The sequence below is a fragment of the Meriones unguiculatus genome, chromosome 10 (assembly GCF_030254825.1).
Source record: "Meriones unguiculatus strain TT.TT164.6M chromosome 10, Bangor_MerUng_6.1, whole genome shotgun sequence".
In the NCBI taxonomy this organism is placed as follows: Eukaryota; Metazoa; Chordata; class Mammalia; order Rodentia; family Muridae; genus Meriones; species Meriones unguiculatus.
The window spans coordinates 5,699,006-5,949,014 of NC_083358.1; the positions used below are offsets into that span (position 1 = coordinate 5,699,006).

Here is a 250,009-nt window from a genome sequence, read left to right on the forward strand (position 1 = left end):
AACAGGTAAGGGAGGTGGGTGCATCCAACCAGGGGCAGGCTGGAACCCAGGCCCGTTCATCAGGCTCCCAGCAGCCTGTGCACAGCCTGGCCCCGCCGCCCTGCCTCACGGCATCCCGAGGATGGGGGTACAGCTCCGGAGGAACCCATCTGGCCCTGACTCCAGGCTTCCGCAGAGACACTCCCGATGAGGCCCCATCTCCCAGCTGCTCTCTCTGCTGAAAATATTTACATCCAAATATGTCCCAGTGCGCCATGCTTCTGCCTCAAGCCAGCCTGGGCGTCTGTCCTCGCCACCTGGGAGGCACCGTGCGACTTCATCAGAGGCAGCTCCACAAAGCCCAGAGTGAACAAGAACCCAGGGCTGGCTGGCCGCCACCCACCCTGCAAGGCACGATGCCCTGGGGCCTTTGCACCTGCTCCTGGCATTGCTCCAAGCTGCCTCCCACAGAGCACGCATGGTTCACATGGGTCACGTGGGCCTGCAGGCGCATGTCACCTCCCCAAGAAGCCTTTCCTAACGCCATGTCACATCTCTCAGGCCGCAGCCCAAGTCATTTTCTCTGCAGCCATCTTGTGTCATGCTATTTCATCAGTTGCTTTTTCCCCTGCCCCCCTTGTGGGGATGTTCATCCCCTGGGCAGAGTCTGTGCCCTTAGTAGCTTCCAGCTTCCAGGTTCCAGATGGGGCATGAGGATTGCTGGTGAATAGTGCTGATGGGTGGGGACGGGCTGGGTGCCCAGGGAACAGTGTGGGTACAGACACTTCTACTAACCTCAGCAGTCACCCAAATCCATGCCTCGGGCTGCTTTTTCCAGAACGGGGACAGACAGTAACCACCACAGGGCCCTCGTTGTGGAAACGTTCAGTACCCCCCATCATGAAGGACCACAACTTTGAGGTGGGGAGTAAAGCCGTGTCTGAGAGCAGGATGAGGTTTTGGGGGATAAGTCACAAATTCCTCTTTTGCCCCAGGGTCTCACGGGACCTCCTGTATTTAGAGACAGAGCTTCTAAGTAATGAAGTTAAAACAAAGCCCCTGGGGCCTGGGAGGAAGGCCCAGTGGTTAGGAGCTCACCCTGCCCTTTACAGAGGACCTGAGCTCAGTTCCCAGCACCGGCAACTGACACTCAAACCCTTGTAACTTCAGCTGCAGGGGATCCGTTGCCTCTGGCGTGTTCAGGCACTGTATTCTCGTAGCCACCCATGTACACATAATTAAAAATAATGAAAAGTAGAATGAAAAACTGAGGCCCGCGAGGCAGATGTTTGTAAAACAACATTGGTACAAGAGACAACATCTGGCTCTGTGGACACAGAGGAAGAATTCTAAGGGTACCACAGAAGGTGGCCATCAGCAAAGCCAGGGAGGGAGGCCTCAGAAGAAACCCAGCCTGACCACACCTTGATCTTGAAACTCCAGCTTCCTGCCCCTCCCAGGTCCCAGGAACTGCCCCCAGTCTTCATGATCCCTAGATTGCGGCCATATCCCTGAAATATTTGCCACTGTCTTCTGAAACCCATAATGCCTTGTTCCTTCCATGAGACACCAGCTGCCATCAGCATCCCAGCAGGTGCTGTGCACATCGTGCTGGGGGACATGTGTTCCGAGGGCCATGCCCAAACCTGGCTCTGTTCAGTGAGCAGCAGGGTGCCCACCCACTTTCCTCCCAGCACTGCCCCCAAGTGAGGCCAGGACAGTCCTTACTGCTTGCTGGCTTGTTCGTTTGTTTGTTTAATTTCTGAGATGAGAGAAAACTTCCATGAGGTTTGAAAACCCTTTCCTTGAGGCTTGAAAGTAGCCATAGAGCCTGTCACCCTGTGTGCAGAGTGGTGGGGTCAATGTCCCCAAGCCTCTAAGACAGACCACAAGCAAAGGTGCAATGAGATTTCCTGTGTCAGAAAGCATGGGGCTGGAGAGATGGCTCCATGGTTAAGAGTGCTTGCTGCTCCTCCGAAGGATGCAAGCTCCGATCCCAGCACCCACGTTGGGCAGCTCACACCTGTCCGTGAGCTGTCTGTGAGCTGTCCTGTAACTCCAGCTTCAGCAGTCTCCACACCTTCTCCTGTCCTCCTCAGATACCCATGTGCACATTTTCATACAAATATAGAAACACACAAACACGGGGGGGATAAAAATAAATCTAGAAAGAATAGTACAGCATCTGGGACAATATGACATCTGTCTTGTCACTTAAACGCCACTCAGCTGCCCTGGGCTACCAGGTGGAGTCCTGCTATTTTGGTCACATCAGAATGGCACCTGCCTGACTAGAGATGGTGGAGGAAGGGCACAGTGAGGGTTGGCCATGAGGGGGTGGTGGAGAAAGCTGACTGAAGGAGCAGAGCCCTGACGTCGCAGGAGGAACGTCCCAAGCCTAGTGTCTGGTGTGTAAAGACTAGCCTGCCTGAGTCCTGAAGAGCAGCCGGACCAGCATGAGTGAGATCAGGAAAGATCCTCAGGTCCCACTCCTCCCCACACCTGGGACGTTACCTTTGCAGGGCCGTCAGTGAACTCTCCTCAGATGCCCCTTCTCCAAGGACCCTCCTCCGGCTCCTGCTTCCTGCAGCACCCTGCTCTTTCTGAGTTTGTCTGGTCTAGTCTGCTTAGTGTGGGGAGGAGTTCCCGGGGCATTGGAGCTCCTGGAAACTCCTGATGGACACCTGTCAGACAGGGAGTGGAGGTCTGTGTGGTGAGAGGGTCAGGTCCCTTCTCTTTCCTCTCCTCTGTCCTTTCCTTCGTCCTTTCTCCTTTTAGTCAGGTCATCAGGGCCCAAACCCCCTGTCCCCCAAACTCAGCTCCCTAGCCTAGTGTTCTGAGTTCAGATGACCTCAGAAAAGTTCCTACCAACCATGAACAAAGACCCAGTCCAGTGGGCACATCTACATGCCTCCATGCTGTGCCACTAACCCTGAATTAGGTCAGAGCTTGATATAGGACAGATCTAGGCCCTGCTGCTTCACACTGGCCTGCGAGGGCCAGGAGCAGGTGACAAGGCCAAGCCAAAATCAGCCTGTCCACAAAGACTGTGAAACAAATAGTGGTTTATAAGCCTCAGATTGGCACCTGCTCATTTGGACTGTCTTGGCCGCAAGTGTCCATAGCGTACTTACATCGGTCACCCAATGGAGGGATTTTGCACACCTAGAACACTGACATCCAGCAGTGTTGCTGACATGATTGTTTCCCGGGATTCAGTGTTGGCTCTGGTCTCCTAGTCTCTGTTGTTCACAACAGTCTCCTCTGGGGCAGCTGCCAACTCATCCCAACATACTGGAGGGAGAAAACCTTCTCTACAAAGGCTTGTGGGCCAGTCCCAGACTGGACAGACGGGCCACCGTGTCACTGCTGTGGCATGGGTAGACAGAGCAACTGACCACTCCAAATGAAGTTCTCGAAAGAACAAAGGAGCTGCTGGGGAAGAGAACCGGCAGGCACCAGCCCCTGCTCTCTGCTTGTTCCTCAAGGCTGTGCTGTCCAGGGGAGGCCAAGGAGCCGGAGGAAGCCAAGAATGTAGGGGGAAGCCAAAAAGGAAGGGAGGAGGCAGAGGAGCCAGGGGAAGCTTTGGAGGAGTCGGCCTGCAACCTCTGTTGGACCACTCCAGGCCAGGGCTGGGAACTCCGTGTGTGGAACTAGCCTTACCCACAAAGAGCCTCGCCAGGGGTACTGAAGTCCTCATTTCTCTGCCAAGTTGGAAGCTTGGACTACGGTGGGATCGGCCCTTTACACTGGCGGGGATGGACTGTAAGGGAGTCGGGCAAGTCTCCCTCTCAGCCTCTGCTGTCCTCGTATGGCACATGACCACCTCTCAGAGCCCAAGAAACCAAGGACAGGGTCACACCCCAGAACCCATTGCATTACAGAGGGTGTATATAGGCTGGCCATAGGCTGCCTGAACAGGGCTGGGTCTTGTTCCCAGAGGCCCAAGGGCAGCTGGGGGTGCCATCTGGGCCACAGGTAACATCACCTTCACGACAGGTTTGTGATGGCTATTACAGCGGAGCTGTGGCTCCCAAGAGTGAAGATGAACAGATACATATAGAAAATGCCTTCATTTATAAGTTGCCTTGGTCATGGTGTCTTTTCACAGCAATAGAGCAGTGACTAAGACAGGTTCAAAAGACCTTCAGCCCTCTCCTAAGAAAAAGGATCCAGGGCAGGAGAGACCAGGAAATCTAGCAACCTTCCAAGAATGACATCAGGCATGAGTAGGATCAGAAAGCATGTATCCTACAAGATCAAGTGATGCCAGACAACAGAGGTCCTGAGGTCCCTCTCTGTTACCTTCCTAAGGTCCTTCCCTTGGCCCTCAGCCCCTGTGGGCTCACGGGAACAGGTTCAAATGCCCTCAAGGTGTCTGCCTCAGCAGGGTTTCATGACAAATGCCCACAGCCAGTCATACCTTGGTGTGCCTGAACCTCCCTTCTGGCCCCTTGCCTTCACCCCCTTGCCATGACTGGAGCTTTTATTGAACACAATGAGGCTTAAGAAAGGGCTTGGGAACCCTCAGGAGCTGAGGCTCCAAGGTGTGTGAGCTCAGGTGTACCTCAGGCCCTGTGTAGCACTTGGCACACAGGAACAGCGAATGTGCAGGGAACAGAACCATCGGCTTGGCTGAGCTCCAGGGGTTCAGGGAGTCATTTCTCTGGAGAACCGGGCAGCTGGAACTGTGTACTAACTAGAAAGCTTAAGTTGAAGAGAAAAAGGAAAGTAATTTGCAGCCTAGGGAAAGCAGCCTCCACAGCCCTGCTAGGGTGGACCCCAAACTCTGAAGCTGAGCTAGAGACAGCAGCAGCAGGCAGAATCCATAGTGTAGTACCTTCATGAGACCAGACACTCAACAAGGAGGCACCGGGGAGCAGCCAGCAGTGCAGGAGACACTGCTGCTTATGAGCAGTACACACTGGGCCATCGTGGGGGGGGGGATTTAAAATTTTTATTCCATTTCTCTCTCTCTGTGTATATTTATGTGGGTCTTTGTCAGTATGTGTGTGTCACTGTCACTGTGTCTGTGTCTCCCTGTATCTCTCTCTCTCATGTGTGTATGTGTATGAGAGAGAGAGAATGAAAAAGTTCAGAGAATTAGTGCTCTCCTTCCACTTGGTGGCAAGTGCCTTTACCCACTGAGCAATTTCACCAGCCCTACCTGATGTTTAAGAGACTACAGATAACAGCAGGAATGGCGATGCATGCCTATAATTCCAACGCTCGGGAAGAAGAGGCAGGAAGTCAGGGGTTCCAGAGTGGTCTCAATTACATAGGAAGCTGGAGGCCAGCCTGGACTACTTGAAGCCGGGTCTTAAAAGGAAAAAAAAAGTGTAGTGAAAGTGAGTGGTTGGCACATGGGCATGACACTGTCTAAACTTGTACGTGTAGTGCAGAAAAATGTTACTAGAAACTTTGTTTTTAAAAAGCAATGCAAATTTTTTTTTCCTGGCAGATACAGGCTAAGCTCCCTCTCTTTGAGTTCTGAGGTCACCTCAGTGGCAGTGCTGCAGTTGTTGGTAGCAGGGCTGGTTTGCACCGAGGGGTCAGTTTCAAAAGGAAACCTGGCCAGCCATCACCAGCGACTAATCATATTGTATGGCTTCAACTCCAAGAGCCTCCCGAATCTTTCCAGGTGCCTAGAACAGCAGTCGTGCCCTTGGCCAATCCTGCAGGACCTGCCGTCGCCACCACACACCTGCAAACAGCCCACCCACGGAAGGAAGGGCGGCACCCTTGGTGTGGCTGTGAAGGCAGAGTTGGAGGCCCCAAGGGAGGCCGGTCAGCAAGCACCAGGTTCTGTGGCTGTCCTTTCACTCCACGTGTCAGGCTACGGGCAACAGAGGATTCAGAATGTTCTAGAACAGGAGCACATTGCCTAATGCCTACCTAAAACTCCCTTTTAAGCCGCCTCTGAAACCAAAGCAGGATGGACGGGGTGAAAAATCACAAAAGAAACAGCGTCTCTAGTCTCTGCTCCTGTGGCTCAGGCACCTGCTGCCCAGGCCAGCTGCACTTCTGGCTTCCCGGCCTCAAAGGAAGTGAAATTATAGCAGATTGCTGAGGAGAGCAACTCTACAATAAGGGCGAGCCTCCAGCCCTAACCTCACAGTCATACAGAAACCAGGGGCCACCCTACACACTGGCCCCTTAAAGAGAAAGTGGCTTCTGGAGGGGCTCCCCCACGGATGGCCAGGCAGCACCCAGGCGCTCAGGATGCCTGCCTCTTCTGGGTCAACGCCTGGTGTGCTGGACCCTCCCTTGGGGAGCCTTGGTTTCCTGTTCTGTAGAAGGGGCTGAGGGACCCAGGCTTTGTGTAGCAGTAGCCGGGGTAGGTAGGACTTGGTGCCTGGAAGTGAGGGTCATGACAGATCCACCAACCTGGGTTCAGCCTGGTTGGAGAACCCCAGCCCTCTTGCAGTAGCTGGATAACCTTGCCTAGCCTCCAGTGATGTGACAGCGGCAGCAATGCTGACAATTTTGCCTCATAGAGGCCGAGTGGGTTCCCCGAGGTCACAGGCAGGCCTAGCACGTCCAGGTGCTCAGCAGATGCGCTTCCTGTGTGGTTTGGTGAATTTATTTATGTTCTCAGATGCACCTTAAGAAGCGGCCGTGGAGTTTACCAGATGACAGAGGTGACAGAGTTTACCAGATGACAGAGGCCCCAAAAGATGAGGACCCCAGTTCGAGCTCAGCCCTCACCCCTGGGTTAATTGCAGCCCATTCTTCAACTTGGGAACCCAAAAGCTTGCCCTCTCCAGATGCACAGCTGATAATCCTGCTCCCCGTCCCGGATTTCCACGTGTCACCCAGCCAGCCGTGAGCCGCATCACCTGCTCTCTGAGTTTGCTCAGCCCCACCCTGAGCTGGGCAGGGTTGGCGGCCAGCACTGGCCAGGCTCACCTGGCACCCAGGTAAATGGTTGTTACCACCCACCCTCACTAGACCTCGAAGCAGAGGTTGGTGGCCAGCTACTCAGTTCACATGGAGCCGTCCTCCTGATCTGGGGGCTTCTCGTCCTTTCTTCTGGTTTTAGTGACTAGATACTTCAACAGGCAGACCCTGTCTTTTCTGTGTAAAGTGAATTGCTATGAGATTTGCATAGCGTCATGTTTTCATCCATCTGTCTGTCCACCCGTCATCTGTTATCCATCTATCCATCTGTCTACCCAGCAGTGACGGAGCTAATAACCTAGAAGGGAGACAGAAGCAGGGTGACTCCTTCCCTTCTGACTCTGCAGCCTCTGCACCCCTACCCCTAGCTCTCTGGCTAGACTGCAGATTCCTAAAGGCCTGGAAGGAAGCCTGCCTGGAGCCCCAACCTGGACCCACTCAGCCACATTATTGGGGCAGCTTTAATGGACAGCTGTCTCCTGAAGTTTCCAGAGGGAAAAGGCATCTTGATGCCATCTTGACACCTTGCCGCCCTGGCATGGAAAGAGTGTGAGGGAACGGGAGGGAGCCCCCAGCCCTGGCATAAGGCAAGGTGCAAACTGCAGACAGCCATGGTTTCTGCAGGGAACCACCGCCCTCAAGCCCTCTGCAGCCACTTCCTTCCACACTCCTTATCTTTTGGACCACCCAGCTCAGAAAGCCACAGCCAACGTCTACTTCCCCACAAACACCAACTGCCCTCCTGGGGGCGTAGGAAGCGGATGATCACCCCCAGGTGCTGGGGCAGCCCCCCACTAATGGGCAACTTTCTTCTCTTTCAAACCCCACCTCTGTGAGACCCGCTGATTGGAAAAGCATGAGGACAGGGCAATAAGCAATTCAGGGCCTCCTCTCGAAAGCGGAAGTGTCCCATCTGGGGCCCCCACAGGTGCAAGCTAGGAACATCTGCCTCAGAGCTGGGGTGGGTGGGGCCACCCGCTCCCACCAGCAGCACCCAGGGTCCAGCCCTGCTGCCTCTTGGGTGAGAGGCTGTCTCCCAAGGCCCCTCACTGCCCCTGATCCAAAGCCTTCCTTGGCTCACTCACTCTAATATACTTGGGACAGTGGCTCACCTGCACTGGGGCTGGGAGCCGTGGCCTCTGCTCTCCACAGGTCCAGGAGCCTGGCCCAGCAGGATCGTCGGCAGTGAGAAGAAAGAGACAAAACCCGGTATCCTCAGCTGACACACTCCATCCTTGTCAGAACACAGGGAGCATGCTGATACTGGTGACCGTCCTAGCTCACAGCAAGATCCTCTGTCCCCAAACCCCAAACAGAGCAGTCAGCCAGCAGGGCGGAAAGGGCAAGCAGACCCAATGTTCCAGAAGTCCCCAATTTAAGGCCTAAGCATGGAGATTGACAACCCTTAACTTCAAGATACCCAAGTGCCATGACAGTGACATCTGGGTAGACATGCCCAAGTGGGGTTTTTAGTAACCAACTCTGTCCATGAACAACATGAACATTAAATCAAAGCAAAAGCATAGCAGTCCTGGTGGCAACCTAGGACCGTATCTGGGAACCCCTACCAGGCTTAAGAAAACATCATTCCTTTCCATGAAGCCACCTGACAGTTGTCATCACCCTTTAGTAGGTGGCTTTCTCAGGACCTGAACCAGTGATGGCATTACTTCTGCTAGGAGTCCATTGAGTGAAGTGTCTGGAGTTTCTCCCGAGTAGACAGCCTTCCCAGCAAGTTCCAGACTGCCAGGCAGAGAGGCCCACTGCCTGCCTGTGACCCACGGGGAAGCTGGTATAGGATGGTGCTTACACCGGCTAAGAGACTGTGACCCGGATCCAGGCATAAGGTGACAATGGAGGTTCTTAGAGGTGACCAGAGATCACCCGCAATGGTGCAAAGAGGCCACCTGAGCCATGGCTGGGCAGAGTCCAGAGACCAGGCTCGCTCCTGACTGCCCCCATAGGCCTTTCATTGGGTGAGCAGTAGAAAAGGGTTCTTGGGCAGAATCTGGCTGAAGGCAGGTAAAGTGGGTGGAGACTCTGGACCTCCCAGGCCACAGGAAGGGCTATGCCCCATGGGAGATAGGCAGATGAACCAGGGGCTCTGGCCAGGATGGACACTATCCCTGGGTGGAGGAAACACACTCCACGAGCCACACCAGACTGGGTCCAGTGGGAGGTCTCCAGGCTACAGGCATGATAGGAGGAAGTTGTTGGAAAGTCACACCGGAACGGCATGGTGGAGGGAGAACCGGCAGCCAGGCAGATGGTTCCTGCCGAGGAAGCGCTGGGCACAGCTGCAGGCCCCCGACCCCCACCGCATTATCACTTTGACACAGCTGGCTGCCTCACCCCTGAAGGCTGCAGGAGGACCTCCCCCACGCTGTCCCCAAGCCCGCCCCATGTCACATGAGGCCCTGCAGCCTCCCGCCCGCTGTCCAGGGCTACAGCCCAGCTCTGCCGGCAGTAGGGACGAGGACGGAGGAGCAGAGGCAGGGGCAGCCTCCAAGACATCAAAGCTGTTCCACCCCTCCAGTTCTCTCCAAACAGCAAGAACCTGGAAAAGGTGCTTCAGGGTGGGCTCCGAAGGCCGGCCATCTCACCCCAGCTCCAGGCACCCATCTGACTCAGCTCCATCTACAGCTCCATGTCCCAGGCACCGACCACACCAGACAGTAGGGCACTCCTATCAGGACCCCGGGGTCTTCGGAATGGCAGCCCAGGTAAGGAGCTGGGGCAGGAAAGGGGAGGATTAGAGTGACAGCAGCTGGGACAGGTGGAGCAGGTGACAGGAAGGTGACATCTCCAAGCTGCCTTGCATGCGTGTCCCCAGCTTTGTTGACAGCGTGGCTGTGTTGACCTACCTCAAATATCAACACAGTCCCCCCCACACACACACACCAACAGGGAAGCGTCCCTCACAGCTGGGGCAGGTGGCCTCATGAAAGCATGGCAGGTGTCAAGCCTGAGTCCTGACCCCACCCAGAGGCAGGTGACTGCTCTGTGTAGGAGGGAATGAGCTGTGTCTTCCACAGTGGGGGCCGAGGTTAGAACACAGGGGATCTCGGATGCTTCCTGATGCAAAACCTCGGTGCAGGTTGGTTGAGGTCAGGGGCAGAGACAGTGCAGGCAGGCCCAGGTACATGAGCATATTACTCCCAGCAGGACAGTAGGGGAGATGAGGCCCTTTCTCACCCTCAGGAGCTGCTGGCTCTAGAGAGGGGACTCACCAAGCTGCCAGGTGCCTCTACATCTCTGACCCCACTGCAAGAATGCCAGGGACTCAGAGAAGGCAAGAGGCTGGCTCCAACCCAGCTCACAGCCACGTGGCCACACTCCAGGAAGCCTTTGGACCTTTCCTGAGCCCACAGTTCTGAGTCCCATAATGTTCACGTTGTGGCATCAAATTCATGTCCACCCCCTGGGCCCAGGGCACCCTTTTCTGCAGAGGGAGCCACTGTGAGGCCGGTTCAAACCTTCAGCCTTCCCAAAGCCCAGACATCCAAACCCCCATGTCTCTGGAAACACGCAGGACTCAAATGACGGCGCCCAGGTAGACGGGGGCTCAACTTCCCCAGCCATACATGTTAGTCTTGGCTTCTTCTGGGTGAGAGGATTCAGCGATGCCTGTGAGTATGTGCTTGTTCACAGACCCAGGTGGGTTACCCTGCAGGTGGGTGCAGGAGAATGACTTCCTGCCTCAGAGATGTCCTCACAGACTACCCTGAGAGCTGCGGCTAAATCTGTCCCCTTTGCTGCCTGCCCCAGGCTGGGTCCTTCCTCCCACAGCCCAGTCTCTCACATGGCTCCTCTGAGGCTGGGAAGGAGGCAGGAGGCTCAAGATGAGGGAAAAGAGGTCACTGTGTGGTTTGGGTGGAGCAGTTTGGCCCTAGAAGCTCAGGGCCATGAGGTGTATGTGAATTTGATTGTGCCTCCAGTGTGGGTGTGGTATTGATGGGACGGAGGTTCCCGGAACAGTCTGCGTATGTCTCTCACAAAATGCCTCTCCACCAGTTCCACGTCTCCACTTTGTGAATACTAGAACTCCCGACACCCCCCAACCCTCCTCCCGCTGCCCCACTAAAAATCCCTCTCGCAAGGAGACAGCTGTGGGACAGCACTGCCAGAAAGCACCACCAGAGGCAATGTGGAGCTGGGCCACTTTGGCAGGTAGAGATGACTGAGAAGGTCTGGGCCCTCTATAAACCTCCAGAAATCTGTGAAAGCCTTGCAAACCACTGCGAGAGTAGAGAGGTTTGACGCCGATTGCCAATAATCTCTTGCCCTAGAAAGCCAATACACACAGACGGTCCTAAGCTGTGCTCATGGTTCATGGTGACAGGAAAGGCATCTGCTGTGGGCTGAGACATGGGGGGCTCTGGGTGATGTGGACAACAAGGACAAGGACTTTTATCATCCCTGTGCCGGGGAAAGGAACAGGAAGTCAGCATTGCACAGGACAATCCCAGGCTTGCAAGGATGGTGGGGCACCCCTGTCTGTTGCAGACCCCGGAATGCATAGGGGCAGAAGAAGTCCAAGTGGGGTGTTTGCAGGCTCGTGTTTATTAGGCACCTAGTGTGTACACTAGGAGTAGCATGGCCACTGCTGGTCTTGGAGGTTTAGATTGGGTGGCGGCTTGCCTCATAGGAATGAAGCCAGAGGGGTGCCGCATGTGAAGACCTTAAAAGCCACTCATGGACATTGTAGCTAGAGGACCCAGATGGCCAAGGCAGTGAAACCCAGGGAGAAACTGAGTCGAACTTGCTATAGTGGCTTTAGAGAAACATGGGCGTAGTTGGTTGAGCGGGAGGTAGGGAGTGTCACTCAATGGAGGAGCCCGAGCAGAGGCAAGAGAGGCACAGTGCAGAGGGGCATTGGCAGCAAGGACTCCTGGGACTCTTGGTCCAGACTGAAGTTCTGAGCCCAACTCTGGGCTGGCTGGATTCTCCTAAGCATCCCCCTTCCTCTTCATTCCCTTCCTCCTCTCCTATCTCCTTCTCTGGGCTCTGCCTCCTCTTCCCTCCTCCCCCTATTCCTCCTTTCAGTCTGTCACTGGACTTGAATGTCCATGGGTTCTTTCCTCATGGATAGATTCTACTAACCCAGGATATAAAATATTCCAGAAAGACACGTCTGAGCTGCGCCTCTTGTAATTGTCCCTATAGGTCTGTCTACTTGTGTTAGAGGTCACCCGGTGCACGCAGGACATCATGCGCAAATGTTGGGCCATTTTGTAGGAGTGACTTGAGACCATGCATGTTGGTGTTCTCATGCAGGCAGCCCTGGAACCGTTCATTCCCTGTGATGACAGGGGATGAATGGGGGGAGCTGAAACAACAGCGGTGGGTTCTCTCACAGGCAGGGACCAGGCTGTCACAGGTCGACCTCCATGAGAGTGTCTGGCCTGACTCTTCCAGCTCCTGCTGGATCCAGGCACCCCTCATCGACGGCAGCGTTGCTCCGCTCTGCCTCCGTTCTCCTAAGGCCACCTCTCAGGTCAGGACATTGGTCTCTAGACTGTGGTCATCTTAATCCAGGTGCAGCATGGATGGAGGGTGTGGGCCAGAGGATCTGGTATAGACTGCAGCTGCCACTGAAGGGAAACCAGAGCCTTACTTTCAGGGCAAATCCCACGGGCACTGGCTGCCAGGGGCACAGAGAACACCCCAGGGCAGCCACGGTAAAGACCAGCATAGAAGCCCACGGCTATTTCCACTTCACACGTAGCCTCTGTGCTTGCTGGTGGGACTCAGTGTTGCCAGGGTGATGCGACTCTCCCACAAGGCAGGCTCCCAACAGACGAGGAGGCTAATGTGGGAGAAAATGTCTGAGGTGACACATCCCAAAAACAGCAACTGGGAATCTGCAGAATTGACAGCAACCATTGGCTCTCATCTGTTGATATGATGACTTCTGACCATATCTATGTGAGGTAACACTGACCTCTGACCGGCTTCTGACTCAAGTGTGTGATGTGAAGATGACCTCTGACCTCTGTTGTGCCAAAGCACCTGCAGAGTGACCTTCCTGTTAGGTTCACCAGCTCCTGTCCTGTGCTGTGACCTTGAGCTCTACCCTCAACCTCCAGCCCTTCTTCTTCCTTACTCAGGCCTGACATGCTCAGAAGCCCGAAGCAATGGGTTGTGGCCTGCCCCAACGCCACCTCTACCTCTGTCTTGCTGGCCTCATGGGCTCAGGAGCTTCTTTCTGTGTGAGGTTGTGCTTAGCCTTGAGAGATAGCAGATGATGATACAGAGGCTCCAAAGAGCACCCAGCATGCTTTGCTGAGCCTAGACTCAGAGGCCGAAGGGTCCAAGTGCGAGGACCTCTCTGTGGTAAGTGGGAGAGTCCCGCCAGCTCAGCTCGCAAGTGAAGGGGCCAACTACAGAGCTTGGGCATCCCTGGGTCCTATCTGGACCAGAATCACACGGGTGGAAAGGTGGAAAACAAATCATGAGGGACAGCTTGCAGAAGTCAAACGGAGGGAGGAAGGCAGAGACCCCAGCCTGAGCAGGTAGAGAATAGAAGGACAAGGAGGGTAATTGGGGGCCCACAACCTGACTTCAGGTCTTCCTTTTGCTGTCCCCATGCAAAAGAGTGTCCAGGTCTAGGCGAGGTAAAAGCCTCTGCTCCAAGCCTAGTGTTCTCTTTCCTCCTGCCCTGGGAGACTGCATTGTCTCCCCCACACTGCATACCATCTTCAGCAGTAAGACAAAGTTGGAGGCCAGGGGGATGGAGATGGGGGCAGGAGCATGCAGGGATAGGGTGCAGCCCAGACCAGCATCCTAGAGAGGGCATCCCTGAGGCGGGGCAGCTGGAGGCCATTCCTGAGGCAAGGGCAACTTTCAGTTCTCACTGCAGGTGAAGCAGAACGCTTGGTGGGCATGTCAGCCTCTGGTCCCTTCTCCGAGGGGATGCCCATTCTGTGATCCTTCTAGAACTGTCCACCACCTCAGTCAGGGAAGCCTGAGGAGGAGAGACACGGGCCTCTCTGAAAATGATCCATCCAACCCCTGGGAGTAGTATGGGCTTGGAGGTGTTGCCAGCATGGTGATGGACCCAAGGTCAGACCACACAGAAGCTGGTGACCTCTCTATGAAGTTCCCAGATACATGTCTACCCAGCCAGGATGGGCACTCAGAAGGACAGGAACCCTGCCCAGGGAGGCTCTAGCTGCTCTCTCAACTGAGCAAAACCGCTTGCTGTCCATTGGGAGAATGATGGATCTGACAGACACACCCTCAGAGTGCCCCCTGGGTCTGTGGCCCTGACTGTCTACCCTGTCTCTCACTCCTGTCCTTTGGGGCCTCTGGCCATCTGGCTGCTTTGCAAACACCCAGGGACTTTGGCCATTCTTGCCAGCTGCTTCTGCTCCTTGCAGTTTCTCCACCTAACGAGCCTCCTGGCGTTTCCCAAGTTTATTTGTGGCATATCGTCTGTCCCTCTCAGTTGCACTTGGCTCCATAAGGTTGGGTCTCAGGCTGTCTAGACCAAAATACGGGTGTGCTCAGGAGTGCCTAGCGCTGGAAGGGCAAGGGACTATTCATGCCTGAAGGGACGTCCAGCCAATGACAGCCAGTGACAAAGCATAGCTTAGACTGTGAGTGTCCCTAGAAATGCGGGAGGCTGATGTCACCAGGGGCTGCAGTGCGGGGCCAGAGAGAGAAAGTGGTTTCTTGGTCATGGATGCAGGGTGCACCCCTTCTGCAGTGTCTGCTGTTGCCCTCCAGCCTCCTGGCAAGATCAGAGCAGGCTATCCTAGATTCTAGGTGAGGGAGGAGCCTGGAGGCACACTGACCCTCCTAGGAAGAAGGACGGCTCAGCTTCCTCCAAGGCAGAGGGACAGGGGGCACAGTAACCTCTTCTGGTTGAGGGGCATCTCCCCGGGAGGATATAAGGAACAGCGGTGACACAGGGAACGGTGTTGTCCTTTGGAGGCCCTAGAAGCACAGTAGGCTTTAGCCCAAGTTTGGTCCTTCATTTTCCTATCTTCCTATCACCACATTGCTTAAAGAGAAAGGCCCGGAACTAACCAGAGGAAGTACCTATGTAGTGAGCTGCCCTCAGGCTATCACCTACCCAATCCATGCTCCCTTCCTGCCACCAGCACACAGAAAGGCCAAACAATGTGCCCAGACTCCAACAGCAAATCCCAGCCAGGGTGGACTCAGGGCCCTCTCTGTGGGTCTCATCAGCAAGGGAAAACATGAAGTGGAATGGAATCTTAGGAAAGGGACCCCTTGGCACGGGCCCCTCTGTAAGCTCGGCTCTACATGGCTCTGATTGCTCCTGGAAAACTGGGCATGCCCTGAAGCCTGCTGATGCCAATGATAATATTGGCAGGTGATGGCAATAACAGTCACAGGGCAAAGCTGCCCTGTCCAAGGCCCTGACTGAAGACCTTCCTCTGTTTGGGAACAGTGTCTCAGTCTTCACTCACTACCGAAGTTCAAGTTGGTTTTGCAGCTGAGGGTCCCTAGAGTGGAGCCCTGGGAGGGACAGGGGCAGAAAGCTTCCTGTCTGCCAGAGGAAGAACCCTATGAGAGCAGTGGCAGGTGAACAGCAGGCGTACTAGATCAGCGGGCTGAACTCAGGCTCATCCTGATGACGCAGCCTGTGTCCTGGCTCCACAGGCCAGGCTTAGCCCATGTGCCTGAGCATCTAAGCTTCAGAGAGTCTGCAAAGGGAAAACCTCATCAGTCTGTGTTCTGGTGAGCTGGGCTTCCTGGTCTGTAGTGTGAAGAAGGAGCCAGACTTTAAAAAGATAGGAATCAGTACCACCTGCTCCCACACCTGACTGTGACACAGATGGTGGTAAAAAGCTACTTAGCAGAGTGGAGTGGAGCCGGGTGAGGAAAGGCCCACCCTGGCACAGTGCCTGGCCCCCTCATCTCAACCCTCTCTCTCTCCCTCATCGCTTCCTAGGGCTCCCCAGCTCCCACCCCAACATGACTGATCCTACACATGAGGGGAGGAGCCACAAGGCCTTGCCAGAGCCAGGAGGAACTGGGAGTCCACCCCACCCTCCAGCCCAGGTGCATTCTGAGTATCTGGAAAGCCCCGGCTTTGGAGGGGGAAGGTGGAGTGCTTCCTGGGGCGGTCAAAAGGCCTCGTGTTCTGTCTGTGCAGCCTCTCACTCCAGCCCCTGGCCCGGTGTACCTGTGTTCCCAGGACAGAAAGGCCTGCTAGGCTTGTGTGTTTCTACCAGAATCTTGCAGTCCTCAGAAAAAAAGTCCCTTACCACTCCCAGGGCCCAGCTGCCATTCCCCACTGCTCTATCCTAGGAAGAGGGGAGGAATACAGTTTCCGCACACACTTTCAGGGAATGGAGTAAAGGCCCAGGCGAGGCTGCTGTGCTTGCTCTGCTGACACCCTGAGGTTGGCCTTCCTAGCTACATTGTGGGTCTCCAACTGTCCGGCTTGCTCTATGGGACCCTTCTGGTGCTTTTGATAGCAGGCACGTATCCCTGTGCCTGGCCAGTTTTCGCATTGTGAAATGAGGGACAGTGACTGTCTTGCTCTCCCCAGATCCATGCAAGCTAACCAAGTGGGTGGTGCCAGCACCCAGCTGGGCATAAGAGCCCTCTGAGGCTCCCATTTCATCTGCACCATTTCTTCCAGGCACTATAATGTGAGAGCGTTACGTCCTATGCTGCTCTGTGCTGGTTCCCATGGAGGCTGCTGGTCCCCGGGTGGACATGCCCCATAACCCACATGTTCATGTCTCTGCTTCCCTGTTGAGAATCCAGCCCTGGCTCCCCTGTTACAAAGATGCCCTGATGAGGGTCCCCTCCCTCCTTTCCTTGTGCCACATCCAAATACTGGGGCAAGAGCAGACAGCAGGTGACATCTCGACCTTTAGCAGAGGGGAGAGAGGCTGGGCTCAAATGGTGGTAATGGGAACAGGGGATATGTCCCTGGTTTGTGCGGCCCCTAGTGCCAAGGTAAGGCAGAAATGCAGGCTCACGGTTAACATTTAGAAAGGCTTTTTGTGCCATCCGAGTGCCCAGTAACGGTTCTTGATGATCCTGTAGGCCCTGGCATAGTTCCTCAGACATGAAGGAGAGGGTACTAGGCACTAAGTGGGGCTGGATGCCTGGTGAGGCTGGGCAGGCTGAGCCAAGTCTGCCTGGCCCAGGTGTGGGAGAGACATGGAGGATACCCAGCTGTGATGAGTGGGCGGGAGAGGAGCCAAGAGCTCTATGGGCACATGGTCCTATTAGCAGGCTCTGCCCCTGGCTGGTTACTCACAGATGCCCTCTGACCCTGCATGGGGTGGCCTACCCTGTTAGTTCACAGCTCCTGGCTAAGGTGCTTCAGGGAGCCACAGATGGTGGAGATGAGATTGTGCAGGCAAGTGCACTCTAGGCTTAGGGACCTGGGAAAGTCTACACGGTAGCCTGTGGGAATCACCTCAACCCTACCCCTAGGGCGGAAGGAAGAGGGAGGGCTGCTCTCTCTGCTGCGTGGGTGGTCAAGGGGAATTCTGACCTCCTTTCTGTGGACTCTGTGCAGGCCCTCCACAGCCCAGGTTTAGCAGTTGGTCAGTGGAGGCGGGGCTGCTCGTTCCAGGAGCCAGTGCTTCTGAAGTACTGTCTAACTTTTGACTTGCATAGTCTCTAAAGTCATTTGTTCACATAATTGCAAAATGGCCTCATGCTGGGCATGGTGGCTCAAGCCTTTAATCTCATCACTTAAAAGACAGAGGCAGGCATGTCTCTGTGAGTTCAAGGCCAGCATGGTCTACAAAGTGAGCCTGGGACTACCCAGAGAAACCCTGTCTCGAAAATCCAAACCAAACCAAAAACCAAAACCAAAACAAATAAACAACATCAAGAAAAACCCAAATGACCTCACTTAGGTTGGTCACACAAGAACTTCTGTTTCTCTTTCCATGGATAACACCAGCCCAGTGTCCTCTGGAATTTTCACATTTAGTGGTACCTAAGATTTCACCACTGAGTCATACAGATCAGGGTCAGAGCATCTCACAAGCCACACAATGTCAGAGCATTGGCAGGTACCACACACCCCACAGAAGATAATGACAGAAGGATACAGGAGCTCCATTATCCAGGTCAGCATCCTGTGGCAAGTGTCTTTCTGAACCAGTAACTGGACATAGGACCTTGGTGAGGGTGCCCAGTGCAGTATGGGAAGAAGGGTGGGTGGATGGTGGATGTATGAATATGTATAGAGGATGGAAAGATGGTGATAGGTGAATAGAGAATAGTAGATGATAGGGATGGTAGTTGGTGGGTGGGTGGGTGGGTGGGTGGATGGATGGATGGATGGTGAATAAAACATCTTATATTTTAATCTCCTGTCTGGAAACTCTATCCAGGAAGGACTTGGATCCTGGTTTAAATAGGATGGCTCTGAACTGCAGATAGCAGGTAGGCTAGCCAGGGACTGTCCACTGTTTATGTGATGCCATGTAGTAAAAGACCAAAGGCATGCAGTCCAGCTGGAAGAGCAATGATACCATCCAGGGCCCAGGTGGCTTCGTACTGTCTGCCCTGCCATCCTCTTGCTTGCTTGGAGATTCCTAGATACAAAGGAGCTCCTTGTAGCCCACTTATGGAGCATTCGGCACCTGTTCACCAGAGCCATGGGCATATGGGCATACCTACATGCCAATGCCAGGCATGGAGCACACGCACACACTCTGTATCCTGTCTGAGCTATGCAGCAATGCCTCTCTACCTTGAAGTCAACTGCAAAGAGACACACAAAAGCTGAAAAGTGCCAGAACCCAAAGGTCTCTGGATCTCTTCACCTCAGCGCTCGCGTATGTGTGTGTGTGCGTGCGCGTGTGCGCACACGCGCACACACACACACACACACACACACACACACACACACACCAAGACAACTTCTCCTTTCCTTCCTGGAACAGTTCTCCTCCCGGCAGCCACACTGCCCTCAGCTTCTCCCCAGCAGTTTCAGGCCCTGCAGTTATTTTAGATCCCAGCCACACCCAGAGATACCCCCCTCAGATAGGTCACTGTGCCCTGAGGAGGCTGCACCCCCTGATCACCCTTTAGCACGAAGACAGCTAGTGGCCCGAAAGCATTTCCTGCAGCTCCACTTTGACTAACATGGTATTACCTGGCTGTTTCTCACACAATGCCCTTACCAGGGTATAGTCAGTGCGGTCCGCACCTCCGTCTATCTGCTCTCAAAACATTTGCAACTTCCTAAAAGAAGCCCTGCTCCCTTGGCTGTCATTCCCTGTCCTCTCTTCCCCTGGCCACCACTAACTAGTTCTCTGTCTCTGTTGGATGTTCCTGTTCTGGACATCTCTTTATCAAAGAGATCAAGAGTCACTCAGGCTACTGCTTCCCGATTCTTTCACCTAGTGTCCTGTTTTCAGGGTCACCCATGTTGTGTATCAGTGCTCTGCTCCTTTACAGGTAGGAGCAGCCAATCCTGTGGCCTTTGTCTACACTTTGCTCTGCCTCTGAGGAGAACCCAGACGCACTGCTGGAGGCTACAGTCTCCCTCAGTAGGTCCCTGTTTATCCAACACGTGCAGTGAGAACGGTGTGGATAGTGGTCACGGCAGTGTGGTGATGAGGCATGGTAGGAGGCAGCATTGCCCCTCAGAATTGGGGCATGGCTATGTGCTGTGTGTCCCAGGCTAAGGCAAACTTGGACATGGTGGCATATGCCTATAATCCCAGCACTCAGAAGCCAGGGGCAGGAAGATGGCTGCAAGTTCCAGGCTAGCTGAGATCCATTGTGAGTTCCAGGCTTTGTTGCTTGCTTTTCCCCCTGCTGTGACAAAACACCCAGCAAAAGCAACTTAAGGAAGGAACACTGGGTTCTCACAGTTTGAGGGGACACAGTCCACTGTGGCACGGAAGCCATGGAGACATGGAGGTGTAAGGCAACTGGTCACGTGGCATCCGCAAACCGGAAATGGAGAGCTGAGTGCTGATGTTCATCTCACATTCTCCTTTCTATTTGGGCCAAGACCACTGCCTGTGCACCCACTGTGACTGGGGGCACTGAACTTGGTGGCAGGACGGGAGTCTTTACAGGAGGGGTAGAATTGTGGGGTATCAGATTGTGGGGTAGAAACTTTCTGTGGGAGACACCTGGAAATGGCCACGACACGGCGAGGTTTATCTTACACGTGTGTCATAAGCTGATTGTATGGTGCAGCTTGGGGCTCGGAAACAGACCTCGTCCTAAGATGCTGGACATGGCACAGGGAGAGAGTTCTAGATGTTCACCAAACAGGAGTGGGACCGGGTCAGGCCTCTCCTCACTAGCTTCTGGCTTTCCTAGTCCTATCCTTGCATGCTCACCTGCCAGCCGCCACCAGCCCATGCCCCTGCACTCACACATGGGACCCCCAAACTTTACCAGACCAAAAGACAGCTTCTCTTAGTTCTGGCCCAGGATGGGAGTGTCTCTGGACTGACCCACCCCACTGGCTACCTCAGCACACTAAGGAAACTGAGGCTATAGAGAGAATGGGATTCCTGGAGCTGCTGCCAAGGCTGGACTGAGCCCAGGCCAGGCGAGGGAAGCAAATCAGCCCCTCAGCAAAACCCATGGTTTTGGATTAACATTCATCGGATGTCGTCAGCCAAACAAACGCAAATGTTTATTTTCCCAGCGGTAAATTACAACTTCAATAGACAGAAATTACGGTCCTGGGCCTTGAAAAGCAGTGACAGGTGCCTGGTCCCTGGATGGTCACACGGCCTAAAAGTGTTGAGTCTCAGAGCCCCCAGCTCCTTCACAGTTCCCTGCTTCTCTCCCAAGCCCTCAGACCCATGCTACCCACTGAACACATTTCCAGGTCAACAGAACATCCAGTGAGTGACATGGTAGCCCGGGCCAGCTCTCCAGGCACATACCACTGTCTACAGGGTGACTATCATCAGCCCTCCACCCCTGGCCTTGTCTCAGCACACTCAGAGGCTCCAAAAGGCCACACAATCTAGTGTGACCTCCCAAGAGGTGACAGGTATGGTGATGCCCAGACCCTCAGCTCTTGTTTCTGGTCTTTTCTGCCCCCTTTAACATGAGCGTGTAGCCAGAGCAAGAGAGGGAGGCGGGGTCTTCTGCCATTATGTCTTGACCCTTTACCCTCAAGCAATACCCCAGAGACCCAGCTCTTGTCCCACAACCTGGCATACGTCACCAAAGTTCCTGGGAAGGCACATCTAGGCAGGTGGGGTAGCTCCCATTCCCCCTGTGGGTGGTGTTTTCCTGAGCACATTGAGACATTTGGCACAAGAACCCTACAAGGCCCCTGGCCACTCTGGCCATGTGCCCTTCTGGCCCACAGAAGACATGGTCTCATAAGGCTGAGGAATGGGAAATTCAGGTGAAGCAGAGCCTGGCCTGGAGAGCTGGGAAGTCTGGGGTGCAGGCTCCCCCGGAGCCTTCCCCTCCCCGAGGCTCCGTTTCCCTGAGGCAGAGTTAATGGATTGTGTGGGGGTGAGGCTCTGAGGTCTCTTCACTCTATGAACAGTTCAACTCCTCTCTTCCTAGACACAGGGAAGTGCCTGTGACCTGCTCCTTTCCTCTGGGCCCATGGTTGGGCATCCCGAACGAGTCCGTGGACTCACTGGGGTTGTGGAGGGGTACAATCACTAAGTGACTCCCTGAACTTGGCCACAAGTTCCAGTGCCCTCTCCTCTGTCCTTGCTTGAGAAGGTGGGGACATGGTTGACAGACAGATGGGGCCAGGCTGGATGCATGGGTTGTTATGTATTCCATCATTTTCGTTCAATGACACCATCCTTGCCGAGTCCCAGTGCCGATGGGGTCCTGACACTTTGCACCTCGGCATCCAGTGGGGGCAGGAAGCCACACACTTTGTTGTGGGGGCCCCCTATGAATCAAGGAGAACCCACAGATCTACAATCATGGGGACAGGGAAGAGGAAGGGTTCCCATGGGATATGTTGAGGCGGGCCAGGGCCGGCGCTGGAAATGTATGCCGGCAGCATGTTTTAGATAGAGCAAGTCTGTGGAACTGGGGCTGGGAGGGGTGTGGAGGAGGCATCCCAGGGGCTGGACCTTATCTGGAGCTGGAGGGGACATCACCAGTCTCCCCATGTCACACTCTCCCATGTGGAGATGGATGGAGAGAGAAGCTCCCACCACCAGGCCTGGCTCCAGTGATAACAAACGGCCTGTCAGCAGCTCGCACTGTGGGTCGGGAGATCACCGTCTGCCCGGGCTTGATGGATGAGCTGTGGTGGCTTCTTGTTGCTCCCAGAAAGGCTGTTTCCATCATAGCAGGCACTGGGTTACCAGAGCCACTCAGCTCTGAGTGTGCAGTGGAAGGAGAGCCAGGTGTGGGTCACTCAGGAGTGACAGAAACCAGCTCCAGAGAATCAGGCAGACACATCTGTGATAGGAGGCCCAGCCCTTGCCCTCTGTTTGCCCCTGTCCATTCTGCTCTGTGTTCCAACAGATGGCCCTGGGCAATCCTGCCATTACCTCCCATGTAGAACCGGAGGCATGCTTCTTTTCCTGTTAGCCAAAACAATCCCAGGGAAGGACTCTGAGTGAATAGGATGGTCACCCATCCTCCTTATCTGAACCAAGTGCCCACTTAAGGCCAAGGAGCATGGGCAGAGAAGCCACAGAGCTGGGATGCTAAAATGGCACCAAGGCAAGTAAGGTGCAAGCTGATTTTAGTGATGTTTTAAAAAGCAAAAATAGTCGGGGTAGGCACTATAATTGTACATACCTGTAATCCTATCATTTAGGAGCCTGAGTCAAGATGATCACCCACAAGTCCAAGGCCAACCAGACTCCATAGTGAGCACTAGGCCAGCTTAGACTAGCTATATAGCAAGAATGTATGTATGCATGCATGCATGTATATTACCCACGAAGTCAAAAAGAGTGCGGAACAAAGCGCACAAGCGGAATGCTTGCTGGGGAATGGTCTGAAGTGAAATGAGTGTGTGTGGTAGTACTGGATTACAGAAGAGGAAAGCAGCCAGACAGGACCCCAGAGCAGAGCAGGGAACAGGTAAGGCATGGACAGACACAGATGAAGAAGGAGGGAGTAGGCCACGGTGTGAAGGAGGCTCAGGGTGAGCCCCAGCTTCAGGCAGAGGAGGGGAGAAGTAGCTCACCATCCTTGTTTTATCTTCTCATGAGATTTGCCTATTCACACAAATTTCCAGTTTGCGTTTAGTTCTATCTATCATATCTATCTATCTATCTATCTATCTATCTATCTATCTATCTATCTATCATGTGGAGGCAAGACCACAAAGTTAGGTGTCATTCTCTTTTCTTTTTGAGACAGGGTCTTTCGCTGGCCCGGAGTTTGCCAATTGGGCGTCAGTGGCTGGCCAGTGAACCCCAGAAATCCATCTCAGCTCTCCAGCGCTGGGATCATAAGCACAGGCCACCACTCCTGGCTTCTTTACGTGGGTCCCGGAGATCAAGCTCACGTCCCTGTGTTTTCATGGCAAGCACTTCACTAAGGACCACCCCCACCCCCGTTCTGTTTTCTCTTTCTTCTCTGTGTATTGTGGCCTTCAGTCCTTTGGGCGCTTGCTTGCCCAGCCTGTTCCTTGTCTTTCAGGGTGACTCAGGCCCCTGGGGAGGGCAGAAGCTGGCATCCTCACAGTGTCAGATGTGCCAACCTTGAGGTCCTGCGCTGACCTAGAACCTTCTCAGACACTCTCATCTTCTGAAGTTTGCAGTGTCTTGTACCTCACATAGTATTCTTTTACTACAGGAAGTTGATTTTTTTTGCAAGTGAAGTAGGAAATACATAGTATATTTACTCACAGTGGGGTCTGGCCTTGATACCGTCTGCAAGAGAAGCTCTGCAGCCCCGGGGGCATCCCAGACTACCCACACTGATCACACCCACGCTCCTCGGCGTGCATGCCGGCAGACTGTCCCAAGTGTGGTTGGCAGTGTCCCATCTGAAACTGAGCAAAGACAAGAGAGCAGGACCTGGCTTCCGAGCCACTCTGACCCTCCAGTCCTAACCCTTCCGACAACTGTCTCCTTGCCAAAAGCTTACACTTGTCCCCTCTGCTATCTGGAAGGGACAGGGGCAGCCATCTGGCCATCCTCCTTCCTTGAGACTGTCCATACTCTGGTTGGCTGGCTAGTAGATGGCCCCAAGGGTCTGGGGGGACTGGAGGCAAGCCAAAGGGCTGAGGCTGAGCCAGGAAAGTCAGAAGACGGGTGGGGAGCAAGAGATGGAGGTTTCTGGGTGAAGCTATAACCCATCCCAGCTACAACCGCAAGACCTGAGTCTGCCAGGGCCAGCTTCCCCATCTGCAGAAATGCATCGTTCCCAAGCGGGTATGTGAGAGTCACCTAGACCTCAGCATAAGAGGAAGGCAGCAGGCGGCTCTTCGTAGAGCTGCACTCTCTGAGGCAGCTCAGCCAGAGCATGTCTTCTGTCCAGCCTAGAACTGGAATTTCAGCTACCCGGATTTTACACACCACGATCCATGGTTTTACCTGGAGAACCCAACCACAGAGTCTTTCATCTCCACCCTCCCCCTTCTCCCCTGCTCTTTCTCCTCCTCCTCCTCCTCCTCCTCCTCCTCCTCCTCCTCCTCCTCCTCCTCCTCTTCCTCCTCCTCCTCTTTTTCACTCTCTTCCTCCTCAATAGGGCCTCTCTATAGCCCAGGCTGGCTTGGAACTCACTTCTGCTTCAGCTCCCAGATGCTGGGATTATAAGCATTAGACACCAGACCTGGCTAAGCCTTGTTGGATAGAATAGAAATGAGCATTGAGGGAAAGAGGAGCCGTGAAGGAATCCAGGTGCTGGGCCAGAGCCCATCCCCCCATGCCTTTTCAATTGTGCGTACCCTTTACTGTTTACCCGAGATGCTTAAAATGCCATTGATATCTATATTTTTTGTCTCCCAGGCTTTTAAAAATAAACAGACCAAGGTTTTAGAGCAGATTTGGATTTACAGAAAGACTGATCAGAAGGCAGAGCTGCCCCTGAGTCCCCACAACGTCAGCAGTGGCCCTCACATCAGACACGTTGTAACAACTGAGGAGGTGACAGAGACACCATTGCTGACCAGAACTCACGTTAACAATGAGGTCCACTCTGAGTTGGTTTTTTTGTGTGTTTCCATAGATGTCTAATGATAGTACCCACCATTAAAATGTCACCCAGAGGAGCCTCCCTGCCTTATCCCCACCTGCTCCCCAACCGGACCCAGGGGTACAAGAGTTGGAGGAGGCAAGGGGCTGATATTGAGCCAGAAAAGTCAGAAGCTGGGCCCTTGAGTCTTTCCACCACCCTTCTCTTCTTGACTGCCATCTCCAGTGGTCTTCATTTAGCAAGGCACACTTGAGTTTCCTCGGGTTTGTTTGTTTGTTTGTTTGTTTGTTTTTTAAATCATCTAATGGATGAATAACATCCACTCTTTGATGTGTCCCAGGCTGTGAGTGTCTACTCAGTGGCCGACCCACGGCTTCTAACTTTGAGCAATTACCAATAAAACTTTCTGTAAGAAGCTGCTGGCAGGCTTCTTTCTGGATAGAAAATTTTTTGCTCGTTTGTTTTTGATGGTGGTGGTGGGTCTGGTTTATTGTCAACTTTTGATCCTCCTGCCCCCACCCTCTGAGCGCTGTGGTCGCAGGCATGCACCACCGTACCCAGTTTCTGCAGTTGTGTAGATCGAACCCTGAGTCTTTGTGGTACTGGGCAAGCACTTCATCAGCTGAGCTACATCGACAGCCTGGAAGCTTTTTGTTTGTTTGTGTTTTAAGTTGTGTGTGTGTGTGTGTGTGTGTGTGTGTATACGTGCATGACTGTAATCAGAGGACAACTTGCAGAAGCATCCACATGAAAGTCAAAGGACAATCTATGAGAGTTGGTTCTCTCCTTCCACCATTGTGTGTTGGGGTTGTCTGCAACCAGTCGCTTGGCAGCGAGCACTCCTATCTGCTAAGCCTTCTCGCTCGCCTACCCCCAAAGTTTTTAACTTGCTTAGGGAACACCAAGAAGCAGACAAGGCGGGCTGTAAGGCAGGGGTGCTTAGTCTGTGGATGGTGGCCAAACTAGCTTCAGAGTTCTCTGCACCCTCAGCGAAGGGCCCCAGCTCTTGCTGCTGGCTACACACACAGTGTGGGTCCTCTCCTGTGCTTGTTCACCTTTTTCTTCCTTCACATTAACTGGGCTGTTTGCTTTCTTATTGTCTAATCTTATGGACCCTTTGCTTATTTTGGGTAACAGCCCTTTTCCAGATCTGCGTTTTATACATATGTTATCCTAGACTGTATGTGTCTTATTCTTTTCATATATACATATATATATGTATATATATATATATATATATACATATATATATATATATATTTTGCACAACAGAAGTTGCAAGCTTCAAAAGTCTAATTCTTCAGACTTTTCTTCTGCAGATCATGTATTTGGTTTAAAATCTCATTGTTTGGCTCAGAGTGAGGTTTGAGAGAGAGTTTATTTTACCATAGTTATAGCACCTATCAATCACAGTAATTATCTATGCGTGATTAGATTCCATTTTTTCTGATTTTATTTTGCTGGATGTGGTCTCACTGTATAACCCTGGCTAGACTAGAACTATGTAGCCAATGCTGGCCTTTAGCTCACAGAGATCTGCCTATCTCTGCTTCTTGAGTACAGGGATTAAAGTGTGCCCCAACATTCATGGCCTAGATGTTCTTTTAAAATATCAGTATTTTGCCAACTTTTGTTTTCTTGGCAGATATCTAAACTCCTGTTGAAGGTTTTTCTATATCACAGTGTTTAAGGAAGTCTATCACCATTCAGAGTTATTATTGAAGGTCAACAGCAGGTGACAGCAAGGACTCCTGGGCTGGCCTGGCTTAGTGGAACACTCAGTTCTGCCAAACACTAGCTCGTGACACTCAGGTCCCCAGCATCCTCCTCAGGCAGGCAGACTGGCAGAACGATCATCTCCCAGGGTTACAGAGAGCAAGGTAGGATGGGGTAGGGGCCTGGCACTTGGCATGGGCTCCACAGCAGGCTTTAGAGCATATCAGAAATGAGTTTAATCCTAATAGAGGGAATGTGAGTCAGAAATCTCTGAGCAAATACTTTCACTGTCAGTTTTGTTTGCATCAAAATACTGAGCTGAGAGCTATGAAGAAAGGAGGTGCTACCCTTTGGGGGGACAGTAGGTCAGGATGGCAGAAGGAACCCCAATGAAAATGGAAGTGTTGGACACTGAGACTGTTCTCCTTAGAGAAAGGGGTATCTTTTCCAACGAGAGCCCCCAGCTACAAGTCACGGTACGTGTGCCCATTGTCATCTCTGCCCTCTGCCCTCCGTCAGGCACAGTCCCTCTGAGCGCCTCACAGGAGGCAGGGACCAGATGAAGGCGGGGAGCTGACTTTACTGGGGAGAGCCACAATGCCATCAGCAAGGGGAAATAGCTCCTTTGAACTGAACTGAGCCTTGTCTCTACAGACAATAAACACAACACGCGCTTCGGGCAGCACCTGGTTCCCTGGGCTCACTGTCTCTAGCACGTCCCTGTGATCCCTGATGCTCGGCGATTGTTGGCTGTTCTGAGGAGGTGTGTGGCTTACGCACTGTGTATACCTTTTGTGTGGGTTGAGAGCTTCCTTGACAGTGCCTAAGAGCTGTGACCTGGCCACTTCCACAGGGAACCAGCCCGTTGTGAAGTAGCAGGGATGCCAAGTGGGCAAGAGACTGAGTAACAGATGAGTTCTGGAAACATCTTTCCAGCTAGTGGAAAATGTAGGTCCCAATGGCAACTGTCAGGACCCACAGCGACTGCCCTCTCCATACAAAGAAGCCTTCGGGGCCTCGAGCTTCCTGAGTGGGAGGTTTGTTCACTTGTCCCCTTGGAATCTGGACCTGGCACAGAGGCTGTGAATGCCTTTCTTAAGTCCAAATCACACACTGGTCACTTACCACAAAACAGACAGGCCACTAGCAGCAGGTGGGAAAGGCTGCAGTCCACCCTGAGGGGCCAGCTCCTGCACTGATCTGAGCTCCCAGAGACTGGCCTAAGAGCTCTGCTGCCATGACAGGATCTCAGAAGGGACGCGCGCTTTGCCTTCTTGGTGCACATGGCGTAAGTCCCTGCACGCCAGCCAGCGTAGCAAACAGCTGGTGTCCACGTGCCTGGTGTACAAAGTCTGTGGTCTCAAGCCGCCATACATATCCACCTCTTCTAGACCTGCATTCCTCTGTGAAATGAACTCAGGACTCTCCACCCCTCCACAGGATCAATACACATGAGGCCAGGTACAACCAATCTGAAAATGTGGACATTGCAGGGGCCAGGCTAGGGTTAGACCACTCTCCTCAAAGGGAGATCAGGAGGCCAAGGAGGCCAGACCCCACCCTGGGAGGGGGCAGGAAGGCCGTTTTGTGTTTCAAGAAGGCAGAGGTGGGTCCCTGAGAGGAACCCCAGCTGAAGAAAAACAGGCCACTATGGCAAGTCTGGAGAGAGAGGAAGGTGGTTTTTTTTTTTTTGGCACATTGCTAGATTTTTATCCTTCACATGCAGATTTATGCCTAATGAGATGAAAATCTGAAGTTCTGGCCCCTTCTGTCTCCGCAGACAGTGACCCTAGGTCTCGCTGTAGTCTCAAAGAAGTAAAGTGCGTGTGGAACAGCGGGAAGGGAAGGAAAGCAAGTGCAGCGAGTTTGCTCAAATGTGATAACCAGGGGAACGCACGGGACTTATCGAGGGGCGCCTCAAGGAAAAGTGGGCAAAACGGGTGGGGAGCAGGCTCAGAGGAAGAAGAGAAAGTAGGACGCAGACAGGCAGAAGTAGAGGCTGGGGGCTTTTCCTCAGGTTGACATTAAAATGAATGATATGCAAACGAATGCAAAGCATATGCGAGCGCCGGGCCGCTGGCGGTGGGGAGAGCCAGATCCTGAGCCCCCTTGCCCGCAGGTCGCCTGCTGCCTTGGGGACCAACGCCGAGCGCGGCGGGCGTAGCGCGCCCCCTGCCGGCCGAACGCGCAGGTGGTCCGGGTCTCCCGAGGGCTTGAGGGAGGGGTGGGGGGGCGCGGCAGCCGAAGGAGGGGCGCCCGCCTCCCGTCTAGGAGTAGACAGCAGCGCTCGGGGAGCAGCGACGCCGTCGGGCTGCGACCGCTCGGAGGTGGGTGTGCGCCGTGCGCTCGGCTCTCCCGCCCTCCCGGGGCGCGGCCTGCGCGGGGCGGGGGCGCACAGCGAGAAGTCCGCCCCGCACCGGGTTGCCCCGCACCGCACGGCACTCCGCAAACTGGCTGAGCGCCGGGACCCCTCGGCCCGCTCCCACTCCCCGGCCCCATGCTCCTGCAGCCGCACGGGGTCCCACGCGCGGCCTGGCGCGCTTGAGGTCCCCGCGTCCTGAGTCGAGCCCCGTAGCCAAGTCCGCCGGGCGCGTCCCGGGGCCCCGCGGCCACCCGGGCGGTGGAGGCGGGAGTCGCTCTGGGCGTTGGGCGGCGCCGCGCGCACGGAACCGGGCCTCTCTCCCGCGGCCGGCGCCCCGGGGCGGAGCGAGCGCGATGGGCGCCGGGCTGGAGGCAGGTGGCGCAGCGGCGGCGGGGCGCGGGAGGCGGGGGCGGAGCGCGCGGGGCGGGGGCCGCGGGGCTCCGTGAGACGAGCGGGCGAGCGCGCGGCAGCAGAGCCGGAGGCGCGGCGGGTGGACCCGGCGGCCGCCGAGGCCGAAACCGCCCGGGCGGCGTGCGCGCTTTGTTCCCGCGCTGGGGGCCGAGCGCACTCGGCATGGCCCAGGCGGTCGCCCCGTGCGCCCCGACCCCGCCGCGCGCCTGAGCCCCGCGCGGTGCAAGAAGACGGCGTGCGGATCGCCCCCAAGTTATGGAGGTGGCGACCCAGTGAGAAGGAAAAGCCACTTCGGGAGCCGGATTGCGAGAGAGCCACCGTCCTTTGGAGCTCCAGACCGTAAGTGCCGCCTCTGCCCCGCTCATCGCCGCTGCTGTCACCCTACTTTGCCGGTGGCTGCCCTCTCGGGGGTCCGCACTGCGCCCCCCTCCCGCTGCAGCCCCGCCACTTTAGAAAGTTCGTGCCCACGGCAGGGTGGAGCCAACTCTGCCCCCTCATTTGACTGAGTGCACCCACCCTAGGTGAGCCGACAGCTTGACCTGTCCAGAGTGTGTGTGGTTAACGTTGAAGTGAGAGCCGAGTCGGTGGAGGAGTGTGGGCTCCCCACCACCACCCACAGGCGCCCCCTGGGGTGCCGGGCTTCCTGACAAAGGCTGGCAGCCTGAATGACAGCCCTCAGGACTGGCTGGGGAAGCAGAGGGCGACCCCCGACCCCCGGAGATAGGGCCGGCAGGAGAGGGTCTGCTGCTTTCTCTAGCCCTTCCCCCTCTTGTTTTGGTCCCTGGATCAGCCATTAAGGCCTTGGGGCTGAGCATCCTTCCGGGTGGCGGGGAGGGGGATCGTGACCGCCCTCCCTGGGGTCCTGACAGCCAGGTGCAGGCACAGCCTCGGGCTCTGATCCTTCTCACAGCCTTTGGGAACGGTCCATCTGTGTGTAGGGCAGGCCCAGAGCCAGGCTGTGGGAACAGCGGGGAGGAGGTGTGAGCACCGTGGAGGGACAGATGGCTGGAGATTCAGCCCGACTCGGGCTGACTAAGGTGGAGCAGAAGGCAGCCAGGCTGGCATCTCCTGGCTCGGAGCCGCTGACTCTGAATGCACAGCCTTGAAGTTGGTGTGTTCGGGCTTCTTGACCGCAGTGCTGGGTGGACTTAGCAGTGAGGGGACCCCGTGAATAGGAGTGTCTGCTCGTGTGGAGCCGAAGCTGACTTTCAGAGCCCAGTTCCTCTAAATAGCAGAAAATCGCACGCTCCTGTTTGTGGGGTTGATCCCAGCAACTGTCACACCCGTCCCTCCTACCCTGAGGCCAGGATGTGGCTTCATTATGTCTGGCTGGGTGTGTGCTTCCTCCGAGCGCTCAGAAACAGGAGGTTCCCAGGCAGCCACTCAGAGGATGGGGCTGGCTGGAGACAAAGGGAGCGGTCACTGTGCCCTGGCATTGCCCTTGCAAGTTGCTGGAAGGTTTCAGAAACTTCTCGAGGCTGGGATTCTCTCGTCTCCCTTAAACCCCAGGGCCTGGCCTGAGAGAGTTCAGCCATACCTGGCCAGAAGGCACTTGGCTCCTGGCCTGGGAAGAGGTAGGAAAGCCCTGTGAGTGATGCCTGGCCGTGTGCATGGAGGGGTGCTGATGGAGGTACAGTGGGGTCATGCTGTCACCCACCCCCGTCCGCTGAAGGGCGGAAGCTGGAAAATGTGGTTGGCCCCGGTTGGGCACAGGGAGCCCACTGTTTGGAGCACCGCGCTGATAAACCGCTGCTGTTTGGGACTGTGTTCTGCGGAGCCACAGCCACTCTTGTGCACTGAGAGGGAGAAGCAGAGAAAGACAGAAACCTGCTAGAAAGAAGGAACAGATGTGATGCTCAGTGCTGCCCGGGAGCCAGACAGACACAGGGAGGGAGAGTATCACGTTAGGACTGATTCTCTGGCAGAATCCGCCCTCATGGGAGGTGCAGTGATCTTGATGACTGGGGAGAGGGAGGAGGGACGTGTGTACCTGGCACACCACCATGTGGTTGCTGTGTGCCAAGCTCAAGCTGGCATATGGAAGCCACCCCTGGACAGCTCCCAGCAGGATGCTCTGGGCTGCTGTGGGCCACCCGCCAACCCTGAGGTCCCTGTCAAGCTCTTCTTCTGTCACTGGGTTACCCATGAAATTGAGTTACCACCTCCAGGAAATCTCTCTGATTGGGCTCCACATATTTTCATTTCTGCACGAGGGGAAGACACTCATTTTCCTTCCTACGCCCGGATCTGGAAATGCTGGCAGGCTGGGTCACTGGGCCGAAAGATCTGAGCCCGTAGGGTTGCCCACAGTGGAGGGCCAGGCTTGGCTGCAGCATCTTCTGAGGCAGACAGGAGGGTGTGTCAAGAGAGGCGTTTCCCACCATCTTCTGGAATGGTCTTCCCTCCCCAGCTGCACTGGAAGCAGGATGGGTTTGGGGCGGGGACAGGGGGGCCGGTTCTGATTCATTCTGTCTCCCATATGCCAGGGCAGTAGGATGCTGGTGAATCAAATGGTTCTACATTCCCTCCACCACCAGGAGGGAAGAGAACCCACCTAGCTCATTCATGTCCGTACGCATGTGCGTGTGTACATCAGTGTGCATAGAACCCAGCACCAGACACGGAGCGTGTGTTCTGCTGGGCTGATGGTGCCTGGGGGAAGGGTACTAGCTCCATGGAGCTTCCTCGCCTGGCCATTGTTCCCTGCACTTGCCTGACTCCTGGGTCTGCCTGCTCCACAGCAGGGCTCGCAGCACCTTCTCCAGCGGTGACCGTGATCTTTAGGACTTAGTTCATTGCCCTAGCTAGATCCCTGCGTCCAACCAGAGACTCGCTGAGCTGAGTTTGGTGACTTGCCTGGCCCCTCCCAGCTTTGTAGTCTCCCCTGCCTGTGTGCTAGGATCCTTACGGCAGGCCTGCTCCTCAGCACCCTTAAGCATTCGGAGTATATCCCAAGCAAGTGACCAGGGTTCATAGCAAGTGACCAGCTATGTGTGGGGAGCCCTCTGCTGGGCTGCCTCAGGCAAGTGGGGTATAGCTGTCTTACAGTCCCCGCTCAGCCTTCATGAAGCTGGGCCACCTCATCCCTGGTTCAGACCTCACAGGACTGGGGGGTTGGATGTGGCGCAAAACCCTTTGGAAACCACTGGGACAGTGTTTGGTTATTAGAGTGGACACAGACCCACTGCAGGATAAACCCACATCCCCTGGGGAGTGTTACAGACACCCTGGGTCCCCTGGGGGTGGTCAGCAGTGGGGCCTGCTGATGCCACTCTGCCTGTACGTAGCTGGCCCTGGAGAGTGTTGGAGGCTGTTGTGGACTAAAAGTCTGCTCTAAGCCATGCAGAGGTCGATGACAGAAATACCCAGGGGAAAGTCCATCTCACCTTTGGGACCTCAGGCTTGCCAGGTCCAGCACTGGCCTGCCTCAACTCCCTGGGTCCTCACAGCAACCCCAGAGTGGTGGCCAAAGTCACTGCCCCAGACTGATAGAGGCTTTTAGATACCATAGGCTGATGGACACTTGGGATTCCCCTGAGTTCTGAGTTCTGATGAATGACCTAGCTAACAGCCATGTAGATCCTGTATATATCTGGGTTGATCCCTCAAAGGGGAAGGACTTTGGGGGGCCAGAGAGGTACAGGTCTGTATGGATAGGCCTGAGGCTCCTTTCTACATGAATGTCCAGCCTCTGGACAAGATCAGTGGTACGGGGCTCAGATGGTACCCCAATAAAGCAGTCACTTGCAATATTGACCTTGTGGTTCCCAGTCTCCTCAGCTGAGTGAATAAGCATCCTCTTTTTCTGGTGGGCATGCCATCCAACCTTCCTGGGCACAGGGAGCAGGCCCAGTTCTGTTTCTGAGGTCCCCCAGACTGGAGCAGGGTGTGTGAGAATAAGGTTGCCATGGGCTTCACTGGGCAGAAACGGCCCTCAGCCTCAGAGGGAAAGGCTGGGCAGGGCCTGGCATCCGGGTGTGCACCTGAGATGATGAAAACATCCCTCAGCCTCAGAGGGAAAGGCTGGGCAGGGCCTGGCATCCGGGTGTGCACCTGAGATGGTTCCTAGCTTCCACCTCTACGCTCAGCCTGACCAGGTGGAGACCAGCTTGGCAGAGGTTATCCCTTCCCTTAAGTGTCAGCACACTTCCTGAGGCAATAAAACAGAAGTTCAGGCTCCTGCTTTCTGTAATTTGTGGAACCTCAGGGCAAGCCAGATGTCACCGGGAAGGAAAACAAAGATGAATTTGACCATAATAAGGAAGATGTCTCCAGGCCAAGACTCCTATAGCACAGCCTGTAGCTCCTGGGCTCGCTAGGCCTCCCTACCTCCCTTTCAACACCTTGGGGCCAGTGCATCGCTGTCCTCCAGAGTCTCCCAGGCAGACCCTGAGACCCCTCATGGACTGGAAGAATAGTCTGTTTACTCACTGGAGAGGCAACAGAGGGGATGAGGGATGGGAGCACTTCCTGGCACTCCCAGGGACAGTCGGGAGTCAAGGTTGACAAGGTGGGAATCGGAAGGAAGGCGGCCCAGAGAAAACCCAAGTGGTGGGTCCCATATTACAGCTGGAGAAGGCAGGTGGCAAGAGATCCAGAGCCCCTACCCATCTGTGGAATCTCTCTCCTGTCCTCAGAAAGAAAAGGGACAACACTTTGGCTTCAGGGATTCACCCACAGCTGTGTGACACGCTGGAAGTTACTTGCCCTCTCTGCGCCTCTGGTTTCAAATCTGTCTGTTGGGGGAACAGACTGTCTTATCCACTCTTAAGAACACCTAGTGCCCTCTGTGGGTCAGAAGAGCATATGAGCATCAAGTAGCTGTACTCAGGTTTTCCCCCCTCTCTTCCCAACCCCGTGCTGATGTTTGCACCCTTGTTCTAGTGAGCAAGATGGCCTTGGCCTCCTGCACAGCACCCCTCTTCTCTTGAGGACAGCTAGTGAACACGGAGCCATGCCTTGGGGCTATGTGTGCCATACCCTTTGAACACCCATTTTGTGGAAAGGAAACCAAGGCCGGTAGAGCGTACCTGAAGCTGCTGAAGTAGAAAAGCTACCGAGTGGGCACGTGGTCCTCTCCCTGGCCGCTGTGGCTCTAGGGATGTGGTGTGCACTACAGGGTGTACCATGCCCAGGGACCCAGAGTGGCCTTGCGGAGCTGACCCCTTTAGCTGAGGCCTCTGTAGTGGGTGGCTCTGGCCTACATCCCTGAGGCTTTCCTCTGGGCTGGGGAAGATCACTGTGAAGAGCCTAGCGAGGCCCCTGCAGCATCCAGACAGAGTCATGAGGCAGCACTGAGAGACGTGTGCCATGTGGGACCGCCAGGGGGTCCTGACCTGGTCAGTCCGTGGTAGACGACCAGCAGACAGGACACCTCCATCTGTCGCTCTGCACCCATCATCTCTCCAAAGTCCATCGGTCTGTCTGCAAGGCATGGTGTGTGGCTCTGTAGACGGTCCCTGGGCAGGGCTGCTGCACGGATGATGGAACAGCAGCTAGAGTCTGAGGCAGGGCTACGGGGACCTCTGTGTACATGTGTGCAGGCAAGTGATGGTGTGCAGGGCACACACGTGTGTATTTGCGTGCAGACACGGGGTGTCATCTTGGTAACCACCTGGCGAATCTCCAAGGTTCTTCCAGTTAAAGTATTGTTTGTCCCTCCCTCATCCTTCCCCCCCCCCCAATAGATTCTCACTATGTGGCTCTAGCTGGCCCAAAACAGGCTCGCCTCAAACTCTTAGAGATCCACCTGCCTCCGCCTCTGCTTCCTAAATGCTGGGATTAAGTGTGTACCACCATGCCCAGCTTCTAAACCTCAGTAATGTTCCACTGTGTGGGTATGGTGGGCATAGTGTGTCTGAGTTCCGTTGTGTCTCATTGGAAATGTGTCTTGTTTCCATCTCTGGCTATTATGACTCATGATACTGTGGAAGGCAGGCAGGTTCTGGGTGTGTGTGGGGGGCATTTCACCGACTTTCAAAGGATATACCAAAGAGAAAAGCCACCAGCCTGGTGGCTGGGGCTGGCTGTGTGGTTACTTGGTCCTCCCTGCCAGAGACAGGTGGGATAAGGAGTGCCGCCCAAGGTCCCCTGCTCGCTTAGGGACGCCTGACCGGTGCCCGTGGGGGGTTGTTTGAACAGCAGCATTTCTGCCTGCAAGCTGTCATCATGTTTGATTCCACAAACAGCCACTGGGCTCCCCAGCACCTGCTCCGTGACCAGATGGTCTAAACCCAGTTTTGTCCCTAGCCTCTCTGCTTCTGCCCTTGCTCCCAAGTCCATCCTGTGTGGGCAGCCAGGGGAGTCCCCACCCAGTGCCGATGTATGCAGCCCTTTCTCCAGGAAGGAAGCCGAGCCACAGGTTGTTGTAAGACTGCCATATCCCACAGGCCGCTCTCTCTGTTCTGCCTCTTCCCTGTTGTCCAGATGGGCCAGGCCCTCTGCCTGTGGAACATTTGCCTGGTCCCCTCTACCTGTGCTATTTTCCCCTCCCCAGGGTGTACACGGCTCCCACCTTCTTGTCTTGTTGACACCTGTCCGCTGTCACCTCCCCTGCTCTGTTTTCTTAGACATGGTCGGACCCTGTACTATGCTGTCTTCTGCTTTGAAATATCAGGACCAGCCAGCTGCCCCCTGGTTTCTCCATGGGGCAGGTTCTGTCTGTTCAAGAGGCAGAAGGTGTTCTGCAATGTCCCTGCTGGCTAGGAGCTCCCCGCTGGGCTGAGGGAGCCTCAGGTGCTGAATCCTGTGTGTTTCTCTGTCTGTACCCCACCCTGCACCTGCAGGGTGGCACAGTCTTGGGGTCTCAGGCGCATCAGCCCAGGATGCAGCTTGGGGTCACCCTGGATGTTCCTGGCACTGTTGGCCTCCCATTTCCTGAGGGATCACACCAGGTGGTACTAGCCCCTATGGGTACAGAGGAAGAAGAGCTGCAGACAGAGAGAGCAGCAGCTCTCTGAGGACCCCAGAACTCACCGGCTTGCCTAGATAAGACAGATGATCTCACAAGATGGCTCTTTCGCTCATAGGTTCTGGGGCGAAAAGGGGACAGAGCCGTGGGGAGAGCATCCTTTCCCTTGTCTTCTGGGTATCTCATGCCTTGGCTACTGGGATGTTTTCACCAGCACATCAGAAGCTCAACCTGAGTAGTGGGAGGTCAGTGCTGGTGCCCCAGCATTTCCTAAGCTGACCTTGGAGTCCTGCAGTGTCCCCCATGTGGCCTTGTGGTGGTGGGGGTGGGGGTGCAGGAAGCTTGGGCCACTGTGCTGGGTGGAAGTGATAGCAAGCGTCAGGCTGACCTCTGGGCAAACATGGCGGGATCGGACAGGGTAGACCTTGGGCATCCCTGTCTGCACCCTGTGTGGGTGATGCCAGGCCTGAGGAGGAAGTTGTACGGTGGGGGAGACTGGTGGTCTGTTCTCCACTTGCTTCTCAGTCTCCCCCTGTACACCCACCCCAGGACAGCTGAGATCCCTCTCTGGCTGGTGTGCCCCCTGTGGCCAAGGCCACCGTTTCCCTGGCTACCTGGCTATGACCCTCACAGGACAGGGAAGCTGTCCCCACCTCCCATGGCTCAGCCCTGCCTCCGGCTCCTGGACAGAGGGCAGAATCCCAGTACCAGATCCCCTGGGGGACTCAGCGAGCCAATTATTTCTTACTCCTCTCCGGATCTGAAAGCAGTGGGCCTCCCGATGTGCCGAGCAATGCGGGAGGTCAGTGCTCCTCGTGCAACTGGCCATGCAGTGGGGGTGGGGTGGGCTGCACATGGCGACCCTAGCCTGGCTGTGAAGTAGCTCCAAGAGTTCCAGGACGCCCCTGGCTCCCCTCATCTGAGACACTGGCCAAGAGTCCTCAGATGGATGGAGAGGCTAAAGCAGCCTGCAGTCCTGAGGATGGGTCTGAAGCTCCAAGACCCATCCTCAGTTGAAACAAAATGGGGATCATTCCTTTGACAGTGACTGACACCTGCTACAGGCCAGCGTGGTCCAGAACCCATGTCTAAGAGGGACAGTGAGTGGCTAGAGTCTCAGCCTTGACCCTGGGAGGAGCCAGACTGGCTCTGACCTCCTGATAAAGCAACTGTGCTGAAACCCACAGGGGGACAGAAGTGATGACCACTCCTCAAAGCTCGCTGTGGCTGTGCAAAGACCCTGAGGCAGGGACAGGCCTGGCATACTGGAGGAACAGCAGGGAGACTTGGGGTGCAGAAGCACTCAGTGTGAGTGAGAAGGAGCGAGGAGTTGGGAAGTGCTTGGGAGACCACCCTGTGGCTGTGAGGCCCTGGCTTCAGCAGGCGTCAGTCACAGGACGTGAAGAAGCAACGAGTGTTTCTTGCCAACCGTCTTGGCACTGAAGCACCCAAGGGCTTGATGTAGTGATCTCACCCCTCCCCAACCCAGAGGTGCTACTGGTATATTTTACAGATGGGGAGACTGAGCTTATGCATCCCTGGGCTCAAACCAAAGGCCAGCAGCCAGTCTGTCCCTGAGAGGATTCCTACCTACAGTCTCCCAGCACTCACCACGCTCTGGAGATTAAAGGGCTGGAGACAACCTCAGGTCATCACTCTGACGTAACACATGGTAAACACTGTCCCCAAGGCTTGCCTGGTGACTACCACCAATCAGAGGGACTCACGTGGGTGCTCAGATCCTACAAATTGCTCTGTGGAACAGGGGTCAGACACCAGCATTAGGGACGTCCAGCTAGGGCGCTGGGACCCTCAGGCATCCTGAAGGTGCTGGCCAATTGAAGTTTGTTATGTTGGACTTCAGGGGAGGACATAAGGCCTGGGGCTGTACCTGAGTGGTGAGCGCGCTCCTGGTGTTTGCGAGGCCCTGGCCTCTACCCTCGGTGCAGAAAGATGTCAAAGGATCGTGTCCCAGCTTTTCAGCCCCAGAGCCACCCTGTGTAGCAGTGGCACCCTGAGCCCCTAGGAGACCAGGTGCATTGCCTGTCACTGACTGTTCTGGGTTCCTTCAGTTGCTAGGATAAAACACCCCAACCAAAAGCAGGGCTTATTCATCATAACGATTCCAAGTCGTAGTTCATCACAGAGGGTAGAAACTCAAGGACTGAGGGGAGGCTTGCCTGTTATTCCACAAAGTACAGCCTCCAAGGACTACAGCCGAAGAAGTACAGCGGGAACCACAGGGAGTGCCGCTCACTAGCTGGCCTGCAGGCTGGCTTATTTACAACTAGCTTTCTTACGTAGTCCAGTGCCGCCTGCCCAGGGAATGGGGCCACCCATAGTGGGGTGGACCTGCCTACCTCAGGTGACAGGACAGACGTTCCCAAAAGCCTGTCTGATCTAAGCAATTCCTCTGTTGAAGAGTTTCTCTCAGATGACTCTAGGCTGTGCTGAGTTGACTAACCACAACACCTGAATATCCTAGGGACAAGCTCCCTGGCCTCTCCGTGTGGGGTGGCTTCCTCCTCTGATGGGAAAAGTGAGTCTCCAGCATGGAGGTAGTGGTCCTTAACCCTCCAGTAGGCAAGAGAGAAATGGGCAAGGTGAGAGCCTGCTGAATCAATCTCTCTCTGTCTCTCTTACACACACATACACACATTCTCTCTCTCACACACACACTCTCTCACACACATTCTCTCTCTTTCTCTCTCTCTCTCTCTCTCTCTCACACACACACACACACACACACACACACACACACACTGGCCTCTCTCCTAACAAACCTCCTCACAAGGATTGGCTGCACAAGACAGACCACCCATACTGGCCGTTTTTGCTACTGCTTCTCTGCTCAGAAAACTACCAGGTTCCCAGGTGTGTTGGAGTTCCTGGCTGTTGCACCCACCTGTGGATCCCTAGAAAGAGAGTCTCATGAATGGGGTGACCTCAGGCAGCTCCATACCCTCTGTGAGACTCTGCTGTTCCCGCTGTTAAAGGGATGCTATCCCAGAGCTGAGTGCCTGGGAGAGCATCTCTTCCCAGGAAAATTCCCCAGAAGCCCCACCCCCAGATCTCAAGGTCCCCTGAGACCTTCTGGTGGGATGAGTCAAAACACCCATAAGGTTCCCGCTGGAAAGGTAGGCAGCTCAGCCAGCCCCACAGCTGCAGGAGCCTCAGCACCAACACCAGGCCATCTGCCTGCCTGGAACCTTCCCAGGCTAGGAGGGGAGACTGGTTGGGGTAGAGCAGGAAACGGTTTCCACCCACTGTGGACCATCCTCTTGTCCTAAAGCTGGGAAGGGAGAGGTCAAGCTGGGCTGTGTGCGCCAGGGTCTCTGTGTGCCCACTCTGATGTGGTATAGAGCTGAGGTGATGTGGACACCCACCCTTATACTTGGTCAGTGGGAGACACCCACACACAAAGCTCGCAAATGTGCCTCTCTCATGTCCTGGGGTCTTTGCTTTATCTGTGTGGATCACTGTGTGCTCCCCACAGGGCTCCCCAGGTCCAGGGCTGGCAGGGAGCCTGAGTCCTTTTGCTATATGGTTGCTTACACTTTTAATGTTAGCACCCAAGAGGCAGAAGCAAGAGGAATGTTGTGAGTTCAAGGCTAGCTTGGCCTATGTAGTGGGTTCCAGACCAGCCTGAGGGTTCCAGACCCTCTCTCAGAAAACAACAGTGGGCATCAGTGCACACCTGCAATCTCAGCACCTGAAAGGCTGAGGGCTGAGGCCAACCTGAGCTACAAAGTGAGTTCCAGGCCAGGCTGAGCTGGAATGAGACCTTGTCTCAAATGAACAGGAAAAATATACTGAACTAAGCTGACCTTTGTGGACCACTCCTAGGTGTGTCCGATTCCCCAGAACAGGCCATGTAAGGCTTCCGTCTTCTGATTGTTCTGGGGAGCCTCCTCAAAGAAGGCAATGGTGGACCCTACGGAGCCCAGTGTCTGTGTTCAGAGACAGGACCCGTGTCAGGACACTTTCTCGCCTGCCCTGACTGCAGGTTGCGCTGAGCTCAGGAGTGATGACTGAGCCGTGTTCGGAAGACGAAGCCTCCACTTCCTATGATGATGCATGGAGTGAGAACAAGCCTCTTTTCCTCCAGTGTGGCCACAGTCCCGGCTTCTGTGTAGGATATGTGCCTTATGGCTCAGACCCTCACACTCACCGGTTGGTGTTTGCAGGAAGTCTGGGTTACAGACGCTCCAGACGGCGCTCCAGCTGTGGCTGCTGTGTGATCCTGCGGCAGGAGGCTGGCCTGGACCCCAGCAGCTGGGAGCTGAGCAGGCACCACCTAGAGAGTCTGTCCTGGAGCAGGGGCAGAAAGGCCTGTATGCCCATGCTGCTGGCAGAAAGGAGGTCCTCCTCTTTCCCAGAAAGAATACCAAGGAGACCCCACTCCACACAGTCTACACTGGCTTCAAACCCTGAACCTCTGCCTCCCTCACCTTCCTGCTCTGTGGTCCCTCCCAGCTCCCCAGTCTTCCCAGACGTGGGAAATATGGTGGGCACTGTTTGGAGCCAGACAGCCGTGTGAATGAGGGTGAGGGCCTGTGTGGAGCAGGATGGCCTCTTCCCTGTGCGCTTGGGCAGCACCTCCTTCTGTTTTCCTATCTATGAAATGGAGATTGGAAAACCCTTTCCTGTCTCATCCTTATCCTCTCCCAAGCACAGGCTGCGAGGGTTAGATAAGCGAACAGCTCGCCCGGGGCATAGGCTCTGCTGCCAGAATGTGGCCTCCCATCGACTCTGACCAGTTCTGGGAATGTGACCTTGGATGGGTCTCTGTACTTGGCAGCCCAGCTTGGAGGTCACGGTGGCTAGCTGTGATGCTCCCCAGGGGAGGCAGGCAAGGCTTCCTCCTTCCTTGAAAACAAGCAAAATGGATGATGTTTGTCTGAGGAGGAGGTTTTAAAGGAAGAAGGGCCAGATGCATGGATCTGGAGCATTGAGCACCTGCCTCGGGGGCCTCGGAGGGTATTCAAACTGCGAGGCCCCAGACACCCAGTCCCCCTGTGCCCGGCACACAGTGCTGGCGCCCACTCCTTCCAGGGGACCCCCTCACCCCAGCAGTAGAGCAAAACAGGACTGGTGGGATGAAGCCCTGCGCTCCTGCCCTCCAGGAATCCCTGCGCTCTTTGCCATCCAATGGGATCTGGGGGTCTGTGCGTGGAGAGCACTCTGTCCCCGGTGTCGGTGTCGTGACGACAGAGTCTTGGGGCAACAGAGTGGGAATGGTAGAGGCAGCTCAGGCCAGACCCCCACCCAAGAGACTCCGAGAAAAGGCGCCTGCTTGGCAGCCTTGGATCAGGAAATCCCGGCTGGCAGGATGCCACCACCTCCCTGCCACCCTGATCCGTCACCAGCCAGACATATTTCGGATCCTTGCCAGGCAGGGGGGAGGGGTGTCGGGGGGAGGGATGCAACGCCCCCCCTCCATGCCATCCTTGCTGCTGCCTGTGTGTAATTAACAGAGTAATTAAAAACAGGATGAGTTAATTGGTATTCATTTATGTGGCAGATGTTTTTAATTGAGGCAGGAAACAATTTACCTGTTTACATAAACAATGGCAAAGGCAGGCTTGTAAAACACATTTAAAAAAATTTTTTCCTCCCCCTGCCTAAAAAAAAGAATTGAAACCACTGGGTCTCCCGTGTGTAGCCCTGGCCTCACAGTAAGAGTGGGAGGGCGGGTGGCTCCGGCCTGCCAGGAGGAAACATCTGTTTGCTGGTCGCTTCCAGCAAAGGCTGTTTCCTTAAATTCTGAGAAAGGATGTGTTGTTCCTAGGTTGTGGGAGCCTGCTTGGGGTGACAGCTGCCTGGGCCACTGTGGTCAGCAGGAGGCCTGGCAAAGCAAAGTCCAGACGGAGTTGGCCACCCCTCTGGGTTGGGAGGCAGGGCTTCCCCTCCTTGCGGGCTGTGTTAGTGGCACTGTTATACTTGGGTCTGTGTAAAGGGCTACCGAGCTTCTCATGTGGTGACTGAGACCTTGAGTGAAATAAAGATTTAAATCCAGTTCTCCTTCTGTAGCCACCTGTCAAATACTTGGTACTGGTAAGAGCTCTTGGGCTCTGTGAGGCACATTCCTCTATCACAAGGACTTAGCAAAGCAGGAGGACTCACTGACACCTGCTGGGGAGGGCCCAGAAAGCGTAGTGTATGAGAAAACCTGCCCTCTGGAAGTCCCCTGATTACAGGGACACAAATTAAGTGCTTACTGTGTGCCTGGCCTGCTTTTTACTTTGTAACATGCATGTTAAGTTCTCTAATTCTGTATAGTGTTCCCATGGTAACTGCTGAAAGAGGGGTGGGATGGTGCCATTGGGGTGCAGAGCGGGGCTCTGTGCTCCCGGTCCACGTTGGAGAACACCTTGATAGAGAGGTCAACTTGGAGACACTTGGTTTGGGGAGTTTGGTTGGTGGTCCTGGCTGCCCCAGAACTCACTATGTAGACCAAGCTGGCCTCAAACTCATCAAGATCCACCTGCCTCTGCCTCCTTGTGGTGGGATCAGAGGTGTTGCACCACCATGCCCTGCTTTGTTTCTCTCTCTCTTCTCTCTCTCCCATGCACCCCCATCTCTCTCTAAGTAAAATTGCACTTAGCCAGAAATACCAGAAACACCTGGGGAGGATGCAGGAACAACAGGAGCTTGGCGAAGGGGACCTGCACACTGTCCTTGTGCAGCTCACTCACTCGCATGTCACCATCTGCTTCCTCACCTGCAGATAAACGACAGCAGATTCAGAGGCAATGTCTGAGGTGACACAGCGACCCAAGGCCGAGCAGACAGCGTGCCTTCAAAATGGTCTTTACACAAATGTCAAGGGCAGAGGGGCCCCGAGGCTCCCAAAGAGCCTTTGTGGGGAATCTGGGACTTTGCAGATCTTTGGGGACAGTTGTTAGGCAGAATAGAGAATAGAATGTTCTGGAAGCCATCAGGCATGAAGGCTTTGATCAGAGAAAGTGCCCCAGAGCTCTAGCTTGAGGTGGCAGGGGGGATAGTCCCCCCCTTCCCCGGGTCATCTTGACTTCATAGAGTAAGGCTTACCTGGAGCGGCAGCTGAAGCATTTATTTATCTTTGTTTGTTTGGGGTTGGGGTCATGAGTGAGACCGTCAGAGGACAGCTTCTAGGCGTCAGTCCTCCTCCTTCTGGTTCTGGGGTTGGGACTCAGATCATGAGGCATAAGGGCAAGTGTTTTTATCTACTGGGCCATCCCACAGCCATTGACTCTTCAGGTCATCCAGGGGACAGCACGCTGGACAGCCTGTGGGGTTTTGGGCCGGTAGCTGAATGGACTCAGTAGAATGCCAAACTTTCAGTGTCCATGGTGGGGACTGCCCAAAATTTTAAGGCCTGACCTCAGCAGGAGTGTCCTGACAAGCCCCCAGCAAAGGCCTAGAACCACATGGCCTCCCTGGGGTCTTCAGACAGCCTGTGGCCTCCTCTGCGAGAGCAGAAGGATCATGGGTTCCCTTTGACATGGCCTCAGTCCGACCCAGGTCCCAGGTATGGGTCTTGCTGGGCCTACTCAGGGAGGCTCTCAGCCCTAGGTATGGGGGAACAGGATGCCCTGGGGAAAACTGCATTCGTTCTCACATGGGCAGGATAGGAGAGAAAGCCACAGGCCTGTCCCTCCCAGACTCTGAGGAGCTGCTGGGCTTCCCACAGTGGGCAGCACACGGGGCTGACCTCTGCCCTGGCCACAGCAGCTCGCAGGTCACCCGGTACGCCAGGGGAAATGAAGCAGAGAGGCCTAGACGTGAGGTACCCTGTCCACCTTCCCAGGGCTTATCCTGTGACCGGATGGATCATGTCACCTCCTCCTCCAATGAGGGCAGAAGACTCGGGTCTCCCTCTGTGGACCCTAAACCCGCATCTTCCATAAGTGTCACCTGTCCATCACCGTATCACTGGACTGAGCAAGAGAACCTTCTAGCGCCTTTGGAAGGATGTTCCCCACATGACTCTCACACACAACCCCTAGTCCCTGGTTAGCGTTTAGTACCCATGTGAGCAGTGTTGTTATTTTGGCTTTGCAGCAGCCTTCTGTGGGTTCGAGGCAGCGCGCTGCAGTTCACACGTTTTTTTTTTTTTTTTTTAAATGAAAACACTGGGAATCTACGCGCACAGTCCCGCTGCTGGCCTCTTTTACAGGCTTGTCTACTGTCCTGCCCTGGACTATCGCAGGGTAGGGGGGCACCGCTGATGCCAGGCTTATTCACCGGAGACTGAGCCAGACTGGTGCTGAAGGAGTCTCTCAAGTTTGTCAGTTGCTGGTTTGGTTTGGTTTTCCTTTAAAGAGTGTGCTCTGATGTTCCCGGTTTGTTGTTGGGTTGGCTGCAGTTTTGTTGTTGTTTTCTTTGTTTTGTGGTCATGGTGGTTGAACCCAGAGCCTTGTGCATGCTAGTACTCTACCACAGGGCTGCAGCCTCAGATGCTTTTTGAGACAAGCCTTCACTATGTAGCCCTGACTGGCCTGAAACTCGCTATGTAGACTAGGCAGGCTGTGAACTCACAGAGATCTGCCTGCCTCTGCCTTCTGAGTGCTGGAACTAGAGGTATGCACCACCATATTTTTCAATATTTATTTATTTATAATTAAAATATTTATCTTAATTTTTTATTTGTGTGTATATGCGAGAGAGAGAGAGAGAGCGTGTGTGTGTGTGTGTGTGTGTGTGTGTGTGTGCGCGTGTGCACGTGCCCGTATGTGGCCTGTTAATGCTGCATGCAGGGGCAGGTGCTCACAGAAGCCAGGAGGGAATGTCAGATCCCCTGAGGCTGGAGTTACAGGTGTGTGTGAGCCCTCCCCGCCCCAGCGTGGATGCTGAGACGGCAAAAGCAGCAAGTGCTCTTAACCACTGAACAGTCTCAACTCTTTTTTTTTTTTTTTTTTTTTTTTAACTTTCTGGTTTGAGACAGGGTCTCGCTAAGTTGCCCAGGCTGGCCTTGAGCTTGTGATACCGCAACCCCAGTGTCCCAAGGGATGGGTAGCAAGCCTGCACCACCACGCCCAGCGACCAGCTATACTTGTTGAGTTACATTTTTTATTTTATTTTTAATGTTTATTATGTTTAATTATGTGGGGGAGGGACATATGAATGTGACTGCAGGCGCCTACAGAGGACAGAGATGCCTGAGGCCCCTGGAACTGGAGTTCTAGCTTGTTCTGAGCCACTTGACCTGGGTTCTGGGAATCGAACTCTGGCCCCTGTAAAAGCAGTATGTTCCCTTAAGCTGTCTTCTGTCTGTGCCATCTGTCAGCCGGGTTAGTGACTCTTGTGGTGTCTTGCAATTATCTGTTCTTGGTTGTCCCTGCCTCCAGCCCAAACAGGGTTCATTCTCCTCCACTACCCAGAGGTACCCCAGGCTTGGCACTGTTGGTGACCAGGGTGAACTATAACCATAAGGACAAGATTTGATAGAGAGGGCAGCAGGGGAGGCAGGGAGAGAGGTACCTTCTCATCTGGGCTTTCCAAAACCAGCTCCTCCCTCCTTGCAGAAACCCCGTGTGCCCCGTGTGTACTGAGGTGACCCCGTGGCAGCCAGGGTGGTGTACCTTCTCCCTAGCTTGCATGCCCCTCACTGGAGAAGATGGGCCTGTAACACCAGCCTCCACACCCAGGGCAAGCGCCCTCATACCTACATGCTCATGCACACTCGTGCAGGTATACGCAGATGCATGCACATGCTCTGTGTGCGGTGTGTTCAGATGTGTGTGCCACAGAGTGCAGGTGGAGGTCAGAGGGCAATCTCAGGTGTCAGCGGTCCTCACCTTCCACTTGGCTTGAGCCAGGGTCTCTTGTCTGCCCGGACAGATCAGTCCAGCTGGCCACATGCTTCTGAGATGACCTTGTCACCTACCCTCCCCTGCCTCCTTCTTGCTATAGGAACACCACGATGGCAGACATGCATCACAACTTCGGGATCTGAACTCAGATCTTCATGCCTGCCCGTCAAGCCCTACAATGAGCCATCTCCCCTGCCCCGCAGCTTTCTTTACTGGTGGCTTTTTGCGTGTCCCCCTGCTGGAAAGCTTAGTCGTGGTCTCTTTGGGGGACATGGTGAGGCACCCTCCCCAAGTGCCCCGAGTCACAACCTAGGCAGGAATCCGTCTGTGTCAGGGAAGCAGGTGTGAAGTACCCAGGTAGCCACAACCCAACCTCCATTATCATCGCCATTTGTACATAATAAACTGTGCCAGGCTGCAAGGTGACTTTTTAGTGTCATGGGGGGGACAGGGTGCAGATCCATCCGTGCCCCTTGGATGCCAAGACCCATGCTGGGTTGAGGGGGCCATGCCTCCCTGTCCTTCCCCCATCCTGGCAGTCTCCCCTGGCAGTGGGCGGCCCAGATGGCGGGGCACCTCCCCCACAGCTCTCTGGGAGTTGTTGGCTGTGCAGCCCCAGCAGCTGGGAGAGGAATGTGTTTCCTTTGCGAGCCAGCCGCAGGGTGAGCGGGCCTGGACATCTGGATCCCATTTGCGGCCCTGCGGACAGCATGGAAGGCTTTAATTCCAGCATTCCCCATCCTCCCCTGCCTTTTAACTCTGTTTGGCCCAGCGTTCTGTGAGGGCTGAGCATGCCAGGGTTCTGGGCGCTCTCACAGGTGGGGCCGTGGGCTCCAGCGTCTTCCTTTAGAGATTCTGAGCTCAGATGCTCGGTCCCAAAGCATGACAGCCCTTCTCCTGCCTCGGAGTGTCAGACTGTGCTGCTTGTACTCATTTTTCTCCCCGTGTTTGTGTCTGCAATTAAGGTACACACTGTATCAATTGTACCTCACAGGCCACTTTTCTATATCAATGAATGGCATTTGGTGACATGCTTGTAAGCAGAGTCCTTGTGGCAATAGCCATGGGGGGGTAGGTTTTTTTGTTTTGTTTTGTTTTGTTTTGTTTTAAGACAACTCAGTGTGCACACATGATCAACAGATGTTACCTGATGGGTCCTGGACCCCTGCTCGTCCCCTGTCTGGGGAAAGTACCTTCCTGACTTTGAACACCATACCAGGAAGTTTGCAAACTTCATATGCAGGGACCCTCGGGGTGTGCTCTTTGGGGTCTGGCTTCTTCAGTCAGATATGTGTTTCTTAGAGCCATGTTGTGCTTAGTCTCATGTCCTTGTCATCATGGTGTAGTTTTTGGCTGTGTAGATATGTCACAATTCTTCATTGTCACTTGGGAGGTTTCTATTTAGGAGTCTGACGAGCAAGCAGCTAAGCGCGCTCACTGCTTATGAGATGCAAAGCTATTGTGCCTGTGTGCATCATTAAGATTGACAGATGCCGACCCATGGGTTTCCGGTGCATATAGACCCAGCTGTCCCAGTCAGTTGTTGGTGTGTAACAAACCGCCTCAGACTGACTGCTCTGGAGCTACCACTGATCTCTAGCGGGGACGGGGGGGGGGGGGGTGGCGCCTCAGGTGAGCTCCATGGGCAGTTCCTATGTCCTCAGCCTGGTGGTGTGGGAATTTTCTCCTGGGGAAAATGAGCCATTGAATCTGTTAGGCTTACTTTCAGAGCATGCATGAGGGTCACAGGCAGAAGCTAGCTGTACCAAAGCAGCTGCAGTGGAATGTCTGCGCCCAGCATGGGTGAGAGCTCCCCTCGGCCACATAGGTCAAAGTTTCTTTCCCTAGTCTCCCCAGCCTATATACTCTAGCACCCGTCCTGGACCCTGATGGGCAATTAGGGCAGAGCTGCATACAGATGGCTAGGAGAAGTGACTAGAATATCAGACGAGGGGCCATGACCCTCCCACCCCCTCCTTCTCTGAGGGAATGTCAGCAGTCCACAGGCCCTATCATGGTGGACTCTTGCAAATAGGCACAGCTGCTGTGATGAAGATGGAGGCTCTTTTGCTCAGAGGGTAGGACAGCAGCTGGCCCTGCCCTCGGCTCTATGGTTGGCCTGGTAAGGGCGGCAGGCAGTTCTGTTGAGTGCTAGGCACCCTGGCAAGTGGACCCAGATGGACCATCTGGCCTCCTGTGTATGTCATGCCCCCCAGTGGCCTGAGCCTGTTTACACATAGTTCCACAAGGGAGCAGGTGGGGCCGGCAGCAGGTGACACCAAGCTGTACCGGCTCACATCTCTTTCCTTCTGGCCGCAGCAGGCCTGGGGCTGGCCCTAGTCAAAGGTCAGCTAGCAGCCTCGCCTCTCTCAGCTGGTGAAAAGACCACAGAGGAAGGCTGTGTGACCTGTTGTGGAGTGGCCGGAGCAGGTGATATCATAGCTCTGTGCCTCGGTTTCCCCATATGCAAATGGAGTTCTGACACCCCACAGCTCTATCATGTGAAATGGGGGAGTCAGTCCAAGCCCAGGTTAGCACGGTGGCTCTCTGCAAAGGGGACCAGTCTGACGTGGCAGGTTGCATATGCATGCTGAGGACAGCCTTGCTCTGTGGCCCCCCCGCCCCCCGCACACCCACCTGTAGAACCACGTGTCTCACGCACACGTGGCAGGCACCTATTCTGGATGCTTCTGTCCTCTTTCTTCAGTTGCAGTGGTGACTGCTCCTAGGATCTTGCATGAGCTAGGCAAGTGCCCTTCCACTGAGCTACCTCCCAGGTCATTTGCTTTTGGGACAGGGTCTTACTGAGTTGCCCAGGCTGCTCTAAAACTTGCAATCCTCCTGCTTCAGACTCTAAAGCAGCAGGGGTTACAGATGAACACAGGAAGCCTAGCCACTCAGCACTTGTCCCGCAGACTCTCATAAAGTGTGGTGGGTTCATCCTCCCCGTTACGTAGGCAAGAAAACTGAAGCTCGGTGTAGGAAAAGGACAAATGTTCCCACCAAAAGCTGGAACCTGAGCTGCTCATTCCCTGCCTGCCTCAAGTCCTCCAGGGCTTTAAAGATATGGAAGAGCCAGCCTCCCATTCCAGGAACCATAGCAGACTCTGAGTCCATGAAACTCGCTTGTATTTGCATAGCCCCACCCCAACATGTGCTCCCATTTTGCTGTTGGGTACCAAAGTTCAGAGTCATTCGGGGTATCCCCCCTAGTTTTCACAGTTAGAGTAGGAGCCAGGTCTCCTGTCTTCCAGCTCTCCACTGTTGCCATGGTGACCTTGTGAGCTTCACTGTCAGCATGGACCAGGGATCATGGGGTTCTTGAGTTCTTCGTGAGATGACCCAGTGCTGGACTACAGAAAGAGCAGTGGCAGCAGCAGCAGGCAGAGTTAAAACCAGAGAATGGCCCTGAGTCAGACTCCCGAGAACAAGGCAGGGACAAGCAGGACCAACCCTGCTTGACTCGGGGTCCTGTCACCACTGGGGCAGGAGAGCTGACTGGCCAGTGGAGCACAGAGCAGGAAACACTAATCCCTGTATTTTTGTATTATTACTTATTCATGGCAGTGGAGGCTGATGGAGACCAGATGTGGGAAGCCACTGGTGCAGACACCTGGGACCCATTAGGGCTGCATCCCACCCACTCCAAGTTCCCTGCCTGAGGGATCAAAGCTGAGAGCTTCTGATCCCAGCCTCGGACAGGACAGGATGGAGCTCAGCCTCCAGGTCAGGCTGCTCCCCAGACATGGAGTCTCCCAGAGGAAGCCTTCAGCTCTCTGCTGTTCCTTGTGCCTGGGAGCCCAGGTCTAACCCAGACCTTTGCCGGAGATCAGGGCCCAAATTGCTTTTGTGTTTCCCACAGAGAAGCTCCAGGAGAGGGCTGTGTCCCCTGGAAGTTTGTCCTGGGTTGAAAAGGTGACAGTCTTACATGAGCCCTCTGGTGACTCCAGATGTTGTAGGTAGGCCTCAATATCCAGGAGAGGAACACATACCCCCCCCATACACACACACCAAGACCTGTCCCTAGCTGAGGATGGGGGTGGAAAGGCTAGGCCAACACCTGCTACCTCAATAGCTTCAGAAGGACTTGTGCATGTCCCCCTGTGGCTCTGCTGCCAACCTCTCTCATTGTCAAAGAGCCCATCTGAATGTTAGGCAGCTGGAGACCCCTCAGGACCAGGACAGCTAGAACACATCCACGATGCACCCCCTGGCTCTGAGCATTCAAGGAAGGTGACTCTGTCAGCATGGAGCAGAGGTTCTCTAGTGTCCCCCTTTTGTCCCCGGCCTGCCCTCACAGGTGGTTAGGGGGCCCCCAACATGTCCCCATCACATTGTCCTGGTGGTCCTTGGGCGCCCTGAAGTGAGTCTTTGCTGTGTTGCTTCACCCGATATCACTTTCACACACATCTGGGCTCACTGTTCACTGCCTCGCTTGTGAGTGTAAACGATGAGAGGTGCTTGAGTTTGGTGTTTAGCTTTTGAGGGTATCCGGTGATTAGATGGGACCGTTGGTCTTAGAGGGTTGAAAAACACTTTATTTTATTACATTTATTTATGTAGTGTATGTGTGTGGGGACTCAGTCCAGGATATGTGTGTGAAGATCAGAGGACAACTTGTGGGAGTTGATGCACTAACTTCTAGCATATGGGTTCTGGGGTTCAGTCAAACTCGGGTTGCCAGGTTTGGTAGCAAGTACCTTTACCCAGTGAGCCATCTTACCAGTCTTAAAAAGCCATTTTAAATGGAGATCTCTAAATGGATGAATGGGTAAGTAAGTAGACGGATGATGGGTGGGTGGATAGTGTTTGAGTGATGCAATCAGACTCATAGATGGGTGCTGAGTAGGCAAATGAGGGGTGGATGGAAAATTGGATGGGTAGGTAGTGGGGATGGATGGATAAATGGATGGTGTATGAATATATGGGTAGATGATGGACAGATGGGGGATGTGTAGGATAGATGGATGGATGGATGATGTGTGGGTGGATGATGGATGGGTAGATGGATAGATGATGGATGGATGGATGGATGGATGGATGGATGGATGGGTGATAGATGATGGGAGGGTGGGTGAATGGGAGATAGATGGATGGATGGATAGGTGGTGGATGATGGATAGAAGATGGATGGGTAGATGGATGGATGGATGGGTGATAGAGGGGGTGAATGGATGGATATATGGACAGATGATGGATGGAGTGAGTGGATGGATGGATGGATAGATAATGGGAGGGTGGATGAATGGATGATGCATATGTGGATGGATGGATGGATGGATGGATGGATGGATGGATAGATAGATGGGGATGGATGTAAACACTGCTGAAGACACTCCAGTAGCCTATGTGGAGGCATCAAAATGCTGAAGCATTCCAAACAGCCTCACAATCTATGGCCTCTGGCAGCCATGTGAACTCCCCACCTCTTAGTTTTCCCATCGTTCCCATGGAAATGGTGCTGCTCAACTTCTATGAGCCTCTGGGGAACAGATTCATTAAAACTAAAGAAAAAAACTGGAGCCATGACAAAGACATGAAGTATGAGAAGGTAGACAATGGAGGCCTGGACGAGGTAGAATTTCCACAGAGGGACACGGGCTAGTACAAAGGCCTTGAGGCAGGAGCATCTGAGGCTGGAGAGTAAAACTGGACAGTAAGGGCAGAGGTGACAGTCAGCCTTAAGTGGCAGGCTTGGGAACATGTCCTAGAAGGTTAGCTGACCCTGCTGAATCTGAGGAAATCCAATTATGCAGGTTTACCTTGGCCTTGGTGGCATAACCTTGGACCACTGCCCAGCCAGATATAGAGGCTGGAATCCAGAGATAAGGGCTCTGTGCTCCTTACACACTGTGTGGTACTGGAGTGACCTCGAGCGACCTTGAGTGTTGGGTCAGTCTATGAGTTAGGAGGATGCAATGGGGTGATCTTGGCCTCCCAGCTTCTTCTCATTTTTCCCATCTCACGCTTCCTACAGAATGACATAGTATCATTCTGTCTCTGTCTCTCTCTCTTTCTGTGTGTGACGGAGGCCACAGGACAGCCTTGAATATCATACTTCAGGTTCCTTCCACTTTTTTTTTTTTTTTTTGAGACAGGGTCTCTCATTGACTTGAAACTTTCTGAGTATAGATTGGCTAGCCAGCCAGCCCCAGGAACCCTGTGTTTCACCTCTCTACTACAGGAATTACAAGAACATGCCATCATCCCTCATTTTCTATGTAGGTGCCGGGGACTAAACTCAGGTCCTCTGTTCAAGCTCCAGCACCAACTTACCCATATCCCCAGCCCTAGAACACTGTAGTTTCATGACTGAAGAGAAAATAGCCCTTGGTAGCACACATCTCCTTCATCCAATGGCATGCTATACACCAAACAGACTGCCCACCTGGGTCACAGCATCCCAAGTCTGAGTCCATCTTCTCCTAAGGACCTTTGTTCTTCTGCCTTTGATGGAGGAGTTTGTGCTTTTGGGATACTGGAGGTGCCAGTGTTTGAGGGATTGGCTGCCCTTACAGAGAAGAGGCTTAGACCTGGGGACCTTGATACCTCCATGTACCTTCAAGCCCCTACCTGCCCATGGTCAGCCCAGAAGTAGAGAGACAGCTTGGCCCCTTCAGCAGCCCTGTCCAGTCTCCACGTATGAGTGTGTTCCAAGATTCCATAGAGAAGGAACCTCACATCTGGCCTCCTAGAGTGGAGGCCCAACTTGCTACCTTGCTGTGCCTAGGTTTCCATATCTGCTGACCTCATAAATTTGTGGTGGGACAGCAGGAGGTGAGGAACGCAGAGTGCTGAGGTAAGGGCCAGAGGCTCAGCCCTGGCTGTTGCCTCCGAGACCCGCTGAAGCACACGGTGACCTGGGTCACTGCAGAGGTCAGTCAGGCTATGCCTGGCAAGCCAGGCTCTGAATTTGCCAGAGACACAAAGGTCTGAAGAGGCTAAACCAGAAAGATGGTCAGCTCTAAGCTGGACCTAGGCCAGTTCCCAGCTGGGAGGGCGGGCTGGGAACCACAGCCGACGGGGACAGTGATGGATGGAGTGGCCTGTTCCGGCACATTCCGTGTTCTTTCCCACAGGCTCTACTGGCCTCAGAGAGCAGCTTCCTCTGTGGATACTCAGCAGCATTCATCTGGGAACTGGGTACTGTCGTGGACGACACAGGGCCTCCCCTGGGCCCACAAGCAGCCATGGGGCCTGGGAATGTTCTGGAGGGTGGGAACAGGGAAGTCGCAGAGACTAGGATGGGCTGGGGGAGGAGCCAGGCCTTTCACACCCTCTTTCTTCCAGAGATTAGATTCTGCCAACTTCGGGTACCAAAATCCTATGGTATAGGTGCCACTGCCTCTGGGTTCCCTACTCATTCAAGTCCCTCAGGGGATCCCCAAATCCTCTCTGCCAGGCCCTGTATTCAGTTTCTAGGAACCAGGATAGGAAGACTATGAACCCCTTTTCTGGGGATGACTTGAGGGAAGATACCATCAGCTCTATAAAATAACATGGGAGGCTGGACGTGCTTTAAAGACCTTGGGAGCCGCCAGGGGTCACCTGGCTGCAGGGAACCCTGAGACCAGCAGGGCCAGGCTACCCAAATCCAGTTTTATTTCTGGCTTCTCAGCTGGGTATCCAGGATAGGTCACTAGACCACCCTGTGCCTTGGTTTCCCCACCTGTAAGGTGGAGTGGGATTGTATGGATGAGAACTATTGGGAGTATTGACTGAAGGCTGCCAAGGCCCTCGAGAAGCAGACATTCACCACAAAGAAGAAAGCTATTTGTTAGGTAGCATGAGGTCATGGGCTCCTTACCTCGTTTTCTTGGGCATGGGATTCCTCCCTGAGCCTCTGCCGCTTTTCCCTGTCCCCACCTGGCAGCTCCACACCCATAGCGTCTCACACCTGGCACAGCACAAGAACGGTGGTGCTGTCCCAAGCCACACAGCAAGCAGGCGGCAGAGTAGCATAGAGCACTGTCAAGTGGCCACAGAAGTTCCCCAGCCACTACTCTAGACTGGGTAACCTACGTGACCCCATGTCCTTTCTGCTGATGTGAAGGTCGGCCCTAGGGGCATGGGCTTGAATTTGGCTCCATAGGCATCTCCATGCTTCTTCCCATGATTCCCAGTGTGGCTGCAGGCAGCCACCAGGCCAGTTGCCTGTACTAAAGAATTCACAGCAATAGCTTGGCCAAGAGCTGGTACTTGGTTCTAATCCTGGCTGCCCCACCCACAAGCCATGAACCTTGGTGAGACCCTAGGGGGGCCCTGAAGTCAGCAGCTGTCACCTGGAACACATGGGCAACAGTGTTGCCCCCAGGAAAGCTGTGGTTTTGACAGGTGAACCCCCACCTGCTCACCTCACAACAGAGGAAGTCCAACTAAACAGGCAAAAAGAACTCTGCCAAGCTACCTGGAAACACAGCTTAGAGCCTGGTGGGTGTAGAAGGGACAGCTTGGGACTGAACGGACGAGATCCAGCTCTCTAGTGCACAGCTGAGTGGCTTTGGTGAAATTGCTGCTTGGGCCTCAGTTTCCCCTGTGTGAGTTGAAGCTGTAACAATACCTCTAGGAGACTGTGCAGGCTGGAGATCCAGCAGGAGTGTGGCTGAGGCCTGTGGCTTTGACCTTGACTGGATAAAAGGGAAAGAAACAGCTCCAGGCAGCACAGATTGCAGGGTGGTCTGGACCTCTCCAGGAACTGCTCTGGGTAGACTAACCCTTCCACCAGCACTTGCAGGCTTGCTGGGACCCTCTCCATGGGTTCCCAGAACATCCGCTAGGAACACCATACTTGGCTAGCTCCAGCTCAGGTTACTATAGTTTGTGTCTGGAGGGGAAGCAGGGCAGGAAGATCCAGCCTGGGCAGGACACGTCTGCTGGTCTCCTGTCTGCCGTCGACTCTTCTGAGCCACTACAGTGTGGAGAGGAAAATTAGTGGAAATTAGCAGCTAGCCTAGAGATGCAGCTCAGTTGGTAGAGCACTTTTGTAGCGTGCACAAAGCCTTGGGCTCCATCCCTATCCCCCAAACGCTGAGTGTGGTGGCACATACTTGTAATCCCCACATTCCAAAGTGGAGGCAGAAGTGTCAGAAGTTCGAGGCCATCCTTGTCTACAAAGCAAATCTCTAAATAAATAAATAAATAAATAAATAAACAGCTGTGATACGGACTTATGAATGACATTCTTCTCCTTGCTGCTCTGACACACACACACACACCCCTCAGGGAAGTGGACAGTTTACATACTTTAGAGGTGAGAAGGGGGCTCGGGCCCCTGGAGACAGCTTCTCTCTCAGCCAGCCTCCACCCTACCTGACTTAGACCAACTGTAAGCTGGCCCTTCAGCACTGCCTGCCAGGCTCCCTACAGCCTTTCCCTGAGGCTCCTGGCAAGGCGCTCCATAGAAATAGCTCCTCATGGGGCAGCCACAGTGATCTCTACCCTGAGTCATCACCTTTTGGTGGCTGCAGTCCCATGAGGAAACCTTGCAGATGGGTTGACCAGGGAGGCAGACGTCTGCGATGGGCTGACAGTCCGAAGGAACTGCCAGGAGGGAATAAGCTGGAGAGGGAAACAAGGGTCCCCAGGGCATGGTGAGAGGGGGAGGGCAGGGGGGAAGGCAAGGAAAGTGTAAAGGCAGAGCAGGGCAGCAACCCCAGGTCTGGGAGGCTGCTGACTGGTCCAAAGCAGGAAATCGGGTACCCGAGTCCCCACACTCACTGGCCTTAGATCCACTATCCACGCATGCTCTGTGATTTGGGGCAGGGTATGACACGTCTGTCTGTTCTTTGAGATGGGCTTCGAGTGGAATCAGGACTGTGAGGACAAGTGAGATCCATGAAGCGCTGGGAACAGAGTGCATGCAATGAGCATGTGAAGCTCTGAGGCGGAGAGACCACTACTGGCCTCTGACTCGTGCCCTATTTAAAAAAAGAAAAGAAAGACAATTAAGTCTCTGCAGGTCACTGGACACCAGCAGGGTGCCTCTGACATCATGGGCATCCAAGTGGTAGCCACTGCGACATGGTCCCATGGCCTGTGGCATCAGGGGTCTACCAGTGCTCCAGCACTGAACAAGTATGCTGAGAGCTGATGCCCATTGCCAGCCCGTGGTGCCTTGACTCAATTGCTGCTACTTGGTTTGGTACTTGAAGCTCAGGTGAAGCTATGTCCCCTCTGTGAAAGGCTTCAGAGACACAGAGTGTCCCTAATGTCCTGGGCCTATGACCAGGGCCAGCCTGGCACTTGAGACATTTGGCCCTGGCACTACCCTCCCAGGCAGCCCCATCTGCCTGAGGGCCCAAGGGCAGGCTGGACAGGTGAAGGGCTGGTGAGGACGGGCTGCTTCATGCTGATGCAGCCGGCCACAGTTGCCTTCTTTGGTTGTTGTCACCGGAGACTGGCCATCAGCCCTACAGCCAGGCATGGTGTTGATAGGTCCCCACAGCTGCGGCCACACGTGTGCCCAGCAATCAGCCTTTGGACAGTTGAGGGGGGGGAGGGGCCAAGCGCCGGCAGGAGGGGGGCCAGAGGCCACAGCTGGGGGACAGCAGGTGCCGCAGCCTATGTGGCTGCTGTGTGCCATCTGCTCCCATTCTGCCCCTTCTTGTGAGCCCAGCAAGATGGGGGCTTCTTGCCTCTTCCTTGCTGACCCAGACACAAGCCATCGTGGGCCAGTGGGTTTGTCTAAAGCATTTCTGAGCTTCTCTCCCCACTGCAGACCAGGGAGGGGGTTAGGTGAGGGCTTTGCTGGTTCTGGCCTGCCACCTGGTAGATGTCACTTACTAACCCCGAGCTGCAAAAGCTGGGCGACCTAGACTTACGTGTCTGCTAATGATGGGATCCTGAAATGGGATAAAAGAGGGGAAAGGTCGAGGGGTGATGCTCACAGTTTCGGTGTTGATGGCCAAGAGACAACAAACTCTGCCTCAGTCTCCGAAGCCCCTGTGGATAGGAACAGAGCGCGGGTGACAGGCAGTTACTGGGACCGAGAGATCTGCTTTCTGCTCATAGCAGGCAGGAACCCCGCCCCCTTTGCTAGTTTCTTTGTCACATGACAAAGAAGCAGCTCACACAGATCTTTCCACCCACCCTGCCTGACAATGCCTTAAGGTCAAAGGGACTCACCATCCCCTGCAAAGAATGTCCTAAGCAGGGCCTGCCCCTTGGACTTAGGCTGACCCTGTACCTGTGCCTCATGGTCCTGCTCTGGAGCTCTTGGCTCTCCAGGGTCCGAATGATACTCAGTTCACCTGACCATCATCACCATTTGACCTTCTTCCAGTTCATCTGACCCTGGGCTGAGCACTGTGTTGAGAGTTGGGTAGGAGGGACGTAGTTAATTCTGGACATCCTGAGCCTGTGTTCAGGGATCAGGCCCTAGGCACCCTGATATGGACCACAGGGCAGGAGATGGTTAAAATGATGATTTCCATGCCCCAACCAGTTTCCTTGAGCAGATCCCAGAGGGGAGCCTCAGCATCTGGAAATCTGGGCTCATCGTTCCCCACACACCTTATACAAAGATACTCAGGGCAAGGCAGGAGAACTGAGATGGGGCCTGAGCATGGAAACCTGTGTGTGGGCTCCCGCACAGACTGTAATCCTGACAAGCCTACCTTGGGCCTGGCTCTTGCTTCACCTGTGCACGGACTCTAGCCACCTGTGAGAAAGAACACTTGGGGCTTCCACAGGATGGGTGGAGTCAGGAATCCACCTGGCCGTTGGAAGCTCAGGCCCCTGCCCAGCTGCTGACCATCCTGCTCTGCCCTCAGCTGCCTGATCTTTTTTTCTCTCTCTCTTTCTCTCTCTCTCTTTCCTTAGCTAACAGGAAGGAGAAGGCTGCAGCAATGCCAGACTCCCCGGCTGAAGTGAAGACGCAGCCCCGGTCCACACCCCCCAGCATGCCACCCCCACCTCCCACGGCATCCCAGGGAGCCACACGACCACCCTCCTTCACACCTCACACACGTGAGTCCGACCCCCCTCCTCCTCATAGGCCGCAACAGACGGGGGCTGGGCGTGTAGAGCAGGTGGAGTCGTTTGAAATTCTGCACTCTACATTTAACATAATGTGACCCTGTGACCCGTTTGCAGCCTAGCCTTAGGCTCAGATCCCAGATCCTCCTTGGTGTACAACCCAGAGCAGAGGTGGGAGCACACAGCACTCCGGGGGAATTCCAGGGAGCTCAGGGCAGAAGTGGCCTCTCTCTTCCTTAGCCACCTCTCTTCTTTGAAAGACTGTGACTTGGGCTTTTGGGTCCTGAGCAGTTGGGGAAGATAGAAACTCTCAGGGTTGGGCCGTTAAAGAGGACAATGTCCCATGCCCCTCCCCAAGACAGAGGCTTAGTATATCTTAAGTGTCGTGGCAGGGAAACAGCCATGTGCCACCCCTTCTTCGACCTTCGAAGACACATGCTTGAGGGACCCTTCCCCAGATCTCAAGCTGAAGCAAGAACCCTCTCTGAGGGGGGAGTCTGGGGAACTCAGCCTGATGTCACCTGGTTTCCAGGGCATGTATGCTTCCTCCCGCCCCTCCATCCCTGGATGTGGAGTTCTGACTCTGCCCTTCAAAGACAGGGCCCTAAGCAAAGCCCTGCTGTCTAGAGAAAGGCTGAGATGAGGATCAGGCCAGCCTTGTCCCTGTTGGCAGGGCATCAGGCTCCTGTCTATGGGGTAATAGCATCTGCTTCCAGGTAACGGCCACAGGGAACCAGAGCCATCTGAGCACAGGGCACAGGGCAGGCTGTCCATGTGGAACCCGCATGCGGCTTCCAGTCTCTCTCGAGGTTCTAGCTACCCCTTCTTATAGTTAACCCTGAGGCCCAGCGATCGGAGAGCCTCGAGTGGGGACTCCTAGTAGCTGGGACTCTTAACAGCCTGATGCTCTCAGAGGACACATGGCCCTGCCAGGCCCTGGGTCTGCTGGCCAGCCATGCTCCTCCAGGCCAGAGGTACCTGTGCCTTTTCCCAGATTCTTCCTCCCATCGTGATGCGGCTGGCACAGTCACCTCTCCCTCCCTCCCTAACCGTCCTTCCCTCTGGGCTGAAATGCAGGTAGACTGAGGCTGCCGGGCAGTCTCAGAGCTCATCCAGTGGGTGAGAGGGGGACTCTCTGGGACTATGGCGATGTCACCAGCCAATGCCTTAACTGGAGACAAGCATTTAGTTTAGGGGGGGTGCTGTGCCCCCTCTCCCAGCAGTGAGGCCAGGACACACTTCCTGAAACAGTGGTCCTCCAGATGTTTGGAGGCCCCAAGCAGGAAGGAAGAACAGAGCGGCTGACAGGCTGATCTTGAACTCTGAGCCGTCACTGACCCTGAGGGTATGCCTCCCACAGCCTGCATTTCCCTGTGGACCAGTTCTTATCCCAAAAGCTAGCCTGGACACCAGATGTTCCTGGTTAGGAGTGAGGATGGGATCAGCTGGGACCTTCGGGGCTTTGCTTTCATGAGGCCTGTGCACAGATGTGAGGGTGGCCAGAGCATGTGTGGTTCGTGGGGAGGAGTTGTGTCCCTCTTGTCTCACCCTGGGGGTTGAAGTTCTGTCTGTAGAGCACAGGCTTTCGTTTTTCCTCTAAGCTGACACTTTCAGTGGTAAGATCGGAGGCCCCAGGTCTTTGGGGATACTTGGTGCGTAAGTCTGAGGCCCAGGCCTCCTGAGGTCACCTCAGGTTTGTTCCTAATCCACATGGTTAACCACACCCCTGCACCTGGCTGGAGGCAGCCCTGATAAAGCGTTTGCAGCCAGCTGCAGATTCCTGCCCCGTGCTCCAAGCCAAGTGGAGAGACTGACCTTGAACCTCTACTTGAGGGCTGTGGTTTTCCTGGCCCAGTGACCACCCTGGGCACGGATTGGTCTCTGGCTGGGAAGATGGGCATGAGGCTGAGTGTGGAGACCTGTGACAATGCAAGAAGCACTGACCCAGCCTACACTCCTCTCAGGCAGGGAGCCAATTGGTGGGTCGAGCTTCCTGTCTGCCTTGCATGTTTCTGAGACAGGGGGCTGGCTCACTACTCCTGGAACTACCACCTGTCTCCACAGACAGACCCACCTCACGCCACCCAGACCCGAATCTCAGTCACTGGAAACAAACAGCTCGGGCGTCAAGTCTCTCACAGACAGTGCTGAGTGGGTAACCAGGCCCTTTCTGGGAAGACAGCTTTTATGAGCTGCTCATGCTCATGCTGACAGATACCCCTGCAAACAGTTTTACAGAGGAGGAAACTGAGGCCCGGAGGAGTGGACTGGCCCGCAGCGGCAACAGTGCGGTCTCTAGGACTGCCCCTAAACAGCAGAGGGTAGGCCGCTGCGGCACCCTCCTGACAGCATGTTCTTCTTATTTTGCTTACAGATGGCGAGGAGGGACCTGCGACGTCTCTGCCCCATGGCCGTTTCCACGGCTGCTTAAAGTGGTCCATGGTCTGTCTCTGTAAGTAAAATAACAAGAACCATGGGCTTCAGGGAGGCCACCTGGGTCCTTCTCGCTGCCTCTACACTCCCATTGTTGGAACTCCAGCCTCCTTAAAGACAAGAGAGGCCCAGGGGCCTAGAGATGAGACCCTCAGACAGTGTGCTGAAACAGTGGGTCCCTTGCATGTGAATGCCTCCTACGTGTTACCCCCAGCAGCCGAAGAGGCTGCATGGAGCATGGTGCCAGGAATGAGAGGAGACAGTGAATAGTGGGAAGTCAAATGCCACTGTTTCAAGAGGCCCTAGGTCCCACTGTTTGGCAGGGTAACAGTGGGCAGGTATGGTTGCCTGTGCCTCAGTTTCCCCACCTGTAAAGTGATGCTGCCACAGTATGGAGTGCTGAGGGTCATTCGTGCACTGTGCTGGCAAAACCAATGCTGCCATGTCTGACCCACACATGCCCAGTGGGCTCGGTCCCACTAGTGGATGAATTCCACCCAAGCTCTGGGTGACATTCAGAATGCTTGTCCCCATCATCAGGTGTTACTGTGCCTCAGCAGCCTGGACTGGGTCAGTCAGTTGCATGTCCCAGGTGTGTGCAGCTGCCATGTGTCTTCCTGGCTCTAAGAATAAGGAAGAGGTTACACGTGTTGTTTATCTTCTGTGTGGTCCCTCTTGCTGCCATCGTTCTGTGCCATCATTCTTGGCCACCCGCTGGAGCCTGGCGCGCCGTCTGACTGGCCATCAACTCTTGAGTGATTCTTGCTGTGGTGATAATGGTGTTCCCTGTGTCAGGGAGAAAGAGTGGAAGAGCTGTTAACTGGGTCCGTGTGTCCCAGGCCAACTCCCACCCAAGCATTAAGGCTGGGGGAGTTATGGGGATGCTAGCGTGTGCCCCCAAACATCAGCCGAGGACACGTGTACAGGCTAACTTAGCAACACACCTGTTGTGGTAATGAAAACACTTGTGCTGGGGGCTATTTTTGGCGACTCTTTAGCTGCTGAGACTGCCCGGCAGCCACGGGAGGGAAGACAGACAGGCAGTGAGGCGAACAGGCCACGGGGGACCCAGGCGCTCAGAGCAAGGCTGGTAAGCGGGCCTCAGGGAGGACAGGATCAGGCCAGGCTGGGTCTGGTGGGCGGCGGGTCATTGTGGACGTTGGCATGTCTTAGAAACTACTAGAAAGCCCTGGTGACAGAACGCTTGGTCTTAAGGCGCAAGCCCACTGCTATTGGTGAGGTCTCCGTGGCAACAAGCCATCTCCTGGCCTAGCTGAGGTGACAGCAAGTGGCTGTCATTAGGTTTGACTGGGGCATGTGTGTCAGTGGCTGTCAGAGCTCACCAGTGAGAGGGAAGTTCACCCATTGGGGTCCTCTGGACATGGTCTTAGAGCCCAGAGCTGTTGGCATGCTGTGTGCCGCCATTGCTGACCAAACCAGGGCAAGAGGGTTGCTCCCGTACACAGCTCTTATGCTGGCCTACCTCTGCTAGCATACAGTCATTCTAGAACTGACTATGTATCCTAGGCCCTTGAAGGGGCTCTTGAGATCATCTGGGGAGACAAACAGGAAGGCTTCAGCTTCCGATTCTTCCAAGTACATCCCCGGGAAACTAGGAAAGAGGAGCTACTTAGAACTGTATGCAGAGGGCTTCCATTCCTGGTAGTGGCGTAAAAACAGCAAGGCAGCATGTGCGCCTGCATTCTCTCCCCACATGCTCTGAAACCGATGTTCCTTGGAAACAGCTGTCAAAGGGTGCTCCCATCACACCCACCGTGTGGAGTCTTGTGGGGGTTGTGACCTCAGGAGGGCCAGCCCCAAGGTGAACTGGTGGCGTGTGCAGGTTCCATAAGCAATGGGTTGACAAATAAGCGAGACCAGTATTCTCTGACCCTAGCGCCTCAGAACTGCAGAGTGCCTTGGGACTATTGGCAGATGGAGAAACCAAGGCCAGGCCTGGGTCTGACCTACACTGTACATCTGGACTGGTGCCAGTCCCCCAACCTCCAGTGTGTATGGCATGGGGGTGTCTGAGGACCCTTGTAGCGGGTGACACTCAGACTCCAGATGAGGGCAGAAGAATGGGAAGGGTGTGCTCCACGGGGGTTACAACCGCAACATAGCACCTCAGGGCTGGGTCTTGCCTTAACTCATGTGGAAGATGGGGGTCAGCCCTAGCATCAGACAGGTGGGGCCACCAGCTGGGTCTACATGTGAACCGTTTATCCCAGTGGCCCTGTCTGCTGTGTGGATCTAGAACACGCTTGTTTCGGGCCACCAGCCCCACCCCCACGGTGGTTTTTCTGGTCTAGAGCCTTAGGCAGATTCTGGGCAAGATAGAGCCTGTCAGCGCACTACTTAGCAAGGGCTGTGTAGGTTCCACAGGGAAGACAGGACCTCCAAGACTAGCAGTTAGATGAGCTCACCCATCCTGTAGTGACAGCAGAGGTGTGACAGGAGCCTGAAAGAGCCATCGCAGCCCCAGAGATTTGAGGGCCAGAAAGGAAAGACTTAGGTAAAGACCCATGGCACCGTCTCACGCCCAGCCCTTAGGCCACCTCCCAGTGCTTGAGTGCAACGAGCGCAGCCAAGTGCAGTCTGGGGTGACTTGCTAAGGTACCCATTGCCTGAAGCAAGTGGATACCCCAGGGGAAGTCAGCTGGAGTCACTGTACTGAGGCTGAAGGTCTCCTCAGTGTAGAAAAAGGGCTCTCTCCCTCCCTTGGCACTTCTAGTCCCACCAGGCCTCACCACAGGTGAAATGAGACAGCTGGAGCTTTGAGGAATGTGGCCTTGAGGGCTCCCCAGACCTACAGTCTCAGCCCAGGCCTAAGAACCTGGCTTCTGCACACTTAGCCAAGGCAGGAGACAGTGGCGCATACCTAAGACTAAGGGGCTTAGGACAGGAACAGAAGCCTCAGTGAGTGAGCCAGAGGTGTAAAGAAGTGCCTATATACCTAGAGGTAGCATTCGTGACCTCTGACCTGTGACCTCTGACCTGTCTGCAGACTGCTAATCATAGCTGGGGCCCACCGCCTAAGCTTTTAACCTTTGTCACCCATGGCTAAGAGGCAAGGGCTCTGCGGCAGCCCCTGGCCTTGGCCCTAGGACACTGAGCCAATGGCAGGGCCATCCAGTCAGCTCAGTGGCTGGCAGCAACGATCCTGCAGCATGCTTATCAGCTATCTCCTTGGTCACCAGATTGTCCCCAGCATGAACTAGTGTGTCAAAAATCCCCTGAAGAAGCCAACCAACTCCTCCTGGAGGGATTGGGGGAGGGGGGCAGGTCTCAGTCTCTCTGCCTGACCAGTTCATGCACTGGGCTACTTGGTGACAATGGTGTTGCTCAGTGTTAAAGAGACTCAGGGTCCTCAAGGTTGGGGGAGGTTCTGGAGGCATCACTCAGGGTTGGGGAGACTCAGGGGCATTGCTCAGAGTTGGAAAAGAAAGTGGGTAGAGGTTTTGCTTGAGGCTTGCAGGGACAGAGTTCCTAGCCTTTTGGGGGGTGATTTCGGGGGGAGGGGATTTCCCATTCCCCATACCATGGGAAACCTGAGCCAGTCTGGTAGGATGGGCGTCTGGCTGTGTACGGAGGACCTAGAATATTGGCTGGTGTGAAGGTCTTGACCGAAGGCCCAGGATGGCCCCCAGGGACAGTGTAAGTCAGCCCCCACAGATGTCTGTCTGCAGCCACTTCCACCGTGTGGGCCCTACCCCCCTCCTGGCAGGGGTACCCGAGGTAAAGGGAGTCACCTCCCCAGTACCGGTTTGCCTACTGCAGAAGAGCATAACACCCATGAGCAGTGTGGTTTCGAGGACAGAACGGCAGCCGTGTTCTATGCTGGCACAGCCGCTCTGGACTCTACCACCACCATCATCGTCGTCGTCATTGGGGTCATTGTTGTCGAGTGCAGTTGCTCGGCCTTGCCCTCAAGGTCGCCATTTTCCCACAGTGATGAACGGCAGCAGCCACTCACCCACGGCCGTCCACGGTGCCCCATCTACCCCCAACGGCTTCAGCAATGGCCCAGCCACCTCATCCACTGCCTCACTGTCCACACAGCACCTGCCCCCGGCGTGCGGGGCCCGGCAGCTCAGCAAGCTCAAGCGTTTCCTCACCACCCTGCAGCAGTTTGGCAGTGACATCTCGCCCGAGATTGGAGAGCGCGTGCGCACTCTGGTGCTGGGGCTGGTGGTGAGTCTCCGGGCTAGCGGGCACCAGTGCTCCCCATGGCAGCCACTCTGCACCGGCTCCATCATGATGTCCACAACTCCAGCCAGACCCAGAGCCTTCCTTCCCTCCCCTCCCCCACCGCCCCAGGATGTGGGAGGGGCAGCCAGGTCAGATGGTGCATGCGGACCTGTAAGTGAGGTGGTCTCTCCTGCAGAACTCAACTCTGACGATCGAAGAATTTCATTCCAAGCTCCAAGAAGCCACCAACTTCCCACTGCGGCCATTTGTCATCCCCTTTCTTAAGGTAATCAAAGGCAGCACCCTCCGAAGCAACAGGGGTAGTATATGCAAAGGCCCTGGGGGAGGAGGAAAAGCAGCTGCCAGTGTGGCTGGAACAGAGTGAGCGGATAGGTGTGCAGACAGCAGCGAACAGGTGATGGGCAGGCAGGCATGTGGCTGGACAGCGCAGTGATGGAAGATGCTGTGCCAAGCGCAGAACACAGACTTCGGACTGGGGCTTTGTGAATGAATGATGACATTGTACAGGGTCCCTTTGTCAGAATAACCAAATCCCCTGAGCAAGGCAGATTCCTCATGCTAAGCTGCAGCTCTCGGCCCTTTTGAATTTTGAGACAGGGTCTCGCTAAGTTTCCCAGGCTGGCCTTGAACTCTATCCTCCTGCCTCAGCATCCAGTAGTTGGGGCTGCAGGTGTGCACCTCCAGGCTTAGTGAGAGGCTGTATTTTTAAATATGGTATTCTTACACTCACACACTGGGAGCCAGCCAGGTCCTCACATTGGGACCGTGACTCACTGCAGCCCTTCGCACGGAGAGGGATGAGGATGGCATGCTTCTGAATACAGCTGACTGAGTGTCTGCTTAGACCTCTCAGGGAGATGCTAGCTTGCCCGCCTTAGGGCACCCACCTCCACTTACAGCCACCAGAGCCCTAGGTTATGCTTCCTGAATGTCTGCTTTAGTCAGGGTTCAAGGTTAGACCATATAAGGGATGAGCTCTGAGATGTGAGCCCCACCAAGCTACCTAGCAGTCACTGGGCTGACCCCACTCCTCTGTGCTCAGCCCTTAGAGCTGGAGTCCTCCATTCTCATGGAGCAGTGGTAGGGGGAAGGCCAAGAATGGATTGTAGATTGTAAAGCTTGCTGCATAGATGCCCTGTTGACCCCACTCCCTGGAGGGGCACTCGTAGGCCCTGACACTGTCAAGTTAATAGAAGGAAAACTGAAGCCCTCGCTTTCCCAGCTGGTAGAGATCTGAGGCTGGGTTCGAGCTTGGGTCAGTACAGTTCTAAGTCCCCCCCCCGACATTCACAGCGCATGCCCTCCCAGCCTCGTTCCCTCTGGCACCTCCCAAGGGGACCCCACATGACACCCCATATCCACTCCCCTCCTCCCTCCCACCCACACCTTGCTGGGCTCACACCGGAGCTAGTGACAACAGAGAAGCTGTGGATGCCAGCGCGTGGGCCCACCTGGCAGTCGCTTGCCGTGCGTTGGAGGCCCTCATTCTCCTCGCCCTCTACATGCTGCTGACTCTGCCACCGCCTGTCTTTAGGATGCCATGCGCCTGCTTATTTTGTCAGAGCCGATGTTTGCAGCAGATGCTCTCTGTAGCATCGGCCACCCTGTCTGTGCCTGGAATATCCCAGCCTCCCCTGCCCACAGTCCCCACCCGCAGTCCCCATCCTACCTAACCTAGTGTGGCATCACCCAAAGCAAGCACTGGGTGGAACATCTTGCCAAGCACTGCTTTGCCAAGGGACCCCCTCCACTTTCACTTCTCTATGCCCATTTTGGCTGCTGGAGGACTAGCCCCCCTCACAGCTCACCCAGGACCTCTATGTCTCATTGTCAGGATATGATATTATATGGTATGGTATGATATGATATATGATATGGAGCTCCTAGAGTGGAAGGGCAGTAAGAGCCAAAGGTAAAACCTAAAAATACAAGGTTGCAACCAGTCCTTCTGACCTTGTTGCCAAGATACCAGCCAGGGCCCACTCTGTCCGGTCAAAGAGGCATGGCTACTTGGCTGGTACAGCATGGTAAGGGCCTAGCCCCAATAGTCTAGAACGAGGGAAGCCAGAGGAAAGGCTCACACGGCTCCAGGTGCCTCTGTCCTCACTGGGGGATCCTCTCTTGGCTGGTCAGAGAGCCATCGCAGCACCATCCTGAATAGTTATGGGCCCCCTGGCCTCCTCAGTGCTTCCCATGGCCACCTCTTGGGGTGCCATTCTGAGAAGAAATTGTTCTGGAGGCTGGGCAAGGCGTGGCTGGGCAGAGCCTGGCTCCAACTGCAGGGCCCTCTTGGGTCCTTTCCTAGGCAAGACAGAACTGCCTGCCTATCACACAGGTGATAGGAAGAACTGAGTTAATTCACATGGGGCTCACTGGAGCCTATCATACCAGGGATGCCAGCACTCTGGTCTTCGGGTAAGGCTGGACTCAAGAGAGCTGGTATGACCTTCCCAAGATCACGCAACACCTCAGTAGCCCAACCAGGGTTAGTGGTCTGCCCAATCTTAATTAAACAGCCTTAAGTGAACGGAGACAGCTAAAAGAAGCACCACAAAGACTCATGCTTAGCTGTCACAGGGGTGCTTCTGTGTGTGCTCTGTGTCTTCCACTAGAGTCCCACCCAGAATAAAGGGTTGAGATTTTTCTGAACATCAAAATCCCCATGCCAAATGAAGTTGGGGCCCAGGGTACCTCGTGACCAGTTTGGTGTGTCCTCTGAATGATGCCTGGGACTCCCGAAAAAGAATGGGGACCGGTTCTTTCTGGGTGAGCAGTGGTCCTGTGCCCCTGGCCGAGGGCTGCTGTGTATCTGGGCCGTACAGCTGGGCTACCTGATCCCAGGTCCCCTCCACTCTGTCCTGCACCCGCCTCCATGTAGCTGGACAGTGGGGCTTTTCAGAAGCCGTCCCACCCGAGGCTCCAGCTCCCAGATGGCCCCAGCTGGCCAGGACCCCAGATGTTTCCCCACCCTAACAGCGACCAGATGGCGCTCGTGCCCAGCCCCCGCCCCACCACGCTGGCCAAGGAGGGGGGGGTATGAGGAAAGAGACTGTGGGCTACTGAGACCTCCCAGGACCTCATCCCAGCTCATGCTTCTGACGTGGTCGGCAGATGGTGGGCTGGCCCCCGTTCAGCTATCCAAACAGAAAAACAGGCCTGGCAGCTATACTGCTCAACAAAAATGCATCGGCCGCCTGATGGGCTGGGTGGATGCGCCAACAGAGGCTGAGGAGGCGGAGGCTGGGGAAGGCTGCCCTGGCAGCTTTGAAACGCATGGGAAAAGTTGTGGATCATGTTTATTTACAAATGCTTAGAACTGCTAGCTCTCCCAAGAGCCTGCCGCTGGGCCCCAGTGGCTCTAGAGAGGCTGACCACCAGCAGGGCATGCCTAGAGACCCTGGCCCAGCCCTAGGGTGAAGTTCAGGGGGTTAGAGATGGAATCTGTGAGCTCGAGTTGTGATGTCATGACTGAGGCTTGGGTTCATAGAGGTCATATCCCCCATGTGCTCAGAGCTACATGGCTGCAGAAGGCATGCTCTGATGTCCAGATTCCAGCTGTGAGCTTTAGTCAGGGCTGAGGCTGGAAAGTGAGAGGCAATGGGAAGAGAGGAGCCGGTTCTATGGGCCAGTGCACTCTGGGGCCTAAGAGCAGAGACCCTGCAGCACAGTGGCCTTCTGCTGCCAGCACCTCATTTACAGCTGTCGCCCTTTCTCCCTCCCTCGTGTGTGTGTGTGTGTGTGTGTGTGTGTGTGTGTGTCCTCTCTGAACCTCATTTTCTTTCTCTGTGCCAAGGATGACATGGTACCTGTTTACACAGGACACAGGTAGGGAGTATTGGTTGCAGACAGCACTGTGAGAGGTAGCATGGTGAATGTAAAAGTTCCTACATTGCTCCATTGCTGTGTGTCCAGCAGGGCACAGGCCTGCCACTTCCCACAGTGCTATTGGGAAGATAAAAGAACCTGTGGGACCCAGAGCAGCCCTGTGTCACACAGAGGCAGCCCTGGGCCGTCTGCTGCGAGCAGGTGTTGTGGTCTTGCACCCCAGCTGGCCTAAAGCCCCCGTCCTGCCCACAGGCCAATCTCCCACTGCTGCAGCGGGAGCTCCTGCACTGTGCCCGCCTGGCCAAGCAGACGCCCGCCCAGTACCTGGCCCAGCACGAACAACTGTTGCTGGATGCCAGCGCCACCTCCCCTGTGGACTCTTCCGAGCTCCTGCTGGAGGTCAATGAGAACGGCAAGAGGAGAACACCTGACAGGTGAGCACGCTTCCCAGGACAGGGAGGCAACCCGGGTGGCCTCTTCCTACCCATCTCACTCTGCCCCAGCTCCACCAGACAGCTGGCCCAGCCTGTTGTCTGTCTCGGGACTGATCTAGCACTGCTAACCCTGCTGCACACTGCAGGGGCAGGCTGGCGTGCTGGCAACACCAGGTTCTGCAGCGTACACAGCTCTGTTGAGCTGGGGGGGGAGGGGAGGTCGGGATCCTCAGAGGAAAGCAAGCAGTCCAGGAAGGTGTCTGTCCACCAGGACTCATTTCTCTTTGTGTGTAGACCCTGAACGACCTGGAGCTTAGGGCCCATGGTGGCTGGGCTCTACTGAACCCTTTGACTGGCCACAGAGGTACCGGTTCTAACACTGTACCACGGTGGGGACCAGACCTGGCCATGGGACCCCTGGTGTCTCCCTTTCTCCATGCTCCACCAGGAGCCCCAGAGGGGTTCAGAGTGGGAGACCTGAGCCCACTGGGGCTCCTCTGAGTTTCAGCCTCCACCCTAGCTGTCTCTCCTCACCCTCTGTCCAAGTCTGGGGCTGACAGCCACACTGGCCACCTATTTTCTTGGTCAGGACCAAAGAGAACGGGTCAGACCGGGACCCTCTGCACCCCGACCACCTCAGCAAGCGGTCCTGCACCCTGAACCCTGCCCAGCGCTGCAGCCCCAGCAATGGGCTGCCCCACCCGACACCACCCCCGCCCCCGCACTACCGCCTGGAGGACATGGCGATGGCCCACCACTTCCGGGACTCCTACCGACATCCTGATCCCCGAGAGCTGCGGGACCGCCATCGGCCCCTCGGTAGGCCTTGCGAGAATACCATCAACTGCCTGAGGTCTGAACACTGGGTGTGTGAGCCCGCATGTCTCCGAGCCTGCACGCATGGATAAGCCTGCGTGGGCTTGCTTTGGAGAGCGTTTACATGCACTTATTTAGGGATTCGGTCAGCAGCTGCTTGGACTGATGCTCTGAGGAAGACACTGAGGGTATGGGTCCAGTAAGGACATGGGTGTAAGGAGCCAGTAGCCACCCCTGTGCCCATGGAGCCTGACTTGCCCCTCCAGAGACAAGTTGCTCCTCCTCATACACAGAATAGCACTGTGTCAGAGAACCCCCATCCTAGGAACCAGCCTCTAACCACTCTCCCGCACTGGGCAGCCTAAAGCCAGAGTAGCTGAGGGCAAGACTACCAACAGGGCTGCCTTGCTTTCCTTGACTCCAGAAGTGACCCTCAAATGGGCCACGTGACCTCTCTATGCCTCGATAGCGTCCTCTGTCAGAACAGGAATCGTGTGAGGACAGGGGTATTTGACAGAGCGCCGTGCACACACTGCACTCCAAGGCCCAGTCACTTGACAGGGACAGCAGCTGACATAGAGCTCAAGCCACCGAACTTGTACTCTGTCACTTCTCAGCCTGTACCCACCCCTCAAAGGAAACTGAGGCTCAGAGTACAAGTGGAGCAACCGTGGATGGTCACAACCTCCTCTGCAGAAACCCAGAGATGGCCAACCCCATCACCGCCTGGTGTGTTGGAAGGGAATGGTAGAAATGACCATCCAGGGTCACTCAGGACACCTCTAGGGTCCCAGAGCAGGGTCAGCAGAGGCCTTTCCCTGCCCCCACACTGTGGAAGCTTCCAGGGCCTGGGCCTAGGCAGCAGGTGACAGCAGTCTGGCTTGCTGCAGCCGGGTCAGGCAGGTGCTAATTCCCACCCGCTTCTGCTAATGCAAAAATAAACGCCAGCTGTCGCACAGATCTCAGCCTCTATTTTAGTTTGGGCGTTGGCACAGGCCCCTCGTGGGCAGCCAGAGAGGGTGCTGGATGACGGCGGTGGCCATTCCCTGCCCTTCTGCAGCTCGAGGGAGGCATTTCAGGTTAGGGTACTAGGAAGTCCTCAGGCGCTGATGGCCACTTAAGAGAGAGGCTTTGCCCCAGGAAGTCTGGATTGGCGCCAGGTCACCTGCAGTCTCGGTTACCACACTGGAAGTAATTGACACTGCAGGGAAACTAAGACAGGACCATCATGTCCCTCATGTCCCAGCCAGCGGCAAACCACACCCTGCCCCACCCCATTTGGTCATTCCCAAGGTTACAGATCCAGGCTGGCCCTACATCGTAAGATGACTACCTCTGTCTCCTCCACTTCCTGTCTGGTAACTTTGGTCAGACATGGCCCTTCAGCAGCCTCAGTTTCCTCATCTGTTCTATGGGAAAACGACCTTCCCTCCAAGGTCAGGGAGGGCAGAGAGAAGGGAACAGTGGTTAGCACCCAGCGTGCCTGGGGATACCCCTCAAGTTTACCAGGTCATCTTGAGGCTCTTCTTTCTAACTACTTAATGTGCGAGAACTAGGCAGGATCAGGAAACTGAGGCAGGGAATGTTAGGATGAGGGCTCCAGGATCCCATGGAGAATGAGCCAGCCTGGCTTGCTGCTTTGTCTGATGCTGCTGCCAATAGTCTGATCCCAAGACCACGCTTGTGACTGGTCAACACCCAGGCCAAAGTTCAGCCTGGGGACACAGAGGTAAACACAACATGCCACCTTTCTCCCGGGAGCTGACACCAGGGGTTAGTGGGTAGAATCAAGTAAACAGGGAAGCCTTGTACCTAGAGACAGACACACACGGCCTGAAGAATTCCAGTCTGCAGCTGTAGAGGGCCCGTGTGGCCTGGACTTTGAGGAATGCATAGGAGTACAGATATCTGAGAGGAAGTCATAAACACACATAAATTGAGCAGCTGCAGAGGCCCTGAGGTTTCTGGGCCATGATAAGACAGGCCTTTAAAGTGAATCCAGAGCTGTTTATCAAACACGGGCATAGAAAAAGCCAGAGGAGCAGGATTTGAAGGCTCGTAGGAAGGGAATGCATAGTGAAGGCAGAACCAGGGTAACTTATTTCTGATACCTGAGGTAGGAAGTAGGAGGCACCTGGGAGTAGGGGCAGGATCTGAAATCCGAGTCGGGGTTCGGCTATGGGCAAGGGTAGGAAGGATTTTGCATCGGCATGGGAGCCTAAGTGTGTATCGACTGCCCTTTCTACAGGCATGCCTGGGTCTCGACAAGAAGAAGTGATTGACCACAGGCTCACAGAACGTGAGTGGGCAGAAGAGTGGAAACACCTCAATAGTGTGAGTGTCCAGCTGGGGTTGTTGGGCCCCTGTGACTCCCAGAATGCCTGCACAGCTCTGGCGCCTAAGGCGGGGGTGGGGAGCAGTGCTGAGTTGGGCTCCGTTGGGTTCAGCATCTACCGGCAGGACCTACCTGCATGCCTACTGACTGCCTGTCCCCGTCTGTGAGCGTCGTTGACCATTGTTGACCTATCAGGGTGCTGTGAAAGAATAGAGACGAGGATGCAGACAGGCCCTTCCTCCTGTGCTATTTCCTACTCAGACACCCTTGCACGGTAGAGCCCAGGAGTGTAGCCCAGCTTTGTGGGAGGTGCCTCAGCCCCTGGGCAGGCCAGGTGGACTGTGTCTTGATGTTCCTAGGAGCTCCGTTCCTCTGACCACCATACATCCTGAAGTGTGTATCCCTGGCATGCCTCTTTCTTGATGATGCTCCCAAAGCAGGTTTTCTCTCAGAGTTTCAAAGGAAAGGCCCCAAGCCCCTACCCCACGTGCAAAGACACTCCCATCCGAGCAGAGTGCCCTCTGGCACTGGGAGCCATTTCACTGTTTGTGGGGAGCCAAGGTAGATTTCTGTGCCCTGCCTTCAGGGATGGTGAGCTGGCTCCCTGACCACCCCCTCCATGTTAGATGGCCACATCTGGCCACAGCCCCGGTCCCAACGTACTGAAGGCCCTGCCACCTGCCTGCAGCTCCTGAATTGCATCATGGACATGGTGGAGAAGACTCGGCGATCCCTCACCGTGCTGCGCCGGTGCCAGGAGGCCGACCGAGAGGAGCTCAACCACTGGATCCGGTGCTACAGTGACTCTGAGGAAGGGAAGAAAGGCCCCACCCCCACCTCCGCCAGGTCCCTCAACAGCTGCAGTGGCCCTGAGGGGTCTCAGCTAGGTGTGTACCAAGGAAGAACATGGAGAGCCTATAGTGAGGGGTTGCCAGCCAGCCCTGCACAGCCGCTGTAGGACGCCACTAATTCCCCAGGAAGCTAGCCAACAGTCAGGCCTTACTCAGACAGAAAGCTTCAGTTGAAAGAAAGATGTGCAGAAAGATGTGCCCAGCCTGCTAGGGCGCCTGGACCTCCCAGGCTCTAGTAGGTACAGGCCAAGCTTAGGAGGAGGCACCTAGGGGCTTCTGTTTACCCATCCACCACAGCAGTGACCAAAAAGACAAGGGGGGGGGTCCCAGGATGTGCCCAGTGCCCAGCCTGACTTCATGTCCACTGGCTACAGAGCATGCCACTCAGTCACCACCACCCCATTCCCCTAATGGCATGTGAAGCCCTCTTTCCCAAGGGGGAAAATATTCCTCCAATCCCTGGCCAGAGTAGAAGGGAACGCAGTGTAGAAGGCACCTGACGACCGCCTTGTGTGTGACGCTGCCCGGCACCCCTTGTTTCAGATGCTCACCGGGACTTCATGCCCAGGACCCTCTCCGGCTATATGCCTGAGGAGATCTGGAGGAAAGCTGGTGAGTAAGGCTATAGGGAGAGCCCCTGAGCACAACCACAAGTGTCTGTGATCAGATGGACTCCTCATGCAAATCTATGGATTTACATATTGGGCCACACATAGGGGTGTGCACAAAATACACGCGCTTGCACTTACACATACACAAGGGGAGGTGGGTATCAGACATTTGTAGCCAGGGTTCACATAGTCCACTTCTGGCTCCCGTGGATCTGTCCAAGCAAAGCCAAGGAGCAGCCAGGTTGTTCTCAAAGCAGGTCCCTCACAGCAGTGGCCTGCCTGAAGCCTGTTAGAACAGAATCCCGGACACTACCAGAACCTGCTGGATCGTACTGTGGGTGGGGACTGGCCTTCCCCCACCCTGAAGAAGCTCACAGAGTGAGAATCATGACATTGGCAGTTGGAGGCTGAGCTTTGGGACCTTTACCCATGGCTCTACTCCCCATGACCAAGGTTGCACACATATGCCCAGGACTCACACCTTCATCCACATAACGCTTCAGCAAAGGTATGGGGTCACTGACTTGTGCCTTTGTGTGCACACATGCAAGGGGTGGTAGGCGTGTGTGCAACACAACCACATTTAGGCTCCTACCCGAGTTGTGAGTGTAGAGGGTCCAGAGCCCCAGGGGAGCTGGCCTGGGTGACCGCCCACCTTTGTGCTTCACAGAGGAAGCCGTGAATGAGGTGAAGCGCCAGGCTATGTCAGAACTACAGAAAGCCGTGTCTGATGCGGAGCGCAAAGCCCATGAACTCATCACCACAGAGCGTGCCAAGATGGAACGAGCGCTGGCTGAGGCCAAGCGGCAGGCGTCAGAGGATGCCCTGACTGTCATCAACCAGCAAGAGGACTCCAGCGAGGTAGGGCCGCCGGCCGCCTCTACTCTCCGTGTCTGCCTTCAGGAGCCCTGTGGTCTGTGGGCTGACCACCACACCTGTGCCACCTCCAGGTCACATGAGCTCCCTGTTCACAGTGGTCATGACTGTCACGGTAGCATAAGCAAGCGTGCAGTCTGTTCATACTGATGGTCAGTAAGTACAGAGACACAAGAGGCCTGGGAAGGTGTCCCTTGGGCCTTCTCAACCTGCAGTAGCAGTAATTGAAGGTCCAGAGGGCAATGGCTTGTCTCTGGCCTGGCACATGTCGGAGCCCGTATTCCATCAAAGCCTGCTGCTGTCAAACCCTCTGCTCTTTAACTTGTGAAAGCAAGAGGTTTAAGGAGAGCTTTCGGGACCCCAGAGCCTGCCTCAGCTTCTGGCACGCAGGTAGATGCTCATTGAACAGGAAGGAGAAAGCCGCGAGAGCTGTGACCCTGTGTGCCTGGATGTCTGAGCACTTTGCTCCAATCCAGCAGGGTGGGTGAAGGAATACTTTCCTCTGCCCCAAAAGTTTGGTTGGGAGAACGGGAAAGCCATTCTTTTTAGGAAGGACCGGGTCTCCAATATTGGGAAGACAAAGCCAGGTAGATCTTGGGGCCCACTGGTCCAACATATCAGCCTACTGAATAAGCTTCAAGCTGATGAGAGACCCTGTCTCAAAATAAGGTAGACAGTATTCAGGAACAATAACAGGCATTGTCCTCAGGCCTGCACATACACATACGTTCCCACACACTCGTGTGCACGTGCGCACAAACAAATACACGCAGGACTGCAGAGCTGACGTGAGATGGGCAAAGAGCCAGCCAGAGTGTTGGATATTTGGGAGTGAGGATAGTACCTCAGTAGGTGTGACATCTGAGCAGACCCGGGGAAGGGACATAAAGAGCCATTAGGTCCCAGAGCCACCCTGCAAGGCCTGCGGGAGTAGAGCAGCAGAAGCTGAGGGCCAGCAGACAGTGGTGAGGCCAGAGACTTTAGACACTAAACAAGACTTTAGACACTAAACTAGACAAGAAGTGGGCTCTGACTCCCGAGGCAGGGGCAACTTCCCAGGCCCACAGCCCAGCCACCTTCCAGAGATCTCCAGCCACGCCCCATTAGAGAAACCCAGTCAGAAAAAAGGACTCCTAGTCCGTGACCACCTCTCCTCCCAAAAGGGCCCACAGAATACTTGACAGCTCAGTTGCCTCTGGGGTTCTCTCAAGTTCTTTTTTCTTCCTGGGTGCAATCCTGACTGAGTCTTAGCAGCCGGGGGGAGGGGCGGACACATGGCTCTCCCCTGCAACACTGCACGCACGCACGCACACACGCACTCACAGTCCCTTTCAGCAGTGGGCTGGTTATCTGGGCACGTGGAGTCTGTCCCATTCTGAGTGTCTCCTTTGCCCCCCTCCACATCCAGAGCTGCTGGAACTGTGGGCGCAAGGCCAGTGAGACTTGCAGCGGCTGTAATGCCGCCCGCTACTGTGGGTCCTTCTGTCAGCACAAGGACTGGGAGAAACACCACCATGTGTGCGGCCAGAGTCTGCAGGGCCCAGCGGCTGCAGTGGCTGACCCACTGCCAGGACAGCCTGATGCCACTGCCAGCCCCAGCGAAGCCGGCTCAGCAGGGCCCTCTCGCCCCTGCTCTCCAGGCCCACCGGGCCCACTGGACGCTGCTGTGCCCCGCTGACCTCCGAATCCAATGCCCAGCATATGGACGCCATGCCCTGCCAACCTCCTGGTCCCACCGTGGCCCACCGGATACCTGGAGCCGGTGTGTGGAGTCACTGCTGCTACTGCTTCTCTCCAAAAGAAAACACAGATCCAACAACACTGCACCCGTGCAGCCTCAGCTACCTGACAAGGTCTGCCAGGACCTCCCAGCCTCTCTTTGCAAGCATCCTCAGAAACCACTGCGGAGCTGCAGGCAGCAGCACCAGCGGGCGCAAGCGAGGCCGGCTCTGCTGCTGTCTGTCCCCTCTGTGTCTTTCTCTGTTACTGTCTGTCTGTCTGCCTCTCTCTGTGTGTTCCTTGATATCTCAGTCACCCTCTATTTCCCTGCCCTGACTCTCCCTGTATCTCTCTCTTATCCTCTGTCTTTGTAAAGTCCACATCCTTTCTCTGTGACCAGAGAAACCTAATCGGTGGCTTTCATTTTCCGTGAAGAACTTTTTGGAGATTTTGTTTTGCTTTGTTGGCAAACAAGCTACTTAGAAATGGACAAAGAAGACTGTGGGTCTCTCCCCATTCCTCTCTAGAAAGGGAAGAAACTGTGATTTTCTATCCAGAGTTGCTGTTATCACCCAGCCAACCCCAGGGGGATCGGCCCACGTAGCAGAGATGGTGAGAACAATTTCAGTTTCCAACTCAAGAAGCATTTTTTGGTTTCAGGTTTTATTTCTTTTCTTTAATGTCAAACTCTTTGGCTTTAAGTGAAAAAGAAAAAAAAAAAAAAAAGAATCCAAAAAGTTTTTTTAAAGCAAAGGAAACATACCTGTAAACTACCTTGCCAGCTAGCCAGCCAAGGATGCCAGACACACCTCGCTCCAAAGGAAATCCAAAAAGCAAACTCAAGAGATCAAAATCCAAAATTTATTTTTATCACTGCCAAAGTATTTTTTTCATGGTCTCTCCATCCTGGTTTGTTTGGATGTCGGTGTTTTATTTTGGTTTTGATTTTGTCAGGGGGTGTTGGGATACTGGGATTTAGTGGGTTGGGCCAAGAAGAAACCTTTTGCTCCATTTTGACTAGTGGGCAGCATCCTTGCTGGGCAAAAGCAGTCAGCAACAAGGCCACGTGACCCTCAGCACCATATCAAGAAGCCCCAGTCAGCATGAGCCTGAGTGTTGTCTGTCCTAGGGCCATATCCATGTGTCCCTATATGCAAGGGAGACACCTCCATCTGTCCCCACACCTTCTGTGACTTCCCATAATTCATTTCCAGTTGTGAAAAAAAAAAGTGCTAACGTGTTCTTCCCAGAAAGAGCACAATTCCTAAATGAAACTGTGACAATCTTTTGGGTTGATTCTTGACTGCTTTTGAAAGCATAAGGAGACAGCGAATCACGCTTTCTTGGTTTTCCCTCCTCTACCTCTCTGCTCTCCCATTCCCACCCTACCTCCATCTCAGCCCTACCACCCCATCCCCGTGTCTTGCTGTGGCTACCCTCATTTCTTTCAAACTTTTACAGAAAAAAAAAAAAAAGGAAGAAAAACAAAAACTACAAACACAAAAGCCAGCAGCCATGCTCACCTCACCTGGAAGACTCAAGCCCAGCTGTACATAGCCCTGATGTTCGTCTCCAGCCCTGGGAGTGAAGGTGATGCTTGCCCACCCACCTACTCTCCAGCCTTTGCCCACCCTGCCCTCCACCCGCTCGACTCCCTCAAGGATTCAAGGAGGAAATGAAGGAAGGAGGCTCATGCCTGTACCAAACAAAAAGAGACAGCAGACACAGTCCAGGTCTGCGCCTATGTGTGTGGCTGCAGCAAGCTGCCGGCCTAGCGTGCAATATGGGGGATTGCTCCTGAACTCTGGGCCCAGGGGGCCCTGCCCAGAGCAAGGTGTGCAGCGTGTGTTAATGTGAATGTAAATAGTCTCCACAGAGGTCCCAACCACCGCATCAGTACCGAGGAGATATTTGCCAAATAAAAAGAAATTAAGACAAACCACAGAAGTATGTGAAATTTAGGAAAAAACGTTGAAAGGAATCTGAGCTGTGGTCCTCTGGGCTTGTTTGGTGGCTGGTATTTCTTCACAATGTAAAGTTCACTCTTTAAGAGAACATTATATGGAATGCACCGTCAACCTGGTGCTACCCCGAACGGAGCCTGACAGCAACCCTTGCTCTGAAGGCCAAGGTAGAGCTCATCCCCTGGAAGGTTCCTGAGGCCACAGCCCTCCAAGCCCACAGAGGTGTGGGTTTCAGAGAAGCCAGGACACATGGCGGCCTCCCGCCCCTCCTTCTAGTGGACCAGTTGCCCTGAGCGACTGCATGAGAACACTGAGTCCGTGTGCTGGTAGAGCCCTGCCTCCCATCACAGGAAGCATCGCGGCATGCCATTCCCAGCTGCTCCTCATGCAGGGCTTCTTGTCTCTGTTACCCCACAGCATGCAGCTTCTCGGGCCCTTCCAGGAGGGCAGGCCAGAGGCCATTGGTAGGAAGGAGCTCTGGGTGGCAGCAGGTGGTGAGCACCGTGTTTGTGGGGTGAAACAAAGCCAGGCCCTCAGGTTGGGCGTAAGAGCTGTAGTCTCTAGAGGTCTGGGCCAGGAGTCCTGAGGTGGCACCCTGGACGACCCACATCCCTGGTGCCAGGACTTGAGAGTACCTGTTCTCTTGTGGTCCAGCCATTCTGAGGTAAGGTCGCAGAGGGCCCCTTACCTGACAGCCCACCAGTTTGCTTTAATTTCAGATACCTCCTTCCCTAACCTTACCATCCTTACCCACCTACTTAGAACTAGAAGGCCCACCAGAAGACAACAAAATGCTGCCCAGCCTAATTGGTCTGGATATGTATCTGAATGAGGATACATATTTAAGGTTCAGCAGAGCTTCCATATGTACCCTAGCTATTGGGAGGGATAGCCCCTCAAGACAGCTGTCAGATGCCATTTGACCATGGTGCATGGCCCTTGTGTGTGAGATTTGGCCAGCAACTGTAGACACCCCAGGTGACAGGACTGGCAGGCCAATAGGTAGCCGTCGAGGTGCTTACAGAATCAGGGTGGTTTTAGGGTGGGTGTGGAGGGTGAGGTGAGGGAATGGGGATGGAAACCGCAGAAGGGAACCCCAGGTGTATTGCTGAGTTCTGGCCGATGTCATCAGTGTCGTCCGAGACAAGGAGGGGGGTACTGAGCCAGGTGCTAAGGCCCTGGCAAAAATGTGGGTACTGTGCTCAGGCTCCAGCCATCCAAAGACCTCACAGAAGAACCAAACAACCTCACAGCTTTGAGAGAACAGGGTCTATGGGTGTTCTTCATTGGGAGGTGGGTACACCCTGGGTGGCCGTAACCACAGCATGACCTTGGTTTCAACCTACAGTCTGCCTGGGGCTCTACACAGAGCTGGGGAGGGTGGTACTCCATCCCCGACTCCTGCTGAGAGCCCATCCTGCTACCTTCTCCAGGTCACAAACCACGGACCTGGGAATAACTGCCAGGCCCTGCCTCCTGGTAGCCACAGCCAGACATGAACCAAACCCCTACGAGATGTGGGCTCTCACAAAGTCTTGTTTCCCTAAACCCCAAATCAAAATGCAACTTTACTTCCTGTTCTGAGGCCAAAGCTAAATCAGGAAGGCTGAGTGGAGAGGGCAGGTAGCAGGCAGAACTCTCCAACCCCCAAGGCCCAGCCCCCTGTCCCCTGACCTTATGACCTCTTGTCATGTTTCCTGCCTTTCCCACCCCTCTTCTCAGCTCCTTGCCCAGCCCTGCCCCAAGCCCACACTGGCCTTTCCCTGAGGGCTGCCTAAGAGGATTTGCTCCGTCTCGGACCTCAGATCTGTGCAGAAGCAGAGACCAATGGCTCCCATTCCACATGAGGTCATGGGTGCATAGGAACAGGCTGGACCAGATCACAGCTCAGGTCCTGCTGCCTGACGGGTGGTGCCAAGGTGAGAAGAGCCAGCCCTCACTGGAGGGTCCAGAGGGATTCAGTCAACAGTGACATGTGTCAGAAGACCTGAGGGGTCATTGATGACAGAGAAGGGCAAGAATAGGAGGTAGGGTCATGGGCAGTGTAGTCTCCAGGCCAGTGTGGGCAGTGATCAGGATGGGCTCCAGAGTTCTCATTTAGTTTCTCCAAATAAATCATTAGGCTGACACCAAAGTGGCATCTCCGGCACCCATCTGTCCATTACTCTGCTCCTCAGCCTAAGCTCACTGATAGATTGACACTTTCCTGAGTTCATCCCTCTGACTTCCCCAGCCATCTTCCTGTATCTCCACTCATCCATCTCCCTCCACCTGCCCTTCCATCTGACTAACCCCATCTGTCCACCCACCTCCCTCCATCCTATCCATCTACCTGCTCATCCATCTGTCCACCTTTCCCACACTACTCCTTCCAAACTGCCTCTCCACTCACCATCCCCACATATCATCCTCGTGTCTGTATGTCTTCCAGTCCCACCCACACAAACCTCCCTAGGTCCATCTTTCCTGTCATCTCTCTACCCATTGGACTCAGAGTAGTATCAGCTCCCTCAGTGTACCAAAGACACTAGGTCCTCCAATGCCCTCCACTCTGCTTGCCCTGAACTGCCCAGGGCTGCTCTGAGAATACCTACCCATGAGGCAACAGCCCCTTGGCGCTCTGCCCTCCCATGGCATCCAGATACCTCCAGAGATATGAGTCCCTACTGCAGGCATTGTGGACAGACTGGATGCGCCCTTATGGCAGCTGTGACACATCTGGACGTGCTTGGGGAGAGAAGGGCCAAGAATGTGTGTTGGGAGCAGGTCTACACACCTGCTCAGGAGCTCTGGTGGGGCTGTTAGGCAACCACATTCCTTGAAAGGGGGTGCAGTCCTGCCCTGAAGAGAAGCTCAAGCCAGTACCGGCCTCCCCTGAGACAGGAGTGCTCTCAGGGCCCTGTTCCTCGGGACATTAGGGCACTATTCCCGTCTTCTCTGTTAGGACCCCAAGGAGCTCAGAGTTGAACATGTCCAGTCAGCCCCTGTTAAACCCACAGATGGTAGGGAGTGTTTGCTGTGTGTTTGAGGCCACCCACAGGCTCCCCTGATAACTCATTGCTCTTCCTGAAGCTCCTACCATGTAGGGAGGTTTTTTTTTAATGATGCTGGGGAGAGAAGCCTGGGTTGCCATCTTGCTCACAAGAAGAAGAGAAACTTGAGGTGAGCTGGGCTATATTCTATATTCTATATTCCTGTAGACAGCTCACAGACAAAACCCAAGACAGTCGGTCAACAACTTGCACAAGTCCTCAAATTCTACAAAACTCTGTCTTGTTTTCTGTTCCTTTTCCTTCAATTTGGCTGGCCCTTAGAGAGCATCCCAGACTGGGGAACAGGAATGCAGCATCTGACTCAAAATATGGCCGACTCATCTCATCACATCCTCAAAGGCAACAGCCCCTGCTCCCAACTCAGACAAAAGGCCCCACAGCCCTCAGCTCACACCATATCTTGGGTGGGCCAAGGGTCAGGCCCAGAGCACAGCCACGCATTGCCTGCTGGGTGGACCGTTGCTTTTCCATTTCTTTTCCCCTGCAGGAGCTGGGAGGAGAGTTGGATATTGTCTTCATGAAAAGCTGTGTTCCACAGCCCTCTGTGTCTGGGTGCTATGTCATGCCGCCCGCCGCTATCTTCTGCTGTCCTTTATATGTTTGCCCTGTGGGCCATGGACACAGTGATCAGGTTAATTACATCTGTGTAATAAAGTGAGCGTTTGCTATGATGGCTTGGCTACTCCTCCAGACTGTTGTGCACACCCGACCGCCATGTTGAAAACCCTGATGTTCAGACAAGGGTGGGTGTGGTGGTACAGTTGAACCAGAAAAGGGTTGGGGCAAACAAAGGAGGCGAACATCAGCTCCATGTGCTGCTGCTACATCCTTGGCAAATGGGGTCCATCTTGAAAGGCTGGGCCTTTGAGAGTTCTGGAAAATCTTGGACCCCAAAAGTGACCCTGAGTTTCAAGGGCCTGACCTGTGGCTAACTGGTTTACCACTGGGGTCAAGTTCTTTGAGCGGTCCACATGAGGGAGACACTAAAGGTCAGGGGGACACTGGTGCCCTGAGGGGACACGGGATCTAAGGGAACACTAAGAGGATACTTAAGACCTGAGAGGAAACTCAGGACCTGAGGACACTGAGGACCTCAGAGTGGCATAGCAGAAAGACCCATCTCTCTGTCTGCTCCTGAGGCAGCTGTGTCATAGCCAAAGGGGACTCTCTCTAGAACCAGACACTGGCCATAGTGCTTCAGGATGCACTGGCAGCTGCCTGGAGGAAGCGACTGTCATTAATACTGTCCCAGCTTGGAACATGGTGTATTTTTTGAAGGCATTGTTGGGAAGGCCAGCACGGGGGTAAGCTGTCCCTAGGCCAGGCGCCTGGCTGGAGCCCCACTGGGCCTAGTGTGTCAGCGATCTCAGGATAGCACGAGGGGGAGGAGGGTGACGAGGTTTTTCCACTGCAGAAGCTGAGCTCAGAGTGGGGACTGGCCAGAGACTGGGCTCTATCCACATGGTCTTGGCCTGGACACAGCTGGCCATGTCCTGCCTCCCACATGGAAGCAGGGGAAGACTCGGGCGGGACCCCAACAGAGCTTCACGGGAAGAAGAGGATGACATGCAGGAGGACAGCAGTGACCACTGGTCTATCCCTGTCCAGCCCGTCCTGTGTGGCCAGCTTGTTCTCCATGTAGGCAGGGATGCTACCACTGAGCAGCTCTGATCTGCCAGGAAGAACAAGGGAAGTAACTGAAGCAAGACTGGAGAGAGGCCAGCGGCCACTCAGTCTCTGTTCACACTACTTTATCTGGGGTCGTGTAGTCACTCTTCCACAGAGTCCTTCCCGTAGGAGGCATGGAAGCCATAGCAGGTTTTATTACTGTTGAGTTGTTTATGACAGGGCCTTGCTGGAGTCCAAGCTGGCCTTGAACTTGTGCTCGTCCTGTCCCAGAAGCCCAAGTATAGAGTAGAGGCATGAACAGTCATATGAAGCATGATACAGTTTTCAGCTGCTTTGGAGAATGTACTTTTGAGTACACAAGAAGTCAGAAGCCCACGATTTCCTGGGGCTGCAACAGCCAACAGCCACAGCTGCCTGGCCCCACCTGTGCCTCCTAAGCCCAAGGAGGTGGGGGGTGTCAGCCACCAAACTCCACTTATGCAGTGTAGATTACTAAGCCTATATCCCAGCCCAGCCCAGACGCTCAGAGAGGCCCCATTGGCTAGCTGGGGGGCTGGGTCGAGGACATGTGGCTGTGAATCCGAGGATATGGAGTCATCTGAAGTCCCTGCGGACTTCTTAGTGTCACGTTAGCTTGCACCGCTGACCCTGAGGCTCAGCAGAGAAGGCTCAAGGAGCATCACACGCCCATGTCTAGCCAAAAGCCAGCCATATGCTTCTAGATCCACCCCTCTTCTGGAAACTCCAGGAAGGGGTCCATGGAAGGCCGCAGCAGTCCTGGGAGGTGAGGGCAGAGGGGCAGCAGCTGAGCGGGGCTGGACACCAACTGCTCTACCCGCCTGCATCGACCGAGTATCCATCACCCAATTCGTATGGTACAACCTGAGCCTCCCTTGTGGCAAAGGAACCATCTAAATAGTGCCTGAGTTTAATAGGCTCCCATCTAAAAGGCACCCTGAGTGGAGGTTGGGAGGGAAGAGTCTGAGAAACTCACGGTTAGGGCAAAATATGGAACCTGCCCTGGGTGAGCCCAGGCCTGAGCTGTTATCCCTCCAGGGGCCCTTGCTCAAACAGTGTACCTACAATCAGGTAACTTGACCAAGATCTGATCGTTGATTAGAGCCTGTTGTCAGAGGCGTGGTCAAGGCATGCTGCACACACCAAGAGACAGGCAGACGCTAGTGAGCGCACAGCATAGCCAAGCTCATGTAAGTAAGGCCCTGCCCTACCCACTCTGGACTTGTCCACACTTCTCTAAGTGTTTGGGGGTGCAGCTGGTGAAGAGGACAGAAAGGAGATCTACAACCTTTGACCCCTCTGGTCAACAGCCCGGGGCCAAGTGGGAGGCCTTTTGGGGCTTTAGTGGAAGCAGCTGGTCAGGGGGAGGGCTTAAAAGGGAGAGCACTAGGGCAGATGCAGCTGTGGAGGTGAGGCGACCTGGAGCGCCAAGGTTCAGCCAGCCCGTCCTCCTCACATACCCATGTGGCCCTTCCTGAGCAATGATCTCTTCCAACCCCCCACCGAAGCCTGGCTCCAGACGGTCTCCTCAGATCCTGAGGCCCAAGGTTGGGGGGCCTGGGGCGAGGATGAAAAGACACCTTTGGTGCCAAGGACTGGAAGCACAATGGAAAGTGACAGGGAAGCTGAGGAAAATGAAGATGCAGGCTTCCTGCTGTCCTTGCTGGAGCCAGAGAAGCTGGCCAAGTCCCCGCTATACAACCAGGTAGCACCCCGTTGTCATGATCCATGGAGGCGGGTGTGGACCTGGGCATGGGGTGAGGGACACAGCTGACTGGGAGGCGAAAGGGCCAATGCTGCCTTGTGCAATGAAAGAAGCTAATGCTTTCAAACCATGGGGCCTGTCTAACTAGGGGGTGTCCTGGGTGGGAGAGGCATCCTCAGGCCTGGACTATGGCTACAGCAAGAAAAGGGTGGTCTAGTCACCTCCTCATAGCCAGAGCTCTTCTGCTGGGGTTCGGTGGCCACACCTGCCCTCCATTCTAGAAGGGCCTGCAGGCCACCTATCCCAAGCTTACTATGGGATGACCAACAGGAGTTGGAAGCCATCAGGCTGAAGCTGTGGGCCATGGAGCATGCTGAGGCCATGCCAGAGCCACCCTGTATACAGAGAAAGGCCACAGAGGAAGAGGGGGCTGAGGTCAGACAGCTGCCAAGCCCTGGGATCATGGGTAGGAGCCTGGGACCCGTGCTGACTCTGTCCCCAGAGGGCAGATGGACAACTGTCCATCTGAGTCCTTGACCACTCAGCTAAGACTAAACCCCACCTACTCTCAATGGAGAAGTGTTCAGCATGGACTCTATATGAGGACTATTGAGGGAGCACCCTAGATCGCCCCATGGCATGAGGCTTTGCAAATCCACACTGTGACTTTGGAAGCCTGGGTGACCTTCCATGGGGTCATGAGAGATGGGATCCTCAATGAGGTCCCCCTGCTGGTCCTGAGGTTCTCTCTCTACAGGCCGCATCTTTCCTGGGACCCCCAAGGAAAATGTGGAGGCTGACCACAGATCTGTCTATGTGGGCAATGTGAGTAGCGGGGAGAGGGGGTCACAGCATTCCTGTGGCGCCTGGCTCCAATTTGGGCATTCAGCTGGGCAGACACATGGATACCTTCCCTGAATGGGGCTGGCTGTGAGCTTGAGGTGGGAGGCTGTGGGTTGTAAAGTCAAGTGTTGTGTCTCCAAGGCCAGAAAAAGGGGATGGTCTGGTGCTAGTTGCAGCAGAGGAAAGGCTGGGCAAAACCCATGGTGGCAAGTTGTGCCCAGTCCTTGACCACTCAGCTGAAGGTGAGGCCAAGCATTCTGGTTTCTCAGCATGAACTGAACTTGGGAGTTCGTGAGATTTATGGGCCACACACCTGGCATGCACTAATACATGGGACACAGCCAGCTGTCCACATAGGAAGCACCTGACTGTCGCTCAGCAATCAGCCCTGGGAGGCAGGGAGTAAAGCCTCAGCCTATTCCCAGCCAGGGGCCAACCAGCCTCGGGGCACCCTCCAACCCCTTTCTGCCACAGCCACCTCAGTGGGAGGTAGACAGAGAGAGCTCGGCGCTGACACCAGGTGCCCTTTCTGTGAGCAGGTGGATTACGGAGGGTCAGCTGCCGAGCTGGAGGCCTACTTCAGCCCCTGTGGGGAGATTCACCGGGTCACCATCCTGTGCGACAAGTTCTCTGGACACCCCAAGGGGTCAGTGTGGGCTGCAGCAGGCTGGGCAGTGTGGGTGCGGCTTGCCCCTCTCTCCTGCCCCATCACTCTCTGCCTCTACCCTCCCCCAGCTACGCATATATAGAGTTTGTGGCCCAGAGCTCTGTTCAGGCTGCTGTGGAGATGAATGAGAGCACCTTCCGAGGGCGGGTCATCAAGGTATGCTTCCCCAGCTGTCTCCATGCACCTGTGAGCCACCACTGAGCCTTGCTGGCACATTAGCTCACAAATTCTTCAGAAGGCTCAGAGGTTAGAATACCTGCTCCGAGATACATAACTACCCAGCCTGACCCTTTGGGCATCTTAGCTGGGCTAGGCATTGGTCAGAGTTAGGGTGTAATGGAAACTCTCAGACCCAGGGTGGGGCTTGGTGTGGGTGTGGCTTGGGGAGATGGGCCAGACTCCTCTGCAGGAAGATGCTGGTCATAGCCATGTTATGTGATCACAGCTGCAAACAAGTGAAGGTAGAGGAAGAGTTTCAGCCTAAATGGTATCTCAAGGTCGGAAACTCCAAGCCTTGGTCTCAGCCTGGGCCTGGCTTCAAGCCAGCCTGGCAAGGATACAGAAACAGTGTCTTGGACCATGGCATGGATTCCATCCAGGTGCTTCCCAAGAGAACGAACTTCCCTGGAATCAGCTCCACAGATCGTGGTGGGCCTCGGACACACCTGGGCAGCAGGGCCCAACCCTTCCTGCACAGTAGCCTCCGTCAAAGACCTCGATTCAGACCCCATAGACAGAGCCGGTGAGTGGGCCCAAGTGGGAGTCTGAGTCTGGAGATCTGAGCAGCTAGCTGTGGCCAGTCTGCAGTGTCACGCTAAGGGAGAACTGTCCCCTGCCATGAGCCTTAACTGGACAGGGTGGTACTTGGGAGGGGCCTGGGTGTGGGCTCCTGGTTTCTACCCGCCTGGACAGGCTCTGCATGGCCTCCCTACCCAGTAGGGCTACTCCTTGCTGGCCACTGCAGGTGCTAAGCATCCCTGCCGTGGAGGGTAGGATTCACAATGGGCTCCTCTGGCCTGAAGCATAGGCTAACAAGTACAGGTAAGGCTGCAGCTGAGCCCAAGAGCCATGTGTGGCAAATTCTAACCCCAGGCCTCCCTCCTGCCCTGGAGCCACCCCCTCTAGAGGGCAGGGAGCCTGAGAAGGTGCTCCCCACAGTTCCTGAGCAGCTTGGGGGTGACTTTAAACCTTGCCCTGGTGTCCTCCAGGCCTATCCCTTCTGAAAACAACTCAGCTGCCTTTGTCCCCCCTCCCTCTCTACAGGGGTCATGGACGAGTCTCACCGTGGTTTTCACCATATTGAAAGTGTGGCCGGGAGCTGGGGTCAGGAGTAAACCACTGTCTCCCCACTTACCCCAGACTGGTCTTCCAAGCCTGACAGCCCACAGGGGCCTTTGATGGTGCTTAGATCCCAGAGTCCTAGTGGGAAGGCATAGGGCGGAAAGAGGACAGGAGTGGGAGGGGAGGCCCAGGGTAAGCTGGGATTGACATACTCGAGTGCTTTTAAAGAAAAATAGGCCTGTGTATTAACAGTAAAACATAAATTATTAAACTTGAATCTATTTTAACAGCACATAACAAGTCTCATTTCTTGATTCTCCCTCAGGCACAGGTGTCTCTATGGGACTCCACAAACAGGGTGGTAATGGGATATGGCCATGAGTCCAGAAAATGGGGCTCTGGCTCCGCCTTCCGACTCAATGAAATGTGAGCAGAATTCCACCCCATAATTCATGCCCCAAACTGGCTCTCTAGACATACCAGGACTTCGCCTCCAACCTGTCCTGGGAGGTATCTGAACTGGTCAATTCAAGGAGCAAAAGCCTTCATTCTGAACGTCAAGTTCAGTGTGAGTGTGTGGGTGGGGGTGTACACGCACGTCTGTGTATTTGTGTGGTGTGCGCACGCGTATGCCTGACCCCTCCCCCAAGTCCCTTGTCCTCAGTGGAGTAGATGGTGCCCCCCCCCCATGCAATCACATCCTCACCTCCAAAGTCTGAAGGCAGCCTGTGACCTTGGAAAAGGATCTCAGAAGAAAACATATAATAAGAATTAACTCCAGGGCTGGGCACACTGGGAGGCAGAGGCAGGTGGATCTCTGAGTTCAAGGTCAGCCTGGTCTACAAGGTGAGTTCCAGGACAGTAAGACCCTGCCTCTAAAACAAACAAACAAACAACACCAGGGGTATCCCAGACTGCCCAGAGGACCACAAATCCAACAGTGGGTAAGGCATAAGGCAAAGTTGTGAAGAAGAGGCAGAGCCTGGGGTAAGACCTGCAGGGAGGCCTGCAAGTCAGAGGTTGGAGTTGCTGCAGTTCCAGGAGCTGGTCAAGGCCTAGAGCAGATTCTCTCTGGGCCTGCAGGAAGCAGAGCGCCCTCCAGCACTGTGTTAACAGTTAAGCCTGTCTGTGGTACCGTAAGGGTAGCCCCACGAGCCTGGACAGCCTTCTTCACCTCTGGAAAGGACTGGGTCTGTACCGACCAGCCAGGAATGAGTGCCATCTAGTGGGCAGATGGTGAACAGCAAATAGGCCCTAGGGTGGTTTGCCAGGGACTCCCCAGTACCAAAGTGACCTGGCAGGGCCTTGCCAAGGGTGAAACCTAGACCTCTTCACACTCCAGATTCAGGACTGTCAAGTCCCTGCCCCTGGTCTCCTGGCAGGATATTTGGTCGTGCCTTCCCTGAACCTTGGAATCTCCCACCCAGGGGATGGCTTTGGTCTTGACATCACTGCTGTCACCTCGGCTCTCCAGCTCCTGGTCCTCTCCTGGTCCACACAGCAAGCTCTCTTTTGCGGAAGGGCCCAGGAGACCTTCCTTCCTGCTGGACCCAGGGCTTGTCTGGGCCAAGGACAGAAGGCTGGGTACAAGCACCCCTCAGCACAGCATCTGCGCAGCAGTGAGGACCCTGCCAGTGCTGCAGCCCTGCCATGTGCACTGTCAGTGTCAGTCCACAGCTTCGCCTCCCACGGTGCAGGGTGGCCAGGCAGCCCTGGCCCCAGGGTGTAGGACGGTCACAAAAGGGAAGACGGGCAGCTGATGGCCCCACAGACTGCCTGCATAAGTCGCAGGCTATCAAGAGCTGCCACCTTAGCCCAGGAGTGGACAGCCTCCCTCAGAAAAGGCAGGCAGTGACCATGATCACCAAGGCCAACCTCGAGATGAAACTCACCTGCAAATCTGATGCCCAACATCCAGGCAAGGAGATGTTTGCTAGAGCTTGGGAGTGAGAGGATTCCTAGTGCACACACATAACGCATTTACACATAACCTATCAGAAAGCCCAGACAGGAGAGAGGAAAAGCTGATGCAAGCAGTCCAGGGCTGCCATCAGCCCATGCTCGGGCTCCTTTCTGCTCCATCCTCATGTCTGCATGGCCTCATGTCCATGCTGTCAAGAGGGATGCCTAACCTCCCAGTATTACGCTCAGGTTTCAGGCAGGAAGAAAGCAGAAAGTCTTGAGTGCTCTTTACCTCAGCTGGACCTCCTTTAAAAGGATCTTTCCTAGGGCTGGAGAGATGGCTCAGAGTTTAAAAGCACTGGCTGCTCTTCCAAAGGTCCTGAGTCAATTCCCAGCAACCACATGGTGGTTCACAACCATTTACAATGAAATCTGGTGCCCCCTTCTGGTATGCAGGCATATATACAGGCAGAACAGTGTTTACATAATAAATAAATCTTTAAAAAAAAAAAAAGCTTTCCGGCAGGTTTCTCCCAATACCACCCTTTATATGCCTTAACTATCTGCCCTGGTGTGAAGGGAAGGAGAACAAATGACATTTGGCCAAGTTTGTGTCCAGCAAACCCAAGGCTCTTTCTATAAGGAGGGGAGGGAAGAATACTGGGGAACAAGATGCAGGCCCCAGTGCAGCTAATACTCAGGTTGGGTGAACCCCCGCACCCCCTTAAAAACTCAAGATACCAAGATTCCACCTCACGGTGTTCCTTCCCTTGCCAAACCCAACCTTCCGCTAAAGCCTTTAACCCGCGTGCATCTGGGCTCCGTCCATGTCAGTCAGCTGCTTGTTGAACTTATCAGCCCAACTTCATCTGCCACTTCCATCGATGGGGTGGACAGTCTGGCTTCTTACTGCATTCTGTAATTACCGTGCTCTTGGAGAGAAGCCCTGAGATGCAGAGATGGGCTCTCCTACTCCACCCAGCTCACGCAGACAAGTCATGTGGACACTCTTCAGGGAAGGGGGAATCTTTGCTGATGGCTTGGGGAAGCCAGAGACTCTGAAGACAGCATGGAATGGTGACATCTGAAGGGGACTCGGACCCAGGGCAGGTCCTCTAGGCCTCTGCAATCTCCCAGGACACCACTATTTAGTAGCCACACTTTCCAGTGGCACAGGAGTCAGAATCAGGTACCACCTCCACACAGCCACCAGACTTTTATCTGGGGGGAGCCTGGTTTTCCTTGGGGGTGCATGGCCTAGGAGCAGTACTGCGACCCTGCTGATCTCCATGCTGCTGACACACAGGAAAGGCTCCTGGAGTTTCTCAGTTACTTCAATGGTGTGTTCCATGAGGCTTTACAAATTTCACCACCTCCTGAGGCTAGGATTGCTCACAAGCGCTGGGCCAAATGCCAGCCAAATGGCAGGTTCAGAATGTCGAGGGCCTTTGCCCGCAAGGCGTGTGCCTATTTGCCTTGGATTGCCTCCATCCTCTGGGGCTGGCTCCAGGCTTCCCATACCCTGTACCCTTCTGGACCACCCGCTGCTCGACGATGGAGGCCTGCAGCTCCTGTACTCAGCATGCTCCTTCACTGGTTATGGTCACAACTCCTACATTGCTCCAGAGCCTCTGAGACCAGCTAGCAGGTCCTCAGCTGAGCCCTCTCTACCGATACAGAAGGACAGAATAGATTGCACTTTGTGAGGCCTTTAGTAGACAGGCACAGGACACACAGCCCTGCCCACAGGTTACACTCAGGGAGAGGAAAGGGAATAAATAAGCATCAAACACAGGTGAATACAGGCTCTTCTTTTCCAGGTGACTGGGGCAGAGGTCCCGCTCAGCAGACCTGGATCATCATGGAAGTTACCATGTTATCAAAGGCCCTGAGAAGAGAACCCAGATTTAGAGCAGGACAGGCTTCGGCCCTGCCCTCTGCTGGTAGAGACTGGCATTGCCCCACCAGATAAGCCCTCAGGACTGGGTGTTTGTCCAGGGAAGCAGAGTGCATACCAACCATGTCGGGCTGTGATACCCCCCTCCTGACTCTACAGTTCTTGCAAAGTCCCCACAGGCCCACTCTTCCATAGATTTTTCCCTAGCACGTCTCCCAGGGTAAGGCCCACAGGGTGTGGGCAGGGGTAAGCTATAAGCCCCATGAGCAGGTGGTGCTTTCTTTGCCCTGCACCACTCAGGGACACCTGTGTGCTTGCTCTTAGGACCTAGGTGGACCCAAAGCACTCGATGTCTCAGCCAAAGAAAGGTGTCAGCGAAAGGCCTAGCTTGAGCCACCTGTCAATTGAAAGGAGCTCCTTGGGAACAGTCCTAGAAAAGGAGAATTCTGGAAGCAGGTTTGTAGTGCCTGCATATAAAGTCCACACCTCCTCATGAAGCACCCGCATGAGGGCCATCCAGCTGTTGGGGAGACACCCAAGCCCAACACAGAAGTCACACCAAGCTACAATGGGAGGACATTGCCCCGTAAAGGCTATGGCCACAGCATGAGTCCTTGCTGAGCCTTCTAAAGTTCCTTGGGTACCAGATGAGTGAGCCTTGGTCCAATCTGCCTGAGCACACTAAAGGTCTGTGTCAGCACTAATTTAGACAAATGGGGCCGGCTACTTTGAGATAGTGACCCTAGGACAGTACTCATGGCTCCCTTACTTTCCTAATGACAATGCTATCAAAGGTGCCCCCCCCACACACACACACACATGCGCATCACACACCTCGACTGGATGCGGTCTCCAGGGTTGTAGAAGGGGTTGCACATCACATCCGTGTAGGAGTTATGCAGCTTCCGGAACATCTGAAAGAACCAGAAGTACTTTAAATGGGCACATACTTGGGGCTGCTGGAGACTTTTGCATTCACAGTGAGGAAAGGGAAGGGGCAAACACCAACCCCGCCCCCCAACACACACACTTACACTGCGGATCTCATTGTCTCGAAGGGCAGTATTGGAGGAATCCACCACCATGACAAACTTCACCTTGGAATTGGTCACATAGCCGTATCTATGCGTCTGGTTAAGGAACATGCTTTGGCACAGGGGCTGTATGACTGCACATGGCACACACAACATTTCATCGTCAAGAGCCTGCAAGCCCACAGAACTTCATGAGCCCTCACTTCAGAGAAGCCTGGCACCTGGACTCACAGGAAGTGACCAGGAGAGGGTGGCTATGCAGCAACCTTGCAGGTACACACCTGGATTGCAAACAGTTCAGCCTCTGTTTGAACTGATACTGGGCCTGGGATGTTAAAAAAACCAAACTTTTGCCATCAGAGTGTTAACACAGTGACTCCTACATCAGCATCACTGTGGGCAGGCTACAATTAGTCCCCATGTGAACGCCCTTGGGTTCATGATCTTAATAATTTGTCCAAAGGATTCTATGGTCTTAAGAATTTGTTCAACAGAATGGCCGAGAGTTTACAGTGCCAGGTAGGACAGAGCCTAACAACAATATCATGAAATAATCAGCCTTGATTCGAAGTCGGTGGCCTCTAATGCACACAGCGAAGTCCAGCTCCCCGCCATGACAAAAATTTGTACCCTCCTGGGAGCTTAGCCTGGCTTTTCCAGTGACTCTTCCAATAAAGGAAAAAAAAAATGTTCAGAGGCCCTTGTTAGCGTCAGGCCACCAGCCTGCCTGACCAGATGCAACCCTTGACTTTTCTTTTCCAGCGTTTCCTCCCATATCCCACTCTGTGTATGTGGCAACAGTGCTGAGCATTGGCGGATACACCTTGTAGTCCTCAGTTGGGTAGAGCAGGCCCAGGTACAGCTCCCGCTGGTCCACCAGCGCTTTCCCCATGGCAGAGATCTTCTCATCCACCACATCCAGGGACGTGTGCACCATGTAGTGGAACTTGAGCTCGTTCTCTGTGGGAGTGCTCCGGATGTACAGGGGGTAATTCTGCACGAAGAGATGGTGACCCTCCTGGTGAATTCCTGCCCTCAAGACAAGGCCAAAGCACCCTAACACGTGCCCTCTGCCTGCCAACAACTCCCAGGCTCTAAAATCCACAGCTTCACGCCCTGTGGCAGATGCTGCCTTCAAGGGCATAACCTAAGGAGGACTGTATGCCCTCCAAAGAGTGGACCAGAGCTATCACCCGGTGGCAGAGCACTTGTTTGACATGTGTGGGGCCCCAAGTTCAATCCTAGTACTAAAAATAAAATCGATATTGGACTAGGGATATAGCTCAGTGATAGAGAGATGGAGTAGCAGCATTAAGCCCTAGTTCAACCACCTGTACCAGACAGGAGGAGGAAGAGGAGAGGATGACATCAGTAAAGGCAGGGGCAGGAAGGTAAGCAGAAATGAGATGACCCAGGAATGCCGACTTGAGCATTAACAACATACCCTGACATAAGGAGAGTCATTCCTCTTCCTGGGATCATCTCTGCCTCAACAACCACCACCACGGTCCAGAGTGTCATCCCTACACCAGGAACCCTGGGCTATCTCTTAATGTGCCACAGAGGGCCAGTGGCCTGTTGCTCAGTGCCTCAAGACTCAGCTCAAATCTTCATCTCTACACTTCTGACCATGTTAAGGCCACAGCCAAACGCTTCACTCCTGGCCTCTCTCATCCATTGTTTGCTTTGTCCAGAAATCATCTGGCTTACTCTAGTTAGATGAGTATGCAAATTAGGACACCTCAGCATAGATACTGGACTTCATCGTGAGTTTATCAAAGCAGCAGCTTCACTTTTAATTGACTTTTGATTTGGGTGGGCTTACGGGGGCATAACTCCCTCTTTCATACTAACACGTTCACAGCAGCCTAATCCCTAACGGCCGGTCTCAGGGAAGGCCTAGTAGGATACAGGCTCCATGTAGCAGGATCTTGTGGACCTCTGGAACTGTCTTAGCACCCATAAACAGCTTTCCAGAAGATATATATATATATATATATATATATATATATATATATATATATATGTTGGCCAGCAAGGAGATGAGAGTTGGAAAGAGAGTATACAAAGGGGAGAGGATACAAAACGAAAACAAACAAACAAAACGCTGCCTGGCGGTTTACAGGCCTTCACAGTTGTTGGAGTAGAAGGGTGCAAGTGGCATAAAGGGGATTATCGTAAGGTAAAGAAAAGCACTTGGAGTCTAGGCTGACTCTACACGCGTCAAGCTTGTATTTAAATAGCACCGGCTGGGCAGCTAGGGGACGGTCCGGAAGGCGGGGCAGAAAGACCGGACACTGAAGGCAGTTGAGGGCATGAAAAAAAAAAAAAAAAAAGAACGCGTAGAGCGGAGGGGGGAAGGCTGCAGAGGCTGGCTAAACTTCCTGGTGTGTCTCAAAACCCGGAGGCCGCAGCCTGCAAGCCGGCGGCAGGCTGGCGGCGGACGGCGGGCAGCTGTCAGCGAGAGCAGGCAGGAGGAATCCTGATCACAGGCTTGGATGAGGCTTGGGAGCTCAGAGCTAAGACCGAGGGCACCGTTGGAAGGAAGCCCGCCGCCCGCAACCCGCCGCCCTCCGCCCGCCGCCAGCAGCTTCTCACGCACCTCCTTGGCGATCACCGCGATGCACACCGCCATATTGGCAGGCCGTGCGCCGCATCATGTGACCCGCTGTGCTGGCAGACCCCGCCCATTCACCCCCTCCGCCGTTGCTCAGACCCCGCCTCTCTCCACCGTGGCCCCGCCCTGCGGTCCGGCTTGCCCCCGCCCCTTCTGTCTGGCACGAAGCCCACTTCTCGGGTTAGGACCTAGCCGCGCCCTCCTGCCGCCGTCGCTCCTGTCAGGCCCGAGCTCGCCTATCATGTCACTCAGCCTGGCAGGCCCGGCTGTGCAGCTCGGTGGGGTCCCGGCTTCTCTGGCAGCCTAGCCTGACCTGCGACACCGCAGACACGAACGCCCTTTCCCGTAAGGCGGAGTCCACTCTTCCTGTCAGTCAGGCGGCCCAGGCCCCGCCTCTCCCTCTTCTTTTCTCCCTGGCCCTGCCCCTCCTCTCATTCAGGCACCGGGTTGCGCTCTGCAGTCCAAGAGGAGCCGACGCCGGCCTGGGACTGGGTCTAGGCTCCGCAGCTGGAGCTTGGTTGTCATGGCGGCACATGCCACAGCGACCAGGAGCCCGCAGCTGCTGCTGGTACTGAGTGCTCTAGGACTCTTGGCCTCAGGTGCTCCACAGCCCCCCAACATCGTGCTGCTGCTCATGGACGATGTAAGTGGGGCCGAGCGGCGGGGGAAGGGAGGGCACGGAAGATACAGGGCGGCCAGGCAGCGAGTGGGCGGTGACACGAGGGAGGCCCAGACCCCGGTGTCACATCTTTCTCTTAACTGTTTCCGCAGTGGGGGGGTCAGTGTTCAGGGAGGCCCTTCTCCCTCTATTCTGTCCACCCGGGGTTGGGAGGCTGCCACCCCCTTCCCACTTTCGGTGATCCTGCCTCGGTGCCCATCTCCAGCCTCGGTCTCTGGAGAACACTGACCAAAGTCAGGCATGGAAGAGCTGAAAAGTAATAATGTCATCTGAGGAGCAGGTGGGCAGCCTGTGGTCATCTATGAACTCATCCCAGATCTGCCTCAGGGTCCCTGTCTGTGGAATGTGTCTCCCTGAAGTGACATGAAAGCTAAGAACTCGGTCACATGGAACACTGAGTCAGACAGAACTATCCAAACTGGACTGGACCCTGTCTTCCTCCGAGCCTCAGTCTACTGACACCCCCACCCCACCCCAGACACTACAGAATGGCACCTGTCAGCTACTGTTAGAACCAGAGTCACATCCCGTTCAGGAAGATTTGGAACAATCGTGGGCACCACAGAGCCTAATAGCCAACCCAGCCCTCTGCAGGGACTTCAGACCTGTGCTAACCTACACTTCTCAAAGTGGTGCCCATCAGAAGAGAGAGGTGCTATGTACTTAAAATACGTTGGAGTTCAGAGACTTAGTAGGAGAAAAAGGAAGCAAACATCCCACTTGATCATTAATCATTAGGTTAGTCATTCTTTATTATAAAGAAAAATATATACCTAAAAGTCCTTTCTTAAATCCCACCACCCAAGAAGCCACTGAAGGAAACCCTTTCCAGCTTCCCATTCTGTCCACACTCTGGATGCCCAGCTGCTCTGGCTCCTGTCCTGGTGGCTGATAACAGGCTTTGCACAGTTATGAGCAGCCTTGAAGTTATGTATTATACACATAGTGCCTTTCAGTATTATGCTCTTTTAGAGCCAGCTTGCACTGGCTTGGTTTGTTGGTTTGTTTGATCCAGAGGTACTGACTGCAGATGCTTGTCTGTCAGTTTTCTGTTCCTCTCCTTTCCAAATGACAGCCTGTGAGGAGAGGTCTTCTCTGACACTCTATTATACCCCTGAAGAGTGTTGGAATAATAGACTTTGGATAATTGAGTTAATAAGTAAGTGTACTGTTAGCCTTCCTTTGTTTGCTTGCTTGGTTTTTGAGACATGGTCTTGCTGTGTAGTTGTTGGCTGGCCTGAAACTCAAGGCAATCATCCTGCCTTAGCCTCCCAAGTGCTGGGATTACAGCTAGAAGCCTAATTACTTTTCTAATGCGACAACTAGACAGTAATAAACTTACATGTCAGTTTCACAGTGCATTTCCATCGGGCAGCTCCAGATAAGTACAGAGGTTTTGGATAATGGGATGTGACTAGCAACAGATCAGTTTATCTGAAGGTGGCTGACAAATAACCTCCACCACCTACCTTCTGGATACCCTGGGGCTGTGGCAGGAGGACCAGGGATTCTTTGAAGCTGAATCCCAGGACATTCTTCAAAACTTGTGTCTTGTAATATAGAGACTTATAATACAAATAACTGAAAAATAACTGAATTAACTTCAGCAAAACTGGGAATCTCTGGCTTTACCAACTAGACAACCAGGTTATTCTAGCTTAAAGCAGGTAGATTCCAGACTTCCTCTTTCATAAGACTGTTATCTGTAAGCTGGCCCCATGACAACCCATGACAGCCCTAGGCAACTCCCAGCTCGCCTACCGACTGTCAGCAATCATAGTGGGACAATGATTTTTGCTGACTTGGACCCACTTCTAAGCCAAGCATAAGGGGAGAAGAAGATGCTGGACGGTCCAACAAGGAAGCTGAGCCCACCTCTGGAAAGGACTCACAGGGTTAGGAGGGCTCCTGGGTTTATACTTGATCTTCTCCAGAGTGCCTTTGCCAAAAGAGGCAGTGATACCAGAAGGTAAGAAAAGTCCTGAGGTGCCCCCTAGGTAGGAGATAAGAATGTACAGCCTCAACAGTCCAGCAGCCTCATACCAGTCCCTTCTCCTCTGCAAACCCCTCTTTTTGGCCCTCTATAGCTGCTTTTGCCAGACTGATCATGGCTGAATCAGCAACAGGTACTTATGTGTGTCTGACTTACCTAAGATGATATGATATAGATTTTTCTTTTATTTTTTTCTTTTTTGTTTGTTCGTTTTTTTCAAAACAGGTTTCTCTGTGTAGCCTTTAGCTGTCCTGGATTTGCTTTTGTAGACCAGGCTGGCCTCAAACTCACAGTGATCCGCCTGCCTCTGCTTCCCTGAGTGCTGGGATTAAAGGCTTTTTTTTTTTTTACTTTTTCTGCTTCTCTATGTGGGCTCTTCCTGGATTCTACTTCTGTCTCCTAAAAATATCTTCTCGTCTCAGCTCAGCTTCTCCTAGACCCTACTTTTCTTTTTGTTTTGTTTTTTCAAGACAGGGTTTCTCTGTGTAGCCCTGGCTGTCCTGGACTCACTTTGTAGACCAGGCTGGCCTCAAACTGACAGAGATCCAGCATGGCCTCCTCCTGCCTCCTGAGCACTGGGATTAAAGGCTTGGACCCTACTTTTCTACTCCTTGGTCTCCTGGACCCTACTCCTCTTCTTCTCTAATTCTATCCTTTCCAGTAGCTCAACCAGCCTTTCTTCTCTTTTTTGATTCCCAAGCTTCTCTAATTCCACCTGCATTTTTTCCAGTAGCTTAACTAGTCTTGCTTCTGTTTTTTGATTTCCAAGCTTCTCTAACTCTACCCACATTTTTTTCTAGTTGTTCAGCCAGTGTTTTATAAACAAAATAGCCCAAAATGAGGAAAAGGAGGAAAAAAAAAAAAAAAACTGCTGCTAAAAACCATGCAAGGTGTGTCCCAACAACAGCCTCAAAAAATACCCTGTCAGCTTTTTGAAACAAAGTATCCATCCCTCTTTTTCCTGCCTTTTACTCTACAGTACTTGAAATTAAGTTTCCATCTGTCTAGCCACATTGGTGGCCACTTGTCTTTTAATGTTTCTTTTTCTACAAATAGCCTGTCCCAGTTGGGTACCAAGTGTAGATTTAATTTTTTTCTTTAGCTACTTTGTATGGGTCCTACAGTGGGTTCTTCTTAGAAGATAATCCTAATCTCTGGCTCAAGTCTTCTCCTGGATCAACTTCATTCTCTTATTTTCATTCTACTCAATATTTTTTTCTTCTCTTCTGTAGCCCTTCTCAATCTTCTTTCTTCTTGCATCAACTTCTCGACCCTGCTCCAATCCTACTCCTCCATCTCCAGTCCATCTCCTCCATCCTCCTGGACCCTACTCTGCTGTTTTTTTTTTTTTTTTTTTTTTTTTTTATATTCTCTCCTATACCGGGAAGTCCAAGAGACAACTGACACTGAAGTTCATAGGGTCAAACAGCTAAGCATTCCCAAAGAGTCAGTTGACTAACCATTAGAGATCCTTTAAAGGGCCAGGCACATAAAACAAAAAACACACTACAACATAACTCCCAGCTCCAGGCTTGGTGCTATCTGACTGGGTAAGATTGTCTCTCACTTAAATTCTTCAAGGATTGTCACTGACTTTGGATTGCTCTAGTCATTTCATGAGTGTCCTGGGGGCATGTTCTAGATAAACCCCTTTCCCTGAGAGGCTACCATTATAGAATAGGGGTCAGGTTCCCAAAACTAGCATATTGAACCATACAAGACCTGCCAGTCACATTGACTTGCAAAAGACTCCGCACCCACTCCTGTCCCAAGTATTACAGACAGCATACGAGGCTGGTTTGTGCAAAACTACAGCGTAATTACAGTGTATGTGCAGTTCCTTAACCCCTCACGACTCCCATTGCAAGCCCTGCCTTGCAGCATGGTATGTGACTGGCTATACCTCAAGGCACACTCAGATTCGCCTGCCTCTGCCTCAGAAGTGCTGGGACTAAAGGCGTGTGCACCACTGCACTGTTCTTAATGAAACGAAATTCACAGACTACCTCTCTCACACTGTGGGTTGTACAGGTTGATTCCTAACTCTTGATAACTGAAGAGTGGAAGGCAGCATGTTTATCTTCACAGAAACAGCTGAAACGGTAAGGAATAGGTTAAACAAGCAGCTGGACTGCTGACCTCAGGATGACTATTGTGGGATGTTGCCTTCAGTGGCACCTGGGTATCCCCACCCTGTAAAGAGTGGTTTCCTGTTCCTAAGCTGTGTTTTATAGGTATCTTGATTTATGTAGAATACCACCTCCCCTTTTCACCGTAATCTTGCTCTGGATTCTCCTTGGCTTCTCAGCCCTTATGATCTCTATGGAAAGAATTTAAACAACACATAGCATAGAGTAAGAGATAGGTAGAGTTTATTACAAACCTTTAAACTGCTGTTCTCAAGGGTGAAAGTAGGCAGTGGCCACAGGGACCATTGTAGAGCAGAACACACTCAAAGAATGAGAGTGGACAATGACCAAAAAGGATCACTGCAAAGCAAAATACTCATGGTCATAGGTATGGGCTGAAAGTATGGGCAGGTTCATTGGCCTAGTGCCTAGGATGGCTTTCCATATAACCCTCCAAACATGAGGAGCTGAGCAGAACAGAGAAGGACAAACACAACCCAAGTTAAAGTAAGTTTTAGTTCAAGCCAGAAGGTGGTGACACATCTTTAATCTCAGCACTCAAGAGCACAGGCAGGCAGATCTCTGAGTCTAGCCAGCCAGCCTAGTCTTCAGAGCAAGTTCCAGGACAACCAGGGCTACAAAGAAAAACCTTGTCTCAAAAAAATAAAATAAAATAAAATAAATAAATAAATTAAAAAATAAGGGAAAGAAAGAGGAAAGAAAAAAATCTCCACTCCAACTAGATAGCACTCTTCTAGCCATGTCTAACCTGTAACCACATTCAGTAGGATAGCCATTAATTTCACCCAACACAAGAATCATAAACTTATTTAAAACATATTTTTGTGATTTTTTAAAAACTGATTGCCAGTAGAGGACAGCATATCACAGTGACAAAAATTGTTCATGCCTAGATATATTCATGTCATGACTCCACCCAAGGTCATAAATACAACTCTGGTCACTTTCTAGGAACCAGTGATCAGTTCCACAATTCTAGGTTTTGGTTTTTCAAGTTGATTATGAGACGGGGATTCATCCCCAATAACTTCCAAGCCTGCTAATATCTAAGTAGTTACCTAATACCCCTGTGCATCTGTTGTCTTGGTGTATGCCAAGTACTATGTGCCTTTATGACCAACGCAGAGTGAGAACTCTAGATGCTATGCCCCTCCCAAGCCCCCTGGTTAACTCCACCCACAATTATTATCACAACTTGACCTTGGGGGAAGCAGGCTTATAGCATACAGCCATGGGGGCAGGACTCTGGAAGCTGCCTGGTCTAGAGCTCCTAACACCACTTTGCATCTTCACCCTGGTCTGGTGTTACTGCTTGCTATCTCTTCACTGTGGTGAACCGTAGCTAGGAGCTGACTGCATGTCGTTCCTCCAGCAAAAGTTTTCCACCATTGGTCCAAAGCACAGTTCACATATCACAGAGAGTAAGTTTATTCTAAGCCAAATCTGAGTGATCATGGCCTGGAAACATGGGTTTGGGTTTCACCCAATAACTTTCCAATATGGAGAAAAATAAGGTCATGCTCATGGGCTCCAGGTGTTCATGAATTTGGAGAAATACAGTTCCAATCAGCCAGTATCAACTTGTTCATCCATCATCTGGGGGCTGCTTGGACTGGCTCTAGCCCTTGTTGTTCAGAATCAAACTTCCAGGGATGCTCATGCATTCTTGGTGCATGAGTTTCAGTTCTGTGAGGTACACTGACCCAGGCTGCCGGGCCATGCGGCTCTTGGCTTAGCTTTCAGGGGAACTTCACCACTTACTTTTGAAATGTAAATTTGCGTAACAGCTTTATTTTTTGAAAATAGATGTGTATTCTTAGACACTGAGACTCTAGAAGCACACAGAGGTTGATATCAGCTGGGGAGGAAGGCAAACACAGATTCCATTCCTGACCAGTGGTCAAACTGACAAAGAGGTGGGAGCCAATGTAGTCTGAGTAAGCCCTGGAGCAGCTCATGGCAGCTGCCAGGGTTTGAGTGAGCTATGCAGCTCTTCCCTGTTAAAAAAAAAAAAAAAAAGAAGAAGAAGAAGAAGAAGAAGAAGAAGAAGAAGAAGAAGAAGAAGAACCATTTGTTGAAAGGGTTAATTCCTCATCTCTTTGATCTTCCCTACAGATGGGGTGGGGTGACCTGGGTGTGTATGGAGAACCCTCCAGAGAGACCCCAAATTTGGACCGGATGGCTGCAGAAGGGATGCTTTTCCCAAACTTCTATTCTGCCAACCCTTTGTGCTCACCATGTAAGTTGCTGCTGCCCCACCCCCATCCCACTCTTGGGACCAAGGCAGCCAGCAGAGCCTGGCATGTCTGCCCCTCCAGCCTCCTCTAGGTAGAACAGCCTTTTCTCAGGTGTCAGGAAGGCTGCAGGTCTAGTGAGGCCTTTGTTGCTGATTATACTGACCCCTGACTCTGAGCCTTCTGTTTGAAGCTTACTAAAACCCTTTAAGGGTAATAACCCTAGTTTCTATTATCTGCTTCCCAGCAAGCCCAGATCCCTCTGCCCTAGGGGAAAGTTGATGTCTGTTTTCCAGAACTGCCACACTGTCCTCAGAGTATTGTCTGTACTTCCTGGTCATAGGACATGGATATGGTGGGGAGGCAGTCATGTCCTCTTTCCAAAGAATGTTGCTCCTACATTTGTGCGTAGAGAAGTTTTGACTTTAAGGAAGAACAGTAGATGCAGTGAGGAGTCAGTAGAGGGCAGGCCGTGTGGCCTACAGTCTTGTGGCCATCCTAGGGTCTAGAGAACTGAACACAGGAACAGAGCTGAGTAGCAGAGCTCAGCTATATAAACCTCCATTCATCAGCATTGTGCCGTCATCTCCCAGTGCCTGACTTCTGCAATGCAGAGGCTGGAGGGGGTTGAAACACAATAGCAGGGCAGTGGTGGCACACGCCTGTAATCCCAGCACTCAGGAGACAGAGGCAGCCAGATCTCTAAGTTCAAGGCTAACCTGGTCTACAGAGTGAGTTCCAGGACAGCCAGGGCTACACAGAGAAACAAACAAAAAACAAGAAACACAGCAGTTGAGTGTCAACCTGATGCATTCATGACAGACATGTCTCAGGAACAGTGCATGCGGGAAGCACTGCAGAGGGTCCTACTGGATTTGTTCAGAGCCTGTTTTTATCTTTCCATGTAGCCAGGGCAGCCCTGCTCACAGGACGGCTGCCCATCCGCAACGGCTTCTACACAACCAACGCACATGCGAGGAATGGTACGTTCCCCACTGCCCCTTGGTCCTGTAGGTACCTCTGTCTAAACTAGGGAAAGCTGGTGTCCAAGGCTTCAGTGTGAGAGGTTTGGGGCCTGGAAGGGTAAATAAAGACAACCTAAGGCAGAACTAAGTACCACAGTGCAGATTCCATGTCACAAGCTTCCTTCCTCAATTGGCCCAATGAGAACCAAGTGAGTGCTGAGGCACACAGCTTCCTCCGACCACCCTTGGGGCACTGCCTGGCATGACTCCTATTCCACTGGGAAAGCTATGGGGTTTCAGGTCAGAGCGAGGAATGTTCTAGAAACAAGCTCAAGAGCTTGAATGGGGCCTCTAGGGACAGGGTGCCAGATGAGATGGGATTTCAAGTGGCCTTGAAGAAAAGGCCAAGATCATGGAAAGAACCAAGATCATGGCCTGTGAGGAACAGCATGGTGTCAACTGGCAAACCAGGCTGGAGAGGTGAAAGACATGTCTGGTGGAGGCACCATGACACTATCTCCACAGTGTTGGTGCTAACGTGGAGGGCACTTAGGAACATCTTAATAGGTGTCCTGGACCCCTGCGAGTAGACTGCACAGTGTGCCGGCAGCCAAATGTGGGCGAGTGAGGCTCAGCACAGATCTCGGGTGACCGCCAGCCTACTCTCCAGGCCTGACCACAGTTCTGCCTGTCCGCCTTGATAGAGCGGTGTGTGTATCCATTACAGAGATGGGTGCTTCTGATGCAGTATTGTTGTTCCAGCTTACACACCTCAGGAGATCATGGGCGGCATCCCTAACTCCGAACACCTCCTGCCCGAGCTCCTGAAGAAGGCAGGCTATACCAACAAGATCGTGGGCAAGTGGTGAGTCCTAGACCTACCTGTGAGTGGGGCTTTTCAGCTGAGAACCTCTTGGCCGGAGCAGAAACAGGATTCCAGGTCCATTTAGATTTTTGTAGGAAATTTTTGTTTTCTGAGGCAAGGTCTCACTATGCTAGCTCAGGATGATTTTGGGTCCATGATCCTTTGCCTCAGCTTTCCACATGCTGAGACTGTAGTCAATGCACTATCTGTGCTCTCTGTGGGGAGCTTTTAAGAACTTGTTGTTTGGGGCTGGAGGGATGCCTCAGCAGTTAAGAGCACTGGCTGCTCTTCCAAAGGTGCTGAGTTCGATTCCCAGCAACCACATGGTGGCTCACAACCATCTATAATGGATTCTGATGCTCTGTTCTGTCATGCTCGTGTACATGTAGCTAAAGCTCTCATATACATAAATAAATTTTTTTTTTAAAAAAGAACTTGGTATTTCAGGCACACAAATAGTACACAGATGTGCACGCAGGTAAAACATCTATGTGCATAAAATAAAAATAAAGACATCTTTTTAAAAATTAAATTTAAAAAACCCTGGTATTTAAAGTCAGGAATTCAGTGAGTGTGGTGACAGACACCTTTAATCCCAATATTCGGGAGGCAGAAGCAGGCAGATCTCTGTGAGTTTGGTGCCATCCTGATCTACACAGCAATCTCCAGGCCAGACAACACAGTGAGACCCTATTACAGACAGCATAAGAGGCACCTCCTCACCTTCCCAGACCCCAAGCAGGTGGCAAGGAAGTCCAGGAAACCATGGCAGAGGCGGGCAAGAAAGAGCAAAGAGCTGGAGGCCCCACCGTAACCACAGAGGCCTGCGTCTTGCCTAACAGTCCTCCCACGTCTACAATTCCTCCTGTCAGTGTCTGAAGGGGCCAGAGCTGAATAGGAAGCAAGTTTCTTCAGAGCTGCTCATCTTCCTGCATGACTTCTGCTAGGAGAGAGGTGACCAAGAAGAACAACTCTGATAGGCTGTGAAAGAGGCACAGTGAGCAGAGGCCAGTGGAGGGAGCAGGTTCTCAAAGGATGGCAGCGGATCTTCAGTTGGTCTTCTATGAGCAGAGTCCAGTGCTGTCAGCTGCAGCAGGACTGCTCCACGTCCTTGGCACAGACCTCAGTACTGAGGGTGTGGAGCTCATCTTCCTGACCAAGTCCCACATGGACAGAGCCTGGACCCCTGCAAGTAGACTGCACAGTGTGCCGGCAGCCAAATGTGGGCGAGTGAGGCTCAGCACGGATCTTGAGTGACCACCAGCCTACTCTCCAGGCCTGCTCACCTGCTGGCGAGCACCAACTGCTGTTAGGACCAAGTGCATAGACCTACAGATGTGTTGGGCAGGACACTGGTCATGCTTCTCCTACACACAGGCTCTAGGATACTGGACATGGACATGAGGGTCCTTCCATCTGCCCTGCGATGTCTGGAAAGGACAAGTATCTTGCAGCGAGCCTGAGAGTATGTTGATCAAGGAGGATGTAGGGCAGGCTGCTACTTAAAGATCTGAGATGTCACTGTACCATAGTGCTGCACTGGCCCTCAAAGGGTTGACATAGATTGAAGGTCAGAGAATAGCTCTGAAGGTTCACTGTGCACAGACATCAGGCAGAGCAAGCGCTGTAGAGGCAACTATGCTCTGCCAACCTCCCCTGCAAGTAAGGAAACTGAGTCCTAGACAGGCATTCTTTGCAGAGCAGGTAGAGTAGTTGCTGACCAGCCAGTTCCTCCCCCAAGACTTTTCCTGCCTCTTAACCCCACCTATGGAATGAGTACTTGGTGACCTTGAATCTGCACACTCTGTGCCTAGAGCCTCCCTGAAGCCCTTCATCTATGACAGCGTATCCCAGGTCCAGCTAGAAAAAGGACATTCCACCTGAGGGTGCTGTGTTAAAGCTGTGCCTAAAAAGGGCTTTCCGCAGGTGTGTGTACAATACAGATCAACAGTTCTGTGTCCCAGGCTAGATGGTGGTGCCTCCCACAGCATGTTTGTAGTCAGTGGCAGCCTACGGTGCTCTGATGAGCAGGTGGAAGCTGGAGTCCCCGGGAAGGACAGGCGCCGCTTCAGGACTACCCCGGGACTGCTGACCCACTTATGCGAGTGGTTGAAGCGGGGATAGACTTCTCAGCAGCCTTCTTGTGGCTACTACCAGATGGAGGGAATACAATTAAGTGTCCTTGAAAGAACGGGAGGCAGGATAGGAAGCATGGGTAATACATGGCTGGCATGGGGTGTTTTATTTACTCCAATTCAGTTCATGCCCTGGGCTCTGAGGATAAGGGTATAGCCCTAAGCTACATCTTCCCACCCGGCCACCTTCCTTGTGATTTCCCCTTAGTTGGGGGAATGCTCTGACTTTTGTGTTAGGACATGGAGCAGTGACCTGCCTGTAGAAACCCAAGGAAGAAACACAGACCTTAGAGTTTCCATAAGGGGAAGTAAAGGCAGGAGGAAGCTACAGGAGATAGCTGAAATGAGGATTTGAATCTAGCTTGTTTCAAGGCATTTGGGAGATTTTTCTCCATGCACCATCCTTCAGGGTTTCTTTCTAGAATCCTCAAGGACTTCTAAACCCGCTTTTGTGTCTCATTGTGCCCAGGTGCCATTTGCTGTGCTGAGACACCCTCAGCTGTGCCCAGAAGCCCTTGGCTTTGTCAGGACACTCTCTGCTCTGCCGATATGCCCTCAGTTATGCTTAGATGCCCTTGGATATGCCTGGAGCTCTGGGTGCTAACATTATCTGGGGAGGGCAGATGGTCTCCTGTGCTCCCTCTTCAAGTGAGGTCTTAACCTTTTGTATTTCGGTGTGTCCAGACCATGGGGTGCTGGGCTGCTGGCAGGCTGCTTATATGGTTAATAATTGTGATGGTGATGGATTGTTGCTGATCAGAACATTGGAATGTCCCCAGTGAGGGGTCTCTGAAGTGTCTTGGTTCCTGTTTCCAGGCATCTGGGTCACAGACCCCAGTTCCACCCCCTGAAACATGGATTTGATGAGTGGTTTGGATCCCCCAACTGTCACTTTGGACCTTACGACAACAAGGTCAAGCCCAACATCCCTGTGTACAGGGACTGGGAGATGGTCGGCAGGTAACAGACAGAGCTCCTTCCCTTCCCTCCTGCCCCATTCCTGTGGCCTCCGCTCCTGTCCTTTGCCTCTGGTGCTTGCCAAGGAGCAGGGCTGGTGTTCTTGAACGACCAGCTAACATCTGGGATCCTATGTGCTGGGAATGAGAGCTGTTTCTTAGTTTTGCCCAGGGCCTCCTAAGACTCACCTGAGGCCATTTCTAACCTTTTCATAGTCATTTTCCTTTTAGACTCAAAGGTCCCCCTGCATCCGATGTGTGCTCATAGGTTTGTGTTTTGAGGGGTTTAGGACCGGTGTACCCCCTTGGTGAGTAATGGTCATCTTTAGGCACTGAGTTGGCCTTTTAGCTGAACACAGAGAGGAGACTGTGGGGCCAAGTTGATGTGAGAGCCACTCCAGGGACTGCCTACTGTTACCATGAAAAGAGATTGCTCTGGAGGGTAGCCCACCTGGTCAGGCCTCAGAGGGAGACCTCCAGCCTGTAGCTCTGGGGTCAAGGACCTAACTCATCTTTCTTGACTTGCTTAGTTTTTTCTTTTCCTTCCTCCTTTGTTCTTTGGGTGGAAGTTCTTATATCAGCAGGTCTAAAAGCTGCTAAAAGCCAAGCATTGCTCTCTTAAAAAAAATTAGTGCTTTCTATCATCAGGGACCCGTCGTGTAACCAGTGACAGTTAATCTTTCAGCAGGCTGTAGGACAGCTTTACCTCTCAGAAAGAAGCCTCTGGAGCTGGGAGGATGGCTCAGTTGATAAAGTGGTGGCTTCTCAAAGGCAAGGACCTTAGTCAAGTCTTTGGTGCTGGTTATGTAAAAGCTGAGCAGGAAGAGAGAGAGAGAGAGAGAGAGAGAGAGAGAGAGAGAGAGAGAGAAGAAAGAAAGAAAGAAAGAAAGAAAGAAAGAAAGAAAGAAAGAGAAAGGAAGGAAGGAAGGAAGGAAGGAAGGAAGGAAGGAAGGAAGGAAGGAAGGAAGGAAAAAAATGGGTTGGGTGGTGATGGCACACACCTTTGATCCCAGTACTTGGGAGGCAGAGGCAAGTGGTAGAAACCAAAAGAGAGGGAGAGAGAGAGAGAGAGAGAGAGAGAGAGAGAGAGAGAGAAGATAGGCAGATGGCATGCCTTTGTAATTCTCATTCTGGGGAGGCTGAGACAGGAGGATCCCTGGGACTCAGTAGCCCATCAGTCTAATTGGTGAGTTCAAAGCCAATGAGAGGCTCTGGCTCAGCATGGCAGCACTTTAATCCTAGCACTTGGGAGACAAAGGCAGGCAGATCTCTGAGTTTGGGGCCAGCATGGCCAGGTCTATCTAGTGAGTTAAAGGCTAGCCAGAAATATACAGTAAGGCCCTGTCCCCCCCCAAAAAAAAAAAGTTAATAATAAGAGAGAGATCTCGATATCTCGATATTGTCCTCCGTCTTCTTCATACATGTATACCCACTGTATACACGCCTGCACTTACATGTGTACCTATACACACATATACACACACATCTATTTTTAAAGCCTATGTCCTCAGGTACACCTCCTGACCTTGTCTCATCTCTGCGGCACGCACACACCCTGCAACTTGTTCAACACTCATCTTACATCCTGGGCCCATGAGTGGCCTTGTCTCCTCAGACAGGATCATCACCCAGGAGATGAGCAAGCCTCACATGAACATTCCGGGTTTTTCTGTGAGATTGAGGAAGGGGCTTTCCTGACTAAATTCTGGCTTTTGTTTTTTGTTTTTAGATTTTATGAAGAATTCCCAATTAACCTGAAGACTGGGGAAGCTAACCTCACCCAACTCTACTTACAGGTAAGGCTGAGTGGGCTGTGGAGGCAAGGAGACAGGAGGAAGCCAGGGAGGCAGGGGGATGAACTGGCCTGCGGCAGAGGAGAATGGAGGCCTTTCTCACAGGAAGCTCTGGACTTCATCCGGACACAACATGCGAGGCAGAGCCCCTTCTTCCTCTACTGGGCCATCGACGCCACTCACGCGCCAGTTTATGCCTCAAGACCTTTCTTGGGTACCAGCCGTCGAGGGCGGTGAGTCAGTCGTGAGTCCCGCTGAGGCCTTCAGTTATGCTGAGAGCCATTGGGTTGCCAGGCTGGGCCGTAATGGAAAGTCCAAAGCAGCTGGGATGTTTTTCACTGGGGGAGATTTCTCAGCATACATGAGGCCCTGGGTTCAATCCCTAGGATCATGAAAGAAAGAAAGATACAAACATCCATGCCTCAGAAACCTCCTCCAGCCTAGGAGCAGCGATGAAGGGAAAGCTGTGGAGGTTTCCACCTTGTTTGCAATGAACCATTGAACTTCCCTCTGAGAAGCAGCTAGCTGCCCCATTGCTCATCTCTGAAGTGATAAGATTGGTGTTTGGGTCACACTAGTGCCCTTTGCTTCCTGATAGAATGTCAGCTTCCCCTGCAGGTATGGTGATGCTGTTCGGGAAATAGATGACAGTGTTGGAAAAATCCTGAGCCTTCTGCAGAACTTGGGCAAGAACACAATTGTCTTCTTCACATCTGATAATGGCGCAGCCCTCGTTTCTGCTCCGAATGAAGGCAAGTTCTGTTTCCTGTCCTTCTGCCCCAGGTAGAGACTAGAAGGCAGCTAGACTTCTAATATCCAGCAGCAGGTCTTGACCCTGCTCACTCGGGCCTGTCCTGGGTTCACATGAATTTGAATCCTCTGAGAGACAGGAACAGGCAAATGCCAGGGGGAGGAGATGCTGTCTCAGAAAGGTCCTTATCTGCAAGAGGCTAGAGTTTCTAGCAGCCTCAGACTACAAGAGACTTTGGTAGCCAGGGCTTTGGCAGAACACCTGGTAGTGCTGGATTAGAGCAGTTTGGCTACTACAGAGGCAGAAATAACACCTTCAGCCTTGGGAGCTATCTAAAGGGAGAGCCTGGAACAGTCACCCATGATGCTCAGCTATCAATATGAGGCTGTCAAGGCTAACCTCCTCAGCCTGGACTACCCTTAGGCATCTTAGGCTCTGATACCTGGGGTGGCATCAGCCCAGTGTCCTGGTGGCTTCCTGATTTCAGGTGAAGAAACCCAGTACCAAAGGAAAGCTATTCGGCAATAGAAAAGACCAGCAAGTCTAGCCAGGATGACCTGGGGGCTTTCGGTACCCAGCTCTGTGACCCACAGTACCTTAGTTCTCCTGTAAGCTTTCCACATACATCTCAGAGAAAAGAGTAGGACCCCATCACCTCCCAGCACATGCCCAGAGCTCAGCTGCTACCTATTTGGCCAACTCTCAGGATTGGAAGGTGCTAGGCAGAGGAAAATGATATCATTTTTAACGATTACCTCAAGTTCTTGGCAGCTGCCTTTTTGTGTGGTAGGTTAGAAGCCATCCTGCATCTAAGGTGGTGAAAGATGGTGGGCCTGGAAAAAGATGAAAAAAGTCCCTGAGTCTGTCAGCTTTAGGCTTCAACTTGTTATAAAAAGTAGAAAGTGCGTGCTAGGATACAAGGGGATTCTGAAGATGAGCAGACAGGGCAAAGCGGACTTGTGTATCCTTGCCAACAACTGCCCAGCTTTGAGGAAATCTGAAAGAGAGTACTGCGCCATGTTGGCCAGAACTGGTCTCCATCACTACAGTGGCAATAACTGGGCATGGCATCTGAAAATACTACAGAGTATGCAAACTGGCTGTCACTGACCCAGGTGATTCCATTATTACTAGAATCATGCCAGACTGATGCAAAGCAAACCAGGGAAGTTTTTCTTGAACAAAATTTGCCAGAGTTTGCTTTTAAAACATTTTTTTTAAAGTTAAAACACAAGCTCACACCTAGCTTAAGAAGCAAGAATAGAATATGGTCACCTTTAGGCCTCAGGCACAGCTCTGGCTACCTAGCAGATCCTCCCGGTGTCCATGCCTGTCTCTTACTAGTTGGATTAGTCTGATTGGGGGTGGGGTGAATAGAGCTGCTGGGCTTCTGACTTGACTTCTTTTCCTATGCTGTTTCTGCTGCATAAGGAGGAGAAGCAGGATCCCATGGGAGCCACAGAGCACAGTGTCTGCCATTGCCGTGGAGGAGTCTTGCTTGACTTTTCACTAGGGAAATGCTTTGTTTCTCCCTACCCTGTGTTTTGGGTGCCTGAGATAGCGTCTCACCAGCTCATGCTATGGCATCTAACCCTGTAGAACAGGCCCACCCTGCTCCAAGACCCTTGAAATTCCTCCTTGTGTCTAGAATTGAGAAGGAAAGGGGCTTTGCCCCTAACAGCTTCCCACAAGCTTGTTCAGGGACTAATAGGTTCAAGTTCCAGTTGTGTGCCCTGCCCCTCCCTATACACTGCATGAAGACCAGAGGGCATCTAGGGTAGGCTGATTTTAAGTAGAACTCTCCCCAGTCAAGATGTCTATAAATATTAACTGAAAGCAGCAGTGTCTGTGGCCTGTGATAGGAAGGGGTTCTATAGCTGTGTCCTCATTCCGAGCAGTTGCTCCTAGTGGGGTGGTGGCTCCTGGGGCAAGAATTTTCTGTTCTCTTTGGAAAGGTGCAGCTGGAGCATCTTAGTTGCCTGGTCAGAGCTACCCAGGTCTCCTGACTTGTATCTGCAACCTCCTCCTGGTCCTTTGTCTCTGTGATGACCTCAGGACTCAACTGTGCCTAACAAGGGGTTCAGAAGTCAGGATAGGCCACTTGCCAGGGAGGTGCTGGTGTGTCCCTGATTCCCCCAAAGACCCTGGGTCCTGAGATCTTAAGGCTGACTCTCATCTCCAGGTGGCAGCAATGGTCCCTTCCTGTGTGGGAAGCAGACTACATTTGAAGGTGGGATGAGGGAACCTGCGATCGCATGGTGGCCAGGGCACATTGCTGCAGGCCAGGTGAGTCACCGTGCCGCACTGGAGCTATCTTTCCTCCGAGGTCTCTCAGGGGCATTGGTACCTGGCAATGAGGAGCCTTTTGTAGTCAATTGACTGTCCATGTTCTGTGGACCTGCCACAAGGGATAGCTGCAGCCCTGCCTGGGACTCTGACATCTTTGTGGCAAAGAACAGAGGTGGGATGTCAAGTGGGTGCAGTGTGTGTCTTCCTGAGGCCCAGTCTGGCCACCTTCATGCCAGGCAGCACCTTCACTCCCAAGCCCTGGCCCCAGGTGGGTCACTCCTTGTCTAGAAATCCATTCTGGAACTTGTAACTTGCTGCACATCCTTAGTCCCATCTCCTGTCCTATGTCCCCATTGCTGAGTCAGATCTTATAGCCACAGAGTCCAGAGACTGTAATGCAGATACCCCTGGTGGCGATCATTCTGCCAACCACAAGCAGTCTGTACCCTTCCCTCTAATTGCACATAGGAAAGTGAAGGCCAAAGAGGTCACCTGTCCAGCCTGCCAGCTACTAAGGCAGAACTGGCAACAGCCATCCAGCCATGGGACCTACATTCCTAGTCACCATACTTTGGATAGTCTCCAGCAACAATTGGGTCCTGCCCTCAGTACCTCGCTTCTAACCCTAGACCTGACTGAGCCTCTGCACCTCATTCTGCTAGTGACATACATGGGACTTCCAGGTCACACTAATTGCCAGAGCCTTGAAGGTCGGTGGAGCTCAACCTTGGTTGAGTTTGTTGAACAGGCCTGCCTGTCATCTGGCCAGCTTCCTCTGTAAAACTGAGTGCCTATGGCAGTAAACACATCACACATAAAAGAAACATGACTAGTGGGATGCTACTGGGCACTCAGACTGGCCATGACCATCTATCTGACCCTTATGAGAGGGACCTGGACCACAGCTGCACCAACTCTTCATTTCCCAGTGCCATTACTTCCAGCTCTCATGTAGCTGTGGAAACATTGGGCCAGTTGTCATTGGGTGAGGAATGGGAGACACATGAGGTTTTCCTGGGAAAGGACACTTGGAATGGCCTTTGTTTTCCCATGAGGAACAATATCCAATCCTGGGTTACACAACCCCCCAACCTTTCACTGGCAAGGCTCAGAGGGACACCTGGGAAAGAGGAATTGGAGCTTCCCACAGCCCAGGGTGCCTAACTCTACTTATGTCCAGTGGGTTCAGAGCATCTGTTCCACAGCTGTTTTTGCCAGATTTCCTCAGGAGGCAGCAGCTGAGGAGAACCAAGGCTTGAAACTGGAGTCAGCCTTGCCTTCCGAGGAGAGAAATAGCAGTGTTCTAGGCTTATGGATTTCTTTTCACTAAGCTTCCCAGAAGATGCAAGCTGGGATGGAATCACATGGGATTCAGGCTGTGTCTATGATAACAAACGTTTCCTTAAACACCCTGTCAGTCATCTACCTGAGGCAAACACTTAGCCTTCCTGTTGCCACACATGGCAGCAGTGGTCTAATTGCAGCCTTTGACCCAGTTTCATCTCAGAGGAGCTGACAGCATCCTCCTGCTGTTGAATACAGTATCACAAACAGCTCGTGTGCACTCAGCTGCATGCAGCTGGCCATCAGACCCCCTCCTTTCAATCAGCTCACCTATGCAACATGCTTCCTTCCTCCCCCCCCCCCCCTTTCTGGAGGGAACTACCTAGAAGAACTTCTAGAACCTAGAAGGTGCCATGAACCATTCAGAAGACTCTGTTCCCTACAAAGGCTTCAGAAGGCCTCTGTTATTCCCCCGCCACCATAGGTAGGGAGACCCTGGTTAGAGCATGCACCTTCAAGAATGCCCTAGTCCCAAGCAGGCTGTAAAGAAGAGTATCCATGCCAGACAAGGACCTCATTGAATAGTACAAATCCTATCTGTTAGATTTCAGGACACAGAGGAAAGAGACAAGAGTCGGACTGACCTTAACAGATGGATCTTTCTTCTTTTCTTCTTGTGACAGGGTTTCTCTGTGTAGCCTTGGCTGTCCTGGACTTGCTTTGTAGGCCAGTCTGGCTTCAAAATCACAGACAGATATCTGCCTGTCTCTGCCTCCCTGAGTGCTGGGAATTAAGGCATGCGCCACCACATCTAGCTGGGGCTGTTTATTTCAAACCGTGAAAGACAAGACACTTTTCTGTGGGAAAGAGGGGTCTTCAGTGGCTGCAGAAGATGGCTGGGGTCTTTTTATAGGGGAGAGTGTGAGTTTGGGGATGAGGAAATTGGTGCTACAGTAGAGTACATGCATATTGCAAGACTCTCTCCTGGAATTGTTTGTCCAGACAAGGCCATTTTGTCTTTAGAAACTGCCTCCTCCCCCATCCCCATCAGGCTACAGTGATAAGTGACTGAGTTAGGCAATGGTAGTAAAGGGCTGAGGTTTCAACATCGAGGTGGGGGATTTCAGCAAGCCTTAGGAGATCAGCAAGTTCCTTGATCAGGGTCTGGCCCAGTTTTTCAAGGTTTATTTGACAGTATCTCCAGCTGACACAATTGAATGAGGGCCAAGTGATAAGAGAAGTGCTGTCAAACTGAACTCCAGCTGAGGTCCTCACAGGCTGCTGTGGAGTCACTTCTTCCTAGAGGATCACAGATGCATTTTTCTGAAGGACTATGCTCACCTTACACTGACCTTCCTGGGCCACAGAGGTTCAAGGAAAAGAGATGAGCACACTTCCTATCAGAGACTGTAATGCAGATGCCCCTGGTGGCGTGATTGCACACAGCAACACTTAAAGGGTTTTGGGGAGTGGGTGAGCCCGTGAAGGTGACCAGTTACAGAGGAGACTGAGCCACAAAAGACCCCAGCCACTCACTGACTGGGGTTGTCCTTGTGTCATAACACAAGGGGAAAACAGTCAGTCAAGCACCCTTCCCACAGGGCTAACAAGTCCACAGATGAACAGTAGTGGGCCCAGCAAGTGCCTCTGGCTCTCTTGTAACTGTCTTCTGGCTGGGTGAAATAGGAGACTGGACAATTTGGTTTGGTTCCTTTCCACCTGGCTTCCTTGCTACTTCCAGGTCCTTCCTGAACTTTTCTCCCTTGATGTACAAAGCTCACAGTAGCTGTCAGGTATCAAAATGAATATTTCCTGCCCTCCTGGAACAGCTAAGCCTTTAAAGGTGGAACCCTTGTGGTGTCTCTCTGTGAGGAGCCAGGAGGAGCTGCTGACATTCTGGGTCTACCATCTGGGGCATGAGTGTGGCCTGACTCTGGGGTCAGATGCAGTTTAAGTCCCATCTGCCACCCGCCCCATGCTATCAGCCCCATGACTCCACCCAACCCTGGCTGTGACTGCCCCCCTCCCCAGCATGTGGCAGGTGTAAGTGTTGGAGCATATGTGCACACTTGCACACCCAGAGGAGAATCTGGTGCTCATCACCCCAGGCTCAAACACCATCTGGTCAGGATGGAGTGCCTCAAAGGAGTACTACATCCATTTCAGGTCAGCTACCAGCTGGGAAGCATCATGGACCTCTTTACCACCAGCCTGTCCCTTGCAGGCCTGAAGCCACCCAGTGACAGGGTAATCGATGGACTTGACCTCCTCCCCACCATGCTCCAAGGCCAAGTGATAGACAGGTTGGTGCTAGACAGTCTCTGTTTCAACCCTAGTCCTGCCTCCCTTGCCCCTACTCCTCAAGATGGGGCCCAGAGCTATAACTTCCTGCACAGGCTATAATGTTCTCATTGGCTAGCTATGACCCATATAGAAGGAAGCAGGAATGTAGATGCTGGAGCAGAGGGAGACAAGATGGTACTGAAACCTGTATTAGACCTGGGATGTGCACCTGGGAAGAGGACCAGCCTGCACCCATCAGACCACTGGGAAGCCCGGACTCTTAGGAAAGCATCTTAAGGCTTGGAGTGGGGGGAGGGGTATCCTTCCAAGAGGTATAGGCTTTTCCCAGTCCCAGACCCATCTGATTTCCAAGAAGGAGATCTCAGTGCTACCAGCTCAACTCCTTTGCCAGCCCAACCTCCTAGGGCCTGGCTTTGCCTCACCAAAGGCCAGGAAGAAGCAGGGAATGACTCAGGCCAATCCCTAGAACTTTTTGGCTACACACACGGGGCCAAGTAGGACTCCAGGACCTCATGCATGCGAGGAAATCATTCTGTCGAGCCACACAACCCTAAGCCCTCCTACTTCCTGTCCTATGTGGCCTTAGTACATCTTTTAAAGTGTTAGCTGATACCCACTTGGAGGCATGAGCAGGCACCAATTCCCCAGCTAGGAGCTCCACATGGGAATACATGGATTTGGTCATGATTCTTTTTCTCCTCAATGCAACAGGCCCATATTTTATTACCGTGGCAACACACTAATGGCAGTCACTCTTGGCCAGTACAAAGCCCACCTCTGGACTTGGACCAACTCCTGGGAGGAGTTCCAACAGGTACAGATCCCTGAGTACAGGCCCCCTGGGAGGAAGCACCATTGTGAGGCCCCTGGAGAACTGAGTTCTGTAGTGACAATTTTGGAATTTTAATTTTTTTAAAAACACAAAAATATTCAAGAATGTGTTTTTATTTTAATCCCAAGTATGGGGATATGGGGTTGCTTTGCAGCATCTGACTATGATTTGCCTTGTCCTCTAGTAGAGGCATGGTTTTGCCAGTTGCAGATAGTTATACAATTGTGTGATGTTTGGAATTATGGGAACTTTTCAGAGGGTGAATAAATACTAGAGTCCCAAGAGGCCGGGTTGGTGGTTGATGGTTGTTAAGTGGAGAGTGTGGTTTGTGCTTTGTTAGTAGCCATGCTCAAAGAAGCAACAAGAAGAAAGAAATTAGATTTAGGGATCTCTCTCTCTCTCTCTCTCTCTCTCTCTCTCTCTCTCTCCTCTTCCCTCTATCCTTTCTCTCCTATGTAGCAATAGGGGGTGAAACCAGAGGGAGATAAACGGTGGGAAAAAGAACCCACAAAGTAGCAAAGACCAGATACAGAGTTCTATCTACTTCTAAGCTACCTTCAAGGGAGGTACCATGGCTCCACAGCCTCCCTCCCTCGTGTGGGTCCTACCCATTCTTAGTTTTCATGTACAGATGACTAGAGGTAGAGTTTGGGCACACTTCTTTCTCCCTCGTATGACATGGGCTCCCAGGGCCATACGAGTGGTAGGGCGCAAACCCTCTCTCCTGGGATGTCCTGCCTTCACAGGAGGCCTTCAGGTTCAGGCAGAGGGCCTCACTGCCCACCACAGCTCTCGTTAGCACCCTTCTCTCACCCTCCCAGGCTGCTAGACACAGTGGTGGCCTGCCCAGGCCCAGATGCTTTTGGCCACAACTGGTGGCATCAGTGTCACCATCCTGGTGACTGCTCAAGGTCTGAAGGGGAAGTGCCACATCACGTAGCCTAGGCCCCCTGCTGGCCCCTCAGTTCTCATGGAGCTGCCATAGGCCTTGTGTTCTGCAAGCTGGTAGTCCTACCTCCTCCATCCCCTCAGGCTCTGCAAGGTCCTTGAACACATGAAAACCTACTAATGTGCCTTAATAGGGAAGAAAATTGCTTAATGAGAGACCTAAATGCTAGAACATTCTGAACAAACTAGGAGGCAAACTGCAACTGTCTCAACTCAGGAGGCTCCAGCTAGGCAGGGCTTTGGGCTGGGCAGGATGCCAGGCTGGGCTGAGTGTGTGGGCAGGTGAACAGCATCTACCGGGGTGGACATGTGGCTATGGCTCAAAGGCAGTGAAGTTTGGGGCAGCCTAGGACAGTGTCCAAAACCCATGCTTCGCATATCCCCTTTCTGACCCATACTGCTTAAGGGCCATCCTAAACATTGGCCTGTCATGCCCTCAGAGACATTGTCCTAGTTAGAGTTTCTATTGCTGTGATGAAGAGCCGTCACCAAAAAGCAAGTTGGGGGGAAAAAGGTTTATCTGGCTTATGCTTCCACATCATAGTCCATTATTGAAGAAAGCCAGAACAGGAATCAAACAGGGCAGGCACCTAGAGGCAGGAGCTGATCCAGAGGCCATGGAATGGGTGCTGCTTACTGGCTTGTTCCCTATGTCTTGCTCAGCCTGCTTTCTTATAGAATCCAGGACCACCAGCCCAGGGATGGCACCACCCATCATGGGCTGGGCCCTCCCCCATCAATCACTAATTAAGAAAATGCCCTAAATGCCTGCCTAGAGCCCGATCTTATGGAAGCGTTTTCTCCATTGAGATTCCCTCTTCTCAGATAACTTTAGCTTGTGTCAAGTTGACATAAAAGTATCCAGTGCATACAGCCAGTATCCTAGACACTCCTGTTTTCTGGATGCTCGTGAATGCTCCTGGTCCCTGTGACCCGGAAGTGCCTTTGGAATTCCCTCAAGGGATGAGAGACTACAGTAAACATGCTCTCCTTGGGGTTTTCTTGGGGTGACCATTGTTGGCTCCTCAAGAGTTTGGATATTTTAAAAGTCAGAAGGAAGAAATTCTCTCTCACACTTGTGTGGATCCCTCTCTGGACCTCTGCAGGGCCACACGGAGCTAAGGTTCTGCCCCTTTGGTCTCTTTAAGCCAGGCCTGGCTGGAGGTGAAGAAAATCCAGAGATGGACAAGACCCATTAGGATCCGTGTCTCATAGAAGGCTTTGGGATGCAGACACTAGGTGCCTCCCTGCTGAGTAAATTGGCTGCAGGGATGGAGAGCACATGGCATCCCAGTCAGAGTCACTAGTCCTAGGGCTTTTCCTCCCACTCACTGTCAGGTCCAGCTGCAGCTCCACAGATACTGATTTGCCCAGGCCCTCTCCTGTCCTTTGCTGCCTCGAGATCTGACTAGCCTGGTAGCCTGGCCTCCACTGTCCACACCAACACTCTGGATCTGTCTCCATGTCCGTCCTGAGCACGGTTCTTTCATACACAGACACCTCCCCTTGTAGCCCTGCCCTGTATCACCCTGAGGGCCTAGGGTCCTGTGCATTGTGAACTGTGCCGGCCACTACACTGACCACAAGTAGGTAGTCTGCTCTTCGAGTCATTTGGTAATTAGTGGTGCTGACAGAGGGCAAAACGGTGTCTCAGCCAGAACAATGCCCAGGGTTCCACACCACACCGCCCACGTTGAAGGAGGCCTCTGCAGCACCCATGGAATGAGAAGTGACACTGTTAAAAACATTGTTAGAAAGACACTAAGACAAAACCACCTGAACTCTATCGAGTTGTCATTAACAGAATTTTTTATTTAAGCTGCAGCTGTCCTCAGTTCCCATGGTCTGATTTAGAACTCAGGCCCAGCTAAAGGGGGAGGGCTGTTTTTAAAGGCAAAAGGCCACACTCTGCCCCTGCTGATGTGCGCTTTGGAAGGTGTGAGAGACCATCCAGGTCTTGTGCCGTCATTCCTGGAATTCCTGGTGCTGTCTTCACAGCCTCAGATTGCTCACTGGACTAGCTTCAGACCTAAAATGGAGTCCTCAGCTGCTACAGGCAAACTTGCACCTCCCAGGAGAGTGAGTCAACCGAGGGTCGTGCCCCTCACCACCTCTCCAAAATCACTTGATCTCTAGCAGCCTGTCTGTCCCCATCCACGTGTGCATCCTGAGCCAGGCTGGAGTGCAGCTCTGTGAGGAAGATCATGCGTAATGATATGCAGCAGGCTGACTTCCTTGCCAGTGCCCTGAGGGCGAGGCGCTCAGACAACAGCAGCTGTAAGAGAAATCCAAGACCAATTAGCAGGATCTTAATTAAATAGCTTATTTGATTTGCATCCAAATTATAATTTATGTGTTTCATCTAGACTTGGGTACTTCTCCGCTAACTGTTTGGCATTTTCATGCTAACTGAGGTGGTTCCCTGCTGTGTGTTACATGTTTGTCCCCTGGCAGGGCGCTCCAGGAGACCCAGATTCTGGAACCCACTTTAAGTGGAATGTAGCCTGTCCTTTCAGTCCCCAACTTGGCTCCGCAGCTGAATGCAAATGGAACTTCATAGTCTATGGCCTCCCTGCTTTATGGACTGCTGACTGCTACACCAACCAGTGTCCCTCACAAGGGTGTTACACAAGGTGCTAGAGACATTTGCTTAGTGAACAGCACTGCACTTTCCAGTGCCGCCACCCAACATGTCAAATGTAAACAGACTCTACAGTGGTCGCTCCCATTGGCAAGATAGCTGACAGTAGGGCACCTGTGTCATGGTGCTTAGAGAGAGCCGAGCTCTTGCCTCACAGTTCCCGTCCTGGGACAATTGGAGGCTTGGCTATGGGTATTCTTCATTCTATCTCAGTGCACCCCAAGGAGGAACTAGGGAGTTCTGGTAGGGGAGGTCTAGGGCAAAGGACAAGCTTGTACACAGGAACCAGTGTAATGGAATCAGGCTGCACCCAGGAGAGGTACCCCAGCAGCCAAGCTACTTGAGAAGAAGCTCAGGGGATGGCTCCCTGTGGCCTGAGTACATGTTCAGCCTAACCTCTGTACTTCTGAATGCAGTGACCATGATGATCTCTAAGCTGTGCCCTTCTCTTGAGTCTGTCGGGCACAGCTGTTTTGTCCCTTCCCTTCAGCTTCCATGTTCAGCTCTGGGTCTGTCTATGTGTTCTCTCAGCTTTCAAGCAAAAGGTCCTTCTTCTCTGGCCTAGTGACTCATCCTGACTCATCCCCTTCTGAGAGGCCCACTGTTCCCCATGGCCACACACCAAGAGGGCTGGAGCTCTCAGGAGCTCTCCTCTGCACCATTGGTCGCAGTCAAGATGCAAGACTATCCAGACAGTTACATTTGTCTTGAGACAGGGTCTCATGTACCTCGGACTGACTTCAAAATCATGACATTCCTACGTCTACCTCCTACAGCCGAGCAGCCCAGACTTTATAAGGAGCTTTCTCCCACAGAAGAGTACAAGAAAACTCCGGGGGGGGGACACCCCCAGAGTGAGCTGCTGAGTGGCTCTCAGCCAGTGGCCATTCTCTATCCCGCTCTTGTTCATCCCTCACTGAACACTGCAGCACCAGGTGTGGGTGTGAGGAACAGGACCAGCAGGGTCTCTTGTGGCACAGTCTCCAGCGGGGGAGTGCTCACTTGCTCTCTATGCCTCTCATTGCAGGGCATTGACTTCTGCCCTGGGCAGAATGTCTCAGGAGTCACAACCCATACCCAGGAAGAACACGTGGAACTACCCCTGATCTTCCACCTGGGACGGGACCCAGGGGAGAGATTCCCACTCAGGTGAGGCAGGGGCAGGGTCTGCACGCTGCAGAGGACACACTGGCCAGACAGGCCAAAGGTGAGAACCACATCTGGGTGCCCTGTCTTCCATGGAATTACTCCTCTGGTCTCACAGGGGATGTATGCCTTTGTGAAGACATGAAAAACACAGAGACATGGAACCAGAACCCCAGGTGCCCTTGCTCTTTGGAGCTCTCTTTCTGCTTTTTGTTTGTTTGTTTGTTCCCTGTTGTCCCTCATCCCTACTCCTTCTGGGTCCAGTTCATTGACAGCCCCCAGCAATGGGTCCTATACTCTGAGCTTCCTGTAGGGATGGCCAAGGGCAGGGCAAGGGATCCAGGCATAGGACACATCCATCCACACTGACTAGCCCTGACAGGAAGGAAAGACTGAGGGTGAGGATGTTTAGGGACGTGATCCCAGATTCTGGAGTAAAGTGCTTCAGATGATGGCTAGTACCCTGGAGCTGAGGGTTGCCTCATAGTCCCCACTGGGCAGAAGTCTGTGAACTAAGGAGTCACTGTGCCTGGAGAACCAAAGTGACCAACACTGGGGAATTAAATGGCCACTACAGTCTTGTGTCCCTGCAGGGACATGTTTACATATAAGCCAAGGACATCCTTCCTAACTTCCCTTATTCACAGTGCGCCTGGACACTGTGAATGCCCAGGAGAGATGGCTTAGAGGTTAAGAGGACTGTTCTTCCAGAGGTCCTGAGTTCAATTCCCAGCAACCACATGGTGGCTCATAACCATCTAAAATGAGATCTGGTGCCCCCTTCTGGCCCACTGGTATACATGCAGGCAAAACACCATATAAATAATAAATAAGTAAATCTTTAAAAATAAAAAGAAGTCACTGCACCCATAGTTAGTGACTGGCATCACACCCACCAAAGTCAAAATCTACTAACAGCTCCTCAGCTGACTCAGACCCAGTTCCCTCTGGCTCTCCCCAGGAGGCCAACATAGTTTCCCTAGCAACATGGTAGGTGCCTTGGCTCCTGGAATGTAAGTCCTGTGTCCTGTAGCATCTCTGCCAGGTTGGAAAGCACAGCCGTCTGCTCCATGACAGGCTGCGACTTGCAGAAGGGAGATTATGAGGGCTTTGACAACAGAAGGGTCTCCAAGGCTGCGCTTACTTCCTGTGAGTACCTGTGTCTACAGCACCTCAGAAAGCAACCTTTTGAAAATAGGGTTTTATAGATACTGTTAAGGTCAAATTGTTGGTGTTACTTTTTAAAACTATTTTATTTATGCATCTTAAGCCTCTTTCTCCCTACACTACCCCAATCCCTTCCAAAACCCCAATACCTTGTAGGAGAGAAAGAAGGTTAGTGGAGAGAAGGGACATAGTTTTCCTTGGCTACATCCTGCTGGTTAGGGTGTTTGGATTCCTTGAGGTAAGCCCAGTCTTCATTTTAGATATTTCTAACTTCTTTTTGTCATGCTCCATCAACAGCAACCAGGAGCAGCATGGGGAAGCACCTGCAGCATTCTTCTTTCTCAGAGCCCCCTCAATACTTTGTGGGCTCTGGCATTTATTCCCTCTCCAGAGTCCTCAGATTTAAACTATCTGCAGCTGGCAAAGAGCTCCTCTCAGAGTCCACATGAGGCAAATAGTTTGCTGCTGTGGACAATCTGAATCAGCCCCATATCCCAAACCTGGGATTAAAACAAAACATTTTTACATATAAACCAAAACTTCCATAACACAAGATGACAGTCATCCTGGATAGGGGCGGGGCATTATTCTGAGAGAAGAGGGGACACAGACACCAAGGGGAAAAGGCTGCTTAAGGGCAAGGCAGAGATAAGCCAGGGGGCTGGACCAGACAGGTCCTCTGGAGGGAGTGTGGCCCTGCAGTGTCCCAATTTCAACCTTCTGGCCACCAAACCTTGGCTGTGTGGAGCTTCCTTTCCCTTCCCTTCAGGCAGAGACTGGTATTTCCTCAAGGCCCACAAGGACATAAATGTCACAAACCATAGGAGCTCTGGCGATAAGGGGTAGTGGGGCTATACAGTTGGTTGGGATGGCTGTCCTGTAAGATATGTGCTTGTGTGATTGGCCACCACCCTCAGGACTAACCCAAAGATGACTTTGAGTGATGCCCCTGCTTCATTTACCCACATCTAGCTTATGCTCAGCAGTTTGGCTTCTTGGGGGAATTTCTCATCCCAAGATGCCTCTTCCCCAGGCCTTTTCACTTCCTAAAGGTAAGCCCCACCTGCTGGGCTCAGTGAAGGCTGCACAGTTCCACCCCTTGCAGCAGCTACTCAGACCCTGCCCCAAAGCACCTCTTGGCCTACCTCCTGACTCTTTGAAGACAGGGCATAAGGAAAGCCAGAGATGAATTTCTGGAGATGTCCCCACGAAGAAGCTATGTATGGCCCCCCCTGCTCCATGCTGCTTCTTTGCACTGAGCCTCTCCATGGCAAGGTGACAGCCATAGACTGGGAATCTTAGGACACAGCACTCAGCGCCAGCTGTGGGACAACAGGTGTATTCAGCCACAGAACCTGTAGGGATTTTGGAAAGCCCAAGACTTGTCTTGGAGTTAAGAACAAGCCATGAACATGGCTACTTATAGGGAGAAGGGCATCCAGAGGGTAGCATAGGGAGGTATACATAGGGGCAGAAAGAAGGGTGTGGGCATAGGTAAGCCTCTAAAGATCCAGCCAGACCCACAAGAATTCATCCTGTGGTCCTCTCATGTTGTGTGCCTTAAGGTACAATTGTATAGAGAGAAAGCTCTGGTGTCAGAAGCCACATTGAAGTCTTCAGGTGCTGGGCTAGGACATAACTGGGCCCCAGGAGCCTAAGTCTCCTTCCTAGGAGGCCACTGTGTGTGAAGTGGTCCTGGTACCTTCAGGGAGCAGCCAAAGCCAGCACAAGGGTGGAGTGGCCTCAGTACTGAAGGCCTTCAGGCTCCTTAAAGTTACAGTGATGACTGGGGTACTTGCAGGATACGGGGTACATGGTCATCTTCTCCTCTGTCATTCTGAGACATGAAGAATTCAAGGACCTGGTTCACATGCAGAATTCTCTCCACCCAAAGCATGCCAGGACCTAAGTGTAAATGTCTGAGATTTGTCTGCAGGCTCAGCTTGGCGCTCTGTACGCACACAGCCCAGGCTCTGCCCTGTTATGCCGCTGTAACCATATCAGTGACGTGTGCTGTGCTGAGCTATTCGGCACACCTGAGTGGCCTGTATGCTTCACACTCAGCTGAAGGCCCCCTGACAGTCAGCAGATGGCTATGGCAGGTGTGCGGATAGACCTTGTTTAGATGGTCAGGTAAGGGGAAGTGTACAGGATGGGACAGGACAGGACGCAGAGTGGGTATATAGTTCAGTGTAGATGCCATAGTGTTTTCATCCTTAGTACCTCCAGAAAAGAAAAACTGAGGTAATCGGTCTTGTCTGGGAGGAAATTTTAGCATTAAATTTATTTATTTATTTATTATTTTTGGTCTTTTGAGACAGGGTTTTTCTGGGTAGCCTTGGCTGTCCAGGAACTTACGCTGTAGACAAGGCTGGTCTTGAAATCACAGAGATCCGCCTGCCTCCGCCTCCCAAGTGCTGGAATTACAGGCATGCACCACTGTGCCTGGCTGAAATATTTATTTATTTATTTATTTATTTATTTATTTATTTATTTATTTGAGACAGGGTCTCACTATGTAGCCCTGGCCTGGAACTCACTATGTAGACCAGGCTGGCCTCAAACTCATAAGAGATCTGTCTGCCTCTGCCTCTTGAATGCTGGCTTTAAAGGTGTGAGCCACCTTTAGCATTAACCGTCAAGGAGCCTCCAGCCAGTACCCAAGGCTGGGCCATGGCTCCTTCTGTCCTCGCCATGCAGCCCAGGGGCAGACTTGTTTCCCTGGGATGTGGCAGCCCATGGGTTTTCAGGTCTAGTCCCCTGAGGACTAGGCAAGAGCAGACATGATTTAAAATGACAAAAGACTTGGTCCGCATAGATGTCCTTTCAGCTTCATGGTGGTACCACAGTTGGTGACAGAGTAGAGGTTGGTGATATGTGGACTGTATAGTACATCCATTAACGTGTTTTTTTAGTCAGGCAGTGGTGAGGCACGCCTTTAATCCCAGCACTCGGGAGGAGGCAGAGGCAGGCAGATCTCTGAGTTCTAGGCCAGCCTGGTCTACAGAGTAAGTTCCAGGATAGCCAGGGCTACACAGAGAAACCCTATCTCAAAAAATTAAAAACAACAAACATGTCTTCTTAGTGAAAAATGAATCAAAATGCTGCAAGTGTCTGTGCTTTAGGGATGTGGTTGCTCTTTTGTCTCCATCTGTATCTGACCCCTTCTCAAACATGAGAGAGTACTTTCTAAGGAGAAAGCAAGTGTCATATGTGTATGTGTTTCAAACTAGTACCAACTGCTGTGGCGGTTCCCACAGGGAAGACCTAGTCCTTAGACCCTCAGTCTCTAACCCATACCCCTGGGTTCTCACACACAGGTCATGCTGGCAGTAGCAGGAGGTCTCCCTGCCGCACATAGCTCAGCTTCCTAGGTCCTCATTTCCCTCCCCTGGCAGAGTCTAACAACAGGAGAGCAGCTCACAGTGCAGACAGCTGTCAGGAAGGCTCGAGGGTTACCAGGTAGGAGCCCATAGCCCACTCTTGATGTCAGACTGCCATCCTTGCTCTTCCACCTCTAGAGACCAACTCAGGCCTCAGGCTTCCCAGGCTAGACCACTCTATGTCCTAGGGTATCTTGTGAGACTGCTGAGCTGCCTGCAGGAGCTGACTGGCTCTGGACACAACAGCCTTGTGACCAAGCCTCCTTCTCTCCAGCTTTGCCAGCGCTGAATACCAGGATGTCCTCAGCAGGACCACCCAGGTTGTCCAGCAGCACCAGAAGTCCTTGGTTCCTGGACAGCCACAGCTGAATGTGTGTAACCAGGCTGTCATGGTGAGTGGCCCATGCGTGGGCTTGCCTATGCTTGGATACTGCTGCCCATGCTAGACCTTGGTCTCATCCAGTTTTGAGGATGCCTTGGCTCCCTGTACACACGCAAGCTCAGCCTGGCAAGAAGAAATCATTTTTCTGGGCAGTATGGGAGGGAAATGTACAACATTCCCACTGATGCTGAGGATCGTTGGAGGGTGAGGAGCCTCGTTCAGGACTGGGTTGGGCACAGCCTCCTCTGAGGGTCCCACTGGGGAACAGCTTCTTCACTGCAGTCACAGACTGCTGTCTGAGTTGCTGGCTGGTTATGGCCAAATTCCTTCCCAGGGGGAGATGTAAACATCTACCCCTCCTCCTAAGGTCCCAAAAACCAACAGAGGTACATTCCACCGGAGTTTACTCTGGGGAACCAAAGAACTTATAAGCTTTCTTATAGGACAGTGGGTAAAGAGTTTCAGGCAGGAGATGAGGGAGGCCTTTTAAAGCAGCCATGCTAGCCGTTCTGTACCCAGCCAAAATGACTCCCTCAGAGCTGTGTACACAGAGCTCCCTCCCCCAGTCCTTCCCTACCTCTATACTCCAGCCCCTCCCTAGGGCGGAATTGTGTACAACTGGGAGGAGTGGCTGGGCACTCAGGTGAGAGGCCTGCGATTCTCATGGCCACCCTCCTTAAGGAGAGTGAGTAGTCCAAGCACCAAGCTGTGCTACCTTTTCTGCAAGCAAGGCCAGCTAAACTCATGAAGATGGCAGCAGTCTGGCTCAGGGGATAGTCCCACACGTTACTAGTATTCTTACTATGGTAGGTCGGGGAGTTTCTTCTTAGGACTACCGGGTTCCTAGGGCCTCAGGAGCCCGAGCGTCCTCATGGTGGGCATCACTGTTCCCATCCAGTCTGCAGCTGCTCTGTAGACCAGTGAGCAGCCTCTCGGGACAGTACAGGTCTTTCCTAAGGAGTGGCTGTGACAGTCGGGGGGCTTTGATTGGGTTCACTTTCTCTACCGGTTAAATAATTAAAAGGCCGGAAAAATCTGGAGTACAGCAGGTAGCAATGAGAAATCTCAAATACCACACAGAATTGGCAGCTGAAGAAAGGCTTAACTGAGGTCGAGGACACACACATGCAGCAACACCAAGTCTCAGAGGTTTTTTTCTCCACTCATACAGTGTTTGGTCGGTTTGAAGAAAGCTAGGATTGGCCCAGAACTGTGTGTAGCATGTCCTGGGCAGGCCTTGACATGCTGAGAGACGAAAGCCTGCAAAGCCTTTGTCTTAAGCTGGCGGGCTTTGTCAGGAGGGAGAGGAAGAAGTCTAGCCAGCCATCTTGGAAATTCACCTCCTGTATCGCCTAGACATGGCTCCTCTCCCTGTCTGTCTACCAGGGAGTCTGTCTAACTCCTGCTCTCTCATTGTGTGGCAGCCTCTTGTTCCTGGTTTCCCCCACTTGGAAGCTGCTGAGATTAGGCAGCTGGGTAAAGTTCTGCCCTGAGGCTTCCCTTACTGGGCCTCACTTTCCTTGCAACTTACTTGCCAGTTCCAGCCCACCTACTTCCTTCTCCGCAGAGCCAGAGCTGCTGCTTGAAGCTGCTGTCCTGGGCCCCACGTTCCTACGATTCTGGAAGGCATGGAGATAGGGATGTCTCTGCCCTACAGCCAAGTGGGTGGACGAGGTGGGAGGGCCATATCTTATTAATTGTGCCCAGACCAGAAAAGCCTGAATAACTGCAGTTCTTAAATTTCACTTTCTAGAATTGGGCACCCCCAGGCTGTGAAAAGTTAGGAAAATGTCTGACACCTCCTGAATCTGTCCCTGCAAAGTGCTCCTGGCCCCATTAGCCAAGACCAGAATCTCCAGCCAGCCCTGCAAGTGTCTGGAAGGCCTTGGCCTTGGGACTGATGGATGGAAGAGACCTGAAGAGACTGGCTGCCCTCTGCCTACCTGTCACAGGATGGATGGCCCTGCAATCAGTAAATGATTCCAGACTGCACATCTGGAGCTTCGACCCTGGAGTCCACTCTCCAGCACTGCAGCCTGTTTTCCCAGCTGGCTATTGAAAAATAAGTAGCTCTCACTACCCCTGCTGGCCTTGACAATGATACAGTGCACCAGCCCCAGGTCTGAAGGGCTGTCTTTGCCTCCTCACTGTTCCTGCATATATTTCAACCTTGGTGTTGTAGACAAAGTGAAGATTTCAGCAATGTGCTAAGGACCTGCCATCTACCTGCCCATCCGTGCTCATCCCTAGGTTAACTCCCTTGAGCTATCCTCCCTCTTTTCCACTGGCTACAAACAAGAGACCAAGATAGCACATTTTCCAGCCCAGAGTGAGATCTGTTGCTGCCCCAGGGAGAAAGAAAGATGATAACCTAAGTTTCTAGCCTTGGCTTAGCACAGTATGGGGCTGATTCTGCTGTACCTGCCACCTGTCATACACAGGCTATTAGACATAATTTCCAAGGTCCTTTCCCTGAAGGCTCATGGGAATTGTCCATCATGAACAAGTTTTCCCATCTGTGAAATAACTGTAGTGCCAAAATGGCATTGTAAAGGTTGGAAAATAATAATGAAGAGATTGAGAGACCAAGAATAAAGGAACAGGAAGTATGTTTGCTCTGATATCCTTGGTCCTATTTATTTACTTATTTTGAGACAAGGTTTCTTCTGTATTGACCAGGCTATCCTGGAACTCACTCTGTAGAACAGGCTGGCCTTGAACTCAGAGATCCATCTCCTTCTGCTGGTTTTTAAGACAGAGATTATGTTGGGAGACATTGGCATTAGATGTCCACGTACCTGTTGCATGAACTTTCCCTGTGAGACATAAACATCTATATGCCCCAGATGGGATACCAGTGACAGACTAAAGGAACCGCTGCCTCCAGTGAATTCATTGCTGCATCACCCAAACTGAAAAGTCTCAAGCCAGCATGGATGACAACTTCCCTATAGATACATACATGGAGCCTCCCCTCCATTTACTTTCTACCCTGTATATATTGATTGATTAAATAAAATGGAATGAGCTAATGGTGAGACGAAGCTATATTATATGAATGAAGGTTTATTAGGAGCAGCGTGGGAAGGGAAGGGATAGAGGAAAAGCATGCAGAGAGAAAGGGGAGGAGGAGAGACAGAACAGAGCAAGAGAGGGGGTTGTTGGTATTCAGGCATCAGGCTTCTGGGTTGCCTAGTAACCTATGATGCCATCACATGTGTCGCCAGCACCGATCAGCTGCATGGGAGCTGTAATTGGACCCCTCTCTCTTGTGCTCTTGCTCTTCCTCTCTCTTGCTTTCTCTCCTTTCTCCGTCGGGGGCCCCTTCCCCTCCCCTTATCATGTCTCTCTCATCTCTCTCCATCTCCATCCAATAAACCTCTTTCATAAATCTGTTGTTCGCATCATCATTGCATGGGGGGGGGGGTAAGGGTAAGGGAGAGAGAGGAAAGAGCAAAGGGCAGAAAGGATGGGAGGAACCAAAATGTCTGGATTATATAGTGAAAGGCCTCTGGGAGAGGGGAAGCCCAGCACCAGGGTAGGGCAGGCATGCCAGCCACGGCCTGCAGCAAGTAGAGATCTAAAATACATACTCTAGCGCACCTCCAGAGACCACTTCAGATGGAAGAACTGTAGCAGGCAGGGAGGTGGGGGTCGGGGAAGGAATGGTTGGAATCCACTAGACCCTCCCGCACCCTCTCCTTTGATGGAGCATAGGCCCAATCTGGAGGATCTCTTGAGTAATTACAGCTGCACTGAAGATGATAATAACCACTACACTCAAGAGGACAGTCTTCCACATCACTGCCTGTTGATCCATGCACTGTTGGGCAGGTAGATCCTATGTCCGTGACAGATCTTCTGGTCCCCCATGCGAAGAGGACACATCCTGTTGGAGATGCACAGGAGGGCCTGTGGCCGAACGGTAGGCATTCCCCACCCAGGTGTGCTATCCTGCTTTTCCTCTCCGCTCTAGGCCGTACACAATGCTCTTGCACCTCTGGACCCGAGACTATCCTCCAGCTCCCTTCGAGCTAATTCCGGAAAAGCAGGGGCTGAATCTCAGCCCCTCCCAGAGTGCACAGAGGGAAGGAACCCAAGGCGAAACCACACCAGGGGCCTTGAGCAAGACCTGCCCCGGCCTTTCCCGGTCCTGCAGGCTGGCCTCGGGAAAAGCGGGACCGGAAAGGCACGCGGGAGCCAGACCCAAAAAGGTGCGCATCTTTTTTCCACCCATATGTCCTTGAAGCAGGGATACTTATGTTTAGGCAACTCAAGAAATAATCCCGGGTTTCCAATTTGAAGTAATTTAGGGTTCGAGCAAATACGCTACTTCCTGCCTGAGGCCACTCTTCCACCCAGTCTAGCAGAGGCCACGCCCCCGCGCCCAGCCCCGCCCCCGCCGCCCCTCGTGATAGACCCTCCACCCGCACTCAGGACGTCCCGCCACAGAAGCCCCGCCCACCGAGGACGCCCCGCCCTTGTTCCCGGGACAGGCTTGACCCTAGCCAGTTGACACCTCACCTCCGCCCTTCCTCTCACGCACGCGGCCATGGCGGAACCCGAGTTGCAGCTGGTGGCGCGGCGCATCCGCAGCTTCCCCGACTTCCCCATCCCGGGCGTGCTGTTCAGGTGCGTCCACGAGCCGCCCAGGCGTTGGCGCTGCGTCCTCAGCCCTCCGGCGCAGGCGCGTGAGCTGTCTCCGGGATCTTGCGGGGCCTCCGCCCAGCCATACCCAAGTCACCATCCTGTGTTCCCAGGGATATCTCGCCCCTCCTGAAAGACCCGGACTCCTTCCGAGCTTCCATCCGTCTCCTGGCCAACCATCTGAAGTCCAAGCATGGCGGCAAAATCGACTACATCGCAGGCGAGTGTTCTTGCTAGGCCGTGCCCGTTCCCACTGTCAGGGCCGCCATCCCGTGTTCCCTTTTTCGTGTCACCCACACCCACCCCTCCTTTCTCTGACACTCCCAAGTTCCCTGTTCCTCTCTGCCTTGGTCCCATATTCACCCCGGATGACTGCGGAGTCTCCCACCCTCTGACCTCTGCTCTCAAAGCCTGTCCCTACTAGAGATGAACTCTGCTCTGTCCATGTGTGCAGGGCCAGCTCTTCCTCTTAGGCCTGGAGCTTGGCTAGCACCCCGGCAGCAGGACTGGGAAGTGCACGTGTGTGTTCTGAGGATAACTTTGAGTCAGGCCCTGGAAACCCTCAGCCTCGGGATGGACATCCTTGCTAGTGGTCGCCTTGGGACAGCAAGGAGCGTGCCTGGGCAGGCCTCAAGCCCAGTAGCCTCCGGGGCTGTTTATTTCTCTCTCCCCTTGCACAAGCTCCAGGCTCCATGCGTGAGTTTCTGAAACACGCTAGGGTAGCTGAATGTCCACCAGGGGAGTCCAGAGGGAGGGTGGGCACCCCAGGGTGGCCCTGGCAAATGCTCAGGGGCCAGAGTACTCGTGCCCACTTCACTTCCTGTTGGAACCCCCTGGCCATGCTCCAGAAATGAGGGTATGTATGCATCTTTCCACTTTAGCACAGGTCTGGAAGTGACCTGGAGTCAAAGGAACCCAAGGTGAAACTACACCAGGGGCCTTGAGCAAGACCTGCGCCGGCCCTCCTGGTCCAGAAGGCTGGCCCCGCAGCCTGGGATGCACCCTGTAGCTGAAATGCTCCGGGTAGATGCTGCATTTGAGCGTGGCCAGAGCCATCTCTATTATTGTCCTCTCTACCTCTGGCCTGTAGGCTATCACCCAGCTCCACCCAACACCTCTCCTCCCTTACCCTGACAGGCCTGGACTCCAGGGGCTTCCTGTTTGGCCCCTCCCTAGCTCAGGAGCTGGGCCTGGGCTGTGTGCTCATCCGAAAGCGTGGGAAGCTGCCGGGTCCCACTGTGTCAGCCTCCTACGCCCTAGAGTACGGGAAGGTAAGCGAGCTTTGGGTAGAGGAAGCACAGGGTCAGACCACTGCCTCGGATGTTTAGGAGTAAATGTTGGGGCTCAGAGAGGTTGAGACACCGGGCCAGGCTTGCACCACCAGGAAACACGGGGAGGCCAGCAGTGGAAAGCAGGCCAGGCAAGTGGACACTTGTTAGCTCCTAGACTCTCACACTGCTTCCTGTCTTCAGGCTGAGCTGGAAATCCAGAAAGATGCTTTAGAACCCGGGCAGAAAGTGGTCATTGTAGATGACCTCCTGGCCACTGGAGGTAAGAGCCACCCGCACTTTACAGGTTACGAAGGGCCAGGCCCTGTCCAGGTGCTGGCTTAGCAAAGAACCTTACCACTTCTCTTCTCCCTTCACACCAGGAACCATGTGTGCCGCCTGTCAGCTGCTGGGCCAGCTCCGGGCCGAGGTGGTGGAGTGTGTGAGCCTGGTGGAGCTGACCTCGCTGAAGGGCAGGGAGAAGCTGGGACCTGTACCGTTCTTCTCTCTCCTGCAGTACGAGTGACTGGGGAGCTGAATGGTTGCTACACCCCTGCTCCCAGCACCAATAGCTGGACCAATAGCCCTGGGCACCTAAGTGGCCTTTATGAACTACCAGCTGCTCTTCTGTGACTGTGTTCACGTGTTTCTTTGGTCAGCTGATGGCCAGGCCTATGGACCACCTGGGGCCTCGCATCTTCTAGATTTACCAGACCCTGGAATGGGGCCCCAGCTGTGCTATGGAGGGCATGACAGCAAAAGCAATAAACGGTTTTGTTACACATGCTGTCTCCTGCCTATTGCACAGGGCACATTCCATAGCCTCCAGAATGACATTACAGGGACAGGGGGCTCAGTGTCATTTTGTGGACCTCCCCACAATAGGTGGAAGCTGGCAGGCTCAGCTGTGGATAGAAGGCACAACCCCTAGGAAGCACGTACTACTTTTATTAGTCTCCCTTTGATAGAGATAGCTAACTACATACAAATTTAGTTTAAACAGCGTTACTACTTTTCTAGGCCATTCCTTTAGGACCAAAATGAAGTCACTACCTTAAACTGTCTTTTAGTCAGGCGTGGTGGCACGTCTTTAATCCCAGCACTCAGAAGTCAGATAGGTGGTTCCATGAGTTTGAGGCCAGCCTGGTGGTGAGTCCAGGATAGCCAAGGCTATGCAGAGAAACCCTGTCTCCAAAAACACCCTGTATTCTGTAGCTGGGCCTGGTGGTGCACACCCCAGCAGGTGGATCTCCAGTTTGGTCTATGTAGTTCTAGGACAGCCAGCGCTACACAGAAAAACTCTTGTCTCAAAAAGAAAAGATCCAACTTTGTTTAAACATCAATAGCAAGTTGCAGGGATGCTGGGAATGACAGAACCAGCCTTGCATGTGCCAAGCAAACACTCTGTCGCTGAGCCACACTTCCAGCAAATTCTTCCAGGACGAAAGCCTGATCTCACTAGTCACGAAAGAAATACTGCACAACAGCACCATTCAAAGGGATCCTACGGTGACAGGTTCAGTTTAATCTTAGTGGTATTTTATTTATTTAAATCTTAGATGACTTTACAAAAAGCCAAGACTAACAGTCATATCCAGGGCCATACAGGTATAGGAGGTTAAATTCAAAACAAAACACAAAACAAACCACAAAAATCTTGATCTCAAAACCTATAAAGATAACTTCATTAAATACAAAAGGCCCAATATCACTCAGCCACTCAATTATCGTCCTTGTGAAATTTGTCAGAAGTTCAAGTTCTGTGTGTGTGTCCTTCGGGCTCTGAGCAAGACAGCAGCTGTCAGGAGCACGGAGGAACAAGGCTAGGCAGGCCCAGGGCTTCCACCTGGACCTTGATCTTGACAGTACCCAGAACTAGCCTTGAGTAGCTCGTGGGATGGACATCTAACATACCCTGCTCTCCCCGCGTACTTCCCCAACACTCCACAAGTGCTGGGGCTAGGGTACACCAAAGGCTCAGAAGCCAGTTTAACACCGACACTTTACAAGATCCATGGGCACAACAGCTGCCCATACTGGCGGTAGGGCCTTGGGCCTGAGATGTGGAGAGCAAAGCTTAAGTGGGTTGTACTGATGAAAGGAACAGGCAGTCAGGCAATGAGTGCGAGTCACAGACTCTCGGTGTGGACCTGGTGGGCCAGCCTCGCAGTGAGGCCAGCCAGGTCAGTAGCTTTATCCAGCTTGATGTAGGTGTCAGTGCGAATGCGATGCAGGCTGAGCCAGTCTGGCAGCAGCTCGGCCAGGAGCAGCAGGTGCTTCTCCATCTCCCCTGGGCTCAGGGCAGCTTGGCAACTGTCCACCATCCTTGCACAGACCACCTCCATTGTGAGTGCAGGCTTACGCTCGGACACGAAGACACCACGCAGCACGCGGGCCAGCTCTGGCAAACGCTCTAACCTCCGCAGCCGAAGCTCCTGCTCGGGGCACCGCGTCATCTGTGCTAGCTGCTTCTGGACCTCCTTGGCCCTTATCTGCATGAGGGAGGGTGAGCAGCAAATGGTCACTAAGGGGCCCCTCTCATCACCAAGTCCCCCTAACCTGTTACCCAGGACTTACCCGTGCCAGCAGGGCTTGTGACACACCCTTGAGGGCACTGGAAGTGGCAGCAGGTGGGGTGGCTGGTGGGGTGGCTGGGAGCGCTGGACCAGAGGAGCCAGGACTGGCAGGCTCCGCTGAGCGCAGGGCCAGGTTACTCAAGGCCTTCTCCATCTGCAGAGGTCACAAAAGGTCACAAACTGCCCCATCCTTGTGAGAGGGAGCCTCACCCAGGAAGTATTGGGAGTCCCCAGCATATGTACACAGCCAGCTGTGCGTGTGTGCATTCATGTGTGTGTTGCCAGGGTACAGAGCACATCTGACTTCTCTGTGCCCTCAGCTGATGGAGCATCAGGACAACCCAGAAGCACTCAGCTAGCCCTCTGGGGTTAGGCAGCCATATTCCCTGAGGAGAAAGGAATGAAATTAGAGGCTAGAGAACCTCACCTTGGGTGACATCAAGCTGCGGGCACGGGCCAAAACCTCCTGGGCGGTGGTGAGCTTCTCCGAGACAGGAGGCTGGGGCAAGTCAGCTGGCTCAATATCAGGCACTTCATCCACATTGAAGCGCGGGTGCCAGCGTGTCAGCTGGTCTTCGGGCACGGCCATAGGGGGGTTCAGTGAAGCAAGGAAAGCCTGAAGGAAAGGAGGAGAATGCTGGACTGCTCATTTCATGTCCAGCCAGAAAGAAGAACCCCTGGGCAAACAATTTAGCCTTTCTGTGCCCAGGTACACAGTCAAATATAATGAAAGGCATGTTCCTAGCACACGGGCATGGCTGACTAAATGACTCGAAAGCCCTCACAGGGTCTCAAGTTAATCCTGAGCGCCCAGCTTGTGTTCCAGGCTCCCAGGGTCCCCAGCTCCAGCCTATAGTGTAGGTGTTGGCAGCAGAATCAACCCTCCTCACACTTAAAGATAACCATAGCCAGGGGTTGGGACAAACCTTTGTATTTGAGGTAAGGACAGCTACTGAAGGGGAAGCAGGGCCACTAGGGCTACTGTCCACTAACAGCAGGGACTGAACCTGCTCAATGACCTCCACAAACCCCGAGCATTCACCTTGTGATGCTCCTTGACCCGCTGCACCAGGTTCTGCCGGAAGACCTGCCGGCGCTGCAGGAGGCACGTGGCAGTGAGCTGTGTGACACCACCGCCAGTCTCTGTAAGGGGAAACCACGGTGAGCCCAGGGCCCGAGACCCAAAAACCAGGCCCAGGACCACACCTCACGCTCACCCACAAAAGCCCAAGACGAGTGAGAACACCCAAGACCTCTCCAAAGACTCACCCTGGTCCAGCAAGGGCTCTATGGTGAGCTGGTAATCAGATCTCTTGACGCCGTCCTTGAAAGTGGGGACGTTGCATTCCTGGCGGAAGCAGTAGGACATGGGGTACACGGTCTTGATCTGGCCCACATTGCGCTCCTCAAAGCGCCTGCAGAAGGAAGAAAGGGCTGGGTGAGACGGAGCGGGCTGGGCAGCCGGCACCAGACATCAAGAGAACTCAACAGGCTCCCACTCACTTGCGCATCATGTCCTGAACGCCCTGCTTGACTTTAGCAAAGGTGGCCGTCTCAGCGCGGTTGTGAAGCATGCTCACGATGGTGTCCATGCTGCGGAACATCTCTGCCAGCACTTGATACTTGTAGGGGAGGACGAGGCCCGGGGGGCCAGGCTGGGCCAGGGCATGGAAGCGCTGGTAGGCAGGGGCTTTCTCGACACTGTCAATGGGGCAGCAGTCTCGTCAGACTACCAAACGACACGGTGTGACACCACTCACCCCACACCAGCCAAGAGGGCAGCACAGCTCTCTGCAACCAGAACCCCAGAACTACCCAGTCGCAGAGTGCATGCAGATCCGCTGCTGCCTTGAGGCCCACATCAGGAAGAGACAAGCAGCAGCCTGCTCCACACACCAGCTCTGCCTTACCTGCCTGCAACTCAGGGAGAGGCAGACAGGCAGGCACAGCACCCACAGCTCCCTATAATCCTCAGAACGAGGCAGGGCCAGGGGTGACGATGCCCTTTTCAGGTGGTGGACAAGGGCATAGCGCCAGGAAGGAGCACACTGGGGTATTATCTAGGCACTCTGGCTCCAAGCCCCATGGCCACACATGTCTCCCCAGAAGGCCATCCACCCACTCAGGCCCTACAGTGCCTCCCAAAGGCCCATCCTCCCCTGGACCTTGTGGCCCACTAGTACTCACCATGGTTCCTCTGTGGGCACCTTGGCATCTGGGGTACAAGGCTCCACAGCATTCTCCTGGATTCTAGTCCTTAGGGCCCGAGCCTGGGCTCCCAACTTCCGTGCCCGCCTCAGGCAAGACTTGAGATCTGAGATGGAATCCTCTGAAGGGACCTGGGGACACAGGTGCTTGTCAGTTCTGCCAGCTGTCCACATCCCTGCCCACAGTCCACCCTCAGCCCATCCTCCTTACCTTGTCCCGCTGTTGAGCTGTGGCACAAAGGCCTGTGCCGTCTGAAACACTGGCACTCTTTATTCTCTTGGCGGGGGATGGGAGTGCTGGGGGGCCAGGGTCAGCTGGAGAGCTGGGCTCAGCTGGGGCACTGGGGCAGGAGTCCTGGCAATTAAGAAGCCACAGATCAATAAACTGGGGTGAGGAAGGGTACCTGCTCGGTAGGAAGAGCACCGGCCTGCAGAGCTAGAACCAGACTGTCAGTTCACTCAACCCTGAGGGCTGGAGCCAGGCTCTAGGGGGTGCCTGTCAATCGAGATGTTTGATGAAGCAGTTAGGAAAGACCCACCTGGCCTGCTCCTTGCTGTAGCAGCTTTCGGGCCTGACTCTCCAATGCCTTCCCTCCTTTTCAGGAGCTCCAGCCCAGTGCTTTGCGGAACCTGCCTGCCTGCTGTAGCCTCCCAGTAAGTCTAGGTGGCCTCTCGCTGCCCTCGTCTGCGGGGACTGACTCCCCTGGGCGGAGGAAGAGGTGCCCAAGCTGCTCGCGATCCTACTGCTCCCTGCATCTTGGCGCCCAGTCCCCTGCCTGAGCGCCCGATAACCAGGATTTCCTCTCCTAACCAAGGGTCCTTTAGGGTGGCGCGCACGCCTCACCAATCCAGGCAGCCGCAACCTCCGGCGCGCGGGCGGCGAGGGCTGATCGCTCCTGGGTTCGGCGTGGGGACGGGCACGCTTACGGCTGCTGCTCCGGGTGAACTCGGGGGTCACGAGCCCACTGGGGCTCGGGGTGAGGCAGGTCGACTTGGCCCGCGGAGCAGTAAAGCCCGGGCGACGGCACGCATAGAAATCGGTAACACGACTCTGCGCCATGGCGCCAAGAAGCTAGTTCCCGCGGATTTCGCGCGGTTTTCGCGGCTTCAGCCGCGCCCCGCCCAGGCCGTACCATTACGCACAGCTCTGGGAGGGGGAAACGTGCATACTCTAGAGCATGCGTGCTAGCATGCACCAAGACACGCATGCGTCAGGCCGGGCCCTCCCCCTCCCCCCCACCATCCCCACCGGCGCCACACCTTTGGATTGGGTGACAGTGTTTGGGAGGGAGAAGGGGCAGGAACGGGTTCGACCCCTGAGCACTGGCGCGCTCAGCAATGAGCTATCCGCGTCATTTCCGCGCGCAGCTAGGCTGTGACGCGTAAGCATTTCAAAGCCACTTCGCGTGCTGCTTGGAGAGTGGCGGCTGGGAGGCCATGGCTCCTGCCCCCGGCAAAGTGCCGATCAGGTGAAGGAGATGCTTTTGCTCCTGTTCCTCATATTTGCAAAATAAGAGCCTGGTCTCGAAAGCCAGCAAAGAAGCTGGATCTGAGTCACAAGCCACTGCTGAGAACCTGGTCCCGGGCGCGAGATGACTCTACACAGGATGGCTCAGGCAGCCGAACATGCTCCAAAGGCATCTCATTTCTGTGGCCACATCCGGGCTAAGGCGTGCAGTGGTTGGAGTTGCGCCGTGGCAGGAAGCGGCCTAGAGGCCTGGGAAATCCGGGGAGGACACGCAGGACTGCTTTCCCCATGACCTGGCAGTCACTGCCACCCCAGTGTTTCCAACATTCCTGGAGGGCCATGCAGACAGCACTGTCATTTTGGACAAAGGTGGCTTCCGAGCAGGGAGGGGATGAGGGGAGGGGACAGCTCGGAAGTGGAATCAAGGAGGCCTGGATAGCTGTAAGGACAAGCTGCCCAAATGAGATTTCTCAGGAGGTGAGAGCTTGTACAGCCCAGAACATGAGTCTAAACCGCATCTGCAGCTGTGGAGTAAAGAACCCGGATTTAGAAGCAGTGAGTTTGGAGACTTGGTGCTCACTCCTCATGGGTATGGAATGCCCTGGAACCCCACGGCCAGCGTTCCTTCTGGAGGCTTAGGTGCAGACCATAGTAACCATTCTACATTTGTAAGGCCACCTCTGGAAAACAGGACTTTGGGATGACACAGCATTGGAGCCCCTCAAATCTTGGTTTGCCCAAGTGACAGGACAAAGCCAGCTGCCTTCTGGTCACAGCCGATTAGATAAGTGATGCATGGCTGAGCCAATCAGATGTTCTAGGATCAGAGAAGGCTCTGGAGTCTGACTACCACCCTTTGTGTTGGTGGCCTCCCTTGATGGTAAGACAGTAAGCAAAACAGTGACTTTCCAGAGGCACAGTACCAACTGAGCTGTGTGACATCCTCAGCTTGGCTGGATAGGCTAATTAACGTGAGAAGGCCAAGTGTCACCGTTCTGTGGGCTAGGGTCCCTGACTGACACTAAAAAGGAGAAAGGTCTAGGTGAGGCAGCCTGGCAGCTCACACTTGTAACCCTGACACTTATGAGACCGTGTCAGATAACTTTTAAAAAGATTAAACTAGGCAAGGTGGTGGTGTATACCTTTAATGCCAGCTCTTGGGAGGCGGAGGCAGACAGATCTCTGAGCTCGAGGCCAGCCTGGTCTACAGAGTGAGTTCTAGGACAGCCAGGGAAACCCTGTCTCAGTAAATAAATAAATAAATAAATAAACTAAAAAGACCTCTGTGCTTCCTGACTAAAGACATGGGACCAACTGCTTCACGCTCTTGCTGCCATGCCCTCCATGCCATGATGGACCTTCCAACTGGGAGACAAAACAAACCCTGGTCAAGGCCTCTTCCAACCCATGCGGCCGTATTTAAAGCATGATCACAAAAACCGATCAAAGCCGGCCATGATGGCGCACACCTTTAGTCCCAGCACTCAGGAGGCAGAGGCAAGAGGGTCTTTATGAGTTTCAGGCCAACCTGGTCTAAACATCAAGTTCATGTCAGCCAGAGAGTCCCTGTCCTTTGTTTGTTTTGTTTTGTTTTGAAACAAGATTTCTATGTAACCCTGGCTAAGACACCCTGTCTTTAAATAATAATAATAATAGTAAATCTACATGAGGCTTGATTAAAGCAACTTGAGGAAGGACATGTACAGTTTGTCATGACAGGAAAGCATGGCGGCAGGAACAAGAGGCATCTGGGCACATTGAACACAGTAGGAGAGATGGGTATGGATGCTCGCCTCCCTTTCTTTTTATTCATACAAGGGTGCATACACACACACACACGGTGCCATTCCTCCTCCTCCTTTAAACCTTTTTGAAATATCCTCAGAGACACACCAAAAGGGGAGTGTGATTCTAAATCCAATAAGTTGCCTTTGTTGCATATTTTGTTACAACAATGAAAAAAGTAATAGTCACCCCGTTTTCACCATCATCATCCTCATCTTTTTCTAACCACCTGAGGACAGTTGCCATAGGTCCTCGGTATTGATGATAGCTATGGTCTGGCCTTGTCTAACTTCCCTAGAACCCACCCTTGTACCCCAAGCCCTGCTCTCTGCCAGGCTACAACCTTGATACGGTTACAGGATGGTTTGTAGGCTCTGCTCATCTGCTGCATCCTCATGCCATCCGTGGGAAACAATGACTAGAAACCATAACTGCAGCACCTCACTGCCTTCAGGTGCGTTTAGTGACAGAGAATGGCTTCTGTCCAGGTTTGCTGAGCAGACAGCCCTGCTTCCTGTGCTTGGGATGGCTTCTCTGTCTCCTTCAGAGTCTCCTTCTCTACATCATACCTGTGTGCAGATGAAGAAGCCGAGGCTCCATGCTGCTGAGCCAGGGAGCTGGACTGCACCCCCCCTTCCAGCTCTCTGTGTGCCACTATCCCTCATACTCCCAGACAGGAAACAGGACTCGGGCTCATGGAATCCCTCCGGAACCTGCTGAGGCTGTTAGTCACCTGCAGCCACAGAGGAGCTTTTTGTGGTCTTGGCTTTTGACTCAGGGTTTGTGGCCAAGTAGAGAGGGGCACTTTCACCTTCAATGAAGGCATCTGGGTCTCAGCCAGGACTGACCTGCACTTGGCTCCCTGTCTGCCAGACAGCCTTGGAATCCATTACGGATGAGATAGAGCAGGATGGATGGGCAGATGCCTCTGCTTACCACGTGTTGAGTGACACCAGCGGTTTCTGCTCCTTCCAAGACTCAGTTTCCTTGTCAGCTCCGGGATGTGTTGTCTTGTGGACCCTGCTTCACAACAAGGTGGCTGCAAGACTCCGAGGAGGAAGAACTGAGAGCCTCATCATCATCTCAGGGATGAAAAAAGCCCCATTCTCGCTCACACTTGGTTTCAGAAAACATCACACGGGGAAGGGCTAACTTTGCCTTTATCCGTCTTAGTTCTCTTTCTTTTCTGTTGCTGTGACAAAAGCGACTTAGGAGAGAGAGAAGCAGGCCAGACGGTGGTGGTGCAAACCTTTGATCCCAGCACGTGGGAGGCAGAGACAGGCGGATCTCTGTGAGGTCAAGGCCAGCCTGGTCTACAGAGCCAGTTCCAGAACAGCCAGGGCTACACAGAGGAAAGGAAGAGAGAGACAGAGGGAGGCTATTGGACTCACAATCTCAGGTTTCAGTCATCATAGCAAGGAAGTTATAGTAGGAGGGGGCTTGAGGGGGAGCTGTTCACATCTTGTGCAGAGTGAAGCAGAGGAGTTCATGTATGCCAGTGCTCAGCCTGCTTACCTGGACCCTGTGCCCAGGGAATGGCGTTACCCGTAGTGGGTCTTCTGGTTAACTTAATTAACATAATCAGATTATTCTCTATAGGGAGGCCTACTGGCCTGCCTCCTCGGTGCTTCTGCATTTTGTCAAGTAACCATTGCTTGCATGTCCTGTGTCAGCATCTAACATCTGTACAATAGGAATGCAGCATGAGCTGTGCGGCTCCAAGTTTTCCACTAGTTCGATATGAAAAGGAGTAAGAATCAGGTGGCAATAACTGGGTCAAACTTTTATTTCGATTTTTGTATGGGTCTTTTGCCTGCATGTATGTCTGTTACATGCATGCATTGCCAATGGAGGCCAGAGGACATCGGATCCCTTGGGACTGTGATTACAGATGGTTTGAGCTGCCATCTGGGTGCTGGAGTCAAAACCAGGTCTTCTGGAAGAACAACCAGTATTCATAACCACTGAGCCGCCTCGCCTCTCCAGCACAAATTGCAACAACTGTGATAATTAAGTGATAGCATTTATGCCCCCCAAAGTCTCTCAAAGCAAAATGAATTATTTATCTATTATTTTGTTCTTTTGAGACACGGTATCTCTTCATAGTCCTGGCTGTCCTGAAACTCACTCTGTAGACCAGGCTGGCCTTGAACTCACAGAGTACCACCTGCCTCTGCCTCCAGACACTGGGATTAAAGGTGTGCACCACCACACCTAGCTTATTTGTTATTTTTGAGAGAGGCTTTCACTATGCATGATTTGGTGTCCTGGAACTCACAATGTAGTCCAGGCTGGCCTCAAACTCACAGGAGTTCTGCCCGACTTCTGCCTTTCAAGTGCCGGGATTAAAGGCGTTCACCACCATGCCTGGATAATATAATTTCTTTAGATGAGACATTTGATGAGACATTTATTACCAACCACCAAAATCATGACCTTGATTGCCATCACCATCACTACCATTCTCAGCAGCAGCAGCAGCACTGCCGTTATCTTACCATCCTGGTGGTGTTTATAGCTCCTTCTCTACAGATGGATCGCAGAGCCTTGGATAGAATGCCCTCAGCACACTTCCTCTCCCATATCTCCTATTTCAGGTGGCACAGTAATGCTTGGTGGAAGTAGGGCATGGTAAGAAGCCCAGCCTAGACTCTGTCAACAGGAAATGACTTGTGGGCGTCAGCCTAGACAGCAACCCATCCTGGCCACAGGTGAAGCTGTGAAAGTTCCGCAGGCACATAATTCTCAAGAGCTGCACAGTCAGCTAAAAGTACCAACCGCGACGCGGGGCCCCGAGTGCACAGCCTGGGCAGCAATTGGGTCTCAGGGCCCTGGGTGCAAGTGCCCTCTTTGAGGACCACTGGTCAGCTGGGCTAAGCTACCCACTGTCTCTTCTCTGCTGCCTGCTACTCTCCAAAGACCTCGTACTCAGCCCCTCCTCGGCAAAGGGTCTTTGAATTATTTATAAGAACTCAAGAAAAAAATGCCTAGAACTGTCTGAATAACTCAATAGAGCCCTGGCAGCGCTTCCAATATTTTCCCCAAACTGCAGAGCTTATTCTAGGAGGAAGCCAGGTCCTGAGCATGGTGAGGTAAGTGAGCTCATCCCAAGGTCCCTTCTCCTGCATCCTTCCCAACAGGCTTTGCTGTTCTTCTTGCCTAAGGAGGAAGAGTAGGTCCTGAAGGCCTCACAGAGCACCTCCATGAAGTAGGACTTTGAGTGCCCAAATGAGCGCTGGTCTTCTACACGCTGCCGCTTTCAAGCATAAAGGCCATCTCCTGTGTACCTGCAGCCTCGGGAGACTGGCTGTTGTTAGGGGAAGTTCCCATGATTCCCTGGCTCCTAGAACAGGCCTGTCCATATGAAGTGTTTAATTTCCTGCTTCTGCCAGTGGGTCTGCCTGGGGCCAGGAGCTGAAGAGCAGCTGATGTAGTTATCTGGAAAAACCCACAGATTTGTATCACAGGTGGATGGCATTTAAGATAAAGTCACCTAGGAGGCTGAGGCAGGAGGATTACCTTAAGTTTGAGCTACAGTGTGAGACTCTTGTCTCAAAAAGAAAGAAAAGAAAAAAGAATTCACTAGCTGGGTGTGCTGCCATTTGTCTTTAATCCCATCACGTGGGAGGCAGAGGCAGGTGGATCTCTGAGTTTGAGGCCATCCAGGGCTACACAGAGAAACCCTGTCTAAAAAAAAAAAAAGAAAGAATGAAAGAAAAGAAAAGAAAGAGAAAAAACCTGAAAACCTGATGGTGCACGCCTTTAATCCCAGCATTTAGGAGGCAGAGGCAGGCATATCTCTCTGAATTCGAGGCCAGCCTGGTCTTCAAAGTGAGTTCCAGTACAGCCAGAGAAACTCTGTCTCAAAAAAACAAAAGAAAGAAAGAGAGAGAGAGAGAAAGAAAGAAAGAAAGAAAGAAAGAAAGAAAGAAAGAAAGAAAAGAAAGAAAAGAAAGAAAGAAGAAAAAGAAAGCCAAACCTGGGGTCAGATACCGTGTGTACAGGGCGTGCATGGAGGCTCAGCCCCTCTTAGGTACAGCGCTCACCTGCTGGCCTCCCTTGGTGAACTCTAAGCCGGTGTTGGCCTGCCTCTTAGGCAGTGCTGAAGAACAGAGCCCACCCACAGTTAGGCATGGTGACCAACATGAGGAGCCTCCATGACAGGTAAGGCAGCTCTAACCCTGGCATTTGGGCCATGGGACAAAGGAGAACAATTTCTAGGATGAGGCACTTGGGCTTTGGAGTTGTATGGCTGGACCTGTGGCCTTAGAAATGAGCCAGGGGCATTACAGGGCACGGAGTAGGCCCTATACAGTGCAGGCCCTGCAGCTGCTCCTAACTCTAGTGGAATGCTGGCTAGACCATGACCTAAACGGAAGACCTGCAGGCATTTTGACTTTCCTCCTGAGGCTTCCTCTGCCTTGGGGACTGACAGCAGTGGCTGGACTGTTGTGTGGAGCATGGCAGGGGACGCCACACAGAAGGTGGAGGGCACAGGAAGGCCACGTGGGGACCGGCATAGAGTCTTTAGCAGCCTTTGGTGAAGTCCCGCCTGTGGTGAGGAGGAAGAGAAAGATGAGACACATCAGGGAAAGAGGAAGGTCCCTGGGAGGGACCTAGACAGGCAGATGGCAGAGAGCAGAAGGAGCCAGTTGTGGGCCCCACCCTTGAGAACAGGTTCTGGGCTTCCAGGCAGTTCTTCCCCAGTGTGGAATCTAGGAGGGGAATTCTCAGCATTCCTGCACCAAGCTGTGCCTGAGAGACTCCTGAGAGGGTATTTGTCTACCTCACTTACCCCTTGGCTTGGTCCAGCCTTCAAGATGTGCCCCACACAAGGAGGTGATGAAGAAAGGCCTACAGGGGATCTTGTCTCTCAGCAACCTGTCTAAAACACCAGCTCAGGGCTGAGGAAATGGGATTTCACTGAGCCAGTCTTCACGGCCAGCAGGACTGAGGCATGCTGGTTGGCAGAGGCCCTGGGCCTCTTGACCAATAGCCCTGTCTTCAGGCCTTTCCCCTGATAATAACAAAGCCACCATAAAGAACCAGCTTTGTGAAGGACTCAGGGAATCCAGAGGTGAAAGGGAGGTCCTAAGGGACAACGAGGGGCCATAGATAGCTGCAGTGGGGTGTACTACATTCAGAGGTTGAACCTGCAGGGACCCTGGTTTTGAAGTCTATTTTTTTTCCTTCTTCAATAATCCCTGTAGCAAGTGAGTGAGAAAGTGGGGATGTGAGTGCTCCTGGGTATGGTTGAGGAGAAGGTTTATTGTAGATATGAGGAAGAGCACAGCCAGAGGCAGAATACGTAAACAAATGGCTGAGGTTATATAGGATCAGAAGCCAGGGAAGGGAAAGAAGAAGCCCAGCCCCTAGGAGGGAAGGGGTTGAGGTGGGTGGAGGCCAGAGTGCTGGGAGAAGCCAGTTACTGAGACTTGTCCCAGGTTCCTTTGAGACCTGACAGTTGGGACTATGTCAGGGATAGGACAGTGTACACAAACACACACCCATATAATATAAGCCAGTGCTACTCATATGGCCACTGAGCCACACCCCCAGCCAAGGGCTGGGGACCTAGAACACTAAGGAAGAAGAGCTAGAGCCAAGGGCTGCCCTAGAGGCTGGTCTTGGCTGAATATCTCTGTGGAGCTGGACACTCAGTCACACTCAGGGGTACGCTAATGAGCTGGGTATGTTGATGAGCTGGCCACACCTCAGGACTTGGGTATTTACCCAAAGCTGTGAGGACAGCTATACCCCTTTAGAAGAGGTTTTGTGAACTCATTATTGTTTGTGGATACAAGGAGCGCAGTGGTGTCTGACTTCTGACCTCAGAATTCTCTGGGACCAGGTAGCTCTCTGTGTTGGCCCTGGGGATGCCAAGTCATGGAGACATCCCAGGAGCTCTCAGCCCTGTGGTCCTGATGGTTACACCGGGAGGTAGGACAGACACAGGGGATGTTCCAGGTTCATCTGCCTTAGCTCTCCAGACATGGTAGCGACCACTGGGCAGCTAAAGGGCTCCTAAGTCATTCCGAAGGAGTTTGGGGATGGCATCGAGGTGGCTGTGTAACAGGGGACCACTCTGGATGTTCTCAGGGGTGCTACCGTGCCAGTGCACAGCACTCCAACAGTAAAGGTGGCGACCCTAAGAGCTGTAAGTGCTGGTCATTGTCACCTGTAAGGAGGGACATAAAATCAGCCCAACTTCAGGCAGAGGGTGCTCAGGTCCTTTCTTTCTGACCTGGGCCCTCGGGGCAAGAGAAGAGGGCTCATCTCACTGTGGCCAGTGTGAGCGTGCTTTCTGCCCTTCCTTGGGAAGCAGGTAACTTCTATCTCTAGGGCTGGGAGACACCTAGGCACCTCAGCCTGAAGTAAGCCAGGTCGTGAAGGGCCTGGACAGGCTTCCAGAGTGGGGCTGGGCCTTCCTTTGTAACCAGTCCGGGAACTTCTGGAAAAGGAGGAAGGGGCTGAGTTCGCTGGCAGTTCCACCCCTGAGCTGTGGGCAGGGGAACTGTGAGTGGCAGGGGGCAGGGGTAGCCAACTCTGCGCACAGGCCTGCCCCTCTTCCGTCCTGGCTCTGATCAGACCCTGGAAGAGGCCATGCTGTGGTTCCCTGCCTCCGAGGACCAGGATGGGGGAGCCAGCCCCAGGGAGGAGGCCAGGGAACACTTACTGGGGCTGGAGAGCAGGTGGTAGAGCTGGAGGAACCCCCTGTCTATGGCTCACTTTGCTCAGTGTTAGCGTGGATTGGAAGGCCTGCCCAGCGCCACTCAGCCGCTGCTGCTCCTAAAAGATAGTGCAGTGTTTCGGGGCCCTGGAAGTCTGGACAAAAGCTTCAGTTATAGATCCTCTGCAGCCTGTCTAGAAACAAACCTCTTGGGACGTTTATGTGGTTCGTGCAGCTCTGGGCTTGGGTCTGAGCCATCAACCTCTGCTTGGTTTGGGCTTGTCCCTCCAAAACCCCCACTTCAGTCCTGATCTGGTTTCACTGCCTAGATGGGCTAGTATAACCACAGACATCCTTCTGATGCTGAACTCATTTGGAAAATGCTGATGACTAATCTGACTGCCGTCCCCCATCTTCCTCACATGAGTGTGGGCAGAACTCTCGCTCCTACCCCCACCCCGCTCCTGTTAGTAATTTGCCAAAGGCTTCTGGCCACAAGCCCTACTGGCATGCTTCCCAGAGGGGTCTCAACGACCAACCTTATTATTTTAAAAACAACATCTATTTGTGTGCATGTGTGTGCCTGTGCACATGCGTGCATGTGTGCATGCTTGTGCCACCGTATGTATGTTTAAGTCTGAGGACACCTTCTGGGAGGTGAGTCTCTCCTTTCTCCACATGGGTTCTTGGGGATCCAATGCAGGGCTGAGCTGAGCCATCTCTCTCTCAAGCCTTTAGACCCTTGACTATATATATATATATTTATTTATTTAGGGCTTAGTTTCAGGTAGCCAAGTCTGGCCTTGAATTCCTGATCCTCCTACTTCAATATCCAAGTCCTGGGGTTATAAGGCACCATGCCCAGCTTTTTATTTGTTTTAAGACATGGTCTTGGCTGGCAGGGGGGAAGTAGTGATTGTGCGCAGCACCCAGGAGGCAGAGGCAGGCGGATCTCTGTGAGTTCAAGTCCAGCCTGGTCTACAAAGCGAGTTTCAGGATAGCCAGGGCTGTTACACAGAGAACCTTGTTGTTTTTTGTTTGTTTGTTTTTTGGGGGGAGACACAGTCCTACCCTGTAGTCCAGACTGGCCTTGAGTTTGGTTCGATCCTCCTGTCTCTGCCACCTGAATGGTGGGCTCACAATGTATATTATGTCCAGCTTCAATGACCAACCTTCTAATTCTACCTGGCATTTAGGAAGCAGGAAAGTTCTAGGTACGTCTCCAAACAATAGATATGAAACTGGGGTCTTCTATACACTTGTCCAGTGTTATCACAAGCAGGGGCAGACTCGAGACAAGTCTTCAAGTGGGAAAAAGTGGGCAAGTTCAACCCCCAGGCTCCTACCCGGCACTGGGCCATGAGGGTGTCTATTAACGTGTGGTAGCTGGCTTGTGTGAAAGCTTTAAATTTATGTGCCCCTTAAAGGCAGGAGGGCAAGGGACAGCTTCAGGTATGCTCAGCTTGAGTTGGGGTCCTCTCAACCCGGAGAGGCCTTTCTGGGTTCACCAGCTGCTGACCCTTAGATTGAGGACAGAAGAACAGGGGAATGGCCCATCTGTTAGAGCTGCGTCTTGATAGAGCCTGTTTCTGTGCCCAGGCCAAGGCAGCTCTTTGGAGTAGTCCCTCGATGTGCCAGCAAAGGCAGGTACCAGCCAGCTTTCTGGATGCATTTTTCTGTTTTCAAAAATGGGACTTGGCACTGGGCAGAGGTATACTCAGGGAGATAAAATAATAGCTTCCCAAATATCACAGTTGCTGGCCAGGAGTCAAGGAAGTAAGATGCTGGAGAAATCAGCAACATGGGCTACCTCTGGGGGCTGGGGGAGGAGGTTAAGATGTGCTATTTGAAAATTGTGTAAACAGGCTTGTAGCTCTTTTTTTAAAAAAATATCTCTCATAATTACATCCCAATCACACTTTCCCTTCTCTCCACTTCTCCCAGCCCCTTCCAGCCCCCACATCTACTTCTCTGTTCCCCTTCAGAATAAAGCATACCTCCCAGGGATGCCAACCAAACAGGGCCTAACAAGGTATGATAAGACTAGGCACAACAAACAAACAAACAAACAAAAACCTGTTTGCTATAGTAAATCACACAGCATCAACTTGGCATTTTAATCATTTTTCATTTTTTCGAGACAGGGTCTCTCTGTGTAGCCCTGGCTGTCCTTGGAACTCACTCTATAGACAAGGCTGGGTTCAAACTCAGAGATCCACCTGCCTCTGCTTCCCAAGTGCTAGGGCTAAAGGCCTGTGCCACCACACTTGGCCATTTTAATAATTTTAAAGTGTGCAACTGAAGGGCTTTCAAAATCCTCTACCTCCTCTTCTTCATTTCTGGAGATAAAGTGGTCCAGCCTGGCCTCAAAGTTGCAATCCTCATGCATCCTGAGAGCTGGACTGCTTTGTGCCACCATGCCTAGCCCTAGACTCTTCTAAGTTCCCATTTCCCAATCTCCTCCCTCCATGCACCCTGCTCTGGCAGCCAGTGTCTTGGCCTCCCTGTCTGACTCCCTGGCTTAATCTAGATGCTTTCATGAAGTCCAGCATGATCCCAGCACTCTTAAGAGGGAGGCAGATCTCCATGAGTTGGAGATCAGCCTGGTCTACACAGCAAGTTCCAGGCCAGTCAAGGCTACATATTTTTTGAGACTCTGTCTCAAAAAATAAAATAAAATAAAATGGCTACTTGGCACTGGATAGATACAGTTTGTCTAGCAGTCCTTGGCTGATAACGTTTGGCCTGTTTTTACCTTTTGTCCACTATGGATAGTCTTTTTTTTTTTTTTTCCTTAACACTCAGATTTCAAGTTCTACATTGGTTTTTGAGCCTTAAAAAAACCAACCAACCAAACAAAACAAACAAAACAAAATCAAACACACAAAACCCTGGGGTTCTACACTATCTGTCCTTTGTGTCAGACTCTCACTACTCGGCTCAGCGTTTTCCAGATGTTTGATCAGCAACAGTGCTATCATTTGGTTTCCTTCTACGGCCACCCATTCACCCACTAATAGAACTTGGGGTGTTTCTGCAAACCAGGATTAACATTCCGATATAGACAAGTAGTGATGACTGGATTATGTCTCAGAAAACATGGGAATCCTAGTGGCACAGCTGAAGCCCCCTGTCTGCTCTGGCTCACTTCCATCCTCCCCACCTAGGGGACAACCCCTAGCTAGCACTGCACAAACTCTGTGTGGCAGTACACATCTGCAGTCCTTCGCACCTGGCTGCAGGAAGATCAGGGGTTCAGGGTTATCCTTGGCTACAGAGCAAGTTGAAGCCACGTCAAAAGAAAGAGGAAAGAAGTGAGAAAAGTGATAGGTTCCAGGGCTGTGGGCCAGGCAGGCTCTTACTGGCCTGGCCTGCTCCTCTCCCGTTATTTGGCCAGCGACAAGTAGGAAAGTTCTGATACTAAGGATCTGGTCCGTTTTGTGAATTGTATTTGATTTAGAGTGTGACTGCCTATGACATCAGAAGGTGGGAGCTTGCCTGCAGGCTGAGGCTTCATGCCTGCTGTGTTGTATGTGAGGGTGGCACGGTTTTCCCAATGGTAACACTGTATCTTAAAAGCTGCCCCTACAATACAGGGAGTCTTCAGACGCCCTTTAACTGCTACAGAGAAGATGCAACAGTGCAGGATACATTTTAGCTTCTTTGAGAGTTCCTGTGCTTGCACCTTTTCTTTTTCACCTTTTGCTAATTTGACAGTTTTGGGCCACAAACATTTCCGTTCTTCTAGAACAGCAGCGGTTGGTTCTTAACCTTCCTAATATTGGAACTCTAATACAGTTCCTCGTGTTGTGGTAACCCCAACCATAAAATCAGTTGGTGGCTATTTCACAACTGCAATTTTGCTACTTTTACCAATAATAATGTAAATATCTCTTTATGCAAGATAGCTGATATGCAACCTCTGTGAAAGAGTCGTACAACCCCAAAGGGTCACGACCCACAGGTTGAGAACTGCTGCTCAAGAAGGTCTGAATGGTTTTCTGAGCCTTCCCCATGTCTCAGTAGCTCCCCTTCAGAGCCAGACTGGAGGTGAATCTTGGAGACCAAGTTAGGCAAGGTTTAAACACCAGAGGTCCAGGGAAAGCCTGCATTTCTGGTGGTTTTGGAGAAATGAAGGTTCCGAAGTGATGACTGGTTGACTTGAGCCTGCTGGTCCCCAAGGCTCAATAGTGGTCACACCATCTCTCTTGGTCCCTAAGCTCCAACTCTACTCATTCTCCATTGCGGCTGAGTCTGGGCATGCTGAACTTGGTGCAGCTGTTCAGTCCTGGGCCCTTTTCCCTTTCTTCTTTTCTGAGCCAAACCAAGGCGGCTTGGGTGAGGTACCCAGCACAGGCAGGTCTCAGACCTGGTCCGGCCACAGTGGGACAGCAGGTGCTCTGGCAGCATTTACAACTGTCTCTAGCACACTGATTAAGGCCAAGCCACACAGTGGGCTCAGAGTGACTGGAAGCAGGCCCAAAGCCCCAATCCAGACCACTGTGGGACGCAGCTGTGTGGTGGCAGGGCGGCACAGGGTCCCCACCCCAATTACCAAGGCCTGGCCAGCGTGGCCTCCGAGGTGCTGCGGTTGGAACTCTGGCAGCCCCCAGGGGTCGCTGCGTCCTCACAGCTTAGGGAGCAAAGCGAAAGTTGCTCCAGCCACGAGGGGCGCAGTTGCGCGTGGGTGCTCCAAGGGATCCGGGGAGCCAAGTCCTTCGGAGTCTTTTAATATTGCCCCAATCTCAGGTCCCTGGCCCGGGCCCCCCAGAGAGAAGCGCCCCCCGGGCACTGTGCGAGTGATGCGGTGGGCTACACGGGGTCCTCGGGGAGGCGTGGACCAGGGTCTCGGACTCACCAGCACCAGCCAGGCTGGGCAGCGAGGGGTGCCTGGGCCCGCCAGGCCGTCCGGGGAAGCGCGGGGGCGGGCACTCCGGGGAGGGCGGGGGCCGAGCTTATAAAGGCCCGCGGGCGGGAGCAGCGAGAGAGCTGCCGAGTCGCCGTCCGGCCCAGCCCGGACTCCGCGAGCCGCCCAGAGTTCCGCCCGGGGCGGGCTGACACCGCAGCGCGCGGGCTCCGGCGGTCCGTAGCAGAGGGCGCGGCTGGCCGGGACCCCGGCCCGAGGCGGAGGCCCGCGGGAGGTCGTTGCAGCTCCGCGCTGCGCCGCACGTGCGGAGACCCGCCCCGAGTGCCATGGCGCGCGGTTCCCCCGGCCCTCGCGCGTCCCTTTAGCGGCGGCGGCGGGACCCCGGACTGCCCCCGGGCCGCGGGGCATGGAGCCGCACGCGCTGGGCGCCGGGCTCTATTGGCTGTTGCTGCCCTGCACGCTCCTGGCGGGTGAGTGGAGGGCGCGGGCGGGAAGGCTGCGTCCGGGGAGCGCCGCGCCGCGCCGCCCGGCCCCGCGAGGGTGCGCGCGGGCAAGCAGAGGCGAGGAGATTCCGCGGGGCTCGCGGCCCAGGGCGCCCGCATTCCTGAGGCGTGAGCGCGCCGGCGGCCTCGGCGGGCCCGGGCCGGGCACCGGGTGGAAGCTCGGCAGGCGGGCAGCGGCAGAGGCGCGGGTCCCCTGTGCCCCAGATAGCGCTGGGCGTCTTCGCGCGGGCTCGGAGGAGAGGCCCCGGCCAGGGGCTGTGTGTGTCTGAGACGGGAAGGGAGCGCGAAGTTCTGTTCTCTTTGGTGTTTAGGAAAACAGCAAGAAGGAGAAAAAAAAAAAAAATAATAAGTCGAACTTGCATCGTGACTTCCTGACGAAGCCTAGAGCTTTTCAAGTCAGAATCTTCCCACCAGGACTAATGTTCCAGCCCTAGGCGCAGTCCCCAAGTGTTCTTAGTCCCACTTCGGAGGCTGGCCAGCCCCATGCCTTGAAAAGAGCTCCTGTCTTCCCCGTGCTCTACTTGGTTACCTTCCAGAGGGACTGGGGCACAGGGCGCCCCAGGAGCTTCTGGAGTTCCCCAACCTTGGCGTGTGTCCCTTGGCTTGCAGAGAGCTTCTGCCCTTTGGTGTCATAGGTGCGGGGCTCCTTTGCAGCTCTGGCCTCACTCAGGGCCTCGTGCCCAGCCGCTCACCCCCCTTACGCCTGCTGAAGCAGTCAGCTCCCCTCCGCATGTGACCTTCTCCAAGGTCTGATCAAGTTAGCCCACAGAGAGATGGAGCGGTTTGCGCTGCGAAAGTTTGTCTGCCCCGTGGAAATTCATTTGTCAGGTGGGGGATTGTGTATGAGTCCCTCAGCCCCCCCAGGGACACTGCTCGCTTGCCCCCTGTTTTAATTAGCCCTCTTAGGCACAGGCTCCTGGGGTGTCCGGCCACCTGGGCAAATCCTACTGCGACTTCCAGACAGGCTAAGTTTTGATTTGTAGGACCGAAATGTGGTGGGGCGTGGGGGAAATTTTTCAAGGCAGGAATCAATGAAAACCATTGAGCTTGGAAAGGAGGAGCCAAGGGGACACTGTCCTCAGCTCAGCCCGGACTTAGGATGAGCCAAGGTTCAGGGCCCACATTGGTGGCTTGTTTTCCTCACCTCAGGCCGGCTGTAAAAATAAGCCGAACGGGAGGATGATGATGTGGAAGACAGGCACCCTTAAAGATGCCTCAGCTGGAGCTGTTTCTCGGGACACCGGAGGCTCCTTAGCTGTCAGCGCTTGGGGAAAAGAGGATCAGGACAGGGAATGGGTGCTCTTGTTGCGTGGGAAGAAAGGCTCTTCATCTTCATGGAAGAGGCCTCTTCCGCAAGCAGGGCCGTGCTTGAGCAAAGCTGGCAGATTTTGCTCTGACAGCCAGATGGTGAATGTTTTCACATCATGAAATACTCTGATTTTTTTTTTCCAGCTGTTAAAAAAATTTGAAAACCATTCTTAGCTGGTGGGCAGTATTGAAGTCAACCTCAGCTCAGGCCCAGCCGGCTGCTGGCTCGAGCTTATGACCCCTGAGGATCAGTCAGGGCTCTGAGTTCCCCTGGCTTTTCAGCTGCAGTGTGTGGGTGGCAGGGGAAGCTTCCAGTCTGAGTCTGGTTAGGACGCGAAGGAGGCCTTGCCAGCTCAGGGGGTTCCCACCCAGCCTGTGTGTTAGTCACCTGGGGAGCTTTCAAAAGAATATTGATGACTAATGCTCCCGTCTTTCCTTAGGCCCAAACTGTCCCCCCAATAAAGTCCATTCATGAGAACATACCCAAGCACAGGCCACACCTACCCTGACACTGAGCCTGGGTGTGGTCATCAACAGTTTTCTTTATTCTGGGGGAGGTGGGCAGGGGACACAGAGCCAGCCAAGAGCTCTCCCGTGGTGACACAGGAGGTGCTGGCATCCCGTTCATTTCTATGGGGCATAGTCATCGCTGCGGGGACCTCTTGCTGGAGGTGGAAGATTCACTCCATCTCTTGAGAGGGCTCCTCCACCCTCCCCCTCCCCCCATTCCACAGGACCGCTTTGAGTCCTGTGTTTTGGAAACAAGGGCTTCACAGGTTAGTCATCCTAAATGCTGGGTGCTGGCTCAGGCCTTCTTGAAGGTCTGAGTCATCCTGGGGTGCTCAGCCCCCCTTGATACTCCCCCAACAGGATGACAATCTGAAAAGCCAGGCAAGGTGATGCCCCAGTCTCAAAGGAACAGTGACCAGCCCAGGCAGACTCAGCTGGTGACTTGGAAACCTGGGGATCAGGTCTCAGAAGGGATGTTTTGTGCTTGGGGGAGAAAGGACCAGGTCTCCTGACAGGGCAACTAGGAACATAAAACCCAAGCAAGAGCCAGGTAGTGAGAAAGCTCCCACATGGAGGGTGATGACGAGAAAGACTGTGACAAGGCAACATGATCTCTGCTCTCAGGGTGTCCAATACATGGCACGTGCCATAGCATGGCAGGCACATCCATGATGCAGTGGCACCTGGGCTTGACTGATTGTCAAGTATCACTGTTTGCAGTAGGCATGTTGGAGTATTTTCATGGTCAGCCTTTTACCGTCCAGCTGTGAGGCTGGAGGTGGGAATGTCCCCCAATCCCCAGTCCTGGCACACACACACACACAGTTCAGAGAGGAACTGGCCAGCCCTCCCTCAGTGGTCAGATCTATTGCTGCAGCTCAGGGCCAGAGAGAGCAGTAAGAGGGCAGAGAGTCGAGCTTTTCCTGCCGCAGAAGGGGTGAGGTCCTACTTCCCCCTGCAGCACTGTGGGGGACTCCCTGCTGAGCTTCAGTGACTGGGCCTGGCAGAGGGGTGGGACCCTGCCTTATGAGCTGGGGCTGGGAGGGCATGAGCAAGCAGGACAGGAAACCCACCAGATCTCAGCGTGTTTGGGGAAGGAGCCAGGGACCATTTCGAGAACTGATGGCAGCCTGTGCTAGGTTCTTATTGCAGGTGGTCAATGGCAGCCAGGGGGAGGGTCCTGCAGAGGAAGTGACCTTGCTGGGGTGGGCAGAATCCTGGCCCCAGGCTGCTTCCTGGGCGGTGCCTCTGCCTGCTTGTACTGAGGACACTAAGTTTGCTCTCTTACTGTCAGAGCTGGGGTGGGGTAAGCCCTTTGACTCCCAGTCTGGGCCTCCCTGCAACTCTGAGATCTCCTTTCAGTTTTGTTACCTATTATAGAAATGTAATTAGATGTTTGCTTCTTCATTTGCATTTTGTTCTTGTCACTAGAGTTCAGTATTTACACCTGCCTTCTATCCCACCATTGGCTTTTGGGCTCCCTGTCAGAAGGCAGCTGCTTAGGATTAAGAAGAATCCACAGGCCCAAGAGCATGTCCCTTCCCATCCATATGGGATGAAATTTCCTTTGCCCACTTTGCTGGCAGGTACCTATTTAAGGTCACCGGGAGGGCAGAGCCTGCTGGAGCATGTGCCTGTGCCACGGGTGGATGAGTTTGTGAGTGAAAGACAGCAGGCAGCAGACAGTGGCGGCCAGTCCATTCATCTTGCTCTGAACTTGCCTGGCCTTTTGCCTCTTTCAGGGCCTCATCCCCTCCCCTGTAAATGGAGCTATAACGGCTTTAAGGCCACTTCCAGACTCTGATTTCTGGTCCCAAGCTGGGGAGGTGGAAGGGTCGGCTGTCTTTGGAGAAAGGCTGTCCTTCCTTGGCTTTGGTGGCTAGGTGCTTTGTCGTGTGTGCTGTGCAGGGCTGGGAACTGGCCATCAGCGGCTAGGTCAGTCTTCCGGAGCTGAGCAGAATGGGGCTTCCCACCATTGGCTTCCCTTTAGCACAGAGGAGTCTTCTTGGGAAAGTCAGGCACTGGTGCCCTCAGTTGCCGTGCATAGATCTGTCTGGGGGGGGGGTGTCTCCAGTTCTGTGCCCTGCATGGACCACCAGGCTGCACATGCAGCATGCAGCTCCCTGATCCGTCCCGGTTCATCCATGCGTCCTCTCATCTACATCTTGTGGGACAATGTCCTGGGTGGCAGCCAGGACCAAGTTCCGGCTCCAGGCCAGTGATGCCTGGGCATGGTGTGGGCGTGGGACTGATGGACGTGGTGGTAGAGGTAGGAGCACTCACCCTTTCCTGACCGTGAGCCCCCGTAGCTGTGGAGAGAGGAACAGAGGGAACAGCTGCACCCACAAACAGGCTCCCATTAGCCCCTCTCAGAGGGGCCCCACATAGGACCATCCCAAAAGACTCTAATAATGACACCCCGAACAATCTCTCCAACAATCCCTCAAAGTGGGGCACCCCGGAAGTGCCTTCCAAAGTCTCTCCCTCTCCTGTCTGGACAGAACGGTATGAGTGGACGGGGCAGGTGACCTAGTGGCCTGCTGCTGGGTTGGGGTCTGAGGGCCAAGATGGCTTGGGTAGCAGAAAAAAGCCAGGGCGGGGTCTCGAGTTGCAGGAAGAGGAGGGTGTAGGATAGGGGTCAGATAGTCCAGATGGAGGGGATAGGTAGCCAGGCTTGAGGATGAGGTCACTGCAGCATTCCAGGGCCCGCTGCCTCCTTAGAAGGAGACCAGCTGGGGCTTGGTGGGTGGTGTGCTGCTGGAGTTAGCGCTGCTAGGATTGGGGGGGTGCAGGAGAGCCCTCCCTGTGCCTGGCCCCTCTTTGCATAGAGGCCTCCAGGACAAGAGCTGGGTGTGGGGGCATGGGAGGGAGGCTGGGCAGAGCCTGAGGCTCCCCCATAGCCAAGTTTTCAATTATAGTGATCCCCTTATCTGTATGGCTCATGCTCCAAGACTCCTGGTGGAGCCTGTCTTTAGTGACCAAAGCCTGTAATCCCAGCTACCCTGGAGGCTGAGACAGGAAGATCACAGGTTCAAGGTCTGTGTACATCACTTACCAGGCCCCGTTTCAAAGGAAAAAGCAGAAAGAGGAGCTAGTGAGGTCACCCGGTGATAAGAAGCCTGGGATGGGTGATAGCCTGGGTTCAGCTCCCAGCACCAGGAAAACCAAACAAAAAACCCTGGTGGAGCCCTGTCGTGTAGTCAGCAAACCATTTTTCCTAAAACCAACAAAATACCTTCGGGAGATGCTGGAAATCTGCCACTGTACCAAACAAAGTCTTTGTGTCGTTCATCATTCTGTATATGCACCTGTGATAAGATTTAATGTACATACTAGGCTTAGAAGTGAACCATAGCAGCTAATGATAAGATTAAATAATTACCACCATAGACAGCATTGAAAGTTATTTAAGCCCAGCCTGGTGGCACAAATCTTTAGTGCCAGCACTAGGGAGGCAGAGGCAGACAGATCTCTGTGAGTTCTATGCTAGCCTGCTTCTCGGTTTCAGAGTTTCAGGCCAGCCAGTACTACATACTGAAACTCTGTATGTTTAAGGGTCGGCAGGATGGCTCAGTGGGTAAAAGCTCCAAAAGTTGTCCACTGAGCTCCATCCATACTGCAGTACAGGTGCCCCACCCCATACTCACACACAAACAGATGAAATTTAACAACTGAAAACTTAGGAAATGCATACTTCTGGAGCGCAGCACTTAATATTTTTGGACTGTGGCTGGGTGTAGGAAGGTTGCAAGCTAAGGTGCTAAGGTCAGCTGAGTGTAAATTTGCTTTAACCCTTTGAATTTCTAACCCTACTCCCACCCCATTCCCAGGAGGGCCTTGGGCCTGTCCTATGAGTGGCGTGTGCTGCGTGTGGCCTGCTGCTACAGTCTTGTCACCTCATCTTGTAGTTGGAACATCCATGGTTGTTCTGGGGTTCCCCCTTATGCCCTTTCCTTCAGTTGCTCACAGGTTACTGGTATTAAGGACACCTCTGTCTTTTCATGTCTTTCTCTGGGCTGGATACTGTGTGGGTCCTGTCCCATTTGTGCATGAAGATAGCAGGCTGCGTCCAGGCAGTCACTCACACTGGTCTCTTGGGGAACTGGCCACCATGGGAAGCGAGCATTGACTTATAGGGGACAAGGACAGCTGTCGAGCCAGACCAGCCTCCTGGGTGATATCAGATGCCTTAGTCAATATGTCCAGCCTCCTGACTCCCCATAGCCATCCCAGAAACCCTTGCTGAGTGGGGTGGGTCCATTTTTCTGGTATGTTTTAATAGCATAATTATAGGGGGTATTTTTGGTTCTCTCGAGCGGGCTGACAGGGTCAGCCACGACTGTTTACCAGGCTGCAGTGTGCAACGCTATTTTTCTCTGGAAGTATATATAGCCCCGGCCATTTCTTCCCTGGGCTCAGGCTGCTGAGGGACGGTGGCCACTTCAGTCTCCTGTGGTTTCCTTTGCCATTGAATGGGAGCTTAAAATGAGCCCAGGGAACAGCTGCTGGGCTCTGAGGAGCGTGAAGCTGGGCTGGCCTCCTGTCTTAGTTACTGCTCTATTGCTGTGGAGAGACACCATGACCAAGGCAACTTATAAAAGAAAGCATTTATTTGGGTGCTTGCTGACAGTTTCAGAGGGTCGGATGTCCATCATGGTGGAAAGCACCAGGCAGGCATGGTGCTGGAGCAACAGCTGAAAGCTTGCCTCTGATCTGCCGAGGCGGAGGCAGAGGCAGAGACCAGGAGACTGGGCATGGTGTGGGCTTCTGAAAGCCCACCTCAAAGCCCACCCTCAGTGACACACTTCTTTTAGCAAAGCCACACCTCCTAATCCTTCCTAAACAGTCCACCAGCTGGGAACAAAACCTTCAAATATATGAACCTACAGGGCCCGATCTCATTCAAACCACCACGCCACCCATCCATGCCCTGAACCGTAGGGTAGGGTACCTGCTTAGCCTGGTAAAGTCTGTAAGAGCGCCTCCTTCCTGCTGCTTGCTTCTCCTGTGTCTAGAAGCCACCCCCATCCTCCAAGCCTTGGCTATCCTCCCAAGACCCTTTAGTGGGAGAATTGAACTGCTAAGGAAGTCCCCAGGGTCTGCACTGAAAGCGGACCCTTGGGGTCCCGAGGGCGAGGTGAGCCCGGGAGACCACAAGCACAGACTTTGGTATTCACTCCTGGAACCCCCAAAACCTGTTGTCTGTCTGCTGAGGCCTCCCGCTCCAGCTCCCAGCAGGTGTGTCTGCCCCTGGGCTGTGGCTGCAGCATGCTCCTGGCCCGCCTGCCCTCTGCCCTCTGCCCTCTCTCTCTCTCTCATTGTTCTCTTCCCTCTCTCTCTCATTTACTTAATTTCTGTTTACAGTTAAAACACTGTTTAACAGCATCATCCTGACAGTGTCTTCGCTGGGAGTTTTAAAAGGGAAATGAGGGAGCTACAGAGATGGCTCGGCAGCTCAGAGTGTGTACTGCTCTTGCAGAGGACAGAAGGTCGGCTCCCCCCACTGACACTGGGCCTCTCAGAGTCAGACTGTGACGCTCTAAGACTCCAGACACTTAGACATCCTAGCACACCTGCTCTCACGTGTACCTTCTCTTGTGCCCCACATATACACTCTATAGACCAGGCTGGCCTCAAACTCACAGAGATCCGCATGCCTCTGCCTCCCAAGTGCTGGGATAAAAGGCACGCACCACTACCTCTCAGCTTCACACGTATGCACATAAATTAGAAAATAAAATCTTTAAAGGGGAATGAGACTGTCCACTAGCCCGTGTGTTTTCTTCCAGCTCCATGAGGGCCCAGAAGCTCTCTCCTGCCTGTGCTGCTGAGGCCATGGCAGCCACAGCTGTCCCTGCCTTGCCAGGCTCATGCCAGTGTCCTTCCCTCCAAGCAGTCCCCAGAGCTGTGTTGTCCACTCTGAGAGCCTTGGATCTTCCAGTCTCGGCTCCCTCCCCAATCCATGGCAGCAGGCGCTGCGGGTGGGGGAGCCGCTTCTAAGTGGGCAAATCCTTGTTTCTTTTTAAAAGATTTTTATTTTTGTGTTCAAATGTCCACGTGTGTACACGTTCATGTGTGAGGGTGGGTGTGTCCTATGGTGCATATGTGGAGGTCTGAGGACAACCTCAGATATTGGTCCCCATTCTCCACCTTGTTTGAATCAAGGCCCATCTTGTTTGCCACTGTACTGTGTCCTTCAGGCTAGCTGGTTTGTGGGCTTCCGGGGGACTCTCCTGTCTACACACAAGGAGTCCTGGGATTACAGACAAATGCCACAGTTTACACGGGTTCCAGGGATGTGCATCAAGGTTGTCAGGCTCACATGACAGACACTTTCACCCACGGAGTCTCCCCAGCCCACATAGCCTGGTGTTTTTTGTGTTTTTTTTGGGGGGGGGTATTTTGTAAGTTTTGTTTTGTTTTGTTTTTCCTAGAACTCACTCTGTAGACTAGGCTGGCCTCAAACTCACAGAGATCCACCTGCCTCCCGGTGCTAGGATCACTGTCTTAGTCTGGTTTCTGAGGAGAAATAGACGTTGGGTGTAGCATAGTTGGGGTACATAGTTCTTGCTTAGAGCCAGAGATCTGCTCCAGCAGCCCTGCCCTCCAGCCCAAGCCCCTTCTGTTAGCACTTTCTCTGCTCTGCCTTCCCGGGTGGGTCCCCAAGGATGCCCTTCCAGACATCCCACTCATCCAGAGCTGGGTCACTTTGCTTCCCTCCAACCTGCTATATCAACTCACCTGTCCTTTCCTCTCTATCTGCTCACTGCCCTTGGCATTCCCTTAGCAACCGTATCTGTAAGACCTGCCCTGGCCGAGGCTGTCTTAGGCTTTGGGTTCCCACTGATATCTCCCAGTTTCCAGTACACCTGAACCCCGAGGCCTGCCCGGGGCCTGCAGGGTTTTCCTTCCAAAGTGTTATCAGCACCCACTGGAGCCCGCAGTTCTGCAGCGCTGCCTGGTGAGGTTCAGCAGCTGACAGTTCCAGAACAAGAGGGTGAAAGGACCTCCATGCTGGCCCCCACCTCAGGCTGCTTTGCCTGGGTCTGGGGTTCAGGTCACGTGCTCCTCCGTCGTCTTCGCTCAGGTTTATCCCAGCTGCTGTGTGCTACTGCTTCCTTTTTGTGTTTTTAGATAACGTCTCCCTACATAGCACAGGCTGCTCTGGAACTCAAAATCCTCCTGCCTCACTCTCCACAGATGCAAGATTCACTGTTCTGCTTGTGTCATGAAGTGGCTGTGGGGAGAGGACTTTGTCTTCCTGAGGTTCAGGGGTGTAAGCTCAAAGACAGCCTCCAGCTTCTGGATCCTACTCATGTGTGCAAGGAAGGCCCTGGCATCCCACAGCCTGTGTGCGAATTGCCAAGGAGGGGCCTCCCGTGGCTTCAGCTTGCTTTCTGTGGAGCTGAGCTGGCGCTTGGGCCTGGTATGCGACCCTTTCTGAGTTCACTGTGAAGTGTCCCTTTATGTCTTTCAGCCATTTAAAAAAAAATTGAATAACCTCTGTCTTGGTTTCTCTTTCTTTGATTCTCTATTCTGGGGTGTGTGTGTTCATGTATGCACACAGGTACACAAAGAGACCAGAGGCCAACCTCAGGCGTTTGTCCTCAGGAGCTGGCCACCTTATTTTCTGTCAGTAGCCTGTAACTCTCCAGTTAGACCAGTACTGCAGGCCAGGGAGCCTTAAACTTTTTTACTTACTTTTCTGTTTTACTCACTCTACAGCCCTTGCTGGACTGTACCTTGCTGTATAGATTAGGGTAGCTTCAAAGTCACAGTGACCCTCCTGCCTCTGCCTCCTGAGTGCTGGGATTACAGGCGTGCACTGCCACACTGGACTCCCTAGCTTTTCAAACACGTGCCTTCTTGAGATTGAACTCAGACCCCCATGCTCACAGCACGATCTCTCGACTGAGTTATCTCCTCAGCCATGTCTTAAAGTTTTGAGACTCGGCCTTGTGCAACTCAAACTTCCTGTGTAGCCAAGGGTGTTCTTGAACTCCCAACCTTCCTCTTGAGTGCTGGGGTTACATGTGTGTGCCACCATGTACTAGGGATTGAAGCCAGGGTTACACGCAGATGCCCAACTGAGTGTATGCTCAGCTCTGTCTGAGTCAGGATCTCACTAAGTAGCCCAGGCTAACCTCAAACTCTTGATCCCCCTCCTAAGGGCTGGAATTACAGGTGTCTGGGTCCCACCTGGCTTCCTTTATTTCTGATCCTTGGAGTCTATTACGAATTTGACATCTCAGCCCTCTATTAACTGCACCATAAGGGTTTTCGTGCCTGCGTTGTATACCTATTCCAGCGTTCCCGGTGTTATTCTAGGGGCCCTTTTTAACCACACACTTCACCTGTGTGACTGCAGCTTACTCTGTCTAGATGGTCACTTTTCCGCAAGAATGCTTTCACTCCTTAGCCATGTGGCTCTCCCTGCCTTGCTGTGTAGCTGGACCTTGTCCTGCCTACCACCTGCCTGGATGCCTTATGGAATGTCCTGTTCCACCCCCACACACCCCCACATACACACCCCCACATACACACACACCCCGTCCACCTGCTCAGCCTTCAGTCCTTCGGTCAGACTTCACACCCCACGGGCCTCGTCCTGCATCAGAATGGCTGTTCCTTCCCTCCCTGCACTCCTGTTCTGAGAGTCACAGGCCTGAAACCAGGGCCCTTGTGAATATGGCCTTGCAACGTGGCCTCCTTGGTCCACTGGACCTGGGGTCTTGCGTTTTGGTGTCCTGACTATTTGTTCCCAGGGACTTTCGTGGCTGTCTCTGTACCCTGTCTACTTTTCCCACTTTGCGCTGTACCCATGAAGACCCCAGGCATCAATCTGAAGGATAGGGTAGTTTCTGTGCTTGGCAGTTCCTGTGCCAGGGGCTCACTTGTTGTAGGTGTGGGCTACTCTGATGACTCATGTCTACGGATCCTCTGGGAGCCCAAACAGTCTGTGGCCCCCAGTCTCCTCAGAGGCTTAGTGCTAGCCAGCTGAGTTGTCCCTCAGGCCCTGTCCTTATCTGGGACAGCATGCCTTGTGGGATCTGGGTACAACCCCTTGCCTCCTTCTCTGCCTCTAGAACCCAGCACTGCCATTGGCTGGCCCTACAGGGCTGTCCTGTTTCTGCTCCATCATGTGGAGGTGGCTGGGCCTATTGCCTGAAGCTTGACCTGGGGACAGTGGCCGGGCCTTGCATGTCTGCAGCCCCATCGTGCACTCCTGCCTGAGCCCCGTGCCGTGCACCTGTGGTTTACTGTCTGTGTTGGCTTAGTGGGGTCAAGAAAGGAGTTTCCATCCTGTAGGTGGGGAGGGAATGTCAGCAGAGGCCCAGGGTGGATGTTACTCCAGGTGTCAGAGGTCACACCCCTCCAGTCTTGCCTGGTGACATGGTCTTACTGTGACCACGTTTCAGGCTGTCCTAATTCCGTTTCTGTTGCTGTGATAAAGTATCCAGACAAAAAGGCAACTGAGGGAAGAAAGGGATTTATTTTTAGCTCATGATTCTGGGTCACAGTTCATCACTGTAGGGACGTCACAGCGGCAGGAACTTGAGACAGTTGGGCATATCACCTCCGCAGTCAAGAGCAGAGAAAAGAGGCTTTTTCGGTCATTTGCTTGTGCTCAGCTTGATTTTTCTCCTCTTACACAGGTGAGGACTTCTGCCTAGGGAACAGCGCCCCCCCACAGTGGGCTGGGTCTCTCCCACACCCATCAATCATGAAGACAAGCCCCCACAGACATACCCACTGGGTAACCTGATCTAGACAACTTCCCAGCTAAGACTTTCTTCCCAGGTGATTGGTTCTAGCTTCTGTCAGCCTGACAGTTAAAACCCACCATTGCAAAGACCTTATCAGTGGGTGCAGCCCATCCCAGCTGGGGGGAGGACAGAAGCTTAGGCTCTAATCTTCCTGGATCAGGAGTGTGGGATAGAGGCTCACAGTGCTGTGGGAACAGGGACCTAAGAAAGCTGTTGCTGTTCGAAGGGGGGTCCTGCCTAGAGGAGGCTTGGCGGAACCTGAACCGTTAGACAGGCCTCTGTAAAGGGCCTCCTGCCTCAGTTTCCAGTTCTCACAGTGAAGACAAGCCTAGAGAGTAGATAAGTGAAATATGGGGTGATTGCAGCTACGTGTGGTGGTCAGGGATGCTATGAATGGGATGTCCTTGGGCTGCTCTGGACCTTCTTTCTGACAGCGTGGGTAGACAGCAGGGATAGGTGTCTCCTTTGCTGCTTGCTGTTACACTGATGGTCAGTGGTTATCCCCGACCTTCTGGGACTCTGTCCCTCAGCCTGGGAAGCACCAGCCTTCATCTTCACTGGGTAGTCATGGGTGAGGCTGAGTTTCCCCAGGACTTTCAAGGCAAGCTCTTCCTCTTCTCCCTCCCACCTCTACACTTGTCTATAGTGGGTGGGCAAACCTCTTCCACACCTCCATCCAGGATCCTCAGCACCCCTCTACATCCTCCAGCACCCCCTCAACTGTGTAAAGCATAGGATGTAAAGCTCCTTATGAACTGGAGGCCCAGGTGACACCTTGGCCTTCGGGCTGTGGGAGGAGCTATAGTCATTGCTGTGAAGGATAAGGAGCCCTGAGCTCTGGACCAGCAGGCTGAGTTACATTCCAGAGATGACAGGCCTTTCCACAGAGGCCAGTGAGGAAGTATGGGTGTTCACTGCCCCAGGTGTGGCAGAGAGTGTTGAGACACAGTTATCCTTCTCCTTACTCACTGGAGGAAAACTGGCCCTGCTGGGTGGCCTCACCAGCTTGAGGTTTTGCCTTTGGGGGAGTGATAGACCCAGGTGGGGGCCTCAGGAGGTAGGTGTCTCCCACCATCTTAAGGGCTTGAAGCCAGAGCCTTCACTCTTTGCCAGACTCAGGCTCGGGTGCCACCCTGAGATATCCTAGGTCACACAGCCCACCTGCCTGTGGTCAGGACCTGGTGGTGTGAATATAACAAAGGCCATCCATTGCCCCTACTATCCCCAGGTCACTCAGGATTGAGCCCCTGTCTTTGGTTATTTGTGACCCAAGTCCCTTCTTCACTGAACAGTGTTCTGAGTTAGATTAGCTCCAGGAAGAGGTGGCGCAGGGGCAGGATAGCCACGAGAGCTCCCTGGGCTCTGCCGAATGCCTCATGGTGGTTGTGAGTGACATTTTAGAACTGTGATTGGCAATGCAGGGCAGGATAAGGACAGGTCCCCGGCCTAGCATCTTGTTGAATCCTGTCTGTCCTCAGATGCTCTGACTCTCAGCTGTGCTGCTGAATGCCTTTGGGCAATATACATAGCTTCTCTGAGTTTTTGTTTTTGTCACAGGGTCTCTCTGTGTAGCCTTGGCTGTCCTGGACTCACTTTGTAGATCAGGATGGCCTCCAACTCACAGAGATCTGCCTGCCTCTGCCTCCCAGAGTGCTGGGATCCAAACTATGTTTTAGTAAACTCTCCATCCCCCATTGTTTAAATGTTTTAAGTTGTGTCTATTTTATATGTGACGGTGTGTGTGTGTTTGGGGTGCATGTGAGGTCAGAGGAAAACCTGTGGGGGTCAGTCTTTTCTTCCACGGCACAGGTCTGGGGTAAACTTAGATTGTCAGGCTTGGCACCCCTTCATCTCTGAAGGTGGGGCAGGTCACCAGGCATGGCAGTTCATACCTACAATCCCAACCCTTAGGAGGCTGAGGGAGAAGGATTGCTGCTACTTTAACACCAGCCTGGTCAGCCTGGGCTACAGTGTCAGATGCTGTCTCAAAAACAACAACAACAACAACAACAACAAAAGATACTGCAGGGCCGGGCATGGTGGTACACGCCCTTAATTCCAGCACTCTGGAGACAAAGGCAAGTGGATCTCTGAGTTCAAGGCCAACCTAGTTTAGAGTTCCAGGCCAGCCAAAGCAATATAGTGAGACCCTGTCTCCAAAAACAAAACAACAACAACAACAACAACAGCAGAAAAGAAGAAGCGCCGTCTCCTGCACAGCACGTGGGACACCCCTCACGGAGCCTGTGTGGCCAAGTACTTGCCCCGGAAGTACCTGGAGCAGCTGCCCAGTACTGAAACTATTCTGTGTGGAGGCTCCTTCCTCCAGCTAGTCTTTTTAAAGTCCCAGCTGTAAGGTTATCTATCAGTGATACTGCTTGGCCTCTCAGCCCTCTCTGGAACGGCTCCGCAGGTTACATCAGTGGAAATGCCTTAAAAATCCAACCTGAGGCAGGGCAGGGCTGGTGCACAGGCCAGGTCTCTCACTCCGCAGCCACAGTGAGCTGCACATCTTGAGGACGGCAAAGGTTAGCCACCTGCTTACACCATTGCCTGTTGCCAGTGTGTGCCGTCGGGCATTCTGATGGCTGGCCAGGGGAGACGGTCTTCACTCTGAACCCTTCACCTTTAAAAACGGGCTTCCTGCTGCCAAGTGTGGCTACTGACTTCCTTGCTCAAGGCAGCCCACAGCTCAGGGACTGAGCCAGAGCTCATTGATAAAAGGAGTGAGGCCACAGTGCCCTATGGCTCCATCCACTCTGAGGCCCTCTGGCTGAGTGGCTGTGGGCAAGTTCTCCTCGAAACTGTGCCATCTGTGCTGTGGTATCCCTACACTGCCACAGCAGCTTCATGTAGCAGCTGCTGTCCCTGGCCCTACCAAGCAGGCCCTGGGAGGCTGAGCAAGACCTTCTGTCCATCGGATGTAGCCAGCCACAGGGCAGGTGGTTACAACTGGTGACTGGCGTTAGCTGATTCCCTGAGACAGTGTGAGCTGAGGGCACCATTGGTTCCCTCAAGCTCAGCGGGTTCTGTCCGCTAGCCTGTGAGGTCCAAACCATGCATCTTTGAAAGGGAAAGTGGTGGGTAGATGGTCAGCCATCACGCTTAGTGTGTGTGGGTGTTATCTCCAGCCAGCGAGGTGTCAGGCTCCCTTTGCTGAGGCCTGACTGAACTGATATTGGAACAGGTCTTAGAGGCCACTGTATGTCTCCTGTTGGGAGTGGTCAGTGGGACCCAGAACCTCCAGTGATCTGGATCACTGTCCACACTGTCCTCTGTCCACACTGACCCCAGAGGAAGCAGCATGTGGCAGCCCCTTTAGCCAGTCATCTTCTTTGTATCTGTTTGGGGAGTAAAGGAACCTGAGGTCTGCCCTGGCCCCGCCCACCCCACACATTCTTGCCAGGGATAGCCCCTTAGTTTACCTGTTCCTCCTGTGTTAACCCCGGCAGCCTAATCCAGGGGTAGGGCTGGTTCTGTTGTCTTTAGGCCTCTTCCTTCCTGGGAAGTGGCCGAGCTCACCCTTGACCCTTCAGAGTGATCCTTAGGCCCACTGGAAGCCAAGAAAGGCTCTTTGGGGTCCCACTGGAGTCGGGAGTCAATCTCAGAATTCCGAGGCCTGGTATTTCCATGGCTGTCCAGGGGCTCAGCAGCCCTTCTTGCATCCCCAGTGCGCAGTTTCCAGGAGGCGAGGAAGGACGTTCACAGTTGTGGAGCTAATGGCAAGCTGTCGCCATGTCTATTTTTTATTACTGTTTTGTCTGTGTGAGGCTGTTGGATCCTGGAGTTATAGACAGTTGTGAGCCGCCATGTGGGTACTGGGAATTGAACCCAGGTTCTCTGGAAGAGCACTCAGTGCTCTTAACCACTGAGCCATCTCTCCAGCCCCTTATTTGGAATTCTTTGAAGAAGATAGGATTGTCAACCCACTTTGCAGATGAGGAAACTAAGGCCTAGAAAGTCGGTCAAAAGCTGAGCCAGGACTCTGGCAAAGGCTGTTCTGGCCATGAGGCTGCCGGGCACGGCCTAGGTCCTGGGAATACACATGTCTCAGTACTTCTGGCCTGTCTTTCATCCCCAAAGGACAGCTGTCCCCATCTCTAGATCCACTGAGGCTGTGTGGGACATGTGGCCCAAGCTTGGGCTGAGGGTGAGAATCAGCCTGCATTTCGCTGGTAGCAAGGCCCGCCGATGCAGCTTCTCTCTGGGGGTGGGGGAGAATGTGGCTGTGAGGGGAGCTCCACCTTCCAGGGTGGGGCTGGCAGGGAGGGTAGCCGCTCTGGACACCGGGCAGAGGGACCTCACCCTATGGGGCTGACATTGAGGCCCCTGGAGACCCCAGGGGATGTCTGCTGCTAGCTTCACCATCAGGAATTAGATTAGTTTTCCATAAAAACAGGATGTGGTGGCAGGAGGACTGCCCGCCCGTCGTTTTTCTCACTCCTCTTTTTCCAGGAACTGAACATATAGCCCTTGGCCGCCACTGTCCCTGTCCCCACCCTGCCTGCCTGTGCAGGGAGCCGCCCGCACTCTGCTCCTAAGTGGCTTCTTAAAAGGCTTCTCTTGCTGGCCAAGGGAGCTCCCTGCTTCTCCTGGAGCCAGTAAGCCTCTGTGGGGATATTCTGGCAGTGTTCAGGGGCCAGTGCCCAGTGACCCAAACCCTTCTTCCCACGCTACACTGTGTCCCCTCCCCAGGACACATGACAGGCAGAGAATCAGGGTTCATGGGCCCCTCTGTGAGCCCCTGCTCTAGAGGTCACAGGTTTAGAGGAGCAATGCTTGCCGTAAGCAGCTGCAGTGTTGCTGAGGAAAAGTCTCCAGGCCGTGCACCTGGAGGAAAGTAACAGAAAGTGGTGTGCCCGGGCTGGCAGGCTCATTAGGAGAGCCCTGCCACTTGATGAGGCATGGCGTGTGTGAGCTGTGAGGGTTCTGTCCCGTGAGTGACAGGTTCCACAAAAGAAGCCTGTGGAAGCTGAGTTGCAGTCCTCCTTGCTCCACTTCTGAGTCCTGTAGGGTGGGGGCATGGTCCCTGGGGTTGAAAGCTGGCTTAGTGATACAGTTCTAGATGGCTCTGTCCCTCCTGGCATGGTTCATCCTCCACCGGTGGGGATGGCAGTCGTATCCCTCCCCGCCCCGTGTTCCAGGTTTGTCCTGTGAGTGTAGGATCTGCTCCTTGGCTCTGCTGGTAATGCTCTGTGGGGCTCTAAGATTGGAGCGGAGGAAGGGGTGAAGCCATTCTCCCCATCCCCCAAAGGAGAACAGCAATGACTCAGCCCTCAGCACCTCAGCACCCTCGAGGGAGTGGTGATCAGAACCAAAGAGGCCTCTCGGTATCTGTGGAGGACTGGGCTGCTCATCAGTCTCCTCCCCGGCAGGCCTGGGGCTCCTGGGTCCAGCCTCTGTATCCTGGTCTTGGAATGGCTGCTGTGGGTTGAGCAACACAGCTCTACTGCCAGGCTCTGCAGGGTCCCCCTCCTGCTAGGAATCCAGCTGTTTTCCTCTATTCCCGTTCCAAACATCCTGCAGCCACAGTCCTGGAATGCCCTTGGAGGTGACCCTGGGGTAAAGCGCAGGGCTCACGCAGTTCCCTGGAAGGGTTCTGGGGAGGCAAGGGGATTATGGGAGCCAGGTAGAGAGCACCAGCTTCAGCTGGCTCTGATGGGGAAGGTAAAATAGCAGGTAGTGTGTCCCCACTCTCTTTTCCTCTATATTTTAAAGCCTTGAAAATTAAGACCACAAAGTGTTCTGAAAGTTGATCAGGGGTCTTCCACAAAATGGGAAACTGAGGCTTGCTGGGCCTAGGTTTTCAGCAGGCCCTCCATGGTCATCTTCTCTGCACCCACCTGTTGGGCTGAGACCAGGCGTGGCCACCAGTCTGGTTATTAGAGCTGATATTGTTGAATTTGCCCTTGGTCACTTACCTTCACAGTACATGTGGAGACTGGCACTTTGCCACCCTGCCTGTGGCCACAACTGCTGAGCAGAACTTGGATCCAGGCCTCCTGTTGGTTGGCTGTACTTTGGCCCATCTCTTGCTCATGTTGGGGTGCTGGGGCTAGGGAGGGGTCACCTGTTGCAGAGTTTTAGACAGGAGTGTTCCAAGTGTCTATATCTGTCTCTATCATCTATCTGCTTATTGTCTGTCTCCTATCATCTGTCCATTCAGCCATCTATCTTCTATCTGTTCTCCTGACTGTCATTTACCCATTTATGTAATGACTGGAAGACGGGGGGTCCAGATGCCACTTTTCTGCTGGGCTGGGCTGCCTAGTCAGGGAACTTTCCCCACCTGGCTGCTTCCTGGGCCAGTGACTACTTCCTGCTGTGCTAGCAGCCAGAGGCAGTCAGGTGACATTCCTCCAAGGTGCTGGGGAGGCCCTGGAGAGCTGGGTGGCCTATGACCAGGCCCTGGACAGCTTACATAAGGCGGAGTGAATGCACGAAGAGGTGCTGTGGTGGATCACAGGGCAGCGATCTGAGTCAGTGTACAACCTGGATGCTCGGCCAAAGAGCTACACGGGAATGTGGGTGGCTAGAGCTGTGGAGGCCAGGTACCACATCTACAAGGAAAGCTATGGCCCTAATGCGTGGTGGCCAGAGGGCTTCCAGGTACCAGAGTTCCTGTGGAGCCTACTTCCTTTCTGGGGCAAACTGCTACGTGTTACTGCTAGCGGAGCTGGTCAGAGCAGGCCAGTCTCTGTGTTGTCCCGGCAGCTGTGGTTCAGGGCAGCTTGCTGTGGGATGTGCTCTTACTAGTGTGCATTTATACAGGCTGTAGCAGGCAGAACTAGAAGTGTGGCCTGTACCTTGTCTCTCTTCCTCAAGGGAGCCCTGAAATCAACTGTTACCGGGAGGGCACCCCAGGACTGCACTATATAGGAAAGACTGAGCAGTGATTTGAAAGGCTGTCCTTTATAGGCTCGTGTATTTGAATCCTTGGTCCCTAGTTGGCAGAAGTGTTTGGGAAGGATTAGGAGGTGTGGCCATATTGGAGGAAATATGTCACTGGGGGTGGGCTTTGAGGTTTCAAAAGGGTCTTCCCAGTCAGCTCCCCACCTCACGCTTGTAGATCAGATGTAAGCTCTCAGCGACCGCTCCAGCTCCATGCCTGCCTCCCTGCCTGTTGCCACACTCCCTGCTGTGATGGTCATGGACTCTAAGTTGCCTCCGTTGTGGCATCTCCTCCTGGCTGTGGAAAAGTAAGATTCCGCATTTCTGTGGGCCCTCACATGAGGCTGAAGGTAGGGCTGGAAGGCCAGCTCGAGGACTTGTGCTCTGTAAGATGGTGACGCCTAACCTGGGCATGGCAAAACAGCTAGTGTGGCCCGATGAGGGGTCCTGTTCTGTGGCTGACACCCAGTGCTTCCCTGCAAGTCCTGCCCTGTCACCTTTGCACTTGAAGCTCCTCTACTGAAGTCCCATGGTCCAGGCCCATCCTGCCACCATGTCTAGCTCCACTGCCCCCAGGGTGCTCACATTGTCTGATGCTCCCTATATGTACTGGTTTATTGTCCACCATGGCCTGGGGAAACCATGGGCTTCTAAAGGTGGGTCCTGGCCCTCCTTGTTCCTTTTCTTTCCTTTTCCAAGGCAGAGTTTCTCTATGTAGCCCTGGCTGTGCTGGAACAAACTCTGTAGACCAGGCTGGCCTCAAACTCAGATCTGCCTGTCTCTGCTGGGGTTAAAGGCATGTACCACCATTCCTAGCTCTCCTTGTTATATCTGTAGCCACATGACCCATTGGGCAACTCCTGTGTTGTTGGACCTCAGATCTGCAAATTCTGCATCTGTGAATCTCTAGTCTCATTCCTCTGCTCTGAGGTTATGGTAATTGCCTTTCTACTAAACTGTACAGACCATTTTTGTTGTCATTATTCCATGAACAGCTCAGTCTAACAACTGTTTGTGTTGCACTTATGTCATGTCAGGTCCTGTAAGTTATCTGAAGGTGTACTGGAAAAGGGAGGATGGCCGTCGGATCTGTGCAAACCATTTTATTGAAGGGGCATGAACGCCATGCATCACACATTCAAAGGTTCCAGAGACAGTCTGTCCTGGGTATTGAGGTCACCCATATTGTTTTTGTTTGTTTGGGACAGGGTCTCACTTCGTATCCCAAGCTTGCTTGGCCCTTTCCATGTAGGGTAGGCTAGCTTTAAACTCACAACAATCCTCCTGCCTCAAATTCCCTAGTGCCAAAATGACAGGTGTGCACCGCCACACCTGACCTGTATTTGTGGCAGATCTGGATCCCATACTGACTCATAGTCTAATGTTCTCCCTGCTATGGTGAGCAAGTTCCCTCTAGGCTGCAGGGATCTAGGGTTGGAGCTGTGGCCATCTTTTTGTGACTCCCACAGCCTGGCCTGGGCATTGCAGGTGAGCGCATGCCCTCTCTGGGAGGAAAGGGTGCAGCTGCTCTCGTCTGGGGCCAGAGCAGCTCCCGTAGTGCTGTTCTTGGGGTCCCTCTCTAACGTCAGTCTCAGGTAGGCTTCTGCTGTGAGAGTTGTGGGGCCCAGGGTTGACCTACAGCCTCAGAATATGAGTGTGGAGTTGAGGTGACGAAGGGACTCTGCAGCTCAGAGAGGTCCAGGGGGCTGGGGTGGGTGGGCACTGCAGAGGTTTCCCAAGCCTTTCCACCCTCCTCAGGTGTCCTGCTTAGAGCTGGCAGCTTGGAATTCTGGGGGCTGTGCTGTTTACCCAGAGCACAAGGCCAGCCCTCCCATGCTAATCAGTGTGGTTCAAGAGGCTTCTGGAATGTGCTGTCTACTCTGTGGGGCAAACTGCCTGTGGTGACCCATTCCCTGCCCAGCAAGTGAATGAAGGTGCTCAGTGCTTTTGTTCAGGAGACCCCCCCACATACTTGTCTTGTTGGAGCACCCCCTCCCTGAGAGAGAAGAGGTAGGACAGAGCTGCCTTTCCCAGGGGTTCACCCGTCAATTTGGAGCCTGCTCTGCTCACCAAGAAGCCCTTTATGTGCTCAGCCAGGCAGTTAGCAAAACCCCTGAGGGGCTGGGACCCAACTGATGCTATCACTGAGCATTCAAGAACTACCGTGCTGGCTTCATCCTGTTGGCTGCAACTTAACAGCTTGGCACTGGGCAGGTTTGGATCATAACCTGGAAACTCCGGGTGACATCAGGCCCCACACCCAAACTCAGGTCCTGCGGCAGCGTCTGTGGTCAGCCTGCTTCAGTTTCCCTCTTTCATGGCACCCTCTGTGATGCTCTCAGATGGCTCTAGCTGGAGAATGTGGAACTGAAATTGACTACTAACCTGGGCTGTGTGAATGTCCAGGTGGGGGATGTATAGTGGGGTCCCAGGGTCTGTGTGTTCCTGGGAAAGAGCTAGAGGCTCATGTCTGCTTATTGCCAGTGGGTCAAGGAACTAACAATGCCATGCCCTAGTTCTTTTGTTTTGTTTGTTTGTTTTTGTTTTGCTTTGTTTTGTTTCTCCAGACAGACATAGTCTGGGTTCACCAGTGTCTGCAAGAGCAGGGGAAGCAGGTAAAGCCGAGGAGGGGCCATGCCCCTTGTGCCTCCGTTTCCCCCATCTGACAGATGGCACATTGGGTAGGGAAGAGGAGACTCTACCCAGAAAAGCCTTCTGTGGGCTGCTGGGACCTTCGTTCTCTGCCCTGTGTATGCCATACGGTGTGGTACCTTTGCAGATCAGCCCTGTGCTTTTCGCAGCTCAGCTGGGAGGCCCAGACACAAGCTCCTGTCCCTGGGAGTCTTGAGTAGCCAGGATCTGGCAAGGGGTAATTTGTGGTCAGGTCAGGGCAGTGGACACAGCTGACATTTGTGGAGGCTCTAAGTGGCTCACTGTAGAGATCTCACAGTGTGTTAAGGGAAGAACTCTAGCTCTGAGACTAAATTTGTCAGTGACATACTGTGTGCAAGGCCAGCAGTGGCCCCTTCCTCCTAGGCTTCCTGTTGAGGTCAAAGACCCCTGAGCTCCAGGTGGTCTGGGAGGAAGGTGTCACTTTCGGCAGGGACAGTTCTGCAGGCCCAGTTCCCTCCCATATGGGAGAGAGAGACTATCCTGGACCGGTGTATTTCCTGGGGCCCTGCCCATGCTGTACCCTGCCTGTTTACCTGTGACAGCCAGTAGAGATGGCTACAGATATGTCTGGCTTCCTCCCTCCCTGGAGGGTGGCTAGGGAAGACCCATGGGCGGGTGGTGAGGATTGGATAACCGAAATGGAATGTGGCCCACGCTGTACCCTGAGTTCCCTCCTCCTTTGTTGATAGCTGAGTAGGTCAGCTTGGGGCGGCTGCAGTCACTAACTTCCAAGGGACCAGCGTGGAATATAGCTCTGCCTCCTTATGATGGGCAGTGTGCATTGTTTAGGGGGAGGCTGTGAGCAGGACTTAGCTGGATAACTGGGACCAAGCCAGCTTCTGCTGCGAAGGGAGCCCCTCATGGCCCGTTGGGTCTCCCCTCATGCCTTCGTCTCCATCTCTGGTCTCTGGCTGTGAGAAGTTGGGCATGGAGGCAAACAGCCCTGGTTTGTCACTTGTTTCTGTTGCAAGGTCGCCAGTGGCAGCTTGTGCCATCCTCGCCCTCTTTGCTGATACAGCCCTGGTTGAGAGACAGGGCTCAGTACCAAGCCACTTCCTGCTGGTCTCTTGGGGGAACCACCTCCTTCCGCAGCTCTGATATGCTCTCCTAGGAGGGTGCTGTGGGGTTGCCCCAGGTTAGTGAGAAGCCAGAGGCTGGAGCCACAGTGCCTGTGAGCCACATCAGATTCCTGGGCAGTGGCCATCCCCCCGCCTCCTCCATGTGTCGGGGTTCAGGTTGGAACTGCTGCTGGCTTGTCACCTGCACAAACACCTTGTCTGCAGCCAGTGCCCTCCTGACCTGCAGCTTCCTCAAAAAGTATCACAAGGTCACTGTGGGCTGAGGGAAACAGAGAAAGGTGGCTAGCTGTCCAGACTGGAGAATGTGACTGGCCCAGTGCTGGCTGAGTTCCCTCGGTAGCTGGGTCCCCTGCTCCTTTGTGTGTATGTGTGGAGGGAGGTCCCTTTACTTAGGGTACTGTGGCTACCAGGCCACCCTCGGTGCAGAGAGAGAGCCAGGATGACTTGACCTGCCCCCGTGCAGGTCAGATGAGCCATGAAACCACGTTTCCCAGACACCGGACTAATTAAACCCCTGACATTGTGATAATTAAATGCTCCAAGCGCTCCCAGAGCCCCAGGCTGTTTGGCTGGACTCCAAGTAGGTAACATCATGTTCTGGTGTCTCTCCACCCTCACTGCCCAGGCCAGGCCAGCTCCCTCTTTGACCCCTGTGCTCGCTCAGGCAGGAGTGGTCCACATGCCCTCCTGGCCCTGCTGTCCTGTTGTCTCAGCTTTCTCCCATGGGTATCAGTTTTTCTCTCTAGTAAAATGGAAGTCCTGATACGTTTAGAGCTCTGTAACCACACTGTGCTGTGAAACTGTCCCTGTCTGCTTTGTGCCCTGAGGAGCTGTCTTCCCTTCTCCAGTCATCTCTAGGGCAGATCAGGAATGGCATCGAGGATGGGCCAGCCATATCAGATACATCTGTGAACAGTTCGTGGCTGGCTCTGAAATTAAAGAGGGCCTGAGGTCCCGGCTGGTGTGGGTGGGCTTTGGATGCAGAAGGTGGAGCCTAGGTCCCCGTCTCCTTTTCATGGGGAGCTCACATGACTGCCAGGCTCAGTGTCTACTCCCGGCTGTAGAGGTAACAAGTGATGGAGGAGGACAACTTCAAATAAACAAAGGAAGTTGCAGATTAATCTCCACCCTCTCTCCTGCTTAACTCTACCTGGGCCTGATCTCAAGGGGCTAAGCTGTCTGGCCACAATGCTCTGACTAACCCAGTTTATGAGCCTTAGTCCCAAGCCTTGGGGGCAGCTGGCTTTCTCCTGTGCTGACTACCAACCCTCCTCTTTCAGGAAGGGGGATTGACCAGAAGCCTCCTGGACTGGTTTGGCTTAACTTTTTTGTTCTCTGCCTCCCGGGAGATGGCAGATGTGGCCACCGGGCTTCACTGACATCATAGCCTGTCTGGTGTAGCTCCAGCTAAGGGCAGAGCTGACCTAGCTGCTGCCGGAATCCTCTGCCACGTCCTCCTCCTTCCTCTTCCTCCTCTGCCTGGCCCCACCCACTGGCAGAAGCCTCACACAGAAGTGTTTATGGTTGCAGCCCAGGCCAAATAAGGCAGACAGGCAACTGAGAATCTCAGCCGGTTGCAGGGAGCAGTAAAGAGTGTGGATTAGGACCCCCCAAGTCCTGCAGTTATCCCACTGGGCAGCGGTTATCTGCACCCCCCACCCTTGCACCTCCTGTGGTCAGCAGAAGGCAGGATCTAGCAGGGTGCTCCCTAGGTCAGGAGATTCTGGGTTCCAGTGTGCTTTAGTTACTCATTCATGGATTTTGTGGTACTGCGTGGTTGATCCCAGCGATTCATACATGCTGGACAAGTGCTTAGATTATAGGCATGCACCACCATACCTGGCCTCCAGCCATTTGTTATTTTTTATTTTGAGACAAGGTCTTGCTGAGTGCCCGGGCAAGGCTAGAACTTGTCATCCTCCTGCCTCAGCATCCCATGTAGCTGGGATCCCAGGCCTGAGCTACCAGGCCCAACTGGTAGCCTCTGAGGACTCTGGGAGGAAGATCTCTTGTGGCCTCCCCTGTCCTAGCCACTTTTGTGAAGAACAGACAGGGCCAGATGCTGCAGCCTGACCACACTTGACTGTTTTTCCAGGCAGTTCATGTACTCAAGTAATGTGTGGCAACATTCTTTTTATGAGAAAAGGAAATGTCACATTCAAACTTGTAAAAAGTTGTATTTATTTTTATTTTATCATGTGTTTATAGGTGTGTGGTATGGGTGTGCCACAGCATGGTTGTGGGGGTCTGTGGACAGATTCTGGGAATTACTTCTCTCATTGTGTACAACCTGGAGATCTAACGCAGGTCATCAGGCGTGCTCTTTACGCACATGACCATTTTATGAGCCCCAAGAAGAGATGTTAGTGAGATGACCCCGGGTCTTCTGCAGAGATCATGGGGACCCTGTAAAGCCTTCCTGTCTATTTTCAAAAGTCAGATACGTGGGCTCTTTCTTGTTTACTTTTATTTATTTGTTTATTTGTTTTCAATTAAAATTTATATAATTTTAAGTATAAGGATGCATTGACTGCATATATCTGTGCACTGTATATGTTCCTGGTGCCTGTGGAGGACAGAAGAAGGCGCCAGATCCCCTGAAACGAGTTACAGATGGTTGTGAGGCGCCTGTCAGTCAGCTCTGCTCTGGGTCACTCAGAGGCCAGGGGAACCATCCTATAGACTTCAGCACCCACAGCCATGGATTGAGGACCCTCTGTAGCTTTGTGCTACAGGGTAAGGGTCTATAAAGGGTTAAGCATCCTGTATCTTTTGTTCAGGCTGTTCGCCATTTCCAGAGCCATTTATCCTGGCATTGGCCTCGGGGTTACCATGAGGCTTCTTTGAACAGAGGTGTATGGGGTGCCCACGCATGCTTGCAGGGGGACTGAGAGCTGAATCCAGCAGGCCCAACGGGTCCTCATCTCCTACCTAGAACTTGGGCCAGGCTAGGGGATGTGTGCTAGGAACCACATCATCACAGGATCTTGAGGGGCAGAGGTCCTCATGTGGGTGCTGAGAACTGAACCTGGGTCCTTTGGAAAAGCAGCCAGTGCTCTTAACTGCTAAGCCATCTCCCCAGCCCTCTGGTTTACTTTTAGATTTTGCACGAAGGAATCAATGGGTGAACTTGTCTCACAGTGTCTGTATCTTTTGTTCAGAAAGGTGTGTCACCTCCTGGGCGCTGTATCTAGCACCGTGTGCCTGAGCACTGTGAGATAGGTTGGGCTTGTCTGTAGCTGTCAAACTTCAGGAGGAATGCAGGTGCCCTGGCATCAGCTTGCAGGACGCATCCCAGTGTCTGTAGGGTCCCTGTGGCCTCATGTGGACCTCTGGTGGACACGAAGGCTGCTGCTGAGCCTGTTACTCTGGTCACCAGGCTTGTCATCTCCTGCGGGTCCACAGCTGTGTTCCTCCAGGACACCCAGCATAGTGACAGTGAGCCGCTTGTTTTCAGAATGCTGTGGCCGGCAAAGGCTGGAGGAACAGCAGACATGTGTGAGCACCTACAGACCAATGCGGTGGACACCAGCCCAAGCAGGCTGAGTGGTAAACAACAGGAAGGGAAAGGAGAGGCCTCCGCCAAGGCTAAGCCACAGACCGTGCATTGGCTTGTAGAAGAGCCACAGAAAGCCCAGAGGGGTGCGTGCTCGCATGGCGGCCTACAATAAGGATCTCGAATGCTGGGCGAGAGACTGGCATGGTGAGCACCGCGGTGCCTTGACTGACAATAGGAGGAAAAGCAGGAGCAGCCCCTGTGTAGGGATGCAGCCTGGATTATGGGCATGAGGCCAAGGGTGGAGGGGACATTTCCCTGTGTAGAGGAATTTTCATTCAGATCATGGCAAGAGATCACCTCCAAAGACCTTCTAGGTCTGTGTGATCTGGCTGGAATGCAAACATGCCTTTAATCCCATGAGACAGAGCCAAGCAGATCTCTGAGTTCAGGCCAGCCTAACTTTGCTGGTTAGGAAAATGGCGGTGGTTGGGCTATCTGACCAGGCCTTCCTAAGGCATCTTCTGGGGTTGGCTGGAGTCTATAGTACTCACCTGGACTGGCTCTAGATGGTCCTGCTTCCCAGGCCATCTGCGGGAGTAGGGCTAGGTGGACGAAAGTTACTGTCCTAGATTCTCCTAATCCAACTCCCCTCCATCCCCACCTTGCTTCTATACTGTCTTAGGCTTCCAGCCCCAGAGGTTGGGCACAGTGCCAGGATGAGAGCCCAGTGCCCCCTTCCCTTTATGGTACCAGTCCTTTGGTGCATTTTACAGAAAAAGAAAAAGGAAGGGAAAGGTTCCAGTTCTAGCCCTGCTCTCCATACCTCTTCCGGAATATCTTCCTATCACTTGTTCTGAATGGCTGCCTCTCTGCTGTGCCCAGCTCCACGCTGAAGGGTCCCAGCAAGCCCTCACCATGTGCTACAGGCTACAGTGCTCAGAGCCCTCAGTGGTTCTGGCTGTTCCCAGCATTCATTTAGGCACAGTCCTGCTCATCCCAGACACTTCACTTGGGCTGCTGTGGTTCTCTCACTTCCCATGAACTTCCCTCCTGTCCCAGGACTCTGCTTGGCGTCTGTGGGTCAGAACTGAACATCTTGGTCTTTTCTGAGTCCTGCAAGATCCTTTACCTGTTTCTATTCTTCCTTCTTACAAGTACACACAAACCACACTGGGGACAGGGACTCACCCCAGGGCACTTACCGCAGCCACCGGTGATTAGGCTCTTTGTGGTGCCTGGTGTGGGCAGGTGCCCAGTTCTCTGGGGCAGGATTTATCAGCTGCTCCACTCCAGTGGTGATCACTGCTGGCCAGTGATGTGTCCAGGACCCTGGTCAGATGGACTTTGGTTGACCTCTGTCTCTGATCCTTGAAAAACTCAGCTTTCAGGGACACTTGTAAGACTAAAACCTATACCAGGGCTGTGCCAGACACTGGGCTGAGTGTGGCATTGTCCAGGACTTTGTCCGTTGCCATAGGATGGGGCAGATGCTGCCCCTCTGAGAAGTAGTATTCTGAGGGCATAGGCTACTCCTGGACCCCGAGCACACCTCACAGAGCCTTTCAGCCTGGCAGCTATGGCTGCTCTAGACAGCATGCTCACCTGGGGGACCCAGGCTTTCTATTGCACCCCTGGACAAGGCTGGTGCATAGCTAGGCTGGTGCCCTTAAGGACTCCTAGCCCTGTTCTGCCTTACACTTCTTCACCCATCTAGACACAACTTCCTCCTGAGCTGAGACCGTGGCTGCCCCAGGGTCCCAGGCAGGCCCTGCCCTGCCCTGCTCTGCCCTGAAGATGGGGTGCAGTCCTTTGGGTTATCCTTCTCCCTCCTGCCAGGGCCTCTGCCCAGCTCCCCCTGCCCATCAGGGGCTTTCATTTGGCCTGGAGGTACTCTCCTCCCATGGTGCCTTCCGCTTTGCTCTCTGGGGAAGATAGCCTAGAGGCTGCAGAGTAGGCCATCTGCACCTCCTATCTTCTGCAGATAGGAGCGACAGTAGTGGAGCAGGAGGCTTATGAGACACTTAAGCTTGTGTCCGTGCTGGGCCGTGGTGTAAGGGCCAAGGTGTGTCTACTCCCCATGCTGTTTCCACACACGAAGCTTGTTTCTGCTTGGGCCAGTCACTTTCCTATGTCCGTGTACACTAGGTGTCTTAGTGAGCTTTACTAGATTCTGCTCCTGCTTCTACAGCCCTGCCCTGTAAGGGCCCCATTCATCTCAACCACACCACGTCCTGCTGTGCTGGCTGAGGCAGGAGCAGCTCCCAGAGATCAGCCTCGACCTATGCTTCAGGCTGTGCGCCATTTCCAGAGCCATTTATCCTGGCGTTGGCCTCGGGGTTACCATGAGGCTTCTTTGAACAGAGGTGTATGGGTGCCCACGCATGCTTGCAGGGGGACTGAGAGCTGAGTAGGGTCTAGCTTTCTCAAAGAGCCTGCATGGAGTGGTGAATCCAGCAGGCCCAACGGGTCCTCATCTCCTACCTAGAACTTGGGCCAGGCTAGGGGATGTGTGCTAGGAACCACGTCATCACAGGATCTTGAGGGGCAGAGGTTCTATTCACAGTCCTGCAGACCCGTCTTCATGCATACAGTGGGAGTGGGGCTGGTGAACAGCCTTCTGTGTGATGGACTCTGGGAGATGTGTGTGGTCTTGTTACCCCTAACCCTCCAATCCTGACCCGCTCCCCACTAAGAGCAAAGGTCAGTCAGCTCTGCTCTGGGTCACTCAGAGGCCAGGGGAACCATCCTATAGACTTCAGTACCCACAGCCATGGGTTGAGGAGAGTAGATGCTAGCAAGGGTCTTCAGCTTTGTGCTACAGGGTAAGGGTCTATTAAGGGTTAAGCATGCGCTGGCCTGCAAGGGGCCCTTCCTGTCTGCCTGTCCTATTGTTGCTGGCTCAGGAAAGGCCTGTTTCCTGTGAAATCACAGGCTTTACCCAGCAGTTCCACCAGGGCAGGCTGAGGCTCTACCCGCTTTTGGGAATGTCTTTGTCCCCCGTGACCCTTCCAGAAATTAAGTTGCAGCTAAGCTTTCAATGACAAAAAGCAAGGCTGTCCTCTCCAGGCTGTCTGCAGTGATGCCTCGGCTCTGGCTTTGGCACAGCTACCTACAGTCATGGCTCTGACAGTCACATCAGTGTGCTTTAACCAGTAACCCCACCAGAACCAGGGCGCACCTGGGAACCCTGGCAGCCTGACGCAGCCTGGCTATGTTGCCTCTTCCTGCTCTATCCGTTTCTTCCCAGAGGCTAGAGCTCTCTCTGAGTGCACCACCCCGGGGGTCACTCTTCTGGCTGGCTTCTTGCCCCACGAAGCTCTTGAGGCGTGATAATCCGGGAGGAATGGTGGCTGGGAATGAGACGATGGACTCTCGGTTGTACCCTCTACCCTTCTGAGGAAGAGTCCTTGTGTGCTGGGGTAGAACGTTAGTCTCTAGACATGGTCTTTATTTATCTGTGCGGTGATGGGGCCAGCTCTGCCCTGAAGGGAAGGAAGGGAAAGGGAGGGGAGAAAGGAAAGAACTCAGGGCTTGTGTCTCTCCCAAGCTGACCTGTGTGGCTGAGGCAGGGCAGGGCAGGGCAGGGCAGGGCATTACCCTTGGCCTAGTGCCTCACCTCCTAGTGCCTAGTGTCTCCTACCTTTGGCACATACAGCCATTTAAGCTTCTTCTGGCCCCACCTGGGCTTAGGAGTAGTGGCCTTAAGCTCAGTGGCCTGTGTCACATTTCTGTGTCGACAGTAGACTAGGTGTAGACCTGTACTTAGCCCTTGCCGTCTGGGGTCTCCGGCTTCTGGAGCCCTTCACAGGTTTTGGACACTAGCCATTTGTTTATTCTGGTAAAGCACATGCCCACGAAGTTTGCTATCGTAGCCTATTTTTGATAGCGTGGTGACATTAGGCACATGCTCACATGTCACTAATGGACCATCTCAGGGGCATCTCATCTTCCCGACTGACACTCGATAGCAGGTGAACGCCGGCGGTCCCCCTCCCTCGACGCACACAAAGAGCCTCGGGTTCTTATTTTAAGTTTGCCGGGTGGGCTGTAGGATAAAGCGCCTGTCCCTGCCTCCTGGAGCCTTTGTGGCGCTCACGCCGAGCTGGCTGCCCTTCACAGGCTGTGCTTGGGGGGCCACAGATCAAAGTCGGGTGTCTTCCTCAGTTGTGTTCCACCTCGTTCTTTGGAGTTCACCCGTTGGCTCACCTGGGCAGCCAGCTCTGGAGATCCACCTCGTGCTGTTTCCCACAGCCTCTGCTCACTGAGGTTGCAGCCATATGCCAGCACACACAGCTATTTATTCCTGTATCAATCTATCTCATGTAATCTGAGTGTGTCTGGGCATCATATGTGTGTGAACACAGGTCCGTGCATGTCACAGCATGATCATGGAGGTCAAAGGGAAGCCTTGGGTGTTGGCCCTCACCTTCTGCCCTAATTGAGACAGGGTTTCTCTGTTACTCACTGCTGCGTTTGTCAGGCTCGCTGGCCCTGAGACTTCTGGAGATTGTCCTTTCCTTGGCCCCTGCCCTCCCAGTACAGGACTCTGGGATTACAGGCATGTGTAGTTCTGCGTCTGTCTGTCACACAGCTTCTGGACTGTCATCTTTTTTGTGTGGGTTCTGCTGATCTGAACTTAGGTCTGCATGCTTATGTGGGAAGTACTTTTCTGACCGATTTCCCCTCGGCTCCTGTCACGGGTTTTTGATCACCACCTCTCATGTGCTTGGCCTGGTTCGGTGCTGGCATTCCTGGCATATCAGATCCAACCAATGTCTTCACAGGCAGGACCTGCAACATTGGGGTCGGGAAAAGTTATCGGGGACCCGTGGATGAGTGGATGGGTGGGTGCGTGGCTGGACAGACAGGTAGACAGAAGGATGGAAGGGAGAGTGAAGGCACAGCTGGGTAGACACCCATCTCACTGGAGAAGCGGGCGCCGGCTGGTGGGAGGGGAGAGCTGCTGCCTCCTTGAGGTGGGCTAGACTGCACTGGTGGGCTGAAGAGTGGAAGCAGAAGGATTTTGGAAAGCTTTGCCATAAATGCACTTCCCTCCTGCCTCTTGGGCCACAGAAGATTGATTTTTTTTTTAATGTATTATTGTTGAAAACTTCAGATTTGATTTAAGAGAGCTGAGCTGTGCCTGGTAGCCGATGTATGTCAGGAGAAAGACGGCACCCTGACTCCAGGGAGGCCATTGGGAACCAAGAGAAATGCTGCCATGGCCAAAACCCTCAGCCTCCTTGAAGCAGCAGGTGCCCTGGGAAGTTTAGACACGTCCCACGTCCACTGTGACCCTGGAGGGAGACGATGTTGGGGGCGTTGGAAAGGGTAAACGCTGAATTCAGATGTACTCACAGAGGGCCGTCCTTCATGGGGTCACCCACCCGAGCGGGCGATGTCACCTGAGGAGGGGCCTGGCTCAGCTTGTTTTTGAATGTTCCATGCACTCTGGGTCCCTGCCACTTCCTTCCAGCAGAGCCTGTTTCTATGGCAAATTTCTGTCTCCAAGTTTAGGTCGGCCCTGGCTGTTGAGGGCTGTGGTTAGGCTCATGGTTTTCGTATTTGGGGAGCATGAGTGTAGAGGACGCCCCCCCAGCCTGCTCCAATCCCTGAGGAGACTGCCCTCAGCAGGATAGTGAAGTGGGGTTGACTCTGCTGGGCACAGAAGGTCCAATCTCGGGATTGTGTTGTCCAGGAGGAGGTCGGGGTTCAGGTTCTGCCACCCCTACCCGGCTGGTTTCTACAAACTGACTACCCGAGGGGTAGAGGGCGGGGTGGGGCTTGTAGTGACTGGTACTGTGTGCGGCTGGGATCCGTCAGGCAGCATGTAGGACCTGGTCTGGCTCCTTTTGTACCCCCAAGGACAGGGGGAAATGGCTGGGGCTGAGAGCTGCATGGGGCCCCGGAACCTGTCTCCTGGAAACCCCCCATGTTTCTGGGAAGAAACATGTTCATTTGGCCAGCCACGTTCTCTACTTTCTGCTTCATGTCCTTTGGCCTCCCTGGCAGGCTTCATGAGGACAGTGTAGGACAGCATGGGTGTCAGGGAAAGTTCCCAGAGGGAAGTCGGGCTGTGTGCTGGTGCAGGTAGGGCCACAGGTGCAGGCAGAGTGGTCGGAAGCCAGGCTCAGGACCTCACAGTTCCATCAGTGACTCTGGAGGGTGCCAGAACCCTGTGTCCCAGTGACGTCCCACATGTTAGTTTGTGGAACCAGACGTTGGTTGAGCTGCCTGCCAATCAGTAGACAAAATGTCAAAAAGAAGGAAAAGTGAGCTGGGAGGACTGGGCACCAGAGCTCTGTGTGGGTAGGATTATGTCAAGTGGCCAGAACCTTGTGTGTATACACGTATGAGCACATGTATTGCTTTGGGAGAATTGTGTGGTATTGTTGAGCCTGTGTGTCTGGTGACAAGAACATAGATTCTCTGTGGTGCACGAGCCTTGTGTACGAAGGCTTACAAGGGTGAGGAAGGGACACTGGGGTCCCCTCAGGGTGAGGGCTGCCCCTGTTGTTGCTGTACTAACCATTTGTCTCCTCTCTAGCCTCCCTGTCACGCTTCAATGTCCTCTCGCTGGTCTATTTGCTGTTTCTGCTGCTGCTGCCCTGGCTTCCGGGCCCCTCAAGACACAGCATACCAGGTAAGGGGAAGGGGCAGGCCGTAGGGGGTAGGGGTGGAAGTGGGATAGAGCCCAGCTCCTCAGGAGGCTCTGACCACAGGGTGGGGGGCTGGATATTTGGATAGACACACTCTATAGCCACAGACTAATCTCTGTTTTTGCAGCCTGAGGGGAAGGGTTGGCTCTGTCACCGAGCATCCCTCAGAAGGCAGAGGGAGTGGGGCCTGGCTGTCCCATCCAGGTAGAAGGTTTAGGGATCTGCATAGTGGTCCATTCATCTTTCACCTAAGCTCCCAAGGCTGACCTTGTTGCTTCTTGTGCCTGGGGAGGCTCTATCACCCTGTAAAGCGAGGACCACCTTGCTATGTAAGGAATTGGAAGACAGTGGGCTCCATCAGGGTCTAGGCTGGGCAGGAAGATGTTTCACTGTTTTGTGCCTTCCAAATAATAGATGGTATGCAGGCCAGCCCCAGAGCTGTGTTCATATGTGGGACTGGACAGTGCCCCCCCCCCAGCAAAGCAAGGAAAGCTGCTGCTACTGTACCTCAGGTTCCCGTGTAGGATGAGGTGGGAAGGGTAGGACCACTGTGTCCCCACAGCCCAGGCAGCTGAGGTAGTGGCCTTCAAGGGGCAGGACTTCCTAAACCCGTCATCCTGGGGCTCTGGTCACCCATGCAGCAGGTGCCTAGAGTCTATTTTGTGGTGTTCAGTAAGTGCTTAGTGACCCATCCCCAAGTATACCTGCAACCCTGAAGTAGAAAAGGCCCTCTGCTGTCTTCTCGGATTGTGGTGGGGGTGGGGGAGGCTCAGGTCGCCTGGCAGTGACCCGGGGAGCATTAGCATCCGAGTGAAAGAGCCTGCCCCAGGAGACATGCTGGCGGGTGAGTCTAACAGCCAGTGTCTGAGGATCAGCAAGGGTCAGAGCTAGGGTCCAGGGGAAGGTACTTGCATCCTTGGCGCTGTCCTCAGAGATGCTGCATTCAGCATGCCTAGCTGTGTGGGCCCCAGTGAGAGTGGGTTTCCAGTGGTCTCTGTGACAAGTGACCCTACCGAGAGCCACACCCACTGTCTTGTGGGCCTGTAGTCAGGACACTAGCCCAGCTGCCCCTTTTCAGAGAGCTTCGGGAACCACTTCCTGGCTCTTCTTTTGGGGCATCTTTGGCTCACGACACGGTGGCCAACCGAATCCTTCCCACAGCCCATGGTCCTATAGCCCGCCTCACTCCTAATGCCCTGTGATGACAGCCACTGACGGTCCGAGACAGACTCCGCTTGTTGAGTTAGCGGTGACATCAGCCCCACCTCCCTGCCTTGGTCTCTTTGGCCATGTGAGTCACATGTGCATGGGGGCAGAGACTGGGCAGGGATGCCTCTGGGTTCATCCTTCTGCCAAGCATAGCAGGGATGTTGTGCAGCTCAGTGTGCTTCACAACCAGAGGGGCCTTAGGGGATGGTAGGATTTGGGGACGCAGGAGTTCAGCCCGAGCAGTGTGTTGGCAGCCGTGGGGCCCTGGGTCAGATCCCTCCTGGACACTGGCCTACGCACTGGGTCCTTTCTCCTGTATTGAGCCTCTGGTGAAGGTCTGGCTTCCATACTCTGTCCACCACAGAGCCCAGCTCTGTCCCCAGGTCCTGCTTGGAAACCATTTGCCTCGAGACTGTCTCATGCCCTGTGAACAGCTGGAAACACTCCTGATCAACCGTGGGAGGCACAGACTCCCAGCCAGGCAGGGGGGATCAGGAGGGAGACTTGGAAAGCGGGGTGGGAAGCCTTTCCCATTCGACCCTCCATCTGTCTATCTGTCCAGCCTCAGAGGCCCTTCAGGGACACCATGCTGCCCAGTTTTTCCGGGCGTGAGAGGAAAATGTGAGGCCCAACGGTGCGGAATGGAGCACCCTGTGTGCGTTTATGATTTGTGCAGCTGCTGCCCTGGCACTGGCTCCTGGAAGCTCTGACACCGCTGGGCCCTGTTCCCCGCGTAGGCGGCTGCCTGATTCTCAGAGGCTGGGCCAGAGCTGGGCTGCACAGGGAGGAGATGCCGGACCAACCTAGGGTTGCGTGTTCCAGGCAGGACAAGGCAGGACAGGACACAGTTGGGATACATCGGAACCCATGGTGCGTGGGATCTGCTCTAAGCCACATGCTGGTGATTAGAGCTAGGAAACCCACTCCCTGCCCTCTGCCCCTAGTCTCTGACAGTCCCTCACTGCCGCCACTATTCCTTACTCTCCTCCAGGGGGCCTGCTCCAGTCTTAACCTCACTAGGCCCCTGGTACCTCCCCCGTCCTCCAGCCACACACACAGCGGTTGGCCTTGTAGTAGACTCTCCCTTGTTTTGGATGCACTGTCTTCTGAGCTCAGCCCCGAGAAGCCACAAAACCCTCTAGCACTGCCAAGCCCTGCCCTGCAGGTGCCTCTACAGCTCTTGGTTGTTAGGTGCCGTTTGACTGGGAGAGGGATAGTGGGTGATAAACAGTTGATTGAAGGTAAACCAAGTGACACTGGGATCCTAGGCCTGTGAGCATGCTGCCTTGCCCTCCCAGGAGAGACACCTGCATCCTAAGACTGCAGCCTCTCGGGGATGCTGGGTCACATCTGGCTTCTGTTCTCTGCGTTTATCCATGTTTTGCTCCAGAATAGAGGGGAGAGGCCTTCCCCAGCTTCTTCTCCCTACCGGGTGAGCCTCAGCTCAGACTTTTGGTGTGATCCCTACCCTGTCCTCTCTTCATCCCATTTCAGTGTGTGAGATCAGATATACAAAAGACATTCCTTCCCTCCCTAGGACCCTAGGCAGCACACTCTGGCCCAGCTCACACTACAAGGTTAGTGTTTGCCAACAGTCCGTGAGGTACTGTGGAGTGGTGTCTCTGCCTAGGGGCTAGGAAGTAAGTGTTCATGAGTCTACCCTGAGTGAGGCTGAGAGAGGGCTGCAGTCACTGGGGGCGGGGCAAGTCCCTGGGGGCGGGGCATGAGAGGCTCCAGAAGGTAGAAGGCGGCAAGAATATGGGGAAGCAGAGGAGTGAGAGGCACCTCTGAGCCTGTGCTAATGGATCAGGATCGGTGGTTTTAGGAGTTCCGTTCTAGCAGGTCAAGGCGTGGGTCAGGCGCCAGGTCTGCTACTCTTTCTGTTTTTCCTAGGGACCACTCTAATAGTGGTCCATCCGTTCACTGGTGGACCATTGCCGTGACAAGCCCCTTCCTTGCCTGAATGGTACAGGGGTATCACATGTTCCAGTGGGGGATGGCAGCCCCTTCCCTGAAGATGAGCTTTTCCCATCAAGCCAATGGGGTCAGGGCCCAGACAGTGGTAGGAAAGAAAGGTGGCCAGGGATAAAGGTGGCTGCCATCCAGGGCCCTGGGTAAGCTTGGCTAAGCCCAGTGCATTCTCTTTCCCAGGACAGAGGAGTGGTTGGGAACATTCAGGCCGGCAGAGGAGGCCCTGCCTTCCCAGAGGCTGGGCCCCGGAGAGTACTTGGACCGCAGCTGGCGCATCACCCTGCCCTCGTATGCTCAAGGCTTGGCTCAGAAAGCCAGTGATACAGGGGCACCCAACCAGATGCACGGTGTGGCTGAGTGCCAGAACCTTCTGGGGTGGGACTCACAGGGAGAAAAAGAGCGGGTGTCACTCATGAGGCTAGCCCAGCAAGGACCAAGGCCAGTGTCCATTCCACACACTTGGGCTGTGTCCAAGAGCAGACATACTGGCAGTGGCGGCTGGGAAGAGAGAGGAAAGGTGCAGTGTCGCTGGGCTGCCCTCCTGGGAGAGGCCTGAGGCTCTGAGGCTTTCTGTGCTGATGGCCTCAGTGGCCTTGTGGCCTCATTTGACAGGCCTGCTGCAGTGGGTTAACTGCAAGCAGGTGAAAAGCTAGAGGCTGGCCCCAGCTTCTGTCCCCGTGTGAGTTGCCCACCCACTCTCAGAGGGCAGAGGCAAGGACCAGGGCCCTATGTCTTCTCTGACCAGGCTACCCAGTCTGGTCTGCAGCCAAGAGCCTCCCTGCTGGGTGGGCTGGTGGGGTGGCCGGAAGCAGAGCATGCCTGCAGAACCTTCTTAGCGTGCATGTATGGCCTGCCAAGCTCAGCGCGTCCCCATGTGTCAGGGTCCCACGGTTTGATGGCTGATTCCTAGCCTGTGTCTTTCCCATGAAGTGATCAGTAAAACAAGCTCTTTGAGGGCTGGAGCTCAGTGGGGCCTGAGGCTGGGGCCTCTGTCCTGTTCATCATGGCTTTGTATGATCGTGGGTGCTGGAAGCCTCTGCTCTGCAGCACCCCCACACGGAGGCAGCTGGCAACCCACTTTCCTGGGGACTTTTAGACACCACCGCCCAGGCCCCTTCTTTGGGATACCACCTTCCTCATGGCCTCACTGTCAGCCTCCATTCAGGGGGGCATGGCTGTGGTAGTTAATGGCCTCTCATTTCTCCGTTTGCCCCCACCCCTTGTTTCCAGCACCTAGTAGTGACCTCCCTATATGCGAAGTAGATAAGAAAGTGCAATTGTGCCTCTCCTGTTCAGGGGGCCTGCAGTGTTGGTCTTTGACGGGCAGAGTGCCTCCGCGTGTGACAGAACAGTTGGGAGCAAGGCCAATGTAGCACCTGGCCAGAGATGCTCCCTAGACTCCCCTAAACAGTCTCTGCCAGTCCCTTCCCCGTTCTGCGCCGACATTCTCATTCATAAACTAGTTACAGCGGTGTCTGCCAACCAGGCCCCAGGAGAAACGGGCACCCCCCTGAGGGCTACTCTAGGCTTCCGCTGCCTCCTGGAAGGTGCTGTGAGTCCTGGTTCTTTGTGGCTGGTCCTGTTGTCCAGCCCCTGTGTCCATGCTGGGCGTCATGACTTAGGCACACAGACAAGGCATGGTCTACCTGGAGGCTACTAGCATAGGCAGTATCCTCACTGATCCTTGCTCTGCCTGTTCCACCAGGCCACACAGGTCGCCTACTTCGTGCACTGCTCTGCCTCAGCCTTCTCTTCCTGGTGGCCCACCTGGCCTTCCAGATATGCCTACACACCGTGCCTCGCCTGGACCAGCTTCTGGGGCAAAACTGTAAGTGATCGGGGAGCAGTCGGGGAGGGGCTCTTGAGGACAGCATTCCCGGGGTAGGGGGAGGAGGGAGCTATTCTCAGGCTTCCGGCCTCATTGGGCCACCCTGCCTTACCCAGGCTTCATCCAATACAGGCTGCCCCAGGTGCCCAACCATGATTTATGTCTGACCCAGATGGCCTAGCCTGCATGGCCCCTGCGGTGATGTGCCCAGAATGGCATCAGGTGGAGCAGCCTCAGGCTTTCTGGTGTCTCCACCTGGCAACATCTTCCTCCTACGCCTGCTTGTAATTGGTTGTGTGGCTGTGTAACACCAGGGGTCCTCAGTGTCCCTGTCCATCCTTACTGTCCCACCCTTGTGCCCATGGACAGTGTCTCCAGGGGGTACCTGCCTTCCAGTCAGGCAGGGACTAATACCAGCAACCCCAGCTTTATATGCAGAGGTTCCGAGATTCAAGTCTCCACGCTCTGGAAGCCAGTTCAGTTTCTCCTGACTGAGATATCCTTTCTTGCTAGTCATGCTGATGAACCACCAGGCAGCATGAGTCTACCTGGCTGGCTTAAGTTTCACTGTCTATAAAGCTGGAGTTTTTTGGCTGGGCGTGGGCACACACTTTTAATCTTAACATTTGGGAGGCTGAGGCAGGAGGATCACTGTGAGTTTGAGGCCAGCTTGGTCTACATAGCAATTTCAGCCAGTATTTACAATAGATAGAAATTGTCTCAGAAAAGAGACAAAGAAGCAAACCAAAAGGGGGACATTCAGCATTCCTGAATCACTGATGCTCTGTCCTACATGAGATCCTAGCAGCCATGCCCACAGTGGCCCCTGACCCCGTAGGAACAGCCACTAGGCACTCTGCCTGGCCTGAAACCTTCCTCAAGTTTTTTTCTCTCTGCAGGCAGCCTTTGGGAGAAGGTGTCTCAACACATAGGGATTACAAGGTAAGATCCTCTTTTTCTCCAAAACCCCTGTGAGCCTCCCTCCGGGTTCCTCAGCCCTAAGGATGGCCTGCGCATGTCCCCATCCCCTTGTCCCACTCTGCTGTCCCTGCCCTTCACAGGCTGGAGCTGAACGACATCTTTAACACCACCATGCTGGTGGCGCCTGACCTGGTCGTACTAGTGGTGTCCTCCCTTTGCCTTGGCCTCTGTGGACGCCTCACAAGGAAAGCCCGGCAGAGCCAGCGCACCCAGGAGCTGGTAAGGGACTGAGCAGCCAGGATCATGACAAGGGTGTTAGCGCTGAAGTCCCAGCCACTCTGACAGTTTTGGTTTTAACAAGCTTAGACTTTTAAAGTTAAGTTTGGAGGGTAATGTGTAAAGAGCGACATGGGAGAGAAAGACGTTCTGCCGCATTCTCCCGATCTCAATTTTGTGGTCTGTTTGCTGGAGGACCCCAGTTCTTAAGCACTGGAACCCCCAAGTGGGCCTGTGCTATTGGAACTGTCACTTGCCGGCATCAGCCAAGCTGAAATACACCAAGCTGGGTAAGAACCTGAGACGTTGTGGTTGTATCCCCACATGAGCCGAGGCTCTCATCAAGCTTATTTCTAGGGTGAGACGGGGTCCTGCCAGTGCTCCCAGGGGCCACAGCTGGACATTCAGCACCCTGGAGCCCTGCTTGAGGGCTGCCGTCCAGCTTTCCCATGCCAGGCCAGCCTTAGCCTATTCCCCCACCCCCACCCCAGCTGAGATAGGATTTATGGCTGCCCGGGTGCCCTGGTGCAGACACACCCTGCTCTCAGGTCCCAGGTCTCAGCACCCATTTATCAACACCTGACACTTGGTGAGCTCTAAAGGAAACCAGAGAGGGGAAGGGACTCCAAGAACCTCAGGAGGTTGGGGGCTGGGTAGAGCTGTGAGGATCGGATAGCTTGGGGGTATCTGTCCCTCTGTCAGTGGCTATCCTTTTCTTCCTATGCCTTGAACTGTTACAGTGCTTCTCAAAAGGTTCCCAGGGCCTAGGCCAGGCCATCTTACCTTCCACCTCTGCCCTTAACTAGCATAGTATAGCTATACCCTTCTTCTTCAGACCCCCACCCCTCAAACCCTCCTTCCCAGGTCCTCATTGGACTTACTTCTGGCCTCTATGGGCTTGTAGAAATGGTGAGACCAGCCACTCTGCCTCCTGGCCTGGCCTCCGACCTTCATGCTTCTAGTCTATGATCAACAGTCCATCCCTGGGATCTTGATAGCTACCTCAGCTGAATGGCCTATGAGGACAGGACCTTGCAGGCTCCACAGCTTGCTCTGCAGATGGGAAGCACACTCAGGGAGATGTAGACTGTCCTAAAGCTAAACAGAATACAGACTGTTAGAGCTGGGAGGTACCCATGCCATCTAGCTCCAGAGCCATTGCACTCAGCCTGAGCGCCCAGTAACCCCTCAACTGTTCCCACAGGCACAGCTGGGGACATGGCTGCCAGAGGCTGGCCTGAGCTAGGGCTGCTGACGATAGTCCATGTTCTTTTCTGCCATACCTGGCCTTCCCTGAGGCCTGGGATCCAGCTCTGTTCTGGGAAACCTTCTGTCAGTGCCAGGAAGAACAGGTCCTGTCGGGTCTCAGTCTCCTGCCCCAGGCGGGGACTGTCCCACTTCCTTCCAGGTAGCTGGTCACTTCTGCCATTCTGGAGGGTCAGAGAGGGCAGCCTCAGTCCAGGACATGGCACCTTCTCTGTGATGAAGAAAGGCTAGGAAATGCCCACTCGGAAAGCTGGAGGTCCTGATGCTGCTGAGCCTCCCAGGGTCGCCCCTAACTCCCTAGAAGCCCCACAAGGTGCAAATGTAGCCCCGCCCTCTCTGGCTGGGACAGTCTTCTATCACCTCCGGATCAAGGATTATGGGTCTGAAGATGCTCTAACTGTAGTCTTGGGCATAAGGAATGTGTGTGCATGATCCTTCCCTGCTTCTCTAAAGAATCTTCCAAAGAGCCAAACGAAACCCACACAAGGTCTTCAGGGACAGATTTGGGACTTGGGAGGCTGTCCTATCTCGTAGGGCCTCGTGGTCAAGATGGGGCAAAAAGAGATACTTGGAGCATTCCAGAATAGCTGGGTCACCCCATGCCTGGCCTGGCAGGACTGTGTGTCTCAGAGTGGGATGGGGCTGCGGGACCCCACTGTGTGGCAGAGCTCCAGTGGAGAAGGGAGAAAGGCTTATTTTCAGGCTGAGGGCGGGCAGCATCAGAGGGGCCTTATCTCACACCTCAGCAAGGCAGAGGAGGCTGCAGCAGCCTCGGCGTGATGGTCCTGACGTCACTTCCCCATGACTTCAGCAGGGTGAGGACGATGCAGATGCTGCCCCAGCAGCAGGGCCACAGGCAGCCCCTGGCCTGGCCACCAAGCGCAGGCCGTGGCTGGCCTCCCGCTTCCAGGTCACAGCCCACTGGCTGCTGGTGGCCACTGGACGGATGCTGACCATTGTCCTGTTGGCGCTGGCAGGTACTTGGGGCAGGGAATAGAGTCTTGGCACTGACTGGAATGGGTGTGTGTGTGATGGGCCAGTCCAGGAGTGACCCAGAGTGCCTTCCCTCCCCCACCCCAGGCATAGCCCACCCATCTGCCTTCTCCAGTGTCTACCTGCTGGTCTTCCTGGCCATCTGCACGTGGTGGGCCTGCCACTTTCCTCTCAGCCCCCTGGGCTTTAACACACTCTGTGTCATGGTGAGCTGCTTTGGCGCCGGCCATCTCATTTGCCTCTACTGCTACCAGACACCCTTTATCCAGAACATGCTACCGCCTGGCAGCATCTGGGCCAGGTAAGGCTCCCGCATACGCCCTCCCCCCCGCCGTAGTGCCACTGCCCTCAGAGCTGGCAGCCAGTGACATGCCATCTCTGAACAGGGTGTTCGGTCTCAAGAACTTCATAGACCTGCCCGGCTGCTCTAGCCCCAACGTGCTGGCGCTCAACACTAAGCATGCCTGGCCCGTCTACGTGAGCCCCGGCATCCTGCTGCTGCTGTACTACACAGCCACCTCTCTCCTGAAGCTCCGGAAGAGCCGTGCCCCAGACCCGGTGAGTCCCTGCCACCACCTCTGCTGGCATCGGGCACTCCGGTGAGGCAGATGTCCCGAGGCAGGGGTCCTGGGGCCTCCTGGACCCGGGACTGCACTCAGGGTTGTGGTCTCTGCAGAGGAAGGAGGCACCTAGTGGGGATGAGGAACATGAACTGGAACTGGATCAGCTGGAGCCGGAGCCCCAGGCTGGGGATGCCACCCAGGTGAGCCGGTGGTCAAGAGGATCAAGAGTCACAGCGGGCCGCCTGCAGCAGCTACCTCACCCACATATCCTCTGCAGGGTGTGACGCCCACGTCCACAGAACCTGACGCTGACAACTGCACTGTGCATGTCCTAAGCAGCCAGAGCCCCGTCCGCCATCGTCCCGGTGAGTCAGAGGCAATGTGGCCATGGGCTGCCCTCCTGGGAACACTTGGCGGGGAGGCATTCGCTGTGATCTCTCTGTGGACAAGTCTAGGGCTGCCCCCTGGTGGCCATAAGTCTTATACACACTCCTTGCCCTTGGCCTGAACCTCCCAGGGTCACTCCTATGGCTAAATAGCTGGCCCCCAAGACTCTTTGGGTGGCCCTCCAGGTCTCCCGTTCTCTGTTCTCAGGTGGGAAGTGGCTACCCATGGCTCAAGGTCCCAGGAGCCTCTGTCATCCTGGGAGTCCTGGCCTGGAACTCTCATTGGTTTGCATTACTGTGGAGACAACTAGGTCTTTTTCTGGGCCCTTATTTCTTTATCTTGAACTTAAAAAGTATATATTTAGTTACATTTATTTATTTATTTTTTGGGTATGTGTTGGGGTATCTAGCTATTATATGCAAGGGGACAACTTGCAGGAGCTGGTTCTCTTCCTACTCTGGAGCTTGAACTCTAGTCCTCAGGCTTGGTGGCAGGCCCCTTAACCTGCTAAGCCATCTTGCAGACCTCTACTTTGAACTTTGTCACTGGACTTATTTTCTGATACTGGGGATTGGCTGCGGGACCTTGCGTGCCAGGCTTATCCTGTGCTATGGGGCTACATCTCCTGACTGTCACAGACCCTAAAGGGCCATCTCCTGCATCAGAGTCTTAAAAAGGAAGGCCAGTAGGTTCCAGCCAGGGTCACATGACATTCCAGAGGGGTCAGAGTCTTCACTGTGGCTGCCCAGTGAGCCTGGCCGCCTCCCACGTTTGAGACCCTGCCAGGGCAGGTGGCCTGCTCTACCCAATGGGGGAGGGATGCCACAGGGTTCCCATATGGCAGCTAATCTCAGTCCCACCCCCAGCACGCCCCAGGATGGCCGAGCTGAAAGAGATGTCACCGCTGCACGGCCTGGGCCACCTCATCATGGACCAGAGCTATGTGTGTGCCCTGATTGCCATGATGGTAAGAACCGGCCCCAGGGCCACTGCAGTCTTCTCATAGAACGCAGGGAGGCGGGAGGCTGAGGTCCAGTCACTAGAAACAGTGCCGGAACGGCCCATGACATCACCAACATCCCATAGCTGTGCAGTGGTGGGGGGTACCTCCTTGGGGGGAGCGTGCTATTGGGGGCTCCCGGGCTGGCCAGGTGTCCCCTGCAGGCCCTGCTCACTGGGCCTGGCCGTCCAGGTGTGGAGCATCACGTACCACAGCTGGCTGACCTTCGTGCTGCTGCTCTGGGCCTGCCTCATCTGGACTGTGCGCAGCCGCCACCAGTTTGCCATGCTGTGCTCGCCCTTCATCCTGCTGTACGGGCTGACGCTGTGCTGCCTGCGCTACGTGTGGGCCATGGAGCTCCCCGAGCTGCCCACCACCCTGGGCCCTGTCAGCCTGCACCAGCTGGGGTTGGAGCACACCCGCTACCCCTGCCTGGACCTTGGTGCCATGGTGAGTGTCACGCGCCACATCCGGGGTGGGGGTGGGGAGTGGGATTCCTCCCTGGGAACCCAGGAGGATAACAATGTCCTATTAATTGGTCACGTGTTCAGCTGGGTGTCGAGTAGGGAGAGTCTATGTCTGAAGGCCACATGGCACTTCTGGGGTTCCACCCGAGAATATAGAAGTTGCTCAGCGCGTGTTCGCTGAGTGACTGCGTGAACGGCGTTATGCTGTAGCAGGTGCTAGCTCCACCTCCTCGATGCTGTGGGTGTCCGTGTGTATTCTCCCTGCCGGACAGGGCTCCATTACGTGGCCTTGAGTGTCCATGACTCATGTCTGGTCAGGTCGGCTCTGGGGTCACGCAGGTGTCCCTTCGTGAGGCAGGTATATAACTGTGTTGATGCCTACCCACCTTTTGTGGGCTGGTGGATTATGATGTGTCTCCAGTGAGTCTGTGAGTCTGTAGGCGTGCCGGTGTGAACATCTGTACGCATCTGTATGCGTGTGAGTGGAAACTTGTGAGTGTGGCCGAAGCGGGTAAGGTTGTGAACCTGTGTCTGTGAGGCTTTCACGGACATCTGTGGTCCGTGGCCATGTAAACCTACACACGTGAGTGAGGTTGCGCTGGCAGTCATGGAAGGGGCTGAGAGCTTTCCATGGCCCTGTGTCACGGACTGGGCCCTCGGTGACGCCCCCGCTCCCCACAGCTGCTCTATCTGCTCACATTCTGGCTCCTGGTACGTCAATTCGTGAAGGAGAAGCTGCTGAAGAAGGCCAAGGTGCCCGCTGCGCTGCTGGAGGTCACCGTGGCGGATACGGGTAAGTAGCGTGTGGGGCGGCAAGAGCCCCCGCTGTCCTGTCTGTCCTGTCCCGTCACTCTGCCTTCCATCCCGCTCCGCAGAGCCCACACAGACGCAGACGCTGCTGCAGAGCCTGGGGGAGCTGGTGAAAGGCGTCTACGCCAAGTACTGGATCTACGTGTGCGCCGGCATGTTCATCGTGGTCAGCTTTGCCGGCCGCCTGGTGGTCTACAAAATCGTCTACATGTTCCTTTTCCTGCTGTGCCTCACACTGTTCCAGGTGCCCACCCTGACGGGCAGGTAGGCCCGGTGGTTGGTGCTCCGCCCCTCCCCTGTCCCGCTCACCGGCCACCACCTGCAGGTCTACTACAGCCTGTGGAGGAAGCTGCTCCGCGTCTTCTGGTGGCTCGTGGTGGCCTACACCATGCTGGTGCTCATCGCAGTCTACACTTTCCAGTTCCAGGACTTCCCCACCTACTGGCGCAACCTCACCGGCTTCACGGATGAGCAGTGAGTGGGGCCCGGCGGAGCCGCCCCCTCCGCTGGCAGTGCTCCGGCTCTGCTCCTGTCCACAGTGGGGGCTGGGGCAGGGCACAGGGCGGTGCTGATGGCTCTCTTCTGCCAGGCTGGGGGACATGGGCCTGGAGCAGTTCAGCGTGTCGGAGCTCTTCTCCAGCATCCTCATCCCCGGCTTCTTCCTGCTGGCCTGCATCCTCCAGCTGCACTACTTCCACCGGCCCTTCATGCAACTCACGGACCTCGAGCACGCGCCCCCACCGGGCACCCGCCGCCCTCGATGGGCTCACAGGTTTCCTGCCTTCAAGGGCCATGGGCGCTGCTTTGTGGGACTGGGGCGACACTGGGGGTTAGGTGACCGTTTTCGGCTTGAGGAGGAGCCAGAGTGTTGCTTTCGGCCATGTATGCTTGGCCTAGAGTCTACAGACGAAACAGTAAGGAGGCTGGGCATGGACGGAGTAAGAAAGAGACAGGAACATGGGCAGGAAATGACTCTTGGGCTTTCCCAGGCAGGACGCAGTGAGCGAGGCCCCTCTGCTGCAGCATCAGGAGGAGGAGGAGGAAGTCTTCAGGGATGATGGGCTGGGTGTGGATGGGCCCCACCAGGCCCCACAGGTCCTCGAGGGTGAGTTTGGAAGTGGTGGACAGAATGCAGCCCCACAAGGCACACATGGTGCCAAGAAGTGTTATCTGTGTTCTGCCACCTCCCGCATGTGGATTTCAGGAAGGTACACCCTCTCACCAAATCCCACTAGCCTCCCCTCCTCACTAAGCCTTGACTCTTCACCAGGGCCTACCCTCCTCACTGAGCCCCACCTCCACAGGTGCAGCCAGCAAGTGGGGCCTGGTGGCTGACCGCCTGCTGGACCTAGCGGCCAGCTTCTCGGATGTCCTCACCCGAATCCAGGTGTTTGTACGGCGCTTGCTGGAGCTGCACATCTTCAAGCTAGTGGCCCTCTACACGGTCTGGGTGGCCCTGAAAGAAGTGAGTACAGCAGGCTGGGCCCAGTTTCCTTGTCTGCAGCAGGGCCACTCCTGGCCTGGCTTTGCCGGCTGCTCCAGAGCCAGGCCTGACGGGTTATGGCGGTTGTCCTGGAGTCTAGTCCGGGTGCTGCCTGGTTCGCCCACCGCCTCCTGTTCTCCACAGGTGTCTGTGATGAACCTGCTGCTGGTGGTGCTGTGGGCCTTCGCTCTGCCCTATCCACGCTTCCGGCCCATGGCCTCCTGCCTGTCCACCGTGTGGACCTGTATCATCATTGTGTGCAAGATGCTCTATCAGCTCAAGATTGTCAACCCGCAAGAATACTCCAGCAACTGCACTGAGGTACAGGCACCGGGGCTATGCCTAGGGTGCAGGGGCCTCCTGAGGAGTCGTCCCAACTGGAGTGATTCCTCATGGAATGTAGAGACACTGCATCAGCGACTTCTGCAATGAGAATAGAGGGGGCCCTCAGGACAGCTATGCCTGGAGATTCACCTGGATCCATCCTTCCTTTTTGGGCAACTATTCACATCTCTGACCCTGTCCCTTTCCCCAACAAGGTGGCCCCCAGACTGACAGCCCCATGAACCTCTGGTAGGGCAACCGTTGTCTACCCTGGACCCGACCTGAAGCTTCAGCTGTGGGATGGGTTAAAGATAGTACCCACGAACCCCACTCCATCCTGAGTTGGGGCTTGTAAGCTCATGCTCACCCCTCTTTGCAGCCCTTCCCCAACAGTACCAACCTGCAGCCCATGGAGATCAACCAGTCTTTGCTGTACCGTGGCCCTGTGGACCCTGCCAACTGGTTCGGGGTGCGAAAGGGCTACCCCAACCTGGGCTATATCCAGGTGAGTGGGGACTGGCAGTCAGGGCAGATGGTCCTTGATGGTCCTCAGTGGTCCCCACTGACCCCTCGCTCCCACCTTCACAGAACCACCTGCAGATCCTCCTGCTGCTGGTGTTTGAGGCTGTGGTATACAGGCGCCAAGAGCACTACCGCCGGCAGCACCAGCAGGCCCCTCTGCCTGCCCAGGCCGTGTGTGTAGGCGGCACCCGCCAGAGGCTAGACCAGGACCTCCTTAGCTGCCTCAAATACTTCATCAACTTCTTCTTCTACAAATTCGGGCTGGAGGTGAGGCTGGGTATCCACACATCACTCCTTTCGGCCTGCCTGACTGAAGGCAGGAGGCTCCACCGAACATCTGTAATGAGGTCCAAGTGCTCCAGGCACAGCCTACCCCGAGGCTAGCGGAGAGGCTTTGCCACAGTGCCCAAGAAGGTCAGGGAGGTTGGACTGGGTCCTCCCTGGAAGGAGTGGGCCAAGGCTGGCCAGTGTCTGAAGTTAAAGTCTCCCAGCCACGGGGCCCCTCATCCCTGAGCCTCCTCTCCCTCCAAGTACAGTGGAGATGTGTCCGGCCTCTGCTGCCCTCCTGGGACGGTGGTCTGGGCGACTGCTCCCCGACCCCAGTAAAGATGCACCACTCTGTGACCTCAAGGTACGGGTGCTCTGAGTCAGTGGACCTGGAGCAGATCCCTGCTTACCACTGTGCCCTTCCCTTGCATGCCCTGCAGATCTGCTTCCTGATGGCCGTGAACGTGATCGGGCAGCGCATGAACTTCATGGTGATCATCCACGGCTGCTGGTTGGTGGCCATCCTTACGCGCCGGCGCCGTGAGGCCATCGCCCGCCTCTGGCCCAATTACTGCCTGTTCCTCACATTGTTCCTGCTGTACCAGTACCTGCTGTGCCTGGGCATGCCACCCGCGCTCTGCATTGGTAAGCCACAGGGGGAGGGGCTTGGTGTACGTGGTTGCGAGGAAACTCACGGGCTGTTTCCTGTCCAGCCTCCTGGGCTTCGCACAGGTCCCTTCCTGTCCACACCTACACTCCTGCCGAGGGAACCCAATACATCTTCTGTGGCCTGCAATGCTATCTGGGCCACTGGAGCCATAGTGTGACATTTTCACACAGTGCTGGCTCGAGGTTGGCTTCTTGAGGGCAGGGTGACCCTATGCCTGCAGGGCTGTGGCCTGTCATGACAGCCTGTTGCAGTGGTGCCATTGTCAGGTGTGTAGTTTGTATTAAAACGGCACCAATTCTTTCTTGTAGCTGTTTTCAGTTTGATCTTTCCCCTGGCTCCTTCGTCTCTTTCACCCAGCTCCTCCCATCCCTGTGACCTTTCTGGACAGCCAGGTTGGTGGCTTTGGCCGCATGCCCCAAGGGTTGGATGTGTGAAGAATTCTATGGTCATGGAATTCATGATGGTGCCACAGAGCTGATGTGGTCCATGACTGTAGCCATTTGCCCATTTGACCTGTTGGAAGCAACCTTGCCTGCCCACATCTGGGTGCTGCATACACATGATTAGCACAGGGTCCTCTGCCAGTCACTGCTTTCTCTCTGTTCTTGAGTGCCTTCATCTTCCGGTAGCTTCTCTGTGGGAGAGAGCTGGCATTTTCAACTACCTACCTAAAGTTTTTGTTTGTTTGTTTGTTTGTTTGTTTTTATTTTAATCATCCTTAGGGTGGGGATGGAGCCCATGGCTGCACACGTGTTAGGCAGGTGCTCACTTGGTGACTGCATCCCAGCCCCAGTTCTTTGTTTTGAAGACAGTGACAAGTGTTTCAGGTCCCCCCATTGTCCTACTGTTCCAGGTTGTGAGGACCCAGCAGGCACCCTGGCTCATCCCACCCTGCCAGCTGGGTGATTCCTGAGGTTTTCCTTGTCCTCTGTGTCCTTGATGAATGGATATCCTCTCCTCCCTGGGATTGCCTGGGATGCCTTTCACTGGGCGATGTCCCTGGGACGGTTTCACACATTTCCTAGAGGGCCTTGGTTCTTGGCAAGCGTGCCCACTGCCCTACATACCCCTTCATGCAGATCTTTGAAGCCAGCGCTGCCCTCCCTCAGGCAGCAGCCTGTCTTCTGTCCCATTCAGGGATGTCACTGGGTAGAGTGGTTCACTGTGCCTCTGTTGCGTCGGTTTCTGTCTCTTAGCGAGTGCAGGAAAAGTCCTCAGGCGTGCTTTCTGACGGAGGGTTATGGCAGGGCCCTCAGGTGTTGATGACACTCAGGTGGAATTCTTCCCGGTGGCGTTGCCTCGGCAACAGAACCCAGGGTGTGCAGTGGCTGAAGTGTTGTAGTACTTTGGGGTTGTTTCTAGCTTCGGGTTATTACTTTAGATGTTTCAGGCCATTAACTGTATGAGCCATGATTCATTCCAAATATGGCATCTCCTTGGGAGGTACCTGCCCTGTCTCAGGCTCGTCACAGTCTTGCCCTCTGACCCATCCGTGGGTTCCTGTGCCACTCCCTCCACCCAAGCCTGGTGTAGTTTCTGCTTAGCAATCGTGTCCTGTTAGAATCTCTGAGCCTGAGGGTCAGTGTCCTTGAGTCTGTGAGTGGTGCTGAGAGTGAGCTCTAACCACACTGGAATGTGTGACACAGTCACTGGCCCCTGAGGCTCCTGGCAGCAGAGCGGGGTAAGGAATGCGTTTGTCCTTTCTGATGTGTCCCCTATCCACAGACTACCCATGGCGCTGGAGCCAGGCCATCCCCATGAATTCTGCTCTCATCAAGTGGCTGTACCTGCCTGACTTCTTCAGAGCGCCCAACTCCACCAACCTTATCAGTAAGAGCAACCCCGCCACTCACCCCCGGCGACCTGCCCAGACGGGGCCGAAGGTCTGACTCTCGCACACATAAAACATGTCAGAGAGTGCATGTGCACACAGCAATGCAGGCCTGTGTCCACAGGTGTGCACACTGGTGCCCTCACAGTGTGCAGGGAGAGCCACGACAGCCCATGTCCCCTGACACGCGTGCACGTGTACAGCACACATAGACTGGTGTGTCCTCAGTGTGACAACCTCCTGTTTCTGGCTTTCATGTGTGGACGCTTCCTCAGCCGTGGAGCGGGGACAGCCTCCCAGGCCCCCGCAGCACCTGCTTCCTCCTCCAGTGCAAGCGGCACGCCCAGCAACGGCTCTCCTCTCCTGCAGGTGACTTCCTCCTGCTGCTGTGCGCCTCCCAGCAGTGGCAGGTGTTCTCGGCCGAGCGGACGGAGGAGTGGCAGCGCATGGCCGGCCTCAACACTGACCACCTGGAGCCCCTGCGTGGGGAGCCCAACCCTGTACCCAGCTTCATCCACTGCAGGTAGGTCCCGCGCTGCCTGCTCTGGAGTGCCTGCTAAGGGGTCATCCGGGCTGATCCAGCGACCTCAGTGACACCCCCGCTTGTCAGGTCCTACCTGGATATGCTGAAGGTGGCCGTCTTCCGGTACCTGTTCTGGCTGGTGCTTGTGGTGGTGTTCGTCACGGGGGCCACCCGCATCAGCATTTTTGGGCTGGGGTACCTGCTGGCCTGCTTCTACTTGCTGCTCTTCGGCACTGCCCTGCTGCAGAAGGACACAGGAGCCCAACTCGTGCTGTGGGACTGCCTTATCCTCTATAACGTCACAGTCATCATCTCCAAGAACATGCTGTCGGTGAGCAGACTGCCCGAACGGCCCCGCCCTAGCCCACCCCAGGAGCCCTGGACTAACCTGTCCCCACTCCTGCCCCCAGCTCCTGTCCTGTGTCTTCGTGGAGCAAATGCAGAGCAACTTCTGCTGGGTCATCCAGCTCTTCAGCCTCGTGTGCACAGTGAAGGGCTACTACGATCGTGAGTGGGCAGGAAATGGGAGGGAGGAGGCAGGCACAAGGCTCTCACTGCGTCTGGGGCTGACCCCAGCCGTGCTGGCCTCCGCCTCACAGCCAAAGAGATGATGATCAGGGACCGGGACTGCCTGCTGCCCGTGGAGGAGGCGGGGATCATCTGGGACAGCATCTGCTTCTTCTTCCTGCTTCTGCAGCGGCGCATCTTCCTCAGCCACTATTTCCTGCACGTCAGCGCTGATCTCAAGGCCACTGCCCAGCAGGCCTCCAGGTCTGCCAGCTGCCCCTCCCCGGGCTGGGAAAGAGCCCCCCACCCTCAGCACAGGTTTCCTGTACGGCAGCCCCTCCCCTCAATCCTGTCACCGAAAGGGACAGCAAAGGACCCCTGGCACCTTGGTGCCATGAGGGCTGCCCTTATTGCCCAAGGCTGTATGTGGCTCCCAGTGGCCTTCGCGTCCCCCAGCTGGCAGGCAGGCTGCGCCATGCTATCATGCTGCCAGCAGAGGTCTCTGCCCCTGGAGCTGAACTTAGGGTCAGCAGCTTCTTCTATCTACCCGAGTTGTTGCCCGGTGCTCCTTCCTGTGATGGTTTTCTGCCCCAGGTAAAGAGGTGGCAGAAGGTATTTCCCCTTTCATGGCTGCAGGGGCAGGTGTCTCCGAGCACATGCCCCAGTGTGGGTAGGAGGACCAGGAGGCTCCCTAGGGACAGCCAGTCCCACAGGTAGAGAAACTGGGCGTCCGGAGATAAGTGCTGAGGTCTCGTGCTTCCCTGCAGGGGCTTTGCCCTCTACAACGCAGCCAACCTCAAGAGCATCAACTTCCACCGCCAGGCTGAGGAGAAGTCCCTGGCCCAGCTCAAAAGACAGTAGGTGTTATCTGGGCCAGGACCCTTTGACCCTTCTGGCCAGCCTGGCACTCAGAATTCCTTCCTGCTTGCAGGATGAAGCGCATCCGTGCCAAACAGGAGAAGTACAGGCAGAGCCAGGCGAGCCGTGGCCAGCTTCAGTCCACAGACCCCCAGGATCCCAGCCAGGAGCCAGGTGAGCATGGGCAGAGCCCAGCACCCCACGGGGTCCCCCCACGACACACACGCACTGCATCCGGGCATGTTTGTGCTGCTGCAGCCTCCCTGCACCTGTGAAAGTGGTGTGCCCTCGGGGCCCCACCCCCTTGTCCTGTGCTACGTGTCAGTGACGGGTCAGGGACCCTGCCCCCAGTCCTGTGCTACGTGGTGTCTCCCTCTGTCCCTGCAGGCCGTATGGCCACCTGGGACTGTCTACCTGCACTCGTGGCCCCTCTCCATCCCTCCAGGGCTCTGAGACGTGCGGCACCACATGGGACCCTGTCACTGCAGGAGTTCTGCATCTGTCTGTCTCTGTCATGTGACCTTGTGCCCATGATAGGCTGCCCTCACAGCCTCCCCTGCTTGTTCACGCTTGCCTTGCCCCTCCACAGGGCCTGACAGCCCAGGGGGCTCCTCCCTGCCACGGAGACAGTGGTGGCGCCCCTGGCTGGACCACGCCACAGGTACCCGACCTGGACCCCTCTGCACGTCTGCTGTTGACCCTGCTGTCCACTAGCTTCTCCTTGTCCTGTCTGGTCGTGTCAGGCCCTCTGACCTGTGCATGGTTCCCTGTTCTGTCCACGGACCACCTTCCCCATCCTGCTGGATGGGCTGGTCCTCGTGGGAAGGGTAGCGCTCAAGCAAGGCCACGTGGGTGGAAGATGCTGAGGGGAAAATCAGTGTTAACAGTGGGTCGGTCTGCTACCACCCGACTCCAAACTGGAGATAGGAGTTGCAGGACTTCTCAGGGGCCTGCCTCAGAGATTAGCTCTCATGTACACTACCCCTGCTGGTTACAGTCATCCACTCTGGGGACTACTTCCTGTTTGAGTCGGACAGCGAGGAGGAGGAGGAGGCCCTGCCTGAGGACTCCAGGCCTGCAGCGCAGAGTGCCTTCCAGGTGAGGTGCAGCCATGCCTTCCTGGAGTTCCTGAGTGGGGCAGTGTGCAGGGAGGACATCAGAGTCCAGCTCCTACATAGCAAGGAGGTCCACCTGGCCCTTCAGACCTGCCCAGGCAGCTAGAATAACAGGTATCCAGTTGCCTGTCTGCCACATTTCCTGAAAGGCCTGGCTCGGACACCCTTCTCCTTACCTGACGAGCTCTGTGATGGCCACCTGGTCTGAGAGAAAGGCTACATGTGTGCTGGCAGTGCCACCATCTTGAATCCAGCCCCCTACCCCCTACTCTTTCCTCTGTTCAAGTACTCCCATATACCCCTCATTGTTCTTTTTCAAAATCATGTTTCATTGTTATTACACACTCACTGGATACTGGTGTCATGGGACTAAAAGTGGCCTTTGTCCATCTTTGAGGCCCTGACACTGGTCATGCATGACAGCTACATGTCTGTCTTTATATCAGGGTCTCTGGAGTCCATTTCCAAAGAGGGCTTGGGGAGGTGAAGTCCCACAGCTGGATACGGAGCAGATCTAGGATCTGGTCCATGGCTGCCCCTCCATCCTCTTCCTTGGGAGGGGACCCTGATGCCAGGCTAGAGATCTCAGTTAGCGATTCCAGAGTCCTAACCAAGAAATCTGGCTGGCAGATGGCATACCAGGCCTGGGTAACCAACGCCCAGACAGTGTTGAGGCAGCGTCGGGAACGGGCGCAGCAGGAGCGGACGGGACAGCTGGCTTCTGGTGAGTTGTGTTTGGGGGCTGCGGGAGGGGCGCTGCAGGTCCAACTGATGGCTGATTTTTTTTTTTCTGTGCCCAGGAGGTGACTTGAGCCAGGAGGTAGAGCCAGTAGAGGCCCCAGAGGATGAAATGGCGGGTATGTGGGCTTGCTGGGAGAGGGCCCAGGGCTCTGTGGCCAGCCAGCCCTCTAGCACGGTCCTGCCCTCTCTAGGCAGAAGCCATGTGATGCAGCGTGTGCTGAGCACCATGCAGTTCCTGTGGGTGCTGGGCCAGGCCACAGTCGATGGGCTGACGCGCTGGCTGTGCGCGTTCACGAAACATCACCGTACCATGAGCGACGTGCTGCGTGCAGAGCGCTACCTGCTCACCCAGGAGCTTCTCCGGGTAAGTGCCACTTGGGCCAAGCCCCTCTTGTTCCTCAAGGCGACACCCCTACCTACTGCCTGTGACAGAGCTGGGCCAGTCCTGGTGGCCTGAGAGCTTCTCCACGCCCTGCAGGGTGGAGAGGTACGCCGAGGCGTGCTAGACCAGCTTTATGTGAGCGAAGCCGAGACCACCCTGTCAGCTCCCGCTGAGACCCGTGATGGGCCCAGCACAGCCTCAAGGTTGGTGTAGGGCCCGTGGGGTCTTCGGTGGGCCAGGGTCCCCTATTCCTGCTTGTCCTCTGGCCCAAAGCGGGGACTGATCCCTGAGCTTCTAAGGAGACTTCAGGGCATAACACTGTTCAGGCTCAAGTACCCCTTGTCCTCCTGGCACCACTCCGCCATCCTGCCCTAGAACCTAAGGATTGGCCTCTTTGTGACCTTTTCTCCCGCAGTGGGCTGGGAGCCGAAGAGCCTTTGAGTAGCATGACAGACGACACCAGCAGCCCCCTGAGCACAGGCTATAACACCCGCAGTGGCAGTGAGGAGATTATCACTGATGCTGGGGACCTCCAGCCTGGGACCTCCCTGCATGGTTCCCAGGAGCTTCTAGCCAATGCTCGTAGGCGGACGCGTACAGCCAGTGAGCTGCTGCTGGACAGGTGGGACAGGGCGAGGCTCTGTGCAGGTTTTCAAGGGAATTCTCCTGAGCAGGAAGCCTAGTGGAAGGAGCTGGGTGAGGGAGGCAGGAACTATCTGCCGCCCCGGCTGCAGGCTGGGCTCTGTACCCCAGGGGTGCTATTGGCTCCTGCCTCCAAAACTCCTTCGGTCCCTCGGCAGGCGTATGCGCATCCCGGAGCTGGAGGAGGCCGAGCAGTTCGAAGCACAGCAGGGCCGGACTCTGCGGCTGCTGAGCGCCGTGTACCAGTGTGTGGCAGCACACTCGGAACTGCTTTGCTACTTCATCATCATCCTCAACCACATGGTGACGGCCTCGGCTGCCTCCCTGGTGCTGCCAGTGCTCATTTTCCTGTGGGCCATGCTGACCATCCCAAGGCCCAGCAAGCGCTTCTGGATGACAGCTATCGTCTTCACTGAGGTAGGTGGCAACTCGTAGGGTCGGGGCCAAGCCATGTGGCCCATGCTGAGTGCCCTGTCCTGCAGGTCATGGTGGTCACCAAGTACCTGTTCCAGTTTGGCTTCTTCCCCTGGAACAGCCACGTGGTGCTGCGGCGCTATGAGAACAAACCCTACTTCCCTCCACGCATCCTGGGCCTTGAGAAAACTGACAGCTACATCAAGTACGACCTGGTGCAGCTCATGGCCCTCTTCTTCCACCGCTCGCAGCTGCTGGTGAGCCCGCAAAGCCAGTGCAGGGGTGGCAGGGCCTCCTTGGCAACTTCCAGGCATTCTTAAGCCCAGTGGCAAGCCCAAGGCCCAGCATGGGTCTGGTCTAAGCATGGCCTGGGTGGGCCTCTTGACTTCTCCATTATTTTCTATAGTGCTATGGCCTCTGGGACCATGAGGAGGATCGATTCTCCAAGGACCATTGTAGGGATAGTGAGAAGGACCAGGAGGCCAAGGAAGAGTCAGAAGCCATGCTGGAACCACAGCCTGAGACAGGCACTGGGCATCCCGAAGAACTGGTGTTGGCTGACCTCCCCAGGGACCGCATCCAAGGGAAAGGGAGGATTAGAGCCAAGGATGGGGTCCAAGAGCCCCGAGAGGACCTTAAGCCCCAGCACACGAAGCACATCAGCATACGCTTCAGGAGGAGGAAGGCGACCCCAGGACCCAAAGGAGCTGCAGCCGTGGGTGAGAGCCCCAGGAGGGTAGGAGACACAGATGACCCTTCAGTTGGAGATGGCCAGCCCAGCACGAGGACAACCCACGGGGAAGCACACAACTGCTCATCGGGTTGAGTATCTGTCCACGGGGCTGTCCCTATACCCAGGATGAGATGTTGGTGGGCCTGGGCTGAAGTCTCAGGGCCAAGCCAAGAAAGGACACAGGAGCAGTTGTCCCTCACTGGTGACCATGGGGAGGTTCTTGTGCTGTCCATAGAGCGGGGTGACATTAGCCTGTTGGAGTGGGCTCACTGGCACTTCCCTGGATATACACACTCACAGAGGCTGAGCAGGAGGAGGGGGAGGAAGAAAAAGAAGCTGCAGGGAGAAAGAGCCCAGCTCAGACTCGAGAAAGACTGAAGGTTCAGGAGAGAATGAAAGCAGCTGGGCGCTGGCTGCAGAGTTTCTGCCTGTCGCTGTGAGTGGCCTGGCTGGGAATGGTGGGGGCGCTGGGGCGGGCAGCAGTCCCCAGCCAGACGCTCTCTGAGGCTGTCCATGCACAGGGCCCGGAGCATCTATCAGCCCCTACGGCGCTTCTTCCATGACATTCTGCACACCAAGTACCGAGCAGCCACTGATGTCTATGCTCTCATGTTCCTGGCCGACATTGTTGATTTCATCATCATCATCTTTGGTTTTTGGGCTTTTGGGGTAAGCTGACCTGGGACCCCAGAGTAGATGACTGGCTTCTAGTGTGGGCTTAGAACTCTTAGGCTCACTGCAGCTCCGTCTCCCCAACCTTCACCTTCTGCTACAGAAGCACTCTGCGGCCACGGACATTGCGTCCTCACTGTCAGATGACCAGGTGCCGGAGGCCTTCCTGTTCATGCTTCTGGTCCAGTTCAGCACCATGGTCATCGACCGTGCCCTCTACCTGCGCAAGACTGTACTGGGCAAGCTGGCCTTTCAGGTGGTCCTGGTGGTAGCCATCCACCTTTGGATGTTCTTCATCTTACCAGCTGTCACTGAGAGGTAGGTGGTATGAGCCACTGCACCTTGGGGCCTCAGTCTCCCTTATGTACTACGCTCTGGGTGTGGCACAGCTTGGGTTGATCTCCAGAACTGATTCTGTCATGTTCACCTTTCCTGATCCTGATGTCCTGTCCCCTCAGGATGTTCAGCCAGAATGCGGTGGCCCAGCTGTGGTACTTCGTGAAGTGCATCTACTTTGCCCTGTCTGCCTACCAGATCCGCTGTGGATACCCCACACGTATCCTGGGCAACTTCCTGACCAAGAAGTACAATCATCTAAACCTCTTCCTTTTCCAGGGGTGAGTGTGGTCTGCCTAGGGATCATGAAGAGCAGGTAGAAGCCATTGCAGGCTGTCCCTGCTGACGGCACCCTGGCCTTGACAGGTTCCGGCTAGTGCCCTTCCTGGTGGAGCTGCGGGCAGTCATGGACTGGGTGTGGACTGACACCACGCTGTCCCTGTCCAACTGGATGTGTGTGGAAGACATCTACGCCAACATCTTTATCATCAAGTGCAGTCGAGAGACAGAGAAGGTTGCCAGGGCAAAGAGGACGGATGGGTACCCCTGGGCGTTCGAAGCCCATGTGCACAGCAGCCCGGAGAAAGGATCTTTGTAGAATTCTTGTGGACAGCTGCAGTGGGTCCAGGGGGCAGCAGGGGACAGCGGACTGGGCCCTTGGGTTTGGGTGGCGGGCCAGGCAGATATTAGCTATTTGTCATGAGGGCTGTTTCGTGGCTTAGTGTATTCACAAAGTGCATACCCCCAGCACCACAGGCAGCTTTAGGACACCCCCTACCCCCGACAAAGGTCGCTTCCCATCTCCCCTATCCACCTGTCTGTGAGTGTGCTTGTTTGATGACACAGCCATTTTGGACCAAGCTTCCTCCACTCAGCAGTGTTCCCAGGGGTCTTTGCGTTGGTCCACACTCCCGCTAGAGCCTTGTGAGTGCAGAAACCCTAACATGTTTCCGCCTTTCCGTGCATGCTGTTTTCACTGTGTCAGCCTACACGTCATTTTGAACTGTTTCTGAAGTGGCTGCGTCCCTCTCGCCAGCAGACTGAAGTCCCATTGTCTGGCAGTTCATGTGTTGCTGCCTGATTGTCTTTAGAGAAACATGTATTCAGATCACATCCTAGATGCACTCAGGCCGTCTGTCCAATTTACAAGCTTCCTTTGTAGGCCCTGGCTGACCTTTAAAAGATTTCTTTTGCTTTAAATTGTGTGTTTGTGGGTATGTGTGCAAGTGCAGGTGCGCATGGACGCCAGAAGAGGGCATCAGATCTCCTGGGGCTGGAGGCCACCGAACCTGAGTTCTGGAAATGGAACTCTGGTCCTCCACAAGAGCAGTGCCCTCTCATGTTCACTTTTGAAAGTTCTTAAAATACTGTTCTCTCTTCTGTGCTCGCTTCTGGTGTCCCTCAAGAGTCCCCGGCCACATCTAAGATTGCAGAAATGTCTCTCTTCTGGGTAATTCAAACTCATACCCAGCTCCCCGCCTGTGGCTGTGTAGAAAGCAGGCTCCCTTCTCTTTGTGAGTGTGGCGCGTAGTTAATGTCCCGTTCACCGAAGCAGCTGAAGCTACTAAGGGTTATTTCTGGACCTCAGGCCTGTTCTGGACCTCAGGTTGAGGCTTACTTAGAGCCTGTGACCCGTGTCTCCCTTCCAGAAATACCCGCAGCCCAAAGGACAGAAGAAGAAGAAGATCGTCAAGTATGGGATGGGCGGCCTCATTATCCTCTTCCTCATTGCCATCATCTGGTTCCCACTGCTCTTCATGTCACTGATACGCTCTGTGGTCGGTGTTGTCAACCAGCCCATCGATGTCACTGTCACCCTCAAGTTAGGTGGCTACGAGGTGAGTAGCCAGCCAGCAGCCCACCCATCCCCAGCACAGGGGCTGGGCTACCCACACTCGCTCCGGACTGTGGGGGTCCATGCTGAGCATGCGTCCCATCCCCAGCCACTGTTCACCATGAGTGCCCAGCAGCCGTCCATCGTGCCTTTCACGGCCCAGGACTATGAGGAGCTATCCCAGCAGTTCGACCCCCACCCAGTAAGTGACCGTGCTGTGTCCACTCGGTGGGAGGTGGGCTGGCAGGGACTAGGTGGCCCGCTGCTCCTGACTGAGGTGTGCTCCACAGCTGGCCATGCAGTTCATCAGCCAGTACAGTCCGGAGGACATCGTCACCGCACAGATCGAGGGCAGCTCCGGGGCACTGTGGCGCATCAGCCCCCCGAGCCGCGCCCAGATGAAGCAGGAGCTGTACAACGGCACAGCCGACATTACACTGCGCCTCACCTGGAATTTCCAAAGGTGGGGCCCGAGCTCAGGGGGGCCCGGGGGATGCCCCGCGCTGCCTAACACTGCCTGCCCCCCAGGGACCTGGCCAAGGGCGGCACTGTGGAGTATACCAATGAGAAGCACACCTTGGAGCTGGCCCCCAACAGCACAGAACGGAGGCAGCTGGCCCAACTGCTCGAGGGCAGGCCTGACCAGTCAGTGTGAGTGGGGGCCACCTCGGGGCAGGCGGGTGGGAGGGCGAAGATGCCTCTGACTTCCTGACTGCTCCCACAGGGTCATTCCCCACCTCTTCCCCAAGTACATCCGTGCTCCCAATGGGCCCGAAGCCAACCCTGTGAAGCAGCTGCAGCCAGGTGGGTGTGGGACCAGGGTGCTGGGACCCAGCCCAGGCCAGGGATTGGTGGTGACCCAAGACTCTTAACTACCCCACTCAGATGAGGAGGCCGACTATCTTGGTGTGCGTATCCAGCTGCGGAGGGAGCAAGTGGGCACAGGGGCCTCTGGGTCGCAGGCAGGCACAAAGGCCTCTGACTTCCTCGAATGGTGGGTGATTGAGCTGCAGGACTGCCAGGCTGACTGCAACCTGCTGCCCATGGTCATCTTCAGTGACAAGGTCAGCCCGCCGAGCCTCGGCTTCCTGGCTGGCTACGGGTGAGTACTGCAGAGGAACTCCTAGAGCCCCCGGGGCAGTTCTTGTGGTCCCTGTTCACATGCCTCTCCCAACAGGATTGTGGGGCTCTACGTGTCCATCGTGCTGGTCATTGGCAAGTTTATGCGGGGCTTCTTCAGTGAGATCTCGCACTCCATCATGTTCGAGGAGCTGCCATGTGTGGACCGCATCCTCAAGCTGTGCCAGGACATCTTCTTAGTGCGGGAGACCCGGGAGCTGGAGCTGGAGGAGGAGCTGTACGCCAAGCTCATCTTCCTGTACCGCTCCCCAGAGACCATGATCAAGTGGACGCGTGAGAGGGAGTAGCAGCCCAGCTCCTGGGCACCGGGAATGAAGGAGCTGCCCCAGGGCAGCATGGCCACCAGGGGTGGCAGAGCTCCTTGGACTGGAGTGTAGCTGCCTGACGCCACGAGCTGTGACACGTCCCCCTGGCCCACAAAAGCCCTGACGATGCTGCTGTTAAAGGGACGCTGTGTCCCTACCTGTTGCGTCCCCGCCTGTTGGGCTGGGGGCCCAGTGTAGCCCAGGGCTAGCCACACTGGGTCTGGGGGCCTGGCTCTCCCTTCCCACAAGTACTGTAGAGTTTTCTAAGTAAAAACATTTTTATTTATACAAATGGACAGTCACAGACCGATCCCTGTGTCTTCACCTTCCTGCTTCACGGCTTTGCATGATTGGGCATGCCCAGGCTCCACTCTGCCTTCCTCCTCTTCCTCATCACTGTCTGTAATTAGATACTCCTGGATTTCCTGAGAGACCCAGGCCCTAAAGGAGACTGCAGTGAGAACCAGTCCTGGGGGTGGGGGGAGGAGAGGAGTTCTCCAGAGGTCTCCCCAAACAGCAGACATTACCTCTGGCTGCGGAGCTGAGCCTCGGCCAAGACATAGGGTGGCAATGGATCCACGGAGGGCTACAAGAGATGGCAGTGTGAGAAGCCATGGGGCCACGGGGACGGCTCACAGGGACAGATGGAGAGCCACTCACCAGGTCCTTCATGTTCACCCGGCAGCTATAACACAGCTGCTCTGTGATGCAGGCCTGTGCGTCCCCCCTGAAGAGACACAACTGGACTTGTGTACCTGGTCTCAGTCTGAACTCTTGTTTAAGGCCAGTCTTCCTACCCCCCACCCAGCACCAGCAGGGTCTCACCTCCTGCCAACTGCCCTGTGGCAGCGCTGGGCCTGACCCTCCCCTGCACTGCAGCAGAGCAGGGCAGGTGTCCCAGCCTCAGCAGGCGGCATCTGGGAGAGATGTGAGGAGGACTGAGCCCCAAAGGCTGTGGCACTGTCTGCAACAGAAAGGGGCTGAGGGACCCTGAGAGAGCCAAATAACACCCACACAGCACTCCAGGAAGGCCCTGCACGCACCAGCAGTGTCGATGTCCAGTGCACACATGCAGAGGAGGCAGTTGGGGCTTGAGGGGCTGGTGGCACAGCCTTCCCTGGGAGCCTTGACCAGCTTCTCACTTGTCCTATGGGCAGGTACACAGGCAAACAGGCAAAGGTAGCAAGTCTGCCCCAGCCGTGGGCCCTGCTCCCCTCAAGCATGGGCAGCAGGCTCAGCAGCACACACCTGTACACAGTGCTGACTGTAGAGGGGAACAGAGTCTGCAACCTCAGGATGAAGGCCTCCATCAGCCGGTGGATGCTAGCCTTTTCCGGAGCCTAGAGTCAATCAGATGGGACATCTCAGAAGGGCCAAGGGGCACCTAAAGCAAGTACCACTGGCTTCACATGGCCAGTCTGAGGCCTGGCCTTGCTGGGACTGAGACCAGCAGAGGACTCAAACTGGATGACAGCTCATCTTGCTACCCCTTCACCTTAGGGACAGACTAACGCTCTCCCTCCAAGCCACCTCCTTAGGGATACCAGCCGGCCCTTCAAGATACATGGACACTACTGCTGGCCTTTTCAGAAGCAGGATGGCAGGTGCTAAGGTCACAGAGAACCAGGTGGGAGCAAAGGCCAGCACTAGAGGAGGAAGGGCAGAAGCTGCCTGGCAAGGATTCAAGTCCCCCATGATGCACCAGGGACTTCTGATCCTGTGTGGAGAGGTTGCCCCCAACCAGCCCATGCAGTTCTCCACAGGCCCACCTTGGTATCAATGGCTGGTGTGAAGACTGAGGGCACACCAAACAGGTGGTTGTAGAAGGCCACTTCCTTCAGCGTGTGGTCCCGCATGGGCCTCACCAACACCACATCCCCATGTCGCTCATCTGAGAAGCCCTGGGGAGCAGACACTGTGTGGCTGAAATCTTCCCATAGCCACCACCATCTACGGTTAGGTCCCGGGCCTCTCCACTTGGAAGACCTCAAGATAACCCAAAGGTACTTTCAAATGAAGGAGGCCAACGAGTCAAGGGACACCTTGGCCTTGAGACCCTGCATACCGTGTCCCAGGCAAGGAAGGCTCCTCTCCCCAGGGCCAAGTTGGTCATAAGCTTGATGGCCAGGCGGGTGCAGCTCTCCCCGGTCATCACCTTGCAGTAGCCATGGGTCCGGGCTACATGCACGATCAGATGGGTCCTGTGACAGGGTGAATCCCAGAAGCTAGAGCTGGAGTCCCACAAACCAGGCAGGGCTAGGGGGAAGGCACTCACCTCAGGGTCTGCAGAAGCTCTTCTTTGGCTGTCAGTGTCTTTATGGAGTTGAACAACCTAGACAAGGCCTCAGTCTGAGCGGCTACGGGGGACCCAGTTGTGCCCAGGGATTCCTGGCTATGGGATAGGTGTATCTGCTCCTCTCCCTCAGCTGGGCTCACACAGCCCTCAACCCCTAGCACATGCTGCTGTTGCAGGAAGCTGTCCACGGCCACCTTGTAGGCCTCCTCTGTCCCTGCTGGCTCCTGGGAAGCACAGCACAGCACCGATGGTGGCAAGCCGAACACCTTCCAGGATGGAAGAAGTGATGTTGAGTCCAAGGCCCATACCCACCCTCCAAAAACAGTTGGAAAACCAAGGCCTGGGGCAAGAGGCCCACAGGATGGCTCCAATAAGCAAGCGTGTAGCCCTGATGGTTACCACAGGGTCCCTGACTAGGGGAGGCCCACCTACCTCCTCCAAGGCAACCACATGCCATGGGAAGCCAGTTTTCTGCAGGATCAGCTTCACCTCAGCCAAGGTCTTTACTCTGTCTTCTAGGCTCTGGCCACAGGCTGCTCCTTCTATAAAACCCAGGTGAGAAGCATGGAGGATTCACAGAGAAGACACTGATGGGACAGGCTGCGTGGATCAGTGCCACACACAAAAGTCCTACCAGGTCCATTCTTTAGAGAGATTCTGTAAGGGCAGGCCTGGTCTTTTTTGGGGGGTTATTTTCAGACAAGCTCTCCTCACAGTGAAAGAAACTGCCTAGTCTTTCATCCTCAAAGACCAGCTAGAATCTCACCGTCTTCAACCCTGGGCCCTTCAATACAATTGGGAAGGTACCTCTGCCCTCAGTCTGTCCCTGGAGAGCCTGTGGGGTTCACCCATTGCTGGGGACTGAAAGGAGTGACCAGACCTACCGTCAACATAGATGACTCCTGGCACAAAGCGTAGCCGTTTTGCAGAATCCTGACTCAGGCCCTGGAAGGGAAGTGGCAGGACTCAGACCTAGCCAAAAGCACTTCTCTGGACTCTGACTCTCCCACGCAGTGGACAGAATTGCCTGGGTCTTCCCTTCCAAGGAAAAAGGGTAGATCTAGGCCTTCCTTCCTACAGATGAGTCTTCCTTCCCCACAGAAGGACCCTCCTGTATGTATGCCCTGTTTGTATCAGAAACTTCTTAACTACTCTCTTCAGGCATCTCTGACTCCTGTGCAGCCTGAGACATCAGCTGGACAGGGTAGTGGGGACCCCAGAACCCTCAGAAAGTGTTTTGGTATCTAAGAACAAAAGTGGCAACCTATGGAAGGCACAGGCAGAGTGCCAAGAGAAGCAGTATCAGACAAACGGCTTCAGGGTGAGCTCTCTCGCCTCCACATGTGCAGGTCTAGGGGACCAGCAAAAAGCTACAGGAGTCCACACAGGCTCTCCCCAGTGGGGCAGCACTGCCATCGACCAGGTTTGGTTCAGACCACTGACACCTGCCCTACCAACTATAGCCTTTTTGCTGGCCCTCTAGTTGGTGCTCCACAGTGAAAGAGTATGTAGGTCCCTCTTCTGTCCCAGGGTCCTTCAAGGAAATGCTGCACACCCTCAGCAGTGTCAGGCATTCTTTGAGTCCTCACTCTATCTGCCTCTGTTCTATTCATATAGACTACTTCTTTTGTTTTTGGCAAATATTTCTCTCTGCCCACCAGTCACAAGCGGCCAAACTTTGATTCTTTATTTAATACTAACAAATAAAGCTAAACAGGAATGTACCTGGGGACCCTGCATAGGGTTTCTGGATTGCACACCTGCTGAATATATGTGGGAGGTCCTATAGGTGTCCCAGCTGGGGTTGGGTGCTGTCTGGTGTCAACCAAAAACTTTGTAGTATAGGATGAGGAAGGATGTCCCTGCTAATTCAACCCAGAAACTTAGGCCCAGAGGATGGTGTAGATGTACCTCAAGAACTTGCCAGAGCATGGAGCTGGACGAAGGGCCCCCAGACCACGCCAAGAGCACCTAGGGGTGGGGAAAGAACATCAGCAAGGGCATGCATCTTCAACATAAGCATGTCTGCTCCATTTCTTGGACAGTCCCAGATACCAAGTCTACCCTCAAAGCCCAGAGACAGCAGGCCAGCTGAAAAAGTGTACAGATAGGAAGGCAGCACGGGCTGACAGCCAAGCACCCGGGCCCTGCATGTACCTTCTCACCAGGAAAAATGAGTCGGTTCTTCCCAAGCATGGCTCTGAACTTGTGGACATAGAATGCCTTGAAACAATCCCTGTAACACAGACACAAAGAGAGGTTGGCTGTACCTGCCCAACAGCCCAAGACCCCCTGGGTGATACTGTCCCTCTTTTAGAGTGTCCACACTTAGAGGCAACATTTCCATAGAGACACTCTGACAGAGCCTGGTGAGGTTGTTGGACGGAGAAGCATTCCTGGTGGTGACTCCCAGGGCTGTGCCTAGAGCCCATCCTACATGAGCTGCAGAGCGCCCCGCAGGTGCTTAGAAGGATTCGGCAATGAAAAGGCTGAACTGAGGCTAGAGCAAGGCACAGTCACAAAACATGTTCGGGATCTATATCAAGGACCCCACAGACAGAAGCACTATGTCTCTGGAGGTCAAGGGGGAAGCAGAGAGAGCCCAGGACCCGTTTGACCAGAGCAGTCCTCATTTTGAGATACTCCTAAGTTGTTAAATCAGTACTGTGGTGCTTTGAATAGGTCTGACCCCCACAGACTTGTGTGTGAATGCTTGGCCCATAGGGAATGGAACATTAGGTGGTGTGGCCTTGTTGGAGGAAGCGTGTCAGTCACTGTGGAGGCTGGCTTCGAGGTCTCACATACATATATAAATACGTGTGTGTGTGTGTGTGTGTGTGTGTGTGTGTGTGTAAATGTGTGTGTATAAGCTCATGCTATACCCAGTGTGACAGGCTCTTGCTAGCTGCCTTCAGATCAAGATGTAGAACTCTTAGCTCCTCAGAACCATATCTGCCTGGATGCTGCCATGCCTCCTGCCATGACAATATAGGACTAAACTGTAAGCTAGCCCTAGTTAAATGTTGCCCTTTGGGCTGTAGAGATGGCTCAAAGGTTAAGAGCACTGGCTGCTCTTCCAAAGGTCCTGAGTTCAATTTCCAGCACCCACATGGTGGCTCACAACCATCTGAGATGAGATCTGGTGCCCTCTTCTGGTGAGCAGGTGCACATGCAGACAGAACACTGTATACATAAAAAATAAATAAATCTTTTTTAAAAAAAAAAAATGTTTTCCTTTATAAGCGTTGCCTTCATCACAGTGTCTCTTCACAGCAATGGAAACCCTAACTAAGAAAAGTACCTACCTTGCCCAGGTTGTAGTTCCTGGTAACTACCTTTCCTTTCAAATCTGGGCTCCCAAAACATGGTAGGTCACAAGAAAGACTCTGGAAGTCAGTTTCTGCCCCTCTGGAGACCAGACTCTTTTGTGGAACATCTTAGAAAATAGACCCAGAGATTCAAAGGAACTTAGAAACGTGAGATCATTACTCACTCACCAAACATACACTAGACAAAGCAGTACCCAGCACCAGTAGGTATTGGAGGAATAACACTGGAGATGTTTGTTCCTGCCCTGGGAGCTAGAGATTTTGTTAAAAGTCATATTAAAACAGTTGTTTTCCAAAAGGGCTAAAGTTACAGATAAAATGGGAGTCCTCCTGCTGTGGTCCCCATGGGAATAGCCCCTTGTTCCTCTCCAAAGACCTGGAGAAGACTGGAGTTCTCCTTCCAAGCCTGTGTGGCCGATAAAACAGGTACCCCGAGAAAGAGGAAACTACTTCCACCCAGAGCACCTGCCCAACCTCCCAAAATGTTCTGACCTGCACCTTCTTCACAGGCTTCCCCAGAGATCTTCCTACCAGTAGGCCCATCAAGGAAATTTGTGGAATTTTGAGAGATTTTCTCTGCAGCCCAAGCTGGCCTCGAATCTGACTGAGGTAATTCTCCTGTCCTGGAATCCGTAGTGTTGGAATTACAGGCGTTAGCCTAGTTTAGATGACAAGGGTCGTTACCAATGGTTCCCACCACTACTTATGGGTCAGGGCCAATGCGACAAACACGTACAAAGTAGCCGTGCCCTTACAGGGAAAAAGCAAGCCCGGAAAGGGGGGCTGCCAAGATCTCACCTGCAGAAGGCGTCTCCCGCTCGGATCACCACCACCGGCAGGCCTTCTGCGCACTTCACACATTTCTGCTCCCGGCTTTGGAGAGAATAAGAACATAAATGGCAGATTCTCCCACCAGCAGCGTACTTGGGGGAGCCAGCGTCTCGCTTCCTAGCCTCAGCTGGCGGAGCAAGCCTCACGCACCAGGGCCTACGTTTACATCTAGCTGCCGACTCAAAGAGGCCCTGTGGAACTCCGGTCTGTGGCTGCGAGGGCCGAAGGTTGACTGTTGGCCGGCCCGGCGTAGAGGGCTCTTACCTCGGCCGCGGCACGGGCGGGGGGTCCCGTTGCACCGGCTCCGCGTAGTCCTCACCCGCCTGACACATGGAGGTGCTGGTTTGGACCGCAGAGGCGGAGAAGTGGCGCGCCGAGATGACGTAACGCAAAGCGGCCTCTGTCGTGACGTAACCTGGGGGCCGGGCAGTGACGCCACCCGGCGCCGTCGCGGCGGTGACGCCCGCCTCCCGGCCTGGATAGGGGGCGGCGGCGGCGGCCTGGCCGGGGATGGCGATGTTCCGCAGCCTGGTGGCCTCGGCGCAGCAACGGCAGCCGCCGGCTGGGCCCGCGGGCGGTGACAGCGGCTTGGAGGCGCAGTTCAGCTGTCCTATCTGCCTGGAGGTGTACCATCGGCCGGTGGCCATCGGCAGCTGCGGCCACACGTGAGAGCGCGCGCCGGGAGCCCGCGGGAGGGGGGTCCGGGCCGGGGTCGTGGCCGGCGGCCGAACGGGGACAGGGGGAAGCAGGCCCTGTCCCTACCCGCCGGCCTCGCGCGCACCCCGCACCCGGGCCGAGGGACGCCCTGCACCCGCCCCGGCCCCGCGCGTTGCCAACGGCCGCCGGCTGCTTCGAGGGCGGCGGACGCGGCCGCTGCGCCAAGCGTGGGGGTTCGGGCTTGTAGAGATCGGGCGGGCCGTTGTAAATAAATGACTTGTGGCTTTTGCAACCCACTCTGTCCACCCCATGTCTGCTCGTTTTGACTGTCAAGGAAATGAGTTCCCTAAAGTTAGGAGAGGGCTGGTTTGGAGCCTGATGTTTTCTTTTGAAGGACTTGGCTTATTCTGAACATGAAGCTTCCAGGCAGCAGGGCCTAAAGGGACCCAGACACCAAACACCTTCTTAGGTGCCCAGCTGAGCCAGGACCTCCCCCAATTTAGCTCCTCCTCCCCCGTGTTTCAGGAACAGAAACTTGAGGACGAGATTCCTTGCGGGAGGGAGCGGTGCTCACGGCCTTCACAACTCCAGCCTGGCTGGGAGGGAGCCAAAGTAGAGCGTCTGCTCCATGACCTCCCCACAGTACAGCTCTTGAGATTAGCAGATGGAGAAAGGGCAGGAGGGACTTCCCTGCTGAGGAGGTGGGGCTCTGCGCTGCTTGGGGCTGGACAGGGTGCACCCAGATTGGTGGGAGGCATTTTGCAAACAGAGGCAGCTGATTTTGGAGGCTCTAAGGCAGAGGGAACCGCGACTGCTTGGGTGGGCGTGGGCCTGCCAGTCATACAGGGCGGTGGCAGGGACCATAGCTCCATCCAGAACTGCCTTCACTTTCCCTGCCCCCGGGTCAGGCCGAACCTGAGACTCGATTCCACTGAAGAGTTCTGCTGCTACTCAGTCTAATGCTGCTGTGACATTCTAGTTGGAAGCCTTTGATCAGGACCCTTTTTTTTTTTTTTTTTTTTTTTTTTTTTTTGTATGTACGCATGAGTAGGTGTCTTACGTGTGTTCTGTGAGGCTTGTCAGCTTTGAAAGCCATGCCTCCAGGTCTCTATGTTTCTAGCTTCCTGGTATTCACCCATCAGCATCTGCTCCCACCACCTCTCACCCCATCCAGTCTTAGTACATTGTCCTCCTGGCTACACAGGACTGAAAAACACCTTCCCTGTAAAACTGTCCCCGTTGCTGCTCTGGCAAGCTTTTGTCTGGACAGCCTTCACCTTGGAAAGGTGTTCCTACTTTCTTTGCTTGTTCCATTTTACCTTCAATTTGCATTAGTGTGAGGTTTAAGCTTTTGCACCACCTTTTGAAAATTCACTGATTCTTCCTGTCTCTGAGCCTCCTGACCAGAAGCGGTTTCCTTCCTGAGGTTTTCTTGTGAGTGGGACGCTGCAGAATTGCTGTCCTGGTTCCTGGACAAGAGAAGGAGAGGATGTGGGGAGGACTCTGAGGCTGCAGGTACAGGCAAGAGGCCTGCCAGTGGGGCCATGTAGTGCTCAAGGAACTATCTTAAGGCCACAGAAGAGCTGGGCCTGGGATGAGGGCAATCTTGAGACTTAACAAGGCAACTTTGCCGGAGGGGACTCGCTACCTGGAGGTGTCTGAGTGTGTGCCTATCCAAGAACACAGAAAGGGGAGCTACAGTGGTGGGCCTCTATCCTACACTCATGCCCTCAGCTGCTTCATTTGGTGGAGAAGCTGCCCAGCACCAGACTCTCTGGGTACAGGCAGGAACTCTCTGTGGGAGAAGTGTGCCCTGGAAACCAGGCCAGGAGCTGCACCACTGTTTCATTCCTCCCCTTAGGGGCGGTGTCCTTGAGACTTCTCTGCATTCTTAGAGGGGAATGAGCACTTTCTCTGTCTACTTCAACATCTTCTTTGAAGACCTGCTCTTCCCAGCTCTTCCTGGGACACTTTTCCTTTTTCCCAGTGTGGCTTTGCTTTCCCTGTGGGTTTCTTTGAGGTAGAATTCAGTGCTGCACAGTTTGCTCATTCAGAGTGTGGACACCAAGCAAGGGTTGGTGGCTCCTGCCTGTAAGGCTGAAGTAGGACAATAATGAGTTCAAGGCCTAGAATAGGTCACAAACTGAAACCTTATGTTAAAGATTTTAGAGTTTTTGTTTTTTGTCGGTGGATGTTCTGCCTACATGTGTGTCTGCATCATGCATGCATTGTCCGTGGAAGCCAGGAATGGTGTTGGATGCCCTGGGGACTATAGTTACAGACAGTTGATAGCCTCCATGTAGGTGCTCTGAAAGAGCAGTCAGTGTTCTTAACCTGTAAGTCACGGAGCTATCTCTCCAGCCCCATGTCAGTTTTTTCCCCTCAAAAACTGTAGAACACATTGATTTCTATTTGCTCAGTCTTACAACCTTTAGCACCATTTAGAACATTCACCAACCCCAACAGTCCTAACAGCTGCTCACCATTTTTTTCCTCTCTCTGATTGGCCCATGCTGCACATTTCATCTAAATGGTACTATACAGTACCCGTTGGCTTTGTGCTGAGCTCCCCCCCCCCCGCTGTGCCCCATTGCAGGGTGCTAAGTAGATGTGCCAGTTCCCTGCACAACCTGGGTTCTGCTGGGAGCATGGCGCGTATGTGTTCATGGCCCCCATGTGTGCGCCATCTCACCAGCACCTGTGGGGACCGGCTGGCTGTCCAGCTAACCAAATCTTAGGGCCGGTGACAGAGACCATCTTGCACTACTTGCTGGGCTAGGTGTTTGGTGGCTGATGCCTGCCATCCCACTACTCTGTGAGGGTGAGCGTGAGGTAGGTGACAGAGCCACTCTTGACTGCAGGGAAGTGCTTCTGAGAATCCTTTCACATCTGCTGGTGTCAGGTCTCAGGCTGATTTTGTTTCTCTCAGCAACATGGTTTTGCCAGGTGGTGTCTCCATCAAGAACAAGAGTGCAGGAACCTTTGACACTGCCTGAGCGGTGGGCCCACCACCCTCATTGCATAAAGAACCTTTTCTTGAGATCTCATAATGCCAAAAAGGACATTGGCTGAGTCATCTGCAAATCTAGGAATATTCTAACATCTCTTCTGACCAGTGTGGCTCCTCATCCCCTCCCCACAGCTTGCTGAAAAGTCGCAAGAAAAACTAAAGCTGCACATTGGCTTCTTGCAGCCTCTTCACAGTGTTTGAAGGTGCCATCTTCTGGAGGCTGAGTCATTTCCCCTCCTACCAGGTGCCATTAGCACTTGTGATTTTGTGCAGAGGTCATCATTCAAAACTGTGAGCTTCCATATTAAACCTAGAAGCTCCACTCACTGGTCCCATATCAGTGAACTCAGCCTGACAACCATTCTATGTTCCTTCCACCGTTATCCCACACCCTTTACATCCATTCCCACACATAGTTCCCGGACTCCTGCTTGAATGAAGTAGCAAGCTCATTAAGCTCCTTAGTAGTCTATCTCACCTCGTCGTGGGCTCCACCTTCAGCCTCCCCCCTAGCCTGCTAGCCTTAAGTCTAGTTATGGGTCTAGAGGCAGGTGTTGGTGGGTCCTGAAGGACATCAATATTGTCTTCCTGCATCTCCTTCAGAGAAAGGCACTGCAGGTTTATCAGACAGTGAAGGGTTAATTTCCTCACAGGTGGAAAAGGCAATAATACTTCAGGGGATTGTCTGTAAGTGCAGCTTCTGCAGTGGGTGACCCTCGAGAATCTGAGGGTTTGGAGTTCTCAGCTTCAGTTTGGCCCTTTCACACACACACCCATTCCAAATTACAGGATCCAGTTTTTGTTTGTGTGTTTAGGTTTTTTGTTTTTGGAGACAGGGTTTCTCTGTGTAGCCCTGGCTGTCCTGGACTGGCTTTATAGACCAGGCTGGCCTCGAACTCACAGAGATCCGACTGCCTCTACCTCCTGAGTGCTGGGATTACAGGTGTGCATCACCACACCCGGCTCAGTATCCCATTTTTTACCAGTTAATGCCAACACTAGCCTAGGTTTGGACTTGAATTTTTGTTGTAATTCAGCCAATCTTATGATGAGGTTTGCTCTCCTTCAGCTTGAGCTCCGTGGGTACAGGAAAGAAGGTTCTCTTCTGGGGAGCACTCAGAACCCCGTAGACTGTGCACATCTAAAGCCGGTCATTTTTACACTGATTTTATTGTTGAACCTCACCATATTCTGCGATGCTAGAAGTTGGTTAGTTTTTATCACAGAGCTCATTCCCCCTTCAGTTCATCTAGGGAGGCTGGGAACAACCAGCCAGGATCACCACTTTCCTTATTTTTCCACAAATTCTCAAAAGTTTTATATTCAGAGTCACCAAATTCATTGCCTCTCACAATTAGTGACTCAGAATAATGAAATCCTTTCATCTCCTTAAGTTTATAAAACAGTCATCTTTCAGGACTCTGAGCCTTCAGGAGAGGCTTCAGTAACTGTACGTGTTGGCTGTTGGAAAGCCTATTCCGGATATTAAAAAAATCATCCTTATGCGTCTTTTACATTAGAGTCAATTCTGATACCAAAATCTGTATTAGTCAGTGTTCTCTAGAGAAACAGAACTTACCGAATGAATGCACACACACACACACACACGGGATTGATTTATTAGAATGGCTTATAGGCTGTGTGGTCCAGCTAGTCTAGCAATGGCTGTCTACCAATGGAAGGTCCAAGAATCCAGTAGTTTTTCAGTCTACAAGGCCAATGTCTCAGCTGGGCCTCAGTATACGCCAGGATTAAAAAAAAAAAAGTAGGCTATAATGTCATGAAGGAATGGACTTGCCAAAGAGAGCAGGAGCAAGCAACAGAGCAAGCTTCCTTCCTTGTCCTTTGTATAGGCTGCCAGCAGAAGGTGTGGCCCAGACTCAAAGATCTGGATTAAAAGTGGGTCTTTCTCTTCAAATGATTTAATTAGGAGAAGTCCCTCACAGGTGTGTCCGGTCATTTGGGTTTAGTTAATTCCAGATGTGGTCAAGTTGACACCCGAGAATAGCCATCAGCGTGTGCAGCTGAGCTCCTTTCCCTTTTGTTCCCCTCTGGCGTGTGTCTGATGAGTGGAAGATCCTACAGACACCAGCCGGGGGTGTGGGCAGGCAGGGACAGAACTCTTGCTGCTGGCATCTGGGAGCGTGTCAGCAAGAGACTGGGCCCCTGCTAACATCAGTACACCAAGTGTGTGTCCAGTACTGGGGCCAGCCCAAGTGCAGTCCCTCCTCTCACCGAGGACTCAGGAACAAGAACCCCTGTTGCTTTGAGCCTGGCCAGCTTTGAGCATCTGTTGGATCAGGGCTCCAAACATGGCATTTTCTTCCCAATTGTTAGTGACTTTACTCCCTGCCCCCCCAGACTGATACCCTAATGTTCTGTCAATCACTACATGGTCAGGAGACTTCCAGGAAAGAGCCCACATCCTGCCCCAGGATGCCCTTTTTGGGTACAGGCTGTAGGGAATGCCCATTAGGAGAGGGCTGTACTGCTGGGAGGGATAGCTCATATCTTAACCATGTCCAGCTGGGAGTAGGGGTGACGACTGGTGTATGTGCACAAGACTGTCTCCAGAGCCACTGTGCGCTGGCACGGAGGAAGTAGCCTGGGGTCCGTGTCACCTGCAGGTTCTGCGGGGAGTGCCTCCAGCCATGTCTGCAGGTGCCATCCCCTCTGTGCCCGCTCTGCCGTCTGCCCTTCGACCCCAAGAAAGTGGACAAAGCCACCCATGTAGAGAAGCAGCTCTCATCTTACAAGGCACCCTGCCGGGGTTGCAACAAGAAGGTACCCGCCCTGCTCGGGTTTCCTCAAGCTGGGGGGCTCTGGGAGGGGCAGCTTCCGTGCTGGGTTCCACTCTACCGTAGAGGAACTGGGTGAATGGGCTCACACCCCTTCCTGTTGAACCACATCAGCTCCGGTGTGAGGCCACCTGCCAGACAGGCTCAGAGCTCCCAGGGAGCAACGCTGTCAAAGCTGCCTGACCTAGGCTCAGCTGGTGGCGCATCGTGGCTGATGCAGGCTCTGCAGATGCAGACGGAGCTCTCAGGCTGTGACAGACAGATCTGGGGGAAGCCAAGAAGGTTCTGGGGGCTCTGAGGTGGGCAGTGCAGCTAGACAAAGACAGGGCTTTTTGAGTGTTCGCTCCCCACACATGGTTTCAGTGTCTCTCCTGAGCAGAGTGGTGTGAGCACTGTTGGCTGTGTCGTCACACAGGGTTCTGCCACTGTGAGTGGGCCTACAGGCCTCTTCCCATCCTGTCCCCAACCCTGCCTTGCTCCCACCTTCTTCCTTTTACTTAGGAAGGTAAGCAGCATGAGCACACTGCAATTTATGCTTCAGACATCCCTGTGTCTCTAGTTATAAATTGTGTTGACTTGCCACAGTGTCCTAAAGGTCACCAGGCAGATAAACTGGATCGACCCTGGGCCTGGAGTAGTGAGGCTGAGTTGGCCACCAGGGCTCCTTGGTGCTTGGGTGCCCTAGTTAGGTTTCCTAGGGAGACTTGAGGGCAGCTCCTGTCAATGTCACATGTGAAGCAGCCCCACTCCTCACTTGAACACCTTAACTTTCTAATCTGTCTTCTGGAGCAAGTTTTTCTGCGTGGATACCCAGCTGTGACAAGCAACTTCAGGAGGACCTGTTTGGACCCCTGCTGGCCTTGGGCACAAACTCTGGATGCTGAGGACACCTGCCAAGGGCGGGTATTAACATGCCCTCCTCCCCACTCCCCTCAGTTGTGTAGAGTGTCTACCCCCAGCCTTGGTGTGTACCAGGGGTCAGGACCTTGTGTCCACCCTCAGGGGAAGGCTGGCCATGGCTTGTTTTCTCTCTTCTGGATTACTCATTGAGCCCATGCTGGGATGAGCCTCTAAGGCAAGGATGCATCCCTTGCCCTCAAGCCAGGCTGCTGCCTTTGGCCAGTTTACTTTGGCATGGTTGGTTGTAGGGATTTGATAGGGCCAGCTGGATGGTAATTTTCACACTACATTGTGATCTTTACCACAAACAGCATTTTATCAGAAGAGGGGTTTTTCACTGGTGTCCCCCTGGAGGTGTGGGCCTTTTTTCCTGTAAGGGCTGAGCTTGTGCGCTCATTAGAACAGCTTCCCATTTGCAGGTCTCTCTAGGACTCAGGCATGGGGCCTGCTGGTCCTGTCCTGAGGGGCTCCTGGCCTGCATCTGCTCTACATAGCTACCCTGAGGGTGGTGAACACTGCTGTGTCTGTGTCTCTGTAGAGACCCATGTATGGTCATGTGTTCGCCCCTCCTTACGAAGGCCTTTCCAGAAGCCCCAGTTGTAGGTTGCTGCTTGGAGTCTTAGGAGCGGAAGGGAGGAACAGCTCTAACACTTGCTGGTCATTCTCGGTTCCTGCTGCCTGAGGCCATGACCTGCCCAGTTCTGCTTTTCCTCTTATAGGTGACGCTTGCAAAGATGAGAGTGCATATCTCCTCCTGTCTGAAGGTCCAGGAGCAGATGGCTAACTGCCCCAAGTTTGTCCCTGTGGTGCCCACATCTCAGCCCATCCCCAGGTAGGCAGCCTTCAGGATGGAGACATGAGATGGGCAGAGCAAGGGTACTTCCTAGGCCACAGACCATATAGTCACCACCCCTGTGTCATAGCCACAGTCCATTAGTCCAGTGTGGGGGTAAAGGTGAGGACCAAGGGTTTCCTTATAAGGCAGAATGTTCCTTAGGCTGCAGGGGATGAGTCAGAGCCAGCCTGTCCACAGAGGGCAGGGCAAGTTTTGGGAGAAGTCAGGGTGGGTGCTGTCAGCCCCAGGCCGGCTCAGTGTCCTCCCATCCCCAGCAATATCCCCAACCGGTCTACCTTCGCTTGCCCTTACTGCGGAGCCCGCAATCTGGATCAGCAGGAGCTGGTGAAGCACTGTGTGGAGAGTCACCGCAGCGACCCCAACCGTGTGGTGAGCGCAGCCGCAGCAGCAGCAGCACAGGGCCTCTGCCTGAGGGAGACCTGGGGGCTGGCCTGGGCTTGGACTAGGTCTGGGTGGAGGGTGCTCTGCTTGCGTGTTATGGTTGGGGGTGGGAAGGCAGACAGGGGAGGGCGCCTCCCTGCTACCCCCCAACCTCTTTGTTCTAGGTGTGCCCCATCTGCTCAGCCATGCCCTGGGGGGACCCCAGCTACAAAAGCGCCAACTTCTTGCAGCACCTGCTGCACCGGCACAAGTTCTCCTATGACACCTTCGTGGTAGGTGTCTCCTGCTGAGCCGTGCAGTGCCTCCGTGGCCACTGGAGGGCACCAGGCTTGCGCTTGACAAGGTCTTGAGCCTGTGCGAGGCTAGCTGCTCCAGTCCCTTGATACCCACTCTGAGCCACCTGAGGCAGCTTCGGAGCCTGAGTCCCTGGTAAGGTGTTACTTCCAGGTGATTCTGAAGAGAAGCTGGAAGGACTTTCTCAGGAGCACCTGCCCACCCACAACTGGGTCAGAAGCGTGCAGCCTACTTGTAGGCCCCTCACCCAGGCTCTTCCTTCCAGGCAAACCCCCAACCCCCATCCACACCATATTCTGCAGCCTCCAGCCAACTAGGGTTTTCTTTCTTTCTGGTCCCCAAGGCTGGAGATGTTGTTGCCCTGACTGAACATTCATCTCAGAAACCCCAGTTCTTAGCCAGGAAAATGGGTCAGTGGGTAAAGGCTCCTGCTGCCACGTCTGACAACTTGAGTTCAGTCCCTGGTACCCACACTGTGGCACACGTCTACACACACACAAACCTAAGCCATAAAATGAAAGATTCTTACCATTAACCTATTCATGAGATCAGCCCTCGTGGCCACAGAGCACTGATGTTTTGTGAAGGGAGGTTGGGCCCATAGAACAACAGCTCTGTCCGGGTGGACTAGCATGGGAAGTGGGCTGGCTGTCAGGAGCCATTCTGCTCCTCCCACTGCTCATCTCTGCTTGTTTTCAGGACTATAGCATCGATGAAGAAGCCGCCTTCCAGGCTGCCCTGGCTCTGTCCCTCTCAGAGAACTGAGGTACAGCCTGACTACTCACCTCAAGTTTGGGGCTGAAGACACACTCCCGCCTCAAGGGATAGGGCTAATGCCCTCCTGCGCTGGCACCTGCACAGGAACGCACCTCACTGGGCCAAGCGGAATTTCACACAAGGAGAGCTGGTCTCAGAACCCTCAGGGCTGGGATCCTGGCTAGCTGGCCCCTTGTCATCAAGCAGGGCCACTGGGTCCTGGCCAGCCGCACTGGGTCATCGGTGCTTCGAGGGGCAGGTGCTGGCCATTGGGTTAGAGCAGTTGGCTGCCTTTCCCAGCCAACGTGACCTCGTGTGGAGAAGGATGAGGTGCCCTAAGCTGTACCCCAGCAGGACCAGGGAGGAGGCGCCCCGCCAAGGCCGCCAGCCCACCTGGTCCCTAGCTTCGCTTCCACCGTGAGCAATTGGTACTGGCTTTTGTGATATTTAGGAATCCTGCGTTTTTCTATCTTATCCCATGTGATAATCTTTTCACGTTTTATAGAGCAAAGACAAAGCAGTTACTCTTCTATTGCAATACTTGTGTTTGACTAGGAAGAACAGTATTTTTATGGAGCATTTACAAAGTTATATTTTTTAAAAAAAAAAACAATCAAAAATAAACACTTGTGGGATCAGTGTAACGAGGAAGGAGAGTGGGTATAGCCAGGGCTGCATCTGTGTGTGAGACAGAGATAATATCCCCAAGCCACTCACTCTTAGAGGAGGAGGCTCTTGTTTGCTGTTTTCTTTTTGATGACCCAGAAGAAATCTTAGCACCGTGCCTGGCCACTTGCTGTGGCTGCTCCCAGCAGATATAGGACAGCCCAGGCAGAATGGGGGCCTCCTGCCCCAGGAACTGTCCATGGCCCCCTGTCACCTTGCAGAGCCAACCACATCCCTCCCTCCTCAGGCAGGGACTGCCCTTACCAGTGGTAGAGCCTGCAGAGGCCAGAGAGGCTGGCTTGGTGGCAGGTCAGGCCAGAAAACATTTGTCAGCATCTTGTTCTGTTCATGGCATAAATTGCTGTCTTTTCAAGAGTTTAAATAAAGTGTTTCCAAGCACCCACGGGAGCCTTGGTCCTGGGTTTTACTGCACCAGTGTCCGCTGGGGCTGCCAGGGTTCATACCTCTTCTCTGAAGGGGCTTTCTCCCTGGTGGCTGTACCACCATGCACCCTCGGTGACCTTTTCCCCGGCCATGGGTGGCCTGCAGGGTGGCGGAGACATCCGTACCAGTTGCTTCTTTTGTAGTCTTTGCCTCCAGTTTCACTCTCCTGAGGCTGTGTCCTGGATCTTGTGAGGTAGGCCAGCTGCTGTGACTTCCAGGGGCGCCTTCAGGACACAGGGTGCCCAGCTGTCCTCTAGCTCACTAAGGGTTTCTAATAGCTGAGGAGAGCTGGCCATGGTGGCTCATGCAGGGAAAACCCAGCATTCAAGAGGCTGAGGCAGGATTGCTGTGAGTTCAAGGCCAGCCTGTGCTACATGGCAAGCTCCAGGAGGTCAGTAAGGACTATAGATAAGACCCCATCTCAAAACAGTAATAAAAGCTGAAGAGGCACTTGGCAGTCAGGCTCATCCTCTGGGGTAGACTGCCATCTGCCTTACTGCCCCTCTTTGTTCTCGGGTGGCACCCAGTGGCAGGTCTCTGTTATAACACTTAAAGTAGGACATGGGCAGGCAAGTCAGAGCCCCCACCCACAGGCTGTAACTTGAGAGGGAATGGTTGCTGGGCAGACGGATACCCTGTAAGAAGCAGGGTCACCTTCAGACTTTCCTCTGGGTGTTCTCCATGCCTGGGGCCCATTGCACGTAGTGTCAGGTTCTGGGGTCAGCAGTGCTGTGTTGAGGCTGTCCTCCCATGATTTCCAGAAGTGGGTCTTTGCTGAGCTGTCGGCCACCGCTGAGCCCTCAGAGCAGGGCTGCCCTGTCATCCCCTGGCTGCCAGCCTGGCCTACCACTTCTTGGGCAGGCGCTCACTGTCCCAACAGGAGCTGGGTTCTTACAGGCCCAGGCCTGCGCTATGACTGACCACAGTGACAAAGGGAGTCCTCAGAGGGCATGATCTCTAGGTGCCCAGGGAACCCTGGAGGCAGCTTCGGGCCAGTCACAGCAGGCCCTGACCTCAGCAGCAACCTTCTGCTTGAGATGCTTCCTGAGTTTCTCTGCACCACACCTGTGGGGGCCGCGGTGCAAGCCCAGCCTCTAAGGCTCCTCCAAACCTGGGCCTGCAAGCCTGTGGGGGCTGGGGAAAGAGGAGGAATGGCGGGTTGGGAAGCCATAAGTCCATGGCTCATCTTGCCAAGGGTACAGGACAGCCTGACTTCCCAGGCTGTGCTCTGCTTCGTAGACAGTGCATGGAGTAGTAGAACACGGAGCTCACCGGATCAAGTGTGGGCTCACCCCTTGTACACGGGTATCTGCTCTCATCCCTCAAGAGTCTGGGGGAGGGCAGAGGAAGAGCCACACCCAACTGCCCCTGCTGTTGATGGGAGCAGAGGCAAGGGGAAGGAAAGGATTCCTTTTCTGTGTCCCATGTGACCAGCCACTGTCATTTTTGAGTACATGATTCCCATTCCCCTGGACAGACAATAATTAAACCTACCACAGGGAGAGCAGTCCCAGAGTGAAAGGAGAAGAAACAAAGGAGGTATCCATCTTACACACCTACCCAAGAGTCCATTCTTTCCAGAAAATTCCACCCTGTGATGAAGTTCAGCCCATTCTGTCTCTTCCTGGGTTCGAAGAACTCCAGGTTCTTCCATGCTGTCCATGGAAGCCCCGAGGCTGCCATGAGACACCGTGGACATCTCCTGTGCCCAGAATGGCCTACACACCTCCGCTCTGTCTGGGCTCTGAGGGTAGTCACCCCTTAGCAAAGCCGTGAGGCAGCATCCAGCTGAAGGTACTATCTCGGTCTTGTTCCCCCATTGGCCTTGACACCTTCGGGTGACTCCATGTCTAGGAGTCTCTGGAAGGATGTCAGGGTAAACCCCAAGGAAGGTGGGAAACCCAGAACAAGGCAGATGGCAGCATATCCAGGTGAGACAGCCTTAGATCAGAAAGCAGCCAACCATTCCCTTGTATTTGGGGGTGGGGGGAAGACAAGTAGCTAGAATCTGTAATACTAATGGGATGCTTCTGAGAACAGGGACCATGGCTCTTCTGGAGAGTATCACACACAAACCTATAGCCGTATAGTCACTTGTGAGATTTGCCAGAGGGAGGGTCAGTCTCCTGAGGCTGAGAGCAAATCGGCATCATGTCTACAGTCAGCCCCGGTCCTTAGGTATGCCTCAACCTTTCTAGGCTGGAAGTTCAGAAAGCTAAGGGTTGTTTTTTGTTTGTTTGTTTGTTTGTTTGTTTGTTTTTTGTTTCTTTCCACCTTGAACTATTCTAGAAACAGTAGGGAGCCACCTGGGCCTCCCTTGTATGCCTCACCTCAACCATCTTCCCCCGGCCCACGCTGCTGCGCCCTGCAGCATCTAGGGTATCAGAAGCCTGGGCCAGTGGCAACATGCCTTTAGTTTCAAGTTATGCAACAGCACCGGAAGCTAGCACCCTGCTTCCTAGAAAGCACCCTTGTCACAGGTTCCTGGACCTTCTCCTTAGGAGAGGGTCAGGTGGCTAACTGGAGGTAAAAGTCAGAGCACAGGGCTCCTCTGCCTCGGGCCTCTCAGGAGCTGTCAGTGGTCTGGGTCTTAGGAGACCTGTGTGCTCCCCACAGCACCAGAACAAACAGTGGTGTGTGATTTTCAGGGTTTTGGCACTGCACGCCTCAGAACCTCACTGCTAAAGCAAACTGCTGCACTTCACCCACCCTCCAGCCTACCTGGCTGCAGGAATTGTGCCTTCCCATAATCCTTCAGGCACATTTGTATGGTGTGCTTGGCACTCACCTCCTTAGTGCAGGAGCGAGCGCCCCATTTGAGCTCATGAGGCCTTGTTCCCGTTGGATGAAGGGATTTTGGAGACCCAGGCCCCCAGCTTGTCTGGGGGTGGACATGTTGGAGCCCTCATGGAAGCCAAGGCCTCTGAAAAGGGCCAGACCCTCAGCTAAGGCTCTGGTGCTGGGAGGAGACTGAGCAAGCCTTCCTGTACATGAAACACCTGGGCGGGCCAGGCCCGAGTGAGGGATTCTCTGTCTCCAAGTTGCCCACCTATTGGGCCCTTGCTGCCCTCAAAACACTGGAGAAAAAGGTTCCAACCATACATGGTAGTTGTCAGGGCCTAGTGCAGTTCAAGGACTCTAAAAAGGCCAAAGAGTACCTCCTTCTGTAGATCAAAGACCTTCTCAAGGCCTTCCACTCTGTCAGGCAAAGGAGGCTAGTTGAGCCTACCTCCACCTCAGTCTGACCCTCTACCCAGGGAAGAGTGGGAAGATGGACTGCTGAGGCTATTTGTAGACTAATCAGTTCTGAACTTCAGAACTGCTGGGAGCAACAGGGCAGGCTGTGTGCCTGGGTGAGCCACAGAGCAGGGAGCCGTGACAGCGCTGTGCCCGCCCCAGGTTCTCAGCAATGCGCTGTGAAGGCTGTGATGTGCTCATCCGCAAATCTGCAGGGCTGACCCAGCCCACTGCTCCAGGTTTTCCAGGATGTCATCCGTGTAAGCGTCAGGAGCTGCTGGGATGGAGGACGACGAAGTGGCTCTTTGTGAGAACACCAGAAACGCGCCTGGAGGCCAGAAGACGACAAGGGTTGCCTTAGGCCTCTATCCTGACTCTCCAGCCGCCCCCGTTGTCCTCACAACAAGCTGCTGCCTTCCTTGCGCACACCTCAGTCTTGCTGCCCTCTTAGCACATCCTGGGTTAGAGCCCATCCTAATGGCCTCCTCTGGAATCAGTAACATCTGCACGGATTTAGCATGTGAATTAAATCACGCAGCTGTATCTGCTGAGTAGACACAGTCCAACCCATGACACCCTCTCTTAGCTCCGTCAGTGTGTCAGGGACCGAGGCGGGGACAAACTGTGACTTCTCTTGTGGGCAGGTTGGGATTTCCCCAGGCGGGTAGCCTGTGGAGTTACTTGTCTCTGTGATCAGGAGTGTTTGTCCCACTGCTGTCAGCACCGATGGTTCTCCTGTAACCTGCTCCACGTGCTTCCTGAGGTTGCTGAGAGCTTCATGGGGCCTGTAGAGCACCACTGAAACCCGTGAGCTGGTTCCCAAACCTGAATTTCTGCTAAAGGAGGCGAATGACCAACACAGCATGTAGGCAGCAGACAAGGCCCAGGTATCCAAACAGCATGTCTCAGCATCTTTAGGAAAAGCTCTGAAGAGCTCTGTGTTGGCTGAGATAAGCCTCGCTCTCACTGAGGAGGCTTCTCACTGCAGGGGGTTTAGAATTTTAAACCGCCTCATGATGGCTCCTGAATGCCTGAAATCCATCAGCTCCCCCACCCCCCCAAAGATGGGCCCAGAACTCTTCACGAGGCTGGCAGTTCGACTCAGGGGTACCAGGTCATCCCTCATTAAGGGGGTTAAGGGACGAGCTTGGAGAACTGGCCAAAGGCCGCACAATGGGTGAGTGGGCGGGAAGAATATGGCAGGTGGGAGCTGGCTCAGAACCGCCTGGGAGTGGAAAGGTACAAAAGGCCACAAATAGAAACCTTACAAGTCCCAGGAACAGGTGAATGGGCAGCCAGCGGGCTTGTGTCCTCAGAGAGCCTCCCTGCAGATGCCCTATTTCCACACTCTCACACAGTAACAAAGGAGTACTCCCAGCCACGTCTAACCAGCCGGAAGTGGGGGCTAGTCCCAGCTCTGTTGTCCAGAGACCTCCCAGAACCTTGGTTTTCTCTTATGCAGACTGGGAACGGAATGACACCAGCTACTGTGCCCTGCAACCGTGAACACGAACGCCAGGGTGACTCAGCCCCCTTCCCCCACTGTCTCCTCTGCACAGTCACCTCCGTTCCCACCCCAGCCCACAGATGCCAAGGAGCCATGTTAAAGGGTAAAGCTCAGTTCTGGCCAGACAACCCTGCATCTCAGCCGCAGACACACCCAGGTGTTGCTATGTCCGCCTCCCCCAGAGACTGTCCCACCGGACCCCTAAAGTCGTAAACATCCACCTGGAGAACCTAGACAACCAGATAGGGCTGTTTCCAGTTCTCCTGGGCCTGGGTTAGAAAGGATGCTGCAGAGGACAGGGACTTGGTTTGTCCAAGTTGGCTGGCCCTTGACTCCCAACCCTGAACTCTGCTCTTTCATCCATGGCAGGTCAATGGCCAGCCCCCGCGGGGTCGGTGCGTGACCACGACGCGGGCCAGCGGAGTCCCGTGGGGCAGACTCCGCCGACCACGCGTCGGGTTCCCCGCCCGCGCACCTGTCCTGGGCGTGGCCTCGCGGCCCCGCCCCGCCGTGCTCCGCGCTGGTTGGCCGAGGCGGTGCGCTATGCTAATGAGCCTGACCCTTCTCGCACCTGCCGGCCGCGCTGCCCGCGGGCACCGCGCGGACTCTACAGTCGGTATCCCGCTGCAGGCTCTAGACCCTGCCGCCTCTCGGGAGGAGGCCATGCCGCGCTCCTTCCTGGTGAAAACGCACTCCAGTCACAGGGTCCCCAACTACGGGAAACTGGAAACACAGAGAGGTAGGGGTTGGCGGGACCTCCGCCCCCGGCACTCAGCGCTTCGGGGCAGGAGGCAGCTGGGAAGTCCTTGGGAGCTGGGTCACACCTGCCCCAGGTGAGAGGGGAAGGGGCTAGAGCTTTCCAGCACAACGGGGACAAGGGTCCCTTCTGGCCTAAGACTGGGGATCCAAGAGGGATGTGCCCAGGGCAACTTCTCTGCTTCGGAGAACTCGGGCACGCCTTGGGCTCCCCACTCAGAAAAGTTTGCTGAGCCCCAGGGTTACCCTGGAGCTCTTCCTGTGGGCTGCCAACACAACGGCTCCAGCTGAAGAGACCCTGAAGTCCTCTGTGCAGGCCTGGAAAGGTCCAAAGTTAAAATATGGCCCGGGTGCTGTATACACCCACCTAGAGAAGGCCTCGCTGACCACAAAGCCAGGAAACTTGTCCTGCCCACAGAAGGTGGCTGGGGAGAAAAGGCAGAACTCCCCCAAAGCATCCTGCCTGGGGCGCGGGGGCGGGGGGGTCGGTGAGCTCACTGACAGAGCAAACAGAACTTCCGGTGGTCTTTCCTCTTCCCAGAAGCCCCCTTGCTCTCATGGTACAGTGACCAAGGGTGTCCACCATTCCTGCTAGGCTCAGGGGCTATGTGAAAGTCTGGAGCACCAGGGAGGAGAACCCTTAATCCTCAGGGCCAGCCTGCTGCGGTAGGTCACTACCATCCCCACTCGGGTGGGCAGCGTCTCGGAGAAAGGACTCAGTGGGGAATTAGCCAGGGCCTGGGGGTTCCTCTGATGTCAGGGCTCAGCCCAGGATCCCTCACATATGTGAGTCCTACCCAGAGACCCCAGTTGGTGGAAGTTCCTTGGATCAGGCCCTACCACCCGCACTGCCACCAGGGGGTGCTATCTAGGGTCCTCTCTTCAGGGAACCTTTTGAATGCAATTTAATGAAGTCAGAGTGCAGTGAGCTCTCTCTCTTATTTGTTTTGTTTTTTAAGACAAGGTTTCTCTTGTAGCCCTGGCTGTCATAGACTATGTAGAGCAGGCTGGCCTCAGACTCACAGAGATCCGCCTGTGAGTGCTGGAATTAAATGAGTGCTCTACCACTCCCGGCTGATACAGTGAATGTAATAGTTGTTCTCCTCCTCCTCCTCCTCTTCCTCCTCCTTCTTGTACTGAGGATGGGATCAGGGCCTCCCATAGGCTAGTCAAGTTGTCTTGTCTGTGGTCCCTGGCCATACTTTTGAAAGTTTAAAATCTTAGGGTGCACTCCTACAGCACACACCAGCTTAACACTTAAATAAGCTAACCAGGTGCCCCAAAGGGCCCCATTAGGGACAGTCTTGATGCGCTTTTCACACTTCCTCTTTGCTTTCCCAGGACCCCATGGCCCCAGTGACTCTTCCTCTAGGGCGTCACCCTGGAATATCCTGAGGTACTGAGGTCTAGGATCCCCCTCCCTCCTCCTACGAGGCCTCAGGGATGCCTCCAGCCAGAGAGGGCATTGAGACCCTCCTCTCCTGGGAACCAAAACTGGGAAAAGCACAAGCGTGCAAGCAAGCGTAGGAAAGGACTTGCAGCAGCCACAGCCACTCCCACCTGGCATGGGCTTCCTCTCCTCTGCCTGTGAAGTGGGCACAGAACACAGGCGGGATTTGAACCTTGCAATGCCTGGGTGGCAGCAGTAGACTTGCCTGCAGACAGGATCCCAGTGAAATCTCCCAGGATGCTGATTGCATTCTATTTGTCCGGAACTCTGCTAACAGTCTCTCCACTGTCCTGCTGTCTCCTCCCCAAGTCCACTGTATGACATGCTGGCTAAAATGCATGGAAGAGCTCAGGTAGGGAGAGAGTAAAGGGATCTAACTCCCTGGTTCTCCACATCCTCACCAACACTTGTTAGTGTCTTTTTTCATAAGTTCCAGCCACCCTTGTAGTGTGAAGTGGTGTCTCAATGTGGTTTTAATCTGCATCTTTCTGGTGTCTAATGATGCTGGGTATTTTCTCGTGTGCTTATTGTCCACATGGGTATCATGTGTGAATATCAGAGATGATGTGAAAGAGCTAGCTTTCCCCATTCATCACATGGTTGGTTGCAGACGTGGCTGCAAGTATGTTTACTACCTGCTCAGCCATCTTCCCAACTTTGCTTGTGCGTTGTCTTTGGAGAAATAATATTACAGACATTTCTATATGTCTCCCCATTTTTGAGGTGGGGTGGTACCCCATGTATTCCAGGCTGACCTTGAACTCTCTGTGGCTGAGGATGACTTTCAACTTCTGATCATCCTGCCTCCACCTCCCTAATTAGGATTACAAGTGTGCAGCATTACACCCAGTTTGGAGAAGAAATCCAGGACGTCTTGAGCGCTGGACAAGCACTCTCCCACCTGAACTGTGCTCCCAACTTTTTGTACCTATTTTTAAACTGTGCGGCTATAAACCTTCTTTGTATATACACTAGTGTTTAGTCAAACGTTTCAGTCGGGAATATTCCCTCCAAACCTGTGAGCTGCCGTTTCTACCCAAAGCCTCGGCAGCAAGGTAGAGAAACAAAGCTGGAGGTCTGTCTCAGCGTGTGTGGGAGAGGAAGTGGATGGAGGGCTGACTGGTGTTTCTGTCTGTGGGGAATCCAAAATTTGCCTCTTATTTGCAGTCTGGTCTCTCTTGGGGGGGCAGGGGAGGGATACCGGCATTATTTGGTCAAGAACATGAAATTCTGGCCACAAATATAGGAGCCACAACCAAAGAACATATAAAGCCAGGACTAGCCCTGCTGTGCCGAGCGAAGCAGCAGCCCCCAGCTGCAGCTACTTGCCTGGCTGGACGTGTTCATGCATGTGGACAGGGTAACAAGTGTGTGCTGCCCAGTGGCCAGGACTGCAGTTGAGCACACCGCATCATGACACACTCAGGGAGACGCCACAAGGGTGACCCTGTGGTGAGTGGATACTGATTGTTGTGGGGGCGGGTGGCCGGTTTTACCAGGTTTCTTGTGTTCTGAGTGCATACTTCTGTGTGGGAACTCAAGGGAGCTAGCCCCAGCTGCTGCCCACTGTCCAGGTGTGGGACTGAGGCTCCTTAGACAAGCTGCCCAGACCTAGACTTAGAGCAAGCGCTCCTGTGAGGAGTTGATTCTTGGGGTCTCCATATGTTGCTCAGGTTGGTTCAGGTTTGAAATCCTCCTTGACTTGGTCTCCTGAGTGCTAGGTTTACAGGTGTCTACAGCCAGGCCTGGCTGTGCAAATGTTTATGCTTCTGGGCCCTGGAGGTCCTGGAAGATAGCCCCCTCCTTGTTTTAAACAGACAAGTTCAGTTCACTTTGTAGTGTGTGGACTTGTGTAGTTCATGCATTCCTCAGCCCTTGCCTCCCATCACCACCACCCCTATGGACCAGAACAGGAGATGAAGGTGAGGACGCCTGGCTGCTGTAGGCATGGGCTCATGGTAGGCATTTGTAGGTCCTGCTGGCTGCTGATGACCTGTAAGACAGGTCAGACTGCAGCTAAATAAGTAAGAAGTTTGAAAACCCAGGCACTGCGCCTCATTCCTCACTATGTGTTCTCTCCCCCGTCTGCCTCTCTAGAAGCTAATGGCTCCTGCTCTGCCTGTGAGGACCTGGTGGGATCCTGCCATCTGCCAGCCAAGGAGGCCCATTCCACTCCCACTGACCCTCTACTGCCCCGGGACAGCACCTCTGCCATCGCCTGCATCTCCCTACCTCTTCAGCTGCGTCATGGGGCCTCTGGGCCAGAAGCGCAGGAAACCAGCTGGGTGGGCCCTCGGGCTGGCCAGGACCCCAGTGTGCCCCTCAAAGACAGCTTCAATCTGCCCCCGCTGTTGGCGCTGCCCACACGGTGGCCCCCAATCCTGGGCCCAGATGGAGCTCTAGGTGAACATCTAAGGGCTGAGGGAACATCCCGAGTCCCAGGTAGCTTTGAGTGTGTCCACTGCCACAGGCCCTATCACACACTGGCCGGCCTGGCCAGGCACCAGCAGCTGCACTGCCACCTGCCGACTGGGCGTGCCTTCACCTGCAGGTACTGTGACAAGGAGTATGCCAGCCTGGGTGCCCTCAAGATGCATATCCGCACCCACACGCTGCCCTGCATCTGCAAGGTGTGTGGCAAGGCCTTCTCCAGGCCCTGGCTGCTCCAGGGCCACATCCGCACCCATACAGGTAGGATGGGTGGGGCTGCAGTCCCAGAAAAGGATCCAGGTTGGGTGGAGGGGCTGGATAGAAGAAAGGAGAAGGTGGTCTCATCGTTGGCAGGGTCCTTGCACCTCCTGCCACTGCTAACACATCCCACAGACGAAGAGCACCACAGGCATGTCCTCTCAAGGTCCTGGGGCCAGAAACCCGACATCCAGGCCTGGCCAAGCCCCATTCTCCCCAAAGGCTGTAGGAATGATAACTTCTTGCATCTCTTGTCTCCTGGCAACTGCCCTACTTACGGGCAGATGGCCGTGTCTGTGTCTCTGCCTCTGCCTTCCCAATGCCCTGTGTGTATGGATCTCTCCGCTGTAAGGGAAGGAGACCCCTGTATGTCACAGAGTTAGGACTCACGCACACAGCCTCACCTTTAAGTCAGTTATCTCGGCAAAGGGCCTCTTCTGAGTCGGGTTGGAAGGTAGCAGTCAGGAAGCAGGTGTCCCCTGACCACCGAGGCTGCAGGGTCCGGTGGAGCCCATCCACCCACACTTTGTGGCTTTGGGGCCAGGGAAATGTGTAAAGGTGAGGAAGCCTGGCCACGGTGAAAACTCCAACAGGAAGGACAGACTCTGGGTTTGGAGAACTGTAACCAGTCAGGAGAGAAGCACCCCTTGTGGGCTGCAGAACCAGATACACAATTCTCAACCACCCATCTCCTTCCACTTGGGAAGGTCATCCCGGAAGCCAGGGACTTAGCAGAAAGATTTTGTTCAACCCATGGTGTCCCTGATTGGAGGTGATGCCTGCGTCCAGGTGTTATAGCTTACTCCACTCAGTGTTGCCATCACTGTACCTCAATATTATCCCAGCTAGAGGCCAGGAAGGCCTTCCAGAAGCTCTCACTACATCTCATGGTCAGAACTGAGCACCCAGGGATGGTCAGAGACAGAGCAGCAGCCACACTGCCTTTGCCTCAGAAGAGCTCTGAAACTGTGAGCCTGCCCAGAGTGACATTCTGATTGTCCAAAGGGCTCTGACCTTGTGTGTAGGGCTGTGAGGAGCGTTAGGAGGGCAGGGGCGAGTTAATCATTGCTGGATGGGGCATTTCACCTTTGGCCGCAGTCTGTGGGACTGTCCCGGCTGCGGTCACTCACCTGACCTCCCTTCTTGCTCCCACAGGGGAGAAGCCCTACACTTGTCCTCACTGCAGCAGGGCTTTTGCTGACCGCTCCAACCTGCGTGCTCATCTGCAGACTCATGCTGGTACCAAGAAGTACCGCTGTGCTGTCTGCTCCAAGGCCTTCTCCCGCATGTCTCTCTTGGCGCGGCATGAGGAAGCTGGCTGCTGTCCTGGCCCCTAAGAAGCACAGCAGGGTGAAGGGGCCAAGTCTGACAAGTCTCAGTGCTCCTATGTCATCTAGGACAATCAGAGGAGGCAGGGACAAGCCCACTGATGCCTGTGTCCTGCCAGAGCCCAGTAGAGCCTTTAGGCACCTTTCCACAAGGCCTCTGTTCAGAGGAGACTTATCACCACAAGGCTCACCAAAATAAGAACCAATGGTTGCATTTTCAGCTTGGCCTGTCTGCTGGACCTATTCCAAAAAGGAGAGACTGTTGGGAAATGGCTAACATTGGACAAACCCCACCCCAGCACCTGGGTACCTCTGTGTGCGATTTAAAATGCCCACTTTCACTTGAGGGGGTACAATGTGTGGATACCCTTGAAAGGCACAGCTACCTCTCAGCCTGCCTCACTGGCCTTTACCTTAGGGTTGGAGTCGCATTTTCTCCTGCCCCTTGTGTCCACACATATGTGTACATGTGATCACACATATGCCCTGGCTCCTCCCCTTCAGATGAGGCAGGGCCAGGGAGGATTGGGCTGAAGCCGTGTCCCACCTCATCTGTCCTCAGCCAGCGCTGTCATCCTGCTGGCCTCAGTGGCTGGTTAACAGCTCAGGAGAGCAGCTGTGGCGTAATAAAGAGCCCCCATACTCACGACTCCTGTCTCAAGCTTTGAGATCTTGAGTCTTTACCAAGCCCCTGGATCTGTGGAGGAGGCAGAGTTCTCCAAGGGCAGCAGGATTCCAGATAACCTGGACCCTTCTGGGCACCAAGCAGGCAGGAGACCGAGTGAGGGCATTTCTGAGCCCCATGAGCAGGTGAGCCTGGGGCTTCACTGGAAGAAATGAAACCTAGGAGAGAAGCTGCATGACGTGCTTGGAGGAGTGGTGATGAGGGCACCACTAGCGCCAGGAATTAGGGCCCATGAGGATTTTTGGACAGGACCAAAGCTGAGAACTGGTAGGGTGGCTAAGGCAGCTGAATAGTATCCCAAGCCCAGGAGAGAGCAGGATTTGGTTCTTCTAATAGATCTGACTGACTCTAGTTGGCATTTGGACAGAGAAAGGAGACCCACAGAGTCCACCAGGGAGAATTCTTGACACATTTTTAGGTACGAATCTATCGGCCACTCCACTTCTGGTGTAGAAGGAGGGCTGTGAGTCAGCCACATTTGTCCAGGCCCAGTAGCAAAGGTTCCCAGCTTCTGAACTTCTGGGAGCTGGCTAACCCTCCAGCCAGCTGGTGGAGGTTCTTTTGTGGGAAAGCAAACACCCAGGAGAGCCCATGGGCCAGGTACCTTAGCCTCTGGTTTTTCAGCTGCTTCAGGCTAGACTTGGTAGTAGGTATCTAGCTGTGGTTTGCTTCTGTGATGCCAGCCCTCTAAACGGCCTTAGGGATCTCTCAGAGGAAGCTTGACCTATTGGTTTGGACAAACTCAGTGTACAGCCCACACTGGCCTTGAGCTCACAGCAGTCTTCCTACCTCAGCCTCCTCAGTTCCAGGATATAGGCACGAGCACCATACCTGGCTTAGAAGCTTGACCTTGAGCTTCGGCTTCAAGACCAGGAGGAAGGACTGCAAATGCAAAAACACCACACCCCACTCCTTCGAGGTGCCGACTGCACCACACCTATAGAGGGACGTGCTTTTGAGACAGACACATTCATGTTCTCCAACCAAGACCACTGCCTCCCTACACGGGAGGTAGGAAGTGAGCTTGAGGGTACCCTCTGCATGGAAATGAACCCACAAAAAGTCCCAATTCAAGGTGACCTTCAAGTCAGGGGGTGGATGTGGTCCTTGGTTTGTAGGATTTCCTCCATTTCCTCCTCAGCCATCACATTGGGTTCCTGTGGGTCTCTCCAGAGTGACCTCATCTTAGCAGCCGAAAAGATGCACTTCTAAGGTCACCTCCTAAGGTTCTTCTATGGGTGAGGATTTTGACATGGAATTGCGGTAGGGAACTACTGTCCAGCCCAAACATCCAAGAACACGTGGTTTGCGAAGTCACCCTCCCTGGTCCTCACTCTTAGAACAAGGCAAGGGGGTCTGACGATCTCTTCTTGAAACCTATACAGGATATAGTCAGTTATCTGAAAGAGTGTCAAAGGTTGTGGGCAAGAAACCCCTTCTCTCCCCTCCCCCACCTCTTCATCCCTGTCAAAGCAAAGGAAGGAGTCTTGTCCCTAAATGTCTGGTCCTTCTGCAAGCAGGTCAAGATTGCCCAGGCAGAGGGGCCCTTAGAACCCCAACCAACATGAGCCTGGGTTTCTCACAGGAATGTTCTTTTAAAATAGCATCCAGATGCCCAGAGGAAGCTATATTGTAGATTGTGTTCTATTTCTGGTTCCTCGTGTCTAAATGGGGCTGCCGCACCTGTCGAGTATGAAGCAGGGAATCTCACAGCCCAAAATAAAGTGGAATGTTTCCCCCCTTTGGTTCCAGCCCATGGAAAATGCTCTTATATTTATATCTGTGCTGATGGAGGGCTGAGGTAGCGGAGGGCGGGGATTGGCAGGGAAGTACCAGGAGGGTACCTGCCAGGGAACTGATACGGAATGAATGGAGGACACTTTCCACTCAGCAGGCCAACCAAAGTCAGGCCACCGAGCTGTCTGCAGACACCTGTGCCTGCCCAGGCAGCTTGGCACTCTGTGGCTTCCTCCTTTACTGTCCCTCATTTCACGAAGCACAGCAAAGGAACTGGGAGAGTTCACATCTCACTTGACTTCTGGGCCCAGAGCCTGACATGCAGAAGGAGGGTCAGGAAGGGGGTCCCCCAGTGTGCTTGGCTAGCCTGTTCTCTGTGGTCGTTCACCCTCAACAGAATTACTCTTGAAAGTCCCACTTCCCCGCCTAAGAAAGATCTTTTGAGAAAACTTCTAGGCATTTTGTTAGACCCTCTCTCCAAAATGGGGGCAGAGGACAAGGGACAAAAAAAGTGGGAAACTGGAGGGCTTAGTCATAGCCCAGGTATGTCTGTGGAAAAGAAGCCTATAAGCTCAGCGATGTTCTGAACTGGATGAACGTATACCCATCATATCTGGAAGCTATGTTCTCTGAGTGCTGGTTGCACACGGGACAGGTACCTGTAGAGAGAACTTCTGGGGTCTGAGGGCCTCCACTGCTCTTCCAGTTAGGGCTGAAGGCAAAGAACATCCCGGCTTTCTTGAAACAGGTATTTGCAGGGACAGCAGGCCTTCGGGTGACCCAGTCCCTCACCCCACAGCCTATTGAAAGAAGCCTCTTCAGAAAGCCAAAGGGACACGAAGGTTATGGCTTTTGCTTCCAGAAGCCTGGTGGATTCTATAAATAGCATTTTGGCTTGGAATATTCTAGGGGGTTCTCCAGGTGCTTGAAATAGTCCACTTGTTACTAACTATACTCAGAGCGCCCACTCCTGGCCGTGCCCACATGGCTAAGTATAGCTTACTGGCGGAGCTTGATGGAACACAAGTTTCCAGGCTGCTTCGACTGTGGAGCAGGACATCCAGGGAGAGCACATGGCTGCTGAGACAGGCAGCCACACCCTTCCAGCTCAGAACATCTAACGTCTGCCGAGTTAATCATGTGGCTGGCTTCTCCATATCTAGAACCACTGGGACTAGAGAGATGGCTTAGGGGTTAACACAGACGTGTCAGGCAATTTACGAGTGCCTGTAACTCTAGCTTCAGGATCCAACTCCCCCTTCTGGCCTTCACGGACATCCACACACTTGTGACATATAGACACACACATATAAAAACAGAATCCGGGGCTGGAGAGATGGCTCAGAGGTTAAGAACACTCGCTGTTCTTCCTAAGGTCCTGAGTTCAATTCCCAGTCAACCACATGATGGCTCATAATCATCTATAGTAAGATCTGGTGTGCAGGCAGAATGTTGTATAAGTAATAAATAAATCTTAAAAAAAAAAAACCAACAAAAAACAGAATCCTTAAAAAGAACCACACAAAGCTCAATGTCAGGATTAAAGAGAACACTGTGAGACCTGGGTTTTACCCTTGGCTCTGAATTTTATATCTTTATAGATCACTGAGCTGGGGATATAGTTTAGTGGCAGAAGATGGCTGGCATGGCTGAAGACCTGGGGAAAGAAAGGAAAGGAAAGGAGGGAGGATAAATGGATCCTTAAGGCATTTAAGATACAATATGACTGTGCCTTGGACGGTATTAGAATACAGTCTTGCCCCTTAAATACAGTGTCACTCTAAAAGGTCAGATCCCAACCCTGAATAAATCCGGTCACACCTCCCTGCAGCTCTCTGGGACAGAGAGTTAAGAAGTCTGCTGTGACAACTTTTTTTTTTCATGTATATGAATGTTTTGCCTGCATGTATGTCTGCGTACCACATGTGTGCCGGGTTCCCATGGAGGGCAGAAAACGGCATCAGATCCCCTGGAACTGGAGTTACAGATAATTCTCATCCACTGTGTAGATGCTGGGAATCAAACCCTGGTCCTCTGCAAGAGCAACAAGTGCTCTAAAGTGCGGATGCCTCTGTCCCCCGCTGGGAGACCTCTTAATTTAAGACACCTGCCTCCTCCACGGTCTTTGTCCTGTACCCTGTGTTGAACTAAATCACGTGATGCGATGCCTCCCTTAGAACACGTGATGCGATGCCTCCCTTAGAACACTCTGATCCTTGTTTTGGGGATTGCCCAGGACATCGCTGGGGACCCCCTCAAAGAAGTTCTCTCTGGCCTCACACCCTCCCATCTCACAGAGTCCCCACCTCACCCCACCCCAGCCTCCTTCCTTATCCTCTGTCGCTACTATTCCCTCCCTTAGGGAAACAAAAGAGCAACATTTACCCCACTTCCCCTGTGGTCTCAATAACTGAGGCACTGTTCTACAGGATGACCCCCGCACTAGGGATTTGTAGCTGGAGTTTCTTCCCCCAAAATTCTTCCATCACGTATATCCTCTAGCCCTAGTGAGAGATCCCAGGTCACATGCAGTTAGAGCAAATTGCATAAATTTGCTTGTTGGGAGGGGTGGTTGGATACTCAAGTGAGTTCCCGTGATCTTCTTCACCCGTTCCTTCTGAGAGGGCAGCCCAGCTTTGATGATCTCTGGCTACGATAGTCAGCGCACTGTGGCAAAAGCAGTAGGTTTATCAGGTGCACCATTTGACAGACCAAGAGCTGTTGTTTCTCCGCTGAAGCCTATGGCTTCCTTGGTGAAATGTTTTTGTCCAAGTTCCCAGTACCAGATAGGAATTTCCTCCTCTCGAAGGGCTTTAAGTCCATTCACAAAGTTGAGGGGAGGGTTGTTTGTTTCTTGTTTGATTTTTCTCTCTATATGTAGTCCTTGTTGTCCTGGAATTCTCTATGTAGACCAGGCTGGCCTGGAACTCAACAGAAATCCACCTGCCTCTGCCTCCTGAGTGCTGGGGTTAAAGGCGTGTGCCACCACACCCGGCTTAAAAAGTTTTATTTACAACCACTTGGGCCATTATTGCAGTAGCCGCCATGCTGTGAAGCATGCAGGGTCCACACAGCTAAGGGAGGGGCTTTTGGGTCTTGTTTGTTTGTTTGTTTGTTTGTTTTTATGAGACAGGGCTTCTCTGTGTGGCCTGGCTGTCTGGCTTTGTAGAGAAGGCTGGCCTCGAACTCATAGCGATCTGCCTGCCTCTGCCTCCCCGAGTGCTGGGATCATAGGTGAGCACCATCACACCTGGACTGGACTTTTGGTCCTACTCCTTCCCAGCATCCTTAGTAGCAGCTTCTGGTACCACAGGGACTAGCTCCCAGGGAGGACACTTCCAGCTGAGTCCTAGCTCCAAATCCTGCAACCAGAGCATAAAGCATCCTCATCAATAAAGCCCTGCCATTCAGTTCTGAAATGCAACCAGCAATTGTGGCAATAGCTGTTACCTTTGAGTAGCAGCTGCTAGGGAGGCAACTCATTGCTGGCACTGGGATTCTCAATCAACAAGTTATGGGCTGGGCATGGTGGATACAGCTTTACTTGGGAGGCGGAAGCAGGTGGATCTCTGAATTTGAGTCCAGCCTAGTCTACATAGCAAGTTCCAGGCCAGCCAAGGCTACATAGTGAGAGCTTGTCTTAAACAAAACAAAACATAACAAAACCTGAACAACCTTATGACTTCAGGGAGTATCTGTTTCTACTCTCACAAGATACTCCATTCCTGCTTTTTCGTTAACATTATAGACCCAGGTTATTGCAGACTTATCCCAATCACCTTGGCAGGTAGCATCTGTGCTTACCCAACCACAAAGCTCCGAGAGTGTCCCAGCTGCACCTGGCCCTCTCGTCCTTTTAACTCATTTCCTATACTTGCTCCTTCTGGGGCATTCACAAATCTCACATGGGTTTCCAAATCTGCATTTTCTTTCTTTTTTCCTTCCTTCTTTTTTTCATTTGCTTTTTGAGACAGGCTTTTTCTGTATAGCTCTGGCCACTCTGGAATTCACTCTGTAGAGCAGGCTGGCTATGAACTCAGAGATTCTCCTGCCTCTGCCTCCCACGTGCTGGGGTTAAAGGTGTACACCACCTCTCCCAGTAGATTTCCAAATCTGAAAAAAAAAAAAAAAACCAAAAACAAAAGCAAACAAAAAACACTCATAGCTGACCATCCTTTGACCTATGCAACAAAGCCTTTCCCCAGATGACGATCAAGACACATCACAATGCAAAGTCCTGAACCTCCATCCCATAATGATTAGTGGCTGGTGATACACTCTGAAAGCCTATTGCAGTGTCAGGCCATCATAGAAGTTCACAACGAAGAAGATTCCAAAATCAAACATAAGCAAGCTCTAACAGCACGAAGAGATCCACCACCGCTCCCATTAGAACCAGTTACTTCCTCCCTAAATCAAATTTGGGTACAGTTGTGTGGATAAGAGACACTACCACAGTCTCCACAGTTCTCAGCCACTCTCTGAGCCCTTCCACTTCCATGTGCTGAAACCCCTGATGAACTCAGCGGGGCTGGTTCAAGTTGCCCAGCTCTACCCTACCCAGCCGCTGCTCCCCCTGCGGCTCCTTCTGGAGTTCACTGGGTCTGAGAGCTGTGGGTTGGCCCAGTGGCTGTCTCACAGCTGCTGCTTCTCACCACATCTGGCTACTGGAGGAGGTCCTGGCTGTGCAAACAGTCTTGACCCCTATTGTAACTTCTTGCAGCAAGGTAAGTGTCTAACTGACGCTTAATCAGGGACAGGCGTGGTCACCTTCACCGGTATGATTTTCTCACTTCTTTTCCCGAGTAGCACCTAGCACTATTCCCTGTTGTCCTCCAGCCCCCAATATCCACAAGGACCTCCAGGTGATGACCAAGTGTCTTAGGTAGTGTATCTATCACTGTGATCAAACTATCACCAAAGAGCGATGTGGAGAGAAAAGGGTGTATTTGGCTTGAGAAGCCAACACAGGAACTCAAAACAGGCAGGAACTTGGAGGCAGGAGCTAATGCAGAGGCCATGGAAGGTGCTGCTTTCTTATAGAACCCAGGACCACCAGCCCAGTGGTGGCCCCACCCACAGTGGAATTGGCCCCCCTTTCATCAATTGCTAATTAAGAAAATGCCCTACAGGCTTGCCTTCAGCCCAGTGCTTGTGGAGTGATTTTCTTAATTAAGATGACTCCTTAGATGACTCTAGCTTGTGTCAGGTTGGCCCAAAACTATCTCTAATGTCTCCTATGAGGCAGCCCATCAGGACTGACTCCTGTGTGCCACCTGAGGTCTGCAGCTTATGTTCCAAGGATGGATGTGTGACACTGATCGACGTCTCTGGTCCGTCAGCACTCATGCTCAGCCTGCCTGCCCCCACAGCCCACAGCTCACAAGCCAGGCTGTGAGAGCTTCCTTCATTGCCTGTTTAAAGTTTTTCCCTGACGCATCGATTCCCGTGCTGCATGCTCTCTGACTGCTATGATCTCCCACACCAGACTGTTGCTAGGTCCCCTGTGTCTGAGAACTGGATCCAAGATTTCCCCTTTCTCTCTCAAAGGTAGCAATTGATGGGTGTCCTCTGTCTCTATTTCACACTCTTCGCCTTCACTACCAGACACCTCGCACAGATTCCAGGCTTCAGGGTCCTAGAGGGGGCTCTTTAATGCAGATCCACTTTAAGTTTTCTTTACCCTTCTGCCTCTAAGCTCTGAGAAGAGGCAAGCCATCTGCCCTCTCTGTTATCCAATCTACTCTCTAGACTGGAGGCCACCACAGAGGATGTGAGTCGACGGTGCCTCCCTCCCTTCCCACAGCAGTCTCCTCCCTCTGGGCTACATTAGGCCTCAAATGGCTCTTTTACCACCCACAGCAGTGGCCAGGCTGCCTCTGCACCTGCTGGCTGACATCCCTGTCCTGGTGCTTCACTCCAGGGTTTGTGATGTCTGCTCTGGCTCCTCAGCTGTTCTCAAAGTATCTCCACACTCTCTCAGGCAACCCCCACCCATGCCACTTCCTACCACCTAAATAAAGACCACATCACCAGATTTTCCCACACAGACATCCCCACCCCCACTTAGGTGGTTTCACCCTCCATGCCTACTACCGTCTGCACTGTACTCAAAAGGCGCATTACCACATGCCACATGGGAATGGGAAGCCATGGCAAATGTCCTCTGCAGATGCTCCACCCTCGAGCAGCATGGCCTCAGCTGCCTGTCTCATTGCTCATCTCCGGAACAACACCACTGCTCTTCCCAAACCCACCCTTGCTTTTATTGCATCCTGCTGGCTGACTATGCTGTGTGGCTAAAATGCCTTCCCCGGGGGAGACATCTCGCTAAGGGTCCCTTTGATAAACTAAGGTACAATTCCATCAGAGTTCACTCTGGGGAACTAATGAGTTTATTTGGCTTACTGACTGAGCAATGGGTAAGGGGTCACAGGCAGGATCATGGGTGGACAGCAGCCGTGCTGGCAGGTCTGACCCACATGGAAGATGATGCCCACCCCCGCCCACCCCTGCTGGGGCTGGGTAGATGGAGCCCTTCCCTAGTCTTCTACCTCTCTCCAAAGTGTGATGCTACATGCAGTTTCTGAGAATTGCATACAGCTGGTTGGAAGAAGTGGTTGACTGCTCAGGCAAAGGTTCCATGATCCTTAGGGAGGAGGTCCAGCCTAATTCTAACTCCTGAAGATGGTGGCAGATTGGCCCAGAAAGACGGTCTTTTACAAACGAAGGATTGCATAGAAGGAAGCTGGTGATGATCACACACGGTGTGGGTGTCTCTGGCCTCACTTGTGTATATAAAAGTCATGGCAGCTACTTTTATGGTTTGTAATTATTTCTGTGATTATCACACACTGGCCTCCAATTTGCTATATAGCTGAGGATGACCTTGAACTCTTGATCCTCCCGTCTCCACCTCCTAATCCTATTGGGATTACAGATGTATGCCACCATGCCAGGTTTGTGCAGTGCTCAGAATTGCATGCTAAGTATGCACTCTGCTAACCTAACCTGCTTTATTTATTTGGCCACAATTTTAAAAACACCCAAATGGAAAGAATTCTCTGTGCAACCTGGAAAGTGAGGCTCACTCCAGGTGTCTATGCAGGTGTATGGGAACAAGCCATTTCCATTTATTTCCTCCTTCTCTGAGGCTGCTATTTCCTGTGACTGCCCCCCCCCATCCCAACACACATACTCACAGGCCCCTCAGAAAGTGTGGCTCATAACTGTTCTAACGGGCCGTGTTGGGCAGTGGTCAGAGTCCAAACAAAGAAGGGCCTTTAGAGGTTACCCGGTGCAGGGCCCTGATTTTGTCAGGGACCAGGCAAAGAATAAGCCAGGGGAAGTGGGAAAACAGGGGCAGTGAGTCCTGAGAGCTAGTGCCCAGGCCCCAAAACAGATCAGAGGAGGCAAGGGTGGCTACTCTCCTGGCCTGGCTAGGAAAGCAATTTGCTTCTCATGAGAGGGTAAGGAAATTCCAGCCTCCTTCCCCACCTCTCGTGCTCCCCTCGTATGCCCAGGTTCCATCTCTACTCTAGATTCTTTCCTACTTTCACCCCTCCTAAACACACCTGCCAGCCTAAAGCTGCCGCTTGACTGGCTGCCTGTGTCGGCCCTGCACTGTGCTGTTCTTCACCCGGAGCCAGATCCCCTGGATGAAAGCCACGCCTCTTCCAGTCTCTCTGGTTGCCCAGGCTAGCTGCTCTGCAAAGACACTGACCTCTGAGGACTTCCCTAGGGAACCAAGTTCAAAGGGACAGGGACAGAGAAATCCACAAATCCCCTTTTAAATCACTTTCGGAGGTTTTCTGTCCCCAGTGCCTGGGCTGGAGGAAGGCCTTCAGGGATCACAGTTGCACTTTGGTCCCCTCTGCTGGCCTGTTCAGGCCATGCTCCAAGGTACAAGCCGAAGGATGCTCAGCCCTGGGTCTACTCTCAACTCTCTCTTCTTTTCCTCTTCCTCTATCTCATACATGCCTATCTGTGACCTGACAATGAACCTCACACACATAACAGACACTTGTAATGTCTGGTGACTAGAGATGATCCCCATTGACTCCTAGCTTCAAGGCACACAGGGTTCCAGGAAGATGTCAGCACTGGGGTCCTTCAGCCTGTGAGGTGACCTTGGCCTCTGTACCGAATAACAACATTCAAGGATTCCCATGGGTTTAGCTGTTCCTTCTGTATTGAATCATTCCCATCTTTCTTTAGCTTTTTTATTTTGTAGAGACAGGGTTTCACTGTATAGCCCTGGCTGGCCTTGAACTCACTGTATAGGCCAGGCT

At 53.9% G+C, this 250,009-nt stretch overlaps 11 protein-coding genes and 1 long non-coding RNA gene across 27 annotated transcripts; 8 read left to right on the forward strand and 4 right to left on the reverse strand.

Moving 5' to 3' along the window:
• Positions 1-9,309: 9,309 nt before the first annotated feature.
• Cbfa2t3 (CBFA2/RUNX1 partner transcriptional co-repressor 3) lies at positions 9,310-81,926 on the forward strand. Of its 6 annotated transcripts, none has more exons than XM_060391834.1 (12): positions 9,310-9,602; positions 57,971-58,117; positions 60,501-60,578; positions 64,512-64,753; positions 64,947-65,036; positions 68,849-69,030; positions 69,620-69,849; positions 72,095-72,180; positions 72,870-73,068; positions 73,576-73,644; positions 74,314-74,504; positions 75,928-81,926. In XM_060391834.1, the coding sequence occupies exons 1-12, from the start codon at positions 9,527-9,529 to the stop codon at positions 76,195-76,197; spliced, it is 1,860 nt and encodes a 619-aa protein (XP_060247817.1). In that variant the 5' UTR covers positions 9,310-9,526; the 3' UTR covers positions 76,198-81,926. The 6 variants fall into 6 exon arrangements, with proteins under 6 accessions (XP_060247817.1, XP_060247818.1, XP_021486864.1 ...); XM_060391835.1 differs by lacking the exon at positions 9,310-9,602 and adding an exon at positions 28,935-28,997; XM_021631189.2 differs by lacking the exon at positions 9,310-9,602 and adding an exon at positions 29,494-29,782.
• A 2,410-nt stretch (positions 81,927-84,336) lies between these two features.
• Pabpn1l (PABPN1 like, cytoplasmic) lies at positions 84,337-87,690 on the forward strand. Its single transcript, XM_060391838.1, is given in 8 exon segments — positions 84,337-84,607; positions 84,889-84,903; positions 84,905-85,073; positions 85,365-85,432; positions 85,990-86,096; positions 86,186-86,273; positions 86,717-86,859; positions 87,381-87,690. Coding segments are annotated over 8 exon segments (873 nt in total). The 5' UTR covers positions 84,337-84,364; the 3' UTR covers positions 87,421-87,690.
• A 3,303-nt stretch (positions 87,691-90,993) lies between these two features.
• Positions 90,994-95,256, reverse strand: Trappc2l (trafficking protein particle complex subunit 2L). Of its 2 annotated transcripts, none has more exons than XM_060391837.1 (5): positions 95,162-95,256; positions 93,053-93,225; positions 92,232-92,319; positions 92,032-92,111; positions 90,994-91,188 (listed from the first exon to the last, which is right to left on the reverse strand). In XM_060391837.1, exons 2-5 carry the CDS (start codon positions 93,166-93,168, stop codon positions 91,143-91,145), a joined length of 330 nt encoding a protein of 109 aa, XP_060247820.1. In that variant the 5' UTR covers positions 93,169-93,225; positions 95,162-95,256; the 3' UTR covers positions 90,994-91,142. The 2 variants fall into 2 exon arrangements, with proteins under 2 accessions (XP_060247820.1, XP_021486817.1); XM_021631142.2 differs by lacking the exon at positions 95,162-95,256 and adding an exon at positions 94,834-94,991.
• A 28-nt stretch (positions 95,257-95,284) lies between these two features.
• On the forward strand, positions 95,285-128,783 carry Galns (galactosamine (N-acetyl)-6-sulfatase). Of its 3 annotated transcripts, XM_021631185.2 has the most exons (14): positions 95,331-95,491; positions 101,786-101,909; positions 102,813-102,887; positions 103,632-103,734; positions 106,686-106,829; positions 108,555-108,621; positions 108,724-108,851; positions 109,237-109,370; positions 111,552-111,655; positions 115,109-115,245; positions 115,958-116,060; positions 120,695-120,816; positions 125,638-125,755; positions 127,499-128,783. In XM_021631185.2, the coding sequence occupies exons 1-14, from the start codon at positions 95,372-95,374 to the stop codon at positions 127,583-127,585; spliced, it is 1,566 nt and encodes a 521-aa protein (XP_021486860.2). In that variant the 5' UTR covers positions 95,331-95,371; the 3' UTR covers positions 127,586-128,783. The 3 variants fall into 3 exon arrangements, 2 of the variants coding, with proteins under 2 accessions (XP_021486863.2, XP_021486860.2); XR_002476238.2 differs by lacking the exon at positions 127,499-128,783 and having other exon boundaries at positions 95,285-95,491; positions 120,695-120,874; XM_021631188.2 differs by lacking the exons at positions 115,109-115,245; positions 115,958-116,060 and having other exon boundaries at positions 95,285-95,491.
• LOC110545204 (large ribosomal subunit protein eL30-like) lies at positions 109,922-110,519 on the forward strand. The gene is given in 3 exon segments (XM_060393240.1): positions 109,922-109,961; positions 110,184-110,427; positions 110,429-110,519. Coding segments are annotated over 3 exon segments (375 nt in total).
• On the reverse strand, positions 118,813-130,408 carry LOC132656794 (uncharacterized). The gene is made up of 2 exons (XR_009594511.1): positions 130,270-130,408; positions 118,813-119,301 (listed from the first exon to the last, which is right to left on the reverse strand). It is a non-coding gene; the product is annotated as an uncharacterized LOC132656794 (long non-coding RNA).
• Positions 130,237-132,442, forward strand: Aprt (adenine phosphoribosyltransferase). The gene is made up of 5 exons (XM_021631134.2): positions 130,237-130,377; positions 130,506-130,612; positions 131,530-131,663; positions 131,865-131,943; positions 132,044-132,442. Exons 1-5 carry the CDS (start codon positions 130,298-130,300, stop codon positions 132,184-132,186), a joined length of 543 nt encoding a protein of 180 aa, XP_021486809.1. The 5' UTR covers positions 130,237-130,297; the 3' UTR covers positions 132,187-132,442.
• Positions 132,443-133,177: 735 nt separating this feature from the next.
• On the reverse strand, positions 133,178-137,624 carry Cdt1 (chromatin licensing and DNA replication factor 1). Its single transcript, XM_021631140.2, has 9 exons — positions 137,288-137,624; positions 136,655-136,798; positions 136,424-136,575; positions 135,740-135,937; positions 135,506-135,651; positions 135,279-135,379; positions 134,664-134,852; positions 134,238-134,390; positions 133,178-134,152 (listed from the first exon to the last, which is right to left on the reverse strand). The coding sequence occupies exons 1-9, from the start codon at positions 137,501-137,503 to the stop codon at positions 133,790-133,792; spliced, it is 1,662 nt and encodes a 553-aa protein (XP_021486815.1). The 5' UTR covers positions 137,504-137,624; the 3' UTR covers positions 133,178-133,789.
• A 13,734-nt stretch (positions 137,625-151,358) lies between these two features.
• Piezo1 (piezo type mechanosensitive ion channel component 1) lies at positions 151,359-211,404 on the forward strand. 4 transcript variants are annotated; one of them, XM_021631172.2, is made up of 51 exons: positions 151,359-151,703; positions 184,011-184,106; positions 189,008-189,130; positions 190,030-190,072; positions 190,192-190,330; positions 192,405-192,570; positions 192,674-192,887; positions 192,973-193,144; positions 193,263-193,349; positions 193,427-193,514; positions 194,403-194,503; positions 194,729-194,986; positions 195,685-195,796; positions 195,879-196,057; positions 196,139-196,287; positions 196,403-196,585; positions 196,803-196,918; positions 197,118-197,278; positions 197,441-197,617; positions 198,000-198,125; positions 198,209-198,409; positions 198,850-199,054; positions 200,805-200,909; positions 201,280-201,433; positions 201,521-201,764; positions 201,844-201,940; positions 202,033-202,204; positions 202,708-202,797; positions 202,872-202,972; positions 203,388-203,459; positions 203,796-203,896; positions 204,544-204,637; positions 204,714-204,770; positions 204,846-205,018; positions 205,133-205,239; positions 205,452-205,658; positions 205,837-206,095; positions 206,161-206,349; positions 206,499-206,913; positions 207,126-207,261; positions 207,347-207,494; positions 207,601-207,815; positions 207,956-208,114; positions 208,200-208,347; positions 209,483-209,671; positions 209,777-209,869; positions 209,958-210,130; positions 210,196-210,318; positions 210,392-210,471; positions 210,553-210,769; positions 210,845-211,404. In XM_021631172.2, exons 1-51 carry the CDS (start codon positions 151,640-151,642, stop codon positions 211,092-211,094), a joined length of 7,728 nt encoding a protein of 2,575 aa, XP_021486847.1. In that variant the 5' UTR covers positions 151,359-151,639; the 3' UTR covers positions 211,095-211,404. The 4 variants fall into 4 exon arrangements, with proteins under 4 accessions (XP_021486847.1, XP_021486849.1, XP_021486848.1 ...); XM_021631174.2 differs by having other exon boundaries at positions 206,499-206,811; XM_021631173.2 differs by lacking the exon at positions 203,388-203,459.
• On the reverse strand, positions 211,372-217,969 carry Ctu2 (cytosolic thiouridylase subunit 2). 3 transcript variants are annotated; one of them, XM_021631177.2, is made up of 15 exons: positions 217,833-217,969; positions 217,536-217,610; positions 215,566-215,644; positions 215,320-215,379; positions 214,293-214,353; positions 213,841-213,950; positions 213,388-213,674; positions 213,178-213,313; positions 212,882-213,013; positions 212,361-212,452; positions 212,156-212,259; positions 211,938-212,076; positions 211,773-211,839; positions 211,640-211,698; positions 211,372-211,553 (listed from the first exon to the last, which is right to left on the reverse strand). In XM_021631177.2, the coding sequence occupies exons 1-15, from the start codon at positions 217,898-217,900 to the stop codon at positions 211,412-211,414; spliced, it is 1,611 nt and encodes a 536-aa protein (XP_021486852.1). In that variant the 5' UTR covers positions 217,901-217,969; the 3' UTR covers positions 211,372-211,411. The 3 variants fall into 3 exon arrangements, with proteins under 3 accessions (XP_021486852.1, XP_021486854.1, XP_021486856.1); XM_021631179.2 differs by lacking the exons at positions 217,536-217,610; positions 217,833-217,969 and adding an exon at positions 217,230-217,356; XM_021631181.2 differs by lacking the exons at positions 217,536-217,610; positions 217,833-217,969 and adding an exon at positions 216,714-217,215.
• Positions 217,970-218,014: 45 nt separating this feature from the next.
• Positions 218,015-228,289, forward strand: Rnf166 (ring finger protein 166). Of its 3 annotated transcripts, XM_060391839.1 has the most exons (7): positions 218,095-218,233; positions 223,863-224,019; positions 224,827-224,936; positions 225,653-225,765; positions 226,044-226,158; positions 226,335-226,442; positions 227,164-228,289. In XM_060391839.1, exons 2-7 carry the CDS (start codon positions 223,887-223,889, stop codon positions 227,227-227,229), a joined length of 645 nt encoding a protein of 214 aa, XP_060247822.1. In that variant the 5' UTR covers positions 218,095-218,233; positions 223,863-223,886; the 3' UTR covers positions 227,230-228,289. The 3 variants fall into 3 exon arrangements, with proteins under 3 accessions (XP_021486845.1, XP_060247822.1, XP_021486846.1); XM_021631170.2 differs by lacking the exon at positions 224,827-224,936 and having other exon boundaries at positions 218,015-218,233; XM_021631171.2 differs by lacking the exons at positions 223,863-224,019; positions 224,827-224,936 and having other exon boundaries at positions 218,107-218,233.
• Positions 228,290-233,658: 5,369 nt separating this feature from the next.
• Positions 233,659-241,744, forward strand: Snai3 (snail family transcriptional repressor 3). Its single transcript, XM_021631135.2, has 3 exons — positions 233,659-233,813; positions 237,378-237,971; positions 239,124-241,744. Exons 1-3 carry the CDS (start codon positions 233,738-233,740, stop codon positions 239,303-239,305), a joined length of 852 nt encoding a protein of 283 aa, XP_021486810.1. The 5' UTR covers positions 233,659-233,737; the 3' UTR covers positions 239,306-241,744.
• The last annotated feature ends 8,265 nt before the right edge of the window (positions 241,745-250,009 follow it).

Coding starts and splice junctions, on each gene's coding strand:
- Ctu2 (XM_021631177.2), bottom strand. CDS start 217,900: ATGTGTCAGGCGGGTGAGGACTACGCGGAGCCGGTGCAACGGGACCCC. Junction 213,675..213,840: donor ATGTGGTTGCCTTGGAGGAG/GTAGGTGGGCCT, acceptor CCATCCTGGAAG/GTGTTCGGCTTGCCACCATC. Junction 211,840..211,937: donor CACAGGGCAGTTGGCAGGAG/GTGAGACCCTGC, acceptor GTGTCTCTTCAG/GGGGGACGCACAGGCCTGCA.
- Galns (XM_021631185.2), top strand. CDS start 95,372: ATGGCGGCACATGCCACAGCGACCAGGAGCCCGCAGCTGCTGCTGGTA. Junction 108,622..108,723: donor TCACCCAACTCTACTTACAG/GTAAGGCTGAGT, acceptor CCTTTCTCACAG/GAAGCTCTGGACTTCATCCG. Junction 108,852..109,236: donor GGTACCAGCCGTCGAGGGCG/GTGAGTCAGTCG, acceptor CTTCCCCTGCAG/GTATGGTGATGCTGTTCGGG.
- Snai3 (XM_021631135.2), top strand. CDS start 233,738: ATGCCGCGCTCCTTCCTGGTGAAAACGCACTCCAGTCACAGGGTCCCC. Junction 233,814..237,377: donor GAAACTGGAAACACAGAGAG/GTAGGGGTTGGC, acceptor CTGCCTCTCTAG/AAGCTAATGGCTCCTGCTCT. Junction 237,972..239,123: donor CCACATCCGCACCCATACAG/GTAGGATGGGTG, acceptor TTGCTCCCACAG/GGGAGAAGCCCTACACTTGT.
- Cdt1 (XM_021631140.2), bottom strand. CDS start 137,503: ATGGCGCAGAGTCGTGTTACCGATTTCTATGCGTGCCGTCGCCCGGGC. Junction 135,652..135,739: donor GTTCAGGACATGATGCGCAA/GTGAGTGGGAGC, acceptor TTCCTTCTGCAG/GCGCTTTGAGGAGCGCAATG. Junction 134,153..134,237: donor CACAAGCCCTGCTGGCACGG/GTAAGTCCTGGG, acceptor TCCCTCATGCAG/ATAAGGGCCAAGGAGGTCCA.
- Cbfa2t3 (XM_060391834.1), top strand. CDS start 9,527: ATGTCCCAGGCACCGACCACACCAGACAGTAGGGCACTCCTATCAGGA. Junction 65,037..68,848: donor TTGTCATCCCCTTTCTTAAG/GTAATCAAAGGC, acceptor TCCTGCCCACAG/GCCAATCTCCCACTGCTGCA. Junction 73,645..74,313: donor GGAGATCTGGAGGAAAGCTG/GTGAGTAAGGCT, acceptor TGTGCTTCACAG/AGGAAGCCGTGAATGAGGTG.
- Aprt (XM_021631134.2), top strand. CDS start 130,298: ATGGCGGAACCCGAGTTGCAGCTGGTGGCGCGGCGCATCCGCAGCTTC. Junction 130,613..131,529: donor CAAAATCGACTACATCGCAG/GCGAGTGTTCTT, acceptor TTACCCTGACAG/GCCTGGACTCCAGGGGCTTC. Junction 131,944..132,043: donor TGACCTCCTGGCCACTGGAG/GTAAGAGCCACC, acceptor CCTTCACACCAG/GAACCATGTGTGCCGCCTGT.
- Piezo1 (XM_021631172.2), top strand. CDS start 151,640: ATGGAGCCGCACGCGCTGGGCGCCGGGCTCTATTGGCTGTTGCTGCCC. Junction 196,058..196,138: donor TGTGCCTCACACTGTTCCAG/GTGCCCACCCTG, acceptor CACCACCTGCAG/GTCTACTACAGCCTGTGGAG. Junction 209,870..209,957: donor AGCAGTTCGACCCCCACCCA/GTAAGTGACCGT, acceptor TGTGCTCCACAG/CTGGCCATGCAGTTCATCAG.
- Trappc2l (XM_021631142.2), bottom strand. CDS start 94,866: ATGGCGGTGTGCATCGCGGTGATCGCCAAGGAG. Junction 93,226..94,833: donor TCGCGGTGATCGCCAAGGAG/GTGCGTGAGAAG, acceptor CTCTTCGTGCAG/AATTACCCCCTGTACATCCG. Junction 91,189..92,031: donor GGAGACCGCATCCAGTCGAG/GTGTGTGATGCG, acceptor TTCTCTTCTCAG/GGCCTTTGATAACATGGTAA.
- Rnf166 (XM_021631170.2), top strand. CDS start 218,079: ATGGCGATGTTCCGCAGCCTGGTGGCCTCGGCGCAGCAACGGCAGCCG. Junction 226,159..226,334: donor GCAGCGACCCCAACCGTGTG/GTGAGCGCAGCC, acceptor TCTTTGTTCTAG/GTGTGCCCCATCTGCTCAGC. Junction 226,443..227,163: donor TCTCCTATGACACCTTCGTG/GTAGGTGTCTCC, acceptor GCTTGTTTTCAG/GACTATAGCATCGATGAAGA.